This window comes from Tinamus guttatus, unplaced genomic scaffold, assembly GCF_059628265.1.
Source record: "Tinamus guttatus ecotype Peru unplaced genomic scaffold, ASM5962826v1 Tinamus_guttatus_pri_ptg000107l, whole genome shotgun sequence".
In the NCBI taxonomy this organism is placed as follows: domain Eukaryota; kingdom Metazoa; phylum Chordata; class Aves; order Tinamiformes; family Tinamidae; genus Tinamus; species Tinamus guttatus.
This window is the reverse complement of record NW_028288641.1, coordinates 617,501-865,535: the sequence shown is the minus strand read 5'-3', so window position 1 is coordinate 865,535 and position 248,035 is coordinate 617,501. Positions and strand designations below refer to the sequence as shown.

At 53.9% G+C, this 248,035-nt stretch overlaps 6 protein-coding genes across 13 annotated transcripts in view; all 6 read left to right on the top strand.

The window, feature by feature from the left end:
• The first annotated feature begins 19,119 nt into the window (after positions 1-19,119).
• LCMT1 (leucine carboxyl methyltransferase 1) lies at positions 19,120-38,198 on the top strand. The gene is made up of 11 exons (XM_010221195.2): positions 19,120-19,252; positions 20,077-20,168; positions 20,771-20,892; positions 22,265-22,341; positions 23,045-23,106; positions 31,073-31,175; positions 33,738-33,858; positions 34,637-34,738; positions 35,114-35,205; positions 36,404-36,501; positions 38,126-38,198. Exons 1-11 carry the CDS (start codon positions 19,155-19,157, stop codon positions 38,146-38,148), a joined length of 990 nt encoding a protein of 329 aa, XP_010219497.2. The 5' UTR covers positions 19,120-19,154; the 3' UTR covers positions 38,149-38,198.
• A 9,648-nt stretch (positions 38,199-47,846) lies between these two features.
• On the top strand, positions 47,847-51,304 carry AQP8 (aquaporin 8). Its single transcript, XM_088520991.1, has 5 exons — positions 47,847-48,091; positions 48,952-49,078; positions 49,594-49,808; positions 50,301-50,435; positions 51,262-51,304. The coding sequence occupies exons 1-5, from the start codon at positions 47,847-47,849 to the stop codon at positions 51,302-51,304; spliced, it is 765 nt and encodes a 254-aa protein (XP_088377117.1).
• A 4,762-nt stretch (positions 51,305-56,066) lies between these two features.
• On the top strand, positions 56,067-128,378 carry PRKCB (protein kinase C beta). Of its 2 annotated transcripts, none has more exons than XM_088520988.1 (17): positions 56,067-56,359; positions 56,835-56,866; positions 90,114-90,196; positions 96,281-96,392; positions 97,009-97,137; positions 102,614-102,770; positions 103,030-103,164; positions 103,875-103,971; positions 107,305-107,451; positions 109,920-110,093; positions 112,221-112,312; positions 112,894-112,956; positions 114,261-114,399; positions 116,681-116,761; positions 116,928-117,035; positions 118,893-119,033; positions 125,297-125,707. In XM_088520988.1, the coding sequence occupies exons 1-17, from the start codon at positions 56,190-56,192 to the stop codon at positions 125,453-125,455; spliced, it is 2,019 nt and encodes a 672-aa protein (XP_088377114.1). In that variant the 5' UTR covers positions 56,067-56,189; the 3' UTR covers positions 125,456-125,707. The 2 variants fall into 2 exon arrangements, with proteins under 2 accessions (XP_088377114.1, XP_088377113.1); XM_088520987.1 differs by lacking the exon at positions 125,297-125,707 and adding an exon at positions 128,226-128,378 and having other exon boundaries at positions 56,122-56,359.
• Positions 128,379-134,031: 5,653 nt separating this feature from the next.
• On the top strand, positions 134,032-145,525 carry CACNG3 (calcium voltage-gated channel auxiliary subunit gamma 3). The gene is made up of 4 exons (XM_088520986.1): positions 134,032-134,332; positions 143,698-143,781; positions 144,452-144,592; positions 144,923-145,525. The coding sequence occupies exons 1-4, from the start codon at positions 134,122-134,124 to the stop codon at positions 145,432-145,434; spliced, it is 948 nt and encodes a 315-aa protein (XP_088377112.1). The 5' UTR covers positions 134,032-134,121; the 3' UTR covers positions 145,435-145,525.
• A 12,809-nt stretch (positions 145,526-158,334) lies between these two features.
• On the top strand, positions 158,335-188,486 carry RBBP6 (RB binding protein 6, ubiquitin ligase). Of its 2 annotated transcripts, XM_088520984.1 has the most exons (18): positions 158,335-158,591; positions 165,759-165,858; positions 167,707-167,745; positions 168,365-168,401; positions 172,885-172,929; positions 175,300-175,388; positions 175,505-175,601; positions 176,624-176,763; positions 177,637-177,809; positions 178,477-178,580; positions 179,000-179,352; positions 179,772-179,868; positions 179,951-180,029; positions 180,127-180,184; positions 181,306-181,671; positions 182,034-182,135; positions 183,543-185,291; positions 186,388-188,486. In XM_088520984.1, exons 1-18 carry the CDS (start codon positions 158,426-158,428, stop codon positions 188,063-188,065), a joined length of 5,472 nt encoding a protein of 1,823 aa, XP_088377110.1. In that variant the 5' UTR covers positions 158,335-158,425; the 3' UTR covers positions 188,066-188,486. The 2 variants fall into 2 exon arrangements, with proteins under 2 accessions (XP_088377110.1, XP_088377111.1); XM_088520985.1 differs by lacking the exon at positions 167,707-167,745.
• A 19,435-nt stretch (positions 188,487-207,921) lies between these two features.
• The window catches only part of TNRC6A (trinucleotide repeat containing adaptor 6A), a 42,925-nt gene continuing 2,811 nt past the window's right edge, over positions 207,922-248,035 (top strand). For 2 of the 6 annotated variants that reach the window (XM_088520971.1, XM_088520970.1), the window contains exons 1-21: positions 207,922-208,086; positions 208,481-208,528; positions 210,925-210,960; positions 217,525-217,615; positions 221,474-221,496; positions 228,244-228,590; positions 232,095-232,142; positions 235,988-238,570; positions 239,174-239,338; positions 239,701-239,876; positions 240,169-240,249; positions 240,443-240,494; positions 240,966-241,108; positions 241,468-241,614; positions 241,782-241,919; positions 242,195-242,323; positions 242,412-242,489; positions 242,732-242,942; positions 245,553-245,684; positions 247,189-247,347; positions 247,708-247,848. In XM_088520971.1, the coding sequence (XP_088377097.1) occupies positions 208,082-208,086; positions 208,481-208,528; positions 210,925-210,960; positions 217,525-217,615; positions 221,474-221,496; positions 228,244-228,590; positions 232,095-232,142; positions 235,988-238,570; positions 239,174-239,338; positions 239,701-239,876; positions 240,169-240,249; positions 240,443-240,494; positions 240,966-241,108; positions 241,468-241,614; positions 241,782-241,919; positions 242,195-242,323; positions 242,412-242,489; positions 242,732-242,942; positions 245,553-245,684; positions 247,189-247,347; positions 247,708-247,848 (4,933 nt within the window). In that variant the 5' untranslated portion in view covers positions 207,922-208,081. Of the gene's footprint in view, positions 208,087-208,480; positions 208,529-210,924; positions 210,961-217,524; positions 217,616-221,473; positions 221,497-228,243; positions 228,591-232,094; positions 232,143-235,987; positions 238,571-239,173; positions 239,339-239,700; positions 239,877-240,168; positions 240,250-240,442; positions 240,495-240,965; positions 241,109-241,467; positions 241,615-241,781; positions 241,920-242,194; positions 242,324-242,411; positions 242,490-242,731; positions 242,943-243,548; positions 243,582-245,552; positions 245,685-247,188; positions 247,348-247,707; positions 247,849-248,035 lie in introns of all 6 variants that reach the window. The other 4 variants (XM_088520969.1, XM_088520973.1, XM_088520972.1 and 1 more) reach the window with 4 other exon arrangements.

Here is a 248,035-nt window from a genome sequence, read left to right as displayed (position 1 = left end):
GCTGGTTCTTCCACAAGCAGCAAATTGCCGTGTTCTAAGGAAGCCAGAAACGCTGCCATTCCCTGCCAGTCCTATACCACCAAGCAGGATGACTTGTTTTTTCCTCCTAAAAGGTTTACTTGGCGCTCACGGACTCTGCTTGCTGCAATAGCAGGGGGTTCCCCTTGGGTATTCTCCTAAAGTGGCTACAGAAGGATGGATCTAACTAAGTCCCAACAAGGTCAGCTAGTCAAAAACACAGGTAGCAAAAAAATCAGATGCAGACAGACAAGTTGGGAAGAAAAAGGTTGCCAAGAGGCTGCCAAGAAAGAGAAGCAGACGAGGAAGCGGGTGAGGAGCAGCGCGGAATCACTGCTGTCCCACACGGGAACACGGAGCGAACGCTCGGCCGGGCTCCCGGGTTTCCTGACGTTCCGGAAAAGGGAAGCTGCTCTTCTGGTCGGTGCCAGATTGCAGAGCTCCAAAATCCACGCTCAGGAGCTGCCGGAGTTTAGGGCAGCACCTTGAAGTCTGAAGCGATGCTAGAACAGAACCGGTGTAGGAGGACTGAAATCTCACTGGCTCCATGAGACCCTACAGGGACAAAACACTCCCGAGAGCAATAAAAACTAACCCAAACTCAGCTACTCAAGAAGCTCAGTAAAAAGTATTAAACTGGAGAGAACTGCATTGGTTTTAGTTTACTGAACACATAGGAACAATCTCAAAATTAAGTCCATTTTAAGAGGCCTGTATAAAGACACAGGAACAAGAAGTCCCGTTTCACATGTAATGTTGCAGCTGGGTTTCTGCTGTGCTAAGATTAAAGACAAACCAAAACACTCTAAACCATCCCCTATTTCTGAAAACATTTATTTCTGCAAGGTCACTTAGCTGGGCCGGACCACGCTGAGGGCAGTTGTTTTCCTGCACGGCTGAAGCCCGGGAACATCCGGGCGCCGGGAGCGCGGAGCGGCTCCCAGGCTGGCGGTGCCCTGGGAACGCCCTGGAGCAGCCGCGTTCCCGACGGCCTCTTTTCCAGAGGTCTGAATGCCAAATAGCAGGGCATGGCTGCGACACAAGCAGCCCTATGCACGGCTTCCCCATCACACGCTCCTCCCGCAGCGGCTCAAACACAGCAGGAGGACACGAGGCACGTTCACCTCCGTCAAGCTGCCTTGAGTGTGAAAAAGGTGACCTGCAGGCCCTGTCCATGCCCACAGGAGGCCTTGAGGGCACAGAGCATTATACAACTGGGTTATTATGCACCATAAGCTCCTTCCAGAAGGGGGTTTACTGCAGACGCCGTTCCAGTCCTGCTCGGTGCATCCCTCCTTTTGGACAGGAGCACATGGAGATACACGTGAAGGGAAGACTGCACTCCACAAAACAGAAAAAGCTACTGCAGCCCTATGGCAAAGCTCAAGCTAAACATAGAAAGGACTGTCGAAAACATGTTTATAAAGTGAACAGTACCAAGCTTTTAAGCCATTTAGTTAGATAAGAAGCTGCCTCCCCTCCACGAGCCCCCGAGAGCAAACAAACAAGTGAGTAAATTCTTCCATCTGGGTGTAGCCAGGCTCTCTGTGCCTGGGAAAGCCTTGCTTGCAAAAATTTTTTGGCAACGAGCAGCAGAGCTTTTGGCTTTCACTTCTTGTTACTATTCTGCAGCTAAGCAAGAAAACATATGGGCCCTTAAAGGCTATCAAGGTGTTTTAACATCCCTCACGCCACTTAACGGCAAGCTTCTCTAAGAAACTGTCGCTCATATTGCCAAACTGCTCAGTATTTGTGTGTTAAATAAAGCAGCCCCCGGGACAGAAGGCTAAACTGCTTCAGTTCTGCTCGTTTAGCCATTACTCAAGATTATTTCAAGTATTTTTCACTAAATTCAAGTTTTAAGCCGGAACATTCCTTCCCTCTTCTACTTCAATCCAATCAGTTGGAAGAATTTATAATAAAAGCAGCTGCTTCCACTTTAACACTCCATGTTAGTGCTAGCGGCCCTGAAGTTTACCAAGCTAGATCAGTTAAATAAAGGATAAAGCTTTTTGCTTTTATCAAGGCTTAGCATGGGATTTTAGAAAAAGTACTTTAGCTTTTCACTCAAACTATATCATAGCTTTTCCGCATGCAGAGAAGTCAGAGCCAAATATATCTTTGTTTTCATCCCTGTTGAGGGCAATTGTTTTCCCCACAATAGGCACTCCATAAAATTCAGAAGGCTCAAACTGTTTAAAGAACATTAAAAATATATATTAATGGAGTCACAGTACCTGCAAGAGGTCTTCACTAAGCACCTCAGTTCTCTCAGCCCTAAAGGGGGATAAAAAAAGAAAAGTCAAATGAACATGTTCAAGGTTAAATTGGTCACCCCAATTTCCAGGTTTGCAGTTCAGAGCTTTGGGAATCGGCAGCGTCGGCCTTGCCGCCTTCCCACGCGCACGTCCTTGCTCCGGAGCCTCCTGCTACCACCCCTTGCTGGCTGCCCTGCACCTTTTACATTGATCTAGCACTGCTATGAATAAAGATTATCCGTAACTAACAATACTCCAGCTAAAGGTCTACTCTCAATAGAAAAAACACCTGAATGCTTGCACATAGCCCCAGCCAAGAGCAGCACTTGTTACATGGATACTCGAGCCTCTCCAAGGCCAGTTTACACGCACACTTTGAACTGTTTAGTGTTGAACCAGGTTTGCGGAGTCCTGGTTCTCATTTCCTGCAGCTCTGCTCTCCGTCTTTGTTTGATCTACAAGCCAGAAGATACAAGTTTCTCTCCCTGCTGCTCTTTCCTACCTGGCTGTTTACTGCACACCTATTGCTCTGTGTGCATTTGAGCCCAGCAGGAGCCAAGAGGTGACTCCCTGTGCCGCAGTGTCTTAGCCAATCCAGCAGCTTCCCTCCGATCCTGCAGTCGGTTTAACAGCTCCGGGAAGGCGGCTCGCAGGAAAACACTCATTTTACTGCTGAGCTTCAGCACCGAACACCTGGAATGGCTCCACAGAGGCAGTCGCTGCTTGTTCTTCAAGGTGACCTCAGCTCCGTGGCACACAACCCGCTTGGACTACGGGTGATCCATGGAACATTGAATACAGTAACGCCCAAGACCCCAACGAGAGCAGGAAGAAGGGTCAGGAAGGGCTGATGTCACACGCCGCACGCACTGCTGCTAACACGGCCTTTGGTTTCCAACACCACGCTCCGCTCGGCCCCGTTCTCCACAGGGAATGGACACTTCTCATCGCCAGCTTTCCCGCAGTTAGACTAGATCTACCGTTAAACACGTGTGTGTGCCACCTCCGCTGGGTTTGGGGGTTCTGTCCCTAACTCTGACACATCTTCGACTTGGTGCTTCAGTAGCCGACGTGTTTTGGGGGTCCTGCAGAACACAAGCTGCTTGCAATGGCAGACGCAGCCATTTCCAAACAAGGGAGCCTATTGGAAACTTCCAATTTTGATATTTAAGGAAAAATAGTACTTATTTGCAAAGGCACTAAGGGTTTTTAGCCATCCCACGCACATTTAGCCCCGATTAGCAGGGCAGTTTACCAGGGCCCTGTAGCTGCCCGGCAGCAGAGACGGTGGCGGCGGCTCTGCACGACAGCAACGGGGCAGGACGGAGCCCCGGGCCCGGCTGCTCCACGGAAAGCCCCTCGTGCCCGTCCCGAGGCCCGCGCGTCACCGCGGTGGCCATGCCAGGAGGGCCCAGGTAAAGCCCCGGCTCCCTGCCCGCTGCCACCACAAGGTCCCAGCAGCGCCAGCCTACGGTAACAGCCGACAGCAGCCCCATGGGACAGGAATCCTCCTGTCGGCTCCTTCGAGAATTGGCAAATTTGGTATATAATGACTGAATTTTGAAAGGGAAAAACTGCAATCCCCGAAACACCGGGTTACTGGCTCTTCCCCTATTACTGTGTACGAGAACATAAAGTGAACGCGAGCAGCTTCTCCACAGCACGTTAGGGACGCGGACGAGGATTACGATGTCCAAGCAACAGCAGCTGGGGCTGCCAGACACCGCTGCTCCGGCCATCGGGACGGGGAAAACGGGGCCGCTTCCCGCGCCAGCGCCGCTCGGAGCGGGGAGCTCCCGGCACGCCGCGGCGGCGCAGCGCGGCACAGCGCGGCACGCAGAGCCCTGCCAGCCCTGCACGGACAGCCCGGCTGCCCAGCTGTTCCCATGGGTTAAATATAAAACAGCCGCGTGCCTGGCGGCGGCGGGGCAGGCCGCGATGGAGCTGCTCCCCGGGGAAAGGCCGGGCTGGGAGACGGCAGCGCAGAGCGCGCGGGGCCTCGGCAGGAGCCCCCCAGCACCTGCGAGGGTGAAAGCGTCCTCCGGAGCCGCTAATGGCTGCAAGGGCAGCAGGGAAAGCACAGCAGGGTTCCGGAAACGCAACCAAGGCCAGGCCCGTGCTGCAGCTAGAGCAGCCGCCTGAACGGTGAGCATAAAGCGGTGCAAACGTTCCACACAAACACGCTGTTAAACGTTTTTCCACGAGCGCAGGTCCTTCACCCTGCAGCAGGACGCGCAGCCGAACGCAGCGCCCGGCAGAGCGGCCCCGAGCGCAGCCCGTGCGAAACCGGCTCCTGCTCAGCCCCGCCAGCTCCACGCTGCATCCCACCGGCCATGGTTTCATCTTCCCAGGGGACAAACACAACGGAAGCACGTGCGAACGGCAGCGACGGTTCGAGCAGAGCCGAGGGAAGGCTGGGCCGAGGCGCCGCGGCAACTCCGGGACGAGTGGAAATTTCCTGCGGGAGCGCGGCGAGGAGCGCAGCGCCAGGAGGGCCGCCAGGGCTCGGCAGGCACAGGGCAACGAGTGACTCGGTCCCCATGGCAGAGTGCAAACAGAAACCCTGAGTCACACGCGGCGCCCGCGGGTGCTGCCGCGCCGGGACACGCGCCGGGATCGGCGTTCCCCACCGCAACGGGGCCGCGCGGGCGCCTGGAGCTGCAGCCCTCCCGCTGCGCCGCGCGGGCCGGCCGCTCCGAGCACCTCGCGGCACATCCTGCCCGCCTTCCACGGACAATAGACGGGATTTGCTGCCAGGAAAAATGGAGGAATCAGCAGCGCTGCTCCAAAACAAAGAATCCAGAATTAGAGGAACTTCCCTTCCAAAGGTTTGCTTTTTTAAAGTTCACTAAGACAGACTTGAAGCACCACTGGTCTAAGTTATGTTTTCTATCAAGACCACCAGGTTAATTTTCCCTATTCAGTTCCAGGATGGAGCTTCCTATAAATCAATGACCTTGGTTTGGACTTTGAATTTGAACTACTTAATCTGCAGCCGGCACCCCCTGTCCTGCTCAGAGCCGGGGCTCCGAATCGGGGAGGAGGAGGAGGAGGCCGCGAAGGGCACGAGGCTTCCCCAGCACCTGCCTGTGCACAGCCACTTTTTGCACTTCTTTGGGCTTAATGCAAGTTAAGATCTCCTGCAAGAGCGTGCTGGCAAATCCACGGGACTGCAAAAACAGATTTTACAACTGTGGTCTTTGTAGATACATGTATTAAAGGTCACCATTTTATTACAAAGGATTTATTTTGCTTCTTTTGGCAGCCTGTGCTAATATTCCACTTTCTGGATGTAAAATACCATAGGAGTTTGGTTCCACTTGCGTAGCATTTTGAAGACAAGCCAGAGCAGAAATCTATTTGGCCAAGTATACTTCTCACCCCAGTAACCAAATCGTGTTATACAATTCCAGAATTAATCCCATTTGAGCTCCACTCACACTAAAAATAAGGCAAGATTACCTTTAGTGCAGCTTGATTTTTTCCAAAAGATCCTAGCATGACCCAAAGTAAATATAAATTCTCTGCAATTCAATGTGTCTTAAAAGCCCTCCTAAATGCAGACAGCTGCCACCTTTCCAGGCTATAGTTTAAGCTGGCCATTGACACAGAACCGTGCTCTGAACCCTGCTCAGAATTCCCTGCCTCCCGCCTGCAGGTTTTGAGGCAGGGAGCTGCAGTTCTGCACGGCAAGGTTGCACACCAAGCGTGCATTCCTGGAGGGCCAGGAACACGCTCCCGGCTGGGGCGGCCACACTCGGCAGGATCCGAAGCGGAGCTGGTGCAGGAACGGTGCTGCCTGCTGCGCTTCACGGCATGGGCAGATCCCAGCACGGCTGGTGCGTGAAACACAAGGACACACCGGCATTTTGAAAAGAAAAAAGAAAAATACATATTTATGCCGCCTTTTTACATAAGTAGTTTCTGTCCCCAAACAATGTCTCTTCACGGAGTCTATGCTCAAGACCGCAACCTAATTCCATGTATTAAATAAACATATCTGTTCACAGATGTTTTTATGGCACCAGGAACAACCACAGCACAGGTTGTTATTTTGGAGAAGGCCGCTCAGGAACTCACTTCCAGCGAGGTTCCTGGTGCAGAATCAGCTTTAACCCCACCACGCTCTGCCAGTCACTACCTGGGGTCTCCTGGGCAGCTGGAGCACTTTGGTGTTCCCAGTCCTGCGGAGGGGCTTTGGGAAGGCAGCGCGGCACCGCCAGTGCAACGGACTCTTTCAGCAATCCAAACGTGGATGCAGACGCTTTCCAGTGCAAAGCCCAGCTCTCAGGTGGTGAGAGGTGCCCTCCGCTCGGCTTCCTGCCTCTGCTCCGCGTCATTCTTCCACCAGAACCTGCCTGGGCGCTCCCAGTCTCAACGCTGACCCTGTCCAGCCTGCCCCGACGAGGAGCCTGGAAGGCAGGGGCTGCCCCACGGCCACCTCAGCGCACCCGAACTTCCCTTCCGACCGGAACGGATCCAAGGCCTCTGCTCCCAAGTGAGCCAGTAAATTTAGCTATTGGGAACAGCCGTAGTTCAAGCCAGAACCTATTCTGGGGTCACTTCAGGAGGCCCAGGCTCAGCTATGAGGCCACAGGCTACACTGCAGAGCTCCAACCTCCTCCTCTCACAAAACACGGATTTACTCTTAGCACTAGATAGAAAATTAAAGCGAATGCAATTCAGTTTAAGAAAAAGTACTGTCTGCACTGTCAGGTCTGTATAACAAATCCATAAAGATTATATGTCACATGTACAATAAGGAGACAAATTTAAATTGAAAACTTTTTAGATAGCCAAATCGTACATGCGGCTTAAACGCAGACCAAGAATCAGAGCAGTTTTGTCTCGACAGTCACGTATTTCAGAGCAGTCTCTCACAAGCCTCATTTTTAGGCTTCTGGACAAGAATTAAGTGCTTCTAGCTGACTACTCTGCCAGCAACTCGCCACTCTACAGCTCCACACCGTGAACGAAGTCCCAGCTAGCGAGGTGTGCTCTGGATTCTTTTCTACTTTAAAAATAAATGAAGAACATTAGGCCAATATAAATGTGGTTTCATTTGATTTGCATTTAGTCCTGAAGGTAGAAATGCTTTGGTGAAAAGCTGCTGTGGGGGATTAAAATTCCTAATGGTTAAATCCAATTAGTATGAAACTTAGCACTTTTCCTAAAATAAAACACTGGCACAAATTTAGGGAAAAAAATGAAGAAAACCCTGAAGAAAACCACAAGGAGAAGCAGAGGAAACGTGAGTCCACCCCACTGAGACAAGAGTGACCTTCTAAACCCATCAGATCAGTCTACCTCCTGTCTCTTGCCTTTCCCCCCTTACATCTCACGGCATACATTTCTCGTGGGAAATGTACCCTATTTAGCTAGCACTACCGTAGAACATTTGCATTATATTTTACATTTAGTTGCTCCATATGTATCTACAGCCAAAAGCTTACTTCCAGGCAATGCCTTCCCCCTCCACACAAGTTCTACCTCGGCAGGTTGGGTTTTAAACCCCAATTCCCAGCGCACCAGCTGGTACCTCCCGCGGCGAGCGGGGCCGGCCGGGCAGCAGCTCCGAGGGCTGCTCCGCTCGGACGCGACGGGCCGAGCCGGTGGGAACGGCGGCACGGGGACCGCGCGGCTCCGCGGGAGAACCCGCTCCCTTGGCAAATCACCTGCTGTCCCACAACCCCGTCATCAAACAGCAGAGGGAAAAAATAATTGCAAAAAAGGCCCTCAGACACATCCTGAGCTTTCAAGCCAGACGTTATTTCCCATTTTCTTTTGCTAGAATTTGTGCCTTGTCAGTCATGAGAGGAGTCTGTAAGAAGCAGCGCTGCCTTTTGCAGAGACAAGATGTTTACAGCGCAGACATGAGTGAACAGGAAAAATATGCAATGCAGGAATGAGCAAAAATAGCTGAGCTGCTTAAAACAGGAGTGCTTTACTTACTTCGGTTTCTGCACTTTGCCAGGACATTTCAGCTCTGTGTTACTGTGCCCGGGCATCAAAGAACTAGAATCCAGAATGAACATTTCAAAGATAAGACTTAATTTAATACTTATTTGAGGGAAGTCTACTTTCAAGTTCATGTTTTCTTAAAACTGTCAAAAGCCTCTGAACAAAACTGAACCACAACAAAGAAAACATCAAAAAAGCAGAAAAATAAAATTAACAGAAATAAAAAAAGAAGAGATAACAGTTAAAAGCTCTAAAATCACACTAAGAAAGTATGGCAAGGGAACTGGGGGACTTGGGGCGCTGCACAGGGCTGGCCAATCGGGAGGCCAGCGCAGGGTTATTCTCCACGTCCATCTCTGCACAATGGAGCCTTTGCGCCGCTTTTCCGGCCAGGACGCGGAGCTCGGAGCGACGGCCGAGCCCTCGGCTGCTCCGAGCGACAGGAAACCCGGGCTCCGGGCCGCGCTGGGCGCAGACGCCTGCGACACGGCGCGTCCGAGCCGCGCGGGACGTGTCCCACCAGCCATCGCCACCCTCACGCGTTTCACACTATTTCTTGCTGTTCAAGCACGAAACTGAAAGCCAACTCTATCATGGGACTTCTCGGAATGAAACGGGAGCCTCTGCCTGGAGCCTCTGCCTGGAGCCTGAGAAGGGTTTAACCTGCGCTGCACTTCCTGAACGCGCCCCGGAGTCGCTGCTGCAGAACAAGTGCTGCTTTATTGCAGCGCTCTGCTCGCTCGAGAGGCACCAGCAGCTCAGAACATCGGGCACTAAATCAGCTTACGGCACGGCGAGCTGCTTACGGGTTTAGTAGAGGCAGAAGCTGCAACCGTGTACCCCATACACTTCTATTTGAGAACACGGGAAAGATAAAAGGTAACACTGCAATCCTGAAAATTAACTTTAACCGTCCACACTGTTTTCCCTAGTGATTGTTGATAGCCAGGGTGCTGATGCTGGGAAAAGGCTGGCATTTGACTAAACCATTCAACTTCCCAATAGCCCGTGGTTCCAGAACTGCACGCAAAGCAATCCGTCCTCCAAACACAGTCGACCTCACAACTTCATTCTCCTGCCACCGGCTAAAGTAGGTTTTTGCAGTCTAACCCGCATCAGTTCCTAGGGTTGTGCACACACGTGCGAGCTGCAAGCAGCGTGCTCCAGCATCAGCATTAACAAAGCTTTCTGCAACCATCTACCTCCTATCTGCAACTTCCAGCTGTAAAAGTCACCAGGTTTGCTTTGATTATTTTGGATTCTAGAAGTGTCACTGGAATCTTGAGAAATCCCCAAAGTAGCCAAAGTCTATTTAGACAAAAATCTCAGTTGAGTGATCTTTGGTGCAGAAAACCTTGCAAAACAGCAGAAAAAGAATCTCATCTAAAATTGTTTCAATTATTTTGCGGGCTCGTTTTTGCAGTTCCCCCAGCTCGCCGATCCTCTCTGCTGTAGTCACTCCAGGATATTCCTGTCATTTTGCAAGGCAATTAACTTCACAAGAAAACAATCTGTGTCAAGGAAAAAAGGCTCCACCTCAGTTCAGAGAAGAACTTGTGACCTCACCCAGCTGGCTTGGATTTCTGAGGCGCTTCCTGTTGAGACAGCAGGACGGTGCCGAGGACACAGCTACTCCAACACACTTAGCAGGAATGAAGAAGCACTACAAATACAGGCCTTTAAGATTACCTTGTTGCTAAGGAACGTATTTCAATCAAAACATTTTAATTCAATCAAGCAAACAACATTTAAAGTAAAAAAATAATAAGAGTCCTCTGTTTTCTTGTGGAGACATCAAACACTTAAGCTTGCAGTCTTCTTGAGACCAGTACATAACCAAATACCCAAACAAAACTGCACTGGAAAACAACACAGTGAGGTCCAATATCTGCTAAAATCACCTGCTGTCACCCGGTGCTGTGACACTACTGAGTTCTGAAGGAATCAATGCAGGTGAGGAGACCCAGCACAACCAGCCCTCCACCATCCACTGGGGCCTCCTGTGCTCTTAATGCACTGAAAAAAGCAGAGCTACTTATTTTAACAAGCTATAAAACCTTGTTTCTGGAGACTGTTTGCAATATTAGGAAATATTTCTAACATTCTAAGATGCTTTTGTGTAACCCTGTCCTAAAAGACCCTGTGTATTTGGCATTTCATTACTTGCTAAAGCAGTGACCTCTAATCTGCAGGATAGTTCTGATCACCTACTTGTTATGTAGTAATGAGCCTACAAATACACGCAAGTCCCTATGAGATGCCTTGGCTTTCATAAATGTGAAGTGTTTAACATTACAGCCTCACACAGAAGCAGCTTGTTAAAACACTTAACACTAACTATTTTAACAGATTAAATCATTATTGTTTTAAGCTTTTAGCTCTGAACAGAATCTGACATTAAAACTATTTCCTCCAAAGCGCCAGCCTCCGGTCAGGTCAGAGCCGAGGAATCCCGGACTCGCACACGAATGCAGCACGGCATTCCGGGGACACGGCCCCACTGCACGGAGCGGCTCCCGGAAGGAAATCCAGGTTCCCGGGGTGTCATTCCCGGCGCCCCGTTCTCCATCCTGGCGGTACCTACGAGCCTGTGCACAATCTACCTGCTCGTCCTCCTGGTGTCTGTTTCCCGGAGCTGCCTCCGGCGGGGACGGCGAGCCGGGCTCCGCGCGCCCGCCGTTGGCACCAGCACGGCTCGCCATTCGGGGCACCGTCGTTACCACGGCCCCAGAGCCTTCTGCAACAACCACAGAAAGATCCGCGCTGAAAAATAACATTCTGTTCATTTCTACACATCATGTTAAGGCCAAATAAATGTGTGGTTTCATTAAGCACGTGCTCCCTTCACCCCTGGCTGTACATTCCTTACCCCTTATTGGGCTCAGATGGGAAAACATCAAGCCTGAGATGATCCAACAAGCAAAATATATATATATCTATCCATATCTCAGTTGTTTCTCGTGGCGTTTAGCCATTTCGTGAGGAGCAGCCTGCAGACTGCAGCCAGCACCGCGGGGCCGGCGCACGGGAGCACGGACCCGGCCTGCGGCGCAGCCTGCTCAGGACGTGGAGCGACAGCCCCAGGAGGACGTTCCCAAAAATACTGAAGCCCCCATATCTGGGCTCTCGTCACCTGCAGAGGCCTTTGCTCTGCAGCTGAACCCTGGAGCACTCGCACACTTCCACATGCTGCCAGTTGCACGCACCATATTCAAGTGTTTAACGTATTTGCAGTAATTCTTCAGTTATCCGACAAGAACAAGCCCTACTAAAGGGAAACCTCTAGCCTTGCAAAGCTAGGTAGAGCATCTGGCTTCTGTAACTGGAAAGGAAACTTGACATGTAACCTCCAGCAGGAAGAAAAATCTAGTTTACCAAGCAGGCCCATAAGACGTCTAGCAGAGAGCTGGTAATCCTGAAGACCAGAAACTTACATTAACATTTCAAGGGCATCTTCTGCATCTAATGGGGGTGGCAAAATAACTGAAGCTGCTATGTCCTCCTAACAGTCCCTGTGCAGAAGAATAAGCAAACTCAGGAGTCCATCCTCAGGGAACGCAGGCAGATACATGTTTTTCCTCCCACGTGTTTCACTTTGAGTCAAAACGCTCAGTTGAAACTGTCAGAGTTGGGGCTGTCAGAGAAGCCAGAGAACCGGCCCCAGCTTCACGGCATCCTGTGGTCCTTGGAGCTGCAGAAGTCCATGTGACAATGAAGGCGCTGTAAGGAGCAAAACAAACCCGGCGCCATCGAAGCACAAACACACGGAGGCACCTCCAGCTTAGGGAGGCCCCGAGACAGGCAGGGCCGGAGGCTGCTGCAGCCTCGGGAACACGAGGGGCTCCGTCTGAGCCCTAAATCCTTCCCTGGTTACCTGCTCTCGGGCACCACGAGCTGAGCAAGGCACATTGAACTTGCTCAGTTCAGTCATTCCCGCACTGTTGTGTGTTCAGGAATCCTGCTACAAGGGATGAGGCTTTTGAAGCTGAGAGCTGAGCAAATACTTCCCTGCTTATTTCAGAGCTGTTGCTGCTCTTGTTAGAGCACTGCAAGTGCAACGTGGAATATCTAGACAGCTTTGCAGGGCGCTTTTCTGGAAAGCGAGGCACTGCCACGAGCAGAGAGCAGCGCTAAGCACTTCTCACAGTGACCTATTTCTGCAGAGAAATGGCTTTTCTTAAAAACAACTTAAGTCCTTAACAAATCCTGAAGATTCTTAACAACTTAGACTTTAACATGAGGTCATCCGGACCCTTGATAATGTGAGATACTGTTAATTGCCCTTACCAAACTTAGAGAAAAGATCAGAAAAAGCCCAGCAGAATACAGTGTCCTTCAGTCTCGGGCCGTTTCTGACCAAGAAACCAGCCAGGGCTGCAGCCAGCCCCGGGCTCCGCTCCCTCCCTGATCCCAGCGATCGGAGGGCTCCCCGGATCCGGGATGGAGCAAACGGCCAGGGGACGGTCACTGCACGGCCCTCAGCTCAGGAGCTGCAGATAACTCGGATCATTTTCCTTTGGCTTCAGCAACGCCACTTTGAGGAGTACATGGATTAATGCAACTAACAGACCTAAATTCCTTAATGCTTGAATAATTGAATCTGGGCCACAGAGTGAATAAAATCAATTATCAACAAGCTCTTCCATTCACTGCTGCGCTAGTGGAAGGTTGCAGTTACACTGATAAGGCTGAGTCTACTGCAAAAACAGAGCAGCTGACAACTAACAGCTAAACCTTCTCCATGCTGAGAGTTTGCTCTGTCAGAAAACCAGAGCTGAGCTGCGCAAAACGTTATACTGTGCCCCTTCTCCCCCGGGGGTACCAAAAATAGATAAATATGCAGATACCAAGAAACTCTCACGTTGATCTCCCTTGTGCTGGGAAGCAGAGTTAAAGGGTAACTATTAGTCATGTGCTTAGCTAAGTCTCGGACTCTCGGATTGAGAATTTTTGGTATTTCCAAGTTTTGGCCTCAGCAAACACGGGCTCCGCTCGCCATGCGCACAGGGGCATCCGCCCCAGCTCGGCCTGCACAGGCCCTCAAACAGGCCCTCAAAGAGGGCCCTCAGTTAATCTGGAGATAAGCACCTAAGCTGTTATAACAACTGAAGTGTTTCCTTTCATGTGTAGTCAGATACAGACAAATGTCAACTTTAAAAGACCAAACGCAAAGCAATTCTTTCCCCACTCAAAATACAAGCGCATTTCAGTATTGTTTGCCATTTTTTCAGGGACCAGGTTAACCAATCACAGTGAAAATGCCACCTAAGTTTTTCCACATGAAGCTTCCTGAATGTTTCTGGCTCATCCAAACACCCTTTTAAAATACCAGGCTAAAATTTATCACTTTTATTACTCAAGAACAAGAAAAGTATTACAGAAATTTCTTATGCATCTGCAAAATTTTTTTTGTTTCATTTTTAGGGCACAATGTAGGATTCATCTCATACTGCTTGAAGAGTTTTGGATCTACCAGAGAGTTTTTTTCCCTCTAAACCTCTCCAGATGCTCAAAAAAGCTGGTTCTCAAAGTATGACCAACCAAAGACCAAGCTGAAATGTATTAACTAACAATACACAAAACAATTCTGAAATAACAACAACAGATCAAATAGATAACACTATAATGGAGATGAAAAAAAAATAGTAACTCTCAGACCATTTAAGGTTTTCCATAAATATGAAAAGTCACTGTTTTTCAGCAGGCCTTGGCCCACATGAATTAAATGTATGCAGCTCTTTACTATACAGAAGCATTCATTAACAGTGACTAACTCGCCTGAGTGTGATAATTGTGCTACAGCACAACCCTGGCTCCAGCTTAGGCTTCAAGATTGTCAAGTGACTTTAAGAACAACTAAATATAGTCTAGCATAATAATTTTTATGTGAGGTGCAGGCTATTAAAAGATACCTTTGAATATCCTGTTGAGTCACAGTGGTGTCACGCGTATAGGGCATGAAAAAAAAAAAAAAAACTATTTTTATACAAGAAATTGTACTCAAACAGTGGAAAATAAGTAAAGAACCAATAGCAGATTAGCTTATTGCATAAAAACCAACATTTTTAAGTGATCTGTGGCCTATTTCAAATTTCTAGTCAGTCAGATCTGCTGGTCTATGTTTTAACTTACTAAACCAGCTTCAGGACGGGCGGTACCACCTCTGCTGAAGCAGCAGGAACGCACGCTCGTCATCCTGATCCCAGACCACTTCCCTGGACCTCGACTTTCCAGAGCAGGTGGCCAGAACAAGGTCACCCTCAATCTGTGTGGTGTCCTGTTACGTGTGCCCGAGAGATGGAAGGGGACGATGGGAACAGCAGCAGGGTCCCCAGAGGCACCAAAGCCAAACGTAGGTGCAGGATCGCTGGGCAGTCTAACAAGTGTCCCTAATTACAAACCTGTTTCTTTCTGTAATCAAACAGCATGCCACAAACACACCTCTGTGGCCTAATTTCTCTAGTCCTTATATGACTAATGAGACTAATTTCTCATATGAATTATCTGTCTATGTAGTTCAAATGCTTGTTAGTGTATCATTGGGAAGCCCTTAATAGCAGTACTTCAGAACATGAATTCTCGCCAGAGGTGACTGCAGCTACAAAGCCAGAATGCTTTCCGAGCTTCTAATCAAATCTGTTTCCTCTGTAATATACAAAGGATATAAAAACTAATGAAAATAGTTATTAGATACATGGAGAATTGGGTTGTTCACAGCATGCAGGACAACCCTTTGCTTTTCTGGATCTAAGACAGCTGACGTTTTAGAGGTAGTGTCCCAAGCAAAGGCACACACGATACAGAGGGAGCTCTTCAAATTAGTGAGAGACAGGTCACAACAAACTGGATTTGCTGATTTTCGTTTCAGAGTATTCCACCCAGACAAGAGACTTGGAATTTAAGTGAGGAACAGAAGAGCTGATCTCCATGGGCAAGACAGACCCTTGGTGCTACCAAGGGAATTCTGTTCCTGAGGAAGGAATATTTACATTCCTGTGAAAGCAACCCCAGTGCACACCCTGCAGAGAACCACAGGCCACCTGGAAAGGATGCACGAGGCCTCTCGCATGCAGAAAGCAGCGAGCTCCAAGCAGCAAGGTGGAGGGCTGCAAGGGAACGGAGGGCTCTGCGGGAATCGCTGCTTTGCCATGAGCTGAACTCCTGAATCGGAGAAGCCGTGACCGCGGCGATACACAGCGCACACGGAGCAGCCAGCTCACATCAACTGCAGTTCGAGCACCGGCCAAAGCTCCAGCGTACGCAAGAAGGAACAGCCTGACAGTGCCAGGTTCAGCCTCAGAATCAGGGGCAGGAGGGAGCAGAAAGGGATGAGGACAGAAACTACCTCCACTGTATTTCATCTTGCTCGCTTCACTCTTGAGCTCAACAACCACCTAGCAGAAAAGCAGCAAAACGACTAAGACAGAAATAAAAAGTGCTGTACGGAAACTTCCATGAGGATTTTCTCTATCAGCTCCAGCAGCCTAAGCATTATGCACAGACAGATACCGTGTTTAACAGCCCCAGGCTTTGAGCAAAGACACAACTGCTGCCTGACATCAGAGACGAGGACTAGTGCTCTGAATTACCACTCTACAATTAAAGTCTAGATAAATTATTTTGCCCTTTTTCTTTAGTTTTTATGGGCAAGTAACTGATACTTTAGTCTGTGGGTTAACAGCGTTTGAGATGTCCCCCTCGGTAGAGCTGCTTGTTTGCACAGCTGCACCATTTACAGGAAATCTGTCAAATAGAAAAAAGAAGTCCTCGGCTGAAGCTGAGCGCCTCTCGTTTGGGAAGTCCAACCACCTCCGCAGGGTGGTTGCCACAGACTGCTCAACACCATGTCTAATTATGAGGGAATCTCGCTCCACTCGGCTCTTCCCCTCCTCTTTAATTAATCTCTTCTGCCTATTTCATAATTCCGTGCCCTGTTCTCTCCGGCTCGCGCTTCCTGCGTGCGCCATTCCTCTGGCCCGTCCTTCTTCCCTCACATTCCACACTCTGGAGCTGTTCCTCCCCGACGCCGGACTCGGAGCACATCCCTCCTCAGGACACCCCGCGGACAGTCGCGGCGCTCGCCTGCCATACGCACTGCAAGGAAGCTTCTGGAGTGAACGTATGTGTTGGTGTTCACCAACAAACCACACGGAGGGGTTTTCAAGCCAGCTCCCACGGATCTGAAGCAGCCCTGTTTTCTTCCCACTTGATTTCTTGCCTCAATACTGCAGCGCTGAGATGTCCTGCTGCTCTCCTCGACTACAGGAGGAGAAACGCAGGAGGTTACTTCTGACTTTAGAAAATTCACTTTTTCGCTATACTGCATGCTTTGGAACTCGAAAAATTAGCGTTCAAGCACCGTTTGCACCTGAGTGAACATCTCAGGCAAATCACTCGCTTCGCACACCAGAAACGCTGCGGCCCCTGCACACACCAGCCTCGTCGGGGGCAAGAGCAGCACGGATGGACTAGCCAAAAACGAAATAAAAACACACCACGGGGGAGGAGGGGAGCGCCGCCCGGCCGCACATCACATGAACGCGCTGCGCTCCGCCGAGCTCGCGGCTTCACCAAACTGCTATTTTCGTAGTTCCTACACATGACCATATCTGGCAAGACCCAACACAACCCCCCGAGTTTTGTTTCTTTCCCTGCTACCCTCAAACCATTGAAATAAACTAACTTTCTTGGGCTTCATTATAATTAAATTAGATTTGCAGAGATGAAACTGACTTCAAATTACATAAGGTTTTTCCCTTTACTTGGAAAGGTGCAAATATTTTGGTTAGGAACAAAAGACTAAGAAATACACTTTGTTAACAAGAAGACTACAGCAAATGAACTACCACAGGAGCAATTTAGTTAATTTAAAACATTTTACAAGCACGAAGATGCAACTTACATGGAGGGAAAAAAAGGGCAACAAAAAAGGCAACAGGCACTGGAGGATTCTCTTTTTTCACAGTCTTCTCACTTCCATTTGATTAAAAAAAAGAGAAAAAATTTTATGTCGTTGGGCAGAGAATCCATACCATTAAGTGAACACTGTTAAGGGAACTACTGAAAACCCTTTCTAAGCAAAGACAGTGTCAATCAAGATGCATTTGTATTTCACACTAACTAAAACAGGACAGAAACAAAGTTTAGGTCGAACGTGAACTATTCACGTTGAAGCTACCAAAACAAACGAGTCGGTTTGATTTTAAAAGCGGTTTCACTTGTGCTTGTCTGTACCTGAACAGAGGCAGAGGGCTTTGCTGCTCTGCACGCGTGGGCAGCGGGGCCAAGGAAGCTCCTTGGGTTGACCTGGTACAGCCGCACGTGGCACCACCGTGCACAGACAACCGTGGTCGGGAAGCTCCACGGGTTGACCCGGTACAGCCGCACGAGGCACCGCCGCGCACGGACAACCGTGGTCGGGAAGCTCCACGGGTTGACCCGGTACAGCCGCACGCGGCACCGCCGCGCACAGACAACCGTGGTTGGGAAGCTCCACTGTGCAAGAGGCTTCACAGCCAGCACTCCTGGCAATAAAACAGCCTCCCAGCTGTGTTAGTCAAAGGTCATTATGAAAGTAGTAACTTCTGCTTCCAGCCCCCTGTATTTGCAGTTCTCAAGGCTTAATTCCTATTTTCCCCCTTACGCAGGAAGCAGTTCGAGACGCTTATCCCAGCAGAGTTCAGGTTATGAGAAATTCCACTCAGGTTTTGGAGCTGTGGGAGCAGAAGTCCAAACAACAGGTCTCACACTCCCATAGCCAAAAAACTATTGATTTTTGCATCCACACACTCACTACAGGGAATGAGAAGAAAGGAAGACGACAGGTTTGGAAGTCACACCCTCTCTCAGGGGGAAATAAACGCCCTGTCGCAACCATCGCTGGCCGCCACATTTCATGTTTTCGATGTGTTTTATGTACCTGCTGTGAGCGCAGCCAGCAGCCGGAGCCGCAGTGAGTCACGGCGCGGGAGGGCGCGGTGCGTTCGGAGGAGCTCGCGGCAGCTCCGCGGAGCCTCCCCGGGCTCCGTTCCCGGCCCGGACGGCGCCCCCGGGCCCGCAGCGCACGGAGCCGGCGGGGGCTCGAAGGCTCCTCCAACCCGCTCCCCCCGGAAGGCCCCGAACGCGGCGAAAGCCCCGTTTCACCCGCTCAACAACCGGCTGGGGCACCCGCCCCCTCCCCGGCGCGCGGCCCGGGGCTCCTCCCCGCGCCCCCCGGCAGCGGAGCCGGTTCCGGGCGGCCCTTTCCCCCGCGGTGCCCGGCGGCGCGCACCTGCCCACGGTCTGGTTGGCGAGCTGCCTCATGCGGTTGAACTGCTTCTTCATGGCGGCGGCCGCGCGCGCCCGGCCCCGCCGGCGCCCACACCGCGAAGCGCGCGGAGCCCCGGCCGCGCCGCCGCCTCCCCGCCCCGCCCCGCCCGCCGGAACCCGCCGCCGCTTCCGGCCCCGCCCGCCGCCGCCGCCGCCCGCCCACGGCAGGAGGGGGAGCGGAAGTCCCGCCGCTACGGCCCGGATGCGGGCGCTGCCTTTCACGCCTGCTCCTCCCCGCGCGCCGCCAGCGCCCCGGGGATGGCGGCGGCGCCCCCCGCACCCTCGGCATCCCCCCGGCATCCCCTCGGCATCCCCTCGGCATCCCCTCGGCGGCTCCCGAGCCCCGTCCCGGGCCTCCCCCGCCCTCCCCGCGGCGGACGGGGAGGCCTCGAGCAGTGTCTCCTAGCAACCGCCCGCACTACAACTCCCGACACGCCTCTCGGTGCCGCGGGTCTTACGGGGTGGGGCGGCGCTCCCATTGGCCACGGCGGGAACTGACAAAGGGCCGGGCCAACCGCGGCAGCGCTGCGTGGGGCGGCCGAGAGGCGCGGCCCAATGGGAGGCGGCGGGGGGCGGGCCCTGGCCGGCGGCGCGCTCCCGTCGCGCTCCATGGCGGTCGCCGCCCGCGAGCCCGTGCCCGGCGCCGGCCCCGACGAGGCGGACGAGGCGGTTCGGGGCACCTGCGAGGACGCGTCCGTCTGCAAGCGGTACCGCCGGGGCGCGCAGCGGGGCAGGGCTGGCCCGGGCGCGCCGCTCCCGGACCCCACTGGCTCCAGCCTCTGCTTTGCCCGAAACGGCCCTAAAACAGGGCTAAAATCCCCGCTGTTCCCCCGCGTTCAGTGCCGGGTTCAGCTGCAAAGCTGCGTGTGCGCTGCGAGGCCGAGCTGTGGTGGCACTGCGGGGTTTCAGCACGTCCTGCCTCGGAAGGGCTGCTTGTTGCTTTCCAGAATTGTTTTCCTTATCTTTTCTGGACATATGCTTGGCGGGGATGAGGTTTATTGCCCTGTTATTCATGGGTGTGAATTTCTGCCGTGCTAGCTTTTTATTCTTCCTCTTGTTATAAATATTTTATATGTGTATAAATAAATATTTTTTAAGAGCTAGAGAGGGCCTTATCACATGAGCTCTAAAGCTAGTAGTTTCTCTTGGAGCACTGTCTGAGTTAGTGTGGTACATGGAAGGTCTGGGGTAAGCGAGCGCAGTTGGTGACGTGCAGAGGTAAAACACGCTGGGTGAGCAGCCTTGGGAGCTCAGACCGTTCCCTGCCCGGCCTCGCGAAGGGCATCTTTGATTATGGTGCAGAGGACATGAAAACGCGCTTGTTCAATGTGGGAACAGCCAGAGTTTAAACCAGACTGGTTATAACTTCCCATGGGAAGCAGTTCCCCGTGTTCAGTGGGGTTTTGAAGGCTTGGCCGTGTACAGACACAGGTCGGAGAGGGCAGTGACCTTTTCAGCTTGTGCATCTTTGAGTGACTCTTGATGGCCCTGTTTCATAATTCTCCTCCTGTTTTTTCCCTCTGCTTGTCAGGTTTGCTGTAAGTGTTGGCTACTGGAAGGACCCTTACATCCAGTATTTTGTGAGGCAAGCCAAAGAAAGAAAAGCACCTGAAATCAATAGAGGCAAGTTGGCATGTGGATGTGGGTGAAGCTAATGCAAATGTATCCTCAAGCAGTCTTGAAGGGCAGCTGGCAAAGCTTTCTCATGCTGCATATTGTTGAATGTAGGAAGTGTATAAAAGAATGGTAGAATTACTCTTCAGGCTGGCAATTGAATGATCTTTATAATAAAAAGCCTTGTCCTTTGCTTTCAGTCTTCTGAACGGAGCGTCTCTGTGTGTCTCAGTTAAAGGCAGTAATCTCTACAAAGCAATGAAAAATACTGATTTGACCCAGGGCAGCAGCACATGTGCCAGGAATGGCCCCCTCAAGATTTAAGAGCCTCCCCCCCGACTAGAATTAGTCTGCTCTAGTCAAGGTGAAGCTCAGCTAAAACTTTATTTGTGCAGGAACTGTGTTTTTTTTTTTCAGTGCATCTGATTTTTTTAGCAATTGAAAGCAACGGCCTTAGATGTCTTAAAGAGACTTCATTGGTCATTCCAGGAATCAGCTTTTTGATAGCTTAGAAGTTTAAAAATTCTGTAAAAATCTCAGTATGTTCTAATCAGTGAATATTGTACTAAAATAATATTTAAAAAAAAAACAAAACTTTTTTTTCCCAACAGGCTATTATGCTCGTGTTCATGGTGTCGGTCACCTGCTTAAGGCTTTTCTAAAGAAGACAGAATGCAACTGTCAGATTGTTAATCTTGGTGCTGGCATGGATACCCTGTTCTGGAGACTGAAGGTAACGACAGCCGAGGGCAGCGATCCCGGGCAGGGGCTGTGGAGCTCCCCGGAGCGCCTCTCTGATCCGTGCTCTGCAGCACGGCGTGGACACGTGCAGTTAGCTCGGGTGGGCTGAGTTTGGCCTCCATGTCCTTAGAGGCTGTGAGGTGTCACGGGGTGGCAGCGCAGGGTGACACCGTGTTGTTTTCACCACCTTTTCCCAAGTGGGTGGCAGGAAGGTGAACTCGAGTGGGCTTCCAGGAACAGAGCCTGAACCTCACATACTGCTACCCTCTGAAGTTCACTTTATCCAGTCATATATTAAGACAGAAGTGAGGTACCAATGTGTAGAGTTTTATGTGCCCTGTTTACCAGTTTCTGTGTCATTGCTTTGTACTTTGCAACAATACAGGCTATAATTCCAGAATGCTGTTATCATTCTGAGTAAATCTATCTTTAAAGTATCTCAGCTTCTCATAACCATGTACTTCTCTAAATTTATATGGAAGATAGTCTAAAGAGGCTAGTTTCATTTCCCTTGGTCACAAAAAATCGTGTTACAGTCAGTGAAGGGAAATGCTTTTTTCAGAGACTTTTTTTTTTTTCTTTACCTACATTGCTATGGAAACTATGTCAATACACAGCTTTACTAAAATTCCTGCAACTGAGATTTTTAAGTTACTGAGGCCCTTAATTCCAACTCTTTCATTTTATTATAAATGCAGATGTAGTATGATGAAGATAAAGAAAATGGGACCCAGTTAATCTTATGATTCAGTGTCTGATTACTGAGCTACTGTTCAGAAATGCATTAGATTGACAAGCTGGAACTTGCAGTGTGTGTTCATCATAAAAGGATTGCAGCCAGGGAGAGATTTGGCACAGTTTATCAGGTGTCGAGCCATGCATGACAGTATGAAATGAAAGAATTTTCCACATTTTTTTTGTAAAAGAAAAATACCAATGTTCTTGTATTCTGGTTGACAGTTTGTTGAAAAGTGATAGAATTTAGTTACTTTCTGTGTAAACCCATGCAAAATGTTCCTCGTTCTTTTTTTAGAGTATACTGGAGATGCATAGTAAAATGTAATGGTTTCCTGCTGCTGTGCTCTCTTCCATCCTGGTAGTATATTTTTGGAAGTTATGTTTTAGTGATCTTATGTCTAGGACAGCCACATAGAATAAGAAATATTTTTTTTTCTTAATGCTTACTTGACATGTTAGTATTTCTTCACTTTTATTTTTTTTTAAGCTGACAGTCATTAAGGTATACTAGGTATTATTAGGAATGCTGAAGTAATGAACCCAAAACTTCTTGGAGCATAAAGGCATTTTTTTTCTCATATGCAAGTGAAACTTCCCTAATGCTAAACTTTTACCCCGATTCTCAGGATGAAAATCTTCTCCCTAAAAAATATTTTGAAGTGGATTTTCCAATGATAGTTGCAAGAAAAATACATAATATCAAGTAAGTATTATTGTTTGTATTTTCTTATATGATATGAAACTGGATTTTGTTCAGCAGGATGTCATGAATTGCAAACTCTGGATGTTAATTTTTACATCTCCCTTCTGAGAAACAATTCATCCTCTAGGATTTGGAATAGAGCTTTGATTATACAAACAGGTCACACATGAAACTGTCCAGCCCCTGTTTCAGATTGGAGAAATTAAGTGGAAGCTCTAGTAGGGGAAAAGCCCATTTTACTTGAGAGAGAAAAATATAAGGGGCAGGGGAAGCCTCGAGATGACTAGAGGCAATGAAATCTGCTGCTTTTACTACTAAAGATGGCAGTGAATTCGCAGACTCGCGTGCTGAAACAGAGAGGGGATAACTGATACCCTGTGTGAATATTCTGTTGCAATGAATAAATTAAGGCTCCTGGAGACCCCCTGCAGCGAGTGTCTGCATTTCTCCTGAGATATTAGCTCAGGGCTGAAGTCATTGGGTGTTTGTTTGGCTTCCTTCTGGGGGAGAGGGAAAACGGAGGGCAGGTTTGTTGCATCCTCACTTGTAAAAGGCCGCTACCTTACAAAGTCTCACTTGCAAACATTTTTATTTCCAGTAGATGGCAGGCATATTCTCTTGTCCATATATATATGTATATAAATTTAAGCACACAGTTAAACAAGCTTAGCTGCTCAAAGATGCTTTTTCCGTCTTCCCACAGATCAAAACCTCCCCTGTCAAAACCAATTATGGAATCCCATTCAGGGGAGTCTCTTCTAATAGGTGAGTCATCTTAAAAATAAGTCAGCAATGTGCTGCAGCACTTTTAAAACTTTTCTGATCACTTTGTTCTGCTATGTGGGCAGGCTTTTAATTTTGAAGCACTGTGTGGACAGAGATTTGGGAAAGAAAAGAGGCTTTTTTTTCTTTTAATATCTTGTCCTTTTGCTTCTGTGTCATATTAGAAATGTTTTCTCTTGAAGGGATTTTGTTCTGCCCACTGTTTTTTTTTTTTTTTTCCCTCATGTAGTTTAACTTGCCTTTCCTTCTCTGTCGCAGAAAAGGAAAAATGCTACTGAGGTTTATGGATACTTGGTTCAAAAAAAAAAAGTATATTGATTGCTTTCATTAGTCTTTTTTTTCCCTAAGAAGACAAGTCTTTACATTTAGCAGTCTTTATAGTAGAAATACAGTCTGCATAGTCCATTCTCAGAAGCCAGTGCCACTTTTTAACATTTTATACTCCGAATCTTAGTTTTTGAAATTTTGCTTTCATGTGGGCACCTTTACAATCTTCCAGGAATGCTCCTGCCTACAGCAAGGTGCCAGTTATCCCAACCAAATGAGGACGGTAAGCTTAGAAGCTGTGGCTTGATAGTACTTTGGCTTACTGGATCATTGTTTTTGTGTTAAGATCATAATTCAAAACTCCATTTGCTTGTGAAAAGACTGTGTTCTGCTCATTAGTTTTCTCAGTGCCTGTAAGAAGATACTGCAGTGTAGTAGCTGTTTTGTGCCCTTCAGGAGGAACAGCAGTTACCTGCATCTGAAATAATTAGTTGCTAAGTGGTTTGTGCTGGCAGATGTGGCCCTACAGCAGAGCTGTGGTGGTCGGGTGTTTGCTGGCGTGGTTCATTCCATCGGTGCTTCTTGTGGGCACAGTTCTCAACATCTGGAGGGCTTGGAAAGGCTCCTCCGCCCCAGTGAGCGGCCGTGCCCTTCCTGCCTCCACGAGCTCTTGGGGAGCTTTACCCCAGGGCTCTCCTGCTGCTTGAACCTGGACCAAAGTTCTACACACACTGATTAGATTGTGTGTGTTTATACATATGCACGTTTTTATTGCTGCCTTTTAAAGAGTCTTATCCTTAACCTACAAACCTTGTGCATGCCATCTGCATGGCAGAATTCTCAAAACGTGAAAACCCAATGCCCCATCTGAGAAAAAGGTTTTCTAAGTACTGCTGTGTTCCAGGTAAGACACCTACATAAGACAGTGTGATACAATGAGATATCAGCATAAGCATTCTTAAAAAGTCATTAATGCAAAGTCCTTTAGAAGCAATTCATAGTATTTGTGTTCTTGAACAGTTTAGATCTGTCTAGTACAGCAGAGAAACAGCAAGTTGCAAGCAGTGTGTTGTAGTTAAAAGCTGCTAATTAACAAGTGACAGCAGTTAGCTGCAATTATTATGCCATTGTTGTATGTATTGGAGTGGCTTATTTCTCCTAACTGCTTTGCTTGTCAGTGCTGGGTTTTAAAAGCTCTAGAGTAGCAATTTTACCACAGCCAGGCTGGATGGGTCCTGCCACACTGAGTCTGTTGGTATGGAGCATAATGCTCAAGTATTTGGAGATGGCAGTAGTTTGTTGTAGAATGCTAGTCTTAACTGACACTTAACCACAGATAGGTTTGAGTGAATTCCATGTCGGAATCACTCTTTGAAGGACACATCAGTCATGTGGAAGGGCAGTAGAACAGGCTGTGGAATAAATAGACAAACTGAGCAGTGAGATGGATATTGTGTGGTCCTAGAGATTTCTTAGAGTTCTAGAGGAACTTGCCAATGACAAAGCTCAACTCCTAACTGGTCTATACCCTCTCATTTTAAAACTGTCTTAGTACCTGAGAACTGGAAGGTGGCGACTGTGACTCAAATGGGCTCCAGGAGAAATCCAGGGAACTACAAGCCAGTAGGACTGATGTCTCTACTGGACAAATTAGTAGAAACTCTAACAGACAGACTTAGTGGAACACATGAATAATATAATGTATTGAGAGAGTCAACATGGCTTTTGTAAAGGTAAGTTTTGCCTCACAAACGTATTGGAGTTCTTTGTAGGAGTCAACAGGCATTTTGGGCAAAAACATCCAGTTTACACAGCACTCGAATTTCTGGAAATCTTTTGACTGAGTCTGTAACCAGACTTTCTTTAGGTTCCTAAAGAAGTTAAGCTGCTGTTGGGGTGGTGGGGAAGGAATGGTTCTCCATGGATAAAGAAATGGGGATGAGAGATAGACAGACACATGTGGTTAATTTTCATCGTGGAAGGAGATGGTCACCTGAGCTCAGGGATATGTTGTTGAGAACTAAGAAATGATTGGGAAAATGGAGGTGGCAGCGTGTTGGCAATACCACACTCTTCAGAGTGGTAAAGAAGTGTAGAAGAATCTTACTAAACCAGTGACTTGGTGATTAATTCAACACAGATAAAGTGATCTACGGGGGTGAAAATGTGTGCGCCTTATGTTTGAAATGAGAGGCTGCTGGCTGTTTATTGCTGCCCGAATGCAAGATTTGGGAATTAAACTAGATACATGAAAACATCAGCTTTCTGCTCAGTAATGGACCGAAGATCCAAATCGAGTGTAAGAGTTCTCAGGAAAATGTTAGAAAGCAGATGTCACTGCTGGTCGTACACGCTTGCCCTCACTTTTCTCCTCCTTAGAAGGCTGCTGTTGGCCTTGAAAATTCGCATGCTGTACTAGGTGGGTTTTTGGTCTGATACAGCCGTTATAGCAGTTTTAATGTGAAACTTCTGGGAATGTTAGCTGTCACCGAGATTGTAATATGGCATAATGAAGGAGCGTTTCCAGAGGATAGTGCAATGTTACTCATTCTTTTCTTTTTTTATCCTTAATCTGTTCCACACTGACTCTTGTATATCACTAATGTGTGTATATGTACTCTGGAATCTGTTGCCTGAGTTGATGTAATGTCCCTTGACATGACTCTTGTTCTCTTACTGCTTTTCCTCTCATACTAAATGGCTTCATTTCATGGAACTAGTGCTAGAAGACAACTTTCTTGGCTTGAGGGCAGTATCTGCTTTCTCCTTGCCCTTCACAGAAAGAGATGACAGCGTGGCTTGCAGTTCAAGTACAGATGCTTGTGGACTCTTTGCCCTTAGATGCAGCAAGATGACACTTGCCACTGAGCAGCTTTGCCGTTTCATCGGGAACGCCGGCTCTCCAGGGAAGAGCAGTGGAGTCACGCAGGAGTTTGTCATTGCTGGGCAGTGTGGAGCCCAGTTGTTTGCCAGGCTCGGTGGCGCTGCCTGGGTTGCGGCGCAGTCGCAGTGTCGGGAGGGCAGCAACCTGCTCGTGCTGCACCGCGCGTGCCCGTGCACCCCTGTCCTTGTGGCGCGTGGTGACCCACGCTTTCTGTGCTTGCATCAGGAGCCAGCGCTGCGGGGCGGTTACTCGCTGCTGTCCACATTTCCAGCCTTGCTTGTGACCACGTAAAGCGGTCAGAAGTGTTGGTGTCTCGGTGCCTGGCGCTGGGAGGATGCTGTGCTTGCAAGCCAGCCGGGTTTCTTTGTGTTTGGACAGATCCCCTTGCTCTGATGTAGCTGCTGAGTGAACGCAGTGGTGGGATGTGACTGAGAGCCTGCACAAGGGCTCTTGTGGACCAGTTGTATCCTCAGCATCGTTAGAAACCTTAGGATAATCTTCATGAAAGCACTTTGAGTCAATAGGATCCTGCCTGCCTTCTGTTGGAAACTGCTAGGGAATTGCTGCACTAATCCGGGAGTGCAGTGAGAAGACTGAATGCTTGTAGCAGAGCTGTTGCTGGACTTCAAGCACCAGTGGTGCTGCAATGCCCCTTCAATACACACATCAATGCAGGGAGCGAGTGCCTGAGGGGCACCCTAAAAATTACACATTCATTTGCTGGTATAACAGCATGTTTCCATGAAGAGAAACTTTATTGCAGTGAAGCGAAAAGGCAACTGTAAGCAATGCTTATACCGTTTAGTTACTGTAATGACATCTGAATTCAAAGCACTTGTTACTCCCTTGCCAAAGCTCCTGGGAATACAGCACGTGTGTGATCAGAGCAAGAAATGCTGCTGTATTCTGCCCAAATAGCGGGCCTGCGCCCGGCCTGGGAGGAGTCTCTGTGTTTGGGCGAGGAAGAGGATGGTTTTCCTTCTTCCCTCTTCCCTGCCTGGTGACTCTCAAGTAAAGCATGAACCTGGTAATTCTAAAGCCTTTACTTCATACATGCGTAAGTGATAAACGCTGTATAAAAGGGAACAGGGTGGCTCTAAGCATCACAAAGGAAAACATAAGGTAGCTCTGTGCTCTACAAAAAGAACATGGGGATTAATCAATTTTGCAAAAGCCATGATGAGACACTGGCCTCTGGAGGAGAATTAGTGCTTAGAATATGAGATTTGGCCATGGGTTAAGTCACCAAAAGTTGGCTGCCGTGCCATTAGCGGGGCTGGCCTGAGCCACAACGCGGTGACCGTGTTTATTTAGGAGCTGCCAAGAGAAAGGAGCTGTAAGCAAGACAACAGGCGGATTGTTCATGGAAACGGTGTCCGGGTGTCTGTCCAAGCAGGGAGCTGCTGTCCGGGGCAGCCTCCCCTCGGCGCGCTGTGCGCGGTCACGCGCGGGAGCCCTTCCCTCTGCGACCGCGCTGCAGCAGGGATGGCTTTTCATGGAGAAACCGAGTCCTGTGAGTGAAACCTGTTCACGGCGAGGAGTGCGTGGAGGCAGCGTGGCTGCGCGGCCCAGCCGCAGCTTGCTGCTGCTTTTGGAGCTGCTCTCTAGGCAGCTTGTGCTGTAAAACACATCTGCACCAGTGCTGCTCCATCAGGATAGAGATATATCTTTAAATTTTCATATTTAGAACTCTAAACAATGCAATAAAATTGAAATTGGTGCCAAAGACCACAAGTTAGCACTGCATTATTTTCTGGGGTGTTTATGGCCTTACTTTGACTTTTGGCCTGCAGGCTTAGAACAACAACAGTTCCAGCTATCATCAGCTATCTTTGCCCTGCATTAAGGGAGTTTCTGCTATCTAAGTGTGATATGATGGAACAGTTGTCAGTCTGATTTAAAAATTTGAAGTTGTTTGGCTAATAAAGCCTGATCTCTTCGTGCCTTTGACTTTATATAGAAAAGGATATTTTATGTCATATATAGGCCAAAAATGGAAGCTGACAGAAAATCTCAAAAGGGATTTTAGTAGAACTTGGGCTTAACCTCTGTCATCTTATTTCTTTTTCCTTTGCTTCTACTTGCATTTCAGATTTGCTTCCTGAAAATTTCATAGTCTTACCTAGGATTTCCTCCGAGGGGGAAGTGCCGTTGGTCACTACTATGTATGTGGGTTAGGGAGGTGTTAATGAGCAGCTCGTGGGTATGTTCAAAACGCAGCTTTGAAGCAGCACGTGTCCTGGGTGCCTCCATGGCCAGCAAGAACCTGGTCACCCAAGTCCTGGAAATGCAAGTAAATTGGGAGCATTTGGAGTAAAAGACTTGTGAAGACAGGAGGAGACTCCATCCCTCCTCAGCTTTCTTGGCCCTTTAAAGCTTTCTGCTCTGACGGAGTCCTGTGCAATCCTAAAGAAATTCCCAGGCATTAAGTGTGCTTTAAGGTTTAAAGAATGTTTCCTCTGGGCGAAATCACCATTAAAGAAACCTATTCTAGCTTCTTCCAGTAGGCAGCTTGGAGCTGTGGCTCGAAGGCTGTTTATTTTCTCTTGCCCAGACCAGCATCTCCAAGACCAGTTCTTGAACGCTCCCCTGAGCTCCACAGCTTGGCACACAGGATCGCACACGTTGCCCTCTCTGGCTGCCCCTCTCCCACATATCAAGGCTTGACAGGTTTCTGTTTTCTTGTATGTACAGGCTGATTTGGGGGAAAAAAAAAAAAAGGGAATTTTGATGGCTGGAATTTGAACTGTTATGATGGAAACTCCTTCTAGAGAATTCCTAACCTAAAAATTGAGAACATTAGCTCCTTCCAGCTCTTCACTGATAGAAATGCTCGCATCATCATGGTGTGAGCAAAAGGCATTTGCTTCCATCTCTGCAGTGTTTGTGCTGGATCATTTAAACATTTTTTGAAGTTAACTTCTGGTCAAAATTACCATACTAGTGTGTTCGAGTTGATGAATCTGGACAGCAGGCAAGCCGGTATATAAATACTTTTCTTCCTCCACCTCCCCCGCCAAAAAAAAACCCTCTGGTGTTCTGCTCGTAGCAGTAAGCAATCTTTGTTCAGCCTTTGGATGCCATTATCATGGCCTTGATATAATAACTTAAATAGAAGGGTGTGGGAAGTAGTATAGCTATTATAGAACACGTACATAGGAAAAAGCCTTGACTCAAAATGTTGAATCATTTGCTGCACAACTTATTTTCTTCCTACAACTTTCTGCACGAACCATTCTAGGGTTTTCTGTACCTGTTGGGGTGTTGCTGGAGGGCGGTTTGGAGAGGGGCCCGCGCGCAGCCGGGCTGGGGCTGCATCCTCAGGGCTGCCGGCGGCATCGCACCGGCGCCGTGTGCTCCTGGAATGGGAACCCGCTTCGGTCCCGTCCCTTCAGCCCCTCGGCTCCCCTCGGTGTCGTCTCCAGCTCTTGACACGGCTCCTGCATTGCCATCCAGCCGTGGGTTCCCACGGGAGCCCTGCCGGAGCCGCCCATTCCGGAGCCGGCCTCGCGATAGGATCCATGCCGGAGCCACCCATTCCGGAGCCGGCCTCGCGATAGGATCCATGCCGGAGCCACCCATTCCGGAGCCGGCCTCGCCATAGGATCCATGCCGGAGCCGCCCATTACGGAGCTGGCCTCGCGATAGGATCCATTCTGGAGCTGGCCTTGCCACGGAATCCGTGCTGGAGCCGGCCTTGCCGCGGGATCCCTGCCGGAGCCGGCCTCGCCGCAGGCGCCGGACATGACCTGACCACCACGTGGCCACTTGCCCGTGGCTCCAGTCTGGCCCTGGGATTTTTCCACTGTTCCGATCACTTCCGTGCCTGCTGGCTGTGATCGTCACCCTCCTGGTGTAGGAGGGGAAGTGAATGTGAGTTCTGTTCCCATGCCTGCGCTCCAGGAGTAAGCTCTGCAGTGGAAGCTAGAGCATGGATGGAAGAGCAATCCGATGTGTTTCCAGACAACTTTACATATTTAGGTGGTTTCGACATTATACTTGTAAAATTCCTTCTGTGCTGGCTGGTCCTACGTGCTGGAATTGGTTGCATGCGAATGTCAGGATGCTGCTGACAGCAAAGGGCTCGTGCTGCTGGGGGCTTCCTCGCGCTGCTGCTGCTTGGAGTCCATGGCAGGAGGCCTTTGGGCTCCAGCATCAGTCCCTCCTTTATGCTGGAAGGCATGAGGAGGAGCTTGCTGCCTGCAGGGTGCCAGGGAGGTGTGTTGGCTGCTTGGAATACCTTTTCTAAACGCGTGATTCCAGATTGGCAATACCATCCCAAGGTCCCATGAAAAGCCTGAACTCTAATCTTTGAAAACCTAACCTGTCTCAGATACCCATATATTATATAACTGTGTGTATTGTTAATTTTGGATTTGTTGTTACTCGTTTTTTCATAAATTATGGAAGGAAGTATGTATAAATATATAATAGAGAAAACCCTCTCAAACGACCTCTCCTCCAAGTCTTTGATCCTCGCACTTTTCTTCTCTCTGCATTTCTTGAAACCATGGTAACAGATGGGAATAACCTATCCGCATTATAGTGACTGCAGAGTAAAAGATTAGGCTTGTTGCAGATTCTGATGTATTAATATAGCACAATCTATAAGACATAATCTGGTAACTAATATTTGAAGAAAAAGAATTTGCTATTAATTGTTAAGAAATCAGATGGACTTCAGCCTCCTATGATCCTGCGTCTTTTTGTGTTAGTTTATTTCCCTTTGAAGCGGTTCTGTAATTTCAGCATTCCTCCTCTTTGTAACCAATAGTCTCTGTAAATTTTAACCTGCAGATTCTCACAGCCTGGACTCCACTCGATACTCCATAATAGGAGGAGACCTCCGTTTCTCGACAGATCTGGAGGAAAAGCTAAAGAAGCATAACCTGGATATACAGTAAGGTGTTTTTTTTTTTTTTTTGCTTGTTTTTTTTCTTCCTTGTCTTGTGGAGGCAGACTGTGCAAAGTCAGTCTTGGACATACAGTGTCTGCATCCACTTATCATTATGCCATTTCCATGGTTACCTTTGGGAGCCCTTTGAGCAGAAGGAATTGTGCAGACACCTCCTGTAGCCTCGCTGAGCTGAGCAGGCTGCTCCGCAGCTCCTGCCTGCTAGTCCAGGCCTGCAGCAAGGTGATTGCTGTTGTAGTCCATTCTGCAAAATGTGTTTTTATCGTCCTGAGAAGATAAACATTAAAGAACTACTGGTTTCATGGTCTTAAACTACTGGAATGAATGAAGTTTGGGGGGATTTCTTTTTTTCTGTTTTCTTTTTTTTTTTTTCTGTTTTGTGAACGCGTTTCTACATGTTGCTTGTGGTCCTTACTCAGAAGTTAAAGCTGTTGCTGTAGGTCAGGCGGTTGTAAAGGCCTCCTTTCCTTTTTTTCCTTTTTTTTTTTTTTAATTGTCTTTTCTCCCATAGGGATGCGTTCCCAAGCAGCCACTCTCTCCCTTAGAGTTCCTCAGAGTTTTTTTTTTTTCTCTCTCTCTAAAAGAGTTAAATTCATGAAACAGAGATTTCTACCCCTTTGTCTAATTTGGCTGAAATTTAACTAATAAAATTTATAAGAGCAGCTTGTGGGTGCATAGATGTATGTATGTGCAGGGCATGGTTGCATAAGGCGTTCCCTTAGGAAATGAAGCTGCAACCATTGTGATCGTTGCCCCTTTGCTTCGAAAGCAAGATGGCTGTTTGTAACCTGGTACACTTGGGCATGGCCATCTCAAATAGAAATGATTCTCCCCTTTGTACCATGGAGTTGGAAGCTGCACTTTTTTGAGTGGAATCTTCACTGGTTCTGCTGTGTTTTGCCAGTGCAAACTGGGTGGTGCCCGGCTAAGAGGGCATCTTCCTCCCCAGTATTATGGGCGGCAGGAGTCAAGATTTCCAGGAGCTTAGCTGGTAACATGAAGACTAATTCTGTCTATGTTCAATTATTTGGAGCTTTACCTTTGCAGTTAGATTATATTGCCTGTGCTTAAAACTCTATTTCCTCAGACGTTTTTGGTAAAGCAATTGTTACGGAGCCCTCTGAGAAATTAACTCTAGAATCTGATGTCTGGAATTTTATTGCTCGAGTTTGAGGCCCCAGAGGGGTGCAGTGTAAGTTTTTAGAGTGGATGATGGACATACCTTTCAAATCTAAGAAATATAAATAGCAGTTTTCTGGCTGGGTGGGAGAGAGCATATGGGTAAGCAGAATGCATCAAATTGCCATTTAAATCTTTGCACTTCCGTCTTCTGAAATCTCATCTTGCTTGTCTTCATTGCTGTTCCTGATGACTTCTTTTCCTGTTCATTCCAGCAATTAAATGAAAACTCCTAAACTCTAAGCAAAACTAATCTCTTCTAGTCTCTTTTGTGGATGGGGGAAAGAGACAGTGTGCCAACCATAGGTTGTATCTTGCTATGTAATACATGAATCTCAATTGTATTTTCCTATGTAATACCTGAAGTTTGTTCTCCTGATACTTGAATAAAATTATGTAACTCCAGTTCTTATTTTAAGAGCGAGCCCTTTTTCTCTCTCTGTACTTTATTCATGGTTCTGTGGCTGCTGGTGTCCGCGGGGTGCGATTCCTGCCGGGATGTGTTTTGGTGTGCGCTTCCCGGGCTGCCGGAGCTGCGGGATCCAGGCAGCTCTGTGCCCGTAGGGATCCAGGCAGCCCTGTGTCCGTAGGGATCCAGGCAGCCCTGTGTCCGTAGGGATCCAGGCAGCCCTGTGTCCGTAGGGATCCAGGCAGCCCTGTGCCCGTAGGGATCCAGGCAGCCCTGTGTCCGTAGGGATCCAGGCAGCTCTGTGCCCGTAGGGATCCAGGCAGCCCTGTGCCCGTAGGGATCCAGGCAGCCCTGTGTCCGTAGGGATCCAGGCAGCCCTGTGTCCGTAGGGATCCAGGCAGCCCTGTGTCCGTAGGGATCCAGGCAGCTCTGTGTCCGTAGGGATCCAGGCAGCCCTGTGCTCGTAGGGATCCAGGCAGCCCTGTGTCCGTAGGGATCCAGGCAGCTCTGTGTCCGTAGGGATCCAGGCAGCCCTGTGCCCGTAGGGATCCAGGCAGCCCTGTGCCCGTAGGGATCCAGGCAGCCCTGTGCCCGTAGGGATCCAGGCAGCCCTGTGTCCGTAGGGATCCAGGCAGCCCTGTGTCCGTAGGGATCCAGGCAGCCCTGTGTCCGTAGGGATCCAGGCAGCCCTGTGCCCGCAGTGCTGCTGCCCTAAAGGCAACGGGTTCCCAGCATCCAGTTTTGTAACCTTGGGGGTTCACTATGGTCAACGGGGCAAATGCCAGGAAATCCCATCCTAGTCTGCTTGATGAAATTATTTAATTCAGCTTTAAATGTCTCTCTCACAAAGAGGTGGAGGTTTCCTAGTGTATTCTGGGGAACAGGATTATCTTGCTAATAATTCTCTGTAGATTTTTTCAGTTTTGCTAGAAGCACTTCTCCTGTTTTTTGTTTTAAAGATTGCCAACGCTCCTGATAGCAGAATGTGTGCTGGTATACATGACACCACAGCAATCTGCAAATCTTCTGAAATGGGCATCGAGCACTTTTCCGATGGCTATGTTTATAAATTATGAGCAGGTAAAATAAAAATGACCTTTAAAGAGCTATATTATTGTCATAGGAACTGCTTTTGAAATTGGGAGTTCTGCCTGTAAAATAGAAGTAAATTTTATCCTTTGCTACAGATAAAGATTCTGCTGGAGTTCTTTGGTAATATGTTGTCTTGTAGATCTGTTAGCTCATTATGCATATTCATGCAAGAAATATATAGATATTCTGAAGGATGATTGCTAGGCCATCTTGAACCAAAAGAACTGAGGCTTAATGCATTTATCTAAATCAACACTTCACAGTTTTCTTCATAAGACAGAAGTAAAAGAAATTATGCTCAATGTTAAATATGAGTTTATAGCATTAGAATTCCGTAGCAAAATGGAGCAAAAATCTTCGCAGCATGAACTGAACTTTTCTGTATAGAAGTGAAAAGCTGCCCCAGGGGAATCGGGTAGCTCTAGGAATTGGTTACAGAATCTTCCATGTTCTAAATCGGCACTAGAGATCTAAATGAAGCTGCTGACAATCCAAAGCAGAGTCAATCTTCAGTTCTCCGTGTACATTTCATGTGTTCAGAGAGGAAATAGCATTGTCGCTAAAAGCAGGAATGGCACTTGACTTGCAAAAGTGACATAGCTAGGAGGTTGTGGCAGTGGGAAATAAGACTTCTTGGGAGAAAATATGAAATTTTCTTTAATGTTATCTTGCACATTTTACAGTATAGGCAATCATTAGTTACAGCTTTTCACTGTGAATACATTCTTTTCAAAAAGGGGAAATGCTTTTTGTCTCGTTCTCTGAGGTGAATATGGCAGATCGGTTTGGACAGATCATGATTGAGAACCTGCAGAGGAGACAGTGTAACCTGGCCGGAGTGGAGGTCTGCAGGTCCCTGGACTCTCAGGTAAAGAGGCTCACAACCTGGCTGTGGTTATTAGGTTGGTATGTCTGCAAATTGCAAGGCTCCAACACCGATGAAGGCAAATCTGGGATGGGGCAGCTGCTGTCTCCCGAAAGCCTTTCCCATCCGCCCTCGGGTCTGTCCGTGCAGTTAACGCCGCGGTTGGCAGATCCCACCCAGCTTTCCAGACAGTCCTGCAGCTCCATCCAGCCGCTGCACCCTCCTGCCAGTGCTTGGAAGGAGCTGTTTGGAGAAGGGTGCAGAGCTCTTCAGGGAACGCGTCGCGTAGATGGCCTGCAAAATCCTTGGGACAAAAACCGATTCCTGCAACTCTTTCCTTGAGTCCCCTGAAAACTGAACTGCTTGTTTATTTTACAGAGGGAGCGGTTGCTGTTAAATGGCTGGGAAACTGCACATGCCATTGATATGATGAAAGTGTACAGCTTTTTGCCACAGGCTGATGTGAAAAGGTACTGCTGATAGCTTGCTTAGCAGATAGAAGGCATTGCCTTCAGTGTTCAGCTTGTACTGGGCTGATCTACCCAAGGGAGGCGTTTCTGAGCTCCACAGCCAAGTGGTTGCTTCACACAAATGAAAAGCTGATTAGAATGATCTTCCTGTGATGACTTGTTTTCCAAATGAAGTCCTTGTTTTCGTTGTCATCTGTTGGTTTGTCATAAAGTATTTCTGTGCATGTGAGTGTTAAGTAATTTTCATTGATATTGTTAAATTTTTAATATTAAAGGAAAACTAAAAAGGGAGGAATTGCTTTTAATAAGTAACTTCGTAGGTATTTTATATGAAGTGTAAATCCCTGAGTCACCCATTAACTATAGTTTGAATTAGTCAAACAACTTACCTTGATCAAAATAAATATTTGCATGTGAGGATTTCTCAAACATGGAACTGAACAGGTGAGACTGAAAATCACTGGTTGTTTAAATAGGAGTGATGACTGTGGGATTTTACCATATGGCACTTGTGGAGAAACATGGTTGGTCCTCTTTAGCAGCCTGCTAAACTATTGTGCCTGTTCATCTCCTTCTGCTTGTTCCTGGTGCCAATAAATAGGTTATGTTAATAGTGAAGGACAGAATTTATATGAGGGAAATAATGCTTTCTATTTATAAAACATCTCTGACCCACAGTTCTTTTTTTGCAGTACCTCTGTGGATATATTTAAACACTGCCCCTCAGCTTCTCTCTAGATCCACAGTTAGCAGCCCTTCCAAGTGCTTTGTGTGGAAAATAAGCACACTGATATTCAAGTAATCTAGGAGGGGAGGAAGGTACGGGATTAGAATTTTAAAGCAAGGTTATACTACTGTGTCTATATAAATCCAACAAGACCACATAGATGTAGTAAAAGGAGTTAGAAAAGAAATACGGGTATTCACAAGAAGTTGTGCACATTAATTGTGGAACACAGAATTCCCTGGATTGGCAGCTGAAAGCATTTTGTGGATCACTAGTTTAATACATTGACAGCAAAGGTTGGGAGCAGTGGTATTTCCATTATGGACCTGTGTTTGCTTATTTTGTAATAAGCAACTCTCTGTCTCTCCTAACTTTTCCTATTTTCCACTCTTCTGGAGTAAAGATGTATATGTTATGAAATTGTACTAGGACTGCAATCTAAAATTACTTATTATTTATTTATTACTGCAGAATAGAAGGACTTGAATTCCTGGATGAGAAGGAGCTCTTTGAACAACTAATGCAGCACTACTGCATCTGCTGGGCTTCAAAAGACAGCAGCAATCTGGGTAATGTTCTCCAAGATGTAGAAGGTGACCCCACATGACTCTGTGTACCCTAGATGCATGGCAGAAATACCCCATAGCAGAACTGGGGTCTGCTTCTCTGCTGGGGCTGTGAACACCTCCCTGGTGATGACACATGGCTGTTTCTTCTGCAGCTTTCTAAGGGTTTGTATAGGCATCTGCATGGCCCAACTAGGAGCCTGTCCAGTAGAAGGGAGTTAAAATTTTTACACTGAAAGATGCAATATGAGTTACTTTGACTGCCTGCTTTATAGTATCCATGCTAACTGAAAGGTTTTACAAATTCTGTGCGTGAGGTGCCATATGGACATATAATATATAAAATCAATGTCCTGACAACAGCAACAAAAAATTTGTAATGCTTAGCCCACTCTTATCATTCTGCACTGTTCCCATTTACTTCCATCTAAAAGACTGATATCTTCCATGCTACTTGTTCCTGGCAAGAAATAATGCTTAAGTTAACTCTTAAATGTTCCTTTTGTTCTTAAAATTCTGTTTCTAGTCTGGAAGATCTTTGGCACAAAGACACTTGATTAATGCTTTAGGTTAGGCAGCATTATGTATGGGACTCTTTCAGAAATACTAAAATGAAGAGTTGGGGGTTGAGTAAAGGATGGATGTCTGCAGCTATTATTGTCAAGAGTTAGAAAGATGACTCTGTTGTAGATAGTTTATCGCTATTTCTGTCTGCAATTTCAGGGACTTAACTGTTTTCAGAAAGCTTCCTCGATGGCAGTTTATCTTTTTCCTCCCCTTCTCTGCCCCTCCTTTGCTCCTGACAAAGCAGTTTCGAGAACAAATTTTATTTACTGCTCCTTACCGAGTAGGAATAGATGGAATCTTTACCAAAATGGTGCATCTATCTCAGCCAGGCCAAGTGCTGGGACAGCTGACAGCTGATAAAGCAGATCTGAACGCCACGGGGCTGCTGCTGGGACAGAGGTGATGGCTGGTGGTGTCACCGGAGCAGAATGCTACAACTTCCATGGTTTCGAGCTGCAGAAATGAACAATTTTCACTGATTTGTGATGGCTGAAAAGTGGTGACTGGAATAGAGAGCTTATTTCTAGTGATTGAAGCCCAAAAAGGTGTCCTCTTCACAGTAGTCAATATTCCTGGAGTCTCCAGCATTACACTTTGCTGTGATTAGAGGAGAGCCAAAGTTAGTTATGTGTACCAAAGTTGAATGATGCAGCATATCTTAGAAGTCAAAGGAGATAATCAAATGTCTAATGCCTGGTTATTCTTTAATCTAAAATGCTCTTTATCCTGAGTGAATTTACTGCGCTTAGTAATGCTTCTTTTCCCTGGCTTTCTCTCGTTAATTCCATGGGCAGACCCTTACTTCATTTAACAGCCTCTGTATTGCTGCTCCTGCCACAAACACCTTCAGCACTCCTCCATCACTGCAGTGCAATCAAAAACGGATTTAAAAAGTACAATTCACCTTGCTTCCTAATTTCCCTGTCTGCCACCAAGCCTGACGCTTCATTTGTCATAGATTTCTCAAAGCATGCTGCCTTCCTTGTCCTGCTATTCTAATAACGAGGCATGGGCAGTGTAACAATTAACGCTTGTTTCTCCCCGTCCTTCCTGCACACAGGCCTTGCAAGCATCACATTTTGATGGATTTGCTTGGGAGAAGCCACGGGCCCCGGAGCCGCCGCTGCCGCCTTCTGCCGGAGACGGGACTGAAGGAGCGATGGGCTCTGCATGTGCCAACTTCAGTTTGCTCCTCTGTGTAGGCAGCGCCGGAGAGGAGAAGTGCCCAGTGCTGCAGATGCTGACTCTCCTTTTGGCTTTTGGTAGTTTTAATAAATATTTTTTGCCCCTTGTGAGCAGTTGTTCTGATGCAAGACTCTCCTCCATTTTCTGGATATATAATGATGGACTTTTATAACGTCAGCAATTCCTGTTTAAGAGCTCACCTTCCTTAGCTTAAAACAAAGTAAAGTGTTCTTGTATTATATTATTTTCCTCTCTTGTCTTTCTGTAGATGTGTAAAATGTATTTGTGACAGGAAAGTGGGAAAACAGTACTGAGCTGCATTTCTGGATGTCTTTGCACTGTGCACGGCTGATAGTGCAGGTTAATCTTTCTGTTCAGCTTTTGTTTTTATGAAGTGTCAGCCTGTTTGGTTTCTCCAGGCCTTTGCTGTTGTGACAAGGCTGCCACTGTATTTGGTCTGGTTTTGTAGGGAAAACGTGAAATAAGGAAGGGGTCTGTGATCTTTAGTGGAGTCCAAGAAACTGGATGCCGTTAAAGCAGACTCCGTTGGACTGGAAAGGGCTTAGCTTGCCAGTTCAGCACTGGGACTGTAAAGGTGCAAAAAAATCATCTACGTTTGTGCTGCCTCTGGCAGTATCTTTACACTGAATTCCTATTCTCACCCCTTAAAAGAAACTCAACAGCAACCAAAAGCCCTACCTGATGTTTGAAATAAAATCCTGCATCCTTCCTACAAGAAAAATAAATGTCTAGTATTTATAATTTGCTCAATGTCTTACTCATCGTTAATTGCCTATTCATATCTGATCTAGTGACTTTACATCATTTGTATCTCACCGGATGTCTCAGCAAGAGCTTTTTTTTTAATTTTTCTTAAAGCAATTGCAAGTATACAAAACCATTTCAGTACAGTTTGTGACTCTCTGTAGTGTAAAATACCTCGCTTTGGCAATAGTTATACGTGGGCTTGGGCTGGAGGGCTAGGGAAGAAGGTTGAGGGGATTCTCCGCAGGGACAGGCTGCGCCTGGGAGCCGCAGCAGCGGTGGGAGGCAGCGGCCGTGGCGTCGCCCGCTGCGCTGCATGTGCCGCGCTGCTCCCTGCAGCGATGCTGCGCGTGTGCCCGGAGAGCCCGCGCCGCCGTCGTGCCCGGGAGCGCCCGCTGCAGCCCCTGCGTCCCGGGCAGCCGAGCGGTGCCGCCTCCGCGCGCTCCCGCCGCGCCGCTCCGAGCAGCTGCGCTGCCTCCGCGTGCAGGGAGCGGAGCGCTGCCGCGTGGAGCTCTCCCCTGAGCCCGGGGGGATCCTCACGTGCACGGCAGCCCTGAGCGGGGACGGCCGCGTGGTTTCCCGCTCCCTGCTCTCCGGAGCGGGGAGCCGACGCGCGGAGGAGCCTTGGTGCTCCTCGGGAAGCAGGAGGCGGCCACTGCGTTTAATGGCCTGCAGCTTCTGGTTGCTGCCTTTGGCTTTCACGCTCTCCTGCCTTCCCGATTTTTTTTTCTTTCCTTCCATTCCCACTGTGTAATTGCTCTGTCATATCCTAACATAAACCCGAGGAGCTCAATTCAACAAGGATCTATGAATCAGTCTTAATTAGACCTTCTCAGACTCCTTCAAACTTGCTGTCTAGTTAAATGTAGCATCTCTGCCGGTGACCTGGAAGGCGGCGCAGCCCGTCTCCCCGGGCTCTCCTGAGCTGATCCCGGGCTGTGCACGGAAAGGGGCTGGCGGGATGTGGCCGACGGAGCCGATACCTCCTTTCTCTTACCCCTGCCCTGGCACCTACTCCCCACTGGCTTCAATTCAACGTGTTGGAGGTGGGGAGGAGTCGAATCCGTATGAAAACTAAATGATGTTGCGATGTCGGCGGTGCAGCCTCCCTTGCCTTTATTGCTGTGTTCTCTCCTGCAGCTGAGCGCGGCGCGGAGCTGCGGAGCGCAGGGCCCGGAGCAGCCCGGAGCGGCCGTCCCGCTGCTGCGGAGCGCCAGGACCGGCGCGGGAAACGGCTTGGAACGTCTCGGAGTGAGTGGTGAAGCTTAGATTTGACCAAGAACAACGCACTGATAACTGCCCAGGGTATCAGGGTCATGAAGCAAAATTACACTGATAAAGCTTAATCTGAAAAACTTAGCAGTGCAGAAGTATATCCACAGCAAACGTCCAGAGCATAAAAATCATGGAATGATTCCTAATGGACACACACCTGTGTCCTCCCTCTGTATCCTGGTTTTGTTCTGGAGCCAGGGCTGGACAGCTGGGCTTGCTAATTCTAATGTGATGTTGACAGAATTGCAGGAAGGGTCTCTTCCTAGCCTGAGATATGGGCTCTAGAAAAAGTTAAGTCTCTGTCAGTTCTACTAATTGCAGCATTTTTCTTCCTCTCCTGCTGTTGTCAATCACGACTGTTTGGAACAGCAGTTTTATTATGAATGTGCAGTCCATGAAACCAACCCAAATATTCGTTGAAATGTGGATCTGATTCTACTCAAATCCTTCACTGACAATTGGTTTGGACTGTCAAACTCGTTTTTGTTTTGTTCTACATGAGGCCTCCTGTTCAGAAACAAAAGTGTTGGCTTTCTAAAAGAACTTTTTTATTATAGGTGTACATTTATTTTGAGGTCTGTTAGAGGTGCTTTTCTTCATGCCAGCTCATCCCCAGCCCTTCTCCTTTACCCAAGAGGTTTTTTCCTGAACCTGGAATCCTGGTAAAAATATTTATTTAGTAGGATTAAAACTTTTATCCTGGTAGCATCTTCAAGCTTTTTGATGTTACCATGTCGCACCTTGGATCGCGTTTCGGACCATCGCGATCCTTTTAACCAATGCAGAGCGTGTGAGACCTTCCTGCTCCCGTGGGATGGGCTGTGCTGCCTTGCAGAGCCACGCGCGAGGTTCCGATGGGATGTTGCTGAGCGCTCCTGCTTCCCCTCTTGAGGAACGCAGGGTGCTCCCGAAACGGAGCTTCACCTCCCGTTCCGGAGGGGCTGGAGCGCTCGGGGGGAACGTGCTGGAACTGGGCTCTGTTCTGCCGGTCGATGCCGTCTTTCCGATTCCCTTTGCCTCAGGCGAACCGAGAAAACGGGATTTGGTTTTCCTGTTGGACAGGGCGTGCTGCTGGCTCTGCTGTGCTGAGCAGCTCCAGGGAGCAGAGCTCTCTCCTGCAGCCTTCCTCGTGCACCTGACTAAGATCGCAGGATTTTCATTCTAACGTATAGAAGAACTACTCAGTACTTTCTTGTGTCTTCAAATAGATTCAATTATCTTCCGTGCAGTTTATGGAATAAGAAGTTGCTAATGGATGACTAACCCTATAGGATCTGAGGCTCTTCTGTGCAGCTCAGACAAGACACCTGGCTGCGCTCCGCTCTCCCGCTCCTGGTCTCCATCCACGCCTGGCTCTGCTCTGACCTGCTCACTGGCATTGCCTGGTCTGGGTCTGTGCAGGCAGAGGGTCCTGAAAGTCCTCACGACTTGGATTCAGGTGCAGACAGTATCTGAGGTAGCTGTGTCCAAAGCACTTGGATGTGAAGGTGTGAGAAACAAGACAGAGAAGTTCTACAGCTGTGCTCAGAGCCAAGCTGGGCAGGTTACATAACTTGGTATCTCCGGTAGTAAGAATTGTGGATTAAAACAAACAACAATCAGAACCCTGTAACACCCTCTGCACTACAGCAGTCTGTCTGTGCAGTGACTAATGGTAACTCTGTGGCAGCAAAACCAGCTTCCTGATTAATTTTATTAAAAATGAGCAATGACTTAGTAGCATGTAAGGCCCATCTACGCCTTAAAACTAATATTGGCAGGAGCTCCTTTGGCAGGATGCTCCTTGGACCTCTTGGGAAGCATCTTCACCCCTGTTCTCTAGAACCTTAACCGTTCTGGGGCACACGTGCTCCCTTTGAGCTGCTTGCACAGCCAAGGCCAGCTTGCATTTTTGACAGAAACTCGCGTTTTTGATACAAGCAGGCTTTGCATGTAGTTCACTGCAGGAGAAGCACCAGTGCTGCTTTTTTGTCCACCTATTTGTGGTGACTTGATTCTGTGTTTGGAAAGGACGTGCGGCTGCTACGAGGCAGATGCCGGTGGCGTTTCTGCTCCTTTACGTGCTCCACGGCCCATTCCCGCGGGAAGCAGGGAGGCAGCGGAGGAGGGCCGCGGTGCAGGGACGGAGCGCGGGATCCCGGCTCTCCCGCAGAGCCGTTCGGGAGCCTCCCGAGCGCCGCTCTCAGCCGCGGAGAGGAAAGTAGGTCACGTTGTGCTCCAGGGTTACAATAGGATCAAAAGAATTTGTGATTCGTAGGGAACTCGTGGGAGAAGATGAGTGGGGGGAGTCTCGCTCTCCTGATTGCACTAACTAAAATACATCTTTCACCTTTCTTCAGGGAGTATCTGGCGCAGCCGAAACAGTGTCACTGGAAAACCACTGGCTGGAGAAGCCTGAGAAGGGTGTTTGAGGGAAGGGGTGGCTTTGCCGGTTCCTGTCACCGGGGTTTGAAGCGGTGTTTGCCAGAAGGGCTTCCCTTGCGCCGTGCCGTGAACCTGCTCCCCGTTACCTGCTGGTGACTGTCTTTAGCCCAGGTTACTGGTCTTGACAGTACAGCGAAATCCGCAGCTGTGGATGGCCTGTTTAAACAGCAAGAATAAGTCAAGCTGGAGCAAACGGCGCGGTGAGAGTCGCCTGCGTTTCCCCAGGCAGCCGCAGTGCCGGCGCTCCCTGCGTTCCCGGATCCCCTTCCAGGAGGGAGCTGGAGCCGCATCCACAGCCGGGGGTTCGGGCTGGCACGAGCCCGTGTGGATGCGCGGGCTGTGCCGGGAGCGCCCGCAGGGATGCGGATGGCAGCGCGGGCGCAGCAGCGGGAATTGCGCACGGTTGTGCTCGCTGGTTTTGAAGCTGTGTTAATCCTATCGGCTCCCCTGTGTGTCCGTGGCTCTGCGGCATTCCCGGGACGAGGAGTCCGGCTGCCTTGGCAAACCATAGGAGCGCGAGCCCGTGGTCCTCGCCATCCGAGTCCTGCCGCTGCTTCCCGCTGCGAGGTGCGAGGAGATCCCCGTGCTGACCCCCTGCCGCCAGCACCGGCCCCGCGCTCGAGCCCGGTTTGGAAGAGGCTCCTCTGCTGTGCCAGACTTCCAGTGAAGCAACCGCTGCCTGCGCGTTGCTCCTTGCAGATAAAGAGAAGAAACCTTATAGAAACCCACTTGTTCAATTCCTCGCTGGAAGTATCCAGCCGTTTCTATCCAGGAACGGAATGAGAAGCAGCTATTAGCTCAGTGCGTAGCATTTCAAGCTACTCCAGAACTCCTGGCTCCTAATCTCGTGCTTACAAGACTTCTCGGGTCTCTTGTGCTGGGGCGTAGGGCAGCTCTCTTGCTGAGGACTGAAGTGCTTTGCTCTAATCATGCCCAGAGGATGTTTCCTGGGAGCCAAGTGCTAATCGCTCCTGGGAAGTGCACGCATGCACTGAAGGGCACTTGGAGCATCATTCCCTTCCCTGGCAGTTTGGTTGGTTTTAAGTATCAGAATTAAGATCTAAGTATGGCTTCATCCTTCCGGTTATTTTCCTTTCTCAAGGCCAGTTTATTCTGTGTCTGCAGAACTGACCCAAATCTGTCCCCATTTTCTAACGGAAAATGGTAAATCTCTATTAAAAACTCTTGGAAATTTCCATCTGCACTCAAGCATTGCTGTAGCAATTTCAAGTAAAAGTATTATGCAATAGGATCTCTAAATGTGCAGAGGTCGGTAAACCTGTGTTACTGCTACTAGTTGCAAATAATTCTGCAAGTTCTCATTCAATAACAGTTGTGTAACCATTGGACTATCAGTCTCTAATATAAACACCATAAAGATAAGGCAGTGTCAAATGAATTGCCTTTACCTTCTTTATTGCTCTTTAAGACAGAGTTGCACGTGGATGCTGGTGGTGACAGGGTCTTTCTTTGTAGCACAGCATCATGCAGCACCTAAAAGGTACCTACCTTGTTTGTACCTTTTAAAAATACCCATTCTGAAAGGTGTTTACCATAAAATATAGAAGTTCTGATCCCACAAGCCTCTGCATATACTTAATTCCTGCAGTTAGGTATTGTTCAGTGTTAGCAGCACTTGAGCGTGTTCTTACCTACCTGCTTAACTGCTTTGCTGGGTTTGGGTGTTGTATTTGCTATAGAAAACCAAAAAGGAGGCTAGGATCTGCGTGAGAGAGCCAGGAGAGGCAGAATGAAGCAATTCCCAGGAGATGCTGGGGTACACAGGGCTATTCAGACTCTTTTTGCCCAGGTGGATGGATAGCAGAAAACGCATCTATGTATTCCCTAAAACATTTTTTTCTAAGCTCTTGCTTGTTGTGTACTACTTCCTGCACTAAATGACAGTTGCTGTTGTCATTTATTTGACAAATCCACATTATCAGTGCAAGCACAAACAAAGACAAAAATAAATGTCTGCTAATATGAGCAGATTTATCCGTTCTCGTCCCCACGCCTTTTCCCCATCAGTGTCGTACGCAGCTCAGCCAACCTGACTGCAGAGCGGGTCGGCTGCCAAGTCTCCAATGTCATCTGGAGGGGCAAAGGGCCCAATGAAAAGGGTCATTTTCTTTGCTTCTTCGTGGCATCCCTGGACAAAAGGCAGGTGCTCGAGCAGCTTCCCCTGGGAGTGAGCGTAGGAGGCAGGTTAAGATGTAATTTAATTTAGGGGCCTGCAGGAAGGGAGGCCAATGTGCAAAAGAAACATCTGAGGCTCAACAGTTGCAAGGCCAGGGAAATCGGAGCTGAGATCTGGTTAAGCAGAGCTTAACCGTGAGCGCGATGCGGAGCGCGGAGCGCGGCGTGCAGGACCGTGGTGCCGCTCGGCATGACCCGCGACCGCGCGGGCTCTGTGGACAGGGGCTGCCGGGTGGTTTCGCAGCTCCCTCGTGTTTTCTGTGTCAGCTGCCTCGTCTTTTGCTTAACGGATCTGCTCACGAATGCTTATGCAGTTGCCACAAAGGGCCTAGCAGGGCAACTTCACATGGTCACAGACATTGTTGCCAAAATTCCTTCTGTTTGTGAGGGCTCGTTCACTGCTGTAAGCTGCAGCTTGCGGGGGGATCCAGGCGGTGCAGAACAGGCTGAATATCGTGAATCCCCCCCGTACTGCTGTTTCTGGCTTTGCCCTGGTCCTCCTGCTCAAGGCTTGGTCTTTCTGACCGCGCTGCAAGATCCTGAGTGCCTTGGTCCTACGCTCCCCTCCGGCTCTTCCCGCTGGACAATGGCTGCAGATGGTATCCAATTCCATGTGTGTTTTCCTGCTCCTTCTCCTCCCCTGGTCCCTGCCCTGTCACGCGCTGTCATCGGTGCTTGGTGACGAGACAGGGGATGGGGTGGCCTTGCTTGCCCCAGGTGCCGTGAGGGTCACGGATGGTTTATGAGCTGGAGAGCAGGCGCGAGCCGCAGCTGACAGCTGCTACTGGAAAAAATGTCATTACTTCATTGTTTTCTTTTTGTTCCTGTTTTTAAGGTTAACTCGAATCGCACATGCAGAGCAGCGCTTCCCGCGGAGGCGGCGAGGTTGGAGACGGCGTTCCCGGGGCTCTGGAGGAAAGGCAGGAGCCGCTCCGAGCTGTTCCGGGCGGGATGCGAGCCGGGCCCTGCAGAGCGGCGCTCCTGCCTCTCGCTCCAAGGCAGAGCTGTCAGCGTTCACCCCGTGCTGGAGCTTTTCAAACCAGGAGCTTCTCACGATTTGTCAGTCCTGCGCAGCAGATGTCAGATGTCTAGACAGCTCTGACTAGCGTTTTGTGCAGAGCTGCTTGTGTGGAACTTTTACTAATAGCAGGAAAGTTCCCCCGTTTTGCACTTCTGCTTCATTCTGCTCCGGTCCCTGCCCAGCACTGACGGATTCCACTGGTCGGATGGAGAGCGCTCCCTCCGGGATGCTCACACCAACACCCCTGCCCCGGGCAGGAACGGGGACCGTTTACAAGCCAGGAGCGCTGAGCTAATCCCTTCTTTTGGGTTGGGACCTTCCAGTGCTCCGGAGCCCCTGATCCACTGGGAAAAGTCTACAGAAGCCGCGTGTCCGGGCCGCAAGGGGAAGGTCAGTGAAATCCGGTCCCTTTGGCTCGAGTGGAGCTCCCGGGGGGCTGTGACGAGGGGCCCGGTGGCAGCTCCCGTGCTGGCGGGACGGGATCACGGAGCCCCCACGTCCCGCAGCTCCGTGCAGGAGGCCGCAGGGAAGCGCCTCGAGGAGCAGCCGAGATGTTCCCTTGCTCTCCGAGATGCTGCCGAGGGAACCTGCTGCCGACTCCTCCCGTCTATGGAAACGGAGATCCTGGCATGGGAGAAGCAGGGACAGGGGCTCCTGCAAAGGAGCCTGAACCGCGATTCCCTCCGAGCTCCGGCCGACCCTCCTCTGGCACGAGGCCAGCAAAGGCAAGTGGAAATTTCCTTCCCATCCCCGGTGTCTTGTGAAAACATCATAAAAAGCCTGTGGCGTTCTTTACCCTTAGTTAAAAGAGAGAAAAAAAGCCTATAACCCGAATCCTTAATTACCCATTACAAACATAAAACGTTGCAAACGATTGCTCAAGGAGGTGAAATGCCACCGCGCTCGTCTCCCGGCGCATCCCGACGTGCATCCTGGGCAGATTCCTGCTGCTTGATGCAAGAGCTGCCCTGCTCGTGTGGCCACGGGGACCCAGTGGTGGCTCTGGCTTCATGTGTCCCCCATGTCCCCTGCCATCCTGCCCAGTGTCCCCACGTCCTCTGCTGAGGCCTGGGCCGGGCTTGCCTGGTGCTCCCTCCTCCAAGGCGGCTGCTGTGGACGGTCCATGCAGAGGTTCCTCATGGGGGCTGTTATTTATTTGTCTGTTTATCTATTTATTGTCGCTCCTGCTCTCAGCACTGCCAGCAGATCCCTGCGCTCCCTTGCCAACAATCTGCTGGCCAAAACCCGGCTCCGGAGACGCTGTTCCCGGCTGGGGGATGCCAGCTGCCGTGTCCCTAATGTGCGGGTTTAGGCGGGACAGGGGCTGAGCTCTAAGGGAACCAGCTCTGCTTCGTGGTTTGTCCAGGTGTCCCTTGTCATTTGAGGCCAATAACTGTGTTCCTGCTCTCCCCATTTCCTTGGACCCCGTGTGGGTCCCTGTGCAGCCAGGGAAGGTGCTGGTGCTTCCCGCGCCTCTGGCTCGCACGGTGGAGGGAATCCCATCCCCAGTCCCGGCAGAAATCCTTCAGCCAAAAAAAAAAAAAAAAAAAAGAAATCCATGGAAAAAACAGAACCTTGAACCAGAGAAGCGTGGTGATAAGAGCGTTTATATTCCGGGGGCTGGCCCATCGCACTTTATTGCCTTTTCTCCTTTCCTTTTTTTCCGGCCCCCTTGGAGCGTCCTATCTGCTGCCATTCCTGCACGTCGGTATTCCGGGTTTTGGGCGAGATAAGGCGGCCGTCCCTCGCGGTCCCGCTCACTCGCAGCCGGGCGCTCCCGGGGACGCGCGAGCAGAGGGCGAGCGTCCCGCAGGGACACGGGCATCTCCTTCCCGCGGAGCGCGCCGGGCCGACCTTCCCCATCCCCGGGCTGCAGCCGGGCCCACGGCGCTCCCTGTTCCCTTGCAGCGCCCGGATGGATCCCGAGGCCGCCCCGGCCGCCAAGGGGCTGCAGCTGTCGGAGGCGCCGCGGCGCGCGCGGGCGCCGTGGCTGGAGCGGCGCGCGCAGCCCTGCGCGGCCGAGCTGCTGGGCACGGCGCTCTTCACCTTCGTGGGCTGCGCCGCCGCCGTGGGGAACGCGGAGGCCGCGGGGCCGCTGGCGCCCGCGCTGGCGCACGGGCTGGCGCTGGCGCTCTGCGTGGCCGTGCTGGGCGGCATCAGGTGAGCGGCGCTTCCCGGGGGAACGTGGCGGCACCGGAGCTTCCCTGGCTGCGGGCGCTGCAGCGAGGAGCTTCGTCCCGGGAAGGGCTGCCCGGGCGCGGGATTCGGCTTCTCTTTGCAAGCAGCTCCCAGCTCCAAAGCAGCGCTCAGGCAAACCCGCCGGTCCCCACAGTGCCGTTTGACTCCAATGAAGATGTCAATGTCCCCGGGCAGTGATGCTGGAACAGCCCCCGTGGAGCTTTGTTCCCTTCCCGGAGCGTCTCCAAGCTCTGGCCTTTCTCAGCCCTGTCCCTGGCTGAGAGGTCCGCAGGGCTGTGCAGCCCCTGTCCTCGTCCTGCCTTTAGTTACAGCTGGGGAACAGGGTGTAATTGTAGCTCCTGGACACGCTGACTCATCAGCTCCAGCAGCAGTTGTTATTAGGGCTGATTGGTTATGAAACTCGTTCATTAACGAGGGTCCCGTGGTAATCTGCTTTAATTAAAGGGACCCGGGCTTGTCCTGTGTGTGCTCCTGCATACGATGCCTCGCGCTGGCCGCGGGGCTGGAGCCACGAGTGCCGGGCACCGCACGGGCCGCTCCAGCTTCCCGGAAAGGCTCTGGGTGGATCCAGCGGGAGAGGTGGATGGGAGACCTCAGAGCATCCAGGCTTCCCCTCTGGATTCCTCTGGCTCTGGGAACCAGAGCAGGGAAGGATGCGGCTCTTCTGCCGTTCTCCCTGTTGCGGTGATGCAGCGGATGCAGACGGGAATCGCTTCCCTCCCTGCGCTGTTGCTCGCGGAGCTGCGGGACGCGCCTGCCCGGCCCGGAGCCGTGAGCAGGCGCTGCCGGAGCCGCTGACGCTCCCGTCCTGTCCCGCACAGCGGAGGCCACTTCAACCCCGCCGTGTCCCTGGGCGCCTGGCTCGTCGGCGGCCTCAGCCTGCCCATGCTGCTGCCCTACTGCGCGTCCCAGCTCTGCGGCGGCGTCATCGGAGCCGCCCTGGCCAAGGTAGGAGCTGCGGCGCGACGGGGCTGCGCTGTGCAGGGTGCTGCAGGGCAATGCACCGGGCAAGCACTGCGGTAACGGGGGTCCCAGCTGAGCTGGCCCCATTCACGAGTCCGGGGAAGTGGCTCCAGCAGCCAGGTGCTGCTTCTGGTGTGTGTGCTGCAAGCATGCGTGCTGCAAGCATGTGTTTTGAAAGCATGCATGCACTGCAAGCGTGTGTGCTGCAAGCGTGTGTTTTGTAAGCATGCGTGCTGCAAGTGTGTGTGCTGCAAGTGTGTGTTTTGTAAGCATGCGTGCAACAAGCATGTGCGTGCTGCAGCCTGTCTCTGCAGAGCCCCTGCCAGCTCCTTGCAGAGGGAGAATCCCAGAGTGGCCTCTGTGAGGGCCGGGGCTGCAGCTCGGCAGCAGAGCGGCCCCTTTAGCTCCGCGCTAGCTCGCGGTGCTGCCGGCCGCGCTGTGCTGGCCGCATGCATGCAGCGCTGCACGGGGCGGCTGGCGCAGGCTGCGCTCGCCCGCAGGCGGCCACGACCGGCGAGCGCTTCGCCAACGCCAGCGGAGGAGCCTTCAGCAGCATCGGCTCCGACGAGCAGGTGCCCGCGGCGCTGGTGGCCGAGGTGGTGCTCAGCGCCCTGCTCGTGCTCACCGTCTGCATGGGCGCCCTCAACGAGAGGACCCGCACGCCGCTGGCGCCCTTCTGCATCGGCTTCGCCGTCACCGCCGGCATCCTGGCCGGGTGAGCGCCCGCCGCGCTCCCCACGGGCACCCCCGGCACGCTGCGTCCCTTTGCTCCCAACAGCTCCCCGCGGAGCTGCGAGCCAACGGGCACTTCCAGTGGCATCACATGTTACTGCGAGCCCATAACGAGGGTCCGCAATTAGAGATGTTAATGGCTTGTTTAGCTAAGGCGGTGCCCCCACGGCAGGGCTGGACCCTCTGCTCTGCCCTTGTCCTGCGTGCTGAGCGAGCTGCACCGCACTGGGCTGGCTGGTACCCGCCGTGCTGCATCGTGCTGCGCTGTGCTGCATGGCACTGTGTGCACCGTGCGGCATGGCACCAGCTGCGCTGTGATGCACCCTGCTGCATCGCACCCCGTTGCATCACTCCCCACTGTATCACGCCACACTGCATCACTCCCCGCTGCATCATGCCACACTGCATCATGCCGCACTGCATTATGTCCCACTGCATCACTCCCCGCTGCATCACGCCACGCTCTCTCTTTCAGTGGCGCCGTGTCCGGAGCCTGCATGAATCCAGCCAGAGCCTTCGGGCCGGCGCTCGTGGCCAATCACTGGGACTATCACTGGGTTTACTGGGTCGGACCCGTGCTGGGCAGCCTCCTTGTCGGCGCCCTGGTCAGGTAGGTGCCGTCAGTGCCGCTTTCCTGGGCTCAACCTCTCTGGCTGCTCCTGCTCCATGGGAAATGGGGGCAGTTACTGGTTTTCCGGAGAGCTGGTGAAGGAGCAGGAGGTGGCAGCAGTGCGAGGCTGCCTTGAATGCAGTGCGCTTCCCAGCTCGCTCCGCTCCTGCAGCGCAAAGCTGGGACGGGCTGCAGCGGGGTGGCCGTGTGCTCAGTGCACACTCTGTGTGCTCGGTACACGTCCAGTGCATGCTCGGTGTGCTCAGTGCATGTTCAGAGCATGTTTGATGCATGTTTGGTGCATGCTTGGTGTGCTCAGTGCAGGTTCAGGGCATGCTTGATGCATGCTCGATGTGCGCTTGGTGCATGCTCAGTGCGCGCTCGGTGCATGTTCAGGACATGCTCGGTGCACACTCGGTGCATGTTCAGAGCATGCTTGGTGCATGCTTGGTGTGCACTCAGTACATGCTTGCTGTGCACTCAGTGCATGTTCAGGACATGCTCAGTGCGCGCTCGGTGCGTGCTCAGTGCACACTCAGTGCATGTTCAGGACATGCTCAGTGCACACTTGGTGCATGTTTAGGGCATGCTTGGTGAGCACTCGGTGCATGTTCAGGACACGCTCGGTGCATGTTCAGGACCTGCTCCGTGCACACTCAGTGCATGTTCAGGACCTGCTCCGTGCACACTTGGTGCATGTTTAGGGCATGCTTGGTGCATGTTTGGTGAGCACTCAGTGCATGTTCAGGACATGCTCGGTGCACACTCAGTGCGCTCCTGCAAGAGCTACCGCACCCATCCCACCTCCTCTGCTCCCTCCCCAAAGGCTCCTGCTGGGCGACCAGAAAACCCGCCTGCTGCTGCGGTGAGCAGGGCCCTGCCGCCCGCTCCTGCCCCGCTCCCGCCGGGAGCCGCCCCGACGGCGCCCTCGGCTCTGCCCCGGCCATGGAGCCGCCCGAGCGCGCGGGACAGGACCCTGCACCGCAGCCCGGCAGCTCCCGCCTCGGCCTGCGCCGGCCGCTCTCCCTCCTGGGCGGCTGCTCCTGCTCTTCCCGGCTGCTCCCGTCCTTCCCGACGGCCAAGCCTGCTCCGGCGGGAGCGAAGCTGCACGTCCATGGGCCGTGCCCAGGGCGGCCCTGCGCTGCATCACACACGGCCCCAGCAATGTGACGGCCTCAACCGGCAAACTGCAGCTCCGCGGCTTGGGGTTTCGGAGCACATCGGGAACTCAGAGCGCATTGGGATTTCAGAGCGCGATGCCGGAGCGCGTCTGCTCTTGGCAGGGCGCCGCTGATGTGGCTGAGCTTACGGGAAGGGACGGACTGATCCCGGGAGCAAAGCGGGGAGGGGAGCTAAGCCAGGGATGAGGACGGAGGGGCCAGGGCTGGGATGTGACTGGGATGCAGCTGGGATGCAGCTGGGATGTGCCCGGGATGCGGCCAGGGCAGTGGCTGCGGCTGCATCCCGGCGATGCCGGGGGAGCAGCGCGTGGAGCAGCCCCCTCGTCCTGGCCCTGTGAGCCCCGGTGCCCACCACCCTGCATTGCACATTCATTTCTAATCCACACGGGTGCCTTTTAATAAAGCGTCTGTAAAACCGTGTTGTTTTTCCCTGAGTGTTATTGAAGAGCTTAATTTATGCTAATTAAATACCAATTAACTTCCAAGCACTTAACGTGCTTTAAGGACATCAAACACGGCTCGTTCCCACGCAGCTAAAGGTGCCCCCGGCCTGGCTGGGTGCGAGCCGGGATCGCCGGCCAGCGCCAGGTGGGAGCGGGAGCGCGTGCGGAGCGGGAGCGCCGGGATCGGCTCCGTGTCCCGCGGGGCTGCGGAGCAGCAGGGCGCCGGAGCGCTGCGGGCACCGATGCTCGTGCATTAGCGAGCCCATGAGCGGGGCAGCCCCGCTGGGATGCGCGGGAGCAGCCGGGATCACCAGCGGATGGTGCCAGCACGTGGGAATGTGCGCAACAACGGGCTGCCAATTCCCGGCTTCGCCACTTCCCTCCGGAGATAAGAGAGGCGGCAGGTGGATTTCCACATGGAGCTGCCTTGGATGGGAGCTCCTTTCCAGGGGCTCCTTTCCATGGCCGTGCAGCCCCTCCCATTGTTACCCATCCCATCCCATCCCATCCCGTTGTATCCCATCTCATCCCGTTGTATCCCATCCCATCTCATCCCAGGCCTCGCTGCCACAGCCGGCCTCACCAAGCGGCTCCGGCGCTGCCAGCAGCCAGGCGGCTGTGCAATAAATAGCCATTTTAATTACCGCACAATATTTACAAGATTGCTTCCTCGTCTGGGAAATTAAAACAAATGCTCCAGCAGAAGGGCTGGCGTTGCCGGGGGAGGCGCGGGGCTGCCGGGAAGGGCTGCCCTGCGGCTCCGCTGCGCGCGGGGCTCGCGCCGCGCCGGGCATCGCGGTGCCGGGTGGCCGTGGTGCAGCAGGGCTGGGTGTCCCGGCTACGGCCTCGGGCTGCGCCAGCCCCGGGGCTGCGGAGGCGGCCGGGCCCGCGCGGGGCTGCACGAGCCCACGGTGCCCCCGGACACCGGGGCCCTTCCGTGCGGGAGGAGCGGCCCGCGGGGTGCCCGGGTGCTGCTCCCTGTGCCCTTCCCATCCCCCTCCCGCCACCTTCATTAATCTCTTTCCCTCTTTCTTCCCGTTTTTGCCGGCTGCTGTCGCCATGGTGACGGTGAGATCAGGAGCCGGGGCGGAGCGTCGCGGCATTGATGCGCGCAGCGCCGGGGCCCTTTATGTAATGGGGACGGATGCCCCTCGGGCCGGCGGCACACTGGGCACCGGGGCCGTGTCCCGCACAGCGCACCAGGTCCCCTCACCGCTCCTCATTTCACTTGTCTGCAGCTGCAGGGGCACCCGTGGCAGCTACGGGGATGCTCCCTGCACCCCCAGAGCTGCAGGGATGTGCACTGCATCCACAGGGCTGCAGGGAGGTGCACTGCATCCACGGGGTTGCAGGGATGTGCACTGCACCCCTAGAGCTGCAGGGATGTGCACTGCATCCACAGGGCTGCAGGGAGGTGGGCTGCATCCACGGGGCTGCAGGGAGGTGCGCTGCATCCACAGGGCTGCAGGAATGTGCACTGCACATCCAGAGCTGCAGGGATGTGCGCTGCATCCGCGGGGCTGCAGGGATGTGCTCTGCATCCACGGGGCTTGCGGGGCCATGGGGAAGCTCATTGCGCCTCCCTGGATGCACATTGCACCTGTGGGGATGCACACTGCACCCACTGGGCCGCAGCGGATGCACGCTGCACTTGCAAGGCTGCGGGGGTGCCCATTGCACCTATAGGGCCACCGGGATGAATTCTGCATGTGTCAGGGTGCGCTTTGCACCGCAGAGCTGCAGGGGTGCACATGGCACTGCTGGGGTACATTGCACTCGCCAGGCCATGGGGGACCCACGGGGTTGCAGGGGAGCAGGTTGCACCTGCAGAGATGCAGGGATACAGGGATACAGGGATGCAGGGATGTGCTTTGCCCTGTGCAGGGTTCACTGAGCCCCATGGGTCCATGGCAGGAGGAGATTCCCCCCAGGATGAGTTGGACAGAGGTGTTGAGGACGGAAGTCGTTTGGCTGCGGCCCCGAAGCAGCTCCCGGTGCCCGACCTCGCTCTGCCCGCGCTGGCTCTGGCCGCTCGCCCCGCTTCCCGGTTCCAGCCGCGCGGCAGGAAGAGCTGCCGGAGCCGCGCTCGGGGGGGTGTCAGGAGGAATTCACGGCTTCCTGCCGATAGCAACCGGACACCCCGGCATGGAGCCCGGAGAGAGGGGAGCGCGCGGCAGCCGCTGCATCCCCAGCACTGCGGTCCGGACAGAGGGAAAACTTCATCCTGGTGCTTCCGCTTTGGAACTTCTTCCGATCTCTAACCTGCTAAAGCAGAAAATGCTTTCGGGGTTTTTTTTTTTGTTTTCAACATTTTTGGGGGGTGATATATTTTCAAATATCTCCGGCAAGTCCTTGGTGTGTAGGTTGCTCTCTGTTTTCCAAGGATTTTCTCATTGTCTTTCCCTCCCTGGCTCTTGTCCCATTCCCAACATTCGCAGCCGGCGCAATCCTGTGAGCTCCTGCAGCCGTGCGCATCCCACCGGCTCTGCACGCTTCCCCCACAATCAGCTCCAGGGAAAAACAGCATGTGAGGAAAGGCAGATCCATCCTGTGCCGAGGAAAATCCCAGCTCTATCCGGAGCTCGTTTGCCCTGGGAAGAGAGTGGAGCAGGTGGGAAGGGCCGGGCTGCCGCGTTGCTGGTGCCGGTGGCCGTGTTGTCCCGGCCTCCGCTTCCCCCAGCACCAGCCCTGGCCCGGCAGGATCTGCTCTGCATCCGACACAGAGCCCGAGCTGCTCCCAGAGCTTTGGGTGCACAAGCAGCGTGATGAGGACGGGTTTGGGAAGCGGCTGCAAAACCCCAGGATTTCAGCACCATCCTTGCTCTGTTGCTGTGCGGTGGCATTGCTCCACGGACCCCGGGCCGCCCTGCTCCGTGCTCCCAGGCAGCACATCCCAGCCCTCTCCCGGCCACGCAGCCAAGCCCGGCCCAGCCATGAGACACAGCCAGGCTCATCCGGCCCCATTTCCACAGGGCGCTTCCCTGCCGGAGAGGCCTCCGCGCTGCAAGGGGCCACCACGTCCACCTGGTCCCAGGGTGCACGTTGGCCGCTGCGCCCCGCATCCCAGCGGACCTGGATACCAACTCCCAGGAAAACTGACCCCCCAATCCTGCCTGCAATATAGCGTGTGCTAAATAATGAGCGCGATAAAATGAGGGGGGTTGAAGCCCGTGCCCAGAGAGCAGGGCCGTGCCCGGCTCCGCACGCCTCGTCCCGGCGGAGCGCAGCGAGCGCCGCCCCCGCGCTCCTTAGCAATTAGCCGGGGAAATTGCACCCGTGCCGGGCTGCTTCCCACGGAGCAGCCGGCCTGGCCGGCTGGGAAGCACCGAGCAGCCAGGAAAGGGCTCGGCAAAGCCGGTGGCCACAGCAGGAGCCCTGGGCCCTGAGGTGCCAGTGCCGCTGTGCCCATCCCTGCACACGGGAGGCTGAGCTCCGCGCGGGCAGGCAGCGGGATGGCACGGGATGGGCTGGGATAGGACGGGATTGGACAGGAAGGGCTGTGTTGGGATGGGAAGGGATGTGTTGGGATGGAAAGGGACAGGACGGGACACAGGCGGGCTCCTGCCGAGGGCTCCCCGCGCTCCCGGGGGTCCCCAGGGCAGGAGCCGGCGGGACGGGCCGGAGCCGCAAAGGCGCCTAGGGATGGGAGGGGGCGGGGAGTGTACATGCAAATGAGACGCGTGGGGGGAGCCCCTCTCCCCCCGCTATGCAAATGAGCATGCAAGGCAGCGGGGCGGGGCGCGCCCTGCGGCGGGGGTGGGCGGGCCCGAGCGGCAGCGGCGGTGAGGGGGTGGGGCCTGGTATGCAGATGAGAGGGACAGGGCGGTGTCCGCAATGCAGATGAAGGGGCGGGGCTGCGTCGATGCTCAGAGGAGAGGCGGGGCGTCGCCCGCTATGCAGATGAGGGGGCGGTGCGGCGCCGATATGTAGATGAGGGGGCGGGGCGTCGCCGGGTGTGTGTCGGTGCCTCCCGCCAGCTGCAGCCAGAGGTGCCGAGCGCAGCGCGAGCCGCGGCCCCAGCTGCAGCCGAGCGGAACCGAACCGGGCCGAGCGGAACCGGGCCGGGTCCAGCCGAGCCGAGCCGAACCGGGCCGGGCCGGCGGAAGCGGCGCTCGGAGCCCGCGCGCAGCATGGCCGAGCCCCCGGCGGCGCCGGGCCCCGAGGGCGAGGAGGGCCCCGTGCGCTTCGCCCGCAAGGGCGCCCTGCGGCAGAAGAACGTGCACGAGGTGAAGAACCACAAGTTCACGGCGCGCTTCTTCAAGCAGCCCACCTTCTGCAGCCACTGCACCGACTTCATCTGGTGAGCGCGGCGCCCCGGATCCCGCGGGACCCCCAGGGAGCCCCCGGGACCCGCGTGCGCACCCCTTGTCCCCCGGGAGCCCCCAGGGCCCCCAGCCGTTCTGGGAACATCCACCCCCTCAGCCGGGTCCTGCAGGATGCCCCTTGCGTGCCCCAGACCCCCCAGTCTACCTAGGAACACCCCCTTCTCCCTAGCCTGGCCCCAAGGGACCCCCTTAGTCTGCCTCAGACCCCCCCCCATCCCCCTTGGCCTGGTCCCGCAGGGAACCCCCCCACATGCCCAGGACTTCCTCCCTTACCCCCCCATCCTGGCCCCACAGGTTCCCCCCCCACCACCCCTTACAGCCATCCCGGTCCCACAGAGCCCCCCAGCGTGTCCCAGCACAGACCCCATTGCCCCTCTGCCCATCTCCCTGTCCCCGGGTGCCGGCAGGGTCGGTCCCGGTGCCGCTGACCCTGTGCCCCTCTCTCCGCAGGGGCTTCGGCAAGCAGGGCTTCCAGTGCCAAGGTGAGTGTGCGCCGCGGGCTGGGCGTCCCCGCGCCGGGAGCGTCACCGCGGCCGGGGGCGAGAGCCCGGCACATCCGCACGGAATCGCCGTGCCCGAGCCGGGAAGCAGCTTAGTCATTTTGTAACCGACCGAGCGACGGGTCGGTGCTTTTAAGCTGGTCGGGTTTTGTTAGAGGAGATAAACGGTGGAGGCTTTGGATGAGCCCCCCAAAAAAGATAAAGGGAAGTTCATCGTTTTCGATGCACTCGGTGTGAAAAGCCGTGCCCTCCTGGTAGGGGCACAGCCGGGGAGCCTGAGCAGCTGAGCTGCCTTGCTGGGGAAAGTGAGGCTTTGTCAGAAACGTACCGAGTGATGTAAGGACCTGTCTTGTACGTAAGAAACATGTAAGAAACCATGTTGCAATATCCTCTTGGTTACTATAACCAAAACTCTTTCATTTTATTTGGGAAAGGCTTTTTGGGGACCTACAAGGTGCCCTCCTGAATGCTCTACCCTCGCTTTACCTGCTGCTTGGGGCTGGTTTGGGGGCCTGACCCTGCAGGTGGTGGTGGCTGCAGGCAGGTAGCGAATCCTCAGTGTCACGAGCATCACCTGCGTGAGCGCAGAGCCTGTGCTCAGGGTCAGGGCTGACAGGGACACCTGTGGTTGCTGGCATTGAAATCCTCCTCTTAAGAATATATGGGGCAAAGTGTCATTTTGGCGGGTAGCCGAATCCCAAGATGAGGTGTTTTGCATGAGAATAAAAGCCCCTGTATAACTGTAATATCACAAGAACAGCGAGTCTTGGCAGACTCTGTTTGTGTCTGAACCAGAAAACAAGCCCCGTTGGATTACGGCGTGGCTCAGAATCAGAAGTTGAGCCGCGAGGTGCCGCAGATGATCTGGGTCTCTGGGTGCTCTGATTCTGCCCACGTTGCACCAGGGATCTGGGGCGGATGTGGGGCCGGAGCAGCTCCTGCCCTTGGAGCTCTCGGGAGCATCCCTGCAGATGCTCTTCCAGGCAGCAAAATCCAGCCCAATCAAATCATCTCTGAATCATGCTGCTACTCATCCATAACGCTTGCCACCTGCCTTGAGAGTATGTCTTAAAATACCAAAAGCAAATCCCTAGCACGGATCCCAAACCTCAGGCTGACGGCACGGAGGGAGAAGCAGGTACAAAGGCTGGAGAAGGCTGGAGCGTGTCCTAGCAGCGTGTTCAAGGTTACGGTCACCCGGTACCTGCTGCAGGTGCTGAGGTTTTGCACATGGGCAGTTCCGTCCTGCTACTCAACAGAGCTTTGGGTCTCTTGGGTCTCTTGCCGCAATCTTCCTGTGTTCACATAGCCTTGAATTTCCTTGAATGGTGCATGCAGCATCATGCCGGGCACATTTATACCAATATAACATCCCTGAAACCTTAACTGCGCTACAAAAGGCTGTCTGGGATCATCTGCTGCTGGAGCAGGGCTCTCTCTTCATACAATTTCTGCTGCTCTGCTCAGCTTTACCTCTAGTGCTCAGTAGCAGATAATTGGAGCCTTCTCAAGTTTTTTTCAAGCCATTAAGAACTATTGTCCAAGCCTGTAATTGTGCGCTTGCCTCGGGGTTTGACTTCGGGTATCTTTAACCAATATTGAATCAGTCTCCCATATGAGGTTGGTGAATGGGGTTTGTAAGGATAGTCCTAGGCTTGTTAATGCATGGCAGCCACCCTCTGAATGCAGAGACCTCCCCCGCCTGTATTAAACAGCAATCCTATCCTGGGCTTTCTTGAAGTAGGAGTCCGTAAGAGGCTAAAGCAACATCAGGAGCATTCCCATTAATGTGCTGTGATCAGTGATGTTTCCAAAGGCGTGTGACCCGTCTATAACATATCCTTCTACCTTAAGAAACCATTTTCAATGATATTCTCGTATCGCTAACTTGAAGAGCGCGTGACTGTGCATTGCAATAGCATCCCGAAATTGTGCAGGCTGCAATACGTAAAGTAGGCCAGTTTTACCTTGAGTACCTTCCTAAATCATGGGACTTGTGTGGAGCTTTTACATACGGCTGTGACACCCCGGGAGCGACGCGGCCCTCGTAGCGGCGCCGCGGTGGCCTGGGCGCGATCCTCGTCAGCGCGGGAGCAGCTGGTGGCCCGCGGCGGAGGCACCCGCCGTCCCCGCGCAGAGCGCGTCCACGTTAGGAAGCCGGGCGCGAGCTCCGGTCGCCGCTGCGTTACCATCTGCCGCGGAGCCGCGGCTTCCCAAGGAGAGCTCCGGGAGGGATCGCGTCCTCCTGAGGAGGAGGAGGAGGAGAGGAGGCATCGCTCCTCTTCCCGGGCGGATCGTGCTGCTAACGGGGGGCCTGGCACCAGGCGGGCATGCTGTGCGTGGATCCCGTTTCGCCAGGCTCTGCTGGCACCAAGCACCGGAATATTCAGGCTTTGCTCTGCGCCTCGTGCTGTAACTGCTGTTGCATTTGGTAAATCAGTGGAATCTCTGAGAAAGCCTCAGCCCAGGCTTTTGTCTGGGGGTTCTGTTCCATCAGCTCCCCGTGGCTTGCAGAAAGCCTTTCCCGGAGTTTTTCACTCTCCCTTTATTGAATGCTTCATTCAATTGAGTATGGACTGAAGGTTCAGTTCAACTCTAACAACTTCCTCAGCTCTTTTATTCTGCTGTTTAGAGGGGGTGCCTGGAATGCGGCTAAAACACTTGCCTGCCTCATTTCTGAGCTGTTTGCTATTGCCATGTTTGCTTAAGTAGGTTTGCACTCATGTCCTGATTTCTTTCTAGGACATTTTCACTAATTAGATTGTTAATTAGCTCATTACTTATGACTTTCGGCAGGAAGTTTGGAGAAATGGGCTCCTCGTAGCTTGAAATACTAATGGGCACCAGAAATGCCTCTTAACTGCTAATCTCCTTTTCCTTGTATAAATCTTCATCCTCGTTGCGCTCGTCTCAAAGGGAGAGGCTCTGCACCCACACGCGCTGTCGGGAGGATCGGCGCGGATCCTTAGGATGCGGCCACGTTCCGGGCACGGGCTTTGCCGGCGCGGCGGGTTGCCCGTTTTGGGAGCTCGCTGGGCGCGCACTGGCCTCATCTCGGATGCGGACGGGCTCTCGGGCCGCGTTCTCGCCATCGGTCACATGTGCGGGGCAGGCCCTTCTCCTCGTGCCGAGCTCCGTCCGCCCCGCTCCGCTTCCAGGGGAGGGATGCGCAGGGAGAGCAGCGCCCGCTGTCGCGGGTGGGTTGTGGGTGGCCTCTGAGCTGCAGCCGGTGGCTTTGCTGCCTCCCTTCTAAGCACTGCTTTAAGAAAGATGAAGGGAAATGAGCTAGTTTGAAAGCCCAAGAGAGTGACCTTCCCACGTCTTATTCCCAGAACGTACCAATTCTGGGAGCTGGCAGCTTTCTCCGCAAATATTCCCTATGTGCCGCTCTGGGGGTGTTTCTCCCATGGCCCATCCATGGCTCGGGCTCGTGGCTGCTGCTGCGGGTCAAGGCACTGGTTTCACTGAAGGTTTGGTGATGAGCACAAGGAACCAGGTTGTCCTAACCTGGGATTGCCAGAGGAGCAGCCAGGCCATGTTTCCACTTTGGGAATTTGGGAGGAACAGGGGGAAGAAGTGCTCACCGGGAGGTGAGGAGCCGTGTAACGTGATTCTCACTGAGAAGCAAAAAATAACTTGCATCTGTTACTGCTTTCACGTGTGCAGAGTAATTAGAAAAGATCTTGGAAAGATGATTTTGGTTCCTTAGGAGAAAGAGAGGGAGGGAAAAACGTCGTTTAATAACAGATGCTTAGGGCTTGCGCAGTAACTTTTCTGGGGAAAAGAATGTTTTTTTCTTATCTCTAGTTACAACTGGGTAAGCAAAGATAGTCTTCAAGCACTTCTCTTTCTAAACTTCCTAAAAAATATACTTCCCTTTTCCAGGTTTTCTTCCTCCCTTCCAAGGCCGCTTTACTTGTTCGTTTCGTGCTTCCATTTCAGCCCCTGACAGAGGAGCCCAGCGGCTAGCGGAAGGCAGGCAGGACTTGACGTTTTAGGCAAGTGCTTCTCACTATCTGCCTCCAAACCCACCCTTCCTTCCCCTGCATCGCATCGCTGCAGCCCTCCGTGCGGAAGTGAAACCCATAGCAGTTGTGCCGCGGGTGCGCGCGCGGCGCTGCGCAGCCTTCCAGCGCGCCGCTCTATTGACTGCACGAAGCGAGGGAGAAACAAAAGCAAAACAAACTCCAATCATTCAGAGTTGCCTCAAACCCAGTAATTTAGTGTCAACATATTATGCACACTAGAGGAATGCTAGTGTTCAAATAGACTAATTAAAAATGTTACTGCAATTACTTTTGCAACACAAATGATGCTAATTATATAATGCCGCAGAAATTGGAAACATAATTCTGGAGAATTTATTTGCGTGCCTCGCGGTGGTAACGCGGTCCTCGGTGCGCCCCAGCCGGGGCTCCGGGCACGGGCGCACGCTCCTCCGCGGCCAGGGCTGCGGCTGGAGCAGGTGGAAGCAGGAAGGGGAAGTTGGCGGGTCCTGCTCGCTGTGCCGGACGGTCCACAGCCTTGTGGGCTTGTGAGCGAAAAGCGGGAATGGGAGCGGGTGCCCCTCGGTGCTTTGGTCCAGCGGCCAAGTTTCCCTCCAAGACGGTTTCCAAGCGCAGCCCCGGGGCTGGTTTCCCTCTCGCTGCTCCAGTAGCAGCAGTGGGAAGCAATGGAGGAAGGAGCGGGTGGGTTTTGGGGGGAAATGGGCGCTGCAGCGGCCATGGCGGCGCGGGCCGGGCTATCGGCTTCGGCGGGGTCACCCGATCCGATCCGCCGGGCGCGCGGGTGTCTCCTTACGGCGCCGTGCTCGGGCGGCCGCGGGGGAAGTGGTTTGTGCGCTCCCCTCCCCCGCTGCCTGCAGCTCGCTGGGGTTTTTCTCTCTTATCTCCTGCAATAGCTGCTGCGATCCGAGGTGCCGATAACGGAGCGGCCTGCGGCGCCCGGCCGCGTCGGAAACGGGAAGCTGGGAAAAGCGCGTCCCCCCGCGCGGGGCTCCGTCCCCTCCGCGGTGGTTAAGGGGCCTCCTCGTGCAGGTGACACCAGGGCTGTCCCCACGGGTCTCCGCAAAGGCCGTGGGTCCCTCTGCAGCCGCTGGTGGAGCGCGGGGCCGCTGGGATGCTCCGTGCAGATGCACGAGCTGGAACTCCTGCTCCCCGCCTCGGGGCACCGTGCAGAGGGGCAGGAGATGGGTTGAGTCCCTGCCGAAAACCTGCCCGAATTCTGTGCACGTGCTGGGGTCTGCGTGGAGCCCGGCCTGGGGCTTGTTCTCCCAGCTCAGCAGCAAGGGAAGCCTGTGGAAATGCTCGGAGCGGCCGTCAGTGCTCCCCGCTCCTCTGCATCCACCAGCAAATAAGGCTCACGATCGCGGTGACTAAGAAATTCACTTCTAAAGTGGCCCGATATAGTTCAGGGCAGAACTATGTGGAAGATGTAATTAAAAAGGGTGCAATCAGAAGGGAAATGTTAAAGCGCTGTCTCTGCTTCGAGCCTGTGTGATAATGAGGAGGGATCTGGTGGTGGGTGGGATGGGATTTTGCCCGGGAGAAGTGTTTGGGTGGATTTTCTCTGTGGAAGGCAGCTGTGCAGAGGGTTGGTGCTGCGCATTGGCACAAAGGGGCTCAGACCAGGGCTGCCCATGGGCTGGGAGCCTTTCTGGGCCCACGTGCAGCCCAGACGTGAAGGACAAGGTGAAACAGCAGTGCAGGGTGTTGGAAGTGCTGTGCAGTTAATTCCTCTAGTCCTGCTTCGTGAATCATTATTCTGAAAGTCCGTAAATTAGAGCCATTTAGAAGAGGTGAGTAAGGAGCTCTCTGCGGGAGCGGCGTAACCGCAGGTCGTGCTTTGTCCGGGCGCTGCAGATGCAGGGCAGGGCTGTGCAGGGCTCGCTGTCAATGCAGGTGATGGACACGCTGCCCAGATCCCGCTGCTCGCGCAGCGATCCCGCGGCTCCCTCGGGCCCCATCCCGCGCTCCCGCTCCAAGCACAGCCCTGGCGATGGAGCTCCCCCCTCGGAGCGGCCGCTTCCCGAACACTGGGCCGTTGTCCGTGTCCCGGGAGGAGGGCGCCTGCGGGATTTGCTGGCACGGCCTCCGCGAGGGGCTGGTTTCCTGCAGAACCGCAGCAGGGCCGGGGCGCACGGAGGCACCCGGTCCAGCAGCGCCGGCAGCAGCTGAGCCCTGTGCGTGGGCAGGAGCGGCTCCCACCCGGAGCCTCCTCTGGAGCAGCAGGGGCTCCCCCGGCCCCGAGCGGTGTCTCATCCGCATGCACAGACCCCGATGGGCAGCACAGGGCTCGGCCTGGGCGAGCTGCGGCCGCCGCTTCCAGCGGGGATCGGAGCCGGAGTCGAGCCGGGGAGCTCGAGCCCAGGGCAGCAGCCGCTGCTGCAAGGGATGGGGGCCTGGCTGGAAGGGCTGGAGCGCAGACAGGGCCCCAAGCGGGGCAGGGCTCCTTGGCTGAGCTCCTTCGTGGCTTTGGAGTGGCCAGGGCCATGCACAGGGAGATGCTGGGAGGTCACAGCCTCCTAAAACAGCTCCTGTCCCGGGAGAAATGTTCCCCCGGGTTCACGATGCACTGTGCTGTCGGGAGGAGGGGGGAAGCAGCCCCCTTTGCTCCCTTGGGGGGCCGTAGGGCACCGGCGCCGGCACAGCCCGTGGGTGCAGGTTTGTGAGCTCCATCCTTGCTCTCCAACTGCCTGGGCACGGGCTGCAGGGGGGTTGTTAGTCCTGTTACTGCGGCCACCCCTGGAAAAACAAAGTGATCCAAACTGTCCTCCTTGTGCCCAGGCCACCTGGGTGCTGTATAGCCTGGTAAACCAGCACCTCGCAAGCAGAAGTCCTTCTTCTCCTTTTGAGGCTCATTTCACTGCTGGCACATGTGAGCGGAGACAAGTCCGAGCCATTCTGGGCTCAGGCTTCCTGCAGGCGCTCAGCTCGCGGCGTCGCTCCCAGCAGCGGATCCTGCTTCTCTTTAAAAGGAAATGCATTTGGTGAGAGCGCAGCAGCTGCATCCTCGCAGCTGGGCCAGGCCGCCGGGGCCGCGCGGGCAGCGCTGGGCACCGCGCGCTCCTCTGCAGCGTGCGCGTCCCCGCGATGCTCCCTGCAGCAGTGAGACGGAGCGCACGGCCTCGCTCCCGACAGGAGGCTGCTGCTCCGGGGAGGCAGCTGCTTTCTGCTCTCGTTTGCAAAAGGCCCCTCTCCTTGGGAGCCTTCCAGAGCTCGGCACGCCTGGTGTGCGGTGACGCTCCTGCTCGGCGCTGATAAACGCGGTTCGCTCAGACGTGATCCCTCCCGCGTGCGCTCGGCGGCCGCGGGGCTCCGCGCGCTGCCGGATGGCGCGGGCGCTCCGGGCACGCGGGATCTGCCCAGCTCTTCGCAGCTCCTCATTGATCTGTGCTGCGATTGCGGCCCTGCTCGAGCCGTTCGCTTTCCAGGGATTTGGGCTGCCTCCCGGGGCTGTTCAGGGCTGCCCTGCTTTTCCATCATGGAGCCGAGCACCTATAACCGTGTTGACCTCCCGCTTTGGGGCGCAGTTCCCGGAGCCCACGTGCCAGCACGGCTGCGCGCGCCCTGCTGCGGCGCGTCGGGCACTGGGTCTCTGGCACGTGTGAGCTGCGTCTTTTCATTCGAAATAACTCGCTGCCGTTTTTAAATCTCGCCTTTGTGCCAGATTTATGTGTCTCGTTGAAGTGCTGCACACAGAATATACTTGCAGCTACTCCTGGCTGTGCCGCCGAAAGGCCCGAGCACGATGGGCTCCCGTGCGTGCGAGGGATGGGATGTGGCAGCCCGAGGCGCTTCCAGCGGCGCTGGCTCCTGCGTGTCCGGCTGGATCCGCGCTTTGCAGAGAGCAGCACTCGTGAACTGGGTGCAGGGCCAAGTCCTCAGGAAAATCTTCTCAGCCAGAACCTGGCACTAGCTCTGCACAGGCTGCAGAATGGGTGGATTTGGGAGTGGGCAGGGAAACGGGGGGAGCTTGGGGAAAGCGTGGGAGCTGCTGGGCTGGAGCAGGGATGGGGGTTACCCGGGATGCGGAGATCCCGGGGGAGCTCAACGAGGTGCTGGGGAAGGCTCCGTGTTTGCTCTCCAGTCCTGTCCCTTGCTGCTCGACATGGTCTGCATAAACCCGGCCTGTGGTCAGCAGCAGGGAGGGCAATAACCCCCCTGGTACCTGAATCACGGCTTCACACGCTCCCTTCCCTCCTAATCCATGACGTTGGAGTGTTTTAAGCGCTCATGCTGGTAGATTCCTTGTCAGCTTGTGTTGCCATGTGAAATGGTGTCACAGTAATAGCTTCACCTTTAGAGGGAACAGCTAAATACCTTTATTCTGATGGCCTGAACAGCAAGCACACTTAATAGTTGACACTTAGCACATGAACAAATGCATTTTCATGGCTTCCAAATATAGAAGAATGGAAAAGGGAGGCTGCGAGACGTGAAAGGCTTCCCGGTGCCGTGAATGGCTTCACGCAACCCCGCGCGGTGACAAAGCGGGGAAGTCGGGGAGCCGGCGCTAACAGCGCTTGACAATATCGGGAAGGAGCCGGCGCGAGGGGGAAGTGGCCCACGAGCGCAATTTGCATCCCTGAGTGGATTAGCGGCTCCTGCCGCAGCGCGGAGCCACCCGGAGCGCGTCCCGCCGCCCCCGCGCGCTGGGGTCGCCGCGCTCGGAGCACCGGCGCCGCCGGCCCGGGCGCTCGTGCCGTGCCCGCGGTTACTGCTGCTGTTTTGCAGCGCATTCACCACGCCGAGCGCTCCGGCGGCGTTTGGGAACAGGCACCCCATAACCTGCCATTAACGCGGCCGCGCGAGGAGGGGAACAAGGCAGCGGCCCCCGCGGAGCTCCCGCCGTGCGTCCCGGCACACGGAGCGGGCGCCGCGGCGCTCGTCCCTCCGGGGCCTTCGGGATTAGTCAGTATATTGTCCCCTTTCTGCTGCTGATGGAAGATTTATGCACAGCTTGAAATAATCCTCCGGACTGTTATTTATAGACCGGTGTCGAGCTCCAGAAGCCGTTCTTTTTCTGTGGAACAACCTTTGCTATGTCGTCATCATTGAGATTAACTTCATTACAAGCTTAATTTTATCCTTGCCTGCTTCAACCTTTGCATGGGCTTCTTCACGACTGCAGCTTTCAAGGGGAAGACTGGCAACTGCTCCATGTTCAAATAGTTTCTGGAGAGTCTGCAGGGAAAACTGGTGTTTTCTGGACTGACCAGGGCTAAGCGGCCTCTCTGGCGATCGCTGTAGTTGGGAATGGAGAGATTTCCTGAGGATCATAGAGCTGTTCAGAGGGGACAGCTCTGTGTGAGCGGTGGAAAGGAGCAGATCGGGTCACTCTGTAACCTGGTTTGTCCCTGCTGGGTGCCACAGAGGAGGCTGCGGCTCTTCTGCTCTAGGAATGGTGTAAAACGGAGCCAATTCCTGTGTTGGGCCATGCATCTGGATGCCCTCTCTGATAGCTCAGGCCATTAACTTCCAAATTTTTATTTGCCTCGTCCTATCCTCTGAAAATGAGACTCGTGGGTTATTCTTGCGAGTAAAGCAGTGATGCTCAGGCTGTTTTTGAGGCATTTCAGGGCATTCTCCCTGCCTTGGGCATCGCTGCGCCTGGCACCCGTCCTGGGGCTCTTTCTCCTGGGCATCTCGCCCAGCGCTGGGGCTGCCCCTCACCTTGCAGGCGCTGCCAGTGCTGTTAGAGAGACGTCCTTGAGCCTCTGCGTTTGTGTCACCAGGTGAAGGGTGGCAGCAGGGGACACCGAGGGCCTGGGTCCTCCTTCCCACCCTGTCCTGGCCGCCCAGACACCCTCCTGTGCCCATTGCTACACAGGGCCTGGGCAAACGTGCAGCCACGTGCTGCGGTAAAAGCCCATCTCAGTGACCCGGTGTCTCCTAGGGCTTCGGGGTGGAAAAAGTCTCGCTTATTGGGTCATTTAGAGACTCTGAATCTGGGTTTTTGGCAGGAGGGAAGGCTTTAATTAGCAGCTGCTCTGTAGGGCTGCTATTAGATCTTCAGGGTGAGATGCTGCTGGACTGGAAAAAATGTAACAATAGCTCATTTGCCTGGGAGACCATTATGGTGATTTGCATTTGTGTTGAGGACGAAATCCTGGTAGACATTTAATCTTTCTAAAGTAACTTCAAACTCTGCAGTTCAAATTTCTTCCTCCCCTGAGCTGTATGAATATCTACCTCAGTGCAGGACAGCTGAGAGTTGGAGATCTTTTGTGTTCTGCTGCCCTAACCCTGCTGCAAGGGAAGCGAATCCTCGTCTGCCGGTTGCGGACAAGAGCTGTCACCGAATACCCTATGAGAAATGGCTTGCTGTTCCTAACATTGCAGCGGAATTACATTCTCCCTTATTAGAAACCTAAAAGGATTTTTCTGTGTGTCTAGCGGCAGTCTCTCTATTGCATCCTCAGCAGCCGCGTATCCGCGTGGAGGCTAAAGCAGAGCTGCAAGTGGGTGCAGTTCCTGTCCCAGGCGCAAGGTCGATTTTTGCCTCCCGGCACAGCAAGCCCTAGGAGACAACGTTACCTTTGTCCTCACAGAGCTGCAGCTTGGCCCGAGGAGCTAAATCACCCGGCGAGACGTCTGTGTTTTGGGTTTGCCCTCGCCGTGTGGCCAGGCTGGCGCGGGGCAGGACGGGCAGGGTCACAGGCGCGTGTCCCCACGCGGGGCGGGCGAGTGTCCCCTGACAGCGGGACAGGGCTGCAGGGAACACAGGAGCCGTTCTCAAATCCGCCTCCCCCGCTCTGGGTTTTGGAAATTCTGAAGAAACTTGTTTTCTCTGGGGTTACTATTAACCGCGTCCAGGAGGATGAGAATAAACGGAGTGTTGCGAAGGGCAGACTGACTCACTTTCTGCTTCTCCTGTAAATTTCCATTTAAGTTTCAGTTTAAGCTCAGGTATGAAGGGAGTGAAAGCTAGTAATTTATGACAAAAACTTCTATTTTAGATCACTGTAGAAGAACTCCCTTTCTAATTGCAGAAATTATAAGGCTGCAGTTCTTGTAAAGGAATACTGGATCCAGTCGTTAGCTGTGAATTGCCTTTCAGATGCTTTCCCTTGGAGCGGGTGAAACGCTCTGCGTGGCACAGCTCGCGCCTGGGGTGTATCAGGGTGCGATGCCCTCGATGCTGCTCGTGGCCCTGCGAGGACCCGGGTCTCGCGGCGATGCCACCCCCTGGGGACCTTGCTGTCACCAGCTTGGCTCGACGCCTCTCGCTCTTGCGTCGGAAGAGCCGGTAGCTGCTGCCTTGTCCCACCACGCGTGTTCTGCAGGCTCTATCCGGGCTCCCAAAGTTGTCCCTCCTTCAGGCTGGTGCCTCCTACTCACTCCGTAGTTCCTCGTGTATAATTTCATATCTCTGATCATTATTTTTTGCCCTTTCCTGGACATTTTCCAGGTTCCAGAGCATGGAGATCCAAGTGCTCCTCTTCCAGATGGGCTCTTTTCCTTCCCCGGGCTCGGTCCCCATGTTGCTGATGCTGCAGAGAGGCCGTGTCTGGCGGTGGCCGTTCCCTAGTGCTGGGTGCAGGGATGTATCCGACTCCTGGCCGTGGGGCCTCGGGACTGGCTGCTCCGGCTGCAAGTTCCCGGGTGCTGCAAGTTCCTCCCTTATCGCAGGCTGCTGGGTGTCGCTTTCCTTCCACCATGTCAGAGTGAAACAAAAATACTTCTTGAAAAAGCAAGAGGAAAATCATGTGAGTTGCTGGTGGCATGTCAGCACTTAGAGACGGTCCAAAATAACGTGGCTTATCTGGTAGCTTCTGAAGGGGAAGCGCAGGGAGGAGGGCAGGAGGTGGGTCGGCCTCCTCAGCCCGGCACCGGGATGCCTGGAGCCGGTGGCTCCGGTGAGGAAAGTGCTGGAGATGGGAACGGGGAGCTCCGCTCATGGAAACGGCAGCGCTTTGGGTGCAAGAGAGATGCTCGCTGTGGTGGAGCAGAAGCAGAGCGGGTCCCCGTGGCAGCTTCCCGAGCCGGGCTCGCATCCCCACGGCATTGCTGCGCCCCAGCAGCGCACGGAGCAGCCGCTCTGCCCGGCACCGCGCGCTGCCGTGGCCGTGTCCCCTGCGTGCCGTGGCCGTGTCCCCTGCGTGCTCCTGATCGCAGCAGGGTGACCCTGCCAGCGGTGTCTTTGCAGAAAGAAACTTTGCAGCAAGAACCTTTGCAGCGTTTGAGCCTCATGTTCTTACGCACGGGGGTTGCTTCCGTATTTTCTTCTGCAGCCGCTCTCATCCGGGCCGGCCGTGCGGAGCCCGGAGCTCTGGCTGCGCTGCTGGAAAACGCTCCGTGTCCTGGCGGAGCGGGGGGATGCAAACGTGGCCGTCCACGCCAAGGCACCGGGTGCCCTAAATTAGAGCTGAAAGATGCCGCGATGGGTCCATATGGAGACTCCTAAAATAATAGCTGTCAGCTCGCTGCAGAGTTGCACGGGGTGCTAAAGCTTTTGGCTTTTGGAATGACAGTTAGCAATTGAAGAAATGCTCATTGTCTCCAGCCAGACCTAAGTGTGGATGTCTCTATTGCACAGAGATGTCCTTGGAGATGCTCGTTTTCAAGGCCATGAACTTTTAATTACCAGAATATCCCTTGGTTTGATTTGATTTGAGGGGCTGTTATTACCCATGCGTTATTAACAAGACTGAGAGAGTTTCTTTTAACACAAATTTCACATTTCTGGGGCTCATAAGTGACCCCCAAACACAGAGGAGCTCCCAAGTGTGCGCCCGTGCGCAGGACCTCTGGGAGGCAATGGCTACACGTGTGGTTTTGGTGCCCAAGGTGCCTGTAAATGGACCCCTGGTTTCTTGCTCTGGATGAGCCTTTCCCCTAATAAACGAGGCCGATGGAGGCCAAAGAACGGGTCCGTGTCTCGTCTCGCACGGCTCTGGAGAGCGCAGCCGCTCTGCGGCGCCGCGCTGCCCTTCTCGTGTCTGCCCTGAAGCGCTGCCGCTTTTCACTCTGGTCCCTAAGGATTCCCGCAGCCCGTTGCTGCCCGCGGTGCCGGCAGCGCTCGGCTCCCCGCGCGGTTTGAGCCCGCTCTCCGTTCACGGAGCTTTGTGCTGGGCCCCTCGGCTCCCCCCGAAAGGAAGTGAAAGTCGGTTCATTCTGCTTTTTGATGCAGCTTTGCATAGGGGCTGCGCTGGGGCTCTCAGCAGGGGAAATAGTCTCTGCTTTCTCTTTATTTTTCTGGTCAGTGCTGTGCCTTCTAAAGGTGCCTTTAAAACAGCAGCGAGGTGGTGGTGTCCATGCAGGGAATGTGCAGATACGGCTGCTGTGTGATACAGAGGGTCTGGGGCCTCCTTTGGCTCATCCCGCGTCACCACTGGGAATTGCAATGCAGACCTCATGGGACACTGTTGAGCTGGGGAGCACACTGCAAATCCTGCAGGACAGTTTAGTGGCATCGGCCCTTTCCTTGAGCGCCTTGCGGTCTCTGTCCCTGTCTCTGCCCAGGTTTCACAAGCAGGGCCGTATCCAAGGAACACGGAAGGAGCAGTGTAACCTTCTGCCAATGACTGTCCCTGCCTGGACGAGCGGTTCTGAGGGATGGAGGCTGGACCTCGCAGTGTCCTTGTGCTCCGAGTCGCATCAAGAACCTCGGTGTCCCCTTTTCACGCTGTAGGTTGTAGGGCGAAATCTTGGGAACAGAGAGTAGCTGCAGAGCCTGAGCACGCGCTCCCCAGGTGTCTGCATGCGCTGCGGACATGCGCGTGTGTCTGAAACGTCTCTTTAAATTTATTTGCATGGAAGTAACGGACTCGGGAGCTGCTCTGCAGGGTGGCTGCTCTGGGCATGGGTTAACTCAGCCGTGTTTGACGGGGGGTGACGTTCAGCCCGGGGTGTTACAGCAGCGTAGTCACCGTCACTCCCGTGCGTCGCCGAGCCCTTCTGCGCCGCGGGGGACGCGGTTCCATCGCTCTGTCCTTGCTGCAGTCACCTCCCTGCCTTGGCGCGCTGGGACCGTGCTCTTTCCATCGGCGCTTTCCCTCGGGAACGCGCGCTTCCTTGGGCGCCGTTCACCCCGTCTTGGCACAGGCTGGCGGACAGCGGGGCGCACAGCGTGCCGCTCCGGCACCGCGAACCGCAGGACCCAGTTTGACACCAGCCCTCGTTGCAAGGATGCATGAAACAAATGCAGCCCCTTGGTATCCTAAGAAAGCGAGAGCAGCGCGGAACAGCCCAGCAGTCATTTCCATGAGCTCCAGGCAGTGCCGGTGGGAGCCATGGGGACGGCGAGTCCCGCGTACCGGGAGCCCCTTGTCCTTCTGCAGAGGCTTCATCTGCTCTCGGCTGGGGAAGGGCTGGGCTGCTTGCGGAAACGGCAGCGTTTTGGATGCAAGACAAATGTTCTGAGGTTTGACACCACTCGAGAAGTGTCAAATGCAGCAGGGAATGCAGCGCTTGGTGGTCAGCGCGGGGGCGGATCAGCTCCTCTATCTTTAGAAGTGCTCTCTGATTGACTGAGGTTATTTTTTCAACATTTGTAGCTGGATGGCTAGTTATTTTCTGCCAGCACATTTATTAAAAAGCACAGGTTTTATTGCATGTTTGTATTAATTAAATAAAAGACCTATTTATAGGGTTACTGCGTCTTTTGCGCTTTCACTTCCTCGGCTGTGAGGGAGGTGCGTGTGTCACAGCTCGGCATCTGCATGCCTTAATGGCAGAGCAATGCCACAAACGTCTTGGGAAGCGCTTCCCTGCTCCTCGCTGCCCCTGTCGCGTGTCGAGCAGCGCCCGGGTCCTGTGCTGCAGGGCTCCTGTGGCTCTGCCCTCGTCCTTGACCCGCTTCATCTCCCTTGCACTTAATGGACTTGATTTCCCGATCTCCTGGTTGGTGTCCATGGTGTAAAGGAAGCATTCCCAGGAGCAGAGCGCTCTGGAAATGCCCCATGTGTCTGCAAGGACTAGGGCTGCATTGCTTCTGCTGGCGAGCAGAGCTCCCGGGACGTCTGGACCGGGAGCCCTCTGCTCCCTGCGGGATTTTGGAGCTGTCCCTGGGGATGCCGCTTTGCAAACGGGTGTCCTGCCTTTGCTTGCATGGTGTTTCCTTGCCCGACAGCAGTGCTGCTCAGTGCCACCCCGCTCCTGCTCAGGGCACTGCACGCTCTGCTCTTCCCCGTGCTGCCTGTGCCACCACTTCAGGTGTCCCCTTTCCCAAACCCACCTCCCACCCTCGGCGTCCCCGAGCCCCGACTGCTCCATGCTGCTCTATGACTGATTTTTAATAACGTCCTCGGGTTGTTTGCCATGTCCCACTGAGGCTAATGGTTTTGTTTAGAGCCCGGGATATTCTGGAGCATGCTGGTTTGAGTGAATAGTTTTAATTAGTTACATTCTTAGGCTGTGGTTTGCTGCGCTGACTCACTTCCAGATCTCTGATAATTTGAGCACATGACTTAATTTCAAAGAGCAGAACAGAGCTGGAAAGGGGGTGAAGTGGTAGCGCCCGGGCTCGGGGCAGGGTTTACTCATGTAGCATCTGTGCTTAATTATAGAGCAGCGGTTTGGGGAAGCCTGGGCCTGGCGGCGCGCGGGAACGCGGAGAAGCCCCGAAGGCCGCGGATCCCCACGAGGATGCGGAGCCGGGCGCTCGGCTGCTCCGTGCCGCCCTGTGCCCGGTGTCCCGGCCGCCCCGGGCCGTGGGAGAGGCGGAAGCGGCGCTGGGGCGGCGCGGGAAGCCCCCGTGCCCAGCTGCGGTATCGCTTCCCCCGCGCCGCGGGCTCTGCCGAGCGCTTGGAGCCGGTGGCTCCGCCAGCACCTGGCTCGGCTCGAGCTCGGCTTTGCCCCGTTATGGCCGAGGGCCTCCAGCTGCGTCATGGGCCGCGCTGGCCCCGTGTCCTCCCTGTGTATCCCAGGCCACAGTGTGGCCGGCGCTCGCTCCTGCCGCCTCCTGCTCGCCCGTGCACTGGGACGAGCTCGCAGGGCGGGATGGAGCCGGGGCAGCACGCGGGATGCAGGATGCCGAGCGGAGCGAAGCCGGGATGCTCCGGAGCTGCCGTGCGCTGAGGCGAGCTCGTGGGGAGGGATGGAGCTGGGGCAGTGTGCAGGATGCCGAGCTGAGCAAAGCCGGGGTGCTCTGGAGCTGCCGTGCGCTGGGATGAGCTCGCAGGGCGGGATGGAGCCGGGACAGCACACGGGATGCAGGATGCTGAGTGGAGCGAAGCCGGGATGCTCCGGAGCTGCTGTGCTCTGGGGTGAGCTCATGGGAGCTGCCGTGCACTGGGGAGGCTCATGGTGCCGGGGAGGCCGAGCCTGGGCACGATGGGAGCGTCGAGGCCTCTCCCGTGTTCTCACCTCTCTGCCGTGCCTCTTTGCTCTACGCTTTCTCAGCCATAAAACGCTGCTTTCGATGGTGCCGCCCCAGCGTGTGGCCAGCCCTGGAAATCTCTCCCTCCCTGGTGCTCTCATCTGCAGCATCTCCTGTCCTCGCAGGAGCAGCCCTGGTTACGGGTGCCGCTCGCAGAGCGGAGCGTTCCCGGTGCCGGCTCTGCACGGGGATGGAGCGGGACGAGCAGGGGAGGCTGCAGCGCAGCTCGGAGCAGCTCCCCATGCACGGAGCTCCAGCGGGAAGGCCCCGGGGTGGGAGAAGGCGCTGGCTGCTGCTCCTCCTCGTTGCTCTCCCGTTTCTGCACCCGAGTTGGCAGCGTGGGCCCCTGGGGACGCCGCCTCGCTGCACGGAGCCGAGCGCGGAGCAGGACGTTCCTTGCGCTTGGAGCTGCCGCTCTGCTCGGCCCTTTCTGCTCCGCTCCACGGGAGAGCAACCACGGGCCCTTGGGTGGAGGCTGGAGGGACCATGCACTTTCCAAGCAGAAATCTTACGTAGCAGCCAAACTTCAAGTGCGGAAGATAAAATAACTGTCAATAAACACTAGGTTGGAGAAGTTACTTTTTAGGGCTTCTGTGCAACCCCTTGTGACAACCCCTTCCTGGGCCAGCAAGGATGCTGTTGTCGAGGGCGGTCGCTCCGCAGCCTGCGGGAAGATGCTCCTGGTGACTAGTGCTGCTCCTCCACTATTCCTTATGCTGAAAAGGGGCCTTGCTCTGGACCTGCTCCTGATAATAATATTTGCAGAGGCTTTTCTGCTAGCAGGTGGGCGAGAAGCGCGTTCCTGATGTGCCCGGTTGGTTTCGCTCAGTGCAGGGTCCTGCGGTGCCTCTTTTGCTGCGCTCGTCAGGCCTCTGTGATACCCCCTGAGCGGCTTTCAATGAGCTCGGGCCACACTCGGGTGGAAAATCCCTTTGGAGAGCACGGGAGCTCCAAGGAGAAGTGCCACCGATGCGTCATTGATAACATTGCGCGCTTTCCGTGCAGGCTGCAGCTCCTGGTGACTCCGGGAGGACGTTTGCATGTGAATCCAGGGGCTTTGGGGCGCAGGTTGCATGCGGTCGTGGCCAGCGCAGAGCTGCGGGCACCGGGGTAGCTGCTCTGTGCCGCATGGCCCTGTGCTGGCGGTGACAGCGTTCCCGCTCTGCGTACCTGTGAAGGTGACACTCCAGTGACTGAATTTCATGCACTAAAATTACAGCAAGCTCCTGCCCTCGTTGCGTGCCCGGCAGCCCGCGTTCGGGGTGCGAATCCGTGCGCTGTGCCATATGGATCGTGCTGCGATCCTCCGGAGCGCTTTATTGCATGGGGACGATGAAGCTCGGCTGCCTTAACTGCTGGGAGCTGCTTCCTGCTCGTTTCCCAGGTCTGCTCCGTGTGCCTGGGAGGAGGTAACAGCCGCGCTGGCTATTGGGGTGCTGAGCTCCGGAAGAGCCGCTGGTTTGGGAGCGCGTTGGTGTGTCCCGACTCTTGTCCTGTGGCACTGCTGGGTCACGCTAGTATTGAAAAACAAGCACCGTAATCTGGCAGGAGTGAGGAAAGAAGAGTCGTGTTTCACTATCATCATCGTGATTTGTTTTTGATTAAACAGAGCAGTTCCACCTAGCAAATTTGACCTGAAAGATCATTTCGGGCTGATTCTACTGAAGTTTAATCTTGTTTTTTTTTTTTCTAATCTTTATATAGTAGAAATGATGAAATCTGAATATTGCCTTACTACCTAATCAGGAATCCCCTGGGGAGAGTGCCTTGCTATTCCCGAGGGAGGGAAAATGCTTGTGTGCTGAGAACTTTTGCTTCTTGTAAGTCCAATTAAATGTTTTTTTTCCCCTTGAGAAGTCCTCAGATCGGGGGTGTTTAAGCCCTTCCTCTAGTCATCAGGCAGCAGTGGCCCCTCTAATCCATGCTGGCAGAGCAGCGCTCCTAACAGCTCCTGTCCTGGGATTCCTGGGACTTGGTGGGACTCGGGCTGCGTGCCCTTCCTTGGGATGCTCCGGTGGTTCCCGGCCTGCCCGCGATGGCAGTGGCAAGTCCTGGTCCTGCTCCGCACCCGCTGCTCTCCCGCGCGCTCGCGGAGCGCAGCGTTCCCGGTCCTGCCGTGCTGCGCCCCTTCCCGGCGCTCGCCGCAGCCTCTGGATGCGGGATATTCGCAGGAATCTGCCTGTGAACCAGCCATGCACCTCTGCGCGGAGCCAGCCCGCCGTTGCCATGGGAACACATTCCCTGGTGTTTGAATACGGATTTAATTCCTTCTTCTCCCCTCTCTCTACTAGTTACGACACTGGGATGCATTTTTGGTTGTGAATATAATAGTCTCTCAGATGGCGCAGGGAATTTGAGAACATCTTTCCCTAAATTAATGAAAGAGCTGCCCGAACTCTCAAGGGTTGAATGAGATTTTCTTCATTTTTCCCTCCCTGGATACCTGCCCTCCAAGGCAAGTTCCCCAGCTCCGAGCGCCCAGGCAGCCCGGCATCCGTGGGGATAATTCCAGCTTTGGGGATGCTGCAGGGCTGTGGGGCTGGCTGTGCCGCGTGCCGGGGGCGCTTTGCCTTGTGCACAGCAAAAACACCCACCTGGCTTCCACGGGAGCACCACGCACGCGGCAGCCTGCTCTTCCCAGGGCCTCCTTGGGAAGCACTCCTTGCTATTAATTTCACTTGAAAAATGTAATTTCAGGCGCACTTGCAAGCGGTGCATTTTGAACCTGGCAATGGGTACTCGGTGCATGGGATCGGGAGTGAGACCTGTGCTCTTGTTGCATCCAGGATGCGTATGGAAGTCGGCACAGCCCCTCGCAGGAGGAACGACGGTTCTGTGCTGGGTCTAGGGATGAATGAGGCGGAGGATCGAGGTGCCCGGGAGCCCTTTGTGGCCGGGGGTTTTTACAGGCATCGTCCCAATTTCTCCCTGGTCCTGGGGGGCCGTGGGCAGCGCGTTGAGGGCCAGGGGTCATTCAGCAGGGGATGCCCCTTCAACTTGGCACACTTTGGGCACTTCAGGAGAATGTTGTTGCTACAGGAGGTTGTCCCCCATGCCGGCAAGGAGCTTGTGGTGCTCCCGGGGTTGCTTTGCTCTCTCCGGCTCCCTCGGCTCGTCCGGCAGCGGCTGCGCCGGGACAGCGAGCGGGGTCCTGCACCGGGGCCGCTTTGGCTGCAGCCGCCTGCTCGGGCTCGCCTGGGGACTCGCTCGGCAGCATTAAAAATAAAAGCAGCAGAAAGCATTTGTGTTGAATTACAACTTTCTGAGAAAGAGCTGCTGCTAAATGACAGCCCCTACGTGCTGACATTTTCCGCGCAGTTTTTAGGCTCCAAATTGGGACTCTGGGCAGAAGGGGGGCTGGGGCTGTAGGAGGCAAGGGGTCTGGCTGTGAGCGGGGAGGCTGTGGGCAGGTTTTTGCACAAGGGGACAGCTTATTCCCCCCTTGCTCGTCCACGTGCTCCAGAGCACTCTGAGGTCCAAAGGGGAGATGATTCCGTTGCGAAGGTGAAAACGCTGGGTTCACCTCTTGCTGTGCAAAAACAATCACAGCGGAGTAGAATTGTAATTATTCATGGCACTGACATTGGAATAGGGCTGATGGGGACAGAAGTTTCATTTCGGACCCCTGTGGAACAGCCGCGTCCCAGTAATGATGAATGAAGAGCAGGATCCTGGGACTGCTCGCGGAGAACCGTGGTGGGAGGCAGAAACCCAGGCGATGAGGAAGGATGCTTAGCCATCCACACACACCCGGTTGGAAACTGCCTCTGCAGCGAATTAGCATCCTGGTAGGGGCTAAAGCAGATGAATTTTATGGAAAACACCTTTAGTGGGAGGGTGTTTGCTGCTCCCGAGCCTGCGGGGCAGCGCGGCGCTTCCCGGGGGTGGCTGCCAAGCGAGCGCGTCCTGCGCTGAACCTGTTTCCTTTTCTGCGGCTTCGCTCTGCATCAGCTCCAGGATAAATCTCCTGTGTGGTACGCGGTGTTGCACCGAGGGCCCTGTTTATTCTAGCTCGCGGAGCTGCGTGCCAAAGCGTCTCCTTTCCTCGCAAAGCTGCGAGGATGCCCCGGCGCGGGGAGCAGCGCGAGCTCGGCCGGCGCCGCCGCTCAGCGCGTCCGTGTCGCTGCCCTCTGCTCGGGAAAACGGAGCAGGGAGAGGGGCCGGAGTGGGGTCCTCACCCTGTGCCCTGGCGGGAGGGGACCCTGGAGAGGTTTTGGAGCTAGGGTCGGCAGCAGGGAATGAGGAGCTGCTGCAGCTTGGGATGAGCCTTGTCCCTGGGGGACAAGGGAAGTGGCCTAGGGTGGTGCTGGGACCGGCTCCCGGGATCCTCGTGGCGGGGAGCCGGCTCTTCAGCAGAGCCCCGGCAATGTGGTGTTGCTGTTTATGTAAAAATAACAACCCTTTCCAAATATTTATTGCTCTGCCGCGCTGCGGAGCGGGCGCTGAGCGCTCAGGAGTGGAAAAGCCGCCCCCAGGCAGCTGCCGAGGGAGGCGCGAGGCGAGCGGAGCGCCCCGGGGAGCGCGCTGGGCCGGGCGGGCGCCTCCAGCCCCGGCGTCCCTGCGGGACCGGCGCGTGGGGGCTGCACGGAGACCCGCGGAGGAGCCCCCAGGCGCTGAGCGCGCGGTGCCGCGGCCGGGGCGCTCGCCGCAGCGTGGAGGTGGCTCTGCAGCGCGGCGGGGAGCGGCGCGGCGGCTCCGGTGGCCTTGCCTCGCCGCCCGCCGTCCCCAGGGTCTGTCTGCGCCCAGCCCGGCCGTATGCAAGGAGGGGGCCGTGGGTACGGGCACGTGCATCCTTAACGCTCGTGGGTGCCCTCGGGAAGCACCAGCACTTCCTCGGATCCCTCTAGCTTGCGGGCACAAGCAGGCAATGCGCTACGGGCTGAGGCTGGTGGCTCCGATGGGGCTCGTGTTGCTGCGCGGGGAGCAGGGACGGCTCCGCCGGGGTCATCAGGAGGGATGTGCAGATCCAGGTGCTCCAGAGGCTGCGTCACCCTGCAGGGTGGGCACCTCCGCAGCGCTCGTCCCAAAGCCGGGCTGCCGGCCCCGGCGTGCGGAACGGCCTGTCAAAGCGAGCAGGCGCGCGCGTCAAGCGGGGCGAAGCGGCTGCTCGCTCCGGGGTTTGGCACCACAAGCTCACACGAGCTGCTAGAAGCTTCTGCTGATTGTGCCCTTAGCAGAGCAGGCGGTTTCTGGCTTAGGGAGGACGTTTCTCTCTCTTCTCGCGCGGTGGAAGGGCTGTCGGGGGAGGCTGGGTGAGCTGGAGGGGCAACATAAAACCGGGCGCTTCTCAAACTCGCCCTATCTTGGGTCTATCCAGCACCACAGAACGGCCAGCCAGCAATTTCAGGCAAGCTTAAAGATTTTATTTCCCCCTTTAGGATCATATCTATGGCTTTATTTCTTCGTTCCTTTATTTTAATAAAGCAGGCGGGATATAAAGCTGCCCTGGGCTGGCTGTGTTTGCTGTGCCAAGAGGGGCTGCATCCAACAGTGCAAACTCCCCACAAAACCCTGTTCCTTGTGGCCACCAAACGCATCCGTGTGGGGAGACCCGGCTGCCGCTCTGGGGTCCAGCATGGGGCGTGTGGGGCTGGAGGGGCCGCCTGCTGCCGAGGGCCCAAATCGCTTGTCCAAACTTCATTCAAAATGCAAATGGATCCTTTCCCTGGGACAGAGCTGCATTAAGAAGTAGGGCATATCATAAACATTAATAAAGTCGTATTGGCCAGCAGGGACGTGTGTGTGGAAAGCGAGCCAAGAAAGCTCTTTGCAGAGCTCCATGTAAATAAAATGACTCTTCTCTCTTTCTCTTTTCTTCCCATCTGAAAGCTGGCAGCCCAGATAATGTTTTAATTGAGCACAGTGGCATGTAATTGCATAGGACCATTGCCCAAGAAGAGTAAATCTAATTCCCAGCGTAATGAAGTTTTGTGCATGAAGCAGAGGCCAAACGTACTAGACGCTTGGAAAGAGCTAAAGCAAAATTCTCCTAAATGGTGATTGTTTCAAAGCTACAGAGCAGCCCTGGTTTCCCCTCGTGCCTCCTCCCGCATGGTGCGGTCGGCTGCTCCCCTTGCCACGGTGCCCCCAGCTCCCTGTTTTCCCCTCAGTTTATCCAAGTGCGAAATCCTGGGCTTCCCCTTGGGGAAAAACTGGGAAAGGGAAGGCAAGACCTTGCGGGGAGCTGCCTGCCGTGATCCGGGTCCGCGTATCCTCAGACCCGCCGCGTCAGCAACCATCCTGTTCTCGGTGGCGGCAGGCAGCGGAGCGAGGAGATACCATCAATCTGGGCATTAGGAATGTTATTTTAATGCCTTATCCATATAGCAGGGGAAGGAACGCCAAGCGCGCTAGGATGCTGCTGGCTGCAGCCCTCCGGGTGCCGCGCAGGCAGCGGCGTTGCTGCACAGCAACGTGCAGCGCTCCGAGCTGCCCTGGGATAGCGGCCTGTTTTCGGGGGGAGGCCGGGGTGCAAAGAGCATCCTCTGCCGCGGCGCTCGCGGGAGCTGTTCCCGGAGATTGGGCGCTCGGGAGCGTGACCCGTGGGCTGGAGCGGAACGGGGATTGTGCTGCTTTGAGCCCAGCTCAGTGCCGGGTTTATCCCAGAACGGGGCAAGTTGTCTGTCCATGGAGCCTGAATCACCCCAGGCCTGTCCTGCCCTCCCGGCGCCCCGGGAGCCTCCGCGTCGGAGCTGCCCTTGCCCGTGACGCTGCTGCCCGCTCCCCTGGGAAAAGCCCTATTTTTCACAAGTGTCTCTCTTCCCTGATTGGAAATTTTCTGCATCAAGCAATTTCTTTTTTTTTTTTTTTTTTTTTTTTTTGCCTGTCTGCTCCCAGCTTCCCTCTTGCTCCTGCTGTGAGGAGAGCTTTAATGTTGGCCACGCTCCCATGCCTTTCCAAGGAAATCAGCGGAGCGGGGGAGCCCCTCGGGCACCGGAGGCGGTGCGGGAGCAGCGATGCAGGGAGGCTGCAGGGAGCGGGGCCCCGCTGCCCTCCCCAGGGCACGTGGTGGTGTTTCCAGTGCCCCTTGGGATGCTGCTGCCATCCCATTTGGGTGTCCCTTCCTCCCTGCCCTGCCATGCGGAGGGTTTGGGCTGCGGCAGAGCCCCCGTTTTGCACAAGGTTCCAGGGGCAGCGGCGAGTCCCGCGGGCGCTGCCATGGGCCGGGTGTGCGGGCGAGGGCAGCCCTCCCTTTGCAGCGCGTTCGCGGAGGCGCCGCGAGCCGCGGCGCTGGTAGGCAGCGCCAAGAGCGGCTGTCAGCTCGGGCGAGCCTTGAGAAAATAAGAACAACTTGTTCCATAATTGAATCCCCAGCAGATTTTGCAGAATAAGGAAGCCTCCGGCTGCACGGGATTGCAGGTCGCCCGCGCGCTCGCAGCGAGCCGCCCTCTGCAAGACGCAGCCCCCAGCGCGCTGCAGACGGAGCCGCCGCCGGGCTTGGGGACCCGGGTTGTCCCTGTGCACGGGGTGGAGCGGGATGGATCCTGCAGGTGCATTGGGATCCGCCGCTCCCTCCATCCTGGGGACGAGGGGCAACGAGGCTGGGGCACGCAGGGGCCACCGCTGCTGCTGGGCCATCCCCTCCGCCACGTTCCCCTGTCCTCGTCACGGTGCAAAAGGCCAACAGGGCCATGAGCCACTGGCCACTGCAGCTGTGCAAGGGCTTGCGTAGCTGGTCCCTGCTCCCACGCCGTGTTTGTTGGGATATTTGACACTTCTGCTCCAGGGAAACACTAGTCCTGAAGCAGAGAGACAGCGAGGGCCCCGGAAGGCTCTATTTCTGCTTTATTTTAAAATAGACTTAATGAGCAGGTATTAAAAGAGACTTGATAAGCTCCTGGAGCAGCCGCTCGGTCGCTGAAGGGAGCTGAGCCCCACGCAGCCCCTCTGTGCCCTCCCTCCCTATCGCTGGCGTGGGGAAGCCACGAGTCTCTGCAGGCGCCGCTGCCTCGCTGGGACCGGGAGCGCGCAGGGTCCTGGAGCCCCCCTGGGTCCTGGAGCCCCCCTGGTCCCAGAGCCTCCCTGGGGTCCCAGAACCTCCCTGGGGTCCCGGAGCCCCCCTGAGTCCCGGAGCCCCCCTGGTCCCAGAGCCTCTCTGGGGTCCCGGAGCCTCCCTGGGTCCCGGGGCCCCCCTGATCCCGGAGCCTCCCCGGGTCCCGGAGCCCCCCTGGCTCGTGGCGCCGGGCTCGCTGCTGCTCTCCCCGTGCGCCGCACAAGGAAGCGGCTGCAGCACCGATAAATCCCGGCGCTGTGCCCGGCTTCCCGGGGCTCTGAGCCCCAGTGCCCGCTGCCTCCAGGCTCGGTGGCCTGGACGGCTGCGGTTGAGCGCGGGAGCAGCGGGCTCAGTGCCGGCTGGGGCCACGCGTGGCAGAACAGGAGCGACGTTGGGAAGCGCGGAGTGGCCTGGAGCCCGCGTCCGCCTGCGTGCGCAGGAGCTGTGTGCACGGCGGGCATCGTTAGCCTGCGGTTAACGATGCTGTCAGGGCAAATTAGCACCCTGGCCGCCCGCCTGCTGGCACAGCCAGCGCTGCAGACCCATCAGGGGTCTGGAGAGCGTCTGGGTGCTGGGGAACCGGCCACGAGCTGCGGTCACCCCAGAGCCCTGGGGTTTGGGTGCAGGACCCTGGGCTCGTGGCACAGCGGCCCGGCCGCGGTGTGGATCGATTCAGGGCCGGGAACCCGCGGCTCCTGCTGCTCCCGCAGAGCCTTGGCTGCTCCGGTACCGCGTCGGGGCGTAACCGGGAACCTTCCCATCCCGCGGGATGCAGCGTGCTAGGAGCAGGTGAAGGCAGCAGCAGGGGAGCCGTTCTGCTTTGCTTTGCTGCCGTCCTCGTGGCTTCTATTTCTGCATTTCCTGACAAGCAGAAGTGCAGCAGCGCTGACCCCCGGCGCGAGTCCCAGGGCCATTGGACACGTTTATTGGAATGGTCCTGTGGAGCCTGCGGGCAGCGCAGCAGCTCGGAGACACGGAGAGGCTGCCGGGGCCGACGCTGGGGAAATCTCGGTCTCGGAATGAGCACATAGGGGCAGAGGAGAGACTGGCCCCTCATGTGCAGGGATGCTGGGGGTGGCAGAAAGCAGCCAGGGAGGCTGGGATGGGTCTGGATAGCAAAACACTCCGATATCAACACGCTGATGTGGTCAGTCCCTTACCCGCCTGGTCGCGAGGTCCTGGGTGAGCCCAAGTGCTGGTGCGGGTAACTAGAGGTGCTCCCGGGAGGTAGCTAGGAAATAAGAAGTGATGTTTCTTGCCAAGAGTGCTTGGAAAATTTCTCATTCGTGTATCTTCTTAGCTCCGAAAATAGGATATCTAAAGGAAATGACTGCTTTGTTTTGCAGCGTGTGCTCAGCAAAAACTCCTCTCGCTTTAGTCTTCAGGAACAAATAGTTCCTGGATCTCCAGTTTCATGGAGAATGAATTTTTATATGAGTTATGAAGCGTGTTGGTCTAAGCGTGTGAGTGTGCTGCAGTTCTTGCGGTGGGTCTCAGCTGTGCGCCAGGCTCATGGAGACGACGCGGGCTCAGCGTGACGGGCGCGAGATGATGGAGCGGCTGCTTAACCGTGGGATCCCATGGGAGCACGGGATTGTGCCCTCCTGCTCTGCCTGCAGAGTAGGGAATGTGTCTGGGAAAGGGCTCTTGGCAGACCGAATCCGTTTGCCTCTTCCCAGAAAGGCTCCTAATCAGCTCGCTTGAGGGAGATGCCCTCCAGCATCAAGCTGGAGCCAGCCCTGTGGCTGCTCACCCATGACTTCTGCTCTAGCAGACACTCGCACAAGCCCAGCGCTCCTACGCAGAGAAAGCCGAGCTAATCCTAAAGCCGATCCGTGTGGATCCCGTTGCTTTCCTGGCACTTTGGGCAGCAGTTGCTGCTGCAGATGCAGAGACGCAGAAAGGGGCTCGCAGGGAGCAGCCGCGTCTCCCTGCGGTGCCGCGGGAGCCTCTCCGCAGCCCGACGCGGCCTCCTCGTCACCCGCTCATCCCGGCTCTGGCACCCGTGACAGACGCCTTTGGAGCAGCTGTCGTTAATCCCAAATCACATGTGCGGAAGCATCGCCGAGGGTTACCCCGGCTGCGTCACACGAGCCTGACACGTCGGCTGCCGGGGTGAGCGCTCGGAGAGGCTGGCAGGGTGGAGAGACAAGATAGCACCGCCAAACACAGGGATTTGAACCGCCACCGGGTTATCCGCCGGCCGGGAGCGCCGTGGGGCAGAGCATCCCGGCGGGATGGCGCCAGCGAGGGGACGGAGCTGGCACGTGCACAGCCAGGCACCTAAATATCGGTGACGTTCCTTACCCAGGTGTCTCTGAAGCTCCTTGCTTAGCCGAATGCGAAGGCAGTGCTGAGTATTGCCACTTAATTACCCAGCTCTCTGCTTTTGGAGATAGGAGCCTCTTCTGAATGTCTAAAGTTAAGGGGACATAAGAGGAAGAAGAGGGGAGTGAAATTCCCTTTTCTGCCTTGGAGATAAGTGGCAAAATGCAGCTTTGACTGAATTGTATTATTAGTGCTTTGGGGACCGGGTTTTTATCTTCCCTGGATAGCACTAATTCGCTGTTACAAAAGAAAGGAGCCTTCAAAGCAGGTTGGCAGCCCTGCGCTGGCCCCGAGGTGCAGGACCATGATTGGGGTGGGAGGGTTATCGGCCGCGGGAGCTGCCCTGCTCCGGGCCGGCTCCTGCAGGGAGATCTCCCTGCGCATCCCGCGAGCCCGACCTGCAGCTCCCATTGCACTATCACATTACCAGGTCACTGGAGTTTAAGTAGGCTGCCAAGTTTTTAATGATCTTCTCTTTCTTGTCATGTGCGCTTCCTTTCCTTTTCTTTCCCCCTCCGAGCCTCCTTTCCATCCATGAGATTTTAATTGAGACCATCTGCAGTTTTCCGCGCCGCAGGAGCTGCGCAGGGGCGCGGGCTCCCCCGGCACCGCGGCTCCCTCCCGCCGCTAATTGCAGGGCCGTTAATCCGCTCCCGGGGGCCTCATCAGCCTGGGGGCAGCTCGTGCAGGTGCCAAAGGTGCATCCGGGGGCTGCTCCCACCGCTGGAGATGCTCCGGCCTCAGAGCCGGCTGCCAGCCGCTCGCAAAGGGATGCGCGGATGGAGCCCCCGGTGCCGTCCGTGCTCGGCTGGAGCGGCTCCGCGGTGCCCCCGGCTCGGGCAGCGTTCCCGGAGAGCCGGGGCCGCCCCGCGGGGAAGCTGCGCGCGCCGGGGCCGTGACGCGCGGCTCTGCGTGGGGCGCGCAGCGTGGGCTGGGGGGAACGGCTGGGAGGCAATGTTAACACGGCAAGAACCAAACTCCAGCCTGGAGAAATTACCTGCTAGCGTTGCCGCAAGCTGCCACCTGGCTGCAATTAGAGGCGGGAAAATAGCCCCTTTCCTGCCCGCATTCAGGGCCGCCGCGGGGCCCTTGCGTGGGCTGCCTCGCCGCTGGGTTGGTTCCTCTCGCCTCTGCGTGGGTCTGGCTGTGCGCGGCACGGAGCAGAGGGGAGGCGAGGAGTGCAGGAGCGCATGGGAGCCAGGGGAAGGACACTGGGATGCGGCAGGGATGGGATGCGGCAGGGATGGGATGCGTCGGGGATGGGATGCGGCGCTGCCATCCCCGGGGGGACCGCGAGGAGGAGGAGGAGGAAGAGGAGGAGGAGGAGGTGGGGGACGGGCAGCTCCATGCTGTTCCCCACAAGCTGTGGGTGGCCGAGCGCTTTTCAACACCCACGTCCCCTGCGCCGTCCCCTGGCTCCCGGTGTCCCCCCGGGGATGAGTGGCCATCAGGAAGAGCGTGTTGGGTAAAGCCAGATCCTGCTTTTTCATGGGGAGCACCCGGATGCACCCGCTCCTGGCGCGCAGGGACCGCCGTGCGCACGGGTGCCATAGGCAGGGCCGGCAACGGTGCAAAAACTTTTGTAGCTCTTCAGCCCATCCCTGTCTGCTGGGGAAGGGGCAGGGGGGACCTCGGGAGAGGAGAGGGGCCGTCCGGCCTTCCCGCTGTCCATCCTTCCCGCTGTCCATCCTTCCCGCTGTCCTTCTCCTTCCTCCTGGCTGTTTCCCTTAGGAAAGGCCAAGGGAAGCGGCCGCCTTCGCTGCTCACGTGCAAGGAGCCCACGGGCACCAGACTGACCCGCGCCAGCCTCACGCTACCCTGCACCTGCAAAACCCGCGTCTGTCCGCGTTGTTCCCGGGGGTTCACACAGCCGAGAACTGCGCGAGGCCCGGAGTCGCGGCTGGGCACGTTCCCTCCTGCCATCCCTGGAGCTGACAGCTGAAAAACCGCTGGAGTCTGATGTGAAGTTAAAGATATTTGTTGTATTGCAAGAACTCCAGAACGCTTTTAGCCAAAGCTGGGGATTAAATCCAGATAGCACAAATTTTAGCTCAGCTTTTCTTCATGTGCTGTAAATGATTAAAAGCTGCAAAGTGCTGTCAGAAATCTAGGACTTCCCCTCCTGGAAACCTTCTTTCCCCTCATTTTATGATTCCTGTGCTTCACTGACTTTGATGTAGCAAATCTTATTTTTTAATGTGGGAATGGAGACTCGTGGGCTCCTGTTGGCTGCAGTGAGTTTGGGGTAAAGCTGGGCTAATGCATCTGACCCCAGAGGTTTGCCCAGCGTAGGTGGATAAATGCAAAGCTTCTTTAAAAATCATCTTTTCATTTTCCGTTGCTTTCTCCTCTGGTTTTGATAACCAGTGCTCCAGTCTATTTGCTGAATATCGTGTTATTTGCAAAGTGGAAACATCATCCAAACGAAAAATTCCCCTGAACTGGAGCTCTGCACTGATTCGTGCCTGAAGAAATCTTGGAGTTTCGTGTTATTAGAGCCATCTGCTGAATTACGGAGCTGTCAGCTCTCTGGGGAGATTTTAACTCTTCCCCGGGCTGGGTTTGCAGAGGAATCCAGGTTGGTCCTTCCTGCATCCCCGCAACCTGTCCGTGGGTGATAGGAAGGGGATTGTCCGTTATCTGACGCGCTGCATCCGCTCCGGCTCATGATGACCCCGACCTCCCTGCTGCCCAGTGGGAATGACAAGGGGCTTCTCTGGGATAGGATGGTGTTTTCTGGGAAAAGACAGCAGGGTGGATTAGAGGTGGCTGCCCCAAGTTATTCCCCTTGTGAAGGGCTCAAGGAGGATGGATGGTGCCCTACCCGGAGCGGCAGAACGTGGGGTTCGGGCAAGGAGACGGGCTCAGCCCCGGGCAGGCTCCTTCCCGCAGGAAGTCGTGTGTCTCGGAGCGGGGCCGGATCCCTTCCTGGCGCTAACCGCATTTCCCGGGGAGATGAGGATAACGGCATCCGCCGCGCGGACACGGAGCGCGCGAGCGGAGCTGCGGCTGCCTGGAGCCGGGGAGGCTCCTCCGAATCCGCTCACGGTTTGCAGAGGGAAAGACCCCGAGCGAAGCTGCGAGGCTGCGGCGGCCGCAGGAACGTTCCTTGTTGCTGGCTCTGTGCTCGGGGCTGTGCCAGCGCTGCGACGTGCCCCGATACGCTGAGCTGCAGCAACGCGTCCACCCAGTGTCCTCAGTGCTGAGTTCGTCTACCTGCCACCCTCATTTTTACGCCTCCAGGTCCCTCCTTGTGCTGCAGGTGCAGCAGGCCAAGGACTTTGCAATGTTTATAGTCCTGGAAGGCCTTTTGACAAGTTCTAGTTGACAGGTCCTGGGATTATTTTGGGAAATGGCTTTGCAGTTTCCTTGGGGCCTTCTGAGCTGTGCTCTGGGCCAGGAGACCTCTGAGTGTCTTTTTTTTAAGCACGCCGTCCGTATTCCTCCCTTTGCTAGGCTGGTTCCCAGGGTTTGCACGTCCCCAGCGCCCGGGTGCTGCTGTGATGTCCCTGCTCTCCGTTGTCCTCCTATGGACATCCAGCTCCTCTCGCGTGGGATGGAGATGCCCGGTCCCACCAGGGAGGGCTGGTGCCAGCTCGTGGTGCCCAGGGCTGTGCTGGGGCTGCAGTTAAAAACCCCCATTCCAGCGAGTGCCGTGAGCCTGCAGGGAGTGACGGAGCACGGGGACTTCCCTCTCCTCATTTGTAGGGTTTTGTAGTTTCCCTCCCAGGGCAGCAGCATCTCCCCGATGTCTGAGACAGCGGGAGCACCCGGGGAGAGCGCGGGGCCACCGAACAGTCTTGCATTACGCAATAACAAATGATAAAAGCTGATGTTTTATTTTTGTTGTATATAAATGAGTCAGGACGTTTGTAGTTCATCAGGGGGATTTGATAACTTTATTATCCATGTAATAAGATTTACAAATGAGCTGACTAATTAGCAGCCCGGGAAAGCTGCTGCTGGTGCTGCAGCTCTGAAGGCGATGGAGCCTCCAAACCGTTGCGGAGCGCGGCCCTGCCGGCAGCGTCTCCGTGCGGATTCCCAGCCCGGTGCAGACCGAGCCGGCTCTTCCCAGCGTGATGCGCTGCATTAGTCACAGCAGAAAAGGTCTGTTAAAGCTTCTTGCATCTGCTAGGGAGGATGCACGTCTAAGAATTAAGGCAGGATTACTTGCATAAGCTCCTGTACTTGGATAATTCTATTGGCTGTGGGGTTGTTTTTTTTTTTTTTGTTTTGCACAGATCACACGTGTAAATGTTCGCAGCGGCTCTTTCCAAGGCCTGCAGGGTTTTATTCTGAGTTTTGGATGTAAAGCCCGCACTGCTGCAATCAGCAGAGCAACTTGTTTACTTTGGGTAAATAGGCAAGGGTTATGCTTCATCATCTCCAAATGGATTTTCATTAGCATCTGTATTAATATTGATTGCTGAGGAAGCCGCTACCCCTGCTAAACATTCAGTTGGAGATCCCTTAATTGACCTGTAATATATAACGTTGTGAAGACACCGCAGTTATTTTTCCAGTTGAAGAGAAAATGCTGCATTCCTGGTGTATTCCTTAGGCACCTGCTCGGAGGGCAGGCGGTGTTAACGGGGTGTGTATATTTAATGCCTTCTTTAATAATTAAACTCTCCAGTGAAACCTTAAAAGAGTTCGGGGGAGAGGCTGTAACCAAAGCCTGGGGTGGTTTCACGGACCTTGCCTTCCGAGCGTCCCTTGCCGTTTGGAACTGGCGTTTCATCTCTGCTGCTCCTGCAAGTTAAAAAATAATCAGGTTTCTGTTTTCATGGCTTTCCTAGGAAAGGCGGGAGCGCGGAGCTGGAGCGGGGCTGGCGCCTGCGGAGCCCCCGGGAGCAGCGTCGGAGGCTCCGTGTCCCCGCGCGGTGGCTGCTGTCACCGGCCGTGCTCCGCTCGGCCCCTGCTCCTGCAGCAAACGCTGCTGCTGCTGCCTCCGTCCGCCCCAAAACCACCCCGCGTCCGGCCTGGCGGGCACCTTATCTTGTAGATAAGACCTCATCTGAAATGATGTCAGCCCCGGTGGAAACTTCCCTCGCTGCAGCCCGGCCTGGGCAGCGCCGGGGGGAGATTAAATTTGTGCGGGCGCTTCGGAGCGAATCTTTGCTAATAGAGTTCTGGTTCCTTCCTTCCTGCTTCCCAGACGCTCGTCTCTGTGTACAAATGACAGGAGCGGAGAACAATGTTTTCAAGCAAAGGGTTATTCGCTGGGCACAGAAAGGCAAGCGAGAGGAGAGGCCCTCGGAGGAGAAAGCCGCTGGCAGCTCTCGAGCAGTCCGTGAGCTGCTTTTTTCTTTTGTAATAATGAAAAGTGTGCAAAGGAAAACAAGTTGGAAGCTGGATGCAGCAGGATGCAACAGGGGGATTGTGAGTTTAATGGTAAATGTCCCTTGCCTTGTTCCTTGGACGTTCTACATCCTGCAGCTGACACTCGCGTCTCCTTTCCGCGCTGCTCCGCTCGCTCGATCCCTTCAGTCCCTTTGGGATGCTGTAACGCACCCGTCTCATCTCCTAGTTGCTTTTCCACTCGCTGCAGCTGGTGCAGTTGGGGAAAGGTTGCAGCAAGCGCGCGGGGACCCCGTGCGCCCCAGCGCCGCGTCCGCCCGTGTGCGCTCCTCCTGGTGCAAGGCCTGCCCGGGGCGCAGAGCTGGCCGCGTTCGCAGGCCGGAGCTGCAGGAATTCCCCGTGGATCCCGATGTTCGCAGCTCTGGGACGGGCTTGCCCTTGCAGAGAGTGACCCCGCCGTGGGCGCCGGGCCGTGGAAGCAGCAGCAGAGCCGGCAGGGGAAGCGCACGGGCCCGCGGCAGCGCCGGCACCGCCTCGGCACGAGGGCTTCCAGCTCGGACACCCGCGTGCCGGAAAGCGTCTTCTGGCTCTTCGTCTGGCATCTTCTTTGGTAAACTCCTGCCCGGGTTTACCAAAACACCTGGTCCAGCATTCAGCAGGGTTTCAAATTCTGCCACGAGTTTCTTTATCATAGAATCATAGAATCATAGAATGCTTAGGGTTGGAAGGGACCTCCAGAGATCATCTAGTCCAATTCCCTGCATACGCAGGGACACCTAAAGCACGTGGCGCAGGACTGCGTCCAAGCGGGTTTTGAAGATCTCCAGAGAAGGAGACTCCACAACCTCTCTGGGCAGCCTGTTCCAGTGCTCCGTCACCCTCACTGTTAAGAAATTTTTCCTTAAGTTCCTATGGAATTTTTGATGTTTCAGTTTCCGGCCATTTCCTCTAGTCCTATCAGTGGCCACCACTGAAAAGAGACCATGACCGTCCTCTGCACTCCCTCCCCTGAGGTACCCATATACACTGATTAGATCCCCTCTCAGCCCCCTCCTCTCCAGGCCGAACAGGGCTTTATAGAAGCCTTCTTAGCATCCTGGATGCCTCTTGTGATAAACTGGAGCCAATAGCGTTTTTACTGTTTATAATGTGAAACACAACTTTGAAGTGAGGCCCTAATCGGGTGCTAATTAATGGTGTTACGCGGGGAAGGGGCCGGTGCGGTGGCCGGGCTCGCGGCCGTGGCGCGGCGCTGACGCCTCTGCTCTCCTCTCTCCGCAGTGTGCTGCTTCGTCGTGCACAAGCGCTGCCATGAGTTCGTCACCTTCTCCTGCCCCGGCGCCGACAAGGGCCCCGCGTCCGACGTAAGTAGCCGCCCGCCGCTCCCGGCCTTTCCCGGCCTTTCCCGGCCGGCCGAGCCGCGCTCGCGCGCGGTGCCGCTGCCAGCCGACACCAAAGCACGCAGCGCTGTTTTAATAATCATAAGAGCTGTTTGAATGTCCACGGGGAGGATTTTGGGCAGCTTGCCCCGGGCTTGCCCCTCTCTCCTGGCAAGGCTTCGATCCAGGTCCTGATTGATTCCTTTAGCCACAGGCAAAACATCTGAAGGAATCAACAGGGACCTACTGAGATCTGCCTAAAAAAAAAGAAAAAAAGGAGGGGGGACACAAAAAAACACCCCCTAAACGGGAAATCCGCCAGCTGCCTTGGGTTCGGCAGGGGCTTCGGCAGGGGCTGCGCCGCAGCCTGACCCGCGAGCCCCGCGCGGCGCTGCCGGCTCCTCGGGGCTGCCTGGCACCTTCCACGCTTTGCCGTGGAAACGGCCGTGGAAACGGGGCTAACCCGGGAGCCGATCGCAGAGGGCGATGGGCTGGGGAAGCTGCAGCGCTCGCGCCCGTATGAATAGCAGTGGAGGGAGCGGGATGTCTGGTGACAACGTGATGAGATGCCAGGACGGGATCGGCCTCCCTGTCCGGCCCCGGGGTCGGGGATGTCGTGTTTCCTTTGCCTTCCACCCACCCAGGCGCTCTGCCTGCTTTCCTTGCCGTGGGCTTTGTTCTCCGCAGGGATTTCTGCTCGTGCGAGTGAATCGGGAGCTACTGAACCTTAGAAATCAGCTGCTGGAGGGGAAACGGCGGCGCGGTGGAGATGGCGGCGCCGGAGGGCGATGCCTCCCCAAGCGTCGCGGCCCCGTGAGCCAACACGGCCGGCAGCGGTGCCGGCGCCGAGAGCCCGTCCGTCCCCGCGCGGGGCTGCGTCCCGGCTCCAAATCCACCTCTGTGTCCTCCCCGGGGCTTGGGAACCTCCTTGAGCACATTCCTGCAGCCGGGCAGGGAAGGTGCAGCAAAGCCTGCGGGTGCCCATGCGCACCCATGGATACCCATGCGTCCCACGCATGCATGGCAGCAGCCTGACCCCTGTCCTTAGCCTGCTCAGCCACCAAGTTGCAGCTTCCCGCAGTGCAACTCGCTGCCTTAGGTTTTCCTGGGTCGTGTCCCTGCCTCCCTCGTGTTGCTCCTCCAAAGCAAGGGCCCAGCACAGGGAGGCAGGAAGAGCAAAGAGCACATGGGAAAGGGAGCGAGAGCAAGGAAGGGGCACCGCAATGCCCGCGACGCGCAGCCGGCCCCGTCGGAGCTTCCTGCTGAGCAGCATCGCGCACCCAAACCCCTTCAGCCGCGCAGGTCCTGCTCTAGCCCTGCTGCCTTCTCTCTCTCATCTAGAAGTCGTGCCAGGGAGGCTCGGGTTAGACACCAGGGCTGCAAACGCTGCAGAGACAGCAGAGGTGCCAGTGAGCGCGGCTGGAAGGATCCCGGTCGCTGCAGCCGCTCAACCTTGCTCAAGGGAAAGGAGGGCGGCCGGGGAGCCGCGAGGGCGCAAAGCGGCTGTTCTGCAGCTGGATTCCTTTGCCTCTTGGTAAAACCCTCCAGGAGAGCAGCCCTGTGCCAGGGGCAGCAGGACGGGCTCCTCCTGCACGGGGACGAGCTCCTTGCAGCCGTCTCACCCCCACGGCGGAGCTTCGGCTCCGGAGGTGGGAACGGGCGCCCGCAGGAAGCGCTGCCGGCATCCCGGGAGCACCGGCGTCCCTGGGAGCTGGTGCAGAGCCCGAGCTTTGCTTTGCTCTGTTGTTGTTAACAACCCCGGCATGGATCCAGAGCGACCTCTAATTATGTCAAACGCTGATAGGATCTAGGTTGTAACAATTTTAGCTGTGCTTCTCTTTTTTTGTTTTTTTTTTAATGTAAGTGCAGCAATCTGGTAAGTGTCTTTCCCTTCAGAAGTATTAAAATCCAATTACGCCTTGCAGCAAGAATGGGTTTAATTTATAGCATTTGTTTAAGCCTTGCAACGTGCTTCATTATGAGAGGCCGCGTGACGTTGGTTGGGGACGATGGCGACGTCCTCGGTGGCTGTGGGTGAGCGCGCTGCGACCCCAGCCTGTGCCAGGCTGGTTCAGAATTCCCAGTGGCAGAGCCCGACAAGAAAACACAATATATTAAAAAAAAAATGTAACCTTGGCCTTTAATCTCTCCCCGTGTCTTTTAGTGCTTCACAGTTACTTGAGAGTCAAGGAGAAAACTTTTTTTTTTGCATCCTGTGAAGTGCTTATGGTCTGCAGGTGCTTAATGTTAAGCACCTGAGTAATTCTGCTGACCCAAATGAGCTTTCCAAGCTCGGTGCATGCTGAAACGCGTTGTGGAATTGCAGCTCGTGTGCCGATGCAGCGCGTAACCTTGGGGCGAAGCTGCCGTTCTGCACCCTGCAGAGCACGGGAAGACACCCGAGGAGCCGGGACATGTCCGGGTCTGTTCCTGGTGTCACTCACAGCCCTGCTCGGAGCAGCCTCTGGCCGGTGCCTGAGGCTCTCGGGCAGAATGTGCCCGTGGGTCTGACCAAAGGCTCTGCTGTCCAGGAAAGGAGGGCTCATTGCCCAGCAATGATAAGGTCTTCAAGGTAGAATTAATTGCCTCGTGCAACGGAGAACGAGGCTCTAAATATAAACGCTGGTACTGCAGACACTGGGACTGTTGCTGCTGCTGTTGTGGGTTGCTTTTACGTCATTGCTGGGTTTTATTTATTTATTTATTGGATGAAGGCGATACAGCCAGTCTGCGTTTTGGGTCAGGCCTTGCTGAGGACCATCCACGGTGCAGGGCTGACGCGCTGCAAGGCAGGAGCTGGTGCACAAGCGTTCTGCAGGCAGTGGGCAGAGATCAGGAGCACTCACGGACTGGCTTCCACAGGCACATCTGGGCAGGTGTTCTGGGCCAGAAAACCTGCTGGAGAGCCAGCCCACGCTGAGCATCCTCCAGCGTCAAACTCCTCAGTGTTTGCTCTGAGCTCTGGCTCCAAAGGCAGCGTTAACATGACGGCTCAAGCTGAAGTTTCCTGAAGTGCAGTGAGGTCTTGGGGAACTGAAATCAGGCATGGATAATGTGATGCAGTTGGCAAACCTAATTATAGTTGGAGCTATTAGTAGAATGCATAATTATTTTAATTGTAGACAAAATAGTCATTAAAATGACCTTCTTTGCATTATCCTGTTAAAGGTCAGCTAATCAGGATGCATCAATAAATATCCGATTTGCTCTAGGAGGGTGCCAGGCTGGTGCAGCTTCATTTTCCTCTTGCGTTTTCCCCCGCGCTGGCTGTAAGGCAGTACTGCTGTCACCGTGTCACCTCGGGTGTTTCCCCGCTCTCTGCCCGCCGCAGGCAGGATCATTTTCGTTGTCTCAAATGCCTCCTTTCTTGAAAACTTCCAGAATTGTGTGTTTGCACTGCAGAAAACGTTGGTGTCATTCTCTTTTAGAACAAGAGAGAAATTTCAGAGAGAGCCTGTTAGAGCTATAGATCATCCAAGTATATTCAGATCAAAAGCAGGTCAGTGCAAAGCCCTTCTGCATCCTTGACCCTTCCTGCTGGGATGCCGGTCCCGAGAGACCCTCGGAGCAGCAAGCACGGAGGTGTCTGTCACCCGCACTCTGCTACGGGCACTTGTCTTGCCTTGGCCTTGCTGTTTTATTCACTCGGAGAATTACCTGGGGGAAGGAGCTGGGTTTGCAGGTGACCCGCAGATACCAAGGGCAGGTTCTGCTGGGGAACGGTAGCACTGGAGAGCCAAAGCGGATACGGGCAGGTTGTATCCGCACGGATACGGGTGCTGCTCCTGGCACCGAGAGGATGGAGGAGGCAGCACGGCCACTTCGCTGCCCCGCGTGAGGGATTTTCCCCGGGGAAAACGTGAGAGCAAAAGCAAGCAGCTTGGTTTTAATGCAAGTCCGTTGGATGCGTTTCATTAGGCACAAGGTAATGACAGCTGACGGGCTGCATTTGCTGTGCTATTGTGTTGCTGAAAGCGCTATGAAATTTGCTTTAAAACAGTCTTTTCACATGAACTGAATTAATTCTTCCTCAAAAGAGATCAGTTAAGGCTTTCTCTGCAATAGGGTAGGGAAGCGCGGGTGCGTAATTCTGCTGAAAAATGCCCATGGGGGCTCCATAGAGCCTGGCAAATCCTGGAAATTCAGGCAATGGGAATAGCCTGAGCGCCCGTGTGCTCGGGGCCGGCCCTCAGTCCCGCGGCACCAAGATGCCCTTGGGCATCCTGGAGCTGGGAATCCACCAGGATCCCCTCAGTGCTGCGGGTGGGCGGCAGGTAGAGGCTCCTGCACCCGCACGTGCAGCAGCGGGAGCGGGACAGTCCGCAGCGGGGACGGGGCCCCCGGGGGGCTTTTCTTGGCAAACATTTTCCCCGTTCTTGCTTTATGTCTCAGCTCCTGCACGAGCAGCAATCTAGTCATCGCTCAGCGTCCCTGCAGGACTAAAATAGTCTCTTTGTTCAAAGACTTCAGCCTCGCTCGGAGACGAAATCCAGAATTTGCAAAGTCGCTGGCGTCTTCTGAAGCAGCAGTGGAGATGGAGCAGGTCCCTCCCGGGTGTCCTGGCTCTGGCATGGAGAGCCGGTGCCCAGCGCAGCGGTCCCGATGCCTCGTGGTGATCGAGGCTTCTAGCACCCGTGGTGCAGAGTTCGGGCTGGAAAACCCCATGGGGAACTTTGGGCAGCTTGCAGGTTCCCTCTGCAAGGCTTGGCTGAGCCCCTGCACGCTGCAGGGGTGCATGAGAGCGGCCTCCCCGCGTGCTCCGTTGCCGCTCCTCATGTGCCCTGCAGCGGGGCTCGTGCCATGGCCACTGGGGCAACTTCCCCTCACTCTCAGCCTAAAATCCCATCTCTTCCCTGCTCTCTCGTGTTTCCAAGGGTGCAGGCGGCTTTGGGAAGCACGGTGGAGCTAACCCTGCTCCCCGAGGCTGCCAATACCTCCCACGCCGCGAGCACGCGGCTCCCGCGAGCACAGCCCGGGAATAACGGGGGAGCTGGGAGCTTCCACGTGTAACGATGGAAAACATAACGGAAAGGGCTCGGCCTTGGCTTCTAGGGTGCTGTGGAAGCCAAGGCAGATGTTGCACCCCTTTGCTGACATGGGGCAAGTGCCACCGAGTGGCTTTCTGGCTACGATGGCAGAGGGGCAGCGGAGGCAGCAGATGGAGGCAGGGCTGCCCACCGCGGAGCGGGACCGAAGCGGCGGTGCCGAGCTGCTCCGCGGTGCACGCGGCAGACCGGGCGCCGGAGGATGCTCTGCGTTCTCGGTTACACGACTCATCCCTGCGAGCGACAGGGAAGAGCAGAACGCGGCCAATGACACTGGGACACGGCGGCTGCTGCATCCCTCTTCCCTGGAGGGACATGGGGGGTTATTCCCAGCCAATTCAGCAGGTTGATCTGCAGTGCAGCGAGGCTGGGAAAGTGTCTCTGGATGTGGACAGTTTGGACCGCCGTCCTATCCCTCACCTGGCACAAAGAGCAGTGGGGCCATGGGTGCCATGCTGGGAATTTCCTGTCTGGAAAAGTCGTGTTTCCATTTCAATCAATTTGGTTCCGATTTCCATGTATTGGAAGCCGAGCGCTGTGTCCAGGTGCCCGCGCTGCTGCTCGCAGCTCGGAGATGAGGAGTTTCCCCAGGAGCAGCTTGTTCCCCTCGGAGCAGGCTGCGAAGCGCTTGGCCCAAGCCAAGACACTGAGATGTCTATGGGATACAGAAATCATGGTGTTTTTTCCTGCCCAAACCCAGCTGATTGATGCGGAATTTGAGTTGTGTCCAGTTCTGTGGTGGTTTTCTACAAAGCAATTTCACCTGGGGTTTTCTGTGCTAAGATGGAGCTGCACACAATAAATCCCCAGGTGAAGCCGTGCGTTGCGCTCACCGTTATAGCAACCGGAGCAACGAGGCTGGTCCTCGTGGCTCTTGGACGGGGTCCACAGCCGTCGGTGGCCGCTGCCTGAAGTCCATTAGCTGCCCCTCCAGAGCCAGCTGGCACGGTGAGCGCAAGGGCGGTTTGTTCCCTGCCAATATTCGATGCGGGTTTATAACCTTCAGCTTTTATTTTCCTCCTAGGATCCTCGGAGCAAACACAAGTTTAAAATCCACACGTATTCCAGCCCCACCTTCTGTGACCACTGCGGCTCGTTGCTGTACGGGCTCATCCACCAGGGCATGAAGTGTGACAGTAAGTGCGTGACTGGCCGAGGACGGGCTGAGCGGCTGGGGCCAGCACGGGAGGAGAATCTCACAGGAGGGATGAAGGAGGAGGAGGAGGAGATGGTAGAGACGGGTTATTTCCCAAATTAACCCGCTGCCTTCCTATTTAAACCGCCTGTGAACGTACACCGTCTGCTTGCGCGTCTGCGGGAGCAGCATGCGCTGGGGCTCACCATGTGCTGCCTTTCTCTTAAATATAGAAGCTGGCGGCTGTTTGGGGAGCGGTGTATTCGTTATCGCCCTCAAAACAGGACCAAGAAGAAAAGAATTTGCTTAAAAATATAGGGAAAGGTAAAAACACAGGGGGTTTGGTGCCCCTTCTTAGGCTGTCGTCCCAGGGTTACACCCCAGGCATTGTAGACAAGAGGTCTGTTTGATCGTTAAAACTGGGGTGATTAGAGCTAGGGGAACTGGAAGTGTCTCCAGGTGAGATCCCAATGCCAGAGCTGCGGGCTCCCTGCCCGCCCGGGGACCCCAGATGTGCCCCAATAAAAGGAGGCCAAACTCGTCCCCATGCACCGCGGACGTCCCGGGCTGCGTGGCGGTGCGGGAGGCCCGAGCGAGCTGTGCTTTCCTCCCCGCAGCCTGCATGATGAACGTGCACAAGCGCTGCGTGATGAACGTGCCCAGCCTGTGCGGGACGGACCACACCGAGCGGCGCGGGCGGATATTCATCAGGGCCGACATCGACAAGGACGTGCTGACCGTCGTAGGTGGGTGACGCGGGCGGGCTCCTCTAGCGCCCGTGTGCCCGTGGGGACCAGGAGCAGCTCCGAGTGCCCGGCCACGGCGCAGGACGGGCCCTGAGCTGTCTGCAGAGCCTCTTCCCAGCAATACAGAGCTCAGGGGTGTCCAAAGCCACCGTGATGCCTGTATTAAACAGCCATTGCTAGAACCACCAGTTTTTCTCATTGCTGGTTGAATCACGTCGTGTTCCAGCAGCTGCACCCCCACCATGGGAGGGCGGGCGCTTTTCGGTGCAGCTCTGAGTGTGCCAGAGCGCGTTTGCCCAGTGCGACGCCGCCGGAGCGGGTGCCCGTTTCCCGCTGCTCTTGCTGTGCCCAAGGTGCCAGCTGTCCCCACGCGGCTCCTCGGGGGGCCCTTCCGCCTCCCGCGCTGTGACGGGAAGGGGCGTTCGCGGCTCCGCGCGGCGCCGGCGGGCGCGAGGGAAGCGCGGGCTGCCAGTGCCCTCTCGTGGCGCCGGCTCCGTGCAGGAACAGGCAGGTTTTGCATTGTGGAATTGGGCGCCTTCATCCGCAGAGGCTCCAGGAAGCCTTAAGCATCCCAGCATCCCAAATGCCATCCCTGTTGAGAAGCCCTCATCCCAGGTCCCCGTGTCCAGCCTTGACCTCTTGTCTGCTCGCACTTGTGGCAGGGACAGGTTGTGCCTTTTGCCTTTGAGAGCTTTTGCCGCCCGAGTTTGGGGCTGCTGGGCTGTGTTGCAGGGCTCGGTGCCTGCGCTGCTCCCCAGAAACGCTCCAGAGCGCTGTGCGTGGGACACACGAATGTGGATTGGGAAGAGGACGGAGAATGGCGGCAGCAGGAGAAATGGGTTGTCCAGCAGGACACACTGAACCCCTCCTGCTTGTCCGAGGGCCATCATAGAATCACAGAACCACAGACTCATTACGGTCGGAAGGGACCTCTAGAGATCATCTAGTCCAACCCCTGCACACGCAGGGTCACCCAGAGCACGTGGCACAGGGCTGCGTCCAAGCGGGTTTGAAGATCTCCAGAGAAGGAGACTCCACAACCTCTCTGGGCAGCCTGTTCCAGGGCTCTGTCACCCTCACTGGGAAGAAATTTTTCCTTAAGTTCCTGTGGAACTCTTGGTGCTTCAGTTTGTGGCCATTACCTCTACGTCCTGGTCAGCAAGGGCACCGTGCGCTGCAGCGGCGCTGCCAACACGGGGCTGTGGCACAAACAAGGCTTGGGATTTCCTGCTGCGCCTGGGGAAATGTTTTCCATGACCCGAGAGCGCTGGCTGGTGCGGCCCAGCCGCGTTACGTGGATGCAGCACTGGTGGAAACGTCCTTGGGAAGGGCACTGAGTTACTAAAAACATCGGTTTTAGTTTGAAGAGGAGGTGCAGGCGCGGCTTTTCTGAGGGAGGATTTCAGGGCAACCCGCAGCGTTTTCCTGCCGTGGTGCTGCCCTGCGGGGGCCGGCAGGGCTGGCACCGATGCGCTACGCAGGGCCGGGGTGGCAGCTGGATTCTCCTCGTCCTTCTGCTGCCTTTAGAGAGGCTGCTTCGTCCTGGGTCCATTCCGGAGGGGTTGGTGACGATGCAGCGCCCGCGTGTGGCCCCTGCGTGATGGTCCCGTCCCGGCAGGGCGGCCGCGGCTGCAACCGGGCTCGCTGCAGCGCAGGACGCGGGCGCTGCAGGGTGGCGAGCGGCGTGAGCCCCTGCGCAGGGCGGCAATGCCCGTTCCACCCGTGCTGAGGATCCACATGTTTTGGGGGTGTTTTGTGCCCCAAAATGCCCCGTTCGTGCCCGTGCAGAAGGCCGTGCAGAGGCAGAGCTTGGCGCGGGCTGCAGAGGCTGCGGCTGAGCGCGCGGGCTGCGGCGGTGCCGGCGCGGGGAGCCCGTCACTAGATGTCAGCACGGCCCCGCGGTGCCGGCCCGCTCCGCTGCGGGCAGCCGTGCCCTGCAGCCCCGGAACGCCGCTGGCGCGCACGGCTTCCCACCACGCTCCTTCCCTCGCGACATCGCCTCTTCCTGCCGGTGGGAAATTCCGGTTGAACGGAATGCGGGCTTTGCCTTGAGACAACCCGTGCAGTTGAGGCTGGGAGCGCTGGAGAGCCTGGAGAGAGGTTGAGAGGGGGCCTGAGCAGTGTCTATGAGCACCTCAAGGGAGGCAGTGAGGAGGATGGTGCTGGCCTCTCTTCACTGGTGGCCACCGACAGAACTAGAGGAAACAGCCACAAACTGAAACACCGAAAGTTCCACAGGAACTTAAGGAAAAATTTCCTGACAGCAAGGGTGACGGAGCACTGGAACAGGCTGCCCAGGAGGCTGTGGAGTCTCCTTCCCCGGGGATGTTCTGCTGCTCCTGCTTATTCCTCCCACTGGGCCCCGGCCGGCTGCAGCCCCGGGCACAGTGAGGGTCCCCGCACAGGTCGTGTCCTGCGTGCGCCCTCGCCAGCCCCGCGCTCGGGGACAGCGGGACGCCGGCGCGCGGGGCTGCGGCCGGGCAGGTGGACACTGGGATGCAGGAGTGCCGGAGCGTGACGGCGTCACGCGGCTGGCGCCGGACGAGCGCGTGTCCGGCCCGCGCCCGGCTTCGAGCACGGCTCCTGTTGGCGCAGGGGCTGCTGCGTAAAGCGCGGGATTGCAGCGGGTGAAAACACCAGGAGGGCGTTGCATGATTTTGCTTCTGCGATAGGAGCGCTTCCTCGCGCAGGTTGTGTTGGGCCTGTCGTGTTAAGGGATGTGAACGTGGAGCCCGGGGAAGGGAGGCGCGGGAGAGCGCGGAGCCGGGTCCTGCTGGGGCCACGGGTGCCTCCCCGCGCGCTCCCCCGAGCTCTGCGGGGCCAGGCTGCGCTATTTACCAGGCTGCTGGAGCAAAACAGCGACCAAAACTGCAGCCAATTATGCAGTGATTAGATAAACGAGCTGGGAGTACGTTAATTAATGATCACCCGCCCAGGAAGATGCAGCCATAACGAGCGCGGGGCCTTTTCTGCTACATAAGCGTGTGCAGATACCTCCTTGTGCAGCTCCGAGTTGGCAGCCGCAGCCGAGGGTGCGGATCCGCGTGCTCGCCGCTCCGGCAGGACACGCTGCCGCGCGGAGGCAGAGCCCGGAGGACGCGCGCGCTCGCCGCGGCCGGAGCGCATCCGTGCGGGATGCGACGGGGCTGCCCGGCTCTGCCCTTCACGCGGGGAGGCTTTGGGGTAAAACCGGCCTCATTCCAAACGTCCCCTATGCCAGGCACCATCCTCATGCCCCTGTGCTGGCGTGGCCACGGGGGCTCCCCCGGCCCCGCTCCCTCTCATCCCACCGGAGCCTCTGGTTCTGGTGGTGGTCCCGTGGGGTTTGGGTCGGGAGCCGCGTTGCGCCCCGCTCGGCCCCGCTGGCCCAGGGTGGCCCCAAGCCGAGCCCCAGGCGCGCTGAGAACAGCTGCTCTCACTGAGATCATGATATTCCAGCTCGCAGCTATTAATAGTGATATCGCTGCTTCTTAGCGATGCACAGAGCTGTCATAATATGAGATGTAAAAATATTTTGCATCAAATTGAACAGTCAAAGAAATGCCATAAGCTGCTGGAGAAAGCGCCTTTCCTCCAACACATGAGATACTGCTATGAAGCCTCTTAAGCTTTTTATTTTCTTTCACTTAATTGCTGATTTCTGCTTGAAAAATCAGAGAGTTACTTAAGGTCAAAGCAGAAGCATTTTGTTTTTTAAATGAATAGATAATTTTATTCCCATTAATGAAATGTCTAGGTCTGCATGCTGAGATGATAACACAAAGTAATCAAATCTCATGCTCCAAGGCATAAACTGATTGTCCATGAGGGTCAGGGATGGTTTTTCCTGTTCTGCCGAGAACTGAACAACGGCCTCGTTCACACGAGGGCTCCTTCGCTGGGCTCCGGTGTGCGATGCCGAGCAGGACCCGTGTTGGATTCCGTGCAATGTCCCTGTCTGCGGGCGCCGCTGGGCTTGGAGCCGCCGAGGAGCTGCGGGCTGATTGCCGGGGCTCTGGCGCGGGGGCCTTGCCGGTGTCCAGGGGAGGCCAGGAGGCTCCAGGGCTTTCTGCCGGCCCTCAGGGTGCAGCGGCCAAGGCGGGAATTACTCTCTCCTCCTGTCCTGGAGGTGAAATTCAGGAACCTCCTTTTCTGCAATAACCTCCTGCCTTGCAGGAACCTCCATCTCTGCAATAACCTCCTGCCCTGCAGGAACCTCATTTTCTGCAAAAACCTCCTGCCTTGCAGCAACCTCCATCTCTGCAATAACCTCCTGCCCTGCAGGAACCTCCTTTTCTGCAAAAACCTCCTGCCTTGCAGCAACCTCCATCTCTGCAATAACCTCCTGCCCTGCAGGAACCTCCTTTTCTGCAAAAACCTCCTGCCTTGCAGCAACCTCCATCTCTGCAATAACCTCCTGCCCTGCAGGAACCTCCTTTTCTGCAAAAACCTCCTGCCTTGCAGGAACCTCCATCTCTGCAATAACCTCCTGCCCTGCAGGAACCTCCTTTTCTGCAAAAACCTCCTGCCTTGCAGGAACCTCCATCTCTGCAACAACCTCCTGCTCTCCGGCGGGCACTGCAGCGGTGCCTGGGATCTTCTTTGGGATCGGAGGTGGTAGCAGCACCCTGTGCAGCTGAGAGCAGCCCGGTGCGTTGAGCCCTTCGGGTAGCAGAGCCCTGGAGCCTGCAGAGCCCGGGGGCGCTGGGGTGGCCCCAGCCCCGTGGTGGCTGTGACGTCCACGCACCATCAGTGCCATCGTCCTGGCCCCCACATGTCCCTCTGCTCCTCCTGCCCTTCCCTAGCTGGGCAGTGCCTTGTTGGGGCTCATTGTGGGATTTTTCCCTAATGCACTTCTGCATTTTATAATTCAAGAATGTGGTTATAAAGATAGGCCTTTTTTTTTTTTTTCCCTTTTTTCCCCCTATCAAAAAGGCACAGATAAAAGCCTGTAACAGTGAAGAGAAAATATGTATTCTTCTCCTCTGATAAGGGGTGACGGGAGGCAGGCACTGCAGCCCTATCAGTGCGGAGCCTTGCAGGGTCCTTGGAAATTAAACTCATTACTTAGAGATCGCACGGAGCAGATTGCAAGCCTTTCCGCTTGGATGGCACAGAGCTTTCTGTAGAAGATTTAGACCGAGAGTCCAAATTAAGCCACTGTGTATCCTTGCCAGCACAGAGCCAGGATTTATGTCCAACATTTTAAAAAATATATATTAATTTATTAAATGACATATGAAAATAATTGCCTGCATGCTATAGAAATAGAGTTGGGGTGCCCACGTCGCAGCAACGGCTATAAAAGGGACATGATGTGGGGCCAGGGCCGCGTGTGGGTGCAACGGGAGCCAGCGGGACACCGGACCCTGCTCCAGGGGACGGGTCCTCCTGGGCTCTATCGGAGGGACCCGGCTCATCCCCGTTGTGTCTGGGCTCATGAGTATCCTTACAGTTTGAATACTGTTTCTTTTTTTCTGTATTCTTTCCTCCTCAGTAAGAGATGCTAAAAACCTAGTCCCTATGGATCCCAATGGCTTGTCAGATCCCTACGTGAAGCTTAAACTAATCCCCGACCCCAAAAACGAAAGCAAACAGAAGACCAAAACTATCAAGTGCTCCCTGAACCCAGAGTGGAACGAGACATTTAAGTTGTAAGTACAATAAAAACATTCAAGCTGATTTCCCTTGGCCCCAAGAATTAGCGGGCGATGCTCAATGCAGTTGCTCAGCGGGACTCAGTGCATCGGCTTGGTCCCGTGCGGGCTGCGAGCGAGCCCGGCTGGCTCCGCGCTGTCCGGGTGCTCGGGGACGATGCCCAGGACAGAGCGGTCCCCAAGGACCGTCCCCTGCGGCCGGCGGGGCGCAGGGCCTGGCCCCGCAGCCAACGCGGCTCTCGCCGCCCCGTTGCAGCCAGCTGAAGGAGGCGGACAAGGACCGGCGGCTCTCGGTGGAGATCTGGGACTGGGACCTCACCAGCAGGAACGACTTCATGGGCTCGCTCTCCTTCGGCATCTCCGAGCTGCAGAAGGCCGGCGTGGACGGCTGGTAAGGGGCGCCGGGCAGAGCGCGCTGCTGCGCGTTTCCGTGTCATCTCCCGGGCAGGACTCGGGCCTTCCCATTCCCATTTCTTTTCCCTTCTGCTCGCTGCTGCCCAGCAGCTCCGCTGCCTTCCCGCGCTTCCCATGCAAAGTGAGGCCGTTTAGAGCAAGTTTGACACCTCCTTCGGCAGCCCGAAACCGCGTGGTACCAGTTTGCATCGGGCAAGGCGAGGAAGCAGCCTGGCTGCTCCGTCTGTGCCCCTTTAGAGAGGGAAGGATCAGCAGTGAGCAGCGTGCGTGCACTGAACACAGCTGTACGATGCCGCTGCCGCAGGAGCCTGGGGAAAAAACACCCGATGCTGGGGTTGCTTCTCCTTGAGAGGGGACACAGCCGCGTTTCCAGGGAAAAAGGCAGCGGCGACGAGCTGGAACGCCGAGTGAGCAGCCGGCCACCCCATGCCCTGGAGCGGGCTCTCCGCCCCGGCCTTGCTTTCCCTGAGGACCGGGATGTGGGAAGGCCCGGAGCCCTGCGGGAGGGAACGTGCAAAGATGGCATCTTTTATCCATGGGGTTTGGGTCAGGAAGAGGAGGGTCATCTGGAATGAGATCAGCGTAGGGAGAGCTGGATGCAGAGCTGCATTGCACCGCGTTGTGTTGAGCTAATGTCAGCCTGTGATTCCTGCCGTGCTGATGCAACGACCTCGCTGTGTCCCCCAGGTTTAAGCTGCTGAGCCAGGAGGAAGGAGAGTATTTCAACGTCCCGGTGCCCCCGGAGGGAGAAGAAGGAAACGAGGAGCTGAGGCAGAAATTTGAGGTGAATTGACTTTTCTTGGGAATTTTCCTCGGTGCTTCTCCTTGCTGCCAGCCTCGGGCAGTCTCTGCTCTGGCCCGAGGGCTTTGCTGTCCGGTCCTGTCCCTGCCTGCATGGGAGGACGTGGGCAGGGCTGTCCCCACGCTCCTCCCGCATCCCGGAGGTGGCTGCTGTCACCACGCACAATTCTCCCCAGCCAGCAGCACCTCGGGAAGCTTGGGAAGAGCAGGGGAGTCTGTGCGGGGCCGCACGGCACCGGGGCTCCCAGCGGCTGCGGCCGGGATGGAGCTGGGATGAGCAGGAAGGAGCTATCTCAGTGTCCGGGCTCCTGTCTCATGCGTTTTGGTGACATTTGGGCTCTGCCTTCAAGGAGGCTTCAAGGAGAAAGCCCCATCTACCACTCAGTAATCCATGGAATGATTGATCCAGACCTGACTGGATTAATAGCTCCCTCCTATCCCTCAACATCTTCCCAGAGCCCTGGGAAATGGGCACGTTACCATCTGGAGACACGTTTGAAATGAGCCATATAGGAAATAAAGCGTTTGGCCTTGCAGAAGTCAGCCCGACGTCCATAGCTGTAGTGTGCGACCAGAGAGATTTTTCTAAATGACCTTTTTTTAAAAAAAAAAAAGAGAAAGAAAAAGAAAATCTCACATATATAACTTCCCTGGATCTGCAAGAAAATAAGGCCATTTTAATATGGCAGTGGCCATAACCATGCAGCGTATGTAACACGTAGCCAGTTTTACAAGGAATTAGCTGCGTGCCCGGCCGTCCTTGCGTTCCTTGGTGCTCGGTGGTGCCAAAGCCACGTGCGTGTTTGAAGTGTCGGGCAGGAGCCCTGCGGGTCTCCGAGTGCCCGCGAGCGGCTCCGCGGGGACCCGCAGCACCCGCTGCCAGCTCCGCGATGCCTTTATCGGCCGGGACAGCTTGATAGATGCGAACATCCGCTGCTATTGCATAAATTCAGATGTAGCAAATTAAGTGTGACAAATGGGGTTGGATAACGAAGGTCAAATGCTTTTCAAATTTCTTTTGTGAGCAATATTTGGCACGCTTCAGTCGTAAAACTTAAGAAGGTCTCAGGATTGTGTGAGCATTAGGAGCACATTAAAAATAGGTTAAAGGACTTCTGTGCTCGCTTAGGGACAGGCATTAGGGACACGTGGCAGCAAAAACAGGACACGTCTGGGGTGGTCTCTACACCCCCCGGCTCTTCTTCTAGCTGTTGAGACCTTTCCCCCTTCTGCCCTAGCTATGTACTTGGCCTGTTTTTCTCGGAAAAGTCGCATTGTGTTTAATCCTCATCTCCTCTCCTGGGGGATGCTGCAGAGTAAGGTCAAATGCAAGACTAAATATGGCTGAAGCAGCCCCATTTAAACACGGGCTTCGAGAACAGCTCAGGCAGCAGAGAGACCAGGAGCCACCCTCACCCTCGGGTACTCGGACGCTGCCTCTGCTACTGGGAGGCACCAGGATTTGCAAGTTTGCTGGGTGGAAACCCTTTGCCTTTTCCATCATCTTGTGTTGTTCTTTGCTGATCCGGAGGGAAAGTCTCGTCCTGGGTTTCCTTCCAGTTCCCTTGTCCGAGCCCGGTGCTGCTCCAGGGCTGTGAACGTGCCGGGGAACGTCCTCGTGGGACCCGCCGCGGTGGGTTCTGGGCTGTAGTTTGGTGGCAGCATAAAGCCTGCCCTTGACATTTGTTAAAGCTTGTTTTCACAAATTCAGTGTCAAATTTGACCTGACAAGATAGTTCCTTTACCTCTGGCCATGTCGGGAGGCTTTTGCCCGGTCCAGGTGTGCGGTGTGCCGGGAGATGTGCGCTTCCTTGGAGCACAGCTCGGAGCGGGACGGGGCAGGATCGCGGCAGGCGGAACCTCAGGAATGGCCAAGGACAGAGTCTCCCGGGCTGGGCACTGTTTCATGAGGGGATCTCTGTGAGGTTTCCCTGCATGTGGTTTCAGAAGCCGCAGCTCTTGCAGCGCTCGTGCGGGCAGCGTTTCCCCCGACGAGCCAGACAGAGCGGTTCATGATGGCAGAAGCCAGCAGGGACTTGCAGGGTTTCCTCCAAGCCGTTCCAAAGTGGAATGGCCTGGTGAGAAATCCCCCGGCTTTCGGAGCACTGCTCCAAAATCAGTCATTATACAACGACTCTATTCATTTTAAGTGCAGGACCTTCCCCTCCGGGGGCCGCGGCGCTGGTGGCTGTCACGGGTAGCGGCTGTTGAGCAATGCCAGCCCCTTCTCCGAGCTGCATTAGCAATTCCGATGTTTGCAAATCCTTGAGACCATTCCTTTGGTTTCCGTGCAGGCACTTTCCTGCTGTTTGTAGGTGCTCAGGTGACCTTGAGCGGGAGCTTGACGGCGAGGAGAGCATCGCCAGAAGCAATTAGCAGCAGCAGCAAAGGCTCGGCCGCCGCGGCTCCTATCTGCAGGCGCGGCGAGCGGCTCCAAATGGAACTGCTGCAATCGGGTTAATGGAATTTCATGCTAGACTGAGCCCGATGCAAGCGCGGCACTGTGGCATATTTCTAGAAATTAAAACAGAATAATTTGTGCAATAGCTTTTGCTCAGCAAGGAGAGAGCCCGACCAACGGGCAGGGGTCGGGCAGGGATGGATTTTGTGCTCAGAATGGGGGTTTGGGGCTCTGTGATGGAGCAGCCTGCATGGGGATGCAGAGCCCAGCTGCCTCTGCTGCTGCTTTCCCCCCAGGACGGATCTGGAGCGCCCTGCGCCTGCCTGGGCTGGCCCAGGAGCCCGATTCCCTCCACTGTCGGATAGGAACAGAGTTGAAGCCTGTTAAAAATCCCTCATTTCACCCTAATACGCTAACACGTGCAGTCGCAGATCCTGTTCTCACAGGGCAGGGACAGGAGCGGGGCCAGCAGAGCCTTTTTTGCCTGCGGCTTCTCCTCTCCCCGGCATCGCAGGATGCACAGAGCTCCGTGCTCGCTCGGCGGGACCTGCTGGTCCTGTGGTGGCAGCTGGCACGAGGAGCCGGTGCCCATTGCACATCCCATGGGCGCCCGGCTCCCTGGGGATGCGCTGCGGGTCGCTGTGTCCCGTGGGATGCCAGAGGGATGGGAGCAGCAAGGGATGGAGAGGGGGAGAGCTTTGCTTGGAGAGGCTGTCGGGGGGATGCTGAGAGCCCCCAGTGTCACCCACCACGCGGTCCCTGTCACGTGTTTGGGAGAGGTCTCCAGAGCCCAGTGTTGGAGGAGAAAGGAGCTGGTTTGGGGGCTTCAGGAGCGCGCGCTCTCCTACAGCAGCCTCTCTCCAGACCGCACTCAATAACTCTTCTCTTTCCCCCCTCCCGTCTCCATCTTCACAGAGAGCCAAGATCGGTCCCGGCTCCAAAGCGGCCGATGAGAAGACGATGAACGCGATTTCCAAATTCGATAACAACGGGAGCAGAGACCGGATGAAACTTTCGGATTTCAACTTCCTGATGGTGCTGGGAAAAGGCAGCTTTGGAAAGGTGTGGTAGGCCGTAATTATTTGCACAGCCGTGGTCTAAAACACAAGTGTCCGCGGTGTTGCTGAGGTGATGGTCCTGGAGCAGACACCGGGACCCTGCAGGCTCGGGATCCGGGTGCTCCCTTTCAGGGCAGCATTTGCCTTTAAAGCCCGGCTCTTTATTCAGCCGTTTTTCTAATAATTACCAGTTTGCGCGAACATTTTAATTAACTTTCCAGGCCAGTTGTGAGCAGCAGCAGAATTTTGTTCCTCTGGTAACTGTGTGACTTGGAGCCTTCGTTGTCCTTGGGCCTTTGCCATCTTTGTCCTGATTTTCCTTAGAAACCCCCGTCCGATGGTGCCTTTCCCGAACGGCTGCAGCACCTGGAGCCGGAAGCCGCGGGGCATCTTCCCTCTTGGCATCTTGGAGCCGAGTTCCCTTTTTTCCTCTTCCTTCTTCCAATGCGCAAAACGTTCCCAGCCCCATTCGTGGGACTCATCCCTTGGCCCCTGTGCTCCCCCCAGCCTCCAGGGCCCGGTTCTCCTGCGCTCGCTCCTCCCGCGCGCGCTCGTTCCTGCGCACTCTGTTCTGCTGTGCTGGATCCTCCCGCGCTCGCTCCTTCCCCTGGTGCCTGTTCTCCCCCGCTTGCTCATTCCTGCAGCGCCCAACTCCTGCGCTCGCTCATCCCCCGTGCTCAGCGCTGCCGCCTCGCCCGTCCTCCCGCGCGCGCTCGTCCTCCCGCGCTCGCCGAGCGAGCAGCTGCAGCGCCCCATTCCCGCGAGCCAGGACACAGACCGGTGCTGGCAGCTGCCGCCTGTCCCCATGGAGGTGCTGGTGCGTCCCCGGGGCCATGCCCCGCGCTGGGAAGGAAGCCGATGTGCAGGGACGCGCACCGTGCACGCTGGCAACCCACTCCATGCTTTGGCAAAGGGAAGGGAGCTGTTGCTGGCAGGAGAGCGCAGCGCTGGGCACAGCACAACCCGCCTTTGCTTTGCTGAAATACAAAGAGGAAATGGTTAATTTATGCAGCTCGCCCGCGTTTCCTACAGCTGATCGAGCTGCCGCGCCATTACAGCCAGGCTTTCTCGAGCATTTATGGTGATTTCGGAGCAGGACTCGTTGTTTTGGCTTCATGGTTGCGGAGCGCGGTGCCAGGGACGTGCCCGCGTGCGGTGCGTGTCCCTGGGCTGCGGGGCCCGGCCGGCGGGCTCGCTCGCTGCCTCGGCCAGCTCTGATGCTCACGCTGGCTCCTGCTGGCCCAACTGCACTGCGCTCCTCTCCACGTGGGGTCCCGCTGCCTCCAGGGAGCCTCCTCGCGTGTCCATCCCTGCGCGCTCCGTTTCCAATAACAACCCGCTCTCCTCTGAGCAGAATGGCTCTGAAAGCACCAAAACGCTCCCTGGTGTCACCCGCAGCCCTGCGCCCCCCGCACAGCAGCCCCTTCTCCCGGGTTCATGGGCCCTTCCTCGGAAGGGCGCGGAGCGGCGAGGCGCTGGGCACGGGGATGCCGCGCGCGCCCCGCGTGCTCCGGAGCCCGGGGTTCCCCGCGCTCGCTGCTCTCCCAGCCGCTGGCACAAGCCCAAGCCCAGCTCTTTTTATCGCTTACAAACCAGGCCCGGTGGCACTGATTTTATTTCCCTTTGCATTTCCGAAGGCGATGCCGGGACCCGCTAGCCTTTTCTCTGCAAATCCGCTGTAGCTTGAAACTCATTTCAGCTCCAGCCTATTGATGTTGATTCCCTGTAATTTATTTTCAAAACATCCTAACTGCCTTTCCTGACGTGACCAGAGGATTTCAACGCTCTTTCAAACACAAAGCGGTTTATTCCCCCCACATGCTTGAGCGGAGCGCAGGGTGAACAGGAGGCAGAGCGCGCTCCGAGCTCCGCCGGTCGCGGGGCGGGAATGTTCTGCGGGAACGGGCTGTGCTGGCAGGGCTGGGAAATCCACACCAAGGCTGATGTGGTTAACGGGAGCGAGCTGCCCGCAGGAGCGGTGCATCCCATCGCTGCAGCAAGTAGATCTGCACATGGGCAGGAGCAGGTTGAGGCTCAGGGCTGCTGTTCTGCAGCACCCTGTGAAGGGCCGGCCTGGGCACCGGCCAGGCTGCGGTAGCTCCATGCTGGGCAGGAGATCCTGGAGGAATCCTGCTGGCTCTGGCCCACTTTGGCCATGCACTGACCCTGCTCCTCGTTGAGGAGTTACCGCTTCACGATTTGGTGCACGCTGTGTCCGAGCTGCTGCTTCCTCCCCGGCCCCATTGCCCCGTGCTTGCTCAGAGGGGAGCCTGGCTCTGTGAGCAGGTGAGCGGGATGTGCCAGCCCGGGGAGCTGGAGAGCAGGTCCCAGATGCTCCTGGAAGAGCGCTCTGCATTGCCTGCCCTGAGCTCGAGTCTCCAGGCTGTGACGGGAGCCACCAATAAATCCATGAGTGCTTTGCTCTGCATGCGGAGCGCGGCCCCCGCACGCCTGTGCTCTCCTCCCTGGCAGGTGATGCTCGCCGAGCGCAAGGGCACGGACGAGCTCTACGCCGTGAAGATCCTCAAGAAGGACGTGGTCATCCAGGATGACGACGTGGAGTGCACGATGGTGGAGAAGCGGGTCCTGGCCCTCTCGGGGAAGCCGCCGTTCCTGACGCAGCTGCACTCCTGCTTCCAGACCATGGTGAGTGCCAGGGCTGGAGCGGCCCCGGCTGAGCCCCAGCACAGGGCAAACTGCGGAGTCTTGGCCTCCAAGGGGGAGTCTGGGGGCAGAGCCTCCCTCCTAGAGACCCGCAGGGCATGGAGAAGCGGTGCCTTCCTGGGCTGCATGGAGACATCCCTGCCGAAACCCACCGCGGGCGCCTGTTCTCAGCTCCTCTAACACACCCCTGTTTGCTTTCAGACGCGCATCACTATGTTTGCAAAAGTGGCCGTGCATTCTTCCCCTTGGCACCCTCATAAATTGTACAATTTGCTTGCAAAAGTGCACCTGTAAACAGAACATTTGTGTGTGTCGGTTAGAGTGGCGGCTGCGGCGGGGTCCTTGCACCCCTGAGAGTTTCCCATTGGGCAGCGCCTAATTGTGTTACGGAGCCTTTGGGCAGCCCAGCCTGTGATTTCAGTTATCTTTCAGTGGCAAAGTGCTGAACTTTTTCTCCGGATTCATTCTTGTGATGGAAAATCTGAGCAGACAATGAAAACTAACACAAAACGCCGGAAATGCAGTTTGCAAAGGGCCCGCTGTTGAGCACAGCGGTACAGGAATAGGGACAGGGAGCACAGCGGGGGGGTCTCCAAGCAATCTCTGCCTGGCCCTGGAGCAACGTGGCAGGGAAAACGTCCAGGTCCCTGTCGGCAGGCACGGGAAGGCAGTCGCCGCGGTCCCTTCGAGAGATGACAAGGCCGTCCGGGAGGATTACATTTCAATATTATCCCAACAATTTCATTTACCAAGCGCGCTGGGCGTGTTTAAAGGGCACAGAGCAGCTTTGCAGCGTGGCAAGCGGAGTGTGGCAGGAGCAGAGATTCCCGCAGCATCTCTGGGGCATCGGGAGTGAGCGCAGGCTCGTCCTGGCAGCCCTGTAGCAGTCCTATAGTCACCGTATTTGTCTGCAGCGAAGCAGCCTGTACCCAGGCCGTGCAGCAGGCGCTGGCACGCACGCCCTGCTCGCTGGGAGCGCGTCCCGCAGCACGCGTCTCGCCCGGCCTCCTGCTCCAGCCACCGGCGCCAGCAGAATCCCTCCATTCTGCGTGTGGAGATGGGGCAAGGAGGGTGATGCGGGGTGATGCAGTGTGGTGTCAGGGTGTCCAAGGTCTGGGAACGTCCCACCGCTGCTCCGGTGCGCAGTGAACAGGCACTGGACGGGCACTTGGCTGCTCTCCTTGTGCCCAGGCGGGAGATGGACTAGATGAGCAATTAATTAGGAAGAGGCGGCATTGCAGGAAGCCCAGGAGCTCCATCTGGGCCAGCGGGAAGGGGCTCGGGGATGTTAGCGCTGGAGGCCCCTGCCACCCGGCCGCAGCCTGGGCGCTCCACGGCGCTCGTGGTGCCCTGCACACGGCTCCGGCCCCGCTCCTGGCTCCGGCTGCCCCTGGCACCAGCCGCCTTCCTGCCGCTCTTCCTCCCCAGCGATATATTTAGGAGGCAGCTGCACCAAACGCCGGGCTGCGCTGCAGCCGCTGCTGAAGGTGACTCCGGCTCGCGGCGCTGGAGCCTCCGCGCTGCCTCGGCAGCCCCCGGAGCCCCGCGGCCTCTGCCAGAGGCCAGAGCCTCCAGCACCTTCTGGCTAAGGAAGGATGAGGCCAAGGATGTGAAAGCCTGGGAACGTCCCTCAATGCTATGGATGTAAACGCTCCCGCTGCTCCGGGCTTTTCCTCCTCCTCGTGGTCTGACTGCCAGAGCTGGCAGGGAAGGGCCGTGCGGGCAGCAGGACGTGGCCCGTCCCTGCGTCCCTCCCTCTGACACGTCCTCGCGCTCGCGGAGCGGTTGTGCCCGCATCCCGTGTGCTGGGGAGCGTTGCAATGGATGGGGGGCTGCTGGCTGCCCCGTGGGTGCGAGCAATGAGCTAACGAGCTGCAGCGGGACGAGCGGTGGGAGCTGCTGCGTCCCGACTCCGCATCCTGCTGGTGCTTGCCCGCGCACAAGCGCGTCCCCACGGAGTTGCCATGCCAAGCCAGGGACACGGAGCCAGCAGCGAGCAGTGGCAGATTGGTTAATAAATCCCTTTAAATGAACGCCCGGAGCCGTGGGCCGCGCTGGCCTCCGCGCTGCCCTGCCTGGCGTGGCCGCTCACCACGTGCTTCTCCGCAGGATCGCCTGTACTTTGTGATGGAGTACGTCAACGGCGGGGACCTCATGTACCAGATCCAGCAGGTCGGGCGCTTCAAGGAGCCGCACGCCGTGTAAGTGCAGGGCTGCGGGGACGATGCGCCGCGAGTTGGGGCATGGGCTGCACCTGCAGCACCCTGCAAAGCCCCGCGCTGCCAGGGCCACCCGCTCGTGGTGCCCTGGGGCTCCTGCTCCATGTGACGTGGCAGAGGGGACACGCTCACGAGAGCCAACCCATGCACATTAGGACCAGGAGCCCGGTTGGGTCAGACCCCGCTTGCGGGCCCTGCCGAGCTCGCCAAACCCAGAGCATCCTCTAAGGAGGAGGGCGGCCGCGCGTACTCGCACGGTGACAGAGCTCGTCAAGGCAGCGCACAGTAATGAACAGCCCGGCCCTGCTAACGAGGGGCTGCGTAATGAGAAGCGACAGCCCCGCTCGCCCCCAGCAGCCCGATCCCGGTCCCCCCGCGCGCTGCGCAGGGTGGGTTATGTCACGCTCGTGTGATACTCGCCTGGTATTTTTATGCCGCGGCTGTCCGTATCCTTTGGTCATGCAAGCCCAACGTGTCTCGTTTGGTGCAATTGAATCTGAAAGGTTTTCATTCTGATTCATCTGCTTTAATGACCGCTCTTCTTTTTAAATCTCCCCTTCCAGGTTCTATGCAGCAGAAATTGCCATTGGCCTCTTCTTCCTGCAAAGCAAAGGCATCATTTATCGGTAGGTGAGCTCGCTGCCCGGCCCCCGCAGCCCCTGCGGCTCCAAGACGGTGCTTTGGGGCAGAAAGATCGGATGCAGCAGCTGGGATCCGTCCCTGCCTCCAAGCGTGCGCTTCTTCCCGTGCAAGTGGGAAGCGTGCACCGAATCCGAACCGTGTGTTTTATTGCGGGGCGCTCCTTCCTTAGTGTTACCGTTAGTGCAAGTGCTTGGGAATAGTTTATTCCAAGATTTGCAGTGCACACCCAGCACTTGTAGTTCAGACACTTGCACTTCTTCCTACATTCTCAATAGGACTTGGAGCATCCTGGGTCTGACCCCGCGAGCCGGGCGCCGCGCTCGAGGCGCCAGTTAAAGCGCTGGAGCTCGGGCAGCTCCTTCCCGCTCGCCAGAATCCCCAAAGCCCAAGGTAGAGCAGAACATCCCAATCAGTGTCAGATACCATTAACCGCCTCGCAAAAAGAAACGCCAACTGTGCTAGCGAAGTTCTGAGCTGCTGAAAACGGTTCTGAAGATGAAAGAAGTGGAGCAAACCTGACATGAGGGATGTTTTTTGCCATCAGCTGCTGCAGAGAAAGATTCTGGGTCTGCCAGTCCCAAGTGCCCCTTCCTTCCTCCATATCTGAATGCAGATTTGTGTTCATCTGTCTTTGGCCCATCAGGGTTCTAAGCACTGACACTATAATTAGAAAAAATTATCTTAAAAAACAGCAAGAAGTTGTAAATTATGCTGTTCCTTTTATTGTACTCTACTGAACAAAGTTAGAGTATGCCAAGCAGAAGAATTATTTAAAGCACAGTTTTGCATGTCAAACATTCTTGGCTCCAGCAGCACTTAACTGTGTGGTGCGTGTGAAACGCTCCGACGTTGCAAACAACCTGCTGGCGTTTTAGTGCTGGTCCCTCATGCTCTGTCCACGAGTCTCTGCGGATGGGACCAGGCACTGAAACACCCTCGATTTGTATTTTCTAGGGGAGGAAGTAACAGAGATGGGTAGGGAGTTTCATGGAGTAGCTACTTGGCTCTTAGCTGCTGGAGAGCTCAAAATGCACCATGATTTTCATAGATATAAGAAACAATGTATTAAATCCTGTTCCCTGCTCTGTTTTTGGTCACAAGCTCAGAGCGATTTGCCCAGCGTGTGGTGTCCAGGGGGTTAAAAGCAAAATAGTTGGTCCTGGCAAAGCCCTGGCTTGTTTTTACTCCTTGCCCTCATCCTGCAAGGCGTGTGTGGCCCGGGGAACTTGCTCCTTTCCTGCGTGGGTTCCCGTGGCCTTTGGAGAAACGTTTTCCTGTCCCTTGGCAGAGACCTGAAGCTGGACAACGTGATGCTGGACAGCGAGGGGCACATAAAGATCGCCGACTTCGGCATGTGCAAGGAGAACATCTGGGACGGGGTGACCACCAAGACCTTCTGCGGCACCCCCGACTACATCGCGCCCGAGGTAGGAGAGCCGAGGGCCGCTCCAAGCCGACGCGCTCCCGAGGCCTTTCAGGAGAGGGAATTCTGGCAGGGGAAGCTCCTCCATAAAACATGCGCCGCGCAAGGCTGGAGCGGGAGCTGGCAGAGCTGCCTCCGTGCACCGTGCCCATGTCCTGGGCTCCCTGCGGATCCCTGGGGCTGCTGCCCCTTCCCGGGAAGCTCCGGAGTGCCGGAGCGCTGTGAGCGCAGGGGCAGGAGCAAGGGGAGGGCCTGGGTGCAAGGGAGCCTCGGGGGCGCCTTCCTGCTGCGGCTGTGCTCCCGGTCCCGACTCATCCGCCTTCTGCCGGAGGAATCATTTTCTGAAAGGAAACACGTTTTCCTTGGAAGATGGCTGATTTTAGTGATTTCTTGGGCTGGGGGGGCCAAAAGGACCATTCTGCTCGGGTTTGCTGGCAGCAGAATCACAGTAGCTCTTTAATATCGCATCTCTGATAGCAGCCATGGATCGATTCGGGCCGGCACGTGGTCAGGCTTCCTCAGCCCGGCGGGATGTGCCGGCCGGGAATGCTGGAACCTGGGCATCCTTCCTGCTGGGAAGCCGGCCCTTCCCAGGGAGAGGCTGGGGCTTCCCAAGCCCCAACAGAGGGAGGAGCAGGATGTAGGAGCTAAGGGATGCGCTGCTCCGTGCTCCATCCATCTCCCTGGAGCGACGGTGGCAGGGCACGCAAAAAGCGTTGGATTGGTGCATTTTAATGTGGGATTTATGACAGTCCGGTAGGCAATTGTTCCCAGATGCCTGTTCCCTTAAAATACAAACATCCCTCTAAAATTCAAGAAAAAAAGAGCAAGAAGATTTTCAGTGATGAGATTAATTTTTCAATATTTATCCATTTAAATATTTTAGAGAAAGGGATTCTCCTTGCGGGGTTAGATGTGGTTAGATGCCCATATATGCTAAACTATGTTGTGTTTTGCTGCAGTCAGAGAGATTTTTAATTACTAGTTGAAATGAGTATTACAAATCTGCGTTCCACCAAGATTAATACTGGTGTCCTGTGGTATGTAGCTGTGTTGCTGGTGTGATTAATACTCCTTCAGAGCAGGACAAATGACCAGTTCTCTTGGTATTTGCCTGAGCGTTATCATTTAAACACTTATTTTCTTCTGCTTGCCCTATTTTTTTCTCCAGAAAAAAAAGGAGGAAATGGGAAATTAGGATGCAAATCACTACTGTATCCAGAAATAATATTAAAGCCTGCTACCAGTAGGTTTCCAGGGAGTAAATAACACATCCCTTATTTATAAATGGGGTATAAAATTCTTGCCTGGCCTCGCACTTGGTGGCAAAGCCAGTGTCGCGTCCTGGTCTTCATTTTCTAGCTGTGGTCCAGGACTTTTGCACCAGACCCTGTTTCCTCGCTTTAGGAAGCTGCCACGCTCTTCAAGCCAGCATATCCGCGGGACAAAGCTGTCCTGGGATTTGCTTGACCCATTTTAGGGCCTTTTCCAGTGTGGAGCCCCACGTGCGCCAAGGCGGGGGGTACCGTGTCCCCTGGAGGCCCGCGGTCCGCGGGGAGAGGACACGGCGCCTTGCTCTGCGCACCCCCCCGATTAGCATGTGATTTGCATTGGTGCTCCAATCTATGAATCTCCGCCGAACAGGAAGCCGTAATTAGGATGAATAAATTGTGTAATTGTTTTGCGCTGAGTAGCAGATGGCAGAGCCCAAGGGCTGACGAGCGCCGCGCCGCAGAGCCGCCCGGCAGTGGTGGAACCGGAGCGGGGAGCGGAGCAGCGACCCGGCCGCGGCAGCTCCTTCGCGGCCCGGGGGGACCCTGTCCCTGTGGCCACCCCTGGGCTGCAAAAAACCCCTCCGGATCGCTGTGGCTCCCCAGCACGCGCAGCGAGCGGGTGCAGGCGGTGCTGTCGGGCTGCGTTAGCTGCCATGCGGGGACGCTCGCTAACGAACGGGAGCGCGAGCGGCAGCGCCTCCAAACCAGCTGCGCTATGTCGGAGCAAAGGCAAAGCTCGGCCTGCGCTGGGATGAATCTGCCCAAATTCACACTGAGCATTCCCATTTTTGTCTAATATTTAGTGTGCATCTGAGGGTGGGTTATGTTTTAGCTACTGAGCCCTTTGCCTGAGAAATGTTTTGTTTAGATCTGTGATTTCGCACCATTTTGGCAGGTCAAGCCTCAGTGAATAACCCTGTCCTTTGGAGCTGGGCTGTGGCTTGGCACGGGTCTGCGCCGTGCCCGCGGGTCGGGCCGGGAGCGCAATCCCTCTCTCTCTGTTGTCCGCAGATAATCGCTTACCAGCCCTACGGGAAGTCGGTGGACTGGTGGGCGTTCGGCGTGCTGCTCTACGAGATGCTGGCGGGCCAGGTAACCTCGGCACGGATGGGGTCCAGCTCCACCACAAGCAGAGGCTGGGGACGGCGGGGACGGGAGCGCGGCAGCGCCCGGGGCGGCACGGGGCCGGTTTTCCAACCGTGGGAACAGACACAGGTGAAATCCAGGACGTGCCCCCAGGCTCTTCTCTTTGCTGCAGGCTCCCTTCGAGGGCGAGGACGAGGACGAGCTCTTCCAGTCCATCATGGAGCACAACGTGGCCTACCCCAAGTCCATGTCCAAGGAGGCGGTGGCCATCTGCAAAGGGGTAAGGGCCCGTGTCGCCGTGGGCAGGAGCGGGGGGCGATGCTGGTGACACTGCCCGCGCAGGGGACACCAACCTCCCCGCGCTCGCTTGCGGATACAACCGGGACCCGCGCGTCTGCAGCCCCCGTGCTCGCTGCTCCAGAGCCTGCAGTGCTCGTGTGTGTGCTGGGAATAACGGAACAGCAGCTGGGCCTGTCTGTGTCCGCTTTATCTGGGAGGTGATGGATGAACCTGCCCGGAGCCCGGTCTGGGGCGATGGCTACGAACCGCTTCCCAGGCAGTCAGTGCACAGGTTTAATCTGACACTCCCAGAGTTATGCAGTTGTGTAGGAAATTGTTAATCGTTTGCTTTTAATAATTAATATTTAAAATAGCTGCGTGTTGCATGTTCCTGAAGAGTGTTTCTGCCTACAAGTGACTTGCACAACGCTTGCACTGTGTGTCCCCGCTCTCGCCGGGGTCCAGAGCGAGCGTCACGCAGGGAAGCGTCTGCTTGTCCGAAGGGGAAGTGCTGCTGGAAGGGCTCCGTGCTCAAAGTGGGTCAGCGGGAGGGGACATTTTCCAGGTCACTTGGCAGCCCGTGTCACTAAAATGTGCTAAAATCCCCATGTTAGTTTAGAAACCGCCCTGGTAGTTGGAGGGGAGCTGCCACAAACCGTGTCCTGTCTCCAAGGGCCCCGCGTGCCGCGGGAAGCGGCTCTGCGAGCAGGGCTGGGGCAGCAGCATCCCGACTGTGCATCCGCCACCATCGGGATGTTGGGAATGGGCCAGGAGAGACCCTGGCCGAAGCGGTGGCTGCTGCTTTTCCCAGCACTGGGCAGTGTGCTCGCTTCCTTGGAAATGCCTTTAGTTCTGCAGGAAACCGGTGCTTCCGCAGAGCACAGCGCATTGCACCAGTCCCGTCCGCGGCGCCCGCACGGGTGTTTCTGGCCACGGGTGCTCATGGCAGCCACACGAGCAGCGATTGCAGCCCTTGCAGCAGGACAGGAGCAGAGCTGGGGTGATCTGGGGTCTGGAGCATCCTCTTTCATCTACGGAAACATGAGGGTTTGCGACGTATTAGCCTGGGGATTAAATCAACTTGTTCCTGTTTAATACAAACAATGCTAAGTGATTATCTGGCGTAATCCCAGAGCACCAACCTGCGTGCTGACGGGGTCAGGTGTATCCGTAGCAGCTGGTGCCTCCAAGCCGGCATGAATAAAAGCACAACAGGGACCCAGGAAAATTTCGTTTCTGGCAGCACGTGTTGGAAATGCTGCGCGGCGTCGCGGGCAGCTGCCCGCGCGTGGGATCGCTCATGAGTCACTGGCAGGGCCGAGGCTGAGCTGCTCTGCGGCTGCTTTGGTGGGTGTCTGTGCTCAACGGGGGTTAAGAGCAATGCTTGCATTTAAGTGTGGTCTGCGTGTGTGTAAAAGAGCTGCCAGGTACGCCGTGGGCTTCTGGCCAGGAAAAGCTCATTAGCAAATTAACGTAGACTACATTCAGTGCTGTGGGTGCATCAGGTTCTGCACAACCGAGCTGGAAGGAGGGGTTCACGTGTGCACTTCGCTGGGTGCACGTCGGGTCCCAACCCGCCGGCGCGCAGGGAAGGGCCCCTCGCCCGAGCCTGCCTCGCCGCCCGGCGTTTCCTACCATCCACTCGCACATATGTGGGTACGAATGGGCTGGATGCTGCCGTTCAGCCCTGGGGATGCGGAGAGCTGCCAGAGGGGTCATTCACCTCACCTGGGCACTGGCCTTGGCATCACCTCTGTTATAGCAGCCCAGGGCTTCACATCCTGGTGACGCTGCTCCCGTTGCTGGCGAAGCAGCCGGGCACGGCGCGAATCCCCGTTTCTCCTTTTTCTCCCCCAAGCTGATGACCAAGCACCCGGCCAAGCGCCTGGGCTGCGGCCCGGAGGGCGAGCGGGACATCAAGGAGCACGCGTTCTTCCGCTACATCGACTGGGACAAGCTGGAGCGCAAGGAGATCCAGCCGCCCTTCAAGCCCAAGGCGGTGAGTGCGCCGGCCGCGCGGACGCTCCCTGCGGCTCCGTGCGGACGCTCCCTGCGGCTCCGTGCGGATGCAGCTCCCGCGGGGGCTCTTTGGGAAGCGGCTGCTCTGCTCCCCCGGCACGTGCCGGGCAGCGACGCTGCAGGAGCAGCTCGTGCTGCCGCGGGAGCCCCCGGCGCTCACCCTCGGAGCGGGATGCACCGCGCGGCCGATACAATTGCACTGCAATACTGTAAGATTTGTTACTGGGGGGTTAGAACTTCTGCTTTACTCCTCCTTCCTAAGCTGAGCAGGTCTCTGCTTGTCAACGCTCTGCTCTAGCACGGAGCCCTGCAACGAGCTCCTTCACTCGGGTTGCGAAGCTGCACATTGTGCAGCAGCTTCTCCCCGAGGCCGAGGGAGCGAGGCGGGAGCCTGGGGCGCAGCGGAGCCCTGCGATGGGGAGAGCCGCGTCCCCGGGTGCCCCGGCCTTGCTCAGGGTAGTTTTCCCTCGGAGGGAGATGCTGCTGGTGCCGGGAGCGCACGGCTGGAAGGGGAGGTGCTCCCTGGGACGGGCGGCGGGATCCGCTCCGAGTTATCCCTCGAGTTGCTCCTCGAGGAGGATGTCAGCGCGGAGCTGCCCACTGCTCCCATGTCCCCGCAGGGCCACCCGCCCGGGCAGCCCCTGGCCCCGCTGGGCAGAGCCAGGCGCACGGAGCGGGTCTGCCCATGGCAGGACAGGAGGACGGAGGGCCCCGAGCGCGGATCCGCATCCCTGCGCTCCCAGTGCCCGTCCCCGGGCTCCCAGCCCTCCCCACGGAGCAGGCGCTGGCACTGCAGCGGCTCAGGATGCGGGAGCGTCTCCCTGGTTTCTCCGTCTCCCCCTGTCCCTGCTGGGGTCGTGGTCGGTCTGGAGCCCATCAGGGACGAGCGTGGCCGTGTGTCCCGGCTGGGGCGCTGGAAGAGGGAGCCCCGAGTTCAGTCCCGCTCACATGCTGGCGTTGGTACTTGTCCTGGCGATGGAGGTGGGGACCTGCTTGTCCTCTGGATCCGTCGTCTTGGGGTGCAGCTCAAAGACCAGAGAGGCTGCCTGGGTTTGCCCGAGGTTTTCTCCCGGGGAAGGGACGTGCTGGGAGCCCCTTTCGCTCCGGTTTGGCGCGCTCAGCTCTCTGCTGAGCTCCAGCAGCCTCGTCCCTCCTGCAGCTCCCGCTTGAGCGACCAAGCAAGAGCAAACAGCCCAGTAGCCCCTCGCAAGCCCAAACGCACAGACCAGGCTTTAACTTCAGCCCCACTCGGTGACACCCCGGTGTGTCCGAGCCCGCACTCGAGTGCCCGCATCGCCCTCCGCTCCGGGGCTGCGTTAGCAAGAGGAGAAGCGAAGAAAACGCCCCGTCCCTGCGGGGACGAGCAGGCCGTGACGGGGCGGCCGGGTCCATCCTGCCCTGGGCAGCCACGTGGAGGCGCAGAGCGTGCAGGGAAGGTGCCACCGCGCGGAGAAGGTGCCACCGCGGTGGCTCGGGCCTTGCGGTAACGTAGAGCAGGGGTCCTTGGAGGCGGTTGATGCCCGTGCGTGGCGGCCGCAGGTGAGGGTGCTCACAGGGTGCTCACAGGGTGCTCACAGAGTGCTCACAGAGTGCTCACAGGATGCTCTCAGGGTCCTCGCAGGGTGCTCGCAGGGTGCTCGCAGGATGCTTACATGGTACTCGCAGGATGCTTGCAGGTGCCATGGAGGCGCATGGGCCCAGGTGTCCGGCTGGGCTGGACGCGGCGCCAGCGCAGCACCGCGAGCTCCGCGTCCCGAGCGTCCTTCCTCCTCCTCACCCCGTAGCCACCGCGTTCCTCACACCTCTGCGTTCACGCACAGTGTTGTCTGTTGCTTGTTTGTTTGTTTTTTCCTGTTAAAGAAGCTGAATTCTGTCAAAGCACTTCCTCAGTGTTTCTGTGCTTAAAATATGCAAATTTTGTCCTGCTTTAAATGTCTTATTTCTTTAAATATCCTTTGATCACCGACCTTGGAGCAGAGGATGGTAAGCTATTGTCTCCTGCCTTTCACCTAACAGCTGGCGTTGGGAAAAATCTTAACATTTGATAGGACGGGGAGATTAAGAGCGAGGCAGGTACAGTTGATGTAGGATTTAGGCAGGATTAAGCCAAGGCGGGTACCTGCTGGTGGCTGATACTGCAGCAGCTCTGCCTCCGCGCTGCAGAGCGCTGCTCCTTTCATGCCATCTGCGAGAGCAGCGCAGAAATGAGAACTGGGGTTTGTGCAGCTCGAAAATGTCCTTGGTGGGTGGCAGGGAAGGCTCTGCTGGCTGTGGTGCCGATGCCGCTTGCTGCACCGTGCCCAGGCTCACTTCCCGTGGGCCTCTGTGCGGATGCGGGCAGGGAATGGGAATGTGGGCTCCCGGGGTGCGCGGAGCGCGCCGGCGGGTGCTCCAGGCGGCCCGGTGCAGGTCGGGGTGAGCAGAGCGCCAAGCTCTGTGCAATACTCACCACGACGGCGAGTCTGGGCATCACAAACCGAGCGGGAGGTCACGGCGCGAGGCCGCTTGGGTGCAGGTGCCAATGAGAGAGCTCGCGGCTGGGGTGTCCCTGCGAGCGGCTGCCACGTGGCTGCTGCAGGTTTCCAATGTCCAGTGCGATTCCTCGCGTGGGACTGTGCTACCCCGGGACGTGTATTTGCACTAGGCTGGATCCCGGTCTCTCGTGGAGATAATTATTGTTTTGGGTATCTAATTACTTCTTTACTTTGCATAAAGACTGGTGATTTGTAAAGTCCCCTGATTTTGAGAGTGTTGAATTCACATGGCAGAGCACAGGGCTACTTGCAACAGGATGGTGGTTTAAAAATTGCTTTTAATCTAATAATTTTTAATTGCATAAATTAGAATTTCCTGTAATTGCATTGAGTTAATTAGTATTGGAATGCCACTTATAGAGCAGATTTGGGGAGAATTCTGGCTCTCCTGCACGGGCTGCCTTGCAGCTTTAGTTTCCATCCTTATGGGCGCAGGTTTTGGCATTAGCAACGCCGCTCCGACGGGTTCATTGGGACAGAGGCGGATGCTGCATGGGAAGAACATGTCAGCAACTTGTCCCTGGCCTTTGCGCGCAGCAAGGACAGACATTTGCTCCGGTGTGCGGGATCGGAGCGTGGGATCGCTGACCCGGAGCTACCGCCCTGCTCCCTACCGAGACAGGAGGGCCCCGTGCGGGCTCCCACGTCCCTGGAGGGAGCCAGATTTCCCTAAACACGAGGTTCTATTTCCAGGAGTATTTAGGAGCTGTAATCTTCTGTGAGTGGCGAAGAGCCAGTTTTTTAATGCGAAGCAGCAGCCGCGGCACATGGGACGCTGCGTCCCCCGCGAGATGCCGGTCTCCCTCGGAAACGTCTGCAGCACCTTTGGGAATCCGACCCCAAGCCAGTTTTTGCAATTAAACTCTGTCCCAAATATTAGCTTTTATCTTTTTGCTCCAGCCGGAGGATTACGCGTTTAATCCCGCGCTCGCTGCGGAAGCGCGCAGCCGCGCTGGGACACCGGCCACCAAACACCCCTGCAGCTGCAAAGCCCCGAAATTGGTTGAATTTGCAGAGTCTGGCCCAGCTGAAGGGCTTTCCTGACCCTCGGGAGCCCAGGGAATGAGCTGGGAATGGGAGCAAAGCAAAGAGGGATTTGGGCACCCGGTGCATGAGCGCGCCGGGAGGTCGCAGCCATAGAGCAAAGAGCAGAGACGAGGGCACGGGCACCCGTGGGCTGCTCCTCGCCTGGAGAGCGGAGACCGCTCCGTCTCGGCAGGAAAACGGCCATTCACGGTCTCTGATGGCATCTTGGGGATCAATGGAAAATATTTTATTGTGCCTTTTGTCTCTATTTGAAATCAAGCTAGAAACTGATAAAATAAAAAGGCTATCTGCTAAGCTGACAGCTTTATTTTTGCAGCTGCAGAAAAAGTCACTCTGTGCTGGCTATAAATATTAGACAGGACACGTTGGGGATTTATGTAAGACAAACTCCCACCCTCCCCCTTTCTCCGTTCAGGATGGAGCGATGCCTGTACATTAATATAGTACTAAAATGAGGCGGATTTTTCACAACATGGCTTTAGATAAATGCACAGATTCGTACAGGATGTCTCCCTTCCCTCCGGGATGAGTTTAATTTTAGCAGCGGCAGAGCTGGCGCTCCCGCAGGCGGCCGCCCCCCTCGGGCACCCTCATCGGGGCTCGGCCGTGGGGCCAAAGTGGGGTTTGGTGCCCGGGGACGATGCAGCCGCTCGCCGAGGGCAGTGCATGGGGTTGCACGTGGCTTCCATGAACTCCGGGACAACTTGCAACTCCTGGGTGTTTATTTTATCCCTGCGGAAGCTCCGGCCAACGCTCTGCGGCTCCGGGCGGGCAGAGCTCCCGCGTCGGAGCCGGATAAACGCAGCTCTTTCCCCAGCCAGGCAGCCTCGACGCCACTTGAAAGACTTTTCCATCCAATATTCTCCCTTTCTAACATTACGGTGAGAATTATTCCTTGCCAATATACATATTAAAAATGCATTTGTACCTTTTATCCCAATAACTGGAAGCACTTCACAAGGATTAGTTTTTAAATCTTTATGATGGATTTTGGTTCTTTTGATTTTTTTTTTTTAAGACAGCTCATTTCTCCATAGCAAAAACAAGGCTGGTGCTGTCAGCCGTTTCGCATGTGAACTGCCTTGTGTCTGCAGCAAGTTCTCGTGAAGCTAATGGGCAATGACGGTGATATTTTCAAAGCCCTGTAAACCCTTAACCGCACATTGGGAGCCGGCAGCATCGCAGGTGAGCTGCTTATTAGCAGGTGAAGCTGCTCCGTTGGGCACGGTGGCTCCCATCACCTGGAGCACTGCAGACTTGCTCCCGTGTCTTGCTGATGGTTTGTTTTATTTCCCTGCTAACAGCCAAGACTAGTGACAACATGGCCTAGAAAAGCCCGTGTCTCTTCGTTTCGTCGTTTTAGCTCCCAGGCTTCGTGGAACTGGCAACTTCATTTTTGTGAATTTATTTTCCATTCTGATGCTAATGCGTTGGCTTTGAGGCAGCCGTTGGGCTGGTGCTCACATGTCCAGCCTCTAAAACACCCTTTTGCAAGACTCCAGAGCTGAACCTGATTGCACGGGCTGGAATAGCAACCGGCTCTGCCTGCAGACCCCGGAGCTGCGGTAGATCTTGTCCAGGTTCTTTATCTTGGGAGCGCCCTGCTTGTCGGGGGATGATCTTGCAATTTCATCACCGCAGTGTTGGGACGTCTGGAAATTGCCAGATAACCCTTGGATAATCGGGGGTTACTGCGCAGTAACGGCAGCGCCTGGAAGCAGGTTGTGCCCCAGGCCGTCCCCGCGAGGTCCCCGCGGCCGCGCTGGCCCCGCCGGGCAGGTCCCCAGCTGCGGCTAACGCGGCTCCGACGTTCCCGTGCAGCTTGTCGGAGGGCCGGGAGAGCGAGCGTCGCGCTCGGTTGCTATCAGAACATAATAGGAGCTGCCAAAAGAACATGACATTGGAGGCTGACGGATGCTCGCGCTGGCTTCCCTGGCACCTGCTCTCCGGCAGAGGATGGAGCTGGGAGACGCCGGCGTTTACATGCGTTTGACTTTAATATTTTATTATATTTAGTCTGACGTTTATTAAAAATGTAAATCTGTTTCCTCAGCAAATGGAAGTTAAATACCAGGGAAAAATTGTTGCAGCCCTCGGAGCACGTGTGCTCCGCAGGGAGAGGGGAGGAGCGGGGCCGCGAGCCGGGCGACGGCGCCGGAGCCGTCGCTGTCAGAGGCGCTCGCGGCCGCAGGAGCCCGTGTCTGGATTGCAAAGGGAGCGATCGGAGCGGCTGGCGCCAATCCCGGCTGCTGCCCGGGCCGGGAGACGCCGCTCTGGGCATTCCCGTGGATGATCCTGCAGTGGCAGCAGCAAGGGGGTCACCCGGGCACGAGGACGGGGGCGCAGAGCAGACGTGTAGGGGACAAAGCGCTGGCCGAGGAGGCACCGCTGTGAGCGCGGCCGGGGCAGGACAGGGTCCCGCGCGCAGGCAGGATGCGCCGGCAGGGAACTGCCTCCCATCTCATCCCTCCTGCAGCTATTGCCGTGCTGCAGCCGGAGGGTTTCTCCGTGACGAGCGCTGCTTGGCGTTAACAGAATTCATGCGTTTCGCACCGTTTTTGCTTTCCGCCATGTGCTGCTCGGCAGGGCTGGGGGGTGCTCAGGCCCATCCGTTTGCTTTGCTTCTCCACCCACCATACGTTCTTTTTTTCCCCTCTCATAGTGTGGACGCAGTGCTGAAAACTTCGACCGGTTTTTCACCCGCCATCCACCCGTCTTAACACCTCCCGACCAGGAAGTCATCAGGAACATTGACCAGTCAGAATTCGAAGGATTTTCCTTTGTTAACTCTGAGTTTTTTAAGCCTGAAGCCAAGAGCTAAGTAGCTGTGTAGATCTCATCCCTGCATCTTTACCATCCGGTCCCAGCTGCTGTCGTGGTGACATTTTCCATTGCAAAGTCGCATTCATGGTTTTTCTTTAGTCATGATACTAGAGTGACCATATTTCAAAGCCAGGAGTGTCTTCACACGATTCGGGGCATGCCTCAATGGTAGGTGCTGTGCAGTAAGTACCGCAAATATGTTTTTATCAAATTTTATATGTAAGCAATGAGCAGAATTCATCGTGTAGCAGAGGTCACCGCAGAGCGCGTCTGGCAGTGCCTGGGCCCGGCAATTAGGAGAAATCTCTGCAGCCCGTGCCCTGATTCCCGCTCTTTCCCAGTGTTGCCATGTAACCACGAGGATTTCATCCGCAGCCTTCCTAGCGTTAGTGGCAATTGAGGGATTTTCCGGAGCTTTTCCCACAGCGCAGATGCCGGGGCACCGCGCTGGGACTCCGGCTCCGTGTGCTCCATCCCACGGAGAGCCGCTCGCTCCCGCGCGCTCCGCTCACCCCGCTGTGAGCAAAGACCCGGCGCCGTTTCCCTGGATTTCTCCTCATTGTGCAGTTTCTGAGTAGTGTTTTTATCAAAGGAAACGTATCCGGTGCAAAGCAGGGAATTTGAAAGAACTGTTGCGAATGCTTTCAGATCCATGGTCACCCTAGTAAACATCATGTAACATGGTTTTTCCCATGAAAACTTCTTTTTTTTTTTTCAAATGCCAAAGCAGTTGAGTTTGTTACTTGCGCTTTAAATGTGTCAAAGATGATATTAACACAAATGAGATGCTATTTAACATTGAACAGTATTGTGAATTCTGATATGGAGCTTGTAAAGAAATCTGTTTTAACTAATATTCCTACTTAAAAAACATTGCCGCTAGATATTTAAATTGCCTAAGTTTGGTTGCTGGCATCAAAGCAGGCTTCAGGAAGGATGAAGTTCTCTTGAAACGGTAACAACCCTATAGCTTCCTTTTATACCGCTCTGCAGATGTTCGTGGGCTGTCACTTTGTATCAATCTGCTCTAAGTTGTAACGTGCCAATTCTTTTTTTCCGATACCGATTGTGAAATAAAAAGTGGGAAATCACTGTCAAAGCAACCTGCGTTTCTTTGCGCACGGCTGCGAGAGGCCGGAGCGGCGGGAGGGCCGCGGCCGCCCGAGGACGGGGTGGCCGGCACGCGGGGAGCGCTGGGCTCCTCGCCGCCCGCCTGCCCGTCCCCAGCGGGAGCGATTCCGCCAGCACCGCCGCCCGGGAGAGGAATCCCGGAGCTCCGCGTCTGTGCCGAGGGGAGGAAGGACCCGGAGAGGAGGAAGGACCCGGAGAGGAGGAAGGACCCGAAGAAGTGGAAGGACCCAGAGAGGTGGAAGGACCCGGAGAGGAGGAAGGACCCGGAGAGGAGGAAGAACCTGGAGAGAAGGAAGGACCTGGAGAGGAGGAAGGACCCGAAGAAGTGGAAGGACCCAGAGAAGTGGAAGGACCCGGAGAGGAGGAAGGACCCAGAGAGGAGGAAGAACCTGGAGAGAAGGAAGGACCTGGAGAGGAGGAAGGACCCGAAGAAGTGGAAGGACCCGGAGAGGAGGAAGGACCCGAAGAGGAGGAAGGACCCGAAGAGGAGGAAGGACCCGAAGAAGTGGAAGGACCCGGAGAGGAGGAAGGACCTGGAGAAGAGGAACGATTGCAGAGGAGAGAAAGGAACTGGTGGAGGGATATGGAGAGAAGGAAGGACCTGGAGAGGAGGAAGGATGTGAAAGGAAGGACAAAAAGAGGAGGAAGGATGTGGATAAGAGGAACGACAAGGAGAGAAGGAAGAACCTGGAAAGAGGAAGGACATGAAGAAAGGACAAGGAGAGAAGGAAGAACCTGGAGAGAGGAAGGACATGAGGGAAGGACAAGGAGAGAAGGAAGGAGGAGGTGGAGGAAGGCCCTGGCGAGGAAGCCCCCAGAGCTCTGCCGCACGGTTCCCTCCTGGAGGCTGCAGGAGGCCCCGGAGTTTCTGGAGGCTGCGGCCTCTCTCCGCGGGAGGCAGCAGCGGAACCGGCGCCTCGTGCTGCTCCCCTGGGAACGGCCGCTCGGATCGGGCGGCAGCGGCAGCTCCGGGGCCACGGTGGCCTTGCCTGCCGCGTGCTCGGCTTCCCTGCGTCCCGGCGGAGCCGCTGGCAGCTCCGGAGGCGCTGGGTGGCCACGAGGGAGCGGACGGAGCCGAACCGGCACAGCCGGGACAAGCAGCAGGGAGTGACAGCAACCGAGCGCGTCCCCAGGTCCCCTCCTCCTCCCAGCTCCTGCCCGTGACCCTTCCCACGGAGCGGCATCTCCAGAGGACGTGGTGGCCCCGGTGCCGCCGGCGTGGGATGGAGGAGCCGCTGCCGGGACGCCAAGGAAGGAGCGTGTCCACGGCCCGGTGGCACCCGCGGGGCGCCGGGCGCCACGGGAGCCATCAGCAGCGGAGCAGGGACGGGGCGAGTGGGCGCTGTGAACCCTGCGCCCCCTCCAGCCGCCCTGGAATGCAGCACCGGGCACCCGGCGGGTCCCCCCGCACCGGGGCCATCGCTGGGGCCACGGGTGTCCCCACCGGGAGCGCCGGGGCAGCCCCGCGGAGGGTCGTTCTGTGCGAGTGCTGGTGTCGTTGCCTTCGTGCGGAGCTCGACCCCCGGCCCGGTGTGCGCTGCCGTCGGTGCCGCCGGTGCGGTGCGCGTGCCGAGCGATGCCGCGGGCGCCCCGCGCGCTCCCGCCGCGAGCTTAACGCTGTGCTTTCCGCCCAACAGAAGGACAAGCGCGACACGTCCAACTTCGACAAGGAGTTCACCCGGCAGCCCGTGGAGCTCACGCCCACCGACAAGCTCTTCATCATGAACCTGGACCAGAACGAGTTCGCGGGATTCTCCTACACCAACCCCGAGTTCGTCATTAACGTGTAGCCCGGCGCGGGGGCGAGCGGCGCCCGTGTCCCCCGCGGGCGGCCTGGCCGCGCGGGCGCCCGCCGGATCCTGCCGAGGCCGCCGGCTCGTGCGACCCGCCACCGCAGCCGCCAAACCAACCCCGGTGACCTTAGTCGCTCCCACGTCGCTCCCTTTGAATGCTACGCATGGTCGATGTTTCACGCCGTTGTGCTGCAGCTTGCCATGACTGTGAGCCCGTCCTGGAAGCGCCCGGCCGGAGCGGGCGCCCGCGCGGGCCCCGGCTCTGCGGGAGGCTCCGAGCGCTCCCTGCGCCGCTGCGGAGCGCGCGGGCACCGCGGCGGCAGCGCGAGCGCCCTTCCCGTTCCCGTGCATCAGAGCAAAGCTTTTCCTAAGCGAAGGTGGCTTTTTCTTTTTCCCTTTTTTTTTTCTTAACATCTGGAACAGTTTGCAGTTTTGATATACTCTGTCAGCACGCTCATAAATCTCTCTCCTGTTTTTTCACAGGCACCGTCAAAATTTAGCAGCTCTGTAAAGGATATTAATATTCTACCAAAACAAAACACGTTTATATTCTCGGTTTACAGTTTAGCAACCGAACCTGCGCCCGCCACAAAAGGGCTGTACTGAGGGCTATTTCTAAAGGCAACTTTTATACTTGACACCTTCCACTATTATCTTAGAGGCTCAAAATCATGAATTTTACAGACGTGTTGATTTACCTGGTTTCAGTCAAAGTTCCTGGGGTATTGCTCCCAATCCCGGGCCTCCTGCAGCATTCCCGTGTTTCTGGGTGAGGAAGGTGCTGCAGGCGGGCCGGGCCGAGCAGCCCTCCTAGCGCACAGGGCTTTGCAGGCCTGGATCTTGTGCAGCGGGACCAGTCCCAGTGTAAATACACATGCCTTCATGACCATGGGGAAAACGGGGGTGGGATTTTATGAATCACACAGAATCCTATAAGCAAAATCCCGGTTTGTGGATCTTTTCTAGACCTCGGGCTCCCGGGGAAATTCTCCCCCGCTGCTAATGGCTCCCTAAGGACAAGAGCCGCTGCTGAGGCTGCCGCTCGGAGCCCGGGGCCCTGGAGCAACCCTGGGCTGGCGGCCACAAAACACAACCAGAAAAACTGCAAATTGTGCCAGATCCAAGGGGGGATTATGGAGATGTTGCATCAGACTTGGACCAGAGCAGAGCCGAGCTGGGCTTCGTTTGTGGTCGGAGGGCTCGTAGCTCCCGCCCGATTCCGGAGCCGCCGGCTGCCGCCCGCGCCGGGCGCTCCGAGCATGTCCGTTCCTGCACCCTCCAAGCCTGTCGCTGCACAACTAGTTCTACTCCAGTGGTGAATGTTTTACTTTCCGTGTCCCCAGATCCCAGCGTGGAGCGGGACACGGCCGCTCGCCGGGACGAGCCGCACGGAGCGGCCTCTGCTCCGCCCGGGACTCGCCGTGCGCCTGGGGTGACGCCGGTGCATGGAGCAGGATGCGCTAACGCCAAGAGCGGCGGCAGCGTCTGCACAACCTCCGTCCCCGCTGGAGCCTCCGCAAACGGGTTGGGACTCGGCAGGACAAGGGCTCCGTGCTGCAGGCCGAGCCTAGGGAAGGCTGCGCCCAAGGGGCCGCTGCGCGCCCAGTGCCACGAGCTGCTGCCTGCGGAGGTGTTGAGCCCGCTGCAAGCGCCCTCGAGGAAGGACAAGGTGCCAGCGGCTCCGTTTGCCGTCATCGCACGAGGGAACCTTTGCCATTTGGCCACCGCGCGGGGCTCTGGGTGGCTCCGTCCCTGGCACCGGGGGCACAGGGGCCGGGGCAGGAGGTGCCCGCGGGCAGGACGGTGGGTGCGGACGGGCAGGAGCACCCTGGTCACACGCAGCTCCCGGCGGGGAAATGCCGCTTCCTTCCCCCGTGGGCGCGGACGGCTGGGCACAGCGTGGGAGCTGCTGGCTGCTGCAGTGCTCGTGGCACAGCATGGGTGTGACGGCACCGCGTGGCGCAGGCGCACATGGCATGGCTGGTGCAAGCGCTGGCGGCACGGAGCTGGTGCTGATGGCACAGCACTGTCTGGGTGCTGGTGGCATGGTGACAGTGCTGGTGGCATGGTGACAGTGCTGGTAGCATGGTGACAGTGCTGGTGGCATGGCATAGGTGCTGGTGGCATGGGTGCTGATGGCACAGTGTGGTGCAGGTGCTAATGGCATGGCACAGGGTGGGTGCTAACAGCCTGGCATGGGTGCTGATGGCGTGGCACAGTGTTGGCGCTGGTGGCACGGCACGGCATTGGCACTGATGGCACAGCACAGCGTTGGCCCTGAGGGCACAGCATTGGTGTTGATGGCATGGCACAGTGCTGGTGCTGAGGGCACGGCACAGCGTTGGCGCTGAGGGCACGGCGTTGGCGCTGATGGCACGGCGTTGGCGCTGAGGGCACAGCACTGTGTTGGCACTGATGGCACGGCACTGTGTTGGCGCTGAGGGCACGGCGTTGGCGCTGATGGCACAGCACTGTGTTGGCACTGATGGCATGGCACAGTGCTGGCACTGATGGCACAGCACAGCGTTGGCGCTGAGGGCACGGTGTTGGCACTGATGGCATGGCACAGGGTTGGCGCTGATGGCACGGCATTGGCACTGATGGCACGGCACAGTGCTGGTGCTGATGGCATGGTGTTGGCGCTGATGGCACGGCACAGCATTGGCACTGAGGGCACGGTGCGGGTGCAGGAGCGGCGCTGCCCACCGTGCACCCAGCACGGCCACACCAGGATGCACCTTCCCTCCGAACCCCACCGGCTCCGCAGGGTGGACGCGGGATCTGGGTGGCAGAGCCCTTGGCGCTCGTGTCCCTGCCGCGTGTTCCCGCTGTGCCCAGGTGGCATCGCTGGCCTGGGCCTTCTTGCAACTCCTGGTCCATCCGCAGCCTCGCGGCTGCCCCGCATGGCTGTGCCGCCCTGGGCACGTGGCCAGTGTGACCTGCTGCCACTGCCACCATTGCCCGGCTGGACAAGGGAGCTGTCCTGGCACGGTCCTTCACCCTCGCAACCTCTCCAACAAATCCAGGAGCTTGCATGGGGCAGACCCCCGGTGGGAAGCTCGGCGGCAACCAGGAAGGCCAGCGGGAATGGGGACCAGGCGCGGAGCAGCTCCCGGGACAGGGACCGGGCGCGGAGCAGCTCCACGGACGGGCGCTCCCCGGCGCTGCAGCATCCTGCTCCATGCATGGAAGTGTCGTCCAAGCTGTTTGTCTCTGACCACGTCCCAGCCGGCAACCGAAAACAAAGTGGAAAAAAAAAAAAAAAAAAAGAACATGTTTATTGTTGATCAGTTTGTGTTTGTGAATTTGATTTCACCTGCAAGTATTTGATGACTTTTCTACATCCTAGACTACCTGCTCTGTGTTTGTCCAGGGTTCTCCTTCCTAGACCTCCTTTTAGATGGGCATATACTCTTTATCTATTTGCTGCATGTATGAGAAAATAAAATGTATAATTTTAAAGAAACCCTGCAAGTGTGACTCGGTGACTGGGGGGCACCTGGGAGGCCTGGGGCTCTGGGGCCTTTGCTATGGATGGGGCCCCCATGCACCCAATCTGTCCCCAGCCCCGATGCCAGGGCACAGGGCTCCACATGTGCCTTCCCACAGAGACCGATGGTCCTGGCTCAGCCCGGCATCCTCAGTGCATTGAAACAATTCTCAGTGCCCGTTATTGTGGCTGCTGCAGAGGAAACGTTCGCTTTGGTGACACCTCCCTTAATTATGGGAGCTAATGACAAAACCATAGTGACAAATGACTCAGCTTTCGGCAGTGAAGTTAATGAATTCCGAAGTTGGAGTCTCCAGCGGAGCAGCTGGAAAAACCCGATTACGGAGGTGCCGGGAGCTGCCGGCATGGCATGACCAGCAGTGTGAGCCCGCGTCCCTGCAGGGTCCAGGCGGGACCTGGGCTGCCGGCACGGACAGGGCCTTCCCCTGCATCCCGGCCTCCTCCCGCAGGGCCTCCTCCCGGCCGCATCTTTCCCGTGGGATGGAGGGAGCCGCGAGCGGGGCTGGGCTGAGCGCGCCGGGCACCAACACGGCCCGGCCGGGGGCTCCGGTGCAGCCCGTCCCGCCGGGACCACAGGGGTGGCACAGGCGCTGCAGACACCCCCATGCAGCGCTCAAATACCCAGGGGAGGCTGCAGCCCCCTGCGCAGCCCCAGCCCCGCATCCCACCTGCAGCACCCGCCACCCGGAGCAGCGGCCGGATCCGCCACCCGAAAGCCTGCATGGCCCCCCAGCACTCGCAGGAACCGGCAGCTTTGCCCCCTCCCCAAATACACATGTATTATAGACACAGATATCAATATATAGACACATAAATATGACTCTCCACTGGGCTCCCAATCAGTGGGTGCTTTTGTCCTCCATCTGGGGGTGAAAGCAGCAGCCGTTGTTGCAAAGATGAATATGAAATTCGGGGCTGAGGCAGCTGCTTGGCTCTCACGTGTCCTGACTTCTCGGAGCCTGATGTTTGCATCAGGAAATACCTGCCACTTGCACATATGTACGTGCACACTGATGGCAAGCGGGGACGTACGCGCTATCAGGTAAATCAGCTGCCTGCCTTTTGCACGTAACCCCTACCAAGTTATTAGTTTAAGAGGTGGATATGCCATAGGGCTTATTGGAAAGGTCGCATGAGTCATAAGCTCATCCAACTGGCAGCAAAAATGTTTGCGAGCGATGAGCTAGCAGAGCCAGAGCGAGCATTTTAACCAGTGTCAAACAATTAAGGCAGTCGCCAGGGCGCCGTGCCCGGCACCAGCCTCCCCTTCCCTATCCTGCTTCACCCCGCGATGCCGGGCGGGGGGCTCAGGGGCTCTCCCTGAAGTGAGCGGTACGTGCAGGCGGGGTGCACGTAGGTGCCATGCGTGTGCGCATGGGTGCAGGAGCGTGGGTGCATATAGGTGCACATGCATGTGTGTGAGCTTGTGCATGCAAGCCCTGCATGTGCCTGCACCGGGGCTGCTGCAGAGCTGCTGCTGCGGCCCCGGGGGGCGGGTGCAGGACCCCAGCACCGAGGCTGCCAGGGATGGGGCAGAACCAGCAGCCGGGCTGCCCCCGGCCGCGTCCCGGCGCCCCGGGAAGGGTGGGAGGGGGCTCCGGGCACCTCCAACCCCCCCAGACCGCTCCGCGATCCCCTCCGTGATGCGGTGCCCAGTGCCCGGTGCCTCGGCGCCTGCGCCCCCCGCCCGGCCCCAGGCTCCCCCCCCGCCCGGTGCCTGCCCCTCCATCCCATTCCCGGCCGATTCCCGGTTCCCGTTTCCCCGCACCCGGTTCCCGCTTCCCCCGCCCGCCGCCGCCCCCCCGCCCCGCGGTGCCGCCCTGCCCGCCGGGGCGGGGGGCGGTTTCTGCGCGGCCCCCCCCGCCGCCCGCGGCCGAGCCCGCCCCCGCCCCCCTCCCCCCCCTCCGCCGATGCCTTGGCCGGGCGGCGCGGGGGCTGCGCCGGGAGTCGCGAATCGGAGCCGCTCGGTGCCCGCTCCGCTCCCCGCTCCGCTCCGCTCCCGCTCCCCGCTCCGCTCCGCTCCCCGCTCCGCTTCCCGCTCCGCTCCCCGCTCCGCTCCCGCTCGCTCCGCGGGCCATGCTGGCCGGGCGCCCGCGGGCTGCGCGGCCCCGCGCGCCGCCGCCGCCGCCGCCGCGGGCCGCCGGGCCATGATGCGCGGGGCGCGGAGCGCGGAGCGCGGCGGCGGCGCCGGCCCTTCCCCTGCGAGCCGCCGCCGGGCCATGAAGCAGCATGAGGATGTGTGAGCGCGGCGCCCAGATGCTCGTCACCACGGTGGGAGCCTTCGCAGCCTTCAGCCTCATGACCATCGCCGTGGGCACCGACTACTGGCTCTACTCGCGCGGCGTGTGCAGGACTAAGTCCGCGAGCGACAACGACACGAGCCGCAAGAACGAGGAGGTGATGACCCACTCGGGGCTCTGGAGGACGTGCTGCCTCGAAGGTACCTGCGCGCGGCGGGACCCGGCCGCGCTCCTCGAACCGGCACCCGGGCAGCCCCCTCGGGTCCAGGCCGCGCCAGCCCCGCGGCAGCCCCGCACCGACCCCCGGCAGCCCCGCACCGACCCCCCGGCCTCGGGGGCGCCTCCCGCGGGCACCAACGGGCGCTGCTGCGAGGCGAGGGCGAAACTTTCCGGGCGGCTCCTCCGGGCAGAATGCGGGGGCGCTGGGGGCCCCGAGGATGCTCGGGAATCCGGGAGCACCGGGAGCTCGGGGGCTCGGGTGCTGTGGGGGCACTGGGGGCCCTCGGGGCGCTGGGGCTAGGGGCTTCTCGCGGTGCTTGTGGTGCCCATGAGGGCGGCCGCCCGGCCGTGGGTCTCTCCCTGCGGGCAGCCCCTCAGCGGGCAACGAGCTGCTCTGCCGACGTGGCCTTGGGGAGGGAGGGGGACACGGGGCAGGGGGGCACTCCGGGCCCCAGAGGATATTCCAGAGGGAGCAGCTCTCGGCCCCTGCACGAGCTGCTGCCGAATCCCCCGCAGGGTCTCTGCGGGCACCATGTTCCCGTCACGGGGACAGCCCAACTCGCCAGACCCAGCAGGCCCGTCCCCAGCGGCGCCGCGTTCCCCCTCCAAGCAGAAGCACAGGACAAGCTGTCCCACTGCTGCCACCCCCATCCCCACGCACACTCCTCCGCTCGGGCCACGCGCTCTGGGCGCCAAGGCGCTGCCCCCCTGCAGCCGAGCTGCGTGGGGACGGTCCCCCAGCGCCGCGGGACGCGCTCGCCCCAGTGAAAACAGGCTGCTCGTGTGGGCGCTCGGCCGGGGCTGGGAGGAGGTGGCCGGGGGCATCGCGGGGCTCCAACTTTTGCAACGAGCTGCAGCAGGTCCCAGCAGGGACCTCGTTAGGTGGCAGCTGCTAATGGCGCGGCTGGCCAGCCAGGAGGCCAAGGGGCCTCTCCCTCCATCACATCCCAAGTTCTCCATGAGTCACAGCCCTGGATGCAGAAATTCTCAGCCCTTCCCTGGTCTCCATCCGAAACCCAGCAGGTTCAGCAGGAGCTTCCTCACTGCTTTGGATCCTGCTCTAATAAATAACGGGGCGATCTGTCCCTGCTCTCGGGCGCAGGAGCAGCCGCCAGGGCTGGGAGCGATGGCATCACCGGAGGCATGAGTAATTCCCCAAATTCGTATTTGTGCTGGCTGTATTTTGTCCCCAGGCGAATGCTTTATGTGTCCCTGACGGCGATAAATCACCACTGTGGACGGAGCCAGCGAGGCGCCGGGCTCCCGGGTGAAGGGCTCAGTGGTGCAAGCTCGCAGGGGGTGGCATGGGGACAGGGATGGGGATGGGGGGGCCCAGCCGCCTGCTCTGTCCCTGTCCCGATGCCAAGGAAGTGATAACCAGGGCGCTGAACGTCCTGCCCGGGCCGAGGTTCGTTCGCACTGGGGCAGCCGGGTGCGGAGGAAGGGGCAGCGGGGGGGCAGCATGGCCCATGTTTCTCATGTGTCCCCTGCATCCAGCCTGGAAAGCGCTCGCACGCTGCACTGCGTTGCCGTGCACTGGAGCAGGGCAGCCAGCAGGTTCTCCCAGTGCAGGATGTGCACTTAGCACATGTCAGCGCGCTCTGAGTGCGGCGCAGTGCCCCAGCCTGTCCCCGGCCGGGCTTGGGCGCGTGTTGTGATGGAGAGTTTGGTGGCCGGTGTCTCCTGTGCGCGGCTGTGACCACGGCGGGCGCAGGGTGCGCAATGGGTTGGTGCTCACCAGGCGCGCGGTGTGCGTGGGAGCAGGAGCCCTCTGCACCTCGGACACGCAAGGATCGTCCGTGCTTCGTGCTGCAGCCCCAGGACTTCAATTACGGCTCATGCAGAGCACGGCTGCTCATAAGGGCTGGGCGCCTGACGCGCTCCTGCTCCTGCCCAGCACACACGGCCCGTCGCTGCGGCTCCGCATGCTGGGAACAGCTTTCCTCCTTGGCTCCAGCAGCAGCAGAGGGAGCAGAGTGAGGTGCTGGACTAGGGGAGCTGGAGCTGAGTGGCGGCTGCTCCGGCTCACAGTTTCTAGTGAGCAGAATCCTGCTTTTCATCCCGCAAGATCTATCATGCACCGTTAGGTTGAGTCTTGGCCTCCTGCTCTGCCACTTCCATCAGCAGCTCCTGATCCATGCTGCAAGTTACCGACCCCCACCGGGGGGGGGGTCCCATAAAAACAACCCCCCTGCGACACTGAGGTCTCCCCAGGCAGACGAGCTGGTTGCCCATTCCCTGCCGCCCCGGGCCAGCCTCGCAGAGCGTCGCCCGCCCCAAGCCCCGCTCGCCCCGGCCCTGAGCGCGGTGCCTTGGAGCCTGCGCCAGCCCCGTGCGCGCTGCCCGCCCGGCACCCCGCGTGCCCACGGGATCGCTCCGCTGCCCCTTGGGCACTGCCGGGGCGAGCAGCTTGGGGTCCCAGCAGCAGCTCCCCTGCAGCGCGCAGGGGCTGGTGGAGGGGACGTGCTGCGGGGCAGGGGCTCTGCTCTGCGCTCCCGTGTTTGTCACACGCGCTGCTTCCTCGCACGCTGCTTCCTCGCACGCTGCTTCCTCGCGCGCTGCCCATGTGCTCCGTGCAGGGCAGCACGTGAACCCGCTCCCGCTGTGGCCAATGCCATCACCCGCCTCCCTGCTCTGCTCCAGTTAAACACAGGGCTCTTTTACGCATCAGCTTCCCAGTCTTCCAGATCTCCTGTAATTCCAAGACTTATTAAAGATCCGTTGGGGATCCTGGGAGCCCTCCCCGGCACATTCCCGGGGGAAGCGCTGCAGTCCCCATACCGCGCTCGCAGCGACGAGCAGCTCTCGGGGCCCAGCTGCTGCCAGGGGCACAGGAGCCTCTTTGCTCCCGAGTGCAGAGCAGGGCTATCCAGTGAATAAAGAACCGGGCGTCATTTCTGCTCCGCACAGCTGGAGCCTTCCCCGCGCCACCAGCGTGTGCCACGCTCAGCGCTGCCTTCCCAACTGCTGGTTTCTGCTCCCCGAAGTCCTTTTTTGGGGGCATTTTAGTTGCTGTCCTTGCCTGCAGCCCTGGGCAGGCTCCAGCAGGGATGAGGATGTGGAGCAGGTGCTAATCCCATCCCTGGAGGAGCTGGGAGCCTGGCAGCCAGGGCCTGCTCTGCCCGCACCCAGGGCCCAGTGCCAGGAGCCAGAAAAACCCCGGAACGGGGCCATAGTCCCAGCCTGGGAGCAGCGGGAGCAGCCGTGCCTGGCGGGACAGCCGAGTGCCCTGGAGCTGCCGCTGCTCTCGGAGCCCCATCGGGCTGGATTCGGGATGCGTTTCCTCTCCTCCGCCAGGCAAGGGGACTATTCCAGTGCAGCTGCAGCTAACTGGGGCTAACGAAGGCAGTGCTGGGGCGCAGGAGGATGTGCCGGGCTCGGCTCTCCCTGCCTGGCTGCGGCCGCGCCGGCTCTTCCGCAGCCCCGGGGATGGTTTGGGCTGGTAACACCCTGGGGCTGGCTGCGATGCCGGGTGCCAGGAGGTGCCAGCCCTGCCGTGAGTCCCGTGCTCAGACGGGCTGCGCGGGGCCCTTCCCTGCGCGGGGCCCTTCCCTGCGCGGGGCCCTTCCCTGCGCGGCTGCTCCGCCAGGACGGTCCCTGCCCTGGGCTGCCCTCCCTGCCCACTCCGGCATCGCCAGCACGGCGCATTGGGGACCCGAGAAGGACCCTTCGTCACTGTGTTTCCCTGTGGACCATCTCCCCGTGGCCTCCACTGCTCCGGCCGGCAATCCTGCAGGGTCCCCCTGCGCCTCGCGGCCACCACGCAGCCCTGACCGCGCGCATCGCCCGGGCTCCGCGCGGTCCCTGGGGCCGCAGGCGTCTCCGAGCGGCCCCGCTGGAGTGGAGCGGAGGGGTCGCTCCTTTACGGAGCGCGTTTCCCACCCCGGTCTTGGGTGCAGGGCGGCCTCCCTCCCCGCCGGCCTCGCGGGCACCGCGCGCCCGGTGCGGCCCAGCAGGAAGGAGCCAGGACGCGCCGGCCTGCGGTGCCGCTCTCCGCGTGCCGTCAGCCCCAGGGCCTTCTGCGTCTTCCTTCTCCCCCTCCTTCGGATCTATATTCAGTCGCTGCCTCCCGCAAGGGAAGAGCTGAGTGGGAGTCGGGATTGTTCCAAAGCCGCAGAGTTTCTCCAGCAAAGCGTGTCCTGCGGCGGGGGGGCTGCGCGGGGCGCTCTGGGGGCACCGTGTCCCGGCCCCACGCGGGACATTGGGCACATCCTGCCCTCCTGACGCCGGCACCGCAGGGAGCAGCGCGGGGCTCGCGCTGCCCTCCCGGCAGCATCCCGCATCCCGGAGCCGCGTCCCGCCCCGGCGCAGATGGAGCCGAGGCGGCAGCTCCGCGGCCCGTGGGAGGAGGAGCAGGGGCGGCCCCCTGCCCACCCCGTCCCCACCGCCCCTCCCGGCGGGACGCAGCCCCCGGCTGAAAATATCAAATATTTATAGCGGTAGGGGGGGTGTGAGAAGGTTTTTTTTAAAAAAAAGCAGCAGCAGAAGAGGCAGGTGCCTGGGCGGCAGTCCGGCATTTGAACTTCAAATGCCACCTTCAAATGAGCAGCGCAGAGGAAAGGAAGAAGGAGGACTTTAATAGCTTTTTTTTTTTCCCTTTTTTTGGAAGGAAAACAGCCCTCTGCGCTTCCTCCTGGCCTCAGTGTGGTTTAAAGATTGACTGTGCGGCTGCAAAAACTATCGATGAACTGTAAACATGAAAAGATCGCCCTGCTCAGGGCCTGTCAAGAGCATTACGCCAGGAGGGCGCGCGCCTCCCCGCATGACTCACCGCGTCTTGAGCAAATGTGTTTATTTGTAAAGAGCCTCATTTCAGCAATAGTGACCTTTTTAGTGCCGCGCAGTAAGCTCTGAAATTCCAAATTGCCTTTTGGCAGCTCCCTGGCCAAACCCGGGCTAGTGCTGCACTTTCCAAGGAGCTTTATGGGTTTTGAGCCCCTGTGCTCCGTGCCGCGCGGCCGCCCGGGAAGCCGGTTCCTGCGTGTCCCTCGCGTGTCCCTCGGTGCTGCCGCGCGTGCTCCGGACCAGGCTGTGCCGAGACTCGCGGTGCTGCCACCCGGGGACCTGGGAATGTCCCCGGAGCCCTTGGAATGACTCTCTGTGTGGAGGCCGGGGAGCGCCCTGACCCCGCTGCGGCGCTCGAGGCTGCACGGAGCAGTGTCCCGGGATGCGATCCCGACTTGCTCCCGGCTCCGCTTGCTCCAGCTCCACCTGGCAGACCCGGGAGGCTCTTTGCACCCAGGCTGTGAACCCCCCCGTCTGGCGGTCCTTGTCCCTCTCTGCAGCATCTCCATCTTGTCACTGTCCTCAAGAACGTGCCGCGGCGTCTGCCACCAGCTGCAGCAGCTGCTTCTGCTCGGAGCAGGGAAAGAAGCAGGTTCTGGGTCCCGTCCTTGACTCTGTCCCCTCCGCCGGCTCCCGGTCCCCTGCACGGGCTCCTGGTCCCTTGCACAGGCTCCCGGTCCCTTGCACGGGCTCCCGCTGCGCTGGCTCCCAGCAAAGCCCTCGTCCCCGCGCGGCTCTCGGGCACGTCCCCGCGCTGACACCGGCGCTAATTGCTCGCCCGGCTCTTTTAGCAGCTCTCTAAGCTCTGGATGCGAATGTGCTGAATATGAGATGTCTCACTTGTAATAATAGTTATTTAGCATTCCTCTGTCTTGTGACTAATGCTTCTGCTGCCTTTATCTAGTAACAGGCTGTAGCGTCGCTGCTCGTTGTTGCTGCTCTCCCTAATGCACCCGGGTAGATGTTTTGATGGTTTCTCTGTTGTTTGTTTGCTCCCTTTATCCACGCGCCACAATTCCTAGGTGCTGATTTATATTCGGCGTTACAAACGGCTCCTTTCTTCCTCCTCTTGCATATTTGTATTTTTGCGGCTGTTTGCTTATTAGCCGGCTATTCCTCGGCTGCGAACGCCCAGCTCAGCTCGGCATTTTGAGACTTCTCGTAGAACAGCCTTAAACCATCCCCTCTTCCCAGCCACGCTTTGTGCTCAGACCCAGCTGCCTTGGAATCGTTTGCTGCTCCGTGCGCTGCCCTTTTCGAGCGGCGAGAAGGTTCCTTAGTGCCTGGGGCCTCCTCCTCAACCATAACGGCGCGGAGGGCCCTGCCCCAGGTGGCTCCGGCCTCCTGCTCATCATGACGAGTTTTCCAAGATTTTTCCCAACCCAGAGCTGTCCCGGACAGGCTGGATGAGGCAGCAGCAACAGGAGCTGCACTTAACCAATAGACACTTTGGAAGTGAAGCTTTGGGAAGCCACCAGGACTGGGACATTGTGGGGCTGCTTCCTGGGGGAGCTGGCAGGGAGCCGGGGGCAGGAGCAGCTCCCGTTGGGAGCCGGACAGATGTGCAGATCCCAGACAGATGTGCGGATCCCGGACAGATGTGCCCAGCCACGCTCAGGCTCTGCTCCTGCCCTGGTCAGCACTGACAGGCTCTGAGCAGGCAGCAAACCAAGGCCTTTTTTTTTTTTTTTTTTAATTGCCAGAATTGTATTAATTTAAAAGGATAAACTCCATCAGCAGGGCTCATTAATTTCTAGCATATGGCTTATTTACACGGATCCCGGCTGCTCCAGCACACGCTTTGCTGTAACTGGAATGTCAATTAAATTCTGAAATGAAAATCAATGTCTACTGGCTCCTAAAGATGGAATGTGAAGGGGCTTCCTCAGACCTGCCAGCGAGCTCGTGGGGTGGCAGGGCATTCCCGATCCCGTTCCCATTCCCATTTCCGGATGAACTCCTTGCATGCGGAAGGTTGTTGCAGGAGGAAACCCGGGCGAGCCCTGGAGCAGGCAGCACCCGTGCATTACCTGATTGCTCTGGCAATGAGAAAAACAAGGCTGAGCCCTTGGAAAAGAGTGCAAGAAATTACCCATCATTTTCAAACTTTTTTCCTTTCTCTATTATTCAGAATTGTTTTGCTTTTCTGAACTACCTTGTGTAGGTTGTATTAATCCCACAGATTCCAGAATGGGAGATGATGATTCACTGTCAAAATGTAGATTTTTTTTTCTTTTAGAAACGCTGAGGGAGTGAAGTTGCGGTGACACACGCGGAGCGCTGGCACCTCGCGGGCTGGAGCTGGCGGCGCTCCGAGCCCGGCAGCGCCCGGGGGGGCCCTGGCAGCCGCCTGGGATGAGGACCCTGATGTGAGGCTGATCCCCCTGGGATGATGCTGATATCCCCAGGGTGATGCTGATCCCCCTGGGATGGGGCTGATTCCCAGCAGGATGATGCTGATCCCCCGAGATGATGCTGATATCCCCAGGGTGATGCTGATTCCCTTGGGACGATGCTGATCCCTCTGGGATGATGCTGATCCCCCTTGGATGATGCTGATATCCCCAGGGTGATGCTGATCCCCTTGGGGCGATGCTGATCCCTCTGGGACGATGCTGATCCCCCTTGGATGATGCTGATATCCCCAGGGTGATGCTGATCCCCCTGGGATGAGGCTGATTCCCAGCAGGATGATGCTGGTCCCCCTGGGATGAGGCCGATCCCTTGGGGTGTTGCCGATTCCCGCCAGGACAATGCTGACGTCCCTGGGCAGATGCTGATGCCACCTCCAGGTGATGCTGATCCCCACATCGGGGCGATGCAGGTGGCCCTGGAGGTGACACATGGGCTGTGCCCTCCCCTGCACCGCCTGGCAGGGGAGCTTGCTGGTCTGCCCCAGCGTGTAGCTGTGTGCCCATGCAGCCCTGCATGCATGCACCCATGCAGATGTACATGCATGCAGCCATGCATGCGGGCAGCCATGCAGCCATGCATGCGTGCAGCCACCCACATGCGCAGCCATGCGCCCTGCAGTCTCGCTGCAGGGCCCTGCAGCCGCAGCTCGCTGGCGGAGCTCGCAGCCTGGGGAGGGAGAGGAGGGCGGATGAAGCTCGCTCCATCTCTGCAAGCATCTGGGAGGTGGGTGGAGGGTAAAAAAAGACAAGCCCTGAAGTTTTAGTTCCTGGGAGATATTTAGACATCCTGCTCCCTCAAGGCAGCTTGGTGCCCGGGCGTCGCTGGGGATGTGCTGCAGGCTGCGAGCCCTGGCGCTTCCCAGCTGAGCTTTAACCTTTCCAACTCTCACCGGAATCGCTCTGCGGAGCATTCGGAGCGGGAGGAGCTGCCGCTTCCTGCACGTGGCCCTGGCGCCGGGGACGTGCGGGGCTGGTGCTGCCGTGAGCAGGTAGCAGAGGAGCTCACCCCGCGCGGCAGCAAGCGCAGGACGCGGGTTTGGCCGCGCGTTGCAGCAGGGCGTCCCTTCCGTGGGCAGCGCAGGACGGTGCCGAGTCCCGTCCCGGGGGCATCGGCGCTGGCTCCCATCCCCAGCCTCGCCTGGCGCTCCGGGGTGGAACAAGAGCCCAGCACGCAGGGAAGCGCCGTGGAACCGCAGCCAGAGACCCCCGTCCTCGGACCGGGCCTTAGCGGGGACATTCCCAGCCCTGCCCCTGGTGCCAGCCCAAAACGGCCCAAGAGGAAATCACTGCCTTCGCATCACCCGCACAGGCCCCGCACAGGGGACTGGGGCCAACGGTGCAACGGGCACCAGCGCCCGGGCCTGGGGAGAGCTGCAGGCGGGAGCCGGGTGGCCGGGATGCTCCGGGCCGCATTTACGGGAGCTCCTGCAGTGCCGGGTCCCTTCGCAGTGATGGATGCCCCTGCAGTGCTGGGAGCTGCTGCGGTGCTGGGTCCCTTTGCAGTCATGGATGCCCCTGCAGTGCCGGGTCCTCGCGCGGTGCCGGGTCCCCGCAGCCCCTCGCGCGCCCCGTGGTGCTGCCGCTGCCACGTGCCCTGCGCCGCGGGGCCTCTCCGGAGCCCCGTGTCCGTCCGGGCGGTGGATGGGCAGTTACCTGGGCAGCTCCCAGCCCTCCCTGAACAGAAGGGAGCGAAAAACCTGCCATAAATATTGGTGTGCGAAGGAGGTGCCACGGGGCAGGGCTGGGACTCTACCTCCATCCCTGCATCCCTGCGTCCCTCCATGCCCATGTCCCCCTGTCTCTATGTCCGTCTCCCCAGAGGAGCAATGCCCACAAGGAAAGGAAGGTTGCATCCACCAAAACATATCCATGAGCACCGCTGTGCAGAGTCAGGAGGTTTATTATTATTATTATTATTATTATTATTATTATTATTATTATTATTATTATTATTATTATTATCTCTAATGCTTTCCTTGCTGTCTGGCTGCGCACAGGCAGTGCCAGCCCGGCTGCCGGGGCCGGCGGATGAGCGGGGTCGTGGGGAGGATCCGCAGCCGTCGCTGCTGCCGCTGCCCCGCGCTCTCGGCCCCGCGCGCTCCCGTCCCCGCCCAGCGCGGCCCACGCGGCCCCTCGTGTCTCCGCAGGGACCTTCCGCGGCGTGTGCAAGAAGATCGACCACTTCCCCGAGGACGCGGACTACGAGCAGGACGCGGCCGAGTACCTGCTGCGTAAGTGCGCCCGCGTCCCGCGTCCCGCGCCTGCAGCCGGCCGCTCGCAGCCCGGGAGAACGGGATGCGGCGCAGGCAGCAGTGCCCGGGGTGGTTTCCCACGCCTTGCCATGCCTCTGGCTGCAAATCCGGATTTGCTGCACTAATCCCCCCTTTCGGAGGCACCCAAACTGCTGCTGGGGACGGGACGTGTCCCTGTGCCCGGGCTGGTCAGGACACAATGACAGAGCCCCCGTCCCCGGGCTCATCTGCAGGAACGTCCCTGAGTCCCTGCAGGAAGCAAGTTAGAAAAGGGAAGAACCTCCAAACGGGCCGATCTGCACGTTCTTTTGACACAGACACAGTAGTGTGGGCCCTGCGTTGGGGGCTCAGCGTGGGGTCCACATTAGGGGGCTCAGCGTGGGGTCCACATTAGGTGGCTCAGCATGGGGTCCCTGTTAGTGGGCTCAGCGTGGGCTCTGCATCGGGGGCTCAGCATGGGGTCCACATTAGGGGGCTCAGCATGGGGTCCCTGTTAAGGGCTCGGTGTTGCGCTGGCACCTACGAGCGCACGGATGCCAGGAGGGGCGGGCGATGGGGCTCGGGAAGGAGCAGACAACAGGGCCCAGCGCTGGGGCCGGTTCCTTGGGCCCGGCGGGGCACTGAGCCCCGCTGGCCGCTCGCTCCGCAGGCGCAGTGCGAGCCTCCAGCATCTTCCCCATCCTCAGCGTGGGCCTGCTCTTCTTCGGGGGCCTCTGCGTGGCGGCCAGCGAGTTCTACAAGAGCAAGCACAACGTCATCCTGAGCGCCGGCATCTTCTTCGTGTCCGCAGGTGGGTGCGGGAACGGGGAGCCTGCGGGGACGGGGAAGAGGAAGGGAAGGGGAAGAGGAAGAGGAAGGGGAAGGTACAGCAAGGCCAGTCCCTCTGGCACTGCAGAGGGAGCTGAGGAGGAGGCAGCAGCTGGAGCTGAACTGATTCCCTGGGGAATCACGAAAGCTTCAGTGCCAGCTCCACTCCCGGTGCTGGAGCATCCTCCCAGGGATGCTCCAGGCCTGCTGGACACTCAGGGAGATGGAGCCTTTGCGGAGCAAATCTCCCGAAACGGCGCTTCCCGGGATGTGAGCGGAGGCCACGGTGCCATGAGCCTCCGTCTCTCGCCAGGTCTCAGCAACATCATCGGCATCATCGTCTACATCTCGGCAAACGCTGGGGACCCAGGACAGAGTGACTCCAAGAAGAGCTACTCCTACGGCTGGTCCTTCTACTTCGGCGCCCTGTCCTTCATCATCGCCGAGATGGTGGGCGTCATCGCCGTGCACATGTACATCGAGAAGCACCGGCAGCTCCGCGCCCGGTCCCACGCGGAGCTGCTCAAGAGGTCGGCGTTCACGCGCCTGCCCCCGTACCGGTACCGCTTCCGCCGGCGCTCCAGCTCCCGCTCCACCGAGCCGCGCTCCCGGGACATGTCGCCCGTGAGCAAAGCGTTCAGCACCATCCCGTCCACCGACATCTCCATGTTCACCCTGTCCAGGGACCCCTCCAAGGTCACCATGGGGACGCTGCTCAACTCGGAGCGGGACCACAGTTTTTTACAGGTCCACAACTCCATCCCCAAAGAGTTCAAGGAGTCTTTGCACAACAACCCGGCCAACAGACGAACGACGCCGGTGTGAGCGGGGCCGCGGGCAGCGCTCCGTGCCGGGCTGCATGACGTGCTCCTCGTGACGGTGTAACCAGTGAGACCCGCTGCTACGGACAACCCTGAGGCTCCCCGCCCCGGGCGGCCGGTTTTCCTCCAGGAATGGCGCTTCCCGCTCCCTCTCCCGCTCTGGGGGATGGCGGAACCACATGGGGACTCTTGAGGATGCCCGGCTCGCCAAGGCCACCGCCATCCGCGTTGCTCGCAGCCGTGGTGCCACCTTAGCCGTGTCCCATGGAGCCGTGTCCCGTGGTGCCCATCCGGCTCCGTGGAGAAGCACCGGACAGGCCGCAAGCGCTCGGGGAGAGCTGGGGCTGGGTTTCTCTCTGGCATTTCGTGCATGCATTAAATAGCTTGGAATTCAATTTTGTCATGTTGGGTTGGAAGAAACACCCCCTTTGCCTTGTCCTGGGCTCCTGAAAGGGCTCCTTTCTTCCCTGCCTTCCTCCCTTCTTTCTTTCCTCCTCTTGGTGCACTCAGACCATGGCAGGACTCAGGAGCAGAATTCCTCCAGTGACTGGTAGCCATTAGCCGGTATCTAATTAACTCCCGCCGTCGCAGGAAGATGAGGTAATTCCCGAAGCGGAGCCGGCCGCGCGGTGACCGGGCGCTGCTGCGGAGCAGCCGGGAGCGGCGCCGGTGCGCGGTGCCGTAATGGAACATGACCGGGAGATTAATGAGCGAAACACCAATAAAAACGTCCAGTTTGGCAAGCGCTGCTGGCTGCGGCCGCGGGGCCCGCGCGCTGCGGGGAGGTCGGGCAGCGCCGCCGCGCGGGGCTGCGACGGGGCCACCGGGGGGACCCTTTTCCATCCCAGAGCGGGGTGCAAAGAGCTGCTTGTGGCCGGGACGTCCCCAGTGTCCCCATGTAGAGGGGATGCCGCGCTCGGAGCCTAGCACTTATCCTGGACACCGGCGCTGGCGGGGCCGTGCCGGCCCTGGCGATGTGACAGCCATCGGAGCCGTGGGCCAGCGGGAAGGGGTTTGGTCTCTAAACGTCACCGCGTGTGCGCGCAGCGGGGACTTGGCTCCGAGCGCGGAGCCGCCGCGTCGCGCTGCGGCGGGCGAGCAAGCGAGCAAGCGCGAGGCAGCGGCCGAGCAGCCGGGCCCGCAGCCTCGTGTGTCACTTAATGCGGACTGGGTTTAGCTGCCGACAAGGGGCCAGATCCCCCCAGGCCCGGGGCTGCGGCCGGGCCAGCACCAGCCACCGGGGCCAGCACCGGGCACCTGGGGCCAGCGCCGGGCACCTGGGGCTGGCAACGCTCTCCCGAGCTCCTGCTCTTGGTAAATGGGAACACCTGGTGCTGCTTGGCTGGTGATAAATATCCCATTCTGGGGAGCTCCTAGCTCTTTCCAAGAATAGGGGCTGTTTGCTGCTGGTCCCAGCTCCCTGGGAGCGCAGCAGAGCCCTGCGGCACATCCCACATGGATCTGCTCCCGCGTGCGTCTCGGCTCCCACCCGCTCCCGGAGGCTGCTCCGGGGCTGGAGCAGCAGCTCTGCCCCCACGTAAGGGCCTGCCTTTTCTCATGGTGCTTCTCCCCAGGGCGCCCTGGCCAGGGTGACAGACCTGCACCCAGGGGGATCCCGGGGCGCCTGCCCTGGCTCGGGCTGCGGGGCTTGTGGCCAAGAGCCCCGGAGCGGCTCAGCCGATGGGGAGACGTTGCCACCGCGGCAGAGCGACGTGGGAAGGGGCTTGAGGCTGTGCATGGATCCCTCGTCTTCATTACGGTTTATTTGCTACTCTTGCAGAGGGCTTTTGTAGAGGAAGACTTATTCAGATGCTAATTGGGCCTCTTAATTGCAGTAGCTGCTGATTGCATGTATTAAAAACAGTTGAAGAGGGGCAGCATTCCCGTCTTGGGGGACGCATGGAAACAAAGCGGGAGCCTTGCTGTGCCCGGCACGAGTGGTGGCTCTGAGCTCACCTGGAGCTCAGTCCCTGTCCCCTGTCCTTCCTTGTAGGGCTGCTCTGTTAATGCATTAGTGCCCTGATAATATTAATGCATTAATGGATCCCGGAGGGTTTGCTGGAGCTGTGGCTGCGAGTGGGAGGTCGATTGGGTAGAAATGCACTAGCAGAGGTCGTGCTCAGGACAGCTGGTCCCTATGCAAGGCCGGTGACCTTCCCTCTAAGTGGCATTGACGGATTGACTTGATAAAGCACAGATTAGGGTATCCCTGAGTGCTGAGAAGCTGCAGGAGATGTCCCGGGAGGGAGGGAGGTGCTGCTGGAGCCGGGTGCATTGCAGCATCGCCCTCCAGGGCCTTTGGGTACCCGGTCTGTGCACAGCATCCCCTTCTGCCCCCCTTTAACCAAGTCACTCAGGGTGTAAAGCATCTCCCAACTGGAAAACCCGGGGACAGAGAAGGGGGTGTCGGTGACGCTGCACGCGGAGCGGCAGTGATGGACGGTGACACCGGGCGGCTGCGGGAGCCGGTGCTGCAGTGGGTCCGTGGCGGCCCCGGCACCAGGGAGGCGCCTGGTGCCCCGCGCCAGCCCCGGCTCTGCCTGCGGCAGCGGCCGCTGATTTACGGTGTTTACCGCCCCGCGTAATGTCTCCTTTGCGCCAGCGTCCTCCGCCTGCAGGAGAAAATCGATACCCCGGCTAAATCCAGCGGCTCCGATATTTCTCAGAGAAGTGCAAATCGATACGGCTTTCTTAACAGGTTTAATTTCGATACCCGAAAGCGCCCGTTCGGCCCATTTTCCGACCTTTCCCTCCTCCAGGGAGGAAGATTAAACAGATTTGTTTCAATCCAAGGAACTGAGCTGGCAAATGCCCCTTGGTTTTTCTGTGCTGGACGTGGCTGCAAGATCCCATAGCACGTGGGACCCGCACAGCTCGTGGCACCGTGTCCAGAGCTTTGGAAGCACCCGGGAAGCTGGGAGCAGCTGGAAGCGGGTCCATGTCCCGAGTCGCCTCTGGATGCCCCTTCCCACTCCAGGACCTGATGCGCGGGCGAGCCCTGCTCCGGAGCAGTCCGAGTTAAGGGCGCTGCGCCGCTCGTAGCGGGGCTGTGTCCACCCGTGGGTGCCTCGGTGCAGCCCTAGATCATCGCAAATAGCGCGCAGAGGCGCCGCGTGCCCTGGCTGCACCTGAGCAGGCGCCGGGGATAACGCGACCGCTGCCCTTGGGCCGGTCCCGCCGGGCTGGATCAAATGGAGCCCATCACTGCAGCGACGCCACCAAAGCAAACGTGTCCGCTAAGGTCAGCGCCTGTTATTTCAATGTCAAATATAATAGCAGCTGTTGCCATGGGTTACTCGCATCTCATCGCGTATAAGCGAGCGATCTGCATGGCGAGCGGCCGGGATCGCAGGGAGCTGCTCCGGGGGCTTTTCCTGCAGCCGCCAGCCCTTGTTGTTGCTGCGCACTGTGGGCTGCGCCAGTCCCAGCTCTTTACAGCTGGGGTTTTGGTTTAATTGCTGCGATGGAGCAAAGCCGGGGCTGCCCAAGCTGGGGCCAGCGCAGAGCCCTGCAGGGCAGCGCTCAGCAGGGCGCACTCGGAGGGTCATTTTCCTTCCAGCCCCTCTCCAAGCTGGAGCCAGGAAGGTGCCGCGGCCTCCCTGGGGGTTGCTCCCTGCGTGGTGCCTCCATGGGCAGCCCGCTCCGTGTCCTTTGCTCATTCCAGCTCCGGTTCGCTGCTCAGTGCCCTCGGGAACGGCTCCTGCCAGCCGTGGTGGCCGGTGGATTGTGGAGTGTTTGTTGGGCACCGTGTGGGCAGGAGCGGCCCGAGGGCAGCGGCGCCTCCTCCCCAGGACCCGGCTCTTCCCTTCCTTCCCCGTTGCAGAGCACATGGAGCCCACGCTCCCGCCTGCTCCGCTCGTGCCCGAGCTCACACGGGTTCCCATTCACCGAGTGAAGGTCCCCGCTCCATGTCCCCTTCCTTTGTGCCAGCCCCACCTTCCTGCTCTGCTTTTATCCATTTTCAGCGTTTTTTGTGCTCTGATTAAACTTCCTCTCCATCCTCTGGTTTCCTTAGCGACCCTCTCCGCGCCGGCTGCATTAGCATTCCCAGCATCGCCGTCTCCTGCGGCTCGGGAGGCCGGAGCGCGTTGCGGCGCAGGCTGCCGCTCGTTCCGCGCCGCTTCCTGACCTTTCCTGCATCCTCCGGCTCCCACCTGGGAGAAACGCGACGTTCCCACAGCCGGTGGCTCCGGTGCCCCCGGCTCCCGCGTGGCGGCTCCTCCTCGCACCATCCTCCCGGCGCTCCGGAGCCACCGCACAACATTCCCCTCTATCTTCCTCTTCCATCTCTTTGGTGCTCTAAAGTTTCTGTTTTCTTTAACAACACACAGGTCCTTTGGAAACTGCAAGGAGTAGCATTAAGAAGCAACTTGGTAAGTTTATTTTGATGAAATACAATAATTATCATGCTTAGCAGCTGTTGCTATTTAAAATAAGAAAAAACAGGGCTTGCATTGAAAATGTTTTGTAAACCATGTGCACCAACAATCTGTTCCAATGAAACCAGCCATTATGGAAACCGCATAATAGCGGGAGCTCATTATGGAAAGTTAAATTGCAAATCATATTTTGTTTCAAATGAGCTAGATGAATGCATAATTTGCCTCAAAGAAGAGTTTAGGAGCCCTGTGTCGCTGCCAGCGCTGAGGCTCGGGGGCTGCAGCTGCGGATTGTCCGTGTCAGCCCAGGAAGTTCGGGATTCAAAGGAGCCTTGGAGAGGGGGAAGCAAGAGGAGGGCGGGCGGTTGCGGCTGCGGCGCGAAGCGCTCACAAGCGCTCCGTGACTTTCCTAAATGGAGCTGCAGAGCTGGAGCGCTCGGCTTTGCTGGCAGATGGGCCCGGAAGAGCCGGGTGCCTGGGAAAAGGTGTCGGGAAGCGGCTGTGGATGCTGCAGCGGAGCCAAATCCTGCACTTCGCTGGTGCAAAGCCCAGCATGGTGCCCATGCGTTGGGAGCAGGGAGGAACCTCCTGCCTTGGGAAACCACGGCTGTGCCCGCAGCACCCAGCCCCTATCCAGGTGCGATTTGGGAACGTGGAAGCCGCTCTTGGCCTTTCAGCACTGCCTTTGTCCTCTATAATCCTGGGGCTGCTGGTAGACCCAGGAAAAATGCAACCGAGCTCTGTTTGGCCTTATGGGCTTCACCAAGTCAAAGCAATAGTTGATACTCCAGGGCCCATGGAGCCTGGTGGGGTCCCGCTGTGACCAGCAGCTCCGGCAGGTCCCGGTGCCGTGGGGGCTGCAGGAGAAGGAAGGGCAGGAGAGGGCGGTGGGTGGACCTGGTGGGAGAGCAGGAGCAGGACGAGCTGGGCACGGAGCCTCCACTGCGTTAGACCCGCACAGCCTGTGTCCAGCCCGGGAACCCAGCAGCAAACCGGCTAAAGTGATTGAAAAGGCTAAAAATACTCGACAGCCACAAATGGCAAATGCTTAGAACTGCAGGCTGTCTTTTAAGGCACTTGTTGTGTTTCACTTTAATGCAGGGCTCTCTTCCCCAGGCAGTCTGAGGGGAGGACCGGGAAGCCCAAGGCAGATGCTATTTCCACCATGTATCCACAGGGTGCAGGACGGAGCCCAGGAGCAGCGCGGAGCTGCCGTGTGCTCCGGCCGTGCATCCTGCAGAGCTGCCGTGTGCTCCGGCCGTGCTTCCCGGGATGCTGCTGTGTGCTCCGGCTGTGCTTCCCGGGGAGCAGCGGCTCTGCCGGGGGTTCAGCTGCTGCCAGGCACCACGGAACATGTGAGGGGGATCCCAGTGGGCTCCTCTGGAGGCAGCAGCAGCCTCTCCATGCAGCTCTGCGTCCTCAGGGCTCTGCGGCTCCAGCTCCTCCAGGTGCTGCAAGGCCCCTTGCTCCCCAGCCTGCCCCTTTGCAGGGTTTTATCCTCCAACAGCCTGGCGAAATGTTCCTGGTTGCACAAAGCTCTCATTCTTCATCAATGCTGAACCAGGAGCTTCTGGAGCTGCCAGAGCTCCAGGAAAGATGGATCCCAGGCACACGTTGGGAAGCTCACTGGGATATGCAGGTCAGGATCTGCCCTGGTGTCCTGGGCCATCCTGGGCCGTGTTTGTCCTGCAGCACAGTGGAAGGAGGGTCCCTCTGCCACCAGCCTCGCTGGGGCAGCTTCATGTGCTGGGACAAGGGACCGGGAGCCTGTCCAGGCACCCAAGCGCAGCCCTGGCCGCGCGCTCGTCGCTGCCCTTTGGAAGTGCCGGCACGGGAGCAGAGCGCCTGCACGAGGACGCCATCGCTGCAGGATTAACGAGCGCTGGTGACTCAGAGGGAGGATGACTCAAAGGAGGGATGAAGTCAACGCGCCCGGGCCCTGTCACGAGCCATGCGCAGGGCTCGGACGCGTCCCGGTGCCCTCGCTCCGCACCGGCACCCGCCTCCTGCAGCCGCGCGTCTGCGGCCAGTGATAACGGCTGAGCCCCGGGAGAGAGCTCCAGGGGATGCGGAGAGAGGCCTTTGATCCCCTAATTAACTCTAATTGTAAATGTGTTATGAAATGAAGAATGAGGAGGGAAGGGAGGGTTGCTTTGATGTGTGGGGACGGATGGGCCGGCCAGGACACTGCACAGAGGGCAGAGATTAGTGCGGCCGGGAAAAGTTGGAGGCAAAGCCTGGGAGCAGGAAGGGACCCAGCGGGACAGGCACATTGATGCTCCTGTCTGGAAGCTGCTTGTTGCTGCGCAGGCCAGGGGCAGCGCTGCAGCCCCCGCTGCATCCCGCTGTGCGGAGCAGCCCTGGAGCAAGCGGAGGGTCCTGGGGATGGGATGGAGCTCCAGAGGCTGCTTCCTGCTCCCGTGTGGAGCGGCGCGTGGTGGCGGATGCACCAGCCTCGGGACCCCAGCATGCTCGGGAACGGCCCTTTCGCACAGGAACATCGGGCATGGCACCGGGATGGATCCCAGCCTTGATCCCGGTGCTGAAATGACCTCTAGTGGCAGAGGTGCCCGGTGTGCTCCGGCAGCGGCTGTGAAGGATCAGCCTTGGCTGACAAATACCTGTGCGCGTATGTGTATGTACTGCACCCCCCACCCGGCCCTTTTCCTTGCTTTCTGGGTGCTCCAGGAGTTCTCCAGGAGTTCTCCAGCTGCAGCTTCACTCCATGCCATCTGCCCTGTTTTGGGACCCTGTGGAAGCAGTAGTGCCATAAGCTGCAGGTCCTCCATTTGTCCTCATGCTGTGGTAACTCTGGAGCCTACTGATGACACAGGGAGCATTCAGCATGTGCCCGTTCGGCCAGCACTGCACTGCTCCCCGGGGCCAGGCGGGCACGGGGAGGGGGCACGGAGCCCACTTGGTGCTTTCGCAGCCCATTGCGGCCTGCTCTGCAAACCCTCCTGCCAGGCCGGGGGCAGCCACCCAACACGAGCAGCACAAGGGAGGAGCAGCCTCACGCGGCACCAGGATCCTTCCCAGGGCCTCCGCTGGGCGCAGGGATGACACAGTGGGTGCAGGACGGAGCAAGGGGAGCTTGAGAACAGGCCTTGCCATGAGGGGCTTGCAGGAATCCCGTGTTTTCTCCCAGTTTCTCCTAGCGCTGCTGGAGCGCAGGGCAGCCCCTGTCCAGCCCTTCCTGCAGCCCGTGGCCGCGTCCGCTGCTCCCCGGCCCTGCGGGAGCCGCTCCGGCTCTGGGTCCAGCGCTCCCTGTGCCGCTCGGCTCCGCTCCTGCCGCCTGCGCCCGGCGGGAGCAGCTTGCGAGGGGACACGGAGGGGAGCAGGGAGCTCTGCGCCCTCCCGGGGCTCACAGCGGAGAGGCAGGGCGGCCTCTGCCATGGTGAGGCCGAGTAATTAGTGACTTGCAGTTCGTTAAGCCACAAGGTCACCCTCAGCCTTCCGCAGGGTGCAGCGCTGCGCCAGGGCCAGCGGCCGCGAGCAGCGCGCTCCCATGGGAAGGGCTCCGCTCCGGGCTCCCTCCGAGCTTCCATGGGAAGGGCTCGCGCGGGGAGCAACCGCTTCCCGCCGCTCCGCCTCGCTTCCCGGCACGCTTCCCGGCGCTCCCGAGCCCCTAGGTGACAACCTGCTCCCAGCCGGAGCCGCGGAGCCTTGGCCGGAGCGCTGAGCACGCACAGGGCTGGTTCAGCGGGCAGAGCCGGGCTCGTTCCTGGACACCCGGCCAGGACGCGTCGTGCAGGACACATCCTGCAGGAACCGTCGTGCAGGACAAGCCTGCACGGAGCCGGTGCGACCGCTCCGCTCTGCCTGAGGTTTCTCTGAACCTTCTCCAGCAGAACTGGCTTTTCTCCGGTCAGAGAAGCCCCGCAGGCTCAGCAAGGGACTAGGAAAAGGACATCGGGCTCCGAGCTTGGAAGATGTGCCTAAACGAGGAGCGAGTTGACTACGGGCATAACCAGCAATGCAAAACTCGGGACACAGGGGACAGGGCCTGGCAAAGGTCCCCTAGGCGAGGGCTGGGAGCTGGAGCAGGGCCAGTTCAAAGCAGGAATAAGCGGCATGGGCTTTCTGGTTAATGAAGGTGAATAGCGCTGGAAAACTGTTCTGGGGTTGTGCTTGCTGTTTTAAGCAAAGTTAGTTACCCCTGCACTGGCTTTCAGTGCCACAAGCAGAAGACTTTGCAGAACGATGACTATTTTCTCCCTGTGTCAAAGTTTGTGGCATGTGAGTACGGGGAGGCAGAGGTCCAGCGACCAGAGACGTGGCACCCCGGGAGGTGCGCAGGCTGATGGCACTAACCGTGAGCGGTTTGTGGATACGATGGTTCAGACGGGGCTGAACGACCGTGACGCTGCCGTCCCCGAGGCGCTTGTGGCCGGGCCGGGCCGGGTCACAGCTCCTGCACCCGCTTCGGGCACCCGGTTTTGGTCACAGTACCAAAACGGTACCACTTGGTCACGGCGCTGAGTTACCGCTGTTAACCACAGTTATTACCACAGTCAATGCGGTGAGTTACCAGCGACGAGAGGCTGCGACGCGGTGCCTTGGCGTGCGCAAGGAGCACGGGGCAGGTGATGCAAGCGAGCAGGAGCACACGAGAATCTGGGTTTCCTCCTCTTTTTTTTTTTTTTAAAGTGTGTTAATTACAGTGGCCTTGTTAATTACAATGGCCTTGATAATTAAGGCCCAGCCCTAACCAATGCCCTGCTCGGAGCTGTGCCACTCGGAAGCGGCGCCGGTGACGCCATCCGTGGAGCTTGACGTGGCCCGTGGAGCTATGTGGCCGGCCCAGCCGGACCGGCCCGTGCGGAGCCCCGGGCAAACCCTGGCTCGGGCAGCACCGCTTCCTCCTCCCGCATGGGACACGCAGCTGCCGTTGGGAAAAGCAGTCCCGGTCCCAGGAACACAAACTGCAGGGGGAAACGCAAACCCGGCCTCTGTGCAGGGCCCGTTCCGCAGCGCTGGAGCAGCCAGCGGAACCGCGGTGCTTCCCGACACCGGGAGCCGTCCCGCGCACCGGCGCGTCCCAAGCGCTGCACCAGGACGGTGACGCTCCCGGTCGGCGCCGCGGGCCGCGTCAGCGCATCCTGCTTGGTCCCACGCAGTAACCCAGTGGCATTCCTAGGCTGCTCCTAGTGATGTGTAAGGGTAACACCCCAGAAAAAAAAAACTTTATTCTTTTATTTTTTTTTTTACTCATCTGTCTGAAATAGAAAAGTGACAACAAAGCCAGGATAATTTACATTTTAGGTCGTTTTGTAGAACCTGGAGGACAGTTTGCAGCTGAGCACATGAAAAAGCAGATGGGTTAAAGGCTCCGGAGGCACCCAAAAGCTGCAGAAACGGCATGGTGCCAGCAGGTGCTGCTGCCCGCGTGGCCCAGGACGCGCTGGCCCTGGTGGCACCAGGTGGCAGGAGAAGTGGCATCGGCATGAGGGCATCTCGCACCTCATCGAGAGGGCAAGTGCAGATGGACCCGGTGCAAATGCCACCGAACGCAGCCGCTTCCACGGGTTTTGGAAGGGGATCCTTTGGCTGGCAGAGCTGGTCCTGTTGGGGCTGCTGCTCCCCGGCCGCAGAGCCAGCGTCACGCAGCGTGACCGCACGGTGTCCCGTTGGCACCGGGGAGCAGCGTGACTGCGCAATGTCCCATTGGCACCAGGGACGTGCAGCATGACCGCACAATGTCCTGCTGGCACCGGGGACAAGCAGCGCGACCGCGTGATGCCCCGTTGGCACCAGGGAGCAGCGTGACCGCGCAATGTCCCGCTGGCACCAGGGATGTAAAGCGCGATGTCCCGTTGGGCCCAGGGACACGCAGCGCGATGTCCCACTGGCACCAGGGACATGCAGTGTGACTGTGTGATGCCCTGTTGGCACCATGGAGCAGCGTGACCGTGCAATGTCCCATTGGCATCCGGGATGCGCAGTGTGCAGGGTGGCTGCTGGCATGAGGAGCCCTCCTCTGGATACGCCGACGGCTCCGAGCTATGAGCACTAAAACCAAGGCAGCTGCTCCCTCGTCTCTAGCAGGGACGAGTTCTTTTCCCCAGTACCTCCCAGACCTTTCCCTCCCCGGGGGCAGCAGCTCCTTCTTCCCCAGGGTGCAGGAAATCCCTAAATGCAGGTTCACGTATCAGAAGTTTTCTAGCCTAGTGCTTTAAAGCATTTGTTTATTTTTTCCCTCCAAGTCCATTAGTCCTCACTGTTATTTAAATAAGAAGAAAAGACGTATCTGTCCTCAGATTGATTTGTTTGCAGTAGCGTGGCATGAGCTGATATTCAAAAGGCTTCTTTGAAACATTTAAGCGAAAGACTCCCCTTTGTAAATCTGAAACCACTGCCTGATAAATGGATTGTACATGCAAGCAGTACACGGCTTTGAACAGCTGGGGGTTTCAATCATGACTAATAAAAATGTGACACTCACAGTAACGTGACAAATATTAATTGCATAATTTTATTTTCTGCAGAATATTAGCAGGCAAATAACTTGTAAAGGAAAATGAGGATTCACACATAAATGTCCAGAGTATAAATTACTTCATTTTGTAAAAAACTCATATGCCTGAAAAGAATTTAAAATATGCATTATACATCTGTGAAAATACAAATAGCTTCTTTGCTAAAAAGCAATAATCTGCATAATGAACCATTAGTAGATACCATAAATTGCAGTCACTGCTTCCGTAATGAAAACTATAATACGAAAATGATTTTTCTGTCCTCTTACACACTTTATTTTGCCTGTTTACCCAGCACTTTTAACATCCTTATTCCTGTTCCTCAAGCTCTGTTCCCCATCCTGATTATTTTCTCCCCCGTCTCTCGATCCAGTGCAATGTGACCCGTTTCGCTGCGGATAGAAGGGGCGCCCGCCGCGTCCCCGGCGCGGTGACGCCTGCACCGTGGCCGCAGTTGTGCGTTCGGCCATCTCCGTCCCGTGGACCGCGTGGCCGCGGACACCAGACAAGGTGATTTTCCCCCGGCGGTGCCCGGGGGTTGTCCCCTCCCTGCCTTGCTGCCACATGGGGCTGGACCTGGCAGGGCTCTGTCACCAGCTGCACCCCAAAAATCTGCCTAAATCCACCTCGTTTGGGGCAGGCTGGAGGTGACATTAGGGACTTGGGGTGGTGGTAGGACAGGGGGGTGACACTATGGACATGGGACAGTGACAGGTCTGAAGCTCGTGACTCCAGGCAGTGGCAGACCCCATGGGGAGGTGACACTGGGGACACTTGCAGGCCCAACTTGTGACAGGAGAGGGGACACCAAGTGGTGGCAGCCCCAGATCTGGTGACACTGTGGACACATGGGGTCACATTGGTGACATAAGATGGCACCCAGGACAGGGGATGACACTGTGCACGTGGGATGGCAGCTGGCCCGCTGGGTGACATTGGTGACACAACATGGTAGCCACACTGTGGACATGGGGCAGCAGCAGGTCAGTGCTCGGGGGGATGGCAGCCACTCTGTCACAGGGGTGTGTGTGTGACATTGTTTATATTGGGCAGGGAAAGCCCCATGGGGAAAATGACACTGGGAGTATGGGATGGCGGCTGTCCTGTTGAGGTGAGGGTGACACTGGTGACAAGTGGAGGGCCGGCCGGCACGGGAGGACACCGGGATGGCTGCCAGGCTGCACCGGTGACACTGGTGACATGGGGCAGGACCGGCCGGCGCGGGAAGGCACCGGGATGGCGACCGGGCTGCGGGGGTGACACTGGTGACACGGGGAGGGCCGGCCGGCACGGGAGGACACCGGGATGGCGGGGAGGGTGGCACTGGTGACACGGGGAGAGCCGGCCGGCAAGGGAGGACACCGGGATGGCGACCGGGCTGCGGGGGTGACACTGGTGACATGGGGCAGGACTGACCGGCGCGGGAAGGCACCGGGATGGCGATGGGGGTGACACTGGTGACACGGGGAGGGCCGGCCGACGCCGGAGGACACCGGGATGGCGGCGGGGCTGGGGGCGGCGCCGCGCTCCGGGTGTCGCCGCTCGCGACATGGCGGCTCCTCGCGGGCGCCGCGTTCCCGCGAAGAGGGCGGGGCCCCCGCGGGCACGTGACAGCGCGCGGGGGGAGGGGGCGGCCCTCCTTTGTCATAATGCGCTGGGTCACGTGAGGCGCGGCGCGGGGCGTGGCGCGCCGTGGCGCCTGCGCAGTGCGGTGCCGCGCTCGGCCCGTGCGGTGCGTGGCCGGGAAACCCCTCGGCGGAGCGCGGCGCGGGGCTGGCGGCGCCGCCATAGCGAGAGGCCGGGCCCGGGGGCGGCCGCGCGCAGCGGAGGCGGCAGCGGAGCCCGGGCCGGTACCGCGGAGCTCGCTCGGTGGTGTCCGCCCGCCCGCGCGCGGCGAGGAGGAGAAGGAGAAGGAGAAGGAGGAGGAGCTGCGGCTGCAGCGCGGCCCGGTCGATCGGCGAGGGCCGCAGCCGCCGCCATGGAGCCGTGAGGCCGCGGCTGCCGAGTCCGCCCCAGGCCGCGCGGCCCGGCCATGGCGCCGCGCCGCGGCCTCTGAGCGCCCGCCCGAGCGCAGCCGCCGCCCGCGTCCCGGCCCGGCCCGGCCCCTCGGCGGGCCCTCCCGCGAGCGGCGCCCGCCATGTCGTGCGTGCACTACAAGTTCTCCTCCAAGCTCAACTATGACACGGTCACCTTCGACGGCCTCCACATCTCCCTGTGCGACCTCAAGCGCCAGATCATGGGCCGCGAGAAGCTCAAGGCGGCCGACTGCGACCTGCAGATCACCAACGCGCAGACCAAAGAAGGTGCGTGGGGCCTGCGCGGCCTGCGGGGCACGCGGGAGGCCGCCCCTAACGGCGGGCGGGCCCGGGCCCTTCGAAACCCGCCGCAGAAACCCGAAAGGAGCGCGAATAAAACGGAGGGCCCCTCGCGGCCCTTCCTTTTTCTGTTTTTGTCTTCACCTGTTTTTCTTTTTTTATTTCTGTTGACCTGGAAAACCGACCTTGTGGCTGTTGCGGAATTAGTTGTCTGGCAGCATCCTGTATCACGAGTCTGTAATCTATAATCTTTGCGGGCTCTTAAAAAGCATCTTGCACAAATAGGCCCTCTGTATCTAAGCTGTATTCCGCATTTTTTATTATTTTTTTCTCACAGTGACATTATCATTTAGAAGCTTCTGAGTGTCGTTTCAGTGTTCATTTTTAACTTTTTGAGGGGGGAGGTGTGTGCTACATATTAACCACTTCAGGGCATTATTGAAGCTTGTGGTATAGTATTTTTTATATATATAAAAGAAATGTTCTTTGAGATATCATGAAGTCTTCTGATTCTAATAAATGGTACTGGTTTCTCAGTGGTAAGCTCATTGTTTAGTATCAGTATAATACTTCAGCTTGTGTTGGTGGTCTGCTGTCTTGGTAAGTTTTGAATGTGGTTTTTTGTTTAGGGGGCATTTGGGATGTGCCTTATCAGGAAAAAAAAGATTTCTCTAGAAGTGTTTTCATTTCTTAAATGATTCAAAACATTTGATTCAACACAACAGATGATTCAACACACTGGTTCTGTGGCACTCTTCAACAGTCTGTTCTTTAAAATGTGTTCTAGGTTTATAATTTTTTTCTTTTGAAGTTTTAAACAGGAAAAACTTATGCAGTTCATATGTACACTGCAGTAATTGCAACTTCATCCCTAACCTTTACAGCCATTGGACCTGAAGTTCACTGTTTATCAGTATATATCAGAATATGATTTAATGGAAGGTGTGTATCAGAATAGGAACATTTTTTTCTTGCTTAGAGATGTCGAAAGGTGAAGAGGCCTCATAGTAGGTGGTTAGGGGCTGGTTTAAGGCTGCCTTTGTACATAGGCAGGTAGTTACATTGCACAAGAGCAAGAATTCCTACGGTAGCAATGAACAAAACTGGCAAAGGCTTTTGAGAAGTGCTGTGTGCGGTTGGCATTAAGGTAAATAGAAGAGTTGTTTGATTTGCCTTAAGGGCTTTGGTACAGAAGGTCTCTGTGTTTTGTCTGCAGTTACCGATGCTCCCTCAGCCCTGCAAATGCCAGCAAGCTGAAGAGCCCGCTGGCTCGTGGCACTGAGCAGGGGCTCATCCCTCTAAAGCAGCCAGAGCACCTGGAATGCTGACGAATCACAACGCAGCACAAGCATTTTTACCAGAAGTTAAAAATACATGTATTTGGAATTTTTTTAAATAGATCAGGTGCTGAGTTAGGGCAGTAGCAGATGGCAAACAGAAACCAAAGTTAGGGAGTATGTATAACTTTTTTTTTTTTTAACTAGTCCTTATTTATGCTCATAAATATGTTAAGCCCACAGACAGTTTAATACTGTGAAGGTTTTAGAACCTTGTATTGGAAGGCAACACAGAATTCTCTGAAGAAGTATCTGCCTCACTAGTTTGGTTCATTTGTCTGTCTTTAATGGGCATCACTCACTTGAAGCTGGCAATTCTCTTCCTCTAGGTAGTTTGTGTTGCACTCAGATTTTTATACTCACTTTACAAACAGCAAAGTGTAGTACCAGTGACATGGACGCTTACTGGAGTTCTCACAATGGTGGTTTTCATGTTAAAAATGAAAAAACACTTTTTTTTCAGAGCAAAACTAGATAATCCATTAGACTATAGCATTTACATGCACCAAATTGTGTATAAAACTCAAATTTTTGTTTTTATTAATCACTTTAGAAACTTAAAGTCTCTTTAAGAATCCCAAGGGAAAAAACAGCAGAATATTCTGCCTAAATGGGGTGTTTAAATTTTTTCTTGATGAGTAATTTAAATTGCTAGAAAACTAATAGTGTTTTCGGAGATAAATGAAAAGTTTCTGTAGCACCCTCATGCAAGGAATGTTTCATTGGGAAATTCCAGATTTTTTATTATTATTATTATTTTTGCAGAGGTGGAGGACAGACTTTTGTAGCAGTTGAGTCCCGGGTATTACCGAATAAAAGCATGAAATGAGGAGGGAGGAGCACAGAAGTTTAGTTTTGTTGTTTGGGAAGGGAGAACAATGCCACAAGCAGAACAGGAAGTGGTCTAACTTCTTTCTGTCTTCAGTTGTCAAAATCTAGCAATAATTGATAGGTTTCAGTTCCTCTTGCATTTTTTCTATGCCCTTTATTTAGGGAATACCTATGTCCATAACATGAGGTTAGGCTAAGTGTAGGTTCTGCAGTATCACTCAGTGCTCTAACAAGGCAAACGTGCTCTGCTTACGCGAGAGCTTCCAGACTGGGATATCCGTGTCCGTGTTCCATGAGGGTTTGGACTAGCAGGCGGAACAGCTTAGCAGCCCGGGCCCTGCTCCACGTGGAGCACGGACCTGAAGGGGTACCCGGGCAGCGGGGCCGCTGCAGCTCGCCAAGGGCTCCGGCAGAGCCGAGGCTGGGGGTCCCCACAGGCGGGCCGTTCCCTGGATCCCTTGTTTAGAGTTGGCGTTTTTCAGCAGCTTGCTGCCTGCCCAGTGTGGGGTTTAGTGTAGAAGTTGGTTATTAAGCTACAAATGTTACTGTTATTTGAATGAACTCCAGAACTTTTGACGAAATTCTAATACGCAGTTGGTGGAAGTTTTGGATTTCTGCATAGGTGGCCTTGTATTTGAGAGATTTGTCAAGAAGGCACCCAAAAGAAGTTGCCCTTATTTCTCCATATATTGTTCATATAAGCTTCGGTTGAGTAAGACTGCATGAGTGAAGCAGTTGCGACCATTTCATATTGCTTGTCAACATATAGATCCTTTAGGTAGGCTACTGTAAAAATGCAGAAGTACTTGCACTTACATTCAGCACTGTTTTGCAGTCTTCGTGCTGTGCTTTATTGCAGTGGTTTAAAGCACGAGTATGATGCACAGTACTCCATCAACAGTGTTCTCAGCATATGTTTCAGAGAGTTAGTTATGGTGCTGCCTTGGGAGAAATCATTTTTGAAATAATAGGGTTTTTTAAATGTTTCTCTCTGCTATCAAGCAAGCATGCTAGAGATGGCAGAGGATTAGGTGTTATGTAATGCTGAACTGCGATATTTGTCCAGATGGTGATATGTCTAGTCAGTGAGATGAGAAGCAAAAATGTTCATTTAAGACTCTCTTGAATTCGAGACCGGCTCGAGGTCAGGGTTGCTGCTCACAAGTGATGGCTGCAGTGGTGCCACTGCGGGATGTCACCGAGGCTGGCTCGTACTCACTTGGCTTGGGATCCCTTCAGCAGGATGCAGATGGCCCGTTTAGAATTCAAGCAGCTCTTAACCCTGTGCCGTTCTGTGCTGCAGTGCTAGTTTCAGGGGTCGCTGCAGCAGCGCTCCAGGGCGCGCTTGCTTCTTGGGCTGCCGTGCTGCGCTGTCTGTCAGGAGGGGTGTGCGGTGCTGGGGTCAGGTCACACACCTGCCATAGCTGCGGTGTGACGGGGAGCTCTGCCTGGGTGTCCCCAGCGCCAGGGGACTTGTCCCTCCGGGGTCAGCCACGCTGCTGCCGCGTTGCGGGTGCTACGGGTCAGCTCGCCCCGCTCCGTTACTGCCTTGCCTTTGTCTTTCCCTGTCATACACAGAGGTGTTGGGCAGTGCCAGGCTCCTCCCAACAGTCTGAATATTCAGATTAATGGCTGGAAGTGTGTTAGACCTCAGCAACGCCGCGGTTCAAAACCATGCAGGTGCTCTTGAGCACAGGTGAAAGTCCCATGGGCCACCTCTGTAACTGAACAAGCAACCTCAAGAAGTGGTATTCCGGGGTTAAATTACATCATTGATATCTATTTCAGTGGAGACCGAAAATCTGGAAATGATAGTCTGGGCAATTAATTAATATTTCAAGGCAATGCTTTAAATGCCAGCTACGCAGGTGGTTTGTTTGCCGCAGAGTGTATAAATGGCTGTTGATTATCCCAGAAGAAAAGCTTGGAGGCAACGAAGAGCCTGGTATGAAGAGGCTCAGGAGAAGGAGCCCATTTCTGGAAGGGCTAGTGCTCCTGCGCATCAGCAGGCATCTCCACCCCTACCCCTGCAGATCCTTCTGCAGGCAGCAGAATAGCAGATTTCGAGGCGTTTTGCCCATCGTTTCCCACGCGGCCTTGTCTTCCAGTGGCTGCTGCTGTGGCCTCCGTGTGTTCCCGGGGTGGGAATGCTCCTCGGGGCGCTGCTCCTGTGGGTGCATTGGCAGTGCTGCTGCACTCGCAATGGGGGGCCAGGGCAGGCCAAGCGATGAGCAGGAGCTTCTGTGGTCAACGGTGTATTTGTATAATGTGCGTATAAAAATTGTGGCAGACTGAGCTTGGTGAGTTTAAAAATTGGATGAGGAGGGTGCTAATTGTATGTTAAATGCAAAGAGGTGTATAAGCCTTGGAGCATAAACAGAGCTATTGATACTTCCCTTGGTTTTGTTTGCAGAAAAAGGATGCTGACACCAACATAGTACTTGCTTAAGTCTTTTACTTGGTATGAAGCGGCAGTCAAATGGGTGTGGCTTTGTTTTTGTTGTTTTAAGCAGTGTTTCTCCATAGTTCACTGCAATTCTCCTTTACCTCAGCCCCTTTGAGAACCATGTTTTCCTCTGAAACTGACTGTTTTTGGCTGGGATGTCCCTTCTGCTGTCGACCTTAATGTGATGTACAGATTCCCCCCAGCTTTCTTTGTCCGTTGAATCCTTACTTTTAATCACAGCTCATAGACAAAACCCCAGTAGCCAATCCCTGACATGAAACCGATTTGTGTGTCCTTGAAGAGCCTGGGCGAGGCTGCCTCCTTCGCGGATGGCCCTGCTGGAGCTGGGCCCTGGTGAGCAGGACGGAGCTGGGCCCTGGTGAGCAGGACGGAGCTGGGCCCTGGTGAGCAGGACGGAGCTGGGCCCTGGTGAGCAGGACGTTGCTGCTCGCTGGCAGGGTCTGCAGAGCGACCTGCCAACCCCCTGCTCCGCGTGCAGGACCAGTCACTGCCAGCATCCCTCTGGGAGGGTGTCTGTGAAATTCAGGTTGGGTGGACAAGAATTCCAAGGGACTTCAGAACAGCACTTTATCTTTAGTCACCTTCTGGTGTCCAGGCCGTGCAGCTGCTCTCACAGAACTTAGGGCATTCTTTTCAAGAGAGGTGGAGTCAACTTTAACCTTATGCAGAACGCCAAATCCTTGGTCTGGCCCAGGTGTAGCAGACTTTTATCTTGTCACAGCAGCTGTTGCTTCTCAGAGTTCTTTGAAGTTTCAGTCCATTCTTCTTTTGGCCCCCCCCGCCCCGAACCTTCTCTCTGATCTGAACCAAAAAGCATGGTCTGTATTACTTCCTTCAGCAGGTGGAAATGGATTTTGGGGTTGCAACTGCTGTGATATCCCAGTCATTTATCTGGGCCTTAGTATTGCTAGGGTTTTTTTCCTTCTCTCTCTCCTTTTTTTTCTATCAAAAATTCCTAATGAAAGTAGCCTAATGAAAAAAAAAATCCTAATGAAAGTAGTCGGTTTCAGAGTGACTTCTCTAAAGGCCTCTGTTTTTGTGGACTTTAAGAGTAATCCTTTTTGCAGCAGTTTAAAACTACTGTGATGTCCAGAGGAAAGTTACTACTCCCTGTTCGTTTTTTTGGGGAAAGCTGAGGATTTACTTTCAGTTTTCCTGAAGAAGCATTTCTGTCACTGGAAATAGAAGCTAAACTTTTGTTTCATTGTTAAAGCAGTGATTTAGGGGATATGTATGTTTAGGGGAGGTTCCTGTCACTAGGAGGAACATACTGAAAAATGAAGTGTAGATTATGGAATCTACACTTGTGTGATTGCTGTGCAGAGCTGCACAGATGGTGTGTACAGTGCTGTATCGTGGCATGCACGTACGTGCTCTGGCTTTTCAGACCATCCTTCCAATTCATCCTACAAAGGTACAAGGTTTTGATATATAAAATATAGGTGGCTTATAGGGAACGCCTGATAAGAGAGCTTTAGAATATTTAGCCATGTGCAGCTTGTGTAAATAGAATATACATGTCATTTTCGTGGCAAGATCTTTGGATTTGAAGCTTACTCAATCTGAAAGTCTCTAGGGTACTTACTGTTGCTTTGTCTTATGTAAAAGGTCAAAAGGTTTTCTTTTCAAAAACACTAGCATAATGTGAGCTAGGGTAAAGTGTGGGTAGTTTCAGGCGTGCACTATTTTCTAAGACCTTTTTAAGGCCTGTTTTTGTAACTAATTTTGTCACAGTCATTTTGTTCTGCAAAAGCTGAATCTAAAACCCACCTCCGGCGCCGTTTTGGTTAATTTGTGCTAGTCCCTGAGCTTACGGGGAGAGAGCACTTTTGTTTGAGCAACTTCTGGCCTATTGGAGGAGGAGGGGGGAAAACAATAAGTAGCTTCTGTGGTCAGAATTCCAGCCATGTCGTCTAGTCTCCATTTAAACGTGAAGCACTAAGCTGAAAAATGCCATTGTTCTTGATTTATAAACTTAAGAAATAAGCAGGCGGGCTCTCTTCTGAGTTCTGACTGTGTGGAAACACTAGCAGTGTGGGTGAGTGGTTCCCAGTTACCAGCAGTGCAAACAGTCCTAGGAAGTTTTCAGGCTTTGGATAATACCGTCTTGGGGGACAAGCGAGCGGCATCTATGAAAATGTTTGTTTCTTCCCTAGAGAATTTTGCTGCGGGTTTTCTCCAAGAGCTATTGGCTTTGTAGTCTTAATAGAAGCAAAAGCAACTTAAGCAACAATAGGAAAGAACCTTTTGCATTAGTAAGATCCCCCTTTAGTGATATTTGAGGTTATTGTACTGTTGGAATTCAACTTGGTTGAAAAAAATCTGTTGCGTTTGATTATCGAATCTAAAGATCTTATTTAAGCTTACTGTTAGTTTATGTAGGCAATAGAAACACCTTGTTACATATAAAATTCTGGGTTTGTATCCTTAAAGGGAGTCTCTGAAGTGCTATACAAATATGTATTAATATGTTATTGTGAATTGAGACTGATGTCTTTGCTGTTTTTCTGTTGCTTTCAGAATACACAGATGATACTGCCCTGATTCCTAAGAATTCATCAGTAATTGTTAGAAGAATCCCGATTGGAGGAGTTAAAGCGACCAGCAAAACATATGTTATGTAAGTCCCCATAAAACACTGTATTCTTTGAGAAGGCTTCAGCATTTAAACTTTTTTTTTGATTGATTGATTGATCTTAGTTTGCCTGAAGGATTCCTGTTGTATTTTTCTTGGCAGAGTTGTTACAAGCCTTTGTTGTAAGGGGGTAGATAGTCCTTTATTTGTCCCAATGTGAACTTAAATTTTTAGGCTTACTGGGACATTGGGTTTCATCTCTAGCAATAGTAACTTTTAAAATAGTTCTGTTGACTTTGTTCTTAGGGTTGATCTTGTGAGGTGTTAGGTGTAGACCTCGTTTTATTAATATTTTATTAATTTCTTTTAGAGTTGGCATGGATATGCAATGTAGTTTATTCTTATCTCAAAAATCTGTATCTTAATGTGACTTTCTTGCATTTTGGTCTTTGGATCTGACAGGTATTCTTATGACCTGAACGTGGTGGGTTTGTCTAGTAAACAACAGGGGAACGGCCAAGGGTTGCCGGTTGATGAGCCAGGCAAACATGTCTTATTTCTGGCTTTTATTAGCTGGGAATATTTGCAATGAAGCAGTAGCTGTTTCAGGTGATGCCCAAAGAAAAATGTCCTTAAGCAAATAGCTTTTTGTGTGTAATGAAGGAATAATTAATATTTTCCCAACTTGAAACTCAGGAAGCAGTTCAGGAAGCATGCCAATAAGATTGATTAGTTATCTTTCTAATTCTCTTTGGTCTAAGCTGATATCTGATCTCCAGGTGTTCATTTTAAATTCTTAGAACTCTTGGAAAACAGAATTAAATGCGTCAATTATTACAAAAATCTAAATGCAGTTGGACTACAGGATTATTGCTGTCCTTCGTTTGTACATACAGTCCACTTCGCTGTGGGTTACTCGAGTGTTGTTCGAGTGCTCGTGTCTTCTAGCCTCACTAAAGCGATGCCTCAGCAGCACAAATAGCAGATGTTGTTAGCTTGCTGTTTTGCTATGCTCTATCTTTACTGTTGGTTCTTAGAAGTGCACTGCTAAGTTATGGTATGTATCTAACAAACGGTGCAGCAGCATCCTGGCGTCCATGAGGCGCTGGCAAACCAAACGGCTCGTGTGGCGGGGCTGCATGTGAGCCTTAGGTCATTGCTGCAGTGGTGGGGCTTTGGGGCTCTGCCAGCAGTCCTGGCCCCTGCACTACTGCTCTGAACGCTGCCTGTTTTGGAGGCTGAGACCAGCCCTGCGTCCGGGCAGCGCGTCCTGGCTGGGGACACCCTCTCCTGGTGTCGTGATCCTGCTCTAAATGACACCAAACAAGTATCTGTATGTGGGCAGGGGAAAAACGGCCCTGCTGCTCTAAACCTGAACGTTAATCAGGCAGATGAGCTTTGTTAGTGCTACTGAAACAACCATGAGATAACTGATGCTTATAAAATAAAAATATATAATGTAATAATTTGGAGGCCTTTGAAAATGCATGATTCCTCCTGTACATCCTTCAAGGAAGAAACGCTAGGGAGTGATTGTGTGGTAACATCAAGGCTTCCTTACGTCCCCGTCCTCAGAAAGTCCATGGCTGTAGCCATGGGCCTGGAGGCTTCCCAGCATGGGGAGGATGTCCCAGCCTTTCCCTGCGCCCCCGCTCCCTAGCAGCCTTGGAGCTGCCTCTGCTCGTGGACGCGCTGGATGCCTGTGTGCACTGTTTGTTAGCGGGGGCGATAGTTGCATGTCTGATTCATAAGCAGCATGTGTACAGATCAATCAGTATGTGGAATCTCAGCAAGTTTTCAAATGTGATAAGATATAGTTCCTAAAATATTGTAGCATTTTCAAGATTATCTTAAAGCAAATTCTGGCAATTAAGACCTTTTTTTCTGTCACAGGACTCCTAAATCGCACAAAATCCTAGAAACTGCTTTCAGGTGACATTTCTACTACTATTCTTAGTCAATGTAGCGTATGTAACACGTTTAATATTTTGGCACTTTCATGGCTAAATATAGCAGATATCTGAACACAGTGCTTGGGCTTCCACAAAGAAACACTGTTCTCAAGACTGCACTCTGACATTTTGTTATTCCTGTCAGATGAGCGATTTTCACTTGAGTAAAAATTCACACTTCGAAGTGTCTAGACTATCGCTGTTCATTCTTGGAAATTATTGTGTCTGCTTTCTGATACTAGGACTATGCAGATTGGCTAAAGTTACCTTCCCATTTAGATGGGTGATTATTTGAGAACACAAAGTCGTAGCACAGACTTTGGTTTTGATTCTAACCTAGTGGAATCAGTATATGAAGGCTTTAATTTACACTGTTGTATATATGTAAGTTGTTTTTTTTCGTCAAAGTAGAAATGTTTTTTAAGTCTCTATGCATGTATGAAGGGAGAACAGCTTGTATATATGAATAAACTTTCATATTTGCTAGACAATTAGAACGGTGCATTTTGATGCGTAGGTTTTATAATCCGTTTTCACTGCTTTATATTGGATCCAAATGCTTTTTCTTTAATTCTGATGGCCTTTATTTCTTCTTCTAGAAGTCGAACTGAACCAGTGAGTGGGACATCAAAAGCAGTATGTAAAAACACAATCACACTTTTTTTTCTACACACTGCACTTAATTATAAACAATGTAGCCTTACACTTAATTTTCCAAACATTAACTTAAACATATTTTCTAGCAAAACCTAGTGTATGTTGTAAATACAATGTATTTGATTCAGCATACTAAAATATGAGTAATGCCATCATTTGCAGAGTTTTAATGTGAATTTTGGTATTTGTGCCTAGTACTGCATTGTATTTCATATTGAATATGCTAGAATACTTCCTGTATGACTTTGTGTTGTACAGATAATGTACGATCGTTTTTAGATCATGTAGGTTGGAGGTTTGCACAGTCGAACATGGTGCCATGTTCTACATCTGTCTGTCTGTAGCTAGTAATATGTATGTTTGTATAGGTTGTTGTGTGCTTTTTGTTTCTTGCAATAAAAATGTTTGGAGTGTATTTTTTGCCATTTCACATTGTATCACTTTAGCTTTTGTTTTTAAATACTTTTTTTTTCCAAATGGTTTTTGAAAATGTTATCAAAAACCACTGAGAAGCCATTATTGTTAAACTTGGTATTGGTTCCATCTTTTTGACTTGGGGGTTCAAACAAGTACCCAAAGGAACATGTCCCACACATTTTCTGAGGACAGTTCTGTGCAGCTAAGTGATTCCTTTTGATGTCCTTAAATACCTGAGTATTTGTTCCTGAAACTGTAATTGAAGTGATATTGTTTGGGCCCCTTTTGAGTATGCAACTGTTGAAAAGATTGACATGGATTTAAATAGCATTACAACACAAAGTGGTATTTTAAAGTTCTGCATTTGATCTTTCCACTTTATCTGATGAAACAGCCTAGTTCAATAGCGTGTCTGCAGATGGGAGCGTGTAAAACCCGCCGTGCAGATCCCGCGCAGGGCCGGGGGCTGCTGCGGGGCTGCCCTGCGGCGCGCGGCGCATTCCCTGCGCGGCTGCGGCTGCGGCGGGGCGGCTGCCTCGGCCCGAGCCTCGCGTTAGTGCTGCCACAGGGAAGCCACCTTTGCAAAAGGGGCCCGTTTTCTTCAAGCTTGAAAATACCCTCTTGTTCTGCTGCTAAAATATAGATAAGTAACAGAAGGAAATACTTCACTGGATGTCATAGACCTTGATATGCCGTTTGGTTGAATATTAATGTATAATGATACATTTCAAAGCAGTCCTTATTAATATAAAAGTTACTACTCGGTGTTTTTATTTTCCATCTTTATTTCAATTATAACTGCCTTTTCTTCACTAGACTGGTGTGAGGCATTACACTAACCCTGGATCATTGGATCTGATCACTTGCTAAGCTGTTAGGATAACTTAATCTAGAAATTCCTGAACTCTGGGTCTGTGTTCTAGGAAGAATACAGCCTCTGGTTCTGATGAATGGTATGCAATCAGCCCAAAATCCAAATCTTCTTGTATGTAGGTTTAAAAGCACTAAGTCTAAATCTGACATCCATAATTCTATCACTGATTGGTTCAAATTTTTTTGGACATAAATGCCTCTCATTGCAAGTTCGTGCTAGTTTAACTGGCCCAGTGACCCTAGTAGTTAATGTAATGCATTTATGTAAACCACGTTTATGGCATTTGGTCTAATTCAGATGGGTTTTTATTTCTTGAAAACAGTTACTTTTCTTTTTGTTTACTGGCATGTGTATGAGCACAAATCACATGTTCATAAATAAAGTTAACATTCTTTTAGCCTCGTGTGTTCCCTGGCATGTCTGTATTACATTTCTAAGTAGCATCTTACCATGATCTAATATAGATTTATCAAAAAGCCTAAAAGGGAAGGGGTTGGGAGATCCTACTTGAAACTAATTAAAGTAAATGGAAAGTGAAGCAAAAACATTACCCTTTTGTTTGCTTTAGCTGTACCCAAGTCGGGTTGTGGGTAGAAATAGTGGGGGGGAAACCTCCTTGGATCCCTCCAGTCCTCCGTCTATGCAAGTCAGAGGCCATGACTTTTGAAAGGCAGAGAAGTCTCAAACACCTCCATTACTGGAGGCAAAATTAGTTTTATTCTTAAAGCTAGATCAGATCTTGGTCTAAAGTACACAGAGATTGTATATATGTAATATTTTGAAGCAGATATTGTAGTAGGAACAAGTTACTGGAAAGCTGGCCTATTACTACTGTTAAACAGTAAAAGCATAAACAGCAAAATTAAAATGAGCTAGGATACCGGGTTCAGAAAAGCTTATGGCTTGATTATTCCTTCATTGTCCTGCTCTTTCATGGTAGCTGTCACTCTGCACTTCTAAATCTGTCCTGTTGTGTTACCATTACAGCCCAATCAAGAGAGCAATTCCTCCTCGGTTTAGTGGTTCCCTGGTTGCAGGTATTCCTGGTGGCTGGTTGTCCTTAGGGGCTCTAGAAACAGAAGTCATGTCCTTTGCTTCAGCAGCATCAAACATGACTGCTGCCCTTCCTGGCTTAATGCTCAATTAAGGCAGATTTTCAGGTTTGGGGTAATTTAAAAAGTAGATGTACTGCAGTGTTTTCTTCACCATTTATTTCCCTTTCTCCCTTGCTTTATCTTGATTTCCCTGTTTTATTCTGTATGAAAGAACTAATACGTTGGTTGTCATTTCTGGAGATTGTTTTTGGGGGGAGGTGGTGGTTTTTGTTAAGGTGCTGTTGGGCAGCGTGCTGAATCGGACAACAGCAGCTAGATTGTTGCCTGTTGTATTTTATTAGGCAGCAGCATTATATTGTCAAGAACTAACAGTTCCTTAACTGCTGTGCTTCAGTTACGGATCAATCCTGCCCTGTTTAATGTGTCACTAAACCGTTAGGCTCCAGCTGAAGCTTCCCGGATCTTTGTTGGCTCTGCAGACCCGTGTGGGGATAGCAGTGACATTCTCCGTGTGGTGACAGAACCCAGGCTTCCTTATTGCCACATGTAAAAAGCAGGACCCTAGGGAGCACGAGGTTGGTTAATTAGGCTTCTGCTAGCATGGCTAGGAACTAAGTGCTCTGAAAAGGAGGAAACTTGGATCTTGGCACGGTACTCTCAAGGCAGAGGAGCTCTTATTTCAGATTTGAGCCTTCTCCTCAAAAGGACCTTTTCAAAAATTTAATGAGTAGTATAGTAATGCTGGGTGTGTTTTCCATCCACAAATGTCCCTCTGTGTGGCAGGAATGATTAAGTCCTTTGCTGGAGTGAGGAGTCATCTACCGCAGGCAGCTTGTGGCCCTGCCACCCCAGAGTCTGCGCAGTTAAACTGCTCTTGAATTCTTTCCCCACATTAGGTAATGTAGGACAGCAGCCTGTTCCAAGGAGGGATTTCATTGTTATTTATTTTTCTTGACCAATTTGGTGACCTTCCTGGGAGAGGAGTTTACTACAGTTTAGTGAGACTTCCACTTTTTTGGGGGGGAACAATTTGAGACACAATAAACAATGATTTGAATATCTTTTGGAAATGTTTTGTGTAAACTTATTGCTGCTTGCATAATTCAATATCCTGGAAAAGGAAACAGTTAGAAATTGCCCTTTTTACATCTGGAAAAACTGCAGTGTAATGTTGGCACTCAAACACTTATCTGGAACCTTTTATTAACTAGTGACTTGAAGACTTGAGGAACAGTGCTCACAGTGGGGAGAAGAATGACAGGATTGCACTCCCCATGCCGAGTTCCTTCATCAGAAATATTCTTTAGTTAGCTGTGAGCTGCTATTTAAAAACTTCTTTAGTCTCATAGGAAAGAAAATAAGTTCTCACTTTCCAAGCTCATTCTTACAGAATGGGCTACCATCTAAATAGAGATTGCAGCTATCTCGTTTTTCCAGGCTGTTCTGTCTTGTTGCAGTAGCCACCGTTTCTTCAGTAATTTAATGCAGTAGTTTTTGCAGATTTTTCCTGCAGTAGGTGATGGGTCACTCTTAGGGCTGCTGGTGTGTGATGCTGTGGGTTGCTGCGTGTGGTTTTGTGGGGTGTAGTGATTTGGTTTATGGTTTTTATAACTTACTGGAGGAGGGCGCAGAGCTCCCGCTTCAGCCTCGGCCCGATTTCGGTAGGCAGCTCTGCTTCCCAAAAACCATCATCACGTGTGTTTGGAGCTGGCCCCTCGAGCCATTGGCTTGCACGGAGGGTCTCCGTTTCCCGCAGTGATGCTCCCTTCTCAGAGATGGTTTCTTTTTTTTTTTTTTTTTAATATATAAACTAAAAGCTGACAGTTTTCTTACCCCTTTGATTTTAAGCATTCTTGTGCATTCGACAAGAGCCCCTCTGTAAAATGCTCTGGAGTAATAAGCTGTTTTCAAATAGATTTGGATATTTATTTTATTTTATTATCATTAATCACATAGACACTGTTAAGTTGTTACTGGTTTGAGTTGTTCTGAACAAGGCTGGAAATGCCTCTTCCAGCAACACACAGAAGATAAAGTGCAGACTTTCAATAGAGGCTTAACTATTGCTATGTTTTGATTGTGGAACTTGAATATGTGTTTAATTTTTTGTGAACAGATTGATGACTCTTCTGCATCTATTTCTCTGGCCCAGCTTACTAAGGTATATATATATATATATATATTCTTGTCAAATACTAAACAAAGGAAAGCGTTTGCTTTATATTTTTAAGTTTTATACTGTGATCTATATCTGACTTACTGTTGTAACTTGAACAATACTTTAACTTAATTTTAATAATATAAATTACTTTAAACTGTGTGTATATATTGATACTATCCTGTAAAGAGTAGTTCCTAGTTTGGGAAGATAGAAGGGGAGTACCTTATCAGCCTCACCATAATGTATTACTCATCTTCAAGACACACAGAAGAAGCACTGCAGAAGCTGTTTACCGTTTTTCATACGTTTCGTTAATTTTGCCTTGGAAACTAATACAATTTTTACAGAAGAATTTAATTGGCTGTAAGTTACGGACATTTCAGGGGTTTGCAACAGCCAAAATAGAAGCGTTTCCGTAACATGGACAATTGCATGGCTATTCTTGAATTTCTAGTCTTTATAGACCCATTTTTGAATGCTGCCTAATTTGCTAACTGTAGAGCTGTAGTATATACACAACGGACAACCTTTATACAGTCTAATTTGTTTGAACGCAGACCGTGTAAATTGTGTAAATGTACCTAATTGTTTATAGGAATAAACCAATGTGTATGTGTGGCATCTTAGAGGATGTGACCTTCGGAAGTTGTTGTGATGCCATGTTTTGCTATGAAACTGCTTGCATATTTTGCTCAATAATGTGTAACTTTGTGTGGGAAAGCACTAGTGACTGCACTTTTGGCAAAGGCTTAGTGTGCCAGCGAGGAGGGTACTAGTGTGCAGAGCTAAGAGCAGGCAGGGCCTCACGCAGGGTAGCTAGGCTCTCCCGAAAGCCACGTCTGGAGTTAATTTCCAGAAATCTTCTTCTTCCCACTGGTAACTTCTTCCTTCACCACTGCAAAAATCAAAAATTGTGTGCATTTGGCCAGAACAAAACTGCAATTTGAAACGTAGCCACCTAAGGGAATCAGTCTCCATTAGTGCTGTCCCTAAACACGTCCTTGGTTTTGTAAACTCGTGTCAAGTTATTTTCTAAAGTGTGCTAGGCTGTCCGAGCGGTGTGCACAGTTAAACCTGGAGACAAAGACAGGAGCGTAACATCTAGCAGCTCAAACTGTTCCTTACTCTACCCTCTTAGAGCAGGCTGGCTTAGCACGGAGGCAATGTGTTAACAGTTCCTATTTTATTATCACTATGTATTAAATGCCATATTTGAATTTTGGTCTATTCCTACTAATGTTTTGTGGTTTTGAATGTGCTTTGTAAACCGTTTGGGTTCAAACAAATTAGTCAAGTATTTGTAAATCAAGTTTTCTGTAAATGTTAATGGAAATGATTTCATAGATGTCAATCTGGATTGTGTTACTGTTGAGAAGAACTGTGTATATGAAACAACCATTTAATAAAGTGTTGAAACTAGTTGGTTGCTTTTGTGAATGAATGCATACAAAACCAAAACCATGAGCGGCTGCCCTGAATGGTAGGTGCTTGAAGGTCCAAATAATTTGCATTCACTCCCTTAGACGCTGCTTGTATCTGGACTAGTGTGTATAAAACACTTTAAGAAATGCGACAAATATTGCTTTAAAAATTAATGAAATCAATAATTTGAAGATGTAGTTCTGCATTAGGTTTATATTTACAATTTGCCTATTAAAGGGACACAGTCAACTAGAAAATCTGCAAGTTTTACTTGCTAGTTACAGCACTTAATATTGAGAGGTTGGGTGCAAAACAGTGTGGCCTGTCTGCAGCATTGCCCTCGGCTCTCAACTGAGGAGAATCTTTTTGTTGTCTTGCTGAGAGTGTTTTTTTGGTTTGGGTTATTTTTTAAGAAACTTTTTAATTTTTCAATGTGGCTTTGTCAGAAGCTGAATTTCAGCAAGTAGAAATAGCTTTCCCAGCTGTAAGCCATGTGTCCTTTTAATATTGCAAAATGTAAAAAATGCTTTGTGTATCCCTATTTCTGAATTAACTACACAACGAATAACTTTTTAATAGCCTGGAGCTTAAAATTCAGTCTATAAGTACTGGACAGTATGTTTTTTACACATAGCTTCAGTCTGCTTTGTGTTAAAAGAGAATTGGATTGGTTACACAAGTCTTGATGTAAGGTACAAACAGAGCCTAAGGTTTTGAGTGCCCAGGAAGGTTCTCTGAGGAGGTTGGCAGGCACGTAAACATCATGTAATGGCGTAAGGACTCCCCGGAACATCTTCAGGACAAATATTTTATATAAGCAGCTGTTTTGATGCAACCTCAGCTGGAGTTGTGCTGCTCTTTACAGGATTGGATGAGTGGTGTTATCTTTGGCTGTGTGGACTTAAATCTGTTTCTAATGTGTGTGTCAAATAATTGCCTGTTAAACAGACCGCCAATCTGGCTGAAGCCAATGCTTCCGAAGAAGATAAAATAAAAGCTATGATGTCACAGTCTGGCCATGAATATGATCCCATCAAGTAAGTGTTCGCAGTGTCAACGCTGCTCTTTGGAGGTTATGGAAAGCTTAGAGGTACTTGCTTTGACAAAAGACACATATGCATATTCTTTGTTTCTTCTCTCCCCTGAACTTTAGCTACATGAAGAAACCCTTGGGTCCACCTCCACCGTCGTATACTTGCTTTCGTTGTGGAAAACCTGGCCATTACATAAAGAACTGCCCAACAAATGGGGTAAGGCTGTGCGGGGCTTCTGGTATTGCTTATAGACTTTGAAGTTCTTAATTTAGCAAATATTTAATGGTGAGATGAGCATTCATAAACTGTGTTCTTTGTCTTAACGACTGTCCACAGGGAAGGCAGGCACATTAGTACAGTTGGAGAGATTAGTTACCAAACCGTTTCCATCCGGGCTAACATCTTTTCCCCTTCAATAGGGGATTCACTTCCAACTCCATATTCTTTTGTGAATATGTTTTGAGTTCATTAAAGCTAAAGTTGGAGAATATAGAAGGCTTTTACAAATACCCTTTCCTGCCGTAGAATTTAGGAAATCAGCCTTTGGTGTTGAAGACGTTAAGATATTAATTACAAATATAGCAGTAATCCTTGTTTTATCTTCTTGAGAAGTGAGCTAATGTTGCAAAGACCTTCAAGGAAAATCTGGAATTATTATTTCAATTTTATTGGAAGTTCTGCATTTTTCAGCATTTTTGTTATTAATGAACATTCACATTTGCTAGTACTTCATAAAACTGAGGGATTGCATTTGACTCTCATCTAGTGAAGATTTGGGGGTGTTTTCCAACTTAATTACTCATATCTCTGGCTGAGTATTCGTGCCACTTAGCATTAGTGACTGAATTTAGGATGTCTGAGGTAGGAATTTAGCCTTCCAATATAGACAGCGAGGGTAACTGCCTCCAGTGCCTGGTTCTGGGCTTTCAGTTAAGCTGCTGTTCAGTTGTACTTTGAGAGCCTCTTTTTGTCTCTCCCGAGTGGTGGCCTAAGGGACATTTGGCTCCTAAGTAACGTGCTCAAAGTTAAGCTCTGTGAATCTGTTTGAAATTCAAAATACTGTTCAAGCCTTAAAAAGATCCGTTTATATATGCTTAGGAAAGGGGATATTTTAATTATGGAGTCCTGATGTGGAATGAGAGTGTTGAAGGTTTCTTTCTGATTGCTTAAAATTATTTAAATGTTGTTTTTCCTATGGCTCTTTAGATAATAGATATCTGGATTTCCTTTCTTAACAGGACAAAAATTTTGAGTCTGTTCCCAGGATTAAAAAGAGCACAGGAATTCCCAGGAGTTTCATGATGGAGGTGAAAGATCCCAACACAAAGGGTGCTATGCTTACAAACACTGGAAAATACGCAATACCAACCATTGATGCGTGAGTATGGAGTTCTGTGATTGCCCCAAGGTGACCAACACAGAACACATGTGAATGTCTGCCTGGGGACACGGGAAAGCTGGCCCGGATCTGCAACCCTGGGCAGCAGAGGAGGGGTTGTCCCTGGCTCTTAGCCTTGAAGTCAGGCAGCTGGTCATTTCTCATGATGAAATAACGAAATGATGCAGTCCTGCTGTTTAAACCCTGGGAAATCAGTTAAGCTCTTGATGTGCATCTGCAAAAGGGCTTTCAGTAACGTTCACAGTTGTAGTGGATCTTAGAAAGTCGTTTGTGTATTTCTGTTTTATCTTTAAAAAAATACTTGCAAAAAAAACTTGCAAAACGGGGCAAGTACCTGTGGGTCTGATATTTGGCTTCCTCCCCCTTTGACGTGTATCACATCTCTTGACTGAGGGGGAGAAAAGTTCTGATTTAATTACAGGTTTTATTTCACCTTTGAAAAGTGTTTAGCAGCACTTTTTTTTCTTTCTTCCTTAAGGATCTCCTTGTATAGAAACACTTTCTCATTTGTTAAAATTTTCTTACTTGTACATCTTAACTTTACCCTCTGACACGGGAAAGGTGGAGTCCATTTCACCTAACTTCTGGCGCTAGGAAATTACTTTTCTAGGCAGAGCTACTCTCGTGTGCCTCGCTTGGGCCAGTGGAGAGGGGTGAATTTTCCAGAGACATAGTCTCTCTCTCCTCTCTTTAATGTGGCAGCTATAAGAACCAGCTTAAACTAAAGGCTTGCATTTTAGAAGGCTAATGTGGAATGCGAAGAATTCCATTTTCTCTTGATAAAACTAGAAACTTGGAAAAAATTCCTGTATCCCAATTTAGTTTTTTTTCTTCCTTTCCTGTCCTCCTCAGGGAAGCTTATGCTATCGGAAAGAAGGAGAAGCCTCCTTTCTTGCCAGAGGATCCATCTTCCTCCTCAGAAGAAGATGATCCTATTCCAGATGAGTTGTTATGTCTCATTTGCAAAGATATAATGACGGATGCAGTGGTTATTCCCTGCTGTGGAAACAGTTACTGTGACGAATGTGAGTATCGACTCCGGTTTGGTTTTATTCAGAACATTCAGTCTGATCTTGTGGAAGCAGGAATAGGAGCCAATTACTTTGTTACCGTTTCTATTTAATACTTAACTATGCTATAGTGGGAGAGGATTCCCTTGATATAAAGAAGAAAGGCAGAAAACTTCTTTGCCTTTTTGAGAAAATATTTGAATGTTTTTTACCTGGAGAAGAATGAGTATGAGAGAAGTACACAGCTCTGCAGCTCATTAAAACACTAAATATTTAACACATGTAGATTGTCCCCAGCCCTTTCTCTCCTGCTGTATGAAATATTTCTGTTACATGGTCGGTTCTGATGTGGACTGAAACAAGAGGATAGTTTTTAAATCCAAACTTCCTTCTTAAAGGGACAGTTGTCTTAAACCTTTAGAACTCCAACTTACTGATGATTTTTAAAATGTGCTTTATCATTAATTTTGAGGTTGGTGACTTCTTATTGTGCTAGATAGTGTGTGTGTGGGGGGGGGAAATGACTAGGTGAAATGGCAAGAGCACAACCTGTTCTACATCTTCAAATACTAGGATTGTAAAATGTCAAAAATGTGTCATAATCTGTGTTTTTATGGGTAATTGTAGCCTCCCAGAATCTATTAATTTGCCAAAAAATATATTTGATTCTAATTATTCACAGGTATCAGAACAGCACTACTGGAATCTGAGGAACATACCTGCCCAACTTGTCATCAAACAGATGTTTCTCCTGATGCTTTAATTGCCAACAAGTTTCTGCGCCAGGTAACTTGAGCTCTTTCATGTAAACTGTTTGTAAGAAAAGTCTTATTTGTAATCAGTTTAGGAAAAATAATAATTTCTCCTTGAGTAAGGCTACAAAGAGTTAAAGTATCTGGAAAGTAAGTTGAGAGAGGCTTACAGACCTTGACATAAGGCCTGAAAACTCTGATCACACTTCTGCATCGTGTTGATAGCCTCTTTTGGAGATTCCGTGGCAGCACGAGCCTTGAAACCAAGGGCTGATCCCGGTGATTGGTAGCTCTGGGAAAACACTCGTTTCTAACGCGGTGTGTTCACGTATTGGGATGTTGATTTACTTCATGCATTTAAAGGAGTACACAGGTGATCTTACTCTGTGAAGGCTTTTTTAATACATCTGCTAAAGTTTTGTGTGACTTTCATAAATGTTTTTCTGCCTCTAGGCTGTGAACAACTTCAAAAATGAAACTGGGTACACAAAGAGGCTCCGTAAGCAGATTCATCAGCAGCAGCAGCAGCAGCCGCCGCCACCGCCGCCGCCACCGCCCCTCATGAGACAGACAATAACACGCAACCTGCAGCCTCTGCTCAGGCCAGCCCTTTCCAGGCAGCAGGACCCGCTCATGATCCCGCTGGCTGCTCTGTCCTCTCATTCCGCCGCTGCTTTGTCCGCGCTGGCTCCTGGTCACTCGATGGCAGCTGCCCTGCCCGTGAACCCGGCCGCGGCCGCCGTCTCCGATCTCCCTCCAGCCGTGTCCCTGTCGCTGCGCGCTGAAAAGCCGGATGGACCTTTCCGGTGAGTCAATCTGTAGGTCAGCACAGATAGAAAACACACCAAAATACTTAAGTTACATTCTCCCTCTTCAGCTTCTTGTGTAGCTATTTATGTATCATTAGTGACAGTTTCCAGCAGTAGTGGAAATATAGTTTTTTCCTCATCTTTTATTGCTTTGAATGGAGACACTTGGTGTTATAAGTCAGAATCATCCTCAGTAATGCACACAGTCAAGCCATGACCCATGCAAATTTGGATGTAATTGTTATTTAAATCATTCTTTTAAAACTCTGTGAATTTCAAGTATTTGTAAACGTATAACACCAACTGCAGCCCAGCAAAGTCACATGAAAACATATTCTGATGAACTATTTGAACTGTTTAAGGTTTATAACCTTTCGATTTTGTCTAATATATTTGCCTAATAATTTCTTTTCTAGTGATGTTGATGGTGTTTTACCTCCTGCACTTGTGACTGCATCTGAACTTGTTAAATCATCTTCTGTTCTGTCAATCAGCAGTTTGATGGATGAGAAGGTAAATTTGATTTCAGCGTGTGTAGTGATTCCTGCATTGTGGTAGGATTTGCTTTCTAACTGTGTTTGCATTTGTTCACAAGGGCTATCAGGTTCCTGTGCTGAGACAGCCAGCATTGCCAAGTCTGCTAGGCCCACAAGGACAGTCCATACCCACAACTGGTAAGGATCTGCGACTTGAGAACTTCTGTGAACAAATTATCTTCATAGAAACTGAACAGGGTGTTTTTTAATGCTTTCCCCCTTGTCCCTCCGAAAGGTCAGCCGATGAGAATCGGTGCCCTCCGCGCGGCAGGCGGCAGGCCAGGCTGGGAACCGTAAGTACATTCCACAGAAATTCCATATATTAGCGCTCATAACCCGCGTTGATTAGACAGTGACACATAATGTAAAGAACAGCTGGTTTGTAATGAAATAAGTGTGCATGTGTAGTTATGGAAAAAAGCAAGTGGTAATTTAATATGAATTAGCTCTAACAAAGGGGATCTGTGCAACCAGTAAGGTTATTTAAGAGAAAGCTCCAGCTCCAGTTAACTAGCAATTTTCAAGGAACCAATAGATTTAAAAATTAAATATAATTAAAATATTAGATGGAGAGCCACCCTTTCGATTACTGGCTCAGTAAGACTGAAGAAATTGGTTTCCCATTGGAAATAAGCCTCCAGCTTTGTTTTAGCAATATAGTTAATACTGAGCAATTTATTGAGATGCCCACACTTACCTTGCAACAATTTGGAATTTCTTCAACTTGGTCTTCTCAAAGCCAAGCTGCTTTCTCTCATTTGAAGTGAGAGTCAGTTTTGCTTATTCCTGCAGTGTCAAATTTGTCTGTCTTTCTGGGATATGCTTGTAGCATATAGACTATAAGGGTGTATGGTACTTTATAAACTCTTAAAGGTAAAGCAAAACAAAAAACAGGATCCATCCCACAGATAATCTAAAATATCAAATTCAGTAAGCAAGAAAGCAACAGATCGGGGACAAGAACAGGCCAAATGCATCATCATGAGGACAGCAACATAGGAAGTCTTTATGGAAGAAGTTAAAAGAAGTTCAAGAGAAGAATAGTTAATATTTGTGCAGTACTTTGAAGATCAGAAGTGTGAAGTATTAAGTGTGTCGAGGAGTGGCAGAGGAGCGGTGGGCGCTTGGCACGTGGGAGATGGGAGTCTTGTTTTAGGTGTAGTCAGCCTCCATCCACAATTGCAAAGCTGAGTATGAGGAGAGAAGACTGAGGGAGCTGTTGGGGGTGAGGATGTTGAAAGCCAAGTATGAGGCCAGGAAATGAGTGTAGTTTCAAATGAACAGAAAGCAGGGAGAAAAACGCTTAAGTTGAGAACAAGAAGTGCTTGCCACCATGCTCCCGCTTCATTCACTTTCCTCTTTAAAGCAGGGCAGAGTGTAACAAACAGTGACACATGTTTTTGGGTTTCTTTAGAAGTTCAAATCGAGGACGCCCGCATAGTGAACGTACACAAAGGACTCAGGCCCCAACACTACCAGCATCAGCACCAGTCTTTGTGCCTGTGCCTCCACCTCCCTTGTATCCTCCACCTCCCCATGCACTTCCTCTTCCACCGGGGGTACCACCACCACAGTTTCCTCCTCAGTTTCCACCTGGTCAGCCTCCATCTGCTGGGTACACTGTCCCCCCTCCAGGATATCCCCCAGCTCCTGCAAACATGTCATCAGCTTGGGTACCAACAGCAGTACCAACGGCTCATTCAAATGCCATCCCAACGACACAAGCACCTCCTTTATCTAGGGAGGAGTTTTACAGAGAACAACGGAGACTTAAAGAGGAGTAAGTATTTGGCTCAATGAAGTTGCGTTGTTTTTCATTTTTGTATTTCAATAGCATATCGGACTGCAGTTACACTATAGTGCATCTGGCATAAGCAAAAATGGCATATAAAGCATTTTTCTCCAGTATGTTTTTCATTGCAGATGGTAAACATGCAAAGCTAAAGCAAGACAAATGTAATTCTAAAACTTTCCCTAAAAACTCGTAGGAATTCTAAACTGTGTTTGCTTAAATAGGATGTTCACCTTTTGCATTTGCATGCAATATACATTTTCTCATATTGGCCATGTTTTGTTTCTTGATGTCTTTTTGTAATAAAGGTAAAACTATAATTGTAATAAAGGTCAAACTTATTTTAACAGGGAAAAGAAAAAGTCCAAACTTGATGAGTTTACAAATGATTTTGCTAAGGAATTGATGGAATATAAAAAGATTCAAAAGGAGCGTAGGCGTTCGTTTTCCAGGTAACTGCTTTACATGTCCGTAATGGAGAAGCAGATTGTCTAGAAGGATCAGGAGGAGTTCCACTCCCCTCTCTATCTGTAGACGGATCGGAGGACTCGAGGGCCTAGCAGCAGCAGGAGTTTTGTCCGTAGGTTCCCAGCTCCAGCGCAGCAGAGGCTCCCAGCGACGGGCAGCTCGAATGTGGCAGCGGTTGTGAAGGAGCAGGTGTCTGTAGCAGGGAAGTGGCCTCCTTCACCTCCTGGCAGTTGGAGGGGCTGAACCCCGCGCGGGTGTTGCTGGGTTTTCTTGGTCTCCGCGTTCCGGCTGTAACCAGCGGAGCACTGCGGAGGAGATGGGAGAGAAATTGTCTTCGTTTTGCTTATCTGCTGTAGACACACGGAGAGATTCTGTCCTGGACTGCAAACTGGTGCCTTTCACTAGTGTTTTGTTGACATTGTTAAATTTTTTTAGGAGATAAAAGATCTGACTTCTTTTTTTTTTTTTTTTATGAAATCTTAAATGGTTAAATTGACGAAGGACTTGTGAGAGGAAGAACGCCGCCAATGAGCCTGTGCAGAGTAATGTGGAGTGGTTCTTGTCGAGGAAATACTCAGGGCAGTTGACATTTTATATCCAAAAATCACTTGGACATCAGTCTGAATAGTTCTCCATTACTAATGTCATTGATATCCTGAGAGTAAGCGTTGAATCACAGTATTGCTAGAGGCTGAGATTGAAAGGTTTCAGATGTGCTTTTCCTTGCGTCGAGGTAGCTCTCCTTGGTTCGAGCTAGAGATATGTGCAAAACTTTGCTAGAACGTGGAGGTAGAAGCGTTGCTCGAGTAGGACCGTCCGTAGCATCGCAGTACAAAGTGTTACACGTCTTGCCAAAAATTGCCAAATAAGCAGCAGAGCTAAACTGACTTAGCTAGAACGTAGCCCCGCTGTCTTCAGGCCGAATCGCGCTCTGTTGGTGCCTGGTTCTGCACTGTAGCCATAAGACTTGTTCTTTTTGCATCTTGCTGCGGCAGAAATGATCTGTACAGCATGTAGTTCCTGTCTAGTGAAAAGCGTGTGCTCTCGTACCAGTAGAGGCCAGTATACACCGCCTTAAATCAATCAATAGATCGTAGAATCGTTATAGACCTTATAGTTAATGTGATAGGAGTGAGTGGAATTAGACTTACTCTTTCTGTATGTTTTACACTAACAAAACTGCAGCTGTTCTGTTTTGTAAGCAGAAACTTTTACGTGTTATCAAGTTCTTCAATTTGCAGTAGCGTTATGTCAGCAGCTGAAAGAAGCTTTGACATAAGCATGTGGAGAGAGGAAAAAAAGACAAACCAAATTTGGGAGGAAAAATTTTGGGGTGAGCATCCGTTTTGAATTAACTTCATTTATTTTTTTTGTACTGTGTTTTTTTTAAGGTCCAAGTCTCCCTATAGTGCTTCATCTTACTCTAGAAGTTCATACACCTACTCCAAGTCAAGATCAGGTTCTTCTCGCTCCCGCTCCTACTCCCGGTCGTTTAGTCGCTCCCATTCACGGTCCTACTCGCGGTCACCTCCGTATCCAAGAAGAGGCAAAGGAAAAAGCCGTAACTACCGTTCTAGGTCAAGGTCACATGGTTACCACCGCTCAAGGTCAAGATCACCACCATACAGAAGATACCATTCACGGTCAAGGTCTCCGATATTTAGAGGCCAGTCTCCCACTAAAAGGACTATACCACAGGGGGAAGGAGAAAGGGAGTATTTTAACAGATACAGAGAAGTCCCACCGTATGATATGAAAGCTTACTATGGCAGATCTGTTGATTTCAGAGATCCATTTGAAAAAGAAAGGTACAGAGAATGGGAAAGGAACTATAGAGAATGGTATGAAAAGTTTTACAAGGGTTATGCTGTCGGAGCTCAGCCTCGGCCTCCAGTAAGTAGAGAGAACTTCTCTCCAGAGAGGTTTGCTCCCCCCGGAACCCGACGAGAGAATTCACCGTATGCTCGGGGGCGTAGGGAGGATTATGCTAGTGGACAAAGCCATAGAAATCGTAGTGTAGGAGGAAATTACCCTGAAAAGCCTTCTGGAAGAGAGAGCCATGGCATCAAAGATCCCACGAAATCAAAAGAAAAAGAGATAGAAAATCCACTGGGAGATGCCAAGGGAAATAAACATAAAAAGCACCGAAAGAGAAGAAAAGGTGAGGAAAATGAAGGGTTTCCCAGTGCTGAGTTGTTGGAGGGTGCAAGGAAATCAAGAGAACCAGTTGCAGCAGAAGACATCAAAGCAGAATCTCTGTTCATGGTCCCAAGTAGAGATGATGCCACCCCTGTGAGAGATGAACCTATGGAAGCAGATTCCATTGCTTTTAAACCAGTGTCTGAAAAGGAGAAGAAAGAGAAAGATAAGCCAAAAGCAAAAGTTGACAAGGCAAAACGGAAAGCAGAAGCAGCTGTTCCTCCTAAGAAAGACAGCACAACAAAGCCAACTAAGGCTTCCCAGGAGAAGGCAGACACCGATCGCGAAAAATCTCCTCGGACGGAACCTTCTGCAAAGAAAGTGAAGGAGGAGCTGCCAAAGACAGACAGTGTTAAAACATCCTCATCTCAAAAGGATGAGAAGGCTCTCAGCACACCGCGGAAAGTTCATCCAAAAGTGGCAAAAGATCACCCAGAAACCAGGCCGGCCAAGGAAGAAAAGGCCAAGAAAGATCATGCAAAAGAAGTCAAGTCAGAGAAGCCCTCCAACAAAGATGAAAAGTCAAAGAAAACAGTTGAAAAAAGCAAAACTTCGGATGCAAAACCTGAAAAAAGAAAAAGAAAGGCAGATGAAAAGGCTGATAAAGAGCACGAAGGTGCTTCTGTAAAGGCCTCAAAAACGGAAACTGCGGAATCAAAAGCATCACCAAAGGGGAAGGCTGAGCCTGATGGCGAAAAAACAGAGAGAACCCCAGAAAAGGATAAATCTGCTTCTCTGAGTGCCCCTGCGAAAAAGATTAAACTTAACCGAGAGACTGGCAAGAAGATTGTGAGTGGAGAAAACGTCCCCCCTGCAAAAGAACCTGCTGAGAAAGCTGAGCCAAGCAGCAGCAAAGTGAAAGCAGAAAAAGCGAAAGGAAAAGTGAGAAGAAAAGTAACAGCAGCGGATGGAGCCAGTTCGACCCTCGTGGATTACACCAGGTACCTTGCTGCTTTCCTGTGTTCTCTCCCTCCTCCCCTGCCGCCCCATAAAAATGTAAAATCTTTGTCCCGGCTAATGCTAAATGGATTCTAAATGAGCATTTGAATAATCTGTGAGCAGTTTCATTAACAGTTGTAATTGGGTTATATCGAACTTGTTGGAAGAACCGGTTTGTACTACTGAGAAATCTGATAGTGTTAATCATAGGTGATGTATCTGACCTTGTTTCTGGGACTCTCTTCTCCTCTGTTGTTACCTGGTTAATGAAGCTATTTGATTCTCTGGGGCAGCGGGTGGGTTGGTCCCAGCCAAGGACCAACCCAGCCAAGGCTGGCGGCCGCATCTGGACCGGGCTGTACCTGCCCCGTTCAGAAAGCCCAGGCTCTGCAGTGAGGTGGTGTTGGTAGGACACGGCGTTAGGCCGTGCACAAAGACCAGCTCAGTGTGTGCTACTGGCAGCATGAACACAGTACCACGATGGAGCGGCGCCGTGTCCAGCCGCAGCAGCTCCGCTGGCCTCCACCTGAGGGAATCCTGCCTTAGCCCTCGTGGTGCGTGTGAAACCAGAGCCCCATCATGTGCAGTTCCTGCTTACATTTCTGTAGCAGGACAAAGCACACTCAAAACATGTAGGATATTGTTGGGGACGTAAGATACTGCTTGGGTACTCTAAGGTTCTAAAAGCACATTTTTCTAAGGGACAGCTTGGGCATGCTGATAGGTTTCTTGTTCCACTGATACTTGCTTCAGTGGTAGAGCAAGAGAGTATATCTGATGTGTCTGCTATGGGTAGAAATAGGACAGCAAGGAATTACCAGACCAGACCGTCCCCAATCTGATAATCTTGTGTCTCTGTTAATTAAATGTGTGGTAGGTAGATACTAAATTAATTGATTGCTCATAGTCTTAGCCAGGGGAGTCATCCGTTCCTGGTCTCTTCCTTTAACTGAACATGTTTTGAAAAAATATCGAAGATGCATAAAATGCCTTTCATTTAAATTGTCAAGGTGTTTGGCGGGGTTCACAAAAGGTGCCCGTGCTTGCATCTTGCTCCTTGTTGATGTATTCCCCCCATCTCTTTTTTTCTTCTCTTAGCACTAGTTCCACTGGAGGAAGCCCTGTTAAAAAGCCTGAAGAAAAAACAGACACAAAACGGACTGTTATTAAGACCATGGAGGAGTATAATAATGACATAACCGCCCCGGCTGAAGACGTCATTATCATGATCCAGGTCCCTCAGTCAAAGTGGGATAAAGACGACTTTGAGTCTGAAGAGGAAGACATTAAGTCTACCCAGGTACCCACAAATGTAGGAAAACCAGCTAGTGTTGTAAAAAACGTGAGTGCTAAGCCCCCAAACCCCGTGAAACACAATGAAAAAGAAGCTGAGCCTTTGGAAAAAACACAAAAAGCTACAAAAGAAGCAGGCTATGAAAGCTCCCAGCATGATGCAAAAGGTTCGAAAAGCTCCATGTCAAGTGAAAAAGGGAAAACCAAAGACCGGGATCATTCTTTGTCAGACAAGGACAGTTCTGAGAAGAGAAAGAGCAGTGTTCAGCCAGAAAAAGACCACGCAGAACGTGGGACTGAGCAAGGAAATGGAAAAAGTATTTCCCAATCTTCCAAAGAGAGCAGATCCTCCGAGAAACATGATAATGGCCGTGGATCCACCGCTAAGGACTTTACTCCTAACAGAGACAAAAAATCTGACCACGATAGCAACAGAGATCACTCCAGCTCCAAGCGCAGAGACGAAAAGAGCGAGTTAGCGAGGAGAAAAGAGTCTCCCTCTCGGAGCAGGGAGTCCACGTCGGGACAGAAGAGCAAGGCGAGGGAGGAGCGAGCGGAGCCGTCCAAGAAGGGCGCCGGGGACTCCAAGAGGAGCAGCTACAGCCCCGCGCGCGAGCGGCGCCCGGCGGAGCACAAAGCTGCGCACGACGCCAAGCGCTCCCTGGAGGAGCACAAACCGCCGGAGAAGAGCGCGGCCAAGGAGAAGGACAAGGACAAGGAGAAGGAGAAGGAGAAGGAAAAAGAGAAGGAGAAAGAGAAGGAAAAAGAAAAAGAAAAAGAGAAAGAGAAGGAGAAGGAGAAAGAGAAGGAGAAGGAGAAAGAGAAACATGCGACAGAAATAAAGAGCAATAAAGAAAAAGAGCCACCCGCTAATAAGCCACCTCCGAGACTTGAATCACCAGATGCAAAAAATGAGAAGGAAAATGTGACCATACCGGATAAGAGCGTGGTCAAGCCGAAGCCTCAGGTAAGCAGCGCCTCCCGGCTCTCCTCCGACCTGACCCGGGAGACCGACGAGGCCGCGTTCGTGCCAGACTACAACGAAAGCGACAGCGAGAGCAACGTGTCTGCGAAGGAGGAGGAACCCGCCGCCAAGAACGGCAAGGAGGCCAAGGAGAAGCCGGCGGAGAAGGCCAAGGAGGAGGCGCCGGCGGCGGCCGCGGAGCCGCCCGACGCCGTCCGCAGCCAGAGCCAGAGCAGCCCCAGCGTGAGCCGCAGCCGCAGCCAGAGCCCCTCGGAGAGCCAGACCCGCAGCCACAGCAGCAGCGCCAGCTCCGGGGACAGCCAGGACAGCAAGAAGAAGAAGAAGAAGAAGAAGGAGAAGAAGCACAAGAAACACAAAAAACACAAGAAGCATAAGAAACACGCGGGAAACGAGTCGGAATTGGAGAAAAGCCAAAAACACAAACACAAGAAGAAGAAATCCAAGAAGAGTAAAGATAAGGAGAAAGATGACCAAAAAGTTAAATCTGTCACTACATAGAATGACAGATTAAGAAAAATTGACTTAATTCCTAAGTCATCTGTATTAAATTTTGTTAAAATGTAAACAAATTCAAGCTTTGTAAATAATGACATGAAAGACCCTGTGCTGCACTTAAAATATTGCTGCTTGATTATTTGATTTTTACATCAGAGCTTTATAAAGTGAACATTTTGTACAGAATTGTGAGTTGTGACCATGTAACATGAAAGGTTTTGCTGGGGCATCTTATTTTTAACCACCATTAATTAGTTTGGGTGGAGTTTACTGTACTGTGAAAATTTTCACATTTGAATTTTTTTTAATTGCCTGGCAGAAAAAGCTGGTATCAGTTACAAAATATCAGCAGAATGATTTGCAGAATACATTACAGCCCTGTTATGTCACTTTTTGATTACAATAAAAAGTTTTCAGTAAACTTTATTTCATGTGGTGGGATTTGCAGCGGCAGGAGCCGAGCGGAGCAGGAGCTGCCCCTGGGGCTCGAGCGGATGCAGCGTGCGGAGGCGCTGCGGGATGAGCCCTCCTGCCTGGGCCGGGTTATGCCCGAGGAGGGGTCCTTCCTTTTTGGTTTTTAAGCCCAAAGATGTGTTGCCTGGAGGATGTAGCCGCTGTTGGTAGCTGCTGGTGACTGCTCTGAAGACAACGCGGTGCGCGGAGCTGTCGAGTGTCGGCATCGTTGGGTTTGTTGAGGAAGCTGTTGCCCTGCGTGGGCAAACATGTACGGCTGTGTTCTAAGGAAGCTGCCCTGGGGTCTGTGTCCTTTCACCACAACTCCCATCACAAACCTGTTTGGGTTTCTGAAATAGCTGTTTTGTAGTTACCGTTTTCATACTGTGACAAATGATATAGAGCAATTGTTTGAGTTAAACATGGGGTTAAGTAAACGAGTTTGGCAAGAGAGGAGGAAAGCCCGTTAGAAAGGCAGGCTTATGACTTTGCTGCTTCGAGCAACGGCAGGAAATACAGAAATGTAAATTCAGTTGGTAATTTTACAAAAAAATGGTTGAAAGAACCAAAAGTGGCGGTGGGGGGGGGTGTCCCCGGCACAGCGAGGGGGGCAGCCTGCAGGACCCCCCCGGTGCCGGGACGAGCTGGACCCGCCGAGCCCTGGGTTTGCCCTGAGCCCCGTCCGGAGCAGCTCCATGGAGGGACCGGCCGCGCCGCGGAGCAGCAGGAACGCGGGAACGGAGCCCGCCGGGATGAGCCTCATCCCGCCGACGGGACCAGGACGTGTCGCACGGGGCAGCGAGGAGGGATTCGTGCTCGGGCTGGGAGATCCTTGATCATCAGGACTCAATGACCAGCGACCCGCTGTGCCGGCCACCCTGGGAGCTGCTGCATGGAGGAGCTCCCCAACACCAGGTAAAACGCTGTGTTTTCAATAGCGTGTGTTATACAGCAGTTTTATACAGCGTGCTGTGTTTTTATGCAGTCTTGTGCAGGAAAAGTTGTAGTCAAGGCTTTCTGAATACTCAGTTAAACCTCCTTTTGCCTTTAGAGCTCCATAACAGCTGCTGATTTTTTCCCACCCTCTTATGAGTTAGTTGCCTCTGCATACATCATTTTTTTGGATTACTTTAGTTCCTTATCAGGTTTTTTGAGCTGAAGACAACTGAAATGCAGTTGTGCTCAGGCCTGAATGCAACACGGGGCGCGGGATTCCAGCGGGATCAGCCCTGCAGGGGTGCCGGGTCCAGCGCGGCGCAGGGTGTTCTTCCCCTTAGCTCCTTTTCCGTCGGTCCCGCAGCGAGCTCCGCTCGGAGCCGTCTGCTGAGCTTCCCCCGCAGGGAAGCGTTTCCAATGGGAGCGTTGGGCTCGTTTCCGATCCTTGTTTTTCTCCCCGTTTTTTGCCCGTGCGCGGCGGCTGCGGTGGCCGGAGCTTCCTGAGGCGCCGGTGCCTGACGCGGTGTTTGTGTTTGCGCTCCGGATCCTGCGCTCCCGCGGGAGCCGCTCCCGGAGCAGGAGCGGAGCCGGGCTGGAACCACGGCCCTTCCCGCGCGGCTCCCCCAGCGCCGCTTTGCCATCGCTCGCTCTCCTTATTCGGCATTTCTTTAATAATTAGTGGCAGATTTTGTACTTACGTTTGCAATTATCTCGATGCCCCGGGGACGTGTTCTGCCCGCTAATTGAATCTCCGCGCTCGGGGAGCGCGCGGGCAGCGAGGCCGCGCCGGGGCAGGGGCTGCTCCGCTGCCTCCGTGTCGCGTTCGGGCAGATCAGCCCTTCTGCTGCTGACCCTCGAGTGGGAGCAGAGCTTTTTGCTGCCCTTTCCGCAGCAGCAGCGGCTCTGCCAGGCGCCTCGATGGGAGAGGCAGGTTCGTTACCAGCAGCCGGGCCCTGGCGCTCTCGGCTCCTGCCCGGCTGCTCCGGGCGCCCGGGAGCTGCTGCGGAAGCTGCAGGCGGCTCCGGGGCTGGGGAGACCCCGGGGTCTCCGGCCCCGCTCCCAGCGCGGTGGCAGCGCTCGAGGTTGACTTGATTCCCCGGGTGAATCCCTGCCGGCAAAGCCCGGCCCGGGCACAGGGGGAGCGCGGGGAGCCCTCGTCATTCCGGAGCATGGGGAGCCCTTGTCATGCCAGAGCACGCAGAGCCCTCGTGGTTCCTTGCTGTTCTGGAGCACAGGGAGCTCTCGCCATTTCGGAGCGCAGGGAGCCCTCGCCATGCCGGAGCACGCAGAGCCCTCGTGGTTCCTCACCATTCCGGAGCGCAGGGAGCCCTTGTCATTCCTCGTCATTCCGGAGCACGCGGAGCCCTCGTGGTTCCTCGCCATTCCGGAGCGCAGGGAGCCCTCGTCATTCCGGAGCGCGGCTCCGCTCCCGCCAGCGCCAGCAGCGCCGGGCGTCAGTCCAGCCCCAACAAAGGCCGCGTTCAGCCGCGCTGGCGCCGCGCCAACGCGCCGGGGCTTAGCAGGAGCGCGGGGCATGAAATATTCATGGAAACCTTGGCATTTCCCTCCCGTCCTCCTCCTCTCCCTCCTCCCCACGAATTATTTGGCTGTAAAGGTTAGAAGCCTGCCTTGAAAATTAATTATTGCATTAGCCCAAATTAGATTTGTACAACGAAGTTTTGGGGGGTCGATGCGACCTGGATCTCGGCGGCCCTTCATCAAGTTCCTCGTCACGAGTCCTGCCCTCGGTAAAGCGCCAGCGCGGACTGGTGCTCAAGGCAGCCTGCGACCCCGGCTGCGGCGTGAGCCGGGGGGAAGCCGAAACACCAAACACGGCGGCGCTCTGCCGGCTCCCGCGGGGCGCCCGGAGCTGCAGCGCCCAGGAGGACACTCGGAGCAATTAACACGCGCGGCCCTCCCGGAGCCGCTCGGTGGCAGGCGCGGCGCGAGGGCCGGGAACGGGCGGGCGAGGCGCTGGGCGCGCGGTGAGCACGAGCGCACGCGGCAGGAGCGCACGCGGCACGAGCACATGCAGTACGAGCACACGCAGCAGGAGCGCACACGGCACGAGCACACGCCAGCACAGGCACACGCAGCACGAGCGCACATGGCAGAAGCGCACGCTGCATGAGCACACGCCGGTACAAGCGCACGCGGTACAAGCGCACACACCAGCATGAGCACCCACGCCAGCACACGCAGCATGAGCGAGCACGAGTGCACACGAGCACCTGCCAGCGCACACACGAGCACACGCAGCTGCACATGAGCGCACACCAGCGCACACCAGCACACCCACGAGCATGCACGGGCCAGGCTCTCGCAGCGCGGTGCTCCTTGCAGCTCGTGGGAGGCTCCGCGGGAGCCGGGTGTTCGGCTCCGCGCGCTTGCACGTGGCTCCATCCGGGGACGCGCTCGGAGCGCGTTTTGGGAGGCTCCGGGCGGGTGTCTGGGCGCCTTGTGGCCGCTGCCCTTCCCTGCCTTGGTGCCAGGGAGCAGCTGCACATCCGTGTGTTGTGAGGGCTCTTCTTGCTTCCGCATCCGCAGGGATCCTGGGAATGAGCAGCTGGAGCAATGAGGAAATCCCAGTGGGAATGAAATATCTCTGGCACAGGATGGGACAGGGACACAAGGGCTGCACATGGGCCACGCAGCAGCCTCCGCCTTGGCCTGCAGCCCCAGCAGGGATTTTATTTTGTCCTTGAACTCGGTGTCCCCCTTTGGTGCCTTCCCGGCGCTGCAGCAGCAGCGATGCCTGTTCAATGCGTGGGACATTCCCGGGAATCCCAGCCCCCTCGGGCCCCTGCAGGGAGCTGGGCGCTGCCGAGGGGTGTCCGAAGACGCTCCCGACGAGGAGCGGATTCCCGCGCGCTGCCGGAGGCGGCGGCTGCTCCGGTGGACGAGGGCTCCCGGCTGCAGCGGGGCTCCCTGCGCGGGAAGGAGCCCCGGGGGCTCCCCTTGTCCCGGGCGCCTCCGTCCACCTCCGGCAGCGATGCCGGCGGGCGCAGGGAGCCGGGGCTGGAGCGCCCGGATCCACGGGGGGGCCCCTGGCAGCAGCGCCCGCGCGGGGCCGCACGGAGCCCCTGCCCTGCGCCCGGCCGGGCGCTCCGGGTGCTCCAGATGCTCCGGATGCTCCGGGCGCTCCGGATGCTCCGGGCGCTGCCGCGTTGGCGGCTCCTCCTTCGCGGGGCTGAGAAGCGGCTGCTGCCACCAGCGGGGTCTGGGTTGGGGCACCTGGAAGTTTCTCTGCAAAGACCTGTAACTTTGCGGGAAAAAAGCCAAATACCGGAGCGGCCGCCCTGGCCCTGAGGAGCGGGAGCCTCCCGCGCTGCCCAGCTCTGCCGAGGCAGCCGCAGAGATTTTATTATTATTATAAGCGTAGTTTAGAACTAAATAAAAAGCCGGTAAATTCCCAGGCCCAACACCCAGTGCAATAAGGACAGGAGCCAGATCAGCAGCTAAGTGATGGATGTGTTAATGTTTTAATAGGCTGATCACCTCATAAATAATTTGCTCCATTCTAGAGTAATTGGCCTGGTCACAGTGGTAATAAAGGCCGATCCCTTGGGTTCTTGTTCAAAGGCTCAGGAAGCCCGTTCCGAGGAAGCTTAAGTGGCTTTTAACAATATATACTTTATATTGTTACAGTCTGGTACCCTGCTAATTCAGCAGCCAGTGCAAATGCCCTCGGTTCAGCTCCATGGATATTTCAATTAAAAAGCAGCAGGAAGCGACGTGGCCGCGTGGGCTCTTTGCCGCGGCCTTCCCGGGAACGTGGAGCGGAGGCTCCGTCCCCGCGGTGCCGCGCGGGGCTCTGGCTCTGCCCGCTGTCCCCACGTGTCCCCCCGGCTCCTCCACGAGGTTCTTTGCTCCTTCCCTGCTAATCCCAGCTTGGCCCCTTGGTGCGGGCGCTCCCGGCAGCCGCTTCCCGCGCAGGGATCCCGGTGCCGCCTCCTGCCCGTCCTCCCCGCACGCGAGCGGGGCCGCAAGGGCAGGTCCCGGCCCTGGTTCTGCAAGGAGCCTTCCCGGGAGCTGCAGGATGGCGCCAATTCCACCCCGGGAAGCGCCCGTGGAGGCGCCGGGCTGGGAGGGCAGCGCGGGGAGCGAGCGGGACGGCGGGGACGGGCGCGCCGGGAGCCGCGGGTGGTCATGAAGGGGCGTCAAACCGAACTAACGCCCGCTGTTTGACACAGGCCGCCCCAAGGACTCGTCTCCACTGAGGCGCAATCCCAAAGCGGAGCAGTCGCCCTTTGGTGGCTGCAGCTGGAAGCAGCCGGGAAGCAGCGGCTGCCGCTCCGGAGGTGCCTGCACGGGCACCACTTGGTCCCGGCCCCACGCCGGGACCGACCACCGGCCTCCCCGGTGCCAGGGCCGCTGTGCGTCCTCAGGGGCTCCCTGCCATTTTATGTATTTTTCCGTGTATTTTTAAAATACATTTATTTTTTCTACTTTCCAGCGCTAAAACGCCAGAGCTGGCCCCGGTGCGCGCAGGGTGCCCGGCGCTGCCCATGCCCTGGCGCTGCTCCGGGCCGGCTCATCCTGCCCGTCCCGGCTCCCGGTGCCGTCCCGGTGGTGTCACCGGCAGCACGAGCCGCGTCCCGGCTCTGCGCGGGGCTTCGCTCACTTCGCTCCTCTCCATCCCCGTGAAAACGCGAGTCCGGAGAGTTAATCACTATTGTACGGGAATAAAGAGAGGAGATTTTCTCTAATCCCCGTTAAATGGCCTCCAAATGAGGGCTTGAGCAAAGACGACTCGTGACAGACGTGATTAAACTAATTTAGGGGGTGAAGCTTCGCTGGGAGCCCCCCAGCCCAGGCAGAGCCGGGGAGCGCGATGACTGCCCCTCGCCAAGGCAGCTGAATTAGGCAAACGCATTTTGGTTGTTTTGAAGAGAGGATTTCCTTTTCTCTGCTGAAATCCGTATTTTTGTCTGTGTGCTGCAAGCCTTCCAATAAGGGCTGCAGATGCAACCTCGCTCACAGGATGCTGCCTCCTGCTTCCCTGCACAGGCAGACGCGTCCGCGCCTCACCCGGCGCCTGCGCTCACGGGGTCCCTGCGGATGCGCCGGGAATGTCCCAGCTCCCGGGACCGGCGGCAGCGGCAGAATGTGAGGGCAGCGGCTGAGCCGGAGCGGGGGGTCCTGCCCGGTGCCGGTTCTGGTCGCTGACGGCGCCGTCCCGGAGCGGCCGCGTGTGGAGCGGGTCCAGCGCGCCGGGTGCTCCGTGCCGGGTGCTCCGCAGGGCAGACGCGAAGCCAGGGAAAAGGCCGGGGTGGTGCTGGGTTTTGGCTCATGGATCTGCTGGAATTGCTCCAGGATTCCCTCCTCCCAGGCCCTGGCGGAGCCTCCCGTGCCTTCGTCCCTCTCCCATTTGCCCGGCTCTAGAGGTCACAAACCAGCTAAGACGCTTGTGAAAAGCTGCATCGAGCTGGTCCCTGCGCATCCGTGTGTGCTGCTCTCCCGATGCCATCGTGCTGTTGGGGCACAGGGATTCCCAGCGCCGGCACCTCCAGGCTCCTCTGCAGTGACGCTGCAATGTGCTTTCATCCACCAAACTGTAATTTCTTCTTATGTATAATTAACAGTAAAACAGCCCCTTCCAGGTGTATGAAAATACCAAGACCTTCATAAAGTGTGAGAACGCGCAGGGCAAAATGAGAACGTCCCATCCCTTCCCCAGGATACTGGGGTGATTAGCGCGCTGCTCCCGCTGTCCATCTTGCTTTTGTTTAATTATCATTTTTGTAGTGTTCTTGTCTCCGGAGACGCGATCTGGCGGGAATGGCTTGATGGATTATGTATGAAATCCAGGTCAACACATCCAAGTATTACTGCCTCATAATTTGCTGCGCCACAGAGGCCAATATAGATGCCTCGTGTTATTAATTATACCAATATATTTTCATGAGTAATGTGATTAATTAGGCTGTATATATTACAACTCTGGGCCTGTTCTGTCAGTGTGTTTGCTCTTGGATGGATCCGGCTGGCTCAGAGAGCAGGAAGCAAAATCTGTAACTTGGATCCGGCCGAGTTTCTCCTCCCCAGCGTGTTCAAGGGAAGAACAGTCCCACGCGCTGCGGATTTGCTGCCAGGGAAGCACAAAACGGAGGAGCGAGAGCGCTCTGAGCACCAGCGACCTGGAGACCGGCGTGTGGGGTCCCGAGAGGGACGCGGGGACGTTGAGGTCCCTTTGGCTCCGATGTCACCGTGGGTGTCGGGGGTGGACGGAGGGGCCGGGTCGGCGCCGCGGGGACGGAGCCGCCTGCGAGGGCAGCACCAGGGCCGGGTCCTCCTCCTGCTTGCCCTCAATTTGGTTGTTTCTTCACATTTTCATGTAACGCGGCTCCGGCAGTCGCACCAAGAACCGTCTCTGATGGGGAATTGCCCCGTCTGCTTGCAGCAAAGTCCTGCGAGCATCGGGATCCCTGGCTGCAGTTTTCCCATCACGCTGATCCCTCAGTGGGAGCTGCAGGAACCGGGGGGACCCGATCCTTGCAGCTCCGCAGCCTCCCCAGCCGCTGGGGGAGCATCCAGGAGCCTTTCCTGACGGATCAGGGACTGGATTGCAGCTCTGCTGAGAAGAGGCTCAAACCCCATTCCGGCCGCCCATCCGCGTGGAGACCCTCGGGGCTGCCTCGTGGGACAGGGCCGCAGCTGCACGAGCGGCTCCTGCTGATCGTCCTGCCCATGGAGCCCGGAGGTCGCAGCGTTCCGGCTGCTCCGCGCGGGCTGGAAGCTCCCGGCGCCCCGGAGGGCTGGTTTCCACCCCGGGCGGGAAAGCAGCGTCCGCGATGTCCTGGGATCCGGGGATCCCGCTGCGCCCCGGCCCCATGGAGCGGCCGGGAGAGCCCCCTGCCCGCACGCGAAACCTCCCAGCTGCAAACGCCCCCGGGCAGCTCCGCGCGCAGCGGGGTCGGGTCGGAGAGGAGCCCCGGGGCCGGGAGGCGCTCGGGATTCACGTGCTCCGGGCGGCTCCGGCCCTGCTCGCGGCATCCGCAGGGATCCGCGGCCGCTCGCGCACCGTGACCGCTCGCAATTTCACACCGCTTTAAACTCGCTCTCACTGAGCCTGGGGAGATGAAAAATGTCTTTATTAAGGGAAGTCACAGGTCCCCGATTGGCTGCTAAATGTGTTTTAATGCGTGGCGTGACTGCGAGGGGGAGGGAGCACGGGGAGCGCTGCAGTTCCGCGCACCGAGATCCCGGGAAGCCGGAGGAGCTCCCGCGCCGCCCGGCCGAGCGCTCTCGTGTGCTCCACGTGCTGCTCCGCTCCGTGCTCCGTGCGCTGCTCCGTGCGCTGCTCCGTGTGCTGCTCCACGCGCTGCTCCGCTCGCTGCTCCATGCACTGCTCCGCTCGCTGCTCCATGCACTGCTCCGCTCACTGCTCCGCACGGCACAGCCCGCCTGTCCAGCCGGCCCCGCTGGGCCCTCGCTCCCTGCAGGCGCTGATCCCTGTCCCGGTGTCTCCACTCCCAACATCCCGCGCTAACCCCGGAGGGGAGTCAAGCGCAGCCCCTCCGCGGCTCCTCAGCAAGGCCCTCACAAAAGGCTCTGTTATTATCCCCGATCCGCTCTCCCTCACCCCGTAATTAGATGCTTAGGCTGTGATTGCCCCATTGTCCGCTGGATGGGTTTAATCATTCTTTTCTCCTACAGTGGCAATTTTGTTCCAATTAATTATTTCAGTTTGAACAGCAATAGCTGGTTGAGTTTAGAGAGAAATTAAAAGGGTAGAGCAGGATAATGAAGAGCGAACCGAGCAGGGAGAGCTGCAGCCAGCCCCGCTCTCGCTCGTTCCCTAGGGAGATTCCCGGGGCTGGGAAGGATCCCTCGGGAAGGAGGCTCTTGCAGGACATGGAGGCGCCTGGTCCCAGCGCTCCCGGCGTGGTTTGAGCAGCAGCTCTGCGCCAGTGGGAGCGGATCCAGCTCCGGCTGCAGGAAAAGCGCTCCCGGTTCTGGGATCCCCACGGCCGGGCAGGGTCCCGGAGCCCTTCCCAGCCCCGTGTCCCTGCGTTCCCAAGGCTGGAAGCTGCGGCCGAGCCGTGCGGCAGCGGCCGGGGCTCCTTCCCCCGGGAACGTCGGCTCCTCGGGCGGCTGACGGGACCGAGCGGCCGGCGCCGGGGGCAGATCCACCGGATTGTCCCGCGTCCTCGTTCCAGAGCGGAGCTGCGTGTGCAGGGAGCCGGGCGCAGGGCAGCCCTGACCACCAAACCCCCCGTTAATGCACGGGAATTATCCCCTGGAGCGGGCGCCGCTCTCGGGGTGATGCTGGGATGCTGCTGATCTGGATTTAAAAAATATATAATTTTTTTAAGGTTATGAGAGGTTTTGAAGGCAGAGAAAAAAAATAATGCCTTTCAGGAGTTACAAAAATGCCGCCTGTGCAGTTCATGTATAATTCAACGGATTCCACAGCAGTTTGAATATTTAAATTTTGTATGATCAAAGCAATGAAGAAATCTGCATTTCCTGCGGCGCCCCCGGACACGGCGCTCGGCCGGAGGGCGCTCTGGGGGATCCACTGCTGGGAATTGGGCACCGCAGCCCGGGCGCGGGGTGATGGGCACCGCTGCTGCCCGGCCCCCGCAGCTCCTGGCGCTCCCGGCATTCCCGGTGCTCCGGGCGGGATCCGGTCAAGTTCCGGAGGATTCTCCACCCCCAGCAGGTTCTCCAGGAGCTGCTCTCCGGCCTTCCCGCCCGGCTCCGCGGGAGCCTTCCCTTGTCAGCGTCTGCTCCGAGGCTCCAGGACGGGCTCTGCAGGGTCCTCGTGGCCAGGGATACTGGGACCAAGGGAAAAACAACCCCAGCCAAGACACCCCCTTTGCCTCTCCCCCAGCTCCTCTCCAGGTGCCCTACATTTTCATTAGTATTCTGTAATTTAATGATCTATTCCCAAGAGAAAATTAGTCTTCGATTTACAAAAAAGTCCCCGTTAATTCAAGCATGACGGTGTGAGGGCCGCACGCGTCCCGGCTGCCGCTCCGCGCCCGGCACGGGGCAGCGGCTCCAATAACCCCCGGAGCCCGTGCGAAAGCCCGGGATGCAGACGGGAAGGGCGCTCCCGGAGCAGGAAAAGCGGTTTCCTCCCGAAGCCGCGTGCTCCTCGCAGCCGGCCTCGCCCCGGGACGTGCTTAAACTAGGAGGGAAATCTATTTCCTGCTAAAAAAAAAGAAAACGCGAGCGAACTCTGCGTTAAATATAGATATATGATATGTAAATGACTGACAACTGAGCGAATAAAAAATGAAGGTTTGAATTATTGAAGGTGGGAGGAGATGGCGCATGCAAATAGCACGAGTGTGGAGAGCTCCGAGCAGGGCCAGGAGGGGCTCAAACATCATTATTTCTTTTAGGGAAGGGCTGCGTATGGAATAGCAGCCAGCGGCAGCAGCGCATGTTTATTTCAGAGGCTCCACAGCCCCCCGTCTCCGGGCTGCTTTTATTTTTTCCTGCAAAGCAATGGAAGAAATCGAAGGCTACTGAATATTTTAGCTCTAATTAAAACCAGATAAATTAAGTCTTGATTGCCGCACGAGGACACGTGTGTCCCAGGGACGGCCGGGGCCAGTGTCAGCGAATCGATTTGCTGGGGCTGGAGCTGGGCCGGCCCAGGAATCACAGCCGGGCTCCATCGCCACCCGGGAAACCTCGGGAACATTCTCCATGACAGAACTAACTTAATTTAAGGGGGAAAATACCTACTTTGAGGTTTTAGCCTGCCAGGAGGAGTAGATTATGCCTAAATGAGGAGCCGGGGGGGGTGTTTGGCGGCGCTGCGGCTGCGGAGCGCGTGCCGGGGCCGCTCTCCCTCCGCGCCGCGCAACGGCTCGGCCGAGTTCTCGAAGCCGGGGATCAAAGTGTCGTTTATTAGGGAAGCGCCTCCCGGGATTCACGTCCCCGTGTTTGCCGCGTGCTCCCCGCGCCCCGGCCGCCCCGGCCCCCTTCCCGGCTCTTCCCTGGCAGTTTCCCGTTGCCCAAGCCGTGGCCGCGGGCCCTTCGCGTGCCCGTGTTTCCAGCAGGAACGAGGGAGCAGATGTTCCCCGCGCCGCGGGAGCTGCTCTCGGCCTTGCGGGATGCTCACGGCGCATGGCCCTGTGTGGGCATCGGACACGCACGTCCCCGTCCTCACTGTGAGCAGCCCCGGCCACGAGCTGCTGCAGGAATCAACCGCGACGGTTAATTCTGTTTGCAGGTAACCTGGGGGCTCGAAGGGGAGAGATCTGCTGAGCGACTTGTTGCCCCGTGTCCCTGCCGGCCGGTCCCGCAGGGCGTCAGCCAGCGCCAGCAGCCCCGGCCCCGCACGGATGCGATCCCGGCCCCGTGGACATGATCCTGGCTTCGTGGACACGATCCCGGCCCCGTGGACATGATCCCGGCCCCGCAGACATGATTGTGGCTCTGTGGACACGATCCCAGCCCCACGGACACAATCCCAGCTCCGTGGACACGATCCTGGCTTCGTGGACACAATCCCAGCTCCGTGGACAGGATCCCGGCCCCACACGGATGCGATCCCAGCCTCATGGACATGATCCTGGCTTCGTGGACACGATCCCAGCCACGCGGACACGATCCCGGCCCTGCACGGATGCGATCCCGGCCCCATGGACACGATCCCGGCCCCGCGGACACGATCCCGGCCCCATGGACACAATCCCGGCCCCATGGACACGATCCCGGCCCCATGGACACGATCCCGGCCCCGCGGACACGATCCCGGCTCCTGCGCGGGCCCCGGCACCGCTGCTTGGCTCCGCGCGGTCTCCATGGCGACGCGGCCGCGTGGCGGCATCGCTCCGCTCCCTCCGCATTGGTATTCCCGGCCCTCCTTTGTCTGCTCCGCCTGGCAGCCGGCCAGGCCAGGCATCCATTTCAAAGCCGCCTTTGTCTTAGGGGCAAAAGCGCTGGCCAGGAATATCTGCGATTTAATCAGAGCAGGAACACTTTGTTTCTTTGCTTTTCTCCTTCCCCCCAGACAAGATGCAGCCCCCGCTCGCGCGGCAGCGCCGGCTTCTACCTACCTCCGGCATCGGGAAAACCCGCCGGAGAGCAGCGCGGGGCCGGCGCGGGTGCCTTCCTTCCCCGCTACCGTGGCACATTGGGGATGGTATTTCCAAGCCAGGCACATTGCTGCATGGGGTGCAGCGGGACCCCCTCGCTGGCGGCCGAGACGCAGCCTCCGGCTGCCGACGGAGCTGCCGGAGCGCCCGGAGCGGCTCCGCACGCCGGCTCCCCGCTCCGCACGGCTCCCACAAGCAGCTCGGAGGCAGCTTCCTCGGGCGCAGCAGGATCCTCTTATTGCAGCCTCCATCCCTCCTCCACGGAGAGCCCAGGGCCGAGGGAACGCGGTGATGCGACGTGCCTGCTTTCATGTGTGCAAAGATGTGTGCAGAGGTGCATGGATATAGACATACCTATGCAAATGTAGGCGCACAAGTATGCGCTCTACGGAGCCCCTGGCTTCCAGGCGAGCTGCCAACGTGGTCCTGGATCTGCTTTAAGCCCGGCCTGTGCCGAGGCGGGGAGGGAGCCCGGCCGGGCCGCGGAAGGGGCCGCGGCGGCTCCCGCGGCATCGCCGGGGCCGGGCAGGAGCGCGAGGAGGCGGCTGCAGCGCGGGGCAGAGCGGAGCCGCGCGGCCCGTCCGGAGCGGCCTCCTCGGAGCCGGCCCGGCTCCACCGGCCCCGCAGGGAGCAGCTCACCCCGTGTCCCCGTGCACCCGTCCAGCGTCACCGGTGGCACTGGGGCGGCCTTTGCTCCTCGCCGCCAGCCGTGCGCTCCCGGTGCGGCTCGTGCCACGGAAGATGCTCTGCACCAGGTCCTGTCTGGGCTGACTTAGAAAGAACAACGAGGCCAAATTAAAGCGGCAGCTTTAGCCAACATGCTGCCCTTAAAGAATTATATCAGTCTCTGACTAAGGAATAGTTTATCACAGAGCTGGCAGTGAAAAGCACAGTGTAAAATCTTGCCTTTCATTATACGGCTCTAAACAAGTGTTGTGTTTAAGACTCCCAGCTCAGCCACTGTCATCAAAGATGGAAAAGTCTCTCTGGATTAGCAGGAATGGAAGAAGCAAACCTTGATCTTTAGGACTAGGCCCTATATTTTGCATACTCCTGTACAGTAAAGCCGTATTTCCTAAAGCTTAAATTAACTTGCGTGTTTCCTGCTTGGAAGGGTGAACAAAGTTATTCTGACTATGGGGCAGAGGAAATATGCTATATAGTAAAATTGAATTCAAGTTCTATTTTCGATTTCTTTTTTGGTGCAAGCAGTGATCTTTACAAGCCTTCACAAGCTGAGGGGCACAACGTGTCTGTCGTGGGCATGGGGGGACCAGGCAGGTGTCCATGGCAGGTCCTGGCAGCCCGGGGACAGTCCAGGGGGTGGCCAAGGCTGCAGCTCGTGCTCTGCTCCGTGGTACTGCTCGACAAGGGTGTCCCAGGCCCACGACATTCCCTGTCACCAGGTGAACATCCTTCTGAAACCTAGGGCAGAAAATATCGCTGGCACCAAAGGAAGCGCTCTGTGACAGAGCACAAATGGTTTGTGTGTCTGTAGGAGAGCGGTGCAACGTGAAAGGGGTGAAACCTGCAGCTAACCTGGCAGTGAGCTAGGAGGGGAAACTGTGGAGCTAGACGATCAACAGCCATTGACTGCAAAGGGGTTTGTTCATGGTTATTCGGAACATGAACACACATAAGGGTAAACACACACGAACGGCCAGCGCAGCAGGACGCGGTCCCTCCCGGAGCGCGGAGCGGGGCTCCTCGGCGCAGAGCTCACGGCGGCACCGCCGGTCCCAGCCTCGTTAGCGCAGGGTCCCTAACGACTTGTCGGAGGTTCCCTTCCCTTCGGTGGCCGTCCCTTCCACTCGGTGTTCGCTGCCTCTCCGGTGCTCGCGGTGGTTTCTCTGAACAAGGGGCTCGTCTGGGTCTTGTTAACGCCCCGAGCGGAGTCAATGCGGACTCAGATGCGGGAGGTTCGGAGCAATCCTGGCCCTGGTGGGTGCAGCCGGTGGGGCCGCAGAGGAAGCAGCGATTTCCTTGTGTGGACTCCAGTGTTTGCACTGAGTTCACGGCAAATTACTGCGCTGCGGGGAGAGAGGAAGGAGAGGAAACACTTTTCCCTGTGCGTTTTCTTCCTGGTGGTGATAAAACATGCCCGTTTGAGTCCTACGGGTTCTCCACGTTTTGTTCTTTGAATAGTGCCTTAGCAGTTTCTGAATTTGTTCCTAGTTAGCAAAAAGCTGGAAACGAACTAGAAAGAAGCAAGTGTATAAAACAGACGCCAGCCTGCAGGAACCTTGCAAGCTGCAACGGAGGCAGAATGTGATGGAGCTGCCGGCAAGGCCGCCCGGGACGTGGCAGCGGCGTCCTGGCCCTGCAGCCACTGCAGCCGCTGCAGCCGCACGAGGGCTGCGCCGAGCGCCGCTGCAGCGGGGAGCCCTCCTGCGAGCCCTGGCGAGCGGCTCCAGCCCCGCCGCGCTGCCAAGGGCTGCAGAGCACGCGGGGAGGCGGCAGGAAGGAAGCGACTCGGCGAGCCCATCACAGCGCTTGTCTTTCAAAGTGCAGCGAAGCCCTGGTAAATAAATAAAGATTGGAGATGCCTATTGCACTGCACCACTTAAGAGGCCGGGGGATGTGGGGATGGCATAATTGGCTGGATGCAGAGTGAAATTCAGGCTCAGCAATTCCATTTTACAGCTGGCAGCCTTCCCAAACACAGCTCAGGGAAAGCAAGTTGGGCTAGCTTTAAAAACACGGGGAAGTTCTTTATCTTTTACACATTTTTGCTGATTTACAGCACAGGATTAAATTCTCATTTAATAAACCCAAGTGCCTGCTCTCCCTCCCCGGCTCGCTCTGCGTGCTGGTGCCGGTGCCAGGAGGGCGCAGGGAGCCTGGAGCCGCCGCAGGGAATTTCTGCAGCCCAGGCAATGAGCACTGCCCGTTGCAGCATCCGGGTAAGATTTTGTGGCTGCTTCTGGGTCTGGTTGGAGGCAAGATTAACACGTTTTTTTTGTTAAGAATCCACAACTTTGTCATTTGCTTTTCTCCCGCCTAGCTCAGGATCCTACAGAGACGCAGGAGCTCCTTGTTCACACTAATAGCACAGCAGACTCTGAGCCTGCTCCTGGGCACGCTTTGCTGCTTTGTTTTTATGGGTAAGAGCTGCCGGTTTGATACCTTGATATTACTGCCTCTTATCCCCAGCTACGCTATTTTTAAATAGCTCTAAATATGCATCCTGTAAGTAAAACCTCTATAATGAACAAGGGAGGGAGTCTCCTAGCAGAGTAACACACAGAGCCTCTGTGTTAACAAGAAGACTGTTTTCCCTTGTCTGTCAGATCGGCTCATTTAGATTATTTAAGTCAAGTGCAATTTTGAAAACAATCTGTTTTGCTCATGACAGCTTCTTCATTCTGTATAATGATGCTGAATGTAACAAGCGGCAAAGGGTTATTGACTGCGAATTCTCCACGTTCCCAGGCCTGCACTTCTCATGTCGACTTATAAAAGGAGTCCCTCGCTTTATTTTCCCCAGACACTAAGCAGAAAGTATTTCCTAACATGTCTGCTTTAGAACTCTGCTCTGAAGCCTTCATTTTGCACGAAGCCTTGACAGCAAATTGCAGATAAAGGGAAAGGGTGGAGGGAATGGGAAACATTGAAATGGTGCCAGCTCATTTTTAACTATTTTTAGTCAGTACATTGCTGTCTCCTGCAGTTCCTTTTCCATCTATTTGCTTCTTCACTGATTATGTGAAAATACTAATTCACAGTTAATGGGGAGCTGCAGAAAGAAGGATCCCTGTGTGTGCCAGGCTGCCGGGGTGCAGAGGGAAGTGGCTGTTACTGGAAAAGGTGTTTGGGGATCGCTGACCAGAAGGCCGTGTTTACTGACTGGTGAAAATACAACAGGAAAGATCCATCCTTGCCAGTTGCCTGGGCACATGGTAGGCTGTTAGCCCTTGAATAGTCGTTTCCATTATTACTAATTTCATATATGATGATGATGCTTTGAAGCCCTTCAGATATGGAGCAGAAAAGCGGCTGGCAGTCTAACCACCGTGCCCACAAGATCAAACAGATGGTTCCCAAATCCCAGGCCGGTTGTTTTGCTGGGATCAGTGGCCAGGCTGGCGAGCAGCGGGGCCGGGACGGTCCTGGGGGCACCGTGGCAGCCTTGGCCTGCACCCAGTGCGCAGGTGAACGGGCAGCTCCCACCAGCACCGCTAACCAGGTCGCTCACACAGGAAGGGAGCCCACGAGCAAAAAGAGCGAGTGACATTTCATAAAGGGGCCCTAAAGAGCTGCCCTCCGGCTGAAAGCTGCTCCCTTAGTTAGTTACATCCTTCCAAGAGCAGAGCTGTTGCTTTGCTGTCCCTTTGCTGGCAGAATCAGAGACTGGATCTTAAGAAAAAAAAAGCCAAGAGGCCCAAGCTCCAGCAAGCACAGCAGTAAAGTAACAGTGAATGGATTTTTTAAAATGGTGATAGGTGGGAAAGAAGGTGACCCAGAGCTCTCCCAACAGCCTTGTGCTCAGCAAAACATGCTAAAAGCTGGAACCAAGAGTGGCTATTGGCACTGGCCACTCTTGGAATGACACAGTGGGATTGCCCTGCTCTTAGGAGCAGTATGGAATGGGAAAGTACAGCAGCAACTCAGAGCGCATGGCCAGACCGCAGCCCCAGTCCTCGGGTGGACACTTGCTCCTGGCGCTGCTCCACACCATGTTCTGCTGCTCCTGTGGGGAAGCGCGAATGTCCACCGGGCCATGCTCCGTGTCCTGCATGTCCTCCGTGTCCTGCATGTCCTCCGTGTCCTGCATGTCCTCCGTGTCCTCCGTGTCCTCCACACTCCACATGGACTCGGAACAGAACACCTGAAGGTGCAGCCGAGCATCTCCGGCACAGTGTGAAGCAAATGAGAGGCTGTTTGGTGCTTCCATCCCACTGCTGTGACCCAAGTGTTACCATTGCTGCCAGTCTATGGATGGGTGAAGTCCAGGCTGCTTATATTTCTGAAGGGAAACATTCTGCCTATTTAGGGATTGTATTCTGGCCTGAATTTCACAGCATATCCAGCAGTTCTCCTGGCCAGCCTCAGATATGTGAGAATTGAATCTCTCAGCTCAACAGAAGTGGTACGTGGTGGGGAGAAAGATGTAGAGTCGTAATGTTTATGTGAGAAGGACATGATGGGGCAAGCAATAGGGAGTTAGTTAACACAGCAGATGTGCTGACAACATCTAACAAACCACAGTATTTACAAGACAGAATCGAAGCAATTGCTGCGGCCATCTAGCCTCTAGGAGCACGTGCATAAATAAAATTAGAGAACAATCTAAAATAGTAAGGAAAGCTACAGACCTTGGCTATGAACTTTATTGACAGTGGCATAATACAGCTAACAAAATGACATAACTAGAGTACAGAATGCATTCAGCCTTCACAGCTGAGGGCAGGTGTAACAGCCGTCCTCCTGCATCAACTATAGTCCCTTTAAAGACAGATAGAATAGGAGCGTGGTCAATGAAACAAAGCAGCAAGAAGTTGAATCGGATGCCAGGAAATAATAGCTTTCAGCTACACAATATTACATGGAAAAATCCAAACATTTTACACATGAAGAAAACTAAACCTTAAAACCAAATTTAACTTGCAAGTTATTAATAGAAGCAGAGAAACTGATACCAAATGTGTCACTACACTTTGGAGTAAGTGAAAAATAAAGCTATCACTTTATGCTTGTGTGTATATTCAGCTCACAGCAATGCAAGCTATATTATTAAGCAGGTAGGTAGAGGATAAAAATACCCTAACTGGCTATGCTGCATTGTCATCAGCGCTCGTCTTGAATAATTTAGGATCTTCTTCAGCTGAAAAATACTGTACTCCATTCATGCGGGTAGAAATGCAGGTGGTATTGCAGCATATTTCCTAAGACAATTGCTCTTTTTTTTTTCTGGGCATCCATTTATTTTAGAGCTGAATAAAATGGCTCTCAGGTTTGTTTGTTTATTTTTGTCTGTTTTGTGAGGGGGCGTTTTTGATTGTTTTGTGTTTTATCTTTTTTTTTTTTCTTCCCACTAGCATTAATAAGAGGGATAAAAGCCAATTGAAAGTGACTTAGTAAATTTTTGTGACAATATTGCTAACTGGACGCAAAAAGACTGTAATTTTTTCGCATTTCAACAAAACCACTTCTCTCACCAGCTTTTATAAAAGAACAGACAGGGTGCTGCTTATTTCCATATGAACAGCGGAGGAGAGTTTAGAAGCAAATTAAATCCTGAACGCACTGAAGGCGTGAGCAGTGACAGCTCCTGCCTGGAACGGGAGCTGTTCCGGCTGCTGGGATATTTTGAACGTGCAGCTAAATGTAGGAATGCCGGCACGCAGCCGTCTCGGCGACAGCTTTACTGCGCACCCAAACAACAACGCACCGGGACCAAACAGAACCTATAGAGGTTAATACATCTGTGTGTGTGTATATATGTGTGTGTGTATGTATACACATATATATGTGCATTTCTAAATTGGTTTGTAGAGCTGTAGCTGCAATTATGATATATCCCCAATATCAGTGTGCCTGGAGTGGCACTATTCCCTTTTCACTTCAAAATTTCCAGGTAGAAAATTTATTATCATCAGTTTTATAGGGCTATTATCTGTATTTACAGGCCTGTTATCTGTATTTACTGGCCTATTATCTACATTCACTCTTTTATTGTATCTAAGAGTTGTGCATCTGTAGCCTTACAAGGATTTTGTCCCTCAGGTACTGGAACCTCGGGAGAAGAAACGAGCCCCAGTGTTTTCAAGTGCCGGCAGGTTAAACGGATGCTGACTTTAAAAGCAGCATTGTAAACAAGTGTGTTTCTTGTTTATGCCAGTGACAGTATTTAGGATTGCTCTAACTAAAGTTAAAATATTTTTAAAAGCTTTATTGCCATCGCTGATGCTCCAGACTTGGGCAGGGAAGCACCTTCTCCTTCCAGCAGAGGAATTTTGCGGTTTTGCAGGACGGGGGTACAACGACACAAGGGCAACATTGCCCGTCCCTGCCCGGAGCGGCGGCTGGGGGCTGTTTGCTGTGAATCCCCGCGCCTGCGGCCTCACCGCTCCGCTTCCCCGTTCCCTTGGGCCGCTCCGCGCCCGCCCTTGGGCCGCCTCATCCCCACGTCCTGCGGCGCTTCCACTGCAGTGCAAAACAGCAGGGCGCGAGGGCGGGCCGGCTCCGCGGGCGCCTCGCGCCGTGGGGCTGCGGCGGGCGGGCACGGGGACGGGGACGGGGACGGGCACGGGGACGGGGCGGCCGGAGGAAGCGGCGAAGGCGCCGCCGCCCCGCGCAGGCCTCCCCGCCGGTCGCTAGGGCGGTTGCTAGGGCGCCATGTCGGGGCAGCGCGGCAACCCGGAAGCGCAGCGCGGGGCGGGGTTTCTCTTCCTGCGCGGCGGCCGGCCCGGCCGGGTGAGGAGGAGGCAGGAAATGGCGGCCGTGCTGCGGCAGCAGCTGCCGGGCCCTCCCGCTCCGCCGCGCGGGGCCCAGGCCGCCTAGAGCCGCCGCCGCGCCGGGCCCGCGCCGCGCGCACGCCGGGCCGGACTCCGAGCACTTTACCTACATGAGGTACGGCGGCTACGCGGCGAGGGCGGGCGCGGGGCCGCGGCGGGGGGCGCGAGGCGCGGGGCGGCCGGGCCCCGTCCGCGCCCGGCGGGCTCGGCCTCCCCGGCGTTGTTCGTCCCGCCGCCGGGCTCCGCGCCCCGCTTCGGGGCCGCGAAACCGCGGGTTTATCCCCGCCGCGTTTACCGAAGCGGCGGTTTTTGGCGGGGCCGCCTCGCTCGCCGCCCGCCTCGCGCCTCCGCCGCGGCGGGAGCAGCGCCCGGCCCGGGGCCCGCAGCCCCGCGCAGTCCCGGAGCCCCGCGGCGCTCCCCGCCGCCCCGCGGAGCCCCGCGCCGCGCTTATTTTTCGCTTTGTGCTGCGGTTCTGTTGACATGGAAACCAAGCCCGCTTTCTGTTCCAGAGAATTGGAAGCTAAAGCTACCAAAGAAGTCGAAAGAAAATTAAGCAGGTAAGAGGCCCATTTGCATTCGCTGCTGCAGTTCAGAGCAAGAGTTAGCCTGGGGCTAGGAATCTTTGTGAGTTTTATCTGGAGTTCTTTAATTTCATGTAAATTGTAAGGATGGGGAGAGGAAAAAAAAATGAAAAAGCATTCTTTACTGTACAGATAAATCGCTGCAATTTTGGTTAATTCTGTATATCAGACACCTTTTTAATATTTTTTAACCTAATTTAGTGCATCAAGCCAGGTTCTGTAATAGAATCTTCTTAAAGGGGAATGGAAGGCTTTTAAAGAGAACATGTACTTGTGTGTTTAAATTCTCGCACCTAATAAATGAAAAACAAATGAAGGGTTGTGGCCTTTTTCCTGTGTAGCTCAACCAAATGTTGTTGGTTGTTTGGGTTCTGCAAACAAAATATAAAGTGCTTATTATTACAGAATGATTAATTTATTGGCTCTTTTCTGTCAAAAGCTAAAGGTGGCAAATTTCCACCTAAGTGTGTAGGTTTTATTTGTGAACTCTGTAGAATATAAATTTCCTTTAAAAATATTTAGTGAAAAAAGCAGAGTTAAGAATTCTGTTAAGAATTTTCTGTAGGTAATATGCATCACTTCTGCATTTAAGTTTTCTTTTGCACTGTTGGCTTTCCTTGCAGTCACATTCTTGCAAATATCTAGCTTTTTCTGTTCTTCGTGTTCTCTCTTTTCTCTATCTTTGTCTTCAAATATTCTTTCTCACTTAGACCTAAATAGGGCTTCCACCAGGGAAGGGTGGCTGTTTGACACACATTCAAGCCCTGAATCTAGCAGCTAGAATGTCATTTCTTGTACTTTGCTTGTTTTTATTATTTATTTACTGTGTCTAGTCAGTCTCCAGGTTTCAGATTGATTTACAGTTAGACTGTGAAAGCTGATTGGCTTTCCTTGCTATTGGTATGGGCCTTTTTTTTTTTTTTTTCCCCTGGCAACATGCATAAGAGTGAATAACTTTCCTATTTAATTGTGCAATTCTATACAATTTATATAGAACCTTTCAGGTGCATTTTGTGTATCATTTTAAATATAAAGTCATTGTCAAGTGGAGTTCACTTTAAAGGAGTGATGTCAAATTGCAACTCTTAAGCAAACTCTCCACAAAATATATCTAAATACAATATAAAAAACTTAAAACATTGGTATTGGAAAACCCTCAGTACATACTTTACACCAGAAGGGATTTCAGAACCTTAATCATTTAGAAAGACCAAGCACTAAGTTCAAAAAATATATTTTGATTAAAGTTTTATAGTCATAAAAGTGTGAAGTCTGCCAGCTTACCAGGAAATCTCAGCTGGCAGTGTAGAAACTGAAAAGAGATGAAGGTAAATTTATAGAAGCTCTTAAATTAATTTTGTGGGAGTTGAGAACAGAACAAGGTTCACTGAGTAAGTTCAGATACAGAGTGAATCTCTGCCAGAGTATGTTTTCTGACACAGAGGTGTATATATTATTCATTTCAAAGATTTGATTTTTAAAAAACTAACATTAATACATAAGGCTTGGGGTTCCTTTTTTTTAGAAAGTCTCTTTATTGAGTGGTTTGTGCTTAGTGGGGGTTTCATCCTGTTTTGCATGCTTTGGGCTAGCACTGCTGTTGGTGCAGTGTTCTGTAGAACTAAGCAGACCATCTTCATTCCTTCTCTAGTAACACTGTTTACAACCCTTCGCCTCTGCAGTTTTGTGTTGGTGGGTGTGTAATGGCTTAGTCAAATTCTAAAAGAGCAGATATCCTCCTAGGAAAGATAAGTACAATAATACTACACTTTTTCTTGATATAAAAGGTTTGCATAGTTTATATAAAGACTGCAAACTCGTGGGACATTGGCATTGCTTACAAATGCTCTGAGATGACTTTTGGATTTTATGCTTTTAGTGTTTTTTAAAAGAACAGATAGCAATTATTCCTTTTTTTCTTAGGGATTTTGGTAGCCTGTTTGTGTTGGAATAAGTATTATAGTTTTCACTGCAACTTGATTATCTGGTCCAAATAATGCTTGTTTTAACCTTGGGGTTAGAAATTTGGCTTGTTTCAGAAGAGGATTTGATTTGATCTCTATCCTCTTCAAACGACCAATTTGCAGATGACTGGACATATATTACTGGTTTCCAGAATAGTGCATGATTTGCAGCAGTAATTGATGGAAACACATTGCACATTTTATTGCTGCAGAACATTGCAAATTAAACATCACCTTTTCAGACTGTATTGCTGCACAATCACCTACAATAGAATATGACACTGCATTATTGCCTGGAGGGATGTGAGAGTTGAACTTGTTGCTATCAGGAACAGGTTTTTTTAAAAAGAGAGAGAAATTAGTTCTTGTGCTTTGAGAAATAACTTTTTAATTCTGTTTGGTAAACAGGGCTTTCCTGCCTCATTTATGTGGAACTGAGAGAAGGTAAATATCTGAAATACGTTTACAAACTCTTCCCCCTTCCTTTCCCCTCCTCCCCGCCCCGCACACTGAGTTTGACTTCTTTTTGGCCAGCATGTAAATTAGAGAGGAGCCTGACAACAGCTTTCACTCGCCTGGGTATCCGCTCCAGAGACTCCATCTGCATTAGTTGCAGGCTCTGTGTTTTGGGGGATCAGGCTTTTTGTCTAAAATCATGTAGTTCTCTAGATTTTATCTAGGTAGTCTAAAATAGTGCCATTATTTACTTTTGTATGCTAGTGTAACAAACTGTATCCCCATGAGGCTTTCCCTACTTGCGTTAGGAAAAAAAAATGAGGTGGTTCAGTGCAAGGGGCATGGGTATGATATAAAGTGTGAGAAAGGTAAGGTGGCAGTTCCTGCTGCAGTCCGAGCCGCAGGGGTTTCGTGGTGGGGTGCGGGAGCCGCTCGCGCTGGCGGGTCGGACGCGCGCTGCGTGCGGGCAGCCCCCGCGCGGTTCGAGACCTTTCGGGCCTCGTGGGCAGAACGCCGCGTTTCCTTCTCCTCTGCCCAATAACCAGCGTTCTTGCAGATCGCGGTCACCAGCAGGTACCTTGCGTTGACCCTTCCTTTTTCTGCGTGGCACCAGCCCGTCGTGCACGGTGCCTCTCGACTCCGCGCTCAGGACGTTGCAGCGCCGGGGGCCCTGCAGCCGCGGCGCTGAGCCTGCACGGCAGCGCTCCAGCTTGTGCCTGCCTTTGCTGCATGGCCAGGGGCACTCTGTAGAAGCAGTTTATTTTCTTCAGTTCCTCATTTGTTTAATGAAGATAGTGATTGTTTATTGCTGCTGCTAAAGCCCTGTGTATTTAGATGATAAACTTCTTGTGGAAAGACGTTCTTCTTCTCTGTCTTTGTGTAGCCGTGAACATGGGCTATAATCTCAGCTGCAACCTCAGGGTGAAGCTGTAACACAAATATTGTTCCAGAACTGTGCCGTCCTTGCACTGTGAGTTACGTGGAGTGTAGGTCTGTCGAGCCAGCTTCTCTATGAGGAAAAATTGGAGAGATGGTTGCATGCCAAGTAATCAACTTTTATCTTCCTAAGGTGATTATTTAAAGGCTTAAAGAATCTAAAAGCAAAAAAAGGAAGTTGCTGGCATTCTTTTGATAGTTAATTGTGCATTTAAGTATGGCTTAGTTTTCAGCTTGGCAGCACCTCTTTTGTACATTAGTAGCTGAAAAGAATTAACACACAATATTTGTAAATAAGTGTTTTTATTTTCTTATCAGGGCCCAAGGATTTCTTTGCTCCCGTGTGATGTGCTGAGTGGTTTTAGTTACCACAGAAAATTTCCATTAAAGGCACTGGTGACTTTTAAAAATCAAAAAAAAAAAGTTTTCTATTCCATAAACTTGAAGAGTTGTCTTTTTGTTGTAGTGACTTTATTTATTTGTTGCGGAGTGGGGAGCCTTGAAAAGAATGGGAGGATCTGTTTTTAATTGAAGCAAGTATTTTATGATCGGTTTGTTAATAGTGGTAGCTTATTAGAAAAGCAACCTACTGCTTTTGAGAATTTGAGATTTGTATTGGCTGTTTTTTGAATTTTGCCAGATTTTAGATTGGGAATCTTGTAAGAAAAAATGCAGGATGCTCCGTATGCTGTCAAACGTAGATTAGGTCTGCCAGGTGTGTGCGTGCTTGGTGCCCTTGCAGGGTTCTAAAAGGTCTTTCAGCTCAGGATACTTAAATGCACCGCCGCGAGTGTTCCGTTTGTAGCATTGCAGGGTGATTTATAACCAAGAGAAAAGCCGTCCAGTGGAAGTGATTTCCCTCTGACCAGCAAAGTTTATTTTACAGATACGTCACTGGATTTTCTAAAGCCGTTGTGCTCAGTCACTTAAGATCCTGCTTTCACGTTTGCTCCCCGTAGCACAGAGGGAGGAAGCGCCGGCACAGGAGCTGCTCCTGAGGGAGCAGCAGCAGGTGCCTCTGGTGTCCCGTGTCCCACGTCGGTGCTGGGCCAGGGCCGCGTGGCCTTTCGGGAAGGGCCCTGCCAAAGGGCCTCCTCCCTTCCCGTGTTGGACTGGGCGCGAGGTGGCCCGGGAGCAGCCTTGGCGCGCGGGGCGCTCCGGGTCGGGCCGTGGTGCCGGCAGCGCGATCCCGAACAGCGCGTTCCTTGGCGGTGCTTGAAGTGCTCCGGAGTGATGCCGCTGCAGAGCGTGTGGGAGAATCCCTGCACGGCCTCGGGGCCTCCGGGACGCATCCGACCTTGGCAGTGTCTTTGCAGCTCTGCCAGCACCATCTTGTGGGGCTGGAGCTGGGCTTGGGAAGGGCTTTCTGCTTGGCAGGTCCCCCGTGTGAGCGGCCGCGGTGATGCGGGTGTAGAGGTGCATCTCAACTGCTGCGGGCAGCCTGAAGCACCGTGGAACAGAACCTTGCGTGGGTCAGTTGGCCCAGGCGAAAGCTGCGTATTGCCGGGAACGGTCGAGCGGTGACTTGTTTGATTGTGGTGCTGAAGGCTGCTGCGTGCAGGCATTGCTGGCTTTGCCCGAGGTAAATACTGTGCTCAAAACAGAATGCTGCGTTATGTCTGGGATCGTAATTTGTGTCAGAATGCTTCTTGTAACCATAATTTCCTCAGTGGGGTGACCAGAGCCATAATTTTATAGAGATGTAACATTTCCTTTTTGCATATTATAACAGCAAAAATAGCATGCTTTACAAATGCTAGTTACTCAATCCTTGTTGTTTCCTCAAGAAAGATATGGATATCGATTATAAAGGTGGCCAATCGATTTTCTATATTAGTATGTTTAAAAAGCTCCAAGATGCCTTTGTAAAAATCACAAGTTAATCAAACTCCTTTGGTGAATTAAAATAACAATTACAGTGTGATTTCATGTAAATATTGCCTGAAATATATTTTTTAAACTTGCAGCCTTTTTTTTTCCAGTTTGCAAACTCAATAATAAATTGATCTAAGCAAAAAAATAAAATCGGTTATCAGTTTAACACAAAAAAGTAATGAATGCTACCTGTAGAAATAAGAGTATAACCGTTTTCTATTTAATGGCATGTAATTGTGATAGTTGTGAAGTGAAAAACTTGTTCTCAAAAATAACCTAAAATCCCATGGCACTTTCTCTTTTGCCAAAGTGATACCTTTCCTAAAGGACTAAAAAGAACATTCTTCTGATGATGGCTTAACTAGGTAAAGCATTTTGATATGTTTTTGTTGCATATGTTGCACAAACAAAAATTGTGTTGCATGAGGTACTGTTGCAAGACTACCAAAATTGAATTAATAAACCTATGTTTCATATATATATATATATATATATATACGCATATATATATATAATGGAGAATATTTTTCTGACGCTACTTGTATACAAAATTGTACCGATGATAGGAACTTCTGCTTTTATGTCCTCTGACTCATCAAATGTGTAGTCTCTGCTGAGATCAGGATTCATTTTCACTTGGTCTCACTTGAAAATAAAGCATCTTTCCAGTTAAACTACTTAAACTGAGGCGTTTGTTCCAGTCTCAAACGTGAACGTGGTATGGCATGGGTATTTTCTTTTCAGTTGGTCTAAATTGAAAAATAAGGTTTGCATTTCTGCTAAGTCCATTTAACCATGAACAAGCTAATCCAATTCTTTAGTAGGAAAAGGAAATTCCCTATACATGTGTTTTAGTGAAAGTTGGATGGCTGATAGGGCAAATAATAGAAGTCTGCTTATACATTCATGTATGAATCAGAATGCTGAGCCCCTGCTGCTTGTTTGAACAGCTGCTGGACCAAGCGTGCTTTTGCCATGCTAAGCCGCTGGGATAAACGTACCCAGATGTAGGGAAAAGCCCAGCAGAAGAAACCTGTTTGTTTTCTAGCTTTGTCTTGTTACTATTAGACTTGTTTTCGATGGTATTTCCTATTATCTGCTGTAAAGTGACAGGAGGCTGCTGATAGTTTGTCCGGAAAGAAGAATATAAAATAGTACTTAAGAAACCAGGAAATAGTATGTTTCTGAGTAAAGAATCCACCACACTTGGTCTTCATATCAAAGTCAGGTGTAAATTAATTTTGTATTCTATCAAAAATAATTTACATGCTGTATGGAAGCTGTTTTTTCTCGGTTGATTTCAGACTGACGTGCTTCTTGTATTGTTTATCAATTCAAATTTATCTGTTACAAGTTGGACTGTTCCCAGTGAGCTTAAAACTGAGGGCCAGGGTCACGAGTCCTCGGTCTGGTTAGAAATGCTCAGTATGCAAGTGGATGATGGACAAAACTGGCATAGGTGTCACCTTTACAGAGCACAGGTGTCACTGCAGATTAATTGTTACCTCCAGTTTGCAAAGTATCCAAGGGATTGCTTGAAATTAAACTGCCTGACTGTAATTGTTTTCTGTAGCTACATGACTAACCTGTTCATGAAATGATTTCTGATACCTAATTGAAAATGCAAGGTCGCATTTTGCAGCAGGGCAGTGCTCAGTGAGTCTAGCAGCCAAAGGGTAAAACTAGGGTAAAATGCAGAATAGTCATGTTGCGTTGCAAGACAAAACACAAAGCATCAAGTGCAGCTGGAATCAGAGGGATATCAGAAATAATACTGATAGTATTAAATAGTGCTTAAATAGTACTAAAAATAGTACTTTTAGATTTTTGCATAGCACAAATCCGAAGCAACGATCTTTAAAGAACGCTTGCACTCGGTCATTAGAAAACAGGCAGTTAAGAGACAACTGGTCTGTAGAAAGTTTTTAGAGCAGTGCTGGCCTGTGATCGTTGCCGTGTGGGTGGGATGGGCAGACCTGCTGTTGCTCGGCTGCTACTGCAGCGCGCCAGCCCCCGCAGCACCGGCAGCCTCACCGGTACCGGTCACGGTGCCGGTGCCTGTAACGGTTGTCCCAAAGGTGCTGGAGACGTGGTGTCCGGTAAACCACTCCCGTTCCCACCGAAGGAGGCGCTGGGAAAAGAATCGAGCAGAGGATGGGGTCAGACTTGCAGCAAGAGAGAAGATCTCAGCGAGTAGGGATGAAAACTGACTTCTGCTTGCGTTACTGCACAGGAACATGCAATCATGCTCCAAAGAATTTCTTTAATTTCTGCAAATAAATTTTCACCATCTAGGTAAGGTATAGCTTTTGTCTGACTGAAGGTAGAAACAAACTGTATTTGGGGTGACATTGGCAGTCTCAGAGGTGTGTCCTGTTATAAGATTCCGCAGCAGGATGCGAAAAGGTGAAGCACAAGCTGGCAGAAATAATGTGCTACTGGCCCCTTCCAAAGAATGCAAGTATTACACAGAGTGCTAAATATAATGACTTACCATAAAGACCTGAGGGGCTGCTGCACCCCTCTCGAAAGGGGCTTGAACTGTTCAGCGGTCAACAACCCTCAGGCTTCAGAGGGAGAAGCAACTGCTTGTTTATGTGGAGGATAAGCAAGGAAAGCTCTGGCTCCCACTCAGCAGGCATCCCATGTTTGGGCTCTGTATTCCAGATCTGCATAGACCACATGCATTCAGCTGGTTTCACCCCTGTTTTTTGTATAAAACTCTCCCATGTGAAAGCGTGGTTTTGTAATTGTAGATAATTTAAGGCTAAAAAGGAGCTCGAGTGTTATAGGCAGAAGTCAAGCATGTACCTGACTGCCAGTTACTGACACACTTGGATCTTTTCTTCCCAAGGCCTGTGCAAGCAAGGTTGTCTTTTGTTTATTAATGTGTGTATATGCAAATCTGTCATCCAAGAGGATAAATTTTTTTCAAGGAGAATTGAATAGTTCCAGAGTAATTTTGTGCTAAAGCCTATTCTGCTGCCTGGGCTGCTTTAGAATGGTACGGCTAAGGCAAAACCAGTGCTTCCCCTGCCAGCAGGTCTTTCTAAAAGGAGCGTGGCGTGGTCTGGGCAGAGGTGTTGTGCTGAGGTGTCTGTTTTAGCATGCCAAACACCATGTTTGAACTGAGGTGGCGGGTTTCGTTCTCGCCTGTCGCAGAGTTTGTCAGTGTCCTGAGGCGCTCCAGGACGGCGCTGCCGTGGGGAGGGACGCGTTGGCGCGCTGGCTCGCGGTCCCTGCCGCGGCGCGGATGAGCGGGGCCGGCCGTGCCATGCGCTGGGGTCACGGAGCTGACGGCGTGCGGCGCGGCCGGCTGCACGGGAGGGCCCCGGCGTCCTGGGCCCTGCGCTCAGCGTGGCCCTGCTCCCCGGGCGAGACCCGGCGGGCGCGTGCGCTGCGGCGGAGCCCGCTTGCGTACCGGGGCGCCAGAGCGGGCTGAGCGCGGGCTAAAGAACGCCGCAATTTGCACCGGCTTTTGCCTTTATTAGCGCGTAAACCTTCGTTACGTATTTTGGAAAAAACAAATCCCTGTATTGTAGCTTGGCACTGCATGTGTTTTTAAAGTTGTGTCACTTGTGATTTGCCGGGAAAGCACATACTCCCTTTAGAAATGTTATCCAATTAGAAGTAAAAATTCCCCAGTTTCTTTTGGCTCCCCATGAAATAATTGTTCTAAAATGAATCTAAGTGTGTACAGATTGTATTTTGGGAGAGTTAATTACAAACTGTGTGGTTCAGGGATTTAGTGCAAGAAGAGGAAGAACAGTTGATGGAAGAAAGGAAAAAGAGAAAAGAAGACAAGAAGAAGAAGGAAGCTGCTCAGAAAAAGGTATGTTGAGCATTGCAATATGAATCCTGCACTCAGATTACTTTTCATGGCCAGTAAATATTTTTTGTTTTAACTGTTGTTATTCAGAAGTATTCTTTTTTTTTGATCTCATTTCTTACTATTTAAATGTACTGATAGATTGTTAATGGTAGCTAATATATTGAAAATCGTAATTGGTTTTATGTACATAATTTCCTCAGAAAAATACATTCTTCTGAGATCTCATTCATTCTTCTGATTGCCAGTTCAGTGAACGTCGAGTATAGTGGTTTCCTCAGTACTAGTGCACGTCTAAGACTTGCAGAATAACTTTTTTTTTTTTTTTTTTTTTTTTAAGACAGTGGTTTTCAGCTGAAGCCCTATTTTAACATATCTTTGTGTATGAGAACAGTCTTGTCATAGGACATTTTGCATTAGGGAAGGTGAATTAAAACGGAAAATATTGTCAGTAAAGGTGTTAAATGTAAGCGTCATGGAAATGCTGCTGAACACTTGGGATTCCTGTTTCATGTCCAAATATTCATGTAGCTGCTGACTCTTAAATATTGCCCCTAAATTGAGAGGAGCTGGTTGGCCCTTGGTGCTCGGCGGCCGCAGGGTGAACTTGCTTCTGGGGCCTTTGTGTGAGCCCCTGTCAGTTCCCCCGTTTATGTAGTAACAGGGTTTATTGTGGGCATGTACAGAATTAGGTGTATCCAACCTTCTAACAAATGCAAAACCAATGAGGGATAAGAAATAATCCTGGGAAAAGATGGGTATATGTTTATTTTTCTCAGAATGAGAAATTCCTTAATTTTGTCACTAGCTGACAACAGACCTGCATAAAAATTATTGGAGCTCAAGTATAACTTTATACCTATTTTCATCTCTCAACTGTTGGTGAAAAAAAATAACATTAAAGGAGCTGGTTTACTTGTGAAATTTGTTTTTGTTTTTCCCTTTAAATAAGTCATTAATTTATAGCTGTTGGTCTTACAAAACTTATATCAATACATGATAGTAGGGATGGCTCCTTGCCACAAAATTTAATGTTTTTTTGAATTGAAAGGCATTTTTGAGGATGAAATTTTGAGAGGAAACAGAAGCGTAAATATTTCCTACAAGTGAAGAGACAGAGATTTGCTCGGGATTGGAAGTTTTGCTTCCTCTTTCCCCGCCGTGGGCTCCCTGCTCCGCTGCTCGTGCCTGCCTTGGCCGGAGCGTTCCCAGCGGAGCGGTGGGAAGTGCTCGGCCTCGGGGAGCGTCCAGCAGCTGCTGCCGAGAGGCCTGGGACACCGCTGGGTGCTGGAGGTCCTGGAGTGCCCGAAACCCGGCCTGGGTTAAGGAGAAGCATCTCTGAAAGGGCAGGGTGGCAACGGCTACCACTGCACTTAGCTGCGAGAAGGTCCTAGTGGGACTTTCTATTTAAACAATTGTTCATATTTATGAATAGTCTCATGAACCAAAATCGCTTTCTGATTTGTAAGCTTTTTCTGGGTGGTCTGTTAGGGACGTGCTGTTTAGGATTATCAGCCTTCGTTCAGGAGCCCAAACCGAGGGTCATTTAACAGTCGGTGAAGCGCTGATCCATTTGGGAAGCCCGTAGCTGCAGCAGGGCCGTCCTGGCGAGTGTTGTTTGCTCTGCGCGTGTGGCTTTGATTCTGTTTCTTATTAACTGAATAGTTAATAGCCCGAAGTATTAGATCATTCAGGAACTTTATCCTATGGCCCTTCTTTGCTGATCTCTTTGGATCTTATGGGCAGCAAGATCCAGCAAATAATCTCTAAAATTCTAAGTTGTCTCATTTTTCTGTTTGTAAATTACTAGTCATTTTGATTTAAACTTGAAGCTAATTTCCCTGTAGCTGAGAGCAATAAAAGTCATAATCTGGCTTGTCTCTTGTGATCCATGGATCAAGCACTGGAAACCATATTTATGTAAAAGAATACTGTTTCTCTAACACATTTTTTTTTTCAAATTAATGTTTTACCTGCAAATTAATTTCATGAGAAAGGCCTGAATCTTTGAGAGAGTTTTTGGAAAAAGTCTCCTAGCATTTGTGTGGATTGGGCTAACATTGGAAAGCTGGAATCCTGTGTGATGCCAAATCGGTTATGTTTTTGATGGACTTTTTTGTTATTAGAGAGTTTTGGCAACAGGATATTGTGTGTTCTCAAATCACATAGTAAAGGAAGGTGATAAATGAGTAAGAGGAAGAGTTTGGTGTTTTCATCATCTTTATGTCCACGGTCTGTGGTGATTCTGTTCCTGTTAGGATTCGAGATGTTTTAAATATATAAAATCCTTGAGAAGTCCCAGTAGGGATGGGACTTGGCAGCCCTTTGCAATGTGGGGTGAACAAATTGAGAAAAACAGATTGCAAGCCCCAAACACGACTATGGGCAGGGCAAGAACTGAGGAGGTGTCATGTAAACAGTGTGGCAGGGAAGTGGTTTTGTGTGTGCTGCGGTTTGATGAAAAAGGGGAAAAGCAGCTCGAGCTGCACAGGGCGGCAGCGGCGCAGCGGGGGACGGCGCTTCCTGGGCGGGCGCTGCTGCCCTGCAGCTCCGGGGGCTCTGCAGCCGGTTCGTGGTGCTCCCTGACCCGCTGCTGCGCCGACACGCGTTACAGCTGTGCAGGAAGGGATTAGGAGTCCGCGTTTCAGAGCCACTTGTGGTGCAAGGTGTATCTTGGAGTGCAAAGCGCGTACCAACCTTCCCAAGCCTTCAAAATGAACTTCTAAATCAGATTTGTGGACAAAGTCAGCTTGAATCGGCAGGTGGGACGTTGAGTGGTGGTGCCCGGGACAGCCACTGCGTTTTGCAAAATGAGGAGCAGGAGCAGTGGGAGAGCTGGGGCAAAAAGTATAAGAAAAAATGAATAAAAATCTGTGGATTTCTTGGGAGTAAGAGTTGCATTTTGACTATGCCTAAATACTAGACAGCTTAAAGAGACAAAAAGTAGAATTGTTTAATATACTCTTGATTTCCTTAGCACAACTGAGGATATGGCATTAAAGATTCGCTAATAACATTTCAGTAGTCAACCCAACATTACTAACATTTAAGTATTCTCTCCCTCCCTCCCTTTTCAAGGTTTTAATTATAGACAATAGTCACTTTAAGAATTATCTCAAATTACTTTATTGCATGATATGGAATATATGCGGTATCATAATTAAAAAGAGCTGTGTACAGCTACCAAAATGCCCCTATCAAATTAAATCTCATTTTGCTTTGAAAATAGCGCCTTTTAAAAGTGATAATTAAGAGTACTCTGCTTCAGATAGGGAGATCTAGGACTCGTGCTTCGAGATGACCTCGTGAAGCCGCTTTGGCTGTTTAAAACAGCACATTCAAGGTGCGCGTTCGTGTGACAAGAAGTGCTTCCCTCCCCGTCTGCATCCTCTGATGCAATTTTATTCAAATCAATCTCTCATCTTCACCGTTTCACGGGAATAATGGCTTGAATCTTGGAAAGACTAAAGATTTGCATTTACTTCCCTGCTGCCTTGAGATTTCCAGGTTCCTCCCTTTCCTCCCTGCCATATTCTGCAGTAATGGGTAGAGGTTTCTTGCTTCTAGGCACAGTGTTTAATTTGCTTCAAACATGTTAATTTGCAAGTTTAATTTTGTCTGTTTCATATAGCTATCTCTCAAATTAATTTTGTCTTGTGTAATATTTAAACAGCTTTCTAGGCATAAGGAAAAGTTGGCAAGTGTTGGTTAGAGACATGCTTCTGAAGTAGATAATTAAATAACTTTAAACCATTTCAGAAGAGGGAAGTCTAAAGCTAATGCTGCTTTATAAAAAGTGGCACGTGCACATGTGGTTTTCCTTATCTGCAAAAATCACTGACACTTTCTTTCTTTTTCTAGGCCATTGAACAAAAAATCAAAGGTAAGTTACTTAAAATTAATTCTATTCTCTCTATTATCTCTACAATTAAAAATATATTGAATCAAATGATCAGCTGAAAGTTTTCCTTCAAACTGAAAAAAAACAGAAACTGTGAAAATGCAGCTGAACCGTTTCAGGCGTTTGCCAGGAGAGGAGCGGGCCAGCGGGGTACCCAGGGTTCCTGTTCTTGTTCCCAGTTACCTACACAGCAGCAGGCATTTGCGTGCAGTCCTGAACCCTCTTCCTCTTCCCCTCCCGCTGCGTTTGGGACGTGCGTGAGTGTTCAGCGCCGCCGCTAACGCGCCCGGGGCCGCGCGGGGCCTTCCGAGGCTCCTCCGAGAGCGCGGCCTGGAAAACTGCCCTCGCTCTGCCCGTGCGAGGCCTTCGGAAGGGTCTCCCTCCCGGACGGCCGCTCCTAAGGACGGAAAGAAAACATTCTTTTCGCTTTCTTTTGAGCTTTAGCACCTAACACGTTGAGGAGTTGATGATGATCACGTCGCTGATCCTGTTGAGTACCAGGTGAATCCCTGTTTTTGGGAATGTTGCAGGTAATTAAATGCTTACCCAGAACAGTGGTAGCAATAGGAGCTTAGAAGCGCCTCTTAGCAGAAATGCAGTTACTTTTGGAAACATCAAAAATATGTTCTGGCATGAAGGTAGGAAAAATGGTTTAGGGCACTGAGTGCTTGAGATGAGGCAAGGAAACAAATTAAATTCCCCTTTGCTATTGGATAAGACAATTACTAATTAGCACACGGTTGAAGTGGAGGAGGGAGCTCCTTTGCTCAAAAACAGCGGTTCTTCTGCCCAAGTCTGCAGTATTTATGGAATGTTAGTGTCTGAGGCCGAGCAAGCTGCCGCGTGGCGACGGCCGCGGGGCTGCCGGGCACCGCTCCGGTACCTGCCACCACCTGGGGGTCCCCTGGGGCTGACCGAAACCCCGACTCCCTTGGTACCGGAGTCGCTGGGGATTTGGGCTGGGCCTCAGGAACGGGGGACGGTGCTCAGAGGTGAAGGAAGAAGCCCCGGGAGGATTATAATTAGTAGCCATTTTTCAGTCAGCTTTGTTTCTAAAGCACCTTTTCCTAAGCAATTCATGGAGTTGCAGGATAGGCTAAATACTTTCTTCTATATGCTCCTGCAGAAAAGCTGCTAAGATAATAAACCAGATTTAAGTAAACATGAAAGTCTTTTTTATTCAGCACTAGTGAACTATGTCTGAAAGGCCAGTGAGGAGAAGTCATGAAGTCTTTGCTTTAAACGACCCTGTCCCCTTTGCGCGTTTGCCCCGCGCACGCAGCGTGGAGAGGGGGAGCGCTGCCCATGGAGCGAGGAGGACGCTGCTTGGAAGGACCAAGGGATCCCAGCCCTTAGCCTGCCCTTCGGAGCCTCGATGCCGTTCCCAGCGTTGCGGTGTTCTTAACGGGGTCCCGCAGGGAGCGGAGCGGGAATGGGAGCTGCCGGGCACCCGCAGCGCTTCCAGCGAGCACCGCGCCCGGGCCCAGCGCTGCAGGTTTGAGCACGACTCGCATTGGTTGCTTGTTGCACATAACCTCTTTCTCTGTTTCAACAGTTTTGTCTGCTTGTATTCAGGATGCAAATGAATGTTTCATTAGTTTCCAAGTTTCCATCGCGTTTACGTCTTAAATAATTTATTTTGTGCATGAGCTGAAGCTAGGATGCAGGAGCACAGGCTCGCTAAATAATTCACCGCATGCTCCTTGTTTCAGAGCAGTAGCTGGTTGCATAGGGAGTGGAGGATGTTTGGCAGGGGGAGGTTATTTCTTGTTTTTGAGTGTGTTTTGGATGGCTCCGCACGGTGTTTTAGCTCAGGTGGTAATTGCTGTTGTGGTAGCTGAAGTGGCTATCAGTGCGCGTGTAAAAACACCAGGCTGCTTGCCAGGGGATTGAACGGTGCCGCGTCTCCTCCCTGCTCGGCCTTGAGACCTGGAGCGATAACCAAGGCGCTAATATAGCAGCTTCTGGTACACGTAGCTCTTCAGGTTTGCAGTGATGCTAATTGCTGTGGATTTCAAGCGTTTTAACCTGTCTGACGTTGTGTATCTGTTGTTGACGGAGGGACGCGGGAGCCCATCGCAGTTACAGATTAATGGATCGGTTGCTAAGCGGAAGGTTTCTGTTTGTACAGCGCCCAGCGTAACGCATTCCGGCACTGACACATGCCTTCCAAGGGCTCTTGCACCGTGTATTTTTAGAAATAATGAATGTTATTTGAATGTCCCTATTGGTTGAGAATACTGTCGAGTTGTCGATTGTTGTGGTAGTCCTTAGAGCTTGGCAAAACATGTATTTTTGCTGTATTTAGTGTCAGAACCGTTCAAGGCAAATCAATCCATTCCATCTGGCTATCTCTAAAACAGAAATCTGCAAACACTGCTGTGGCCATGACTAGCTAATGATAAGCCAAGCTCTAAACTGGATGTTATTCAATAAGAGTGGTTGACTTTTGTTGTATAATGCCCACGTTAATAATCATGATGTATTTGTGCAGAATAAGATTTAATTGTGAGAGGAATTATCTTTTGCGCACAGTTCAATATACATGTGTAACACCGGAGTAAAATAACTTTTGAAGAGATTGAGCAGTGGAGCTGGTGCGTGGTAGTGGCGAATGCGCTCGTGCTCTGCGAACAGCCGGCGCGGGAGCTGCAGCCCCGGAGGCTCTGGGGTTGGGAGGCTCTGGGGTTGGGAGGCTCTGGGGTTGGGAGGCTCTGGGGTTGGGAGGCTCTGGGGTTGGGAGGCTCTGGGGTTGGGAGGCTCTGGGCTTGGGAGCTCGCTGCCGCGCAGCCGGCGTCGCAGAAAGTGCAGCGCGCGACGAGCCGCGGCCGGGCGCCGAAACAGAAAGTGCTGTTAAAAATAGCCGGCTGTGGAATTGAATCTTTGAGTCATATTTCCCACCTTGGAAACTTCTCGCTCGCTCTCTTCTCTGTCGAGCAAAGTCATCCCAACACGCTTTTTTCCTCTCCTCTCGTACATAAGTGTGCTTCACCTCGCTGGGTGTTCTGCTGGCCTTGGAGCGGGGGAGCAGAGCGCGGCGCGGCGGCTCGGCAGGGGTTAAGCGGTTGGCAGCCAGTTCGCTATTTTCCAGCCCGGCTCGCGGCGCTTACGGCTGCGGCCATTTTTCCACAGCGAAAATTCTAGCACCGCATCTTGTGCGAGGCGGCAGGGCGGCCGGCGCCGCGCCGAGGGGCCGCGCCGTGCGCGCTGTGCGGGCGCCGCGCCGCGGGGCCGCTGCCGCCGCGCTCGAGGGCTCCAAACAGCTGCCATTTCTGCTGGCGGAGGGGGAGTTCCGGCCCGGCTCCGGCTCCAGGAGGGGTTGGCAGGCAGCGCTCCTGGAGCAGTAAAATGACACCATGCTTCTCCTCCATTTTCTAATGAAATCTGCAGAGTGGGAAAGCAACACAAGTTGGAAGCGGCTTTCTTTGGAATCTCCCTGTAAACTGTAACTCCTGCAGCCCTGCTCTGTGCGGTTTCAGCAGGTTTGTTCTTTCGGAAAATTTGTCATTACTGATAGTAATTTTTGTAAGCTTGCTACTACTACTAAAGTAAATTACCTGTGATACTGGCTTAACATAACCGCTTTTCTACTTTAGTATGATTCAAAATAACATTCTGGTGTGCAGAATAGTACTTTATTCAAAGTTTTATTAAACAAGCAACTTGTTTATAACAAATTAAAATAGTAAGATAAGGATTAAGGTATGTTAGAACATAGAGTAGCTGCGTTGGAATATCAACATACTACCTAAAGACAGTTAACTGAGCTGGCTTAATTTGCCAAGAAATGGGGCAGCTTTCGGGGCACGCGGGGGAATTCAGCAGCACCTGGAACCCCTGTGCTAAGTCCCAGCTTGGAAGCAGCACACGGGTGGGCTGCACGCAGTGTGAGCAGCGAGCCCGACAGGCCAGCGCTGCGTGGAACGTGCCGCTCGTCGCAGGAGGAGCGCCGTGGACCTGCCGCAGAGCCGAGCGCGGAGCAGGGAGCGCGGGGAAGCGCCCGTGTCCCGAGGCGTTGGTGGAGCGCTGCTTGTGCCGGCGGCGCAGAGAGCGGCGTCCCCGTTAGCCGTGGGGCCGGAGCCGCCTCGGCCTGTTCCTCCGTGGGCTCCGCGTGGGCCGGCGGGATCCCCCGAGGACGGTGCTGCCGTTGGGACGCTCTCCGAGGAGCGACGCGCTCAGCTGGAGCCTTTTCCTGCTTGGTTTTGAGTTGCCGGTCGCGTGCAGCGTGCGAACGGCGAAGCGATGTGCCTGTCCCGAGCGCTGCCCTTCTCCACGGCCGCTCTGCCGCGCTGGTACTGATGAGCGGGCTGCAGAGGTGCCTGTGTTCTGGGTGTCGTTGTCAGCAGCCTCCGACGGAGGCTGAGCTTTGAGCTGCAACGTGCAATTAGTGTGAGTCAGCTTGGGCAGAAGGCGTGTTGATAAAACACATCAAAAGGCTCAGGGAGTAGATATACGGATTGTAGTAGATTGGAAAAAAAATGTTCTTATTTCAAAGCTTGATACAGTACCTACACCACCAAAATGTGATAATTGGTTATGTCTTAAATTATTCATGTTTTATTAGATATTTGCTAAAGTAGCACAAAAAATAGTCACTTTCAGCTCTCTTTAATTATTTTTAAACCTGAAGATGCTAAAAGGAATAAATAGAAATACATTTCTATACAAAGCCTGTTTTCTAAATACATTTATAAATATTTATAAATACAAATACAAAGAGTTTTATACTCAGAAATTCAGTTTTGATCCCAGTTAGTTGGTATCCTAGATGTACCTGAAACACTGCCCTGAGTTCTTTCCCTTCCCAATGCGATGCCGTCCGTCCGTGGGCTCCGCACGGGGCCGTCGCTGCATGCGCTCGCCGGTAGCCGCAGTGGCTGCCCCAGGCCAGGGAATGGGCCAGCGGTGCCGACGCTCCGGCCACCCCTTCCCCAGCTCCAGGGCAGGTCAGGCATCCCTCCGCGTTGCACTGCAGCTTGACTGCTCCTTCCTCGGGTTTGTTTTGAGGGCCACCTTCTATTAAGGGTGTAAGGAGTTTTAGTAGGAATGCTGCCTATAATATGACGCTAAAAAGAAAATGTGACTGAATCCAAATTGCTGCTTTAAACAGGAATTTGAGTTCATTTACGTTGTGTTATGTGTGTGTTTCTGGAAATGAAATAGGCCTTTCCCCCTGTGGTCCTCCCTTTCCTTCCCCTTCCCTGCCCCCCAAAAAAACAAACAAACAACAAGCAAACCCTGCAATTTCGGTTGTAGAGCAGCTCTTCTGTCCCTGCCCTGCTGGGACACTAGTAAATGGAGCACAGGTGGAAGGGGCTCTGAGGAGGCTGCTCCCAGGACACGAACCCCGTGTACGTTCAGATACTGCTGTGCACAGATCCCTGAAAGCGGAGCCGGCCCTGCGCTAACGGAGGGGCCGTGTCGCGGCAGCCCCGCTGCCTCCTGCCAGTTGCTTCTTCTCATCTTCCCGCTGCCACCTCGGGGCCTGGCAGCTCTGTGCTCCCAAAACCCTTGGGATGAGTTTTCACCCTAGGTTATTTTCTTCTGCTGGCTGCACGGCCCAGTGAGGGTCACCTTGCTCCTGCTGTCAGGAGGCCTGGCGAGCAGCTCGAGGAGGGACCAGGAGTGAGTGGGAACCTTCTTAGAGGTTTGTCACTGGAGAAATTGTGCCATAAAGCGGCGCCCTTGCCGTTAGCAGCAGGAAGGTCATATGAATTGAATTACGTGGTATCTTCTAGAGCAGCCAGTTTTGTTTTGGAAAGTTCTGCCCAGAGACAGTGACCTCAGCACATAGAGAGAGGAGCGTCGAGGAGAGCAGTGCTCGAGCCTCGAGGTGTGTGTGCGGAGCACCCTGCTCCGGGGGTGCAGGGCCGTCGCCCGCTCCTGCGGCCGAGCTCCGGGTTCTACGGGCTTTGTTCCGGCACTGGGAGGGCATCGCAGGGTTCCTCCCTTCGCCTTGGGCCTGCTCCCCGACATCGGCCTCTTTTCACTGGTGGCCAGTGACGGAACTAGAGGTAATGGCCACAAACTGAAACACCAAGAGTTCCACAGGAACTTGAGGGAAAATTCCTTACCAGGGAGGGTGACGGAGCCCTGGAACAGGCTGCCCAGAGAGGTTGTGGAGTCTCCTTCTCTGGAGATCTTTAAACCCGCTTGGACGCAGTCCTGTGCCACGTGCTCTAGGTGACCCTGCGTGTGCAGGGGGTTGGACTAGATGATCCCTAGAGGTCCTTTCCAACCGTAATGAGTCTGTGGTTCTGTGATTCTGTCTGAACCCTGCTGTCCTGCCTTAGCCCCTCGATTGCTCGAGGGGGATTGCGCGTCCAGCAGCGCTTCCCGCGGGACTTGCAACCCAGGCCGCCCTCAGCAGGGTTCTGCGCAGCCCTCTCCATCTCATGTTCCTTTTAGTGCTGAAAACATAAGATATTTTTGTATGCCTAGCGCTTCTAAACTTCCTATTACAGTCAGTTTTGTCATATGCGGAGCATTTCTTTAAGCAGGGTTTCAGTGCCAGGGCTGGAGCTGCGGGTCCTCTGGCAGAGGCAGCGCCGGGCGCTGCTGGCCGCACCGTGCGGAGCAGCAAGGTTCTAGCAGCCAGCAGCTCGCTCAGAAAACAGTGCTGCCGCTGCCTAGTGCATACACACATCTAAGATTTTACTGGTCTTCATTTTTTTCTAGTTACTAGTCTCTTGAATAACTTTGTCCAACTTTTTTTTTTCCTCTTTTTGGGGGTGGGGACAGTGCCAGAACAAACCAAGACAAGTGTCAGCCAGCCTCAGCCCGTCTCCTCCAGCGGCACTTCCACAGCAACCAGCACTAATAATAATGCCAAGCGGGCCCCAGCCAACAGTCAGCAGCAGCAGACCTTGCCTCGATACCCTCCTCGTGAAGTACCACCACGATTTCGACACCAGGAACAGAAACAGCTTCTGAAACGAGGTCAGCAGTTACCAGTGATAGCTGCAAACCTGGGATCTACTCCTAAAGTGTTAAACGGCCAGTCGGGAGGCAGTACTGTCACAAATAAGCAGCCTGTGACCAACGGAGAAGTGCCGAACAGCAGCAAAAAACAGCCAGGTGAGGGGGAGGTACCTGGTTTTCCTTTAAAATTGAGTATTTCAAACTCTGATATTAATGAAACGCTTGATTATAGTAAGTTTTCAACATGAGCTGTAGCATGACGAGGTACCCCCTGGTGTCACAGCCTAATGTTAAGCGCTGCAAGACGCCTTCGGGCGTCCTTGTGCGGGCTCAGTCTGAGCTCAGTGCTGCCTGGATGCTGCTTCTCGCCAGTGCTGGGCAGCAGATGTGGGTCTGTTCCTGAACAGATCTGGAAGGAGAGACGGCTCTGCTCGACGCTGAATTTTCATTCTTCATCGTGAGAGTTGATCCAAGTCTGCCCATAGTGCCAGGAATATCTTTATGCCTATTTGTCATGCACAAGTCTCAAAGTCTCTCAGTCGGCCTTCAGGGCATTCTGAACAGCCTCTCAAAACATTTTCCCTTATCTAGAGATTTCAAAAGGGCACAGCTTGTTTAAAATACCAAAAAAAGACACAGTGTTTTTCCATCTTCCTGAAGCTTGATTGCTTTACAAAATTGATTAGCCTTTACATTTATGATGATGGTTATTGAAGTGTTGGTATCCCTTGCCCCCTTGGCTCGGCATGCCTTCTCTCCAAATACACTCTAAAGAGTAATAAAGCTAATCTTTTAGCTGTGCGTGATTTGCACCTCAGTGAATGCACTAGCTTAAGTAGATTACTGAATTTGGGGGGGATCACAAAGGCAGTTTATTTTTGGCTGGGAAAAAAGTAGCTTCGCTTCTAGTGATCTAGTTTTTGCAAAGGAATTTGGTATTAATGCATGTAAATGTGTAACATAGACAAATATTTACATATTTTAAAACTTGCAGTTGAATTTGGTTTTAGTATATGTGCATAGCAGTGATGATGAAACCTTCATTTTACTGTAGGTATTCTGAAATTTTATTAAATCCACAGTATTTTTCAGAAGTAGTATATTCTATAGAGGATGTGATTTCCAGGCCAATTCAGTTACCAAAAAAAAAGCTTTTTTTTTCCTCTCTTTTTTTTTTAAAAAAAAAGATTTCTTAATAATAGCCTCAATACATCAAACTCTAATTACATTTTGAGCTGCTCCAATTACCTTCATTTTGAATTCTACTTCTTTAAGATTCTGTAAACAGCCAAAGGGCTCGGGAGCAGCTGCTCCACGTGCTCACTGGAGGAAGGTTTTCAGTATTATTTCCCAGTATGATATTTGTCATGCACTGATAAAAGTTTTTTGTTTGTTTGTATTTTGTTTTTTTTCCTCTGCTCCAAGAAGTGATTTGGGGCAAGTGGCTGCTTTTTCACTTCCCCTGTATGATTATGTTACTGACCACAGTGAAATAACTGTCGTGTGCTTACTTGCTTTTAACATGCAACACTTTCTCCAAAAATGCACTCTCTACTGCTCAAGTTGTATGGTAACAGGTAGTGAACGGGTAGTAAAAATTCCCACATGAGCTGTCCCCCTTTAACCAACCTTATAAACTCCCCAGCCCGGCGCTGAGGGGCACGTCCCGGGCCTGTGCTGCCTCCGCTCCTGTGCGATCCCCTTCCGGGACGGAATTCCGTGGCTCCCGCTCGCCCCGGGACGGTTGGGGCTGCGCGCCCTGCGGGCTGGGGTGTCGCTTGGTCCCCACTAGTGACGCTGAGCGCTGGGGACGCCGCTTTGCTAGGAGGGCTGTGGCCTTCTGGGTGGTAACTCTGGATTTCATCAGTAACGTGTCCGCCTGCCCGGCTGCGGAGAGCTCGGAAGGGAGAGGAGCTGGCCGAACTGCTGCCTTGTCGCGTGCCCGCGTGGGCTGCAGCCCCTCGCGCTGCCGGCCCGGCTCCCGCGGCGCGTGCCGTGCGCGGGCGCCCGTCCTGCGCGAGGAGCGGGGCTGAGGCCAGGCTGCAGCTCTGTGCCGCGTGCCTGCCCTTGAGGATGCTCTGCCTGGGGTGGTCAGGAATCGTGTCTGCTCTAGGTGTATCAAGGGTTAACACCTATAACGTTCTTTGAGATACGGAGGTGGGTGATGATGCACATGAAAATATTTTTTCAGCAGTGGATGTTTTGTAATGGTCTTCATCTTGTCTACTGGATTGCTTGGAAGCTCTTGTGGGGATGGCCATAGCCTAGCAGCGTGCAAGAGCAGCGTAATGCGCTCTGGTGACCCTTGTGTCTGGCAGCAAGTAGGAGAAATGTTTGCCTTAGTCTTACGCTTGCTCTCCACAGTTCCTGTCTGACCACCAGAACGGTGCTGTGGTTGCCATCTCAACCCCCAGATGAGCCTTGGCAGACCCGTTTGCAGGGCAGCCACGTAGCGGCCTCTGGGGCTGACCTGTGTGTGCTCCAACAGCGTCTCCCACCATCCCGGACTTCTGACTCTGTTATTTTTGTGTATTTTGATGGACTTTGAAATTGATCTGTGTCTCTTCAAAAAGGCTTCTAAGTGGAGCTCATGTCATGTAGTGCTTGCAAAATAGATACAGTCCTGTTGTGCAGGAGACCTGTTTTAAGACATCTGTACTTATGTAGCTTTTGTGAGAACGTTTTCTTACAAATCCAGTAGTTTGCTTTCCTGGAAGTTTCCCCTCTCTGTGAGCTTCATATGGAAAGAAAGTCCTGACTGTTACTTTGCTTGCCCTTACCCTTCATAGCCCGTCAGGATAGCTGGTTGTTCTACCATACATGAGTCCTGTGGTGCACTAGAGCGTTCACCAGCAGGAGCCGTGGCCGTGGGACAGCGCGAACGGCAGGAGAGCCCGTGGGCTCCGGGCTTTGCTCCCGCTGAGTTTCTCGGATTCCTCCTTGGCCCTGAGTGGGGCTCCTGGCAGTGGAGCGGCAGAATCCTGTTACAACGGGAGGCCGGGAAGCGAAAGATTTTTCTTTTTTTTTCCCCGGGTTATTTTTGGAGTGGGAAAGGAGGAGTCGAGCTCTGCATCCGACTTGCAGATTGTGCGTTTGAACCTTCTAGCACATCTGATTTTGCGCCCTGCCGATGGGGAACACGGGCAGAAGCAGCGGGGCAGGGGCCCTGGCCTGGCTCGGGGCGAGCACGGGGGCTGCAGCGGTGCCTGGGCTCGGGGCTGCCGTCTGTGACGCGGGGTGCGGGACCTGCTGCCCTGCGAAGGGCTGACACCGGCAGAAACCAGCCAGTTCAGTGACGGCAACGTCTTCCTTTCCTTTCTGTAAATCAAGGCCTTACGATTAAGGGCATCTTAAATTAATTGAATTAAAAGGCCAAATGTATAAAAGCTAGCTAGTAGTGGGGAAAATTAGTAAAAGTAGAAAAATGTTAATAATTTTCTACATGCAGTGCTTAAAGTTTAATTTGATACCAAATGTTGATTTTCCCTCACGACACCTGTCAGAGCTGTGAGTTGCTTCCCGTCTGGCTCATCACCAGCGGGATCAGCAGGACCGGGATGGGACGCGGGAGGAGCCTCCCTGAGCAGGAGGGGGTGCCGGGGCGGTGGGGCCAGCGCGGGAGCTGCCGTAACCGTAACCGCTGCCTCTCTTCTTTCCTAGGCATGCCTCCCATTCGGGACTTGGTGAGCCACTCCCCTAACCAGTCAGGTGATGCTCAGCTCTCTGTCTCCGCTTTGCTTGTGCCTTTAGTGGTTGTTTTGCACAGTTCTGTCTGGATTTTATTTTATTTTTTGCTGTTACTGGCTTTTTGGCTTACCTGTTTTTAATAGCATGTGTTTCAATAGTATATTTTCTTTGTGCCTTTGCATATTGCGTTTGGTTAAAGATTTTTGATTTTTTTAAATACATTAGAGTTCATATGGGGGGAAAAAAAGCTATTCTTCGCAGCCTTAAGAATGGCACCTTTTAAAATACTCGGGGTGCTTTCATTGTTCCCACTTTCCTTTCTTACGCTTGTGCGCTGCATTGCCTCCTGGTGGTGTTGCCTTGGCCTGCCTGGCACAGGGCGCTCGCGGGTGGCACCGGGTGCCCGTGTCACAGCCCTGCGGGGCCCTCGTGTCTGTGCAGCCTCCCTGCTCCTCCGGGAGGGCCTGGGAAGGTGCCGTGCGAAATGCCCCGGGGTGCACGGCCTGGAGGGCCCCTGCGCTCCGCAGGCCGCTGGGCCCGGCGCTCGGTGGCGTTTTCCCGGCGCGGCTGCTCGCAGGGGCCTGGCTCATGCCCTGCGGGTGCCCAGGGGCAGCCTGACCTCGGCCAGGGGACACAGCCCGGGGCAGGCGCTGGCAGCGCCCGCAGGGTCCCTGCGGTGGCAGCCCTGGGCTGGCTGCTGGGCACAGAGCGGCCGCGGGATCCTGCCCTGCCACAGGCAGCCACGTTCCTGGTGCCAGCAAGGAGACTTCGGGTTCTCTGCCTTTGTCCTGCTGCACCGCACGCTTTGAGCGCGTTTGCCAAGCTGAACGTTTCCATAGGGAGCGAGGGTGCCACGCTCGGGGTGCTGGCGCTCCGTGGGTGCCAGTCTGCAGAGCCACCACCGCGGAGGCAGCGCGAGCGGAATGAGGTGTTCTTCATGTGCGCCTCGCTGCTGTCTGGTTTAAACACCATCCCCAAGGGGAAGGGGCTCTGCAGACACTGAGCACCGATCGCTGCAGACCTGCACGGCTGACTCGTGAGCACAGGGCGCCGGGTTACTCAGAAGTTACTGAAAAAAACAGTACGTTACTGAAGCTCAGAAAACTCAGGTTTGTGTTGATCTTTGCCCAGTATTTAAACAGCAGAAGTTCAGTTGAAGTCTGTAAGCAGTGATGGGGAGAGAACTAGGAGCGGAACTGCAGATTGTGGCTGCCTGGTCTTGTGCACCAGACACAGTGTATCATAAACTGATTTTTCAGGTTTCGAGGGTGGTTTTGTGATATGTCACATATGGGGGACAAAATCAGAGAAGCAGCTTGTTTACTTATTGTCTTTATATTTAACCCAGAGTTTTGGGTTTCAGGAATTTAAATAGGCTGACTTCAGAACACTTTCTTGTGACAAGTCACCAGCACACTGTTATATGCGGGAAATATTGTTAGTTGAGGTAGTTTTACATGTGATAGGATAAAGTCCTGCTGAGTAAATTAGTGGCTCTGTTGTGCTGATATATTGTGCTTGTTACAACGCGTGTTTAGCATCCGAACTATCATGCTGGAATTTTGTTCAAATCCAAGCTTGCTTTCTGTGTGTTCTGGTACTGTGTGCGCTGGGGCTTGCAGTTCCGCTCTGGCCTGTGGTCCCCATCTCTGCCCTCGCGCTGGTTGCCCACGTGCTGCCTCCTGCTGCTGTTGACGTTGGGACCTTGTTGTTGGGGTTGCTGATACGTGATGAGAACTTCCTTCTTGCTAGGACAGCTGTTGATGCTGCCGACTTGCTGCGTCACAGGTGGAGGGTGTGAAACACTCAAATTTGATTGTTCTTTAATATGGGTTGAATGTTGGTTTATAAAGTATCAGCAGAGTATCCGAAAACGGAGGGCTGGAGGCCCGTTGCCGAGATGATGCAGATCCTGCTTTGCAGCAGCTCCTTACGGGCTGGTTCCGGGCGCTGCTCCCCGAGGACTCTTCCTGGTTCCCAAGGGTGCCCTGTGATTCCGCTCTCCTTTTCCAGCCCGTGGAGCTGCCAAGCGCTTTACTGGCTGCAGCCCCGTCCGCATCCGCAGGGCCTCCTGCCGCCGCTCGTCCCGGGCCGCGCGGCCTCCCCGCGTCTGCTTCACCTGCCGGCTCAGCCGCGTCCTGCCCTTCTCCTGCCCTGCCTTGGCGGCGGTGCCGGGGATGGGGAGTTCTTGCTTGCTGTTATTCCAGGCTATATAGTCTTTGGCTAGATCTTTTTTTCTAACTCTAGGACACATAATATAGATATTAAATATACACTTGAACTTGTGCAACACTGTGATATTTGGTAAACTATCCGTGGTAACCTAAAATCAAACTGTTCTGATCTGTTTCTTCCTGTTTATTGTAGATTATCAAAACCATAAATTCAAGCATAGTATCCGAATTTGTTATGCTCTGTTTAAAAATGTTTTCCTGGGTTTTCTGCTGCTTATGGTCTTCCCAAACTCCCTTTGGACAAGGGCCCTCCCTGAGCTGGAGCTCCCTGCGGGCGCGCACGGCCCGGCCCGCAGCCCTGCAGAACCGGCTGCTGATGGGGTAAACTGATGGGGTGCCTTAAAATAGCCGCCCCCTAAATGCCTCTCCAAACCTGGGAGGATAACGGAAGCAGTCATGGTTCTGCCTTGCATTGCTCTTGGCTCTGTTCGTAGGAGGCAGTAACATTTCATACCAATACTCAGTCAACTCATCTTTTTCTAGTGAGATGTGAAGCATGATTGCATGTGCTGTAGAAATCCATTAAAATGAGCAGGAACTGAGAAACTTTTTTTAAAATCTTCAGGTACATGCATTTTGAGTATTCAAAGTAAAGGCAAAAAAGTGCTTGTTATGGGAAAAGTTGACTTTTTAATGAGTGTTTGGATGGGTGGAGAGGCATGGCCTGCCATGAGCACAGCAGCTGAATATGTGCTGCACGGTTATTCTTTCAGTTCAGACAAATACCAAGTAAAACACTCCACTGCCAGGCCTTGCTCCTGCCTCCTGCTAGGAGTGAGTAGCTGCCCTCTTCCCTACTTTGTCACACGTTTCCCCGTCTGGAGCTTTGTCCTGTGGTGCGTCTGTCTGACTGTGCTTGGTTCACCAGTTCGGTGTGGCGGGGAGTTGTTCAGGCCTCTTTGGGAAGGCGTAAGGAGCACAAGGTAGCAGAATGTGGGAAACCGTGGGTGTTGGAACGTGCCATTCCAGAGCAGGGGATTTCTGGAAAGAGAGGCGGTCGTTCTCCTGTAAACACAAATGGGAATTCCCAGCTCAGCTGCCGCGCTTAATCCATGCTGCTGGAACAGAGGTTGCTTAGGATTGGCCTTTTGATTCTTGTGTGTGTGTGAAGATGTGTAAAAGAAAATATCTTAAATAATCTTGTACTTTAGAAAAAAAGTTTCATATAATGTCTTTGACGTTTCTTTGTTTCTCGGGCTGTTTTCACATAGCAATTGTTACTGCTAGGTCAGCTTGATATTGTATTTAGATTTCTAGCTTTCAGAATTTCCTATTTTTGTATACTGTTGTAGTTTTCAATACATAAGTTGCTTTTTTCATAAAGTGTTTTGCATATGGCGCTAGAGAGTATTTTTAGATGCCGTTTCTGTGGCAAGCAAGAACTGTCCCTGGCAGATGTGTTTCTTGGTGCTCGACGTCAGGGTGCAGCTTTGCATGCGGGTGAGACGCGTTGCGGTGCTGCATGGGGAGCTGTTCTGAAGAGCTGTACTGCAAAGCTGGTTCATAATCTGACTGTGGGGATCAAATTCACAAACCAATTCGTGCCGTAGTATTTTTATACTTTTATCTGTTTAATGAAGTAATAATACTGAATTTATAATAATGCTCTTGGATTTTTCTTCCTCTCTTTAGATCTGAACCACAGTGGTCTAGGATCCCATTATGAAAATTCTCACTGGGGACCAGTCTCTTCAAATAGTGACTCCAGCACAAACTGGGATAAAGTTATTGTAGACGGCTCTGACAAAGAAGCATGGCCATCAATCACTGGCAGTGACCCAGAGTTGACACCAGAATGTATGGACACTGACTCTGCCTCCAGCTCTGGGTCAGAGAGAAACCTTGTTATAATGGCTTCAGGGAGCACAGGTGGCGAAAGCGATGGCATTCGGAATGGCATTGGACATGGTTCTCAGAATAAGTTTGTGGTTGGTAGCAACAGCAATAATGTGGGCAATGGAAGTATTAATGGGCCGTGGGGTTTATCCCATGGATCCCTAATAAGCACATGTCAAGTTTCTGTGGATGCTCCTGACAGCAAATCTGAAAGTAGCAACAATAGAATGAATGCTTGGGGCACCATAAACCCTTCATCAAATGGAGGGTTAAATCCAAGCACTTTGAATTCAAATGGCAACCATGGTGCCTGGCCTGTATTGGAGAACAATGGACATGCCCTGAAAGGGTCTGTAGGGAGTGGTAATTCTGGCACAAATATTCAGTGCAGTACCATAGGTCAGATATCTAATAATCAGAGTATTAACTCTAAAGTGGGTGGTTCAGCCCACGGTTCCTGGGGAAGCCTTCAGGAAAATTGTGATTCTGAAGTAAATGGTACAAGGAAGGTTTCATTCAGTGGGCAACCTCAAAACCTTAACACTGAAATGAATGGACCAAATAACACTACTAACTTTATGACCTCTAGTTTACCAAACTCTGCTGGTTCAGTGCAGATTAACGAACTGCCTAATAATACAGGGCACGGGGCCTGGCGCATGAGCACAATGAATCATTCTCAGATTCAGGCCTCTCCAGTTACAAACGGCACTTCCATTTCTCATCTTAGCAATGGTGAGGCGAAAAGTGGCGGCTCTTACGGTACTACATGGGGTGCCTATGGTTCTAATTACTCTGGAGACAAATGTCCAGGCCCAAGCAGCCAAGCTAATGGTGACACTGTGAATGCAACTCTAATGCAGCCAGGCATTAGCGGGCCTGGCAGCACTAACTTTCAAATCAACGGGAATAAAGGAGGAGGGGTGTGGGAGGCAGGGACAGGCAACTCCCAGAATATGCCGTGGGGAAGCGGAAACGGCGCAAGTGCTGGCGGGAATAGGAGAGGTTGGGGCAACCCTGCACAAAACACTGGCACTAACATTTCAAACGGGGAATGGAGTAAACTGCCGAGTAATCAGCATTCCAATGAAAGCGTAAATGGAAACGGTAGGAAGTTTACGAACGGATGGAAATCTACTGAAGAGGATGACCTTAACAGCCAGAGTTCTGCTGCATCTCAGATAACCGAGCAGAACAGCGCGTGGGCCAAAACAGGTACGGGGGACAGCGAGGGCAGCGCGGAGAGCACTGGGTGCCACGAAGAGAGAGCGGCCACAGAAGGACAGACTCGCGAGAGAAGAAAGGTTGACCAGCACGCATTACTCCAAAGCATAGTGAACAGAACTGACCTAGATCCACGTGTCCTTTCCAACTCGGGTTGGGGACAGACTCCAATCAAACAGAACACTGCCTGGGATACCGAAACATCACCAAGAGGTGACAGAAAAACTGACAATGGGACAGAGGCCTGGGGAGGCTCTGTGACACAGGCTTCCAGCTCAGGGGGATGTGTGGATAGACCTAGCCCTAATAATAATGATACCTCATCTGTATCAGGGTGGGGAGATCCAAAGTCTGCTACAAGGTGGGGAGACTCCAAAGGGTCAAACAGCCAAGGGGGGTGGGAAGAAGATTCTGCTGCTACAGTAATGGTCAAGAGCAATCAATCATGGGGAAGTGGCAAAGAGGAAAAGTCATCTTGGAATGACGCCCAGAAAATCAAACAGGGATGGGGAGATGGACAAAAGGCCAGCCAGGGTTGGGCAGTTTCTGCCAGCGAAAGCTGGGGAGAAAATTCGAGAAATAACCATTGGGGCGAGGCCAAGAAATCCAGTTCGGGAGGTAGCGACAGTGACAGATCAGGATCCGGCTGGAATGAGCCGGGTAAATCAAATTCTGTTACCTGGGGAGGCAGTAACACAAACCCAAATAACTCGTCAGGATGGGATGAGCCTGCAAAGTCTAATCAGAATCAGGGCTGGGGAGACCCTCCTAAACCCAACCAGCCTCAAGGCTGGGGGGATTCGTCAAAGCCAATCAACTCTCCAGAGTGGAGCAAGCAAGATATTGGGTCTTGGGGAGCACCCTCTGCTGCCAATAAACCACCAGGGTCGGGCTGGCTGGGAGGGCCGATGCCAACCCCAGCAAAGGAGGAAGAGCCCACGGGCTGGGAGGAGCCGTCCCCCGAGTCCATACGCCGCAAAATGGAAATTGATGATGGAACTTCTGCTTGGGGCGATCCAAGCAAATACAACTACAAAAATGTGAATATGTGGAATAAAAATGTCCCAAACAGTAGCAGCGGTTCAGACCAGCAAGCACAGGTACATCAGCAGCTACTGTCTTCAAGTGCCATGTCTAGCAAGGAGAACAGTTCTGGTAAGGCTTGATTTTATACACACTTGTGCTTTTGATTAATTGCATTTTTTTTTCTGTTCTTATGTCACATAACTATTTTGGTTTAAAAGTATAAAGCAGAATGCAGTAGTGACATTCTGTACATTTTTATATAAAGAAAATACTCTCAGAATGTTTTACATCAGGAAGTTAGTATCATTGTCAGCACAATAAAGTGCTAATGCAGCTTTAGACTTGAGAGCAGACTTTCCAATTTTATAGAATTGGGGACCATGATTAATGATAATTGTTAATCAGTTTGCATACCAGGTGAAGTAATTTGTGCTCTGCCTCTCCCTCAACTGGCAAGAATAGCTGAAATTTAAAGAGTAGTTCTTAGGAACTTAACAGCTTAGAAATCTGTGTAATCAAAATGTAAGTCTTTATATACGGAACTAGTATTTTCTGTTTTTTTTTTTTTTTTATGGAACAACTTGCAGTTGCAATATTTACCTTGATATAAATTGTATTAACAAGTCTTCTGTTGCATGTTAGGGGTCTAGAAAAAGCAAATTACCTGATTCTTTTAAGTATGTTTTAAATCCTACTGAAAAACATATCCGTAACTCATACCACTTTAAAAAGGTTGGGGAGAGCCTTCTACTCCAGCCACTACTGTGGATAACGGAACTTCAGCGTGGGGCAAACCCATGGATACTGGTACTAGCTGGGGAGAGCCCATCAGTGACGCAGCAGGCACCTCTGGCTGGGGAAATGCTTCTCTTGGTCAACAGGCTCCAAATAAACCTGGTGAGTTGGCTTTTCATCATGTTTCAATAAAGAACAGGTGAGGAAGGTGCAGTAGCAATCTAGAAGATTTATATTTGGAATGTTTTGAAGGCTTGTATCTTGACATAAACCTAAAGCTAAGTTCTTCCTGTTGTAAGGACAATCAGTTGACACAGAGGCTAATACCATTTTTATTGCATTTTCTAACAAAGTTGATGCAGAAGAGAATTTCTTCCCTGCATCAAGAGTGTTCATAGTCTGGAATTTGTCATGATGAAATAATGCTATTTGCTATGACATATTTAGTTTGTAATAGCTGACTTGCATTGAGATTGTTTGAAATGTTCCCGTGATGTTTTTTGTTTGTTTGTTTTTGCGACCAGGGCCTAAATCTATGCAAGATAGCTGGTGTGGAGAGGATATGCCCTTGACAGGCAGTCGTCAGACCAGCTGGGAGGAAGAGGAGGATGTAGAGATTGGAATGTGGAATAGCAGTTCATCACAAGAAGCTAACCCATCTTTAAATTGGCCACCGTATATGAAAAAAATGCCTACAAAGGTAATGCTGGCTTGTTGGATATCAGGCCCAAATGGGAGAAAGCAAATAGGCCGTGGAGAGGAGGGCAGGAGAAGAAAGGGGTTCCTGAGCTACGGTCCTGCTCTGTAAACTACCTCCCATTGAGGGCTGAGCCAAGGGTTTCACCCTTCTGTTGCGGAGTAAGTCAGAACTGACCCCTGCACAGAGTGGAGGAATATTGGGCTTTAATGTTAGCTAACACTTTCTGGTGTAATTTAAGTAGTAGGTGGTGAAAGTCTTTCAAATATCATAGGAATGCCTTTTTATTTTCAAGGGAATAATGAAAGGTGGAAATAAGCAAGATGAGACATGGATCAATCCATTCATTAAGCAATTCACAAATCTCAGTTTTGCGGTAAGTATTACACCTTTGCCTAGCTTTAACTCTTCTCTCACACACAATATACAGAGGTGGGAATGCTTAATTGTCTGTCTTTTTTTCATGTTTTTCTTTTGTTTCTGTTGTTTTCCTCACTGTTTCCTGTGCCTTTTCTTCCTCAGTAAAAAAGACTATTATTAAATAATCTTGATTCATTTTATTACTTCAGAGAGAATCGCCAGAGGAAACCATACAGAGCAATAAGATGGACATGTCTGGAGGTGAGCAAAGGAACAAACCAGATGTGTGTTGAAGTTTTTACATTTCTTTTCTATTTTTAGTGTGCGTATTTTTGTAAACTACTTAACGAGAAAAACCTCACTGCCTTGAAGTACGTGAGTAGCACTGCATACCTGAATCACCTGGTTGCTTTATCCATAAATCAGGAGTGTTGGCATGAAATAACACTTTTTAAAAGTATTTAATTATTTTCTTTTAAACTTTACTACATATAAACAAAGGTGTTCATGATATTCATTGTGGTTCGTTCTCAGAAATAGATCTTCAATTCTAAAGTATGTTAATGCTAAGCAAATATCTAAGCAAATAATTAACTTGAAGGTAAAATCATCTGTGAATAGTTATTTTTGTTTGAAATCTCTTCACTGTTATGAATGGTTCCTTTGGTAAATTAAAAATAATGGAATTATATTTAACAGTTGAAATATATAGACATTTTATAATTTTTTTAGGGTTATTGCAAGATAAGCGAATGGAGATGGATAAGCATGGCCTGAATGTTGGAGATTACAATCGTGTGGTCGGAAAAGGCCCTGGTTCTCGTCCTCAGATTTCCAAAGAGTCTTCCATGGATCGTGGTCCTTACTTTGATAAGGTTAGTAGCTGCCTGCCTGGTGGATACTTCCAAACTTCTTAGACAACAGTCTCAGATTTACATTCTGAGTAGTATCCGTGTGCTCCTTAGCTTTCTGCGATTAGTAGAGAGAAAAGTTGGGGTTTTCTTGTTGATCTGTAAGACATGTTCTGTTTTATAACTTGCTGATAAATAGTACTAAGCACTTTCTGGAGCGTGTTTGCGGTGCCAATGACACTAACCTGATCTCTTTTGTTTTCTGCCTGTTTCCTGCTGATGCTGGACTGTCCTGTGACTCTTCCCTTCTGTTCCTGGCAATGGTTTCTCCCTTCTGCTTGCTTGCTGGCTGGTTGTGCGCATTGGGTTGTCTGTCCCAGCAGGATGGCATTGTAGCAGACGAGTCCCAAAACTTGCAGTTTATGTCCAATCAAAACATGAAGCTTCCCCCTTCAAATAGTGCACTACCTAACCAAGCCCTTGGCTCCCTAGCAGGGCTGGGTATGCAAAACTTGAATTCTGTTAGACAGGTAAGGCTGCGTGCATATCCTTGGCATGTTACTTGACAGCATTTAGTATCTTTGGTATAATATCTGAGCTACTGTTTGTTACATGTTTAACTTTTAGTACAAATGTATAGGGGTGGGAGAAGTAGCAGAAGAGGCGTATTGTCACCGAGTGCCCTTCCTTTCCCCAGAATGGCAATCCCAGTATGTTTGGTGTTGGTAATATAGCAGCACAGCCCAGGAGCATGCAGCAGCCTCCAGCACAACCTCTTAATTCATCTCAGCCTAATCCACGTGCTCAAGTGCCTCCTCCATTACTATCCCCTCAGGTAAGTGAGTATATTGCACATTTGGTGAAGAAACTAACCAAAAGGCTGCCTTAATTAATTGTGTTTCATTTATTGGTATTGCCGATATCTATTCTGTAAGTTATAGAGGAATACCAGCAATAACACGAGCTGTTAGTTACACCGGGGACAGAATATCCCTGCCTGTGGTTAACAATTGCCTGGTTTCTGGAACACTGATCAGAACAAATAAGTTCTCAAATATTTACAGAACAGACAAGTTTGAGGGTCGCTCTTCACGCTGGTCCATCTTGCAGGTTCCAGTATCATTACTGAAGTATGCACCAAACAACGGTGGCCTGAGCCCACTCTTTGGCCCACAACAGGTAGCCATGCTGAATCAGCTGTCCCAGTTAAACCAGCTTTCTCAGATCTCCCAGTTACAGGTAAGCGAACAAAGCCGGTTGTGTGTTCTGAAGCAGAACCCTGGCTGTGAACTGTTCTTTAAAAACACCCAAACCCCCTGTCTCCTAGCGGTTGTTGGCTCAGCAGCAGAAAGCGCAGAATCCACGGAGCATGCCTTCTGGTGGTCGTCAACAGCAGGAGCAGCAGGTAAATGAATACCTTTAAGACAGTTTGAAAAGCTAATAATGTTCTTCATCCTGAAGTGAATTTCTTGTTTTAAAACTGTATAAATGTGTTTGACAAGCTTCGAACTGTAGGAGTGCACTTGGCTTAATACTGACTTTTGCTGTGCTGTAAAGCACAAAGCACAGTAATGTATTTCACTGTCTGTCTCTAATGTGCAAAAATATTCTGCTTATATATTTTGTAACTGCTCTGTTTTTTTTAAGGGTCGATCTCTTAGTATGCAGCAACAGATGATGCAACAGTCCCGTCAGCTTGATCCAAACCTGTTAATGAAGCAGCAAACTCCACCCTCCCAGCAGCAGTCACTCCATCAATCCACCATGAAGTCCTTCCTTGAGAATGTCATACCCCATGCTACTCCTGAGCTACAAAAAGGGCCATCACCAATAAACGCGTTCAGCAGCTTCCCTCTGGGTGAGTTTCTCCACGCTCATGTCGCAGTCCGCAGTCTGCTGTCACACGTGGTGTAGGACACGCAGCCCTGTCAACTGTGCCTGGCTTTTTCCCCTGCTGAGGACAGCAGGGACAGCAGTGCTGCTAGCCCTGGGAATTGGAAGGGCAGTAGCAATGCTTGGTGGTGCTCATCCCATTACCTTTGCTCACTCGAGTTTTAAACTCTCATTTCTAGAGGCAGGTAGTTGAGTTAAAGTACCAAATGTCTTAAGTTCTTTGAGAATGTCTATCCACTTGTGTTTCTTTCCTGTTCTGTGGGTCCCAAGATGTTGACACAAAGTCCTTTTGCCATCATGGCTTCTGGGCGTAAGGACTTCTAGAAGCAGAACCCTTGTAAAGAATCCACTGAAATGATTTTACTCCTTTGGATTTCCAAAATACTTTCACTGAATCTAGAATAGCAGAGGTAGAACAAAATGTTAATTTCCCTTCTAATGGTTAAGGCTATAATATAAAGTCTTTAGCTTTTTGATTTTAAAATATGATTGTCTCATTTCAGGCAAAACATTGCAACACTTCTAAATAAAAACATGTCCTTTTTTGATGTTTTTCTCCCTACATTTCCAGGCTTCTGTCCAATTTCTACTTCAGAAATTCCAGGCTTGTATATTTTCTCCTTACTCTAGGTCCCTTTTTAATGCTATCGTAAACTTACTACAACTGTATCCCTTTTATCCCTGCGTTTATCCTCCTTTGTTTTGCTTTTCTTTCCTGTTGTTCTGAACCTGCCACTCCTGTTGGGCTGATACCCTTTGCATTCCCATTGCCCTTTTTGATTATAAAATACAGACTCTTTCCAGCCGGCTGCTGCAATCCCCGTGCTTCTCGGCGGGACGGCCCAGGCCGTGCCAGGCCCCCGCATGTGGCAGCTGGAGCTTTGCTTGCGGCAGGGCTTCGCTCCGGTGCTGCTCACAGCTGCTCATGGGCATCGGGATGCAGCCAGTGCTTTCGTGCACAGGGCCAGGAACAGGAGCTGCAGTTCACTTAGGTATTAGAGGCACAAGTTCCAACAAAAGGAGTGTTTAGCTCCCGTGCCAGGCTTCATGCTGGGTGATTGCGCCCTGCTAATACTAGATTCGCGTTGTTCCTGCTAGAGGTAGTTTCTCTCTTCGTGGTTTGAATTTTTGCACGGTGCAGGTAATCCAGCTGCTTTCCCACCTTTCTCGTGGCTGCCTTTCAGGAAGCTGCAGCGTGCGGGGCTGCTTTGGGCCCCCGTTGCAGTAGCCCCGGGTAGTTGGTCTAAGCAGGAACGGCAGCACCCAGGCGCAGGTGAAGGGCTTACGAGGAGAGGGGCTTGCTGGAATTCCTGCAATCCCGTGAGGAACCGGGCCGGGCGCTCCGAGCGGGCAGCACGGTCGGGGAGGCAGAGCTGGCCATGGAAGCTGACTCCTGGAAAACCCTTGGGGTGTGAGACTGTTCTCCGTGTGCTAACTGAGAGCTGGCAAGCCTCGATGCCTGCTCGCTGGATTTGCTTGCCCAGGTTCATTAGGCCTTTATTTATGAGAACCAAAAGTCTCTGAAGGAGGGAAGGGAATTCTCCTCAGCTGCCTGGGGCTACGGTTGTATCCTGATCCTTTGACGGAATTAAGTATTTCTAGTGTTAAAAATGCATTTTTTTTCTGCTCAATACTCTTAATTATGCCTTTTCAGAAAGTAACTTCTTTATGGCAGTGATTATTGACATAGCAAAATTAATCATCGGTTTCAGTACTGGAGAGAGTTGCTTGTAGTCAAGATTCGAGAAGTGTTTCTAGCATCTCTTACACTAAGTCAAAATGTCATAGTGTTTTATTTCAAGAAATGAAGTAAATACATTTAAGGGTTAAGACTTAACCAAATATAGCTGTGAATTGAGAATGAATGCAGACATGCCAAAGTCAAAAGCGTGGACACAGTTTTGAGCCCAGAATAGTAGATTCTCAGGAGATAATTGCCAGGGAATCAACGTAATATCCACCCAATCAGCACAGAGTGACCTCTTGAAGTCCACACTGCAACTTAGAGCAGGTGAAGCCACGTTCTGGTTTTCTGTCACGGAATATAAAGATGCAGCTGCACGTGAGCAGGAGGGATGCGGCGGGCGCAGGAGCCGCGCTCCCTGTGCAGCTCCGTGCAGGCGGCTCGGGGCGGCCGGCCGTCCTGGGAGCAGCTCGGGAACGGGGATGAGCTTGGAGCCGCGGACGCCGGCGCGCGGCCGTCCTGGCGCTCAGCGCCGCGCTCCGGCACGGGGCCGCCGTGTCGTGCGGATGGCCCCGCCGCAGGGCTGCTGCTAGACGCCGGCGCAGACGCCCTCCTGGGGGGTTTGCATCTTGTTTTCCCCGGTTTCCTCAGTGCTTCCTCCCCAGCATACTTCTGCATGCAGCCATCAGCTGAGAACCTCGCAGTGCTTTGCAGTGCTTAGCTGAGCTGCTGTTCGGAGTAGTTCACTGTGTTCACAGCGTTTCTCCAAAATGGAGAGTTAGAAGCATGAAATAACCATAGGAATGTGCTCTTGAAAGTTGATTAGGGCAATGCTGGTAGTTAGCAGAATAAGAGCATTTACTTGGTCTTTCTCAAACCGTGTGTTTTTAGGAATGAACTCAAACTTGAATGTAAACATGGATATGAACAGTATTAAAGAGCCGCAGTCTCGACTGAGGAAATGGACTACAGTAGACAGCATTTCTGTGAACACGTCGTTAGATCAAAACTCCAGCAAACATGGTATGTTCAGTGTCATTGGCTCATATGTGACATAATGGGTCAGATTTCAAGTCCTCTGTGCGTATGAAGTGTCTGTTTGCTATATTTAACCTGAGGGTTGTCACATTTTTGAGAGTTCCTTGTAGCTGTCAGCACATTGTCTGCCCCCAAACTTTTGCTCATCTTCCAGGGCGGTCCATAACTGTCTGAATGTCTTCACTTACTCTGAAACAAAGTGTTTTGTTGTGATGGAATTTAATAGAAACTTTTTGCAGCATTCCTTTGTTAAAGCAGACAGAATGCTACATGTCTTTTAAAGCAAAAGCTTGCGTTTTCCCTCAGCCCTTTCCCCCCACCCCCCACCCCTTTGGCCTTAATTGTCCTATAGGGATTTGTTTATGAATGTGTATGTTTGCATTCTAAAAATGGGCAGAGTTTGTAAGAGATAAACACCACCTTGCTGTGCTCTGCCTACTTCATCTCTCAGTTCCATAGTTAGGATTCTTCAGACAATTCCCCTGTCTCAGTTGCTTGAAATCTCATCCAGTTAAAATCGCACAAAGATTCTATATCTAAAGATAATTATAAAATAAGTCCAGTTTCCTGTTACCCTTCAGTCTTCAGCTTGTTCTGGTATTTTTAGACTTGTCAGCTGCTTTAATACTGTGAAATGACTTGGTGGCTTAAGCATCTAGTGGAGCTGTCCTGGTACTGCCCTCACTGCCTCTGAATTTCATCTGGTCGTCAGAAGTGTCGCTGTTGCCTTAGCTATAGATAATGCTTAGTGAATAGTGTTAGAAGCTTCATTATTTGAACTTGCTGTTGAGTCCCTGCTTAGTCGTCTGTTCCCTCAGTTGTAGGTGCTTCTCCTTGCTGTTTGGTGACTTCAAAACTTGCCCTTGCAGGTTTGCACAGTCAGGTAGATGCTGTAGGGATCTCACTTAGGTTATGCCTGTGCTCCTGTGCGATCCCTGTAGCCGGCCGTGTCCTGGGGCAGAGTGAGAAACCCCTCCCGGCTCCCGCTGCGTTGCTGCCTGGTGTCCGGGCGGCCCTGCGGCTCTGCTGCAGCTCTGCAGCCCTGTGGCTCTGCTGCAGCTCTGCAGCTCTGCGGCTCTGCTGCAGCCCTGCGGCTCTGCGGCACTGTTGCAACCCTGCGGCTCTGCAGCCCTGCTGCGGCTGGAGCCACGCGCTCGCTGGGTCTCTCTTCCCAAGTACCTCCCTGGTTACCCAGAGATGAGGTGTTACATTACACATCCCTTTGGTGCTTCCTGGGACAGCTCTTACCTGTTTCTACCGGGAGTTTGAGGTTATCTAGTTTATGGTTAGACTTAGAAAGCAGCGTGAAGGCATTTTTACAGATGTTTATGTAGAATCTCTGTGTTGTTTGGGCTTGCCATAACTATACTCAAGACTTACATCCTGCATCCAAATATGTTCCTGTATTTGTGTAATAGAGATCTTAATTCTGAGATTGGTTAAGAAAAATTGCTTTGCTATTTTATTTTATTTTTTTATTTATTATTAGGTGCTATTTCAAGTGGTTTTAGGCTGGAAGATTCTCCGTTTGTTCCGTATGACTTTATGAACAGCAGTAATTCACCAGCCAGTCCTCCTGGATCTATTGGGGATGGCTGGCCCCGTGCCAAATCGCCTAATGGCTCTAGCAGTGTTAACTGGCCGCCAGGTACACAGCACCAATACTTCTCCTTGCCTGTTGCTTGCTCTTCAGCCACGTTTCTCCTGGGTTTCTCGGTTGTTACAAGCTGTGGGGAAGAGAGAGGAACCTGTAGAAGACCATTAAGGATGTTTTAACTAACCGAAGTTGAAATTAGGGACTTTATTGTACAAAGGGAAGCATTTCTCCGTGCTTTGGGATTTTAGGTTGGCAAAAAATGAAGTGAATAAGCTGAAGCGAATACTAAGTTAAGTAAATGAAAAGCCTAAGAGGTTCTGGGTTGTAGGACGTTATTAGGAGCTGACTGTTTGAACAGCTGTTCCCTGTGCGAGATGAAAACGCGCTGCTTTTCTGCATCTCTGTTCCTAGAGTTTCGCCCTGGCGAGCCATGGAAAGGTTATCCAAACATCGACCCTGAAACTGACCCTTACGTCACTCCTGGCAGTGTCATAAACAATCTTTCAATTAATACTGTGCGGGAAGTTGACCACCTCAGGGACAGGAATAGTGGTATGTTCACATGCTACTTCTTTTTTTAATGGTTGCAAATCTCGGTTCGGTCGCACAGAAAGTAAATACATGCGGAAATGCTGCTGTTTTTCAGTTGTCTTGTTAGCTTTTATGTTGTGGGTTTTATGGCCAAAAATCTCATCTTTGGATCGAGCACAGCTATTTGATACAATGCAGCAGATATCCA

Excerpts from the sequence above, each read along its gene's own strand:
- LCMT1 (XM_010221195.2), top strand. The coding sequence starts at position 19,155 with ATGGCGGTCGCCGCCCGCGAGCCCGTGCCCGGCGCCGGCCCCGACGAG. Across the intron at positions 19,253-20,076 it reads GACGCGTCCGTCTGCAAGCG|GTTTGCTGTAAGTGTTGGCT; the intron begins GTACCGCCGGGG and ends TCTGCTTGTCAG. Across the intron at positions 20,893-22,264 it reads CCCTGTTCTGGAGACTGAAG|GATGAAAATCTTCTCCCTAA; the intron begins GTAACGACAGCC and ends CCCGATTCTCAG.
- AQP8 (XM_088520991.1), top strand. The coding sequence starts at position 47,847 with ATGGATCCCGAGGCCGCCCCGGCCGCCAAGGGGCTGCAGCTGTCGGAG. Across the intron at positions 48,092-48,951 it reads GCCGTGCTGGGCGGCATCAG|CGGAGGCCACTTCAACCCCG; the intron begins GTGAGCGGCGCT and ends TGTCCCGCACAG. Across the intron at positions 50,436-51,261 it reads CTTGTCGGCGCCCTGGTCAG|GCTCCTGCTGGGCGACCAGA; the intron begins GTAGGTGCCGTC and ends CCCTCCCCAAAG.
- PRKCB (XM_088520988.1), top strand. The coding sequence starts at position 56,190 with ATGGCCGAGCCCCCGGCGGCGCCGGGCCCCGAGGGCGAGGAGGGCCCC. Across the intron at positions 114,400-116,680 it reads CCGACTACATCGCGCCCGAG|ATAATCGCTTACCAGCCCTA; the intron begins GTAGGAGAGCCG and ends TGTTGTCCGCAG. Across the intron at positions 119,034-125,296 it reads CGCCCTTCAAGCCCAAGGCG|TGTGGACGCAGTGCTGAAAA; the intron begins GTGAGTGCGCCG and ends CCCCTCTCATAG.
- CACNG3 (XM_088520986.1), top strand. The coding sequence starts at position 134,122 with ATGAGGATGTGTGAGCGCGGCGCCCAGATGCTCGTCACCACGGTGGGA. Across the intron at positions 134,333-143,697 it reads GAGGACGTGCTGCCTCGAAG|GGACCTTCCGCGGCGTGTGC; the intron begins GTACCTGCGCGC and ends GTGTCTCCGCAG. Across the intron at positions 143,782-144,451 it reads CGCGGCCGAGTACCTGCTGC|GCGCAGTGCGAGCCTCCAGC; the intron begins GTAAGTGCGCCC and ends CTCGCTCCGCAG.
- RBBP6 (XM_088520984.1), top strand. The coding sequence starts at position 158,426 with ATGTCGTGCGTGCACTACAAGTTCTCCTCCAAGCTCAACTATGACACG. Across the intron at positions 167,746-168,364 it reads ATCCTAGAAACTGCTTTCAG|AAGTCGAACTGAACCAGTGA; the intron begins GTGACATTTCTA and ends TTCTTCTTCTAG. Across the intron at positions 185,292-186,387 it reads ACCCTCGTGGATTACACCAG|CACTAGTTCCACTGGAGGAA; the intron begins GTACCTTGCTGC and ends TTCTTCTCTTAG.